The sequence below is a fragment of the Poecilia reticulata genome, chromosome 18, assembly GCF_904066995.2.
Source record: "Poecilia reticulata chromosome 18, P_reticulata-male-v2, whole genome shotgun sequence".
Taxonomy (NCBI): Eukaryota; Metazoa; Chordata; class Actinopteri; order Cyprinodontiformes; family Poeciliidae; genus Poecilia; species Poecilia reticulata.
Genome location: NC_088847.1, coordinates 28,491,910 through 28,713,128, shown reverse-complemented (window position 1 = coordinate 28,713,128; position 221,219 = coordinate 28,491,910). Strand labels below are relative to the sequence as shown.

General features: G+C 39.5%; 15 protein-coding genes and 1 pseudogene across 26 annotated transcripts; 4 read left to right on the top strand and 12 right to left on the bottom strand.

Annotated features, from left to right (window-relative positions):
• Positions 1–2,876: 2,876 nt before the first annotated feature.
• Positions 2,877–4,625, bottom strand: LOC103480896 (tripartite motif-containing protein 16-like protein). The gene is made up of 2 exons (XM_081599195.1): positions 4,268–4,625; positions 2,877–4,033 (listed from the first exon to the last, which is right to left on the bottom strand). The coding sequence occupies exons 1-2, from the start codon at positions 4,560–4,562 to the stop codon at positions 2,877–2,879; spliced, it is 1,452 nt and encodes a 483-aa protein (XP_081455321.1). The 5' UTR covers positions 4,563–4,625.
• A 4,552-nt stretch (positions 4,626–9,177) lies between these two features.
• On the bottom strand, positions 9,178–11,456 carry LOC103480897 (tripartite motif-containing protein 16-like). Its single transcript, XM_081599194.1, has one exon. The coding sequence runs from the start codon at positions 11,104–11,106 to the stop codon at positions 9,418–9,420; it is 1,689 nt and encodes a 562-aa protein (XP_081455320.1). The 5' UTR covers positions 11,107–11,456; the 3' UTR covers positions 9,178–9,417.
• Positions 11,457–30,455: 18,999 nt separating this feature from the next.
• Positions 30,456–32,156, bottom strand: LOC103480899 (tripartite motif-containing protein 16-like). Its single transcript, XM_081599114.1, has one exon. It carries the CDS (start codon positions 32,154–32,156, stop codon positions 30,456–30,458), a length of 1,701 nt encoding a protein of 566 aa, XP_081455240.1.
• A 10,873-nt stretch (positions 32,157–43,029) lies between these two features.
• LOC145548556 (tripartite motif-containing protein 16-like) lies at positions 43,030–45,568 on the bottom strand (annotated as a pseudogene).
• A 3,058-nt stretch (positions 45,569–48,626) lies between these two features.
• On the bottom strand, positions 48,627–52,756 carry LOC145548555 (tripartite motif-containing protein 16-like). Its single transcript, XM_081599113.1, has 3 exons — positions 52,735–52,756; positions 50,686–52,196; positions 48,627–48,632 (listed from the first exon to the last, which is right to left on the bottom strand). Exons 1-3 carry the CDS (start codon positions 52,754–52,756, stop codon positions 48,627–48,629), a joined length of 1,539 nt encoding a protein of 512 aa, XP_081455239.1.
• Positions 52,757–56,342: 3,586 nt separating this feature from the next.
• Positions 56,343–58,349, bottom strand: LOC103480841 (tripartite motif-containing protein 16-like). The gene has a single exon (XM_008436032.3). It carries the CDS (start codon positions 58,278–58,280, stop codon positions 56,577–56,579), a length of 1,704 nt encoding a protein of 567 aa, XP_008434254.2. The 5' UTR covers positions 58,281–58,349; the 3' UTR covers positions 56,343–56,576.
• A 3,054-nt stretch (positions 58,350–61,403) lies between these two features.
• LOC103480876 (serine/threonine-protein kinase DCLK2-like) lies at positions 61,404–84,024 on the bottom strand. The gene is made up of 16 exons (XM_081599193.1): positions 83,710–84,024; positions 82,346–83,341; positions 74,816–75,204; positions 71,370–71,496; positions 70,199–70,321; positions 69,798–69,886; positions 69,141–69,213; positions 68,830–68,935; positions 68,018–68,075; positions 67,736–67,855; positions 67,180–67,326; positions 66,978–67,111; positions 66,202–66,279; positions 65,861–65,957; positions 65,441–65,521; positions 61,404–65,337 (listed from the first exon to the last, which is right to left on the bottom strand). Exons 2-16 carry the CDS (start codon positions 82,773–82,775, stop codon positions 65,212–65,214), a joined length of 2,178 nt encoding a protein of 725 aa, XP_081455319.1. The 5' UTR covers positions 82,776–83,341; positions 83,710–84,024; the 3' UTR covers positions 61,404–65,211.
• Positions 84,025–85,859: 1,835 nt separating this feature from the next.
• On the bottom strand, positions 85,860–96,148 carry LOC103480840 (protein NLRC3-like). Its single transcript, XM_008436031.3, has 9 exons — positions 94,606–96,148; positions 93,214–93,289; positions 92,420–92,524; positions 92,097–92,284; positions 89,462–91,250; positions 88,778–88,951; positions 87,858–88,031; positions 87,724–87,770; positions 85,860–87,643 (listed from the first exon to the last, which is right to left on the bottom strand). Exons 2-9 carry the CDS (start codon positions 93,279–93,281, stop codon positions 87,141–87,143), a joined length of 3,048 nt encoding a protein of 1,015 aa, XP_008434253.3. The 5' UTR covers positions 93,282–93,289; positions 94,606–96,148; the 3' UTR covers positions 85,860–87,140.
• An 814-nt stretch (positions 96,149–96,962) lies between these two features.
• LOC103480838 (protein NLRC3-like) lies at positions 96,963–106,175 on the bottom strand. 3 transcript variants are annotated; one of them, XM_008436029.3, is made up of 10 exons: positions 106,029–106,175; positions 104,707–104,785; positions 104,114–104,218; positions 103,669–103,773; positions 102,642–102,808; positions 100,707–102,495; positions 100,019–100,192; positions 99,689–99,847; positions 99,560–99,606; positions 96,963–99,252 (listed from the first exon to the last, which is right to left on the bottom strand). In XM_008436029.3, exons 2-10 carry the CDS (start codon positions 104,769–104,771, stop codon positions 98,726–98,728), a joined length of 3,138 nt encoding a protein of 1,045 aa, XP_008434251.3. In that variant the 5' UTR covers positions 104,772–104,785; positions 106,029–106,175; the 3' UTR covers positions 96,963–98,725. The 3 variants fall into 3 exon arrangements, with proteins under 3 accessions (XP_008434251.3, XP_081455317.1, XP_081455318.1); XM_081599191.1 differs by lacking the exons at positions 104,114–104,218; positions 104,707–104,785; positions 106,029–106,175 and adding an exon at positions 103,901–103,979; XM_081599192.1 differs by lacking the exons at positions 103,669–103,773; positions 104,114–104,218; positions 104,707–104,785; positions 106,029–106,175 and adding an exon at positions 103,004–103,102.
• A 1,287-nt stretch (positions 106,176–107,462) lies between these two features.
• Positions 107,463–115,318, bottom strand: LOC103480877 (transmembrane protein 184C-like). Its single transcript, XM_081599199.1, has 12 exons — positions 114,939–115,318; positions 113,753–113,915; positions 113,524–113,654; positions 112,373–112,409; positions 110,747–110,952; positions 110,600–110,674; positions 109,663–109,756; positions 109,448–109,560; positions 109,270–109,369; positions 108,744–108,821; positions 108,422–108,515; positions 107,463–107,992 (listed from the first exon to the last, which is right to left on the bottom strand). Exons 2-12 carry the CDS (start codon positions 113,867–113,869, stop codon positions 107,718–107,720), a joined length of 1,320 nt encoding a protein of 439 aa, XP_081455325.1. The 5' UTR covers positions 113,870–113,915; positions 114,939–115,318; the 3' UTR covers positions 107,463–107,717.
• Positions 115,319–118,043: 2,725 nt separating this feature from the next.
• LOC103480879 (endothelin receptor type B-like) lies at positions 118,044–134,348 on the bottom strand. Of its 6 annotated transcripts, XR_014084591.1 has the most exons (10): positions 134,142–134,348; positions 131,476–132,245; positions 130,195–130,322; positions 129,430–129,631; positions 125,968–126,120; positions 124,826–124,959; positions 124,632–124,740; positions 121,373–121,500; positions 120,849–121,050; positions 118,044–118,201 (listed from the first exon to the last, which is right to left on the bottom strand). XR_014084591.1 is itself a non-coding variant. In XM_081599196.1 (9 exons), the coding sequence occupies exons 2-8, from the start codon at positions 132,058–132,060 to the stop codon at positions 121,381–121,383; spliced, it is 1,431 nt and encodes a 476-aa protein (XP_081455322.1). In that variant the 5' UTR covers positions 132,061–132,245; positions 134,142–134,348; the 3' UTR covers positions 118,044–118,201; positions 121,373–121,380. The 6 variants fall into 6 exon arrangements, 3 of the variants coding, with proteins under 3 accessions (XP_081455322.1, XP_081455323.1, XP_081455324.1); XR_014084593.1 differs by lacking the exons at positions 120,849–121,050; positions 121,373–121,500 and adding an exon at positions 122,546–122,726 and having other exon boundaries at positions 134,142–134,347; XM_081599196.1 differs by lacking the exon at positions 120,849–121,050.
• A 6,817-nt stretch (positions 134,349–141,165) lies between these two features.
• Positions 141,166–148,399, top strand: ttc29 (tetratricopeptide repeat domain 29). The gene is made up of 10 exons (XM_008436027.3): positions 141,166–141,242; positions 142,763–142,822; positions 142,904–143,067; positions 143,932–144,108; positions 144,179–144,391; positions 145,102–145,187; positions 145,284–145,375; positions 146,665–146,788; positions 146,871–146,960; positions 147,891–148,399. The coding sequence occupies exons 1-10, from the start codon at positions 141,166–141,168 to the stop codon at positions 148,020–148,022; spliced, it is 1,215 nt and encodes a 404-aa protein (XP_008434249.1). The 3' UTR covers positions 148,023–148,399.
• A 1,064-nt stretch (positions 148,400–149,463) lies between these two features.
• On the top strand, positions 149,464–158,724 carry slc10a7 (solute carrier family 10 member 7). Of its 3 annotated transcripts, XM_008436026.3 has the most exons (13): positions 149,465–149,737; positions 150,688–150,770; positions 150,847–150,983; positions 152,493–152,568; positions 152,662–152,700; positions 152,777–152,812; positions 154,857–154,940; positions 155,819–155,984; positions 156,428–156,479; positions 156,869–156,942; positions 157,181–157,326; positions 157,407–157,438; positions 158,294–158,724. In XM_008436026.3, the coding sequence occupies exons 1-12, from the start codon at positions 149,638–149,640 to the stop codon at positions 157,425–157,427; spliced, it is 1,014 nt and encodes a 337-aa protein (XP_008434248.1). In that variant the 5' UTR covers positions 149,465–149,637; the 3' UTR covers positions 157,428–157,438; positions 158,294–158,724. The 3 variants fall into 3 exon arrangements, with proteins under 3 accessions (XP_008434246.1, XP_008434248.1, XP_008434247.1); XM_008436025.3 differs by lacking the exon at positions 157,407–157,438 and having other exon boundaries at positions 149,466–149,737; XM_008436024.3 differs by lacking the exons at positions 157,407–157,438; positions 158,294–158,724 and having other exon boundaries at positions 149,464–149,737; positions 157,181–157,386.
• Positions 158,725–165,553: 6,829 nt separating this feature from the next.
• reeld1 (reeler domain containing 1) lies at positions 165,554–170,281 on the bottom strand. Its single transcript, XM_017303580.2, has 5 exons — positions 169,709–170,281; positions 169,218–169,433; positions 168,057–168,333; positions 167,797–167,954; positions 165,554–167,677 (listed from the first exon to the last, which is right to left on the bottom strand). Exons 2-5 carry the CDS (start codon positions 169,426–169,428, stop codon positions 165,753–165,755), a joined length of 2,571 nt encoding a protein of 856 aa, XP_017159069.2. The 5' UTR covers positions 169,429–169,433; positions 169,709–170,281; the 3' UTR covers positions 165,554–165,752.
• A 14,420-nt stretch (positions 170,282–184,701) lies between these two features.
• LOC145548803 (uncharacterized) lies at positions 184,702–198,789 on the top strand. Its single transcript, XM_081599784.1, has 12 exons — positions 184,702–184,748; positions 187,635–187,696; positions 187,766–187,863; positions 187,941–188,057; positions 188,137–188,233; positions 189,129–189,192; positions 189,612–189,655; positions 193,574–193,758; positions 194,394–194,477; positions 194,572–194,810; positions 195,627–195,731; positions 195,804–198,789. Exons 2-12 carry the CDS (start codon positions 187,642–187,644, stop codon positions 195,856–195,858), a joined length of 1,143 nt encoding a protein of 380 aa, XP_081455910.1. The 5' UTR covers positions 184,702–184,748; positions 187,635–187,641; the 3' UTR covers positions 195,859–198,789.
• Positions 198,790–198,803: 14 nt separating this feature from the next.
• On the top strand, positions 198,804–217,833 carry LOC103480834 (uncharacterized). Of its 3 annotated transcripts, none has more exons than XM_008436022.3 (9): positions 198,804–199,883; positions 201,759–202,214; positions 204,840–205,025; positions 205,113–205,781; positions 207,226–207,286; positions 207,379–207,449; positions 211,454–211,508; positions 212,335–212,520; positions 213,578–217,833. In XM_008436022.3, exons 2-9 carry the CDS (start codon positions 201,998–202,000, stop codon positions 214,227–214,229), a joined length of 2,097 nt encoding a protein of 698 aa, XP_008434244.2. In that variant the 5' UTR covers positions 198,804–199,883; positions 201,759–201,997; the 3' UTR covers positions 214,230–217,833. The 3 variants fall into 3 exon arrangements, with proteins under 3 accessions (XP_008434244.2, XP_008434245.2, XP_081455903.1); XM_008436023.3 differs by lacking the exon at positions 198,804–199,883 and adding an exon at positions 199,892–200,280; XM_081599777.1 differs by lacking the exon at positions 198,804–199,883 and having other exon boundaries at positions 201,034–202,214.
• The last annotated feature ends 3,386 nt before the right edge of the window (positions 217,834–221,219 follow it).

Sequence of the window (221,219 nt, the reverse complement as noted above, 5' to 3'; positions counted from 1 at the left end):
TGGATATAATTCTTTATCTGTACTTTTATCACTTTACTATACTTTGCTCTCTTTGTTTTCCAGCTTCACTCTGTGCTGGAATTGTCTGACTAGTAAGGGAATGTAATGCAAGTTTGTATTGTTGGGGGAAAACAGACAAGAGATAATTCATTTTGTTTGAGACTTACAATAAATTTTTTTAATCAACTTACAATTACAGGTTATAGCAGATAGCTACAATAAGGCACAAGAAAAAAACGAGAAAAACCTGGTTGTTCTAATGGTGATTTTAACGAACGTGATGTTTCTAATCTTTTTCCAAACCTTCCATAATATGTGATATGTCCAACACAATGCTGAAAACGTGGATAAATGATTTGGTGCTGAATCTATTTCGTCCTCTTATCAAACATATCTTTTGAATCTGAAAAAGGAGAAACCTCCTGTTAAGGACATTCAGTGGTGAACATCTGATGACCTAAGGTCAAGTTTTGAATCTACTGTCTGGGAAATGTTTTTCATATGTTTGATTTTACAATCAAATGTATGGAGAATATTTGATTGTCAAAATTAGTCGAAGTAAAAGCTCAGCCCTTATCTTTTTCTGAGAGAGATGTGGGTGAACAATGGAATAACAGGCCAAGATGCATTAAAATATTAAAAATAATTGGTAAATATTTATGTGGTAAAATAGGCCTTAGGACTAACAATACAGGATTATCTACCCTGCACCAATTAAGTGTAATGGGCTATATCTCATGCATGTGATAAGGAAATATTGATTTCTGTCATTACAGATTTAGACTTGACTTGGAAAATATGACTTATTAGCAAGTCTGGTTCAACCTGAACTCCCACTGTTACATATGCTGGAGTTTGAGAACCATCAACAAGCAACTTCCTAAACAAAACTGAGATCATGCACTGGTTCCACTAACTCATTCTGGTAAAGCCAGTTCATAAACCCAGTCAGAAAACAACAATGATGTTTCAGAAATAATTTTATTTCCTTTGGATTTACTTTAATCATTTTAACAGTTTCAAACCGAAACATGATTGATTTATTATCAGACATAAAAAGAAAACAGATCACAAAAGCTTGGGCAGCTTTTATGGTTTCCAACCAAGAATTTTATTTGATAATCAATAGACATAAACATGATTAGCTCAGAAGTTCAGCATCAGGAGAGTCAAACTAACTTGGAATGTTAAAAATTAAAGGATTTCTAAACACTTGAGTACAAAAATTATATCAAAAAGTAAAATGAATCATACCAGAATTATGATTTTCCTTTTTACCAAAAACAGAATCACTTCACAACAAAACATCATCAACAAAACATATAAGGAGCATCTCAACTATACAATGAAACCAAAAGTCAGTATTTCTAGCTCTCAGTGAAGGCAGATGCTTTTTTTCTCTGCTCCCTCCCGGCCTTGCTGTGCCTTCTCTGTTTCGGTCTTTTTCTCAAATTTTTTGAAACCTTTTTTTACACGTCTTCCAAATCTATAAATTATGGATCTGGTCAACCAGTCTCTCAATGCAATTGATAAAATTTTCTCAACGAGATGTCTGGACAAAGGAGAGCCCTCTTGTCCTGCAGAGACACACCCAGCAGGATTCACCCTGGATTTATTCACAATAACAGGATTTCTGCTGTTTCGAGCTTGTGGATACTTAGCTTGTTGACAAATTTGTGTTGGACTTGGCGGAACTAGTGAACACTCAGACTGTTGGTGTGGACGGAGACACAAGTTGGATGTGAGTCTTGCTGAGACTCGCAGCCCTGCTGAGGACTCTAAAACTCACTAACAGGATGGAATTGATCTTGGAGAAGTTGCTAGTTTCGGCTCAGTGGAACGACCAAACTAATTTGGATAATTGGGAACTGAGATGTATCGGAGAGACTTTAGGGAAGATTGAAATTCATAATCTACCTGACCAAAGACATTCTGTATCTGAATTGGCTTTCCCCGTGTGGCCTTGGAAGGGCTGCATATTTCCAATCTCCTTGGAGATATGTAAACATAACGCTCCTTCCCACCTCACCCCCTCCTATATCCATGCATCTGTGGAGCTGAGCGCTCCCAAGGACATGCTCCTAGATAACAACATCATATCGGACTATTTGCCAGGAGACTGAGCTACATGAATCATGGCCAAATGAATGCAATTTTAGAAATTGTGGACTACTCATTACTTTTACAAATTTAGAACATAAGGTCCTGAGAATACTTACTTATACCTATCTAGCAACCCAGATCAGGAGAATCTAGTTGATATACTTTATATCAACATTATTAGATTATTTTTCTTCTTTTGCTCTTTCCTTTGGTTTGTTATTTTGTTTATATTTCCTTTTAAGTCATTTAAAACACTAACTGCCTTGTTGCTGAAAATGTACTACATAAATAAAATGACCATACGTTACCTTATTTATATCACAATTGAAGACAATTTGCAATATACATAGTTCATACAGTTATCAGTTGATTGTGGGTTAAATTTTTAGTTTTAAATAGTTTTTAGAATGGTTATCATACACTTCATGAATTATGTGTGAAGAAGGAATATCTGGAAACATTCAGAGACGTAAGAAAGAAATCTGTCCATTTTGTGAGAAGACTTTGTTTATAATCAAATTCTAAACTAAATAATATTGATCTTGCAATAAATTGCAAGCTATTTCAATAAATGATTAAAGAATAACATTTTTGCTCAATAAATTAGCGACTTATAATGATCATTATTGCAGTTTCCATCAGCAAACAAGATGAAAAAGTTGCTCCATAAAGACAGCTGATCTCTGAGCAGTGAGGAAACAACAATGATGGAGACTAAAGAAACTAAAACTAAAATACACATTTTAACCAACTGGACCTCAAATCACTGATGACTATTTCAGCTTAATAAACTTAGAAGAACATTCTGACAAAGAGAAAAATGAGAGGTCAAGCCAAACTCCAGCATATAGAGGCTGAGTGAATGTGGTCTGGACTCTGTGGAGAAGAGTCATGGTTTCAGAGACGCTGTAGAAAGACAGAATACCTGCTCTGTTGTCCAGATACACTCCTATTCTGGAGGAAACTGGACCTGATACTGGAGTTTTAACTTTGTTGTGATGAAATCTATAACTTTTTCTGCCACAAAATAATGACCAAGATTTGCAATTTGATCCAAATTGACATTTATCAGACCATCCTGCTCTGCTGATGTCCTTGTATGAAACTGCTATATAAACATGGATTCCTCTCTTCTCCATCTCCCAGTAACAACGTCCGGTCAGACTCTCTTTACTCAAGACCTGAGACCAAAAAGTGAATCTGTCTGTATGATCAGGATAAGGAAGACATGAAGACACACGTGTTACTTTTCTGTTCCCCTCAGTTAATATCAAATATTTGTTTACTGTGTTTGTATCCAGAGTGATTTCTTTAGAGTATTTTTGGATTCCATCCCTTGTCTTTGATTCTGGTTCTGACAGAAGAACACCAACTTCAGTTATTTCCAGTGAGATGTTAGTCCCTGGGTCTCTCAGGACGTCCTGTAGTTTGTCTCTGAGCTCTGACACAGCTGCTGTCACGTCCTCAAAGTGTCTCAGAGGACGGATGTTGATGCTGGATGAGTGTGTCGACTCCCTGAGTGCTGGCAGTGAGGGGTAGTTGAGGAGAAACTGGGTGTGATCCTCTGTGTGTGAGAGCTGCTCCAGCTCAGCGTCTTTCCTCTTCAGATCACTGATCTCCTGCTCCAGCTTCTCCTGAACATCTTTGACTCGACTCACTTCAGTTTCCTGCTGGGATCTGATCTGCTGCTTCACATCAGATCTTCTTTTCTGAAGGAGATGGATCAGCTCAGTGAAGATCCCCTCACTGTCCTCCACTGCTTTATCAGCAGAGACATTGATGGCCTCCACCTCCTGTTGAAGCAGCTTCACATCTTTCTCTTGGTCCTGGATTCTCTGATGGATTTGTTGTTGAGTCTCCTGGAGCTCCTTCTGTTTCTCAGGCCTTTCTGTTGAAGCTAGGGCTGTATCATGGCCTTTATGTTCACTCATTAAGCAGAGATAACAGATACACTGCTGATCAGTACGACAGAAGATCTTCATCACCTCATCATGATGAGAACACATGTTTTGCTGAAGGTTCTTGGAGGGATTCACCAGCTTGTGTTTCTTCAACCCAGGGACATCACAGTGAGGCTGGAGATGACTCTCACAACAAGAAATCAAACAGACCATACAGGACTTGAGAGCTTTCATCTTCCTCCCAGTACAGACATCACAGGCCACATCTTCAGGTCCAGCATAGCAGTGATCAGCTGGAGCAGCTTGGAGTCCAGTCTTCTTCAGATCCTCCACTAAAGCAGCTAACATGATGTTTTTCACCAGTCCAGGCCTCGGTATGAACTCTTTCCTGCACTGAGGGCAGCTGTGGATTTTCCTCTGATCTCCATCCCAGTGGCATTTAATACAGTTCATACAGTAACTGTGTCCACAGGGAATAGTCACCGGATCCTTCAGTAGATCCAAACAGATGGAACAGGAGAGTTTTCCTGAATCCATCTGATTTCCGCTCTGAGCCATTTCACACTGAATATCTGAAGTTCCTCTTCCTCCTGTAGATTTGTCTCACAAGAAACCAAACACCAAGTTGTTACTGATCTGCAGCTGTTGGTGGATCCTGCAGATACTGAAGCTTTCAGATGAGTGAAACGGGAAATGCAACAACAGAGCTGAACTCTGTTGAATAGAAGGGAGGAGCTCAACAGCAGTATTTTTTTACTGCTGTTGACTTCTAAAGGCTTCAGATTGCAGTTGAACTTGTCACTTCATCTCAAAGCTTTTTAAACATTTCAATTCAGACTCTAAAATTGGCTATTGGCTTCCTTTTAACCATATTTAATGTTGCATTTATTTTCTCATGCAACTTTTTGCCCAAAAATTACATTCACTGTTGCCAATGTTAATATTATTAATCTATATGAAACCATTTACCAATTCTCCCTCTTCAGATTCTGGAGATATGTGTGGGAAAACCTGGTTATTCTAAAGGGGGATTTTAACAGATGTGAAGTTTCCAGTTTTCTCCCAAACCTTGAATAGTACGTGACATGTCGAACAGAGAGATAAAATACTGGGTTAATGTTTTAGTGTTTATGTGTCCACATGTTGTCCACGATGCCAATCACCCTTTTACCAAAATATCTCCAGAATCTGAACAGGGAGAAATCTACTGTTAACGTCACTCAGCGGTGAATAATTGATGAACTGAGGTTTAGTTTTGAATTCACTGTCTGGGAATTGTACATCTGATTTACAATTCGTCAAAGTAAAAGCTCAGCTAATATCTTTGTCTAACAGCGAGAAACATGTTAGACACTGATAGAAATGGCCAAGTTTATCATCTACAAAAAGATTGCATTAACTTGTTGCAGCAGCAGTCATCAGCTGACATCCCATCTAAGAAGGTGACCCTGCTAAAGGAAATGCAGACTTGGTCTAGATTTTAAAGTGAAAAAACATGAACTTAAAAGTTGAAACGACAGCAAATACAGTGGGAGAGGTTTTTGAGCAACAGTGGGATGTTTCAAAGAAAGCAGAAGTACCTTTTTTTCCCTCTTTCTCTTGCTCCTGAACTTTACCAGATACTGAATATTGTCTTTCAATTTGTAGAAGTGGAAAAATCAGGAAATGTGCCATTAGAAATGTTTTAGAGGTTGGACTGATTATACTGCATGTTACGTCCCAGAAGATGGAAATGTTTCTATTTGGAATAATTCAAGTAATTCATTCACTTCAGCAGCCATTCAGGCAACAATGATAAAACAACAAAGTTTAATATGTTAGCTGATGATACAACATTGAAAAACAAAGCCCTGGTTTACAAATATGGTGCTTAATTAACCTTTACACTGGTTTCTCTGCCTTTTACTGCCACCTAGTGTTCATTTGTAGGTACCAAATAAAACTTATGAAAGATTAAGCTCATATGTTTTTACAACATCTTACAGTTATAAAATAGATAAGGAAAAATCAACTCTGCTATTATTTGATTCCTTCAGAAATTTCACACTAACAAGTTATTTTTTGAGCATAAATTAGTATGTGTTCTCTTGATGTGATCAATAATACACTGTGTCAAATTATTAAGCACTATAACACAGAGTTTGATAGTTTCTTAAGTGCTGGATTAAGTGTTAAAATATTATATATAATTGTTAAATGTTCATATAGTAAATTAAACCTGAGGACAAACGATGCAGGATTTTCTGGCCTTCTCAAATGAAATGTTACAGGTGGATTAGATTTAATGCATTTGATGAGGAAATATTTATTTTAATACAGTGTTTCTCAACCTTTTTCGGGCCAGCGCCCCCCCAGCCTTTATCCAGGTCCCTCACCGCCCCCCACCAAAAAATTTGTAGGCTACTTTGCACTGACAATTATTTTATTATTAATGTTTCTATCATTATTGTAGATGTTTTGAATCGGCGCACCGATTATGTTTTCCCGTACACTTCAGCGCGCCTTACGCTCCTTCACCTCGCGCACATAACGGGGTAAATGTAGCGAGTTTTGACTAAACGTATCGGCGTCTGGAGGAGGGGGGTTGGGGGAGAGGCGAGCGTATGTTTCTACTCTCCTTCGTGGGGGGGCGCCGATTTATGTTTTCGCATCCACCTGAATAATGTGTAGTTGCGCCCCTACCCATGGCACTTCAACAATATTATTTTACCTTTTATCTGGAAATAGTGTCTGTTTATTCTTGCCATACAGTTCTCTGTATTAATTATTGCTCGAAAGGTCTTGCCATACAAGTTTATTCCTCCGTATTTACTTTAGTTTCTTAGTTTATTCTTGCATTTTGTTCTTCATTCATTTCCATTTAGTTTCATTTGATTAGTATTATCCTCTCTCGGTTTATTGCTATGTCCAATTTAGTTTCTTTCCTGTTGCTAGATTTATTTTATCGTTTATTGACCACCAGTAATCTTCACTCATCACCTGCTGCGCCTCCTAATCGTCATGATGTGTTTCACATCATGTGTTGATTTTTCACTGTTCATCGTCGGATTCTCTGTTTTTATGCCATAATTCACATCTAGTTCGTCGCTCCGTTTTTCCCGTTTCTCATGTTTCAGAATTTTGCGCAATGTGCGCGGCGGTTTTGTTGTTTTTTTTAACTCCCTAAGGTGCAGGGCGATTGGGAAACATATCAATGGGGAAAAGGCAGACCGACATAAACAATTTCTGGATTCTGATTATTGAAATTTAAAAGTGCTGTGGTACCGTTGTTCTATCACCCCCGTTTCATACCGGACCACTTACAGCACCGGTGTTAACGCTAAAAAATGAACTTTCTCTATCGTGGTATCACCCATGGAGGGATTTCTTTATTTGGGTTCATTTTTCAGAGGGATACAAAGTGAGGGTATCGTGATTTTAGTAATTATATGTTTATAAGAGTGATTTTCTGTTGTCCTTCCATGGAAGCGGGCAGCTTTCAAACGGAAATAAAACACTTTTTAATATAAATTGCTGCTTTGACATGATCACAGAACTGCCAAAACATATGTAGCCTAAATAAATACCAGACAAAGTGAATCACAGCAGCGTTATCAGCCGGTGTAAAGCTGAACTGATGCGGAGCGGAGCTGCGCCATGAAGCAACAAACACTGAATAGAAGGACTGCTGCCATCGATACAGTTGCAGCCAAGCATGATTTAATGTTACACAATACAGTTTTACCAAGCTGCTCAAAGTCTAAACTGGTATTGTTGTGGATTTAAGGTGTAAAGTTTACCTTCGACCAAACACCCCCCAAAGGCATCCCAGCGCCCCCCTTTTGTAAAAATGTCCACCAGCGTCCCCTGCCGTCCTCTGAACGCCCCCTGGGGGGCGGTACCGCCCACGTTGAGAACCGCTATTTTAATACTTACAAATTTGAGACTTGATTTAGTTAGAAATTCTGGTTCAACCTAAACTCCCACTGTTACAAGTGCCAAAGTTTGAGAACCATCATCCCAGAAAGCAACTTCCTGTACAAAACTGAGATAATTAACTGGTTCCAGTAACTCATTCTAGTAAAACCAGTTCATAAACCAGTCAGAAAACATCAACAATGGTTCAGAAATCATTTTATTTCCTCTGGATATACTTTAACAATGTTTAACATTTTAAAACCAAAACATAATTGACTTATTGTTTCAGACATAAAAAGGAAAACAAGCAGATCGAATAGCTAAAGTAAGTTTCATGGTTTCCAACCGCTGACTGTAAATTGGTGCAAGAATTTAAATTGATAATCAATAAATGTAAACACAATGAGCTCAGAAACAGAGCAGCAGTGGAATATAATCAACAGTAACAGATAAAAGTTTAATGATTTCTAAAAAGTTGAGAGGACATGAATCGGATCAAAAACAATAAGTTCAGTTAAACCAGAATCATCCATTTATTTTCTAACACCCTAGTGAGGTAAGAATGGATTCTGGTTCCAATCTCCAGCGAACTTTTCAGAATCATGTTTTTCCTTTTTACAAAAAACTAAGTCAATTCACAATAAATCTGTGCAGAAAACACAGAAAAAACCCTAATATTTAAAAAACATAAGTAATTGAATGAAAAAAAAAATCCATATTTTCCCACAATTCAAGACAATTTCTTCCATTTTTACAATAAGTTTTACAGTAATACCTGGAGTTTGTCCGCCTGTCTTTGATGATCAACATCCAATCAGTTTTCATGTATTTGGTGTGAAGATCAAAGATCTGGATGAAATAATCACCGAGAGAAATTTAAAAGTAAACCAATAATTTGTGTTGACGTCTTCACATCTTGGTAAGAAGACCGTATTTCTAATCAAATTCTAAACTTCATCTTGTACTAAATTACAAACAATTTAACATCATTACTTTAACATTTACCAAAGCCATTTTTGCTCCAGGTTAAAAACAACTTCATTGTCATATTTATTTAGAAAATTCATTTAATATCTTTTTTTAAATATTAATGTTTTTCCTTTGCTGACATGTATTGTTAAATTTAATTCATTAACACTAAGTAGTATAATATCCTCCTTAGAAGAGGTGCAAACTGCATTCCAGAGGCCCATTAATTACAATCAATCTGATCTTTGTGCAATAAAATAATGACTGATGTCTTTACTGATGATGATAAACATATTTACAGTTTCCATCAGCTCAGCTTTACATGGATTTGCACATCATTTGGTCTGACAAAGCAATAAATCCTCTTGGTAGTCTCCATGGTGGACCAGAAACAGGAAGGGGCAGCACCAAACAAATGCCATCATCAGCAACCAAGATGACACAGTGAAGAAATGATAACAACAAACTCTCAACAATAATGATGGAAACTGAAGAGACTCAAACTAAAATACACATGTTAACCAAATGGACCTCAGATCACCGACAACTACTTGAAATTAATCAACTCAGCAGAAGGTCCGGCATGATGGGCCATCTGGACAAATCCAATCCCAGCATGTAACGGCTGAGTGAATCTGGTCTGGACTCTGTGGAGAAGAGTCATGGTTTCAGAGACGCTGTAGAAACACAGAATACCTGCTCTGTGGTCCAGATACACTCCTATTCTGGAGGAAACTGGACCTGATACTGAAGTGTAAACATAATTGTGATAAAAATCACATCTGTTTGTGTAATGAATTAATGACCAAGATAGGCTATTGAATCCAAACATACAACTATCTGAATAATCACCTCTGCCCATATACTTGTATGAAACTGCTACATACACATCTCCTCTCGTCTCCACCTCCCAGTAACAACGTTCAGGAAGAATTTTTCTACTCAGCAGCTGATACCAATAATCAAATCTATCAGGAAGATCTGGATAAGGCTGTTGTTCATCCACTACTGTGACTTTTCTGTTCCCCTCAGATAATAGCAACTTCCTGTGAGCTGTGTTTGGGTCCAGAGTTATTTCTGTTGAATATTTTAAGAATCCAGCTCTGGTCTTTGGTTCTCGTTCTGGCTCTGACAGTAGAACATCCACTTTACTTATTGCCACTGTGATGTTTCTACATGAGTCTCTCAGGACATCCTGCATTATGTCTCTGAGCTCTGACACAGCTGCTGTCACGTCCTCAAAGTGTCTCAGAGGACGGATGTTGATGCTGGATGAGTGTTTAGACTCACTGAGTGCTGGCAGTGAGGGGTAGTTGAGGAGAAACTGGTTGTGATCCTCTGTGTGTGAGAGCTGCTCCAGCTCAGCGTCTTTCCTCTTCAGCTCACTGATCTCCTGCTCCAGCTTCTCCTGAACATCTTTGACTCGACTCACTTCAGTTTCCTGCTGGGATCTGATCTGCTGCTTCACATCAGAGCTTCTTTGCTGGATGAGACGGATCAGCTCAGTGAAGATCTCCTCACTGTCCTCCACTGCTTTATTAGCAGAGACATTGATGGCCTCCACCTCCTGTTGAAGCAGCTTCACATCTTTCTCTTGGTCCTGGATTCTCTGATGGATTTGTTGTCGACTCTCCTGGAGCTTCTTCTGCTTCTCAGTCCTTTCTGTTGAAGCTGGGACTGTTTCATGGCCTTTGTGTTCATCCATAGTACAGAGATAACAGATACACTGCTGATCAGTACGACAGAAGATCTTCATCACCTCATCATGATGAGAACACATGTTTTGCTGAAGGTTCTTGGAGGGATTCACCAGGATGTGTTTCTTTAATCCAGGGACGTCATAGTGAGGTTGGAGGTGATTCACACAATAAGAAACCAAGCAGAACAAGCAGGACTTGACAGCTTTCATTTTCCTCCCATTACAGACGTCACAGGCCACATCTTCAGGTCCAGCATAGCAGTGATCAGCTGGAGCAGCTTGGAGTCCAGTCTTCTTCAGATCCTCCACCAACTCTGCTAACATGATGTTTTTCTTTAAGACAGGCCTTGGTATGAAAGTCTCTCTACACTGAGGGCAGTTGTGGATGCTCCTCTGATCTTCTCCATGCCAGTGGTCATTAATACAGTTCATGCAGTAACTGTGTCCACAGGGAATAGTTACCGGTTCCTTCAGTAGGTCCAAACAGATCGAACAAGAATATTTACTTGAATCCATCTGATTTCCTCTCTGAGCCATTTCCCTTCTCAGCAACACTGATTTTATTCTTCCTGTAGATGTGTCCCACAAGAAGCCAAATGCCAGTTTGTTACTTACTGATCTGCAGCAGTTTGTGTCGTCAGCTCAGTGATCGTACCGAACTTAAAGCTTTCAGCTGAGTTTCATGGGAGGAACCAGGAAAAGCAGCAGCAAAGCTGAACTTTGTGCTGAACAGAAGGGAGGAGCTTCACAGCAGTTGTTGGGAGGGGCAGAGGATCTCCAAAGACTTCAGATTGTTGCTGCATTTCTCACTTCACTTCCTGTTTTGTAAACATTTCAGTTCAGACTCTGACTTTGGCCTCCAGTCGACCATAATCATCGTTATATTTATTGATCTATTCATCATTGGTCCTATTAGTTGAATTCACTGTAAACAGTGTCAATGTTATTCATTTGTGTGACTAACAGATCTTTTACATTTTGTACTTGTAAAAGATTTGTTGCATAGTAAAGATCTAAGTGAATTATTGCTCAATGAAGTTTTTACGTTTGAAGACATTTAACTCTATAAAACATTTTTCTGTTGCATTTAAAGATTAAATCTGTAAAATCAACTGATTTCTTGCATAAAATAAATGTTACAGTAACAGATGTATTAATTTACTATAATTAAACAGTGAAACATTCATTAGATAATTTGAACATCTCAACAGTAGCTACACATCAGAGGTGGATTATGCATTTCTGTCGGTTTGTGAAACTTACTGTCCTAAACATTATGAGGATCCAAACAAACTGAACAAGATAGTTTCATTGAATCCATCTGATTTCCATGTTGTGCCACGTTAACTTCCAGCAGCGTTGTACGTTTCAGGTTACTACGATCATAAATTTGCATGTCTGAGTCAAACCTCAGATTTATTATCTGTCACAGAAATGCAGGCGGAGATATAAATGCTCATCTATGTTCAGGAAGAAGTAGATATTACTAATCATGTCTGCTTTTTATATCACATAAAAGCTTAAAGGTTTTACTCTTGTTAGCTTTTGGAAAGGAATGTTGCTAATTTAGTTTGTAATTAAGAATATTGTTTACAAATACATCGTCCTTAAAAAACAGCTCATTTTCTTTCTAAAAAAAAAATTAGAGGCATGAATATTTTTTTTTACATTAAGTACCTGTTTTAACAACTTAGAAGAACTGACACATTCACCTGAGTTTGTCAAGGGATGGTGTGGAAAGAAGTTTTATTAGTATCCAATGCTCAACACATTTTATTTCAAAATAGAAACTTATCAATTTCTCATTATATTACAGAATACAGAAAACATTCGGACATTTGGATACAATTCTTTATCTGTTTTTTTTATCACTTTACTACAGTGTAATAAATGGGCTATATCTCATGCATGTGATAAGGAAATATTGATTTCATTCATTACAGATTTAGACTTGGAAAATATGACTTATTAGCAAGTCTGGTTCAACCTGAACTCCCACTGTTACATATGCTGGAGTTTGAGAACCATCAACAAGCAACTTCCTAAACAAAACTGAGATCATGCACTGGTTCCACTAACTCATTCTGGTAAAGCCAGTTCATAAACCCAGTCAGAAAACAACAATGATGTTTCAGAAATAATTTTATTTCCTTTGGATTTATTTTAATCATTTTAACAGTTTCAAATCGAAACATGATTGATTTATTATCAGACATAAAAAGAAAACAGATCACAAAAGCTTGGGCAGCTTTTATGGTTTCCAACCAAGAATTTTATTTGATAATCAATAGACATAAACATGATTAGCTCAGAAGTTCAGCATCAGGAGAGTCAAACTAACTTGAAATGTTAAAAATTAAAGGGTTTCTAAACACTTGAGTAAAAAAATTATATCAAACAGTAAAATGAATCATACCAGAATTATGATTTTCCTTTTTACCAAAAACAGAATCACTTCACAACAAAACATCATCAACAAAACATATAAGGAGCATCTCAACTATACAATGAAACCAAAAGTCAGTATTTCTAGCTCTCAGTGAAGGCAGATGCTTTTTTTCTCTGCTCCCTCCCGGCCTTGCTGTGCCTTCTCTGTTTCGGTCTTTTTCTCAAATTTTTTGAAACCTTTTTTTACACGTCTTCCAAATCTATAAATTATGGATCTGGTCAACCAGTCTCTCAATGCAATTGATAAAATTTTCTCAACGAGATGTCTGGACAAAGGAGAGCCCTCTTGTCCTGCAGAGACACACCCAGCAGGATTCATCCTGGATTTATTCACAATAACAGGATTTCTGCTGTTTCGAGCTTGTGGATACTTAGCTTGTTGACAAATTTGTGTTGGACTTGGCGGAACTAGTGAACACTCAGACTGTTGGTGTGGACGGAGACGCAAGTTGGATGTGAGTCTTGCTGAGACTCGCAGCCCTGCTGAGGACTCTAAAACTCACTAACAGGATGGAATTGATCTTGGAGAAGTTGCTAGTTTCGGCTCAGTGGAACGACCAAACTAATTTGGATAATTGGGAACTGAGATGTATCGGAGAGACTTTAGGGAAGATTGAAATTCATAATCTACCTGACCAAAGACATTCTGTATCTGAATTGGCTTTCCCCGTGTGGCCTTGAAAGGGCTGCATATTTCCAATCTCCTTGGAGCTATGTAAACATAACGCTCCTTCCCACCTCACCCCCTCCTGTATCCATGCATCTGTGGAGCTGAGTGCTCCCAAGGACATGCTCCTAGATAACAACATCATATCGGACTATTTGTCAGGAGACTGAGCTACACAAATCTTGGCCATATAAATGCAATTTTAGAAATTGTGGACTACTCATTACTTTTACACATTTAGAACATAAGGTCCTGAGAATACTTACTTATACCTATCTAGCAACCCAGATCAGGAGAATCTAGTTGATATACTTTATATCAACATTGTTAGATTCTTTTTCTTCTTTTGCTCTTTCCTTTGGTTTGTTATTTTGTTTGTGTTTCCCTTTAATTCATTTAAAACACTTTGAACTGCCGTGTTGCTGAAAATGTGCTACAAAAATAAAATGACCATACGTTACCTTATTTATATCACAATTGAAGACAATCTGCAATATACACAGTTCATATAGTTATCAGTTAATTGTGGATTAAACTTTGAGTTTTAAATAGTTTTTAGTAATAAACATAAAATTAGAAGGGTTATCATACACTTCATGAATTATGTGTGAAGAAGGAAGATCTGGAAACATTCAGAGATGTAAGAAAGAAATCTGTCTATCCACAAGACTGTTTCTAATCAAATTCTAAGCTAAAATAATATTTATCTTGTAATCAATTGAAAGTTATTTTATTAAATAATTAAAGAATAACATTTTTGCTCAATAAAGTAGTGACTAATAATGATCATTATTGCAGCATCTGTCAGCTCGTCTGTACATGGATTAAAATATCAACAACCATTTGTCTCACAAAGCAAGCATTTACAATTGCAATGTAAATGTAATTAGGTGAATCAATATCCTCTTGAGCAATGATGGCCCCCTGGTCAAACAGAAGCAGGAAGGGGCAGCACCCAAAGAAACTCCGACATCAACAAATCAGATGAAAAAATAGCTCCATAAAGACAGCTGATCTCTGAGCAGTGAGGAAATAACACTGATGGAGACTAAAGAAACTAAAACTAAAATACAAATTTTAACCAACTGGACCTCAAATCACTGATGACTATTTCAGCTTAATAAACTCAGAAGAACATTCTGACAAAGAGAAAAATGAGAGGTCAAGCCAAACTCCAGCATGTAGAGGCTGAGTGAATGTGGTCTGGACTCTGTGGAGAAGAGTCATGGTTTCAGAGACGCTGTAGAAAGACAGAATACCTGCTCTGTTGTCCAGGTACACTCCTATTCTGGAGGAAACTGGACCTGGTACTGGAGTTTTAATGTTGTTATGACAAAATCTATAACTTTTTCTGCCACAATATAACGACTAAGAATTACAATTTGATCCAAATTGACATTTATCAGACCATCCTGCTCTGCTGATGTCCTTGTATGAAACTGCTTTATAAACATGGATTCCTCTCGTCTCCACCTCCCAGTAACAACGTCCAGTCAGACTCTCTTTACTCAAGACCTGAAACCAACCAATGAATCTGTCTGTATGATCAGGATAAGGAAGACATGAAGACACAAAGGTTACTTTTCTGTTCCCCTCAGTTAATACCAAATATCTGTTTGCTGTGTTTGTATCCAGAGTGATTTCTTTAGAGTATTTTAGGATTTCATCCCTTGTTTTTGGTTCTGGTTCTGACAATAGAACATCTACTCCAGTGAGAGCCAGTGAGTTGTTTGTCCATGGGTCTCTCAGGACGTCATGTAGTTTGTCTCTGAGCTCTGACACAGCTGCTGTCACGTCCTCAAACTGTCTCAGAGGACGGATGTTGATGCTGGATGAGTGTGTCAACTCACTGAGTGCTGGCAGTGAGGGGTAGTTGAGGAGAAACTGGGTGTGATCCTCTGTGTGTGAGAGCTGCTCCAGCTCAGCGTCTTTCCTCTTCAGCTCACTGATCTCCTGCTCCAGCTTCTCCTGAACATCTTTGACTCGACTCACTTCAGTTTCCTGCTGGGATCTGATCTGCTGCTTCACCTTAGAGCTTCTTTCCTGGAGGAGACGGATCAGCTCAGTGAAGATCTCCTCACTGTCCTCCACAGTCCAGGGGCATCATAGTGAGGCTGGAGGTGATTTTGGCAATAAGAAACCATTCAAACCAGACAGGACTTGACAGCTTTCATCTTTCTCTCAGTGCAGACACTGCAGGCCACATCTTCAGGTCCAGCATAGCAGTGATCAGTTGGAGCAGCTTGTAGTCCAGTCTTCAATCAATCAATCAAATTTTATTTGTATAGCACATTTCAGCAGCAAGGCATTTCAAAGTGCTTTACATAATTAAAATAAAAACAGAAATAATCAGTGAGAAAGAGAGAGATTTAAAAAAATAAAAAAACAAAATAAAAATAAAAATAAAAACAAAAAAACAAAAAACATTACATCATTAAAACGTCGAAAAGAAAGAAGAAAAAATTAAAAACATTAAAGACATAAAAACATGGAAGACATCAAAACCCGCACTCTAACCCTAATTTAGCCATAAGCAACTCTAAACAGGTGGGTTTTAAGTTGAGATTTAAAGGCACTCAGTGTTTCAGCTGTTTTACAGTTTTCTGGAAGTTTGTTCCAAATCTGTGGTGCATAGAAACTGAATGCTGCTTCTCCTCGTCTGGTTCTGGTTCTGGGGATGCAGAGCAGACCAGAACCAGAAGATCTGAGGGGTCTAGACGGTTGGTACAGTAATAACAGATCTTTAAGGTATTGTGGTGCTAAACCGTTCAGAGATTTATAAACTAACATCAGTATTTTAAAGTCTATTCTCTGAGCTACAGGGAGCCAGTGTAGGGACTTTAAAACTGGTGTTATGTGCTCTATCTTCCTGGTTTTAGTGAGAACCCGAGCAGCAGCTTCTGGATCAGCTGCAGCTGTTTGATTGATTTATTAGTCAGACCTGTGAAGACGCTGTTGCAGTAATCAATGCGGCTAAAGATAAACGCATGGATGAGTTTCTCTAGATCGTGCTGAGACATCAGTCCTCTAACCCTGGAGATGTTCTTCAGGTGATAGAAGGCCGACTTTGTGACTGTCTTAATGTGGCTCTGAAGGTTCAGGTCAGAGTCCATCACTACTCCCAGGTTTCGGGCCTGATCGCTGGTTTTTAGTTGTAATAACTGAAGCTGTGCATTGATTCTAGTTCGCTCATCTTTAGGTCCAAAGATAATAACTTCAGTTTTGTTTCTGTTTAGCTGAAGTTTTGGCTCATCCACACATTGATCTGTTCTAAGCATCTATTCAGTGATTGGATGGGTTCAGAGTCATCTGGTGACATTGTGATGTAGAGTTGTGTATCATCCGCATAATTGTGGTAGCTAATCCTATGTCCTGTTATAATCTTTGCCAGTGGGAGCATATAAATATTGAAAAGAAGGGGTCCTAGGATTGAACCTTGGGGTACCCCACATGTGACCTTTGACCTCTCTGATGAGAAGTTTCCGATTGAAACAAAGAAATCCCTGTTCTTTATGTAAGATTCAAACCAGTTGAGCACTGGACCGGAGAGTCCGACCCAACTCTCCAGTCGATTCAGTAAAATGTCGTGGTCAACAGTGTCGAAAGCTGCACTGAGGTCCAACAGAACCAGCACTGTGGTTCTCCCACAGTCTGTGTTTATATGGAAATCATTGAACACTTTCACAAGGGCCGTCTCCGTGCTGTGGTGAGCACGAAAACCAGACTGGAAGGAGTCAAAGCAGTTTGTTATTGTTAGGAAGTTATTTAATTGTTTAAAAACAGCTTTTTCAATAATTTTGCTGATGAATGGGAGGTTGGAGATCGGCCTGTAATTCTGCAGTAGTGATTTGTCCAGATTGTTCTTTTTTATCAGTGGTTTGACAACTGCTGTTTTCAAAGCCTGGGGGAAAACACCTGAAGAGAGCGATAAGTTTACTATTTGGATCAGATCATTAGCAACAACAGGCAGAACTTTCTTAAAGAAATGTGTGGGTAAAACATCCAGACAGCAGGAACTGGAGCTTAATTGACTTATAATTTCTTCTAGGGTTTTATAATTTAGTAGTAGAAATTGGGTCATTTTTCCTGCATTTGTTTTGTTTGGGCACAGCATTAGTACTGTCTTTGGAGTGGATGTGAAGATTAATCCTCTGATCTTTTGAATTTTCTCTGAAAAGAAACTTGAAAACTTGTTGCAGGCGGCAATAGATTGAAGTTCAGGTGGCAACGTCATTGGAGGATTTGTGAGCGTGTCAACAGTGGCAAATAAAGCTCGAGCATTGTTAATGTTTTTGTTTATGACATCTGCAAAGAAAGCTTCTCTGGCATGTTTTAGTGTTGTGTGATAGTTACGTAGTCTTTCCTTGTAGATGTCATAATAAACGTGCAGTTGACCTTTACGCCATTTCCGTTCAGCCCTGCGGCAGAGTTGTCTTGCAGATTGAACTACTTGTGCATTTCTCCATGGAGATTTCTTCCTACCAGTCACAACCTTCACTTTAGTGGGGGCAATGTAATCAATGATATCTGAAAGTTTGCACTGAAAATCATCCACCAACTTATCTACGTCACTATAACTTAAGAGTGAGGAAGAAGAGTAGATTTGATTAAATGTTTCTGCTGTGTTTTCTGTGAAAGTACGTTTTGTGATAGTAGCTTTTTGTCCAAGTGGGTTAACGGATAAAGAACTGTCAAAGAAAACAGCAAAATGATCCGACAGGGCGACATCAGTTACAGAGACATTGGAAATATTCACACCCTTACTGATAACCAGGTCCAGTGTGTGTCCCTGAGTGTGTGTTGCTTGTTTGACATGTTGTGTTAAACCAAAACTCTCTAATATATTACAGAGCTTTTTAGCCCCTCGGTCTTGGGGGTTGTCAACATGAATGTTGAAATCACCGACAATTATCAAACAATCGTAATCAATACATATGAGAGATAGAAGCTCATTCAAGTCCGCAAAGAAATTTTCCACATATGTTGGTGTTTTGTATAGAGTTAGTGTCAAAGTTTGTTTGTGGCCTTTTACCTCGATTCCAAGATATTCAAAAGACATAAAATTACCCAAAGAGATTTTACTACAGTTTATGGTATTCTTAAATATTGAAGCCACGCCTCCGCCTTTTTTGTGTTTTCTATTTTCACTTAAAAAATTGTACGTAGGAGGCGTTGATTAAATTAGTACGATTGCTTCATTATTGTCATTCAGCCATGTTTCTGTCAGAAATAAAACATCAATATTATGCTCAGTGATGAAATCATTAATTAATAGAGCTTTAGAACAGAGAGATCTGGTATTTAAAAGAGCCAGTTTAAGTGACTCTGAGGCTGAAAGCTCTTCAGTCTGAGGTTCCTTTAGATAGGGGATCAGTCTGAGGTTTGAATTAAGACCACTGTTTTTTGTATTTCTGTTTTTTGTAACTGTTCTTGTAGTGATCCGGACAGGTATTGTCCTGCTACGCAATGTTGGGGGGCCAGACACATTCTGGAGGAAGACGGGTGTAAGGATAATATCTGGACCCCGGTCTCAGACCTCAGAAACGCAGAGTGCTGGATCTTCAGGGAGGTCAGAGGCAGGTGGCTTAGATGAAGTGAGAGTTGTGCCGAGGCGAACCTGTTGATCCATACTATCCAGCTGGGACGAGAAAGAGTCCGTCCGTCTTTCTCTCTGACCTGAATTCTCCACCAGCATTTTCAGGCGGCTCAGGTGAAGCCCGACTCTCTTTAGTGGTTCACTTTCTGAGAAACTCTGATCTTGTGAGTGAGTGTAGGAGCAGAGAGGGAGGGGGAAGGAGAAGGGAGGGTGGAAGGAGAAGGGAGGGGGGAAAGATGTGGGATGGGGGAAGGAGGAGGGGAACCAGTCATTCTGTTCACAGCCGATGTTTTATCAGTTTGTATTGGAATAGTTTGTTCTTGATATGCGGAGGGCTCCATCCTAGTCAGACATCCTTGAGCCTGTTCTTCTGAAGCGATGGTCACATTGTTGTTCTTGTTGATAAAATGAAAAATGTTTGCAGTGAGCAGCCTTATTCCGTGTTTGTTAAGATTGCGTCCTCCTCTTCCAAAGAGGTGAAAGCGCTGCCAGTAGATCCAGAGGTTATCGATGAAGGTCACTGAGCAGCCTGGAATGTTTTTCGTCTCCCCATTGAGGCGATGGAATTGGACCACTGAGAAATAACTTCATTTTTAATTTTCCCATAGTGTCCAGAAGAATATTAAAGTCCTTTTTCAGAATCTCGGATTTTTGCTTTGCCAGATCGTTGGCTCCAACATGCACAACTAAAGTCTCCATGTTTGGCTGATCAGTGTTTAGAGAGAGCACTTTGCGGGTCAAATCAGATACAGTGTCACCAAGAAAAGAAACCACTCTCGTTTTCTTGGGATTGCAAACATGACTGATTCCATTTACTGCCTCATCTCCAACAATAAGCACTCTTGGCATACCTTTCGTTTTCCTGGTGGTCACTTTGTCCTTCGGAGCTTTGTGCGGTGGATGCGTTGGTTTAGCCTCATTGCTGATGTTTGAAGGTGGGTTTTCACTCAGAGGCTCGTGCTGAAGTGCAGAAAATCTGTTTTTCAGTGGGATTCCCACGGAGTCAGGATGTTTTGAGGCTCGGGCTGGTCGCTTTGTCCTTGGGAGTGGGCTCGGTGTAGTCGTTTTGGTTCCAGCTGCTTGTTTGCTATTCTTTGGCGGAGCAGGTGTTGAGGTTGAAGGTGGGTTTCTGCTCAGAGCTGGCCACGCTGATTCATCCAGGTGAGGGGTTCTCCCCGTTAGTCGTCTCATGGGATCTGCAGTGTGAGACTTTTGTTTTGGCTTGGCTCCCTGAGCGATCCAGGGTGAGCTGTTTGGTGCGGGGTGTACGACCTCTCCGCTGATTTGAGGAAGAGTTGTTTCATATCCACAGGTAGCGTTGATCTCAAAGTTCACCTCCAGCCGTTGAATCTTTGTTTCTAAAAACTGAAGTCGTTGTAGAATACTGCTAATGTCCTTGGGGTCGGACGGGGGCATTTTGCCCTAGTTCAACTTGGAGGTGAAGAAAAGTGAGGTAAAAATAAAAGTGAGAAAATCTCCTTGTCTTTAGATTTGAAGTAATCCAGTTATGATGTCGATAATATGAATAAAACCATAAAAATTGTGACTTTAAAAATAATTCACAAGCAAAGTTATCAGTAAGGACGGGAGAGAGCAGGATAAGCTGTTCCTCCTTGTAACAAGGCGGCCGTTTTGCGGTTGGATTTTACGATGATGAAGATTTCAGGAGGCAGTCAGGTGGTAACAGCAGTGGGTTTATTCTCCTCACAGCATCAATACACAGACAATAATTATTCTTTTCACAGGTGAAAACTGAAGGCTTAAATAGTCTCAGCTGTGTTGGACTCAACCACTTCCACTTCACAGTGGAATCTCCCTTAACAAATCTCCACCTATTTAAATAAAATACACTTTAATAAATATAAACATTTAAATTTACTTTTTATAAATATTTCATATTTTATCCTACACCAAATGAAACACCACAAAAACCCATAAACGATTATCTCCCCACACTTTTCAATGGCCTCTCCCAGAACCTATAAATGGTGTCTGGACCCCCGGGGTAGTATTTGCCCAAACACCCTGGAGAGGACACAGAAAAGACAGGTGAGTCACTCAATATCAGCACTCCACACTTTACAAATTATGCACACACATTTGTTCAGTTTTACCCACCAGTAGCTCATTGCTCTGAGTAACAATTATCCTCCCTCCACAGGCAACCAGCTCACTTTCCAATGAGGAGCAGCTGTGCAGAGCCCAGAACAAAAAGGCTACATGCTAATTACTAAAAATACTCAATAAATACCATTAAAACTTCTCGTGTGCAAATTGCTATTTATGTGCAAATCTCTGCTTAAAGTGCAGTGCTAAATAAAGTGCTTGTTCATAAAGTGCAAAAAGTGCATTTAAAGTGCTATACAGTGATTTAAGTAAAAGTAGACCCAGTAATGAAGCTCTCTTCATTACATTTCCTCCCTCCTCTCTTAAGAGTACCTCAGTCCTCTGACACTCTGGATAAACTGTCAGCAACCACATTAGACTTCCCTGACTTGTACTGGACCGTGAAGTCAAATGGCTGCAGCGACAAGTACCATCCAGCAATGCGGGCGTTGGCATCCCTCATTCGTCTTAACCATTGGAGGGCACGATGGTCAGTTTCCAAAATAAAGTGACGTCCTAAAAGATAATACCTGAGGGCCTCAATAGCCCACTTCATGGCCAAACACTCCTTTTCCACTGTTGAATATCTCGTCTCTCTATCAAGCAGCTTCCGACTCAAAAACACCACAGGTCTTCTTTCACTGTCCACCTCTTGCTGAAGGACAGCTCCAAGTCCGACTCCTGAAGCGTCTGTTTGCAAGATAAATTGCTTAGTGAAGTCTGGTGTGTGTAGAACTGGATGAGTACATACTGCTTGCTTGAGGTCCATGAATGCTCGATCACAGTCTTCCGTCCAACACACTTTGTTGGGGGCTGCACCCTTTGTTAGATGGTTCAGTACAGCTGATCGTTCTGCAAAAGAAGGTATAAATTTCCGGTACCAGCCCACCAAACCCAGAAATCCTCTCACCTTCCTCTTTGTAGTTGGAACTGGAAAGGACTGGATTGCATCCATTTTCCCCACTTGAGGCTTTATTTTTCCAAACCCAATGACAAAACCCAAGTACTCCACTTCCCTCTGGGCTACAGCACACTTCTTTGGGTTAACAGTCAATCCAGCCAATTTGATGCGGTGTAGCACCTCCTGTAGGTGAATCAGATGCTCCTCCCAGGACTGGCTATACACCACAACATCATCCAAATATGCTGCAGAAAATCCTGAAACGTCTCTCAGCACATGATCCATTAAACGTTGGAACGTTGCTGGCGCACCCTGGAGTCCAAATGGCATGACTCTAAACTGGTACATACCAAAAGGAGTTTTGAATGCGGTCAGCTCTCTTGCTTCTGGTGCCAAAGCCACTTGCCAGTACCCTTTGCACAGATCCAATGTTGTGATGTAGCTTGCTGAACCGACTTTCTCCAGTAGGTCGTCAACCCTGGGCATTGGGTACGGGTCAAAATTGGACACAGCATTTAAATTTCTAAAGTCTATGCAAAATCTAAGGGAGCCATCTTTCTTTGGTACCAGCACAATAGGGCTGCACCACTCACTACTAGACTCTTCAATTATCCTCAAATCCAACATCAGTTTTATTTCTTTTTCCAGGACTGGAATCAACCGCTCCGGTATGCGATAGCTCTTTTGACGACTTGGCACATCTTCTTTAACCCGAATCTTATGTTGAACCAGTGATGTAAATCCTGGAACTTCCTGAAAGAGGTGAGGATCCAAGAGAGGTTTGATCTTTTCCTGCTCAGTAGGGGACAGATGAGAAATGTCAACCAAAGCACAGTCTGACATGTTAGTTGGAAAAAATTTCTCAGTCACCTCCTCATCCTTAACTGCTCTCACAAATAGCTCCTGGTGCACTGGCTCTTGTTGGCTGTGGAACTCTTTCAACAAGTTGACATGAAAGGTCTGATGCTTCTTGGCTCTTTCTGGCATGTAACAGTTCATAAACCACTTTACTCACTTGTTTGGTGATCTCATATGGTCCATGCCATTTTGTCAGCAGCTTGTTGTCGCTGGTAGGAAGCAATAACAGAACCTTCTGACCTGGAAGGAAGACTCTGTCTCTGGCCTTCTGATCGTACCACGTCTTTACGCTTTCATGTTGTCCTGTGCAAAAGATGCCATTTCCTGCAATCGCTCTCTCATGTTGATGACATATGCTGCAATGTTTTCACCCTCTGGCTTAGCGTCTTCCCAACAGTCCTTCAGTAGATCCAGCGGACCTCTCACTTGACGCCCATACAATAGTTCAAAGGGTGAGAAACCTGTGGACACTTGTGGAACCTCCCGGTAAGCAAATAACAGGTACGGCAGCCATTGGTCCCAGTCGGCACCCGTGTCAGAGACAAACTTGCGCAGCATATTTTTGAGTGTCTGATTATATCTTTCCACTAGCCCGTCCGTTTGGGGGTGGTAAGGGGTGGTCTTAAGTCCCTTAATCCCTAATAATTTGTAAACCTGCTGCAACAGTTTAGACAAAAAGTTTGTCCCACAATCTGTGAGAATTTCTCTTGGTATTCCTACTCTAGAGAAAAGCTGCAGGAGACAGTTGGCAACATGTCGGGCTTTAATGGATCTGAGAGGAAAAGCTTCAGGGTACCGTGTAGCATAGTCACATATCACCAATATGTAACGGTAACCTGTAGAGCTCCTTTCCAATGGGCCCACAATATCCATACCTAGCCTTTCAAAGGGTGTCTCAATAATTGGCAGGGGTTGTAGCTGGGCTCGTGCTACTCCTTTGCCTGAAGTCAACTGACATTTTTCACATGAACTACAAAATTTAGAAATCTGGGTATACATTCCTGGCCAAACAAAACGGCTGCTGATTCTACTCAGTGTCTTATAAAAAGCCATATGACCTGCCCATGGAATTGAGTGACCCAGCTCCATAACTTTGTGTCTGAACTGTTGTGGAAGGGCTAATGCTTCACACTGACCCTTCTTCTGATACAAAATATCTCCTTTAATAATGTAAACTGCATCTTCCCGGAAGTCTAACCGGCTTTGATGAGTTCCCTCCACCCCAGTTACCTTCTCAAACCAAGGTTTAAGAGTAGAATCATCTCTCTGGAGTGCACCTACATCTGAGGGAATGTCAAACTCAAACCAGTTATTTGGCTTAGACAACTGTGCTGTCTCTTCGTTACCCGAGCCTTTAAACTTCTCTCTTCTTTTCTGAGCTTTTGATTTCTTTTTTGTTCTTCCCAGTTCTGCTTCTATAGACTCCCCAAAAAAAGGCAACTCTTCTAACACAGTTTTTGAACTTTGGGCTCTTGTGACTACATTACAGGGTTTCATTGATATACCAGTTTTAGGACATGAATCATGGGCATCTCTGTTGGTAAACACTTGGGATTCATGGTCTGACTGGTGAATAAGGTCAAAGAGAGTGGGGATATCATTACCAAGTATAACTGAGTATGGTAAAGAGGGAACTACAGCCACCTGTACCAGGTATGTTTGACCTCCCACTGTCAAATACACCTCAGCAGTAGAGTAGACATGTTCATCTCCATGTACACAACTTATTTTAACCCCCACCCCGCTTAGCTTTTCTGCTGAGATTAAGCTAGCATGCACTAGAGATTGGAAGCACCCAGAGTCAAGCAACGCTTCTTCTTTCTGCCCATTAACTAGAACAGAAACAGTGCAAACTTTCTTTTCTACAGCATCCATAGCTGGTCTTGGAACAGAACACAAAAGTGATGGCTTTGATTTAAGGGCAGGGCAGAAATGTTGTATATGACCAAAGCCATTACAGTTGTAACATCTAATCTCTTGGACTGAAGACTTGAAAAGTGACTTTTTAACATTGGGGGGTCTTTGGGAAGGGAACTGCTTTGAACTAGAAACATTTCTAGCCTGACTTTGACCAGAGCCCTGTTCACCCCACTGGACTTACTTGATTGAGCATAGTGAGTCTCTCGGCCAAAATAACTGTTCTTGCTCCCCTTCCTGGCTGATGTGAAAACCTCTGCAAGAGCAGCTGCTTCTTTTGCTGTCTTCGGGTCACGCTCACGTATCCAGATCTCCAACTCTGGATTAACCATTCTTAAAAACTGCTCAGAATTATCTGCTCAGATATTTCTTGCACAGTAAATTTATCAGGTTTAATCCATCTTGAAAATAAGTCTTTCAATCGCACATACAGTTCACGTGGCGTCTCCCGGATTCAATCTTCAGGGATCTGAAGCGGCGTCGATACGTGTCAGCAGTGATTTCATATTTTGCCAGTATTGCCTCTTTCACTTTGTCATAGTTTTCAGAGTCAGCCATATCCATTAAAACATAGGCTGCGCGGGCCTTGCCGGTCAGCAGAGGGACAAGACGAACCGCCCACTCATCTCTAGACCACCGACACACCTGGGCCATCCTCTCGAACGTCATCAGAAAATGTTCAATGTGTCATCAGTAGATAAAGGAAGAAATCTTGGCTCAATTATGGACCTGGAACCATGAGCCACCTGGACATCATCAACATCTGATTCTTCTGATTCACCTCCTTCAGATGTCATGGGTCGAGCTTGTATTCCTGATCCCTCAGGTTTTTCAAGTACAGCATGCACTTGAAGCTGCATTTGTTGAAATTGATGCTGTATGCTCTTCCACCTTTGCTCCTGGCGGGAAAAATCTTTATCAATCTTCATGTCTCTCGCCACTTGAGACCGCAGAATAGATTTCACCATCACCGCCAGTTCCTCCAACTTATCTTCAGGGTTGGTCGCTGTATTAGCCTCCATGTCACAGGAAGCTCCAGCTCCTTCATCAGGCTCTCCCTCTTGGCCTGGCTTTTTACCACCTCTGGTTATCATCTTCTCACCGTGGCATGAATGGCACACTTCTGACACCACTTGTAACAAGGCGGCCGTTTTGCGGTTGGATTTTACGATGATGAAGATTTCAGGAGGCAGTCAGGTGGTAACAGCAGTGGGTTTATTCTCCTCACAGCATCAATACACAGACAATAATTATTCTTTTCACAGGTGAAAACTGAAGGCTTAAATAGTCTCAGCTGTGTTGGACTCAACCACTTCCACTTCACAGTGGGATCTCCCTTAACAAATCTCCACCTATTTAAATAAAATACACTTTAATAAATATAAACATTTAAATTTACTTTTTATAAATATTTCATATTTTATCCTACACCAAATGAAACACCACAAAAACCCATAAACGATTATCTCCCCACACTTTTCAATGGCTCTCCAGAACCTATAAATGGTGTCTGACCCCGGGTAGTATTTGCCCAAACACCCTGGAGGGACACAGAAAAGACAGGTGAGTCACTCAATATCAGCACTCCACACTTTACAAATTATGCACACACATTTGTTCAGTTTTACCCACCAGTAGCTCATTGCTCTGAGTAACATTATCCTCCCTCCACAGGCAACCAGCTCACTTTCCAATGAGGAGCAGCTGTGCAGAGCCCAGAACAAAAAGGCTACATGCTAATTACTAAAAATACTCAATAAATACCATTAAAACTTCTCGTGTGCAAATTGCTATTTATGTGCAAATCTCTGCTTAAAGTGCAGTGCTAAATAAAGTGCTTGTTCATAAAGTGCAAAAAGTGCATTTAAAGTGCTATACAGTGATTTAAGTAAAAGTAGACCCAGTAATGAAGCTCTCTTCATTACACTCCTTCAGCTGCCAGACGCAAAAACGCAGTCTTCTTGAAATCTTCCACCAACTCTGCTAACATGAAGTTTTTCTCCAGGTTAGGCCTCGGTATGAACTCTTTCCTGCACTGAGGGCAGCTGTGGATCATCCTCTGATCTCCATCCCAGTGGCATTTAATACAGTTCATACAATAACTGTGTCGACAGGGAATAGTCACTGGATCCTTCAGTAGATCCAAACAGATGGAACAGGAGAGTTTTCCTGAATCCATCTGATTTCCTGTCTGAGCCATTTCACACTGAATATCTGAAGTTCCTCTTCCTGCTGTAGATTTGTCTCACAAGAAGCCAAACACCAAGTTGTTACTGATCTGCAGCTGTTGGTGGATCCTGCAGATACTGAAGCTTTCAGATGAGTGAAACGGGAAATGCAACAACACAACTGAACTCTGTTGAATAGAAGGGAGGAGCTCAACAGCAGTATTTTTTTTACTGCTGTTGACTTCTAAAGGCTTCAGATTTCAGTTGAACTTGTCACTTCATCTCAAAGCTTTTTAAACATTTCAATTCAGACTCTAAAACTGGCTATTGGCTTCCTTTTAACCATATTTAATGTTGCATTTATTTTCTCATGCATCTTTTCACCCACAAATTACATTCAATGTTGCCAATGTTAATATTTTTCATCTATATGAAAACATTTACCAATTCTCCCTCTTCAGATTCTGGAGATAGATGTGGGAAAATCTGGTTGTTCTAAATTGGGATTTTAACAAACGTGAAGTTTCCAGTTTTCTCCCAAAGCTTGAATAGTCGTGACATGTCCAACAGAGAGATAAAATACTGGGTTAATGTTTTAGTGTTTATGTGTCCAGGTGTTGTCCACTTAACCAGTTAAACCACGATGCCAGTCATCCTTTTACCAAAATATCTCCAGAATCTGAACAGGGAGAAATCTACTGTTAACGTCACTCAGTGGTGAATAATTGATTAACTCAGGTCTAGTTTTGAATTCACTGTCTGGGAATTGTACATCTGATGTTACAAATAGTCAAAGTAAAAGCTCAGCTAATATCTTTGTCTAACAGAGAGAAAGATGTTAAACACTGATAAAAATTACCAAGTTTATCATCTACAAAAGGATTGCATTAAGTTGTTGGCAGCAGTAGTCATCAGCTGACATCCCGTCTATAAAGGTGACACCGCTAAAGGAAATGCATTTAAAGTGAAAAAACATGAACCTAAAAGTTAAAACGACAGCAAATATTGCACAATTGGAAATGTTTTTGAGCAGTTGGATGTTTCAAAGCAAGCAAAAGTACCACTTTTGTAAGTTCTCTTACTCCTGAACTTTACCAGATGCTGAATATTGTCTTTCAGACCATTGAAGGGGAAGAAGTTTTAGAGGTTGCACTGATTATGTTTCTTCCCAGAAAGTTTAGTTGTTTCTATCTGTAACTATTCAAGTTGTTCAAATATTCACTTTAAAGCCAATCAGGAAAAAAATTATAAAACAACAAAGTTGAATATGTTTGTGAATAATGCAGTATTTAGAAATAGTAACAACAAAGCCCTGGTTAACAAATAAGGTACTTAACCAGCCTTTACCCTGGTTTCTCCACTTTATACTGCCATCTAGTGCTCATTTGCAGGTAACATAAAACTTATGAAAGATTAAGCTCATGTTTTTTCAACATCTTGCAGTAATAAAATAGATAAGGAAATACCAGCTCTGCTTTTATTTGATTCCTTCAGAAATTTCACACGTTATTTTTGAGCATAAGTTGCTATTTGTTTTCTTAATCTGATCAATATTTTATTACACTATGTCAAATTCTTCAACAATATAACATTGACTTTGGTAGTTTCTTACATGTTGGATTAAATGTTTAAATATTAAAAATAATTGGTAAATGTTCATGTGGTAAATTAAACAATGCAGGTTTTTCTAAACTGTACCAATGCAGTGTCATAGGTGGACTAGATTTAATGCATTTGATGAGGAAATATTAATTTCAGTCATTACAGATTTGAGATTTGGAAAATATGACTTGCTAGAATATCTGGTTCACACTGAACTCCCACTCTTTCACATGCTGCATTTGAGTACCATCATCCCAACGAGCAACTTCTGGAACAACACAGAGATAATGAATTGGTTTCAATTACTCCTTCTAATAAAACCAGTTCATAAACCCAGTCAAAAAACATAACAATGGTTCAGAAATCATTTTTATTTTCTTTATATTCGCTGTAATCATTTCAATAGTTTCAAAACCAAATATAATTGATTCATTATCAAACACAAAATTGAGCACAAATTACAAAAGCATGTTCATGGTTTCCAACTACTGTCTTTAAGTCGGTGCAATAATGTAATTTGATAATCAATAGACATAAACATGATTCACTCAGAAGATCAGCAGTAGAATAAAACTAACATGAAATGTTAAAAATTAAATGGTTTATAAATATTCGTGAGTACATGGATCTTATGAAACAGTAAAATCAATCATACCAGAATAATGGTTTTCCTTTAACCAAAAACAGAATAAATTCACAACAAAACATAATCTGAGCACAAAACACAAAGAGAAAATTAAACATAAAAAGCATCTTAACTATCTAATAAAACGAAAAGTCTGCATTTACATCACAATTGAAGACAATGTTTTATGTTTTTACAGTGAGTTTCTAATCTATATCTGGAACCTACACCATACAGTTATCACTTTATTATGGATTAAACATTTAGCATTTAATAGTCTTAAATGATAAACATCCAATCAGAGGATCAATGTCATATAGACTTTATGAATGATGTGTATCAGTTCAGTTTCTTTCTACAGTCATTACTGTCTAGGATCCAGATTCTGATTTTTGTTCAATAAAATAATGACTGATTAGGATAAAAATTACAGTTTCTATCAGCTCATCTGTGCATGGATTTAAATATCAACAACCATTAGTCTCACAAAGCACTGATTTATAATTGCAATGTAAATGTAATTAGGTGCATCAAAATCCTACTACGCAGTGGTAGCTCCCTGGTTAAACAGAAACAGGAAGGGGCAGCACAAACTCCAACATCAATAAACAAAATTACAAAGTGACCCCATAAAGACAGCTGATCTCTGAGCAGTGAAGAAATTACAACAATGATTGTAACTCCGAAGTGACAACACTGGCACCGCTTCCTTTAGACGGGCTGTTTATTGAATGCCGTGAAAACTATAGAAATAAAATACAAAGCTTTAGATATCTTACAGTGACAGGAGACACGTGCTTTAACAAAAGGTTACCTCTTAGCTGCCTGCCACCTTAGAGGTCCTCAAGAAACACTCCGCATCCCATCCACTCTAAACTAAAATATTAAATAATTAAACAAAATAACTGATAAATGTACAAATATTGAAAACATTATTACAATGTAATATTAATTATTGCAATAACATTGTAATAATGTTACTTGCTGCCAAATGGCTCTCAACTCAGTGATGACTGTTTCAGCTGAATGAACTCAGAAAAACATTGTGAGGAAGAGAACAATGTGGGATCAAACCAAACTCCAGCATACAGAGGCTGAGTGAATGTGGTCTGAATGCTGTGGAGGAGAGTCATGGTACCAGAGACGCTGTAGAAACATAGAATACCTTCTCTGAGGTCCAGATACACTCCTATTCTGGAGGAAACTGGACCTGATACTGGAGTTTTAATGTTGTTGTGATGAAATGTGTAACTTTTCCTCCCACAGCATAATGACCAAGATTTGTCATTGGATCCAAATTGACATTCTTCTGACCATCTTTTTCTGCTGATCTTGTATGAAACTGCTATATAAATTAATTTTCCTCTCCACTCCACCTCCCAGTAACAACGTCCAGTAAGACTCTCTCTGCTCAGAACCTGTTTATATTCAGTGAATCTGTCTGGATGATGAGGATAAGAGAGCTCATCAAAAGTGTATGTTACTTTTCTGTTCCCATAACATAAAGCCAAGTTCTGGTTTGCTGTGTTTGTATCCAGAGTGATCTCTTTAGAGTATTTTAGGAACTCATCTCTTGTCTTTGGTTCTGGTTCTGACAGTAGAACATCCACATCAATGACTGCCAGTGAGACGTTTCTCCATGGGTCATTCAGGACGTCCTCCAGTAAATATGTAATCTCTGACACAGCTGCTGTCACGTCCTCAAAGTGTCTCAGAGGACGGATGTTGATGCTGGATGAGTGTGTCGACTCACTGAGTGCTGGCAGTGAGGAGTAGTTGAGGAGAAACTGGGTGTGATCCTCTGTGTGTGAGAGCTGCTCCAGCTCAGCGTCTTTCCTCTTCAGCTCACTGATCTCCTGCTCCAGCTTCTCCTGAACATCTTTGACTCGACTCACTTCAGTTTCCTGCTGGGATCTGATCTGCTGCTTCACCTCAGAGCTTCTTTTCAAGAGGAGACGGATCAGCTTAGTGAAGATCTCCTCACTGTCCTCCACTGCTTTATCAGCAGAGACGTTGATGGCCTTAAACTCTTTTTTAAGCAGCTTCACATCTTTCTCTTGGTCCTGGATTCTCTGATGGATTTGTTGTCGACTCTTCTGGAGCTTCTTCTGCTTCTCAGCTCTTTCTGCTGCAGCTGGGACTGTTTTATGGCCTTTGTGTTCATCCATAGTGCAGAGATAGCAGATACATTGCTGATCAGTACGACAGAAGATCTTCATCACCTCATCATGACGACAGCAGATGTTCTCCTGTAGGTTCTTGGTAGGATCCACCAGGTTGTGTTTCTTCAGTCCTGAAACATCATAGTGAGGTTGGAGGTGATTCTCACAGTAAGTAACCATACAGACCAAACAGGACTTGACAGCTTTCCTCTTCCTCCCAGTGCAGACATCACAGGCCACATCTCCAGGTCCAGCATAGCAGTGATCAGCTGGAGCAGCTTGCAGTCCAGTCGTCTTCAGATCTTCCACCAACTCTGCTAGCATGAAGTTCTTCTGCAGTTCAGGCCTTCGTATGAACTCTTTCCTGCACTGAGGGCAGCTGTAGACTCCCCTCTGATCTTTTCCATCCCAGAAGTCTTTAATACAGTCCATGCAGTAGCTGTGTCCACAGGGAGTAGTTACCGGATCCTTCAGTAGATCCAAACAAATAGAACAAGAGATTCTTCTTGAATCCATCCGATTTCCTTTCTGAGCCATTTCACCTTTCAGTAACACTAAATGCCTCAAGTTTCTGTTTCTGCTGTAAATGTGTCCCACAGGATTCTAAATACCAGTTTGTTGTTTACTCATTTGCAGTTTGTTTGATGATCCTATCAATCGTAAAGCTTTCAGACACGTAAAAAGGGAGGAACCAGGAAAAGTATCAACAGAGCTTAAATCTGTGTTGAATAGAAGGGAGGAGCTTAATAGAGAGGGCACAGAGGATCTCCAAAGGCATTAGACTGATGCTTCTTCTATTAGTTTTAAACATGAATAGTTCTCCTATTAGAGCATCTTTTTATAAGTTTAAGAAAAAATAAGCAAAATCAGTAGATATGCTGAAAATATAAACCTTATTGTAACAGATGTATTCATTTATTAATTTCAGTCATGTTTAAACAGCCGCTTCACAACTTACAAGTGAATTTGAACATCTCAGTGGTGGAAATTTGTTTGGAAGATATTCTACCCTGAAGCATACAGGTATGTGTTTACAAAATACCAACTCTGCAAGAAGTCAAGCAATAACCTGTTAGAATAAATAGTGGCTGAACATCATTGAGGGAACAATTACAAGGTCATTTTCAGACAGTTTGAAATATGGGATTTTATATCCAAAAGATTATTCACAAGAGAAAAACATGCCAGTCTTCCAAGGAGTTTATGTTTAAAATTTGAGTCTAGTTTTAGCTATGAATAATTATAAATAATTGCTTAGAGCAATTACAAGTAAAACTATTAATTTAGATTAAATTTACTAAGTCGGGACACCACTTCATTGTCAAATATTTCAGTCTGAGTTATTGTTTCTAAATACTTGTCTGATATGGTTTAGGTTTTAAATTAATTAATGGAGGCATAATGTTGTGTTCTGTGTTTTCTGTGTAGTTATTTTTGAGGTTTTCTGTGTTTAGTCCTGTCCCAGTTCTGTCTACCCCGTTGATTGCTTCCCAGGTGTGTCTCATTCCTTGATTACCCTCCCTGTGTATTTAAGTCCACCTGTCGTCTTTGTCTCTTGTCGGATCCTCGTCGTGTATCACCATCGTCAGTCTGTTTCCCTGTGCGTCCGCTGTTGGACTTATTCATTAAAATAATAATTTTCATCCTCATCCTGGCCTGCCTGCGTCTCATCTCACCTCACCAAAACCTCAAACCATGACAGTAGGATCCGACGGTACAGAAGGTGAGAGATGCATGAGGCGGTCTAGATGGTGGAGCGCGTGGCGGTGGTTCGGAGAAGTTCCGCTGGAGGAGTTCTGTGGGGGAGCTCTGCTGTGGGGATCGCGGCTGGTGATCCCCTTGCCTGGAGTGGAGCTAAGCCGTCACCGCTGCCCTGAGCCGCCGGAGGTCCCCGCACCAAGGCAGCGTCTGTCTCCGCCCCCAGAGTTTCTCGTGCCCGCTGCCAGTGAGCAGCCTCCAGAGTTGCCCGAGCTTCCAGAGTTTCCTGTGGCTCCGCCCCCTGAGTTTGCGGACGAGCCTCCGCTTCCCAGTGCTCCGCCCGAGTCTCCGCCCCCTGAGTCTGCTCCGCCCGAGTCTCCGCCCCCTGAGTCTGCTCCGCCCGAGTCTCCGCCCCCTGAGTCTGCTCCGCCCGAGTCTCCGCCCCCTGAGTCTGCTCCGCCCGAGTCTCCGCCCCCTGAGTCTGCTCCGCCCCCTGCAGCCGGCCTTCCGCCCGGCCCTCCAGATCCTGCAGCCGGCCCCATGGGGTCCGTAAGACGCCCGCCGGACCTGCCTCTGGGACTCCGCTTCCTGCGCCGGGGACTCCCGCCGGACTGTCCACGGCAGGTTCCGCCCTGACCGTCGTGAGACAGGTTAGTTTTACCCTACTGATAATGTGTTGTTGCAATAGTAATCCTGCTCAGTACAAGAGGAACCGCAGGTTCAGACATTTGGTGTATGTGCTTGGCTGAGGAGCCAATGGGGCGAAGCTACCATCTGTGGGATTATGACTGAACGCCTCTAAGTCAGAATCCCGCCTAGACGTAACGATACCGTAGCGCCGCATCGCTTCGGTCGGACTCCGATACCCGACTCCGGTCGGCGAGGAGCGCCTTCCGTGACTGGGCTGGGGCGTGGCCGGACGATGGTCACCCCTCTCCTATCGCGCACAGCATGTTCGTGGAGAACGTGGTGCTAAATGACTTGCAGACGACCTGATTTCTTTTGAACTGAGTTATTCTTGTTCTTTGGACTCTGGCCCTCCATCCGTCGCCCCTCCGCCCACGCTGATGGGTTGTTTTTTGTTGTATTTTGTTTTTTGGGGCATCTGGTAGCTGCCCTTGAGGAGTGGGTACTGTTGTGTTCTGTGTTCTGTGTTTAGTCCTGTCCCAGTTCTGTCTTCCCCGTTGATTGCTTCCCGGGTGTGTTTCATTCCTTGATTACCCTCCCTGTGTATTTAAGTCCACCTGTTGTCTTTGTCTCTTGTCGGATCCTCGTCGTGTTATGTCATCAGTCTGTTTCCCCGTGCCACCTCTGTTGGATATTCATAAAATGATTTCATCACTTCAACCTGGGTCTGCCTGCGTCCTGCTTCTCACCTCACCAAACCACACCATAAATCATGACACACAAGTCCAGCATGGCATTATTTATTCAGTGAGATACTGCATGTGCATGAAATGAAAACAGACAAGTTCTCTCCAATATAGTAAGTAGTTAGTTTTTTTTTTTAACCAAAAATAATTCAACCTTATATGTAAACACTTTAAAAGTGGGTTTCCAGGGACATAGAACCATTATACAATACAATCAGGTAATGTCACCTTCAGTTGTTATGTAAGTTGACGTTGCATACTATCCCCCCTTAATCAATAGACTTTCTAGGCTAGTAACATTCCCCAAACTACTGAATAGAAGATGAACGAAAGATGAACATGAAACCACTTAAAGTTAAAAAAAATTAGACATGTAAAAATTTATGAAAAATAGAACTATTTTGGATATCAAAAAGGCAACTTAAATGAACACAAATAATCTAATGTTTTTAAGTTATCTATTTTAAGTCCAATATGCCATAAATGAGTGTTAACAGCTTGGCTGACTGCTACCATGCGCTAATAGCTTACCTACTGTTAGTTTTAAGAAAATGGGACATTTAGAACTTTTTTAGGGCTAATATAGGTTGTTTAGTGGTCAAAAAGTAAATTAAATTACCCATAAAGAGACAAGCTCACCCTATTGGACTAACTGTGATTAAAACACACTGATTTACAGTAACATTTATTTACAACAGGAACCATGTAAAATATACTTTAACCACAAAGGGAGAGATGTACAGCACCATGTTGTATCTCTGGTGCTAATTTCCACATCTAGTCCCCGACCCAAAGAAATATGCAAAAACAGCTGGATACTGTTCAATAAATGCAATACATATTTAAAACATCATCAAATCTACAGTCCTACATCATGCAAACACAGCCTCTACTGAGTTCATAACATCCATATTCCCAAGAGTTCACGATAGACGCCACTCTCACATCCACTCATATAAAACAATCCCTTAAATTACTGACACTATTCAACAGATACAATTCATACAATTTATTATCATACACCATCAGATAAAAATATTAACAGTGTGCAAACACATTCTCTATACAGTAATTCATCACATTCATACTCCCAAAGCTTCAAAGTAGAAGTTACCACTCATACCAGTTAACATTATGTGAACTGGTTTGATTTAAAAGAAGCCATTGTTTTATCAAGTGGGAGAACTTGTGAAAGTCTGTACATAGCAATAGTTCTTTTGAAAAAGTATTCCTCTGTTGTGTGGCCACACATGAGAACGTGGCATTACCAATTTCTTCATCAGGAAACCGTATAGTCACCGCAAATAGTTGAATGAGTGACTGAAGATGTTTTTCCTGAGCTGAGGAATGTACTTTTTTTTTTAAAAAAAGGAGGGGCATCTGTACTATGAATAATCTTGAAAAGCAGACATGTTGTGTGCCTGTTTAATTAAAATCAGTTTGATCCAGAATCTGATATTTATCTAATTAAATAAAGATTGATGTATTTGGTCTGGCAATGAAACAAATGTAATTGTAATTAACTCAGGTGATTAGAGCAGTGATAACCTCTATGGCTTAACAGAAACAGAAAGGGGCAGCACCCACAAAAGTTACAACATCAAGAAAACAACAAATTATATAACCAAGTAACTCAATAAAGGCAGTTGTTCTCTGAGCAGTGAAGAAATGACAACAATGAACTCTCAGCAACAACAATGGAGACTAAAGAAACAGAAAATAAAATGCACATTTTAGCTAAATGGACTTCAGATGAGAGTTGACTATTTAAGTTTAATGAACTCCACAGAGGATCCATCCTCAATATAAAATCCAGCATACAGAGGCTGAGTGAATCTGGTCTGGACTCTGTGGATCAGAGTCATGGTTTCAGAGACGCTGTAGAAAGACAGAATACCTGCTCTGTGGTCCAGGTACACTCCTAGTCTGGAGGAAACTGGACCTGATACTGGAGTTCCATTGTTGTTATGATGAAAAGTGTAACTTTCTCTGTCACAGCGTAATGACCAAGAATTGTCATTTAATCCAAATCCTTATGCTCTGCTGATGTTCTTGTATGAAACTGCTACATAGACAACTCTCATTCTCCATTCCACCTCACAGTAACAACGTTCAGTCAGACTCTCTTTACTCAGTGATAGGTATTTTCCTAGAACCTACATAAAAGAACCACAGACAACGTATATGAATTTCATGACAAAGCTTCTGCAGAAGGAGAAAAAACTCTGTCAGCTCCTCCGAGCCGTTCACAGAGCGTTCTGAAGATCTTTGGGTAGAGCTTGTCTTTTATTTTCAAACTTCAAAGAGGGAGGATAGGCAAGATAGACAGCAGAGGAAACAGCAAAGGTCGTAAAACATTTTACCTAAACACAGCAAAGGTCGTAAAACAATTTACCTAAACAACTAGCAAACCAGTTCCAGATGCGATATCTGATCTACGGCCTGAGCCCGGTTCAAATCTCGGTCAAACTGTTTCACCTGAAGATGAACAGGCAGCTGTGACCCCCAGGTCAGCTAATACACACACTAAAGAAGAGAACACTTTAAACTGACTAACATTAGACTGAATATGAACTAAAGTAACAACAAAATGATAATACCAAAAAATCTCTATCATTCCCCCCTTTTTATCATTTTACCATGTGTGTAAACCTCATTCAAAAGCCAAGCATAGAAAAGAAAAGAAATAAAATAGAACCAATAAATGCAAGATATATATATTTTGTCCTAGTCTAAACATAAAAATTACACAATGAACATAATGAATAAATGAAATGAACAAAAACAAAAGAAAGAAACAGCAAAAAATCAAATGCAGTTTTCTCATCACTAACACCACTTGTTTTCACATTTTTGGTGTAGGAATCATTCAGCAAATGAATTAATCTGTTCATTGATTACAGAACATCATCATTGTTCAGAAAATCGTCAGAATCTCGAAACAAGTCATCTTCATTTGTCTCATAGGATGCCTTTGCTAGCTGATAACTGACAACAGTTGTGTTAATCGCCTTAAACATCATACTTCGTAGACAAGGAATAATGCAACTTGTAAAAAGACAGAACAGAACCAAAACAATCAGAATAGGTGTCACGAGCTTTAACAGTAAAGTCCACCATGGACCAGACATGAGCCATGAAAACAAATCAAAAAAGGATGAGCCGCGTGTTCCACTCTCCACATATTTTTTTTTAAAGCTCTTCCAGCTCATATAGAGCATCAGAAATAGTTCCTCCAGTTCCTGTTTCATCCGGCACAAAAGTGCAGCACGTCGGGCCAATAATTTTGCAGACCCCTCCCTGAGGGGCAGTGAGGAAATCCTGAACAATATGATTTTGCATAACCATGTTTCTCAGTTCAGTCAGCTCTTTTGCGGTGCCATTGGCCAGCTGGTATGTGATGTTGATTAGTCGCAGTGATCCATATCTGTTAGTTCCAATGTGGCTTCGAACCTCTCCTAATCCAACTCCTGGGAACATGCTCTGCATGAACTTTTCTCCTCCGGTCCAAATCCTGAATTCCCATGGAACTCCAGTGTCTGTTGTGAGGCCTCCCCAGCGTTTGACCTCAGGCATAACTTCACGCTTGGAGCGGGCAGCCAGAATGTGTCGTCCTTTCCTGATGAATACAATCGGGTACAGGAAGTACCAGTCTGCCATCACCCGTGAACCATAGTCTCCTGGCACTATGGTACTGCACAGCGTTGTCTCCTGTTTTCTCTTTGTCTTATGTGTGATGTTGAAACTCCTCTCCTGAAACAAGTTGTCACAGTCTGGGTTGTCCTTCCAGACTTTGCAGTGTGGAGTCATCCTTTGACCCCTGCAGGCTGTGCAGTCGATGAAATCCTGTGTCGGTTCGCAGTAGGTGTAAACTTTGTTACACAAGTTTCAAGGTAACATCCCTAGGATAACATGTCCATTATTGTAGACACAGTTCCCCAGAGATCCTGATTTAGCTCCTGCTAATGAAATAATCTCTGGTATTTTCCATACAGTTTGTTGAGATGATGAAAAAGGAAGTACATCGTCTGCGAGTGAACAATTTAAAAATCCAAACAGACCTTGCACCGCCTCTCCCATTCGGAGGTCAGCTGAATAGTCCTTCTCGCGTGCTCTGTCTCCCCTTAGGGGTGGGACGCGCCGTGGTCTGGTACTTAGAATATAGAGACACATCTGTTTGTTGTCAGTAATGTCACCTGGTCGGAGGCCTGAGTTGTGAATAGAAACCGGCAGCTGCGCACACACGTAGCAGTTCACAGCATGTCCCTCGTACGCGGTTCTATTCATTAGTTTCCACCACAGGTTGGTGCTGTAGTCGTGTTTGTGGAACTCAGGCTCACTTCCTCCTCCAAACATCAAACATGCTGCAGTCACAGTGCAGTAGAAGATCCATCTGACATATGGAGTCCCCATTGCTGCTCGGCACACAGAGATGTCAAAACCCCCAACCTAAAGACGGGGGAATCTTAAGCGTTTCTTCACCGGGTTTGAGACGAGCTACCCTAAAAAATAGCCCCCCTTTGAAGTCCGGTCTTCCTCCCTCCGCCTACTTAGGGGTTCAAACACTCTCTGCAGCTTGCAGGGACTGAGATGTATCCAGCTGCAATCTTTACGGCTGTTTGGTGTGGTCATCAGCACCTGGAAGGGTCCTTCCCAGCGTGGGCTGGTCCAATTCTTTCTTTTAATGACCTTTATGTAGACCCAGTTTCCTGGCTGGATGGGGGTGGTTTTATTTATTTCCTGTAGAGGAGAACAGTCAGACGGCAGTAAATTTGCATTTAACACCTCTTTCTGTTTCAGGATCCTGATCATATAATCTACCAAAGTTTGCTCCTTATCTGCTTTCTGTAAATCTGAAGGAAATATAGGTAATCTATATGATCTTCCATGAATTATTTCAAATGGTGTTAACCCTTCCTGTGTGGGTGTTATTCTCATATATAGTTTTGCCAAATCTAAACAGTCTGACCTTGGCTTGCCAGTAGTTTCCATGTATTTCCTCAATCTGCTTTTCACAGTACCATTGGTTCTTTCCACCAATCCTGCACTCTGGGGGTGGTAGGCACAGTGATTCTTTAATGTCATTCCTAAGTGAGTAGCCATGTTTTGTACTACCTGGTTTACAAAATGTGGCCCATTGTCACTATAAATAGTTTGTGGGATGCCATGTGTTGGAATAATAGTTTTACATATAGCTTTAGCTACTGTCAAAGCATCTGCATGCTCTCCTGGAACTATTTCAACCCATTTAGAACAAGCATCAATCATCACCAAACAATATTTATGTGGTCCACTTTGTGTGAGTTCAATTAAGTCCATATGCATTGTTTGAAATGGATGAGGGTTTTGGGAAACTTCCTCTTCTTGGTCTAATGTTTCCTTGAGGATTGTTTCCGACACAAACTGGACATGCAGTACAAACATTTTTTAAGTAAGAATTGAATCCATATGTGGTAAAATGCTGTTGTAGCATAGAGACCATCCCCCCTGTTGACACATGACAATGTCCATGTGTCAAAATCGCTGCCGCTCCAAATAGAGAGTTTGGAAGGACCGGCTTCTATTTACTGAAAAAATGTTATCATCATTCAGTGTCGCCCCTTTAGTTATCCACATTTGTTTTTCTGCGATTGGAGCATTATCTTGCATGTCTTTTAACACAGCTTTGTCTATCACTTGAGGATCTTCTTTCTGTCTGTATTGAGAAATTGTCTCCCCCATACTTCCCAGCTGCAGCTCCCTCTGCTACTTTATCAGCTAATCTATTGCCATTTGAAACCTCATCCTGTCCCGTGGTGTGCGCTGCACACTTACAAACTGCTAGTTTAGCTGGTAAATGTATGGCCTGCAAAAGATTCTTAAGCAAGGACGCATGGGTGACTGGTTTCCCTGTAGATGTTATCAAATTCATCAAAGCATAACTGTTTCTAAATAAAATCGACCATCCTGAAATTAAACCAAAACCTCAAATCCTCTAATTTTCCATTTCTTTATAAATTTAACAATCATCAATTAATCAACCCTAGATTAAAAGTTTTTAACTTTAGTCTAGAAAAGATTGATTTAATTCAAAATCATCAATTTGGAGTAACTAATTACATCCACTAGAGTGGTTTAAGATATCAAATTGTCCTTAACTTTGTATTTCGGTCCAACTGACAGTGTAATTTTTATGTTATTTTTTTTTTTTTTTAAGTAAATGATTAATAATTTGATTAGTTACTCAGTTCTAGAGTACAGTTTGTTTAATTCCTCAAAATCACCTCCACATACAAGCGACACTAACAGAAACATAAAACAGATTTGCAGTCAGCCAAAATTTTATCAGTCAAACTTTCAGTCTGTTCTTATTGCTTTCTTTGGTGCTTATTGTTTATCATATTTTAGTTGTTTATCATATTTTAGCCTAAGTCTGTTAGTTCATTGCTGAGCTTTTAGTGATTGTAGTTTTCCCTTCACAGCTTCCCAAACTATGGCTCGTGGGCCCTAAGAGGATCACTGGTCCTTCTGTTAAGGACTGAGTTAACGGGTACAAAATGAACGATTTTATCTAACATTGTACCTAAAAACCTTCAAAATGTTCTTTTCTAAATAGATAATTCCTATATGCAAACAGGATTAGTAAGCACATTCTCTTATCATAGCGGTGTGTGTATAACTTATCTCGCATTTCTCCTTTCTGTCTTGCTTCTCGCTTCCCCCTCCTGCTGCTAGCGTCACTGCAGCTGGTCCTCCCTCTGCCCCTCCTCCAGCTCCCTGTCAGTCCAACTGGCTCTGGTGTTGGATTATTTATAAGTTGTCCAGACCGTCCCTTAGTCCACCAATGAAACAAGCGGCAAACAGTTCAGTTTGCTGTCTTTTTCCAAACGTCTAGCAGGACTCCATACAGTACGTAGTTTTGCTGCATGGCAGTTCCCAGATGTCAAGGAATTAGGACCAGTGGACACTTTATTGCCTTCAGTGTCCAGTTGGTAGAAATCGTCCTGTCCTTTTTCGCTTCTTTATCAACTGGCTGTTGATGAAGGAGGGACGTCATCTGATTGGCAGGACAGATCTGAGCTGAGGTCAGAGGTCAGACGCAGCGAGGCTCAGACAGAGGAAAAGGAAAGAAGCAAATAAGAGTCAATTAGTGTTTGCTTGCTTTTCTGTGTTCTTTTTTTTTCTCTTTATACACAAACATTTTCCATAAAAGAAAGTTTTCTTTTCTTTTCATCGTATAGTTTTTAGCCACTTATTATCCATCTTTTTAAGAAGTCATAAACCATTTCCTTATTCAAACACATATAAACATGAAACATGTTAAAAGCTGTAGTCTCTTTCATCATGTTCACCATTAACTTGTAAAATGTAGAATGTAAGTTTAAATTAACTTCATCTAAGACACGTCTCACCAGAGAACAATGGATTTCTCTAAATTTGTTGATCTCAGTGCTGCAGACTGTGAAGTCAGCGGGCAGCCCTCCTCTCAAGGCCTAAGAGTTACGAGGCTGGTTAATGTCCAGGTCGGTACCTTACTCTGACCGCTGACCCCTCCAGATAGAAGCCAGAGGATCGTTTCACCAAGTTGGTTTTATAATCTAATTACGACGCTATACATTAAACATTGTTCTCTGAGGAGAATTTTATTATTTAGTTTTATTTTTCCTGCTTCTCCTCCTTCAGGAAAGTCATGATTCCACTTTTAGCATACAAAGAAGTTGTTCCCATGTTTTATTTCAGTGAGACCTCTCTTTACTGGTCTTTCTTTAAAGGTGTAGGAATGCTCAAAAAAGAAAAACAAAACAAACATCAGTATTTCTTAAAACAAATTTCTCACTTGTGAGGTTTACCTAATTCTTAGTAGCATTAAAAATTATTTTGCATACACTGATTTCTTACAGGAATTCAATTTCTTTTATGGTTTTACTTAACGTCTTAAACTGCATGCACATGTCTCTAGTATTTCATCAATTTGGTCTGGTGGTTTGTGTTTTTTGGGGTGTGGTAGAGTCTGATCATGCTGAGGATTTCTCCTATTTGTGGTCTCCTCACTCCACCACCCCTCTTGTTGCCCTGTGCAGCATTCTTTGACGGGCAGTTTCTTGCCCAGTGACCAATATTGCCACAAATCCAGCAGCCTTTTGAATACCGTGGATTTTGTGGGGTGTTATTTTGGGGTCGTCACCTATTGTGACCTCCTCTGCCTCTGTCTCTTCCACGGCCTTTTGTCCGGTCGTTGGAAAAGGCAGAGGTATCTAAACCTCCAAATTCATCCAGGTGAAAAACATCTGATCCTTTCACAGCCTTCCTGACCTCTAAGGTACAGGGTCTAAAAACATATAAGTTTTGTGTCCCTTCCTCTAGTGAGGGATACAGTCGTGTTGCTGGAACAGCAGCGGCTGATACTGGGGCAGACGGAGCTGCTGAAGCAGCAAGGGGAGAGGTGGCTGCAGGAGCTTGCTCTCCCTGCACCGCTACAGCATTCCATGTGCTTGGAATTACTTTATTTTCTTCCTTCTCTATAATTAAGTTTTTAGATTCATTTAACCATAATTTAGCACACCTCAGCTCATTCTCCTTTTTAGATTTTTTTATTCCCATTTTTCTTTCTACACTCCCAAAAACAGGAGGCTCCAAAGAGCCTTTCCTTTGTTTAGTTGAAACGACGTCAACAGGGACTTCAACCCAAAAGCATTTAGTTGAATCAAGTGCCAATGTCAACTGGGACTCCAACCCTCAATTTAGTAGCATTTAGTTGAATCAAGTGTCAATGTCAACTGGGACTCCAACCCTCAATTTAGTAGCATTTAGTTGAATCAAGTGTCAATGTCAACTGGGACTCCAACCCTCAATTTAGTAGCATTTAGTTGCAACTGGGATTCCAAACCTCAATTCTTAGCATTTTAGTTGCAACTGGGACTCCAACCCTTTATTTATGTCGACTTTAATTTAGTATCATTCGTTTGAAACATTTTAAAATTCACTTACGTTTCTGTAGTTTTCGCACTGTCCGGTTGGATCTCGTCACTCCGCCGTTGGCAGACAAAGTCGGACATGTGTCGCCGGCCCAGCGAAGAATTTTGCTTCCTGGGTCTTTCTTTCCAGGTCCAGTTGACTCTGGCCGTGCACGGATTCAGCGCGTCTTCCTCTGCCTGACAGCGGTCGGTATGAGAGATCCCGGGTTTCGGCACCAAAATGATAGGTATTTTCCTAGAACCTACATAAAAGAACCACAGACAACGTATATGAATTTCATGACAAAGCTTCTGCAGAAGGAGAAAAAACTCTGTCAGCTCCTCCGAGCCGTTCACAGAGCGTTCTGAAGATCTTTGGGTAGAGCTTGTCTTTTATTTTCAAACTTCAAAGAGGGAGGATAGGCAAGATAGACAGCAGAGGAAACAGCAAAGGTCGTAAAACAATTTACCTAAACAACTAGCAAACCAGTTCCAGATGCGATATCTGATCTACGGCCTGAGCCCGGTTCAAATCTCGGTCAAACTGTTTCACCTGAAGATGAACAGGCAGCTGTGACCCCCAGGTCAGCTAATACACACACTAAAGAAGAGAACACTTTAAACTGACTAACATTAGACTGAATATGAACTAAAGTAACAACAAAATGATAATACCAAAAAATCTCTATCACTCAGAACTTGAGAATAATAATCAATTAATCTGTCTGGATGATTAGGATACGATTGTCGCAGGTTGATTTTTGTTACTTTTCTTTTGCTCTCAGATAACACCAGATATCTATTTGATGTGTTTGGATTCAGAGTGATTTTTTGTGAATACTTTAAGAATATAGCTCTGCTCTTTGGTTCTGGTTCTGGTTCTGACAGCAGAACATCCACTTAAGTGATTTTTAGCAAAATGTTTGTCCATTTGTCTCTCAGTATGTCCTGTAGTTTGTCTCTGAGCTCTGACACAGCTGCTGTCACGTCCTCAAAGTGTCTCAGAGGATGGATGTTGATAATGTATGAGTGTGTCGACTCCCTGAGTGCTGGCAGTGAGGTGTAGTTGAGGAGAAACTGGTTGTGATCCTCTGTGTGTGAGAGCTGGTCCAGCTCAGCGTCTTTCCTCTTCAGCTCACTGATCTCCTGCTCCAGCTTCTCCTGAACATCTTTGACTCGACTCACTTCAGTTTCCTGCTGGGATCTGATCTGCTGCTTCACATCAGAGCTTCTTTCCTGGAGGAGACGGATCAGCTCAGTGAAGATCTCCTCACTGTCCTCCACTGCTTTATCAGCAGAGACATTGATGGCCTCCACCTCCTGTTGAAGCAGCTTCACATCTTTCTCTTGGTCTTGGATTCTCTGATGGATTTGTTGTCGACTCTCCTGGAGCTTCTTCTGCTTCTCAGCTCTTTCTGCTGCAGCTGGGACTGTTTCATGGTCTTTATGTTCCTCCATAGTGTAGAGATAACAGATACACTGCTGATCAGTACGACAGAAGATCTTCATCACCTCATCATGACTGGAGCAGATGTTCTCCTGGAGAGTCTTGGAGGAATTCACCAGCTTGTGTTTCTTTAACCCAGGAACATCATAATGAGGTTGGAGGTGATTCTCACAAAAAGAAACCAAAGAGACCAGGCAGGACTTGACAGCTTTCATCTTCCTCCCAGTACAGACATCACAACCCACATCTTCAGGTCCAGCATAGCAGTCTAGTTTTCTTTAGATCCTCCACCAACTCTATTAACATGACACTTTTCTCCAGTCCAGGCTTCAGTATGAATTCTTTCCTGCACTGAGGGCAGCTGTAGATTCTCCTTTGATCTTCTCCATCCAAGTGGCATTTAATACAGTTCATACAGTCGCTGTGTCGACGAGGAATAGTCACCGGATCCTTATGAAGATCCAAGCAGATGGAACAAAAAATTTTTTCTGGATCCATCTGCCTGTCTGATTTTCCTTCTCAGCCACACTGAATGTCTCTGTTTTCTCTTCCTTCTCCAAATGTGTACCAGAAGACGCCAAACACAGTTTGTTAGTTGCTGATCTGCAGGAGTTTCAGGGGTCAACTCTGTGGTCCTGAAGCCTAAAGAAAAATTGGGGGAAACAAGAAATGTAGCAGCAGAGCTGAAATCAAAGTCAATAGAAGGGAGGAGCTGAAAATCAGTTGTTGTTGGGAGGGGGCAAAGGAGCTCTAAAGACTTCGGGTTCCTGCTACATTTCGCCACCATTTCCAGCTTTTTAAACTTTTATAGTTAAGATACACACGTTGGCCTCCTTTTAACCATGTTTTGACATTTGAGAACTCTGTAATTCGTTGTATGTGAATTGGAAAAATAATAGATGAAATCAGCAAGAACAGTTATAAATGTTCTTGCTTAAATAATAATTTATTAAACAGTCAGTTTTTCATTAATTATAAATGAATTGCTATTTGAGCATCTCAACAGTAATTAAACATTTGGAAGTTATTTTTGCCATGAAGCATACAGGTGCGTGTTTACACAACACCAATGCAGAACAATGAGCAATGACCCGAAAGAACCAATACATGCTGGACTTCAATGTCGGACAAAATACAAGGTCATTCAGAAGACTTGAAGTCTTTGACCTTATACCAGAATGATTATTCACAAGTGGAAAACAGTCAATGATCTTCCCAGGTGTTGTTTCCCTTGCTAATTCTCCCCCCCAAGCCAGACTGTGGTACAGCGAGAAAAAACACAAAAAGAAATCTTAGATTCTCTATGAGCTTTAAATCGTGAATTGAGTCTTAAGGTTGTGTCAGAATATTTAGCAAAAGACTGAACAGATGTAGCTGTTTGGATGTGTTGAACCTTTATACTGACAACCCACTGCAAAAACACAAAATCATGTAAAGTAATTTTGGTCTAGTTTCCAGTCTAAATACCTTAATGCACTTGAAATAAGACAAACTAACATACAAATAACTTGTCAGTAAGATGTAAACGCTTTTTTTAAGTAAATAATTCTATATTATTGATGAAAAAGTACTAGTTCCATTGGCATATAAATTCATTTATAACATGAGAAAAATGTCTTATTAGTGAAATAATTTGCCAATGCAACAACTACAATAAGAAGCTGAACAAGATAAACAGGACTTGACAGCTTTCATCTTCCTCTCAGTACAGTCATCACAGGCCACATCTTCAGGTCCAATATAGCAGTGATGAGCTGGAGCAGCTTGGAGTCCAGTCTTCTTCAGCTCCTTCACTAAAGCAGCTAATATGAATGTTTTCCCCTTTTTTCCAGCAGAGATGCAGCGGCTCTTCATGCAGGGCCACCCCAAGGTACTATGAGGCCTTAGAATCATGATTTGGCCCCCTGGCCCTCCTGCTAAGCACCTCAGCATCACTAACATTGTTTAAATATAGATTTAGTGAAGTCTACCGATAGGGGGCCCAGGTTAAATGGTTGAGTTTAAAATTAATCACTGTTTTTTGTTCATTTGCTGTGATGTGTTTGTGAACAAACCCAGTTCAAACACAAAGATAACACCATATTGTAGCCATGGTAACACAACAATCAAAAGAAGTGCAGTTGATTCTTTGCACTTTTACAAAGTAAACTTCCTAATTAAATCCTAAATGTACTATTTACTTATTTATTTATTTTTCTCTGCAAAATGCATTAAATAAAATGTAACAGCATTGTCATTCTCAATAAATGACTGTTACAGGTTTAGATCTATAATCTGTGTTACAATTCAACCATTTATAGGGGCCCTGAACGCAGTCTGCAGCCAAGTTGCTGTGGAATCAGATATTATCAGGGTTTATTTTGTGAAATATCAGCAAATTTGATTATTTCATAACATACTTCATAACCAGCGACCTTCTCTATTCTGGTCTGCTTAACAGCTACAGTCTCAGATCAACACAGCCCTCCAGGACTGTCAACAGCAGAAACATCAACATTATACCTATAAGGGAAAACATAGACTATATTTGCTTTGCATTGTCCCCACATGATGACAATGATCCAGTCTGATTTGACTAAATATTAGATTGTTCATTAATATGGGATGTTGCTATACAGTGTTTAAGATCTTGTTCAATCTGACCCTTTGTAACTTTGAGCACCTGCCCCTCCAAAGGTCTCTGCATGGCCCTGCTTAATATGAATAAGTAAACATTGACAAGGTAATTTATTTCTCAGTTCAACTCAAAAGTTCATTAAAGACGTGAACAACTGAGGAAATGTCCATCCAGCCTTAAATGTTGGGAGCCAGAGCAGAGCAGGAGAATGAATTCAAATTCTAATTCAAAAATATTCAAAAAAGATGACCAGCCTGTAGAACCACACATTCAAATGAATGCATTGCAGCAATGCTACTACTGTATTTACAGCCGCTCCTTCCTTATAGCTACCTGCAATATGTAGTGTCATTTGTCCATGCATATCGGATACCTTTTCAAATATTAATGATACCCCAACATGACTGAAGTAAAGCTTTGACATAGCTAAGGAGTCAGATAAGAGTCTCAAGAACGTCAGTGCATGCATTTGGATCATGAGTTCTCCAAGATAAACAGTCAGATAAGGCTTCTGCATATTGGTGTTCTCGCTAAATCCTGAATATGGTTATTGTTGATTAAAAGAACTTTTCTTGTTTTGGTTTTGTTTAGGGAAAGGGAGTTTCTATTGTAGCCTTCTGGCTTGTTTTAAACTGGGACCTATGAATTTTTGTGTATGTGCGCTTTTGTTGGGGAACACTCAGGTGCATTTAGTTGTGTTTTCTTTATTATTCCTCCCCCAAACAGTCTAATTTTTTCTAATTGGGTTTTCATTATTTTTCAGCTATAAGGATCTCAAGACCAGCATAGACTCCCCACTTTTAGAGTGGTCACTTGGTATAATAAAATAAAGTGACTATTTTTGCTCAACTTTGTGAATTCAATAAACTGTTTGTAATCTGCAGCAGTGCCTCTGTCTATTTTTACAAACTTATCTGTGTGATCTGGTAAAAAGAGGGTTTAGAGCTGTCAGAGCAACAGATCGCAGACGAGTTGACCAAACCCACAAGCCGATATATAGCCGCCAACCGTAGCAACAGGTGGAGAACAAAGACACACGCACCCTGCAGCGGCCCGCCCAACTTTAAAGACATTCGCCCCGCCCACCAATCAATGGTGCCCGGTGCAGAGAGTGGGGGAGGGTGGAACAGCATCCCACCACACTTATATCCACAGCCTGCTTGGACTCTACGTGGCAAAGCATCTTGAAGCTTCATTGCCTCATTAGCAGCCGGTCGCCGCATGTTACGCAGAGCGGCTTGTAACGTGGGACTCACCTACCGGTCCAGGATAAATCCATTCTTCTGTCTCTTCTCTGGGCCTTTTCCCCTTTGTAAAGAAACTTTCCAAAGACATCTGATCTGTTTCTTACTCATTTTGCTGCTTGTGGGCTCAATGTTGGCGCGCAAGTATCCGAGAGAATCCGGTTAAAGGATTTTCAAAATAAAAGAACCTCTAGACTCAAATAATACATAAAATGGAAATATTGTATTATTTTTTTGCGCGGCCCGGTACCAATTGGTCCACAGAGCGGTACTGGTCCCCGGACCGGGGGTTGGGGACCACTGTGTTAAAGGACATCCAGGTCCAATAACCTTCACCCTGGTTTATTTTCCTTACACTGCCTTCTAGTGTTCATTTGCAGGTACTGGGCAAAAAGAGTCTTCATCTGACTTTGCAGTAATCAGTAATGAACAGATTTTATTTTATTTGATTCATTCAAAAATTGCACACGTTTTATTTTCTCAATTTCTTTCAGTATAAATTACTATTTGTTTTCTTGATGTGATTAATATTACTCTATATCAATTTTTGACACAATATAAAACTTTCTATGCTGGATTTTATTTTTTACATGCTGGATTAAATGTTGGATTAAAGATAATTATGAAGTTTCCATATGACAAATTAGACCTGAGGACAAATAATTCAGAATTTTGTAAACTGCACCAATGCAGTGTTATAGGTTAACTTGATTTTATGCATTTTCATGAGGAAATATTTATTTAAATTGTTACAGAATTTAGACGTAATTGCCACTTGGAAATTAGGATTTATAAACAACTCTGGTTCAACATGAACTCCCACTGTTACCATTGCAGATTGACAACCGTCATCCCAACAAGCAGCTACCTAAGCAAAACTGAGATAATGCACTGGTTCTAGTATCTCATTCTAGTAAAACCAGTTGATAAATCCAGTCAGAGAACATCAATGATGTTCAGAAATAATTTTATTACATTTGGATTTACTTTAATAATTTTTTAACAGCTTAAACCCCAAGCAATCAATGTATTATCAGACATAAAAATAAAAAGAAACAGATCATAAAAGCCGATGCAATCTTTAAACAAATTAGCTCAAAACCTAAGTAGCAGTAAAAATCCAGTAGCATTTCCAGAGCCATTACTGTCCAGAATTAAAAACAACTGCTCTTCATTCTTCCATTTATTTAAAATACACATTTCATATAACCTTCTAAATTGATTGATGTGTTTCCTTTGCTGACATGAAAAATGTCAACTTTTATTTTATATTATTAACATTATAGAATAAAATCCTCATGACATAAAGTGCTAACCACATTCAAGTGGTTAGTTAATTACCAACAACTTGATCCATAATGTGAAATTTCCCTAATATAATATATTCTGATTATCATCATATATTCTACAGTGTCTATCGATTCATCTGTTCATGGATTTAAACATCATTTGGTCTGACAAAGTGATAAATGTAATTTGTTTAGGTGAGTAAAAATCCTCCTGAGAAGTGATAGTCTGCATGGCTGAAAAGAAACAGGAAGAGGCAGCATCCAAACAAACAACACAACAAACAAGAGATGGAGTAGCTCCATAAAGACAGCTGATCTCAGATCATTGAGAAAATTACAACAATGAAAGAAACTGTGACTAAACTACATTTAACCAGCTGCACTTCAGATGACTGCTGACTATTTTGGTTTAATAAACTCAGCAGAATTAATAGCTAATAAAAACAAGCTATCATAAAGACCAACCCCAGCATACAGAGGCCGAATGAATCTGGTCTGGACTCTGTGGATCAGAGTCATGGGTTCAGAGACGCTGTAGAAAGACAGAATACCTGCTCTGTGGTCCAGGTACACTCCTATTCTGGAGGAAACTGGACCTGGTACTGGAATTTTATTGTTGTTGTGATAAAATGTATAACTGTTTATGCCACAGAGTAATGACCATGAGTTGGAATTGAATCCAAATAAACATTCGTCTGATCCTCCTTCTCTGCTGATGTTTTTGTAGGAAACTGCTACACGAAGTACTTCCCCTCTCATTTCCACCTCCCAGTAACAACGTCCAGTCAGACTCTCTTTACTCAGAACCTGACAACAACGACTGAATCTCTCTGGATGATCAGGATAAGACTGCTTTCGTTTTATTCTTGTTGCTTTTCGGTTCCCCTCAGTTAATAAAATATTTTTGTGTGCTGTGTTTGGATCCAGAGTGAGTTCTTGAGAATATTTTAAGAATCCAGCTCTGCTCCTTGGTTCTGGTCCTGACAGTAGAACATCCACCTCAGTTATTGCCAGCTTGATATTTGTCCATATGTCTCTCAGGAAGTCCTGTAGTTTGTCTCTGAGCTCTGACACAGCTGCTGTCACGTCCTCAAAGTGTCTCAGAGGACGGATGTTGATGCTGGATGAGTGTGTCAACTCACTGAGTGCTGGCAGTGAGGTGTAGTTGAGGAGAAACTGGTTGTGATCCTCTGTGTGTGAGAGCTGCTCCAGCTCAGCGTCTTTCCTCTTCAGCTCACTGATCTCCTGCTCCAGCTTCTCCTGAACATATTTGACTCGACTCACTTCAGTTTCCTGCTGGGATCTGATCTGCTGCTTCACCTCTGGTCTTCTTTTTTGGAGGAGACGGATCAGCTCAGTGAAGATCTCCTCACTGTCCTCCACTGCTTTATCAGCAGAGACATTGATGGTCTTCATTTCCCATTGAAGCAGCTCCACATCTTTTTCTCGGTTATGGATTCTCTGCTTTATTTGTTGTCGACTCTTCTGGAGCTTCTTCTGCTTCTCAGCTCTTTCTGCTGCAGCTGGGACTGTTTCATGGCCTTTATGTTCCTCCATAGTGCAGAGATAACAGATACACTGCTGATCAGTACGACAGAAGATCTTCATCACCTCATCATGACGAGAGCAGATGTTCTCCTGTGGCGTCTTGGAGGGATTCACCAATTTGTCATTCTTTAATGGTCCAGCATAACAGTGATCAGCTGGAGAAGCTTGGAGTCCAGTCTTCTTCAGATCTTCCACTAGCTCTGCAAACATGACATTTTTCTTCAGGACAGGCCTCGGTATGAACTCTTTCCTGCACTGAGGGCAGCTGTGGATTCTCCTCCTATCTTCTCCATCCCAGTGGCATTTAATACAGTTCATACAGTAGCTGTGTCCACAGGGAATAGTCACTGGATCCTTCAGTAGATCCAAACAAATGGAACAAGTTAATTTAGCTATATCCATCTGATTTCCTTGCTCTGCCACATTAACTGCCAGCAACCCTCTGTCCAATGTTTCAGGTTGCTACTATCAAATATCTGTCTCTCTGAATCACACCTCAGAGCTTTATTCGGTCACAGAAAAGAGGGTGGGGTTATAAGTGCTCATCTATATTCAGGAAAAAGTAGTTTTCTTAATCATTTTCTTGTTTTACACTCTTTAGCATATTACTTTTGCTTTTGTTTGCATAATGCTTCTGAGTTTAATTTTGGCAAAGTAGTTTGGTACAACACATGTTAAAGTTTAAAGATGAATTTTGCATCCACATTCAGTTATTACAAGAAAAACACCAGACTGTTCCAAAAAAACAAAGTGTTTTTTTTCTGAAGCAAAACCATTTTAAAGTCATATATGTTTTTGAATTTTTCTATGCAAATAATAAAAAATTTAGAAACAGTTTAGACTTCCATTTGCATTTTTCAAGGAAGGGCATGGAAATATATTTGGTAATGTTGTGTAAATATTGTTATGCGGGATGTCCTTAACCCATCAAGCTGGTTTTCCATCCTTTAGTGATGTCTCTGTTACCAGAGATCTGCTTTTGACACATATTGGAAATGTATTTATATTAAAAAGCTTAAGGTATTTAACTTGTTTTTTTCCAACATATGTTTACTGGTGGGCCGCACAGTGGCGCAGTTGGTAGAGCTGTTGCCTTGCAGCAAGAAGATTCTGGGTTCGATTCCTGGCCCTGGTCTTTCTGCATGGAGTTTGCATGTTCTCCCTGTGCATGCGTGGGTTTTCTCTGGGTACTCCAGTTTCCTCCCACAGTCCAAAAACATGACTGTCAGGTTAATTGGTCTGTCTAAATTGCCCCTAGGTGTGAGTGGGTGTGTGCATGATTGTTTGTCTTGTGTGTCTCTGTGTTGCCCTGCGACAGACTGGCTACCTGTCCAGGGTGCACCCTGCCTCTCGCCCGGAACGTTAGAACGGAGATGGGCACCAGCAACCCTCCTGACCCCACTGAGGGACAAGGGTGTATAGAAAATGGATGGATGTCTACTGGTTATTTCTGTGTTTTAATACAGACAAACAAGCAAAAAGGAAAGAGGCAGAACAAAATGCCTTACAGTAACATCAACATTAACATTACCCCGGTTCAGACAAAAAAAACGAAGACACATCATTGCAATATATTATGTAAGGCTACGTGGAAAAAATAGCAGAAATGACCATACCAGTGTACAGTGTAAAGGGGTCCCAAATATTATAAAACATATTTTCTCTATTGTATAATTTACTAATTAGAAAGTCCAATGACAATTTTTCAAGGACAGTCCTTTGCCATTTTTTTTTTTTGATGGAACCTTATCTGTTTTCCAGTTCAAGAGGACACATAGCACAGAATGTAAGCATCATGTACAGGTGTTTTTCAAACATGAGACGCTTGGTGTTGTCAATTTATTCGATCACAGTGTCCAATCTGTGATTTTAACACTAATTTAGAGTACTTTTGAAACTCTTCTGTTGTTAATATGCACCATAGAAATGTTGTTTTTAACACTAATGGGTGTAAGAATTTTAACTCTTTCAAAAGTGTTAATTTAACACTGCAGCAGCAGTTGCCATATAAACTCTGCATGAGTGTTGATTAGAAACATTTAGAGAATTCCATTTGGATTTTTCAAGGAAGGTAATGGAAATATATTTGCTAATATTGTGTAAACATTATGCAGGATGTCGTTAACCCATCAAACTGGTTTTGTGTCCTTTAGTGATGTCTCTGTGACCCAGAGATCTGTCTTTGACACTTCTTGGAGATTTATTCAACTTTCCATTGACTTACATTCATTTCCACAGCCTAAGCCTAACCAAAACTCAATTCACACCATAGTCCTAAACCTAACCCCTAACCCAAAAACAGCATTTCTCCCTGTGCGGACCAGGTTTTGGTCCTCACAAAGACCACAATGTAATGCAAAGATAAATACAGTTGTGGAAAACAGAGTTAAATTTTACTTTTCCATTTCTTAAGATCTACTAAGCTTATATGTTGATTTAGTTGCATCTCATTTTTTTATGCATTTTCCATTTTGATGTTTTTCAGGTGATTCCAATCCCCACAGTCAGAAGTGTCTCTTTGGATGCTGCAGATGAAAAAGAACTAATTAAGATTTTAAATAATATTTAATAAAGTCTGCTATTAGCAGTTTTTCAGTTTATTGTGGTATAATTGCTTTGAATTTTTACAGTGATATTGAAAATACAAGAAATAGCTTTTTAGATGTATTTATGTTTTATAATTCACTTAGAAACTCTGTGGTTCTTCATGACATAGTTTTCCACAAATATCATAAGAAAATTTATCTATTGTCTTTAAACAATAGATTTTTTAAAATTACTTTTTGAGTAATCTTAACAGTTTATTTTGGAACAAGTAAACAGTAATTCTTTAAAAAGGGGAAATTTCATGTCTTAGATATAAAATTTTTCTTTACCTATTTTATATAAGGTTATGAATAATAGAGCAGATTGTGTGTTGCATGGGATTCATTTTTTTGTCCACCAATTTGCATGTACAGTACACATCTCTTTATAATATTTTCAACACTAGTTTAAATAAATTGTGCAGTTTTAGTTTTTAAAGAACTTTTCCTTTATTTACACCATTTTGTGAAGTAAAAACTACTGTGAGTTAAAATTCAAGAACTGCAGCAGTTTCACTTGTTATGCCATCCTCATATATTAAAGGTATATGATCCTAAGTCTGCTGACTGTTATGAAGCAGAAGGAGTATAAAACCCCAGTGGCCTCACTGCACTAGCAGACAGAATCCAATTTGAATTTTAAATTTTTCTTCTTAAATCACTCAACAGCCAATCCCCTTCTTTGTTATCTGAGCTCCTATTTTTTATACTCCAGTAAGAAGCATGAGCTCCAGTTCACAGTGGATGTAATCTATCCCAAGGTCTTGTCTTAACTTGCTGCAGCTCTCAGTCTCTGGATCAGTCTGTCTCAGAATATTAGATCTATACAAACATTGGGACATTTTAAATCTCTACTAAAGACATTTTACAGCTCTGTACCATGAAAAGTGTGGCTCAGTCAGAATTGCCTTTCAGGAGGCTGAATAATAGTGAAGTAATAAGTAACCATGAGTAAATATTTCTATTTCCTTTTTTATTAAATATCCTTCCTCAATTCATCTTTCAAGGATCTAGAAGCAGAGAACAGAATTAACATTTCTAGTAGACCAATGAGAAATATCCATCATAATAAAAAAAAACCCAGAAAATAAAATTTGTTTTTTTATGATCAAAGCAAAATTAAACAAGTTATTTTTATAAGTTTTAATTCCTCTAAAAATAAATCAAAAGCAAACATAAGGATCAGTTAAACAAAACAGTTTAAACTGTTAATAATTCATTAGTTTCTGAAATAATTCATGAGTTAAACAATCATCCAATCCACATCTGATTAAAAAGCTAATTATATTAAAGTATATTAAAGCTGATTACATTTTTTTTTTACATTACATCTTTAAACTTTACAAAATGCAAACAGACTTTCACCCCCAGATTTGTGTTAATGTGACAATAAAGTTCAGGAACAGATGACAGGGAAGATATATAAACATTTAAATGAAAATCTTTCTAGTTTCTATGATTTGAGTTGTAGAATTTTTTTATGTTTCCTGTCAAAACAAGTAAAAATTAACTACATGCTTAAATGCCAAAGTTCAAATCTTGACCATTCAGTGTAAAATCTTCCTGAATCATCTTAAGGAAGAAATGTTCATCCCATATTAATCTTTTATATCAGTGCAACACTTTCATCAGGCTTTAAGTAATAATTTATCAATTAATTGATTTGATAAGGTCTCATAAAGTGTGGACTCATATTAATTAACAACAAATGCATCGGTTTGAATAAATCAAATACATAATTTCTTATCAGTGTGAACATGAAGGGTAAATATTCTACTTACGCAGTGAGCCTTAAAAAATCAATTGTACATGATTGAATGATCATAAGGAATCACATTACTGCCAGAATCAAAATGACTTTGTAGCTTTGTGAATATTTAATTATCAAAAGTCTCTCTTTTAATACAAAAACAGGATGTTTTTGTATTAAAAGGACTAAATTAAAACCACATTTTAACAAAGTTGATCCAGACATGATTGATTAATTTCAGTTGTCCCTAAGTGTTTTTCTTAGTGTTGACACATCATCCACTTTATTTTATGTGGTTTGCATAAGACTGACATGACACTTTCATAAACATGAAGGAATTTTCATAAAAGTTAATGACGGTTGTCAGGTAGTGTCATTCTGTAAATAATAACATTTTAATGCAAACTTCACAATTATTGAACTTTTTGATGCAACTTTGGATTGAAAGTGTCATTATTTACCAAATAAAAGAATTAAAAAGCCCAGTTTGCTTTGCTGTTGGTACTCTCTTTAATTCTAATGAGCTCAGCCGTGGTTCCATAATCTAAAAGCCAAAGCCCAGCGTAGAGCGGCTGAGTGAATGTGGTCTGGACTTTGTGCAGCAGAGTCATTTTCTTAGAGACGCTGTAGAAACACAGAACACCCAGTTTGTAATTGAGGTACACTCCTACCCTGGAGGAAACTGGACCTGATACTTGAGTTTTAACATTGTTGTAGGAACAGGAGTAACTATTTGCATCACAGTGCAAAGCCCAGGATCTGTCGTTGAGTCCAAATCCACATTTTTCTGATGTACCGGCTCTGGAAATGTTCTTGTATGTGACGGCAACTTCAATCTCTCCCCCCTTCCACTCCACCTCCCAGTAACAACGTCCAGTCAGACTCTCTCTGCTCAGGACTTCACAAAAATAAGTGAATCTTTCTGGATGATCTTCATAAGGCTGCTGTTGCTTCATTAATGTTACTTTTCTGTTTCTATCCGATAACAACAGAAATTTATTTGCTGTGTTTGGATCCAGAGTGATTTCTTCTGAGTGTTTTAGAAAGTCAGCTCTGGTTTTTGGTTCTGGTTCTGGCAGTAAAACATCAACTTTACACACTGTCAGTGAGATATTTGTTTTTATCTCTGTCAGTAGGTCTTCTAGATCGCGTTTTGCATCTGACACAGCTTTCCTCACGTCCTCAAAGTGTTTCAGAGGACGGATGTTGATGCTGGATGAGTGTATCGACTCACTGAGTGCTGGCAGTGAGAGGTAGTTGTGGAGAAACTGGTTGTGATCCTCTGTGTGTGAGAGCTGCTCCAGCTCAGCGTCTTTCCTCTTCAGCTCACTGATCTCCTGCTCCAGCTTCTCCTGAACATCTTTGACTCGACTCACTTCAGTTTCCTGCTGGGATCTGATCTGCTGCTTCACCTCAGAGCTTCTTTCCTGGAGGAGACGGATCAGCTCAGTGAAGATCTCCTCACTGTCCTCCACTGCTTTATCAGCAGAGACATTGATGGCCTCCACCTCCTGTTGAAGCAGCTTCACATCTTTCTCTCGGTCCAGGATTCTCTGATGGACTTTCCTTCGCTTTGCCTCAAGCTCCTTCTGCTTCTCAGCTCTTCCTGCTGCAACTTGGACTGTTTCATGGCCTTTATGTTCATCCATTAAGCAAAGATAACAGATGCACTTCTGATCAGTACGACAGAAGATCTTCATCACCTCATCATGACGGGAGCAGATCTGTTCCTCAAGCTTCTTGGAAGGATTCACCAGCTTGTGTTTCTTAAATTGAGCAACATCATAGTGAGGTTGGAGGTGATTTTCACAGTAAGAAACCAAACAAACCAGACAGGACTTGACAGCTTTCATCTTCTTTCCAGTGCAAATGTCACAGGTCACATCTTCAGGCCCAGTATAGTAGTGATCAGTTGGAGCATCTTTGAGTTCAGTCTTCTTTGTATCCTTCACCAACTGTTCTGGAATGGTGTTTTTCTTCAAGGCAGGCCTCAGTGTAAAGGTTTTCCTGCAATGAAGGCAGCTGTGGATTCCCTTCTGATCTTTTCTGTCCCATAAGTCTTTAATACAGTTCATGCAGTAGCTGTGTCCACAGGGAATAGTCACCGGATCCTTCAGTAGATCCAGACAGATGCAACAGGAGACTTGAGAATCCATCTGAACTCCTTTCTGTGCCATATCCCACTTCAACAAAAGTTTGTTAAAACATTAATTGCCACTACTGCACATAAATCCACCTGCATGCAGAAAAACACAACGTTCTCCTTCAAAAAACAGAAGCATTCAGTCCTGGTACTTTTCAAGTTCTGCTGTGCAGCTCTGTGAATCTGTTAACCTACTTTTTAGAAGGGAGGGACCATTGCAGGGATTTATAATTATGTTATCAGGTATCAGTATTTATGAGTACATAGCAAGCATGCCCTTTGAACCTTTACAGCATGTTTTGACTACTTATAAACCTGCAAAAATATAACTTGGATCATGTGACAAATGTGATGAAGAAAACTGTTCTATAAAAACAGATGTCTCCTCTAAACATTCACAGGATGTTAACACAGTTTTCCAACGTAATTGGATGTTAGATCAGTTGAAAAAAAGGAGAACTTTAACTTCACCAAATCTTTAGTGGTAGAAGTCAAGGACTGAAAAACAGACTAAAAAAATACATTTTTCAGGCTCAAGATTTGTTCCAATTCATTTATTTTAAAGAAAGCATGATAAAAAGTGTAATTTTGACAGCTAGTAATGCTTACAAACAATGAAGACATTAGCTTAAGAGGATTTGCACATGTACTTATAATACCAGAATGAGTGTGTATGTGTTTGGATTCATAAGTTGATGAGATTAGAAAAGAAAAAAAATATACCAATGAAATTTTACAATCTATGCTTCAATGTCAAATCTTGGTTAAAATAAAGGAGATATTTTGTTTTACTCTAGTTTCTAATACAAATTTCTTAGTTCACTTGAAATAAGACAAAACTAACTTACAAGTAACTTTTCAGCAAGACATATAAGCTTATTTTAAGTCAATAATTCCTTAAAATTGAAGAAAAAGTACTTGTACCATCAGGAGATTATTTTGTTTATGGGAAAATGTCTCATCATGTGTGAAATAATCTGCCATTGGAACTAGTACTTTTTCATCAATATTAAGGAATTATTTACTTAAAACAAGCTCCTGTATCTGATAATCCTACTTGAGTACAATTTCTGTAATTCCCCCCAGCACAAGTGAAGCACCTGCATGTACAGAATGAAAGAGCTTGGATGAAAACAGACTTCCACTGGACACAGATGCCTCTCTTGTGCATTACTTTAAATGCATTTTCTTTGAAGGGCTTGGATGAAAACAAACTTCCACTGGACTGACACTGGACTAGTTCCAGATTCTTCAGCATTTTTTGCATTACTTTGTACACTATCTTTTGAATGACACTTTTGTACAGTGAGATCCTTAATAGCTATGACTAGCTACACTGCAAAGACGCAATATCTGACCAAGTATTTTTGGTCTAGTTTCTTGTGCAAATATCTATATTTCAGTATACTTGAAACAAGACAGAACCGACTTACACATAACTTTTCATCAAGAAATAGAAGCTTGTTTTAAGTAAATAATTCCTTAATATAGATGAAAAAGTACTAGTTCCATTGGTATATCATTCCACTTATAACAATACATTATAATCTGCCAATGGAACAAGTACTTTTGCAATATTAAGACATTATTTACTTAAAACAAGCTTCTATTTCTTGCTGAAAAGTTACCTTTTGTGTAATTTCAAATCCACCAAGATATTTGTACTAGAAACTAGACCAAAAATATTTGGTAAGATTTTGTGTTTTTGCAGTGTAAATGCTGCAAATGTCAAAATACTTTTTAAAAATTGAACTACAAAGTAACTGATTGTAGGCATGAACCCAAGCACAATCAAAATGTGATTCAGCAAACTATTAGATTCAACCAGGTGACTGCCTTGTTTTTATCAACAGATGCAGGAAATAGGTCACATTAAAGGTGGAAATGTTTCTTTAATGATTTATTTTGTCTGTCCAGCTTTTTAACAGGGTTTGTATACTTTCAATGTCCACTGTAAATCTACAGATGTCTCCAAAACATGAGGAAGTGGAGCCTTAAGGTGTTTTCCCCTCTCTGCAGGAAGCTGATACTAAAAGATATCACAGCTGCAGGATGTTTTATATTTAAAAACACAACAGCATACAGCTGTGTCTGCAAGACTTTTATTTCACAGTTTAATTCATCTTTCCTCAACACAAATAAGGGATTCATCATTTCCACCCAGATCCCAGCAAACATACACGTTTTCACCTTGACACACATAAACATTACAGCTTATTGAGATTAAAACATGTCATTAGAAAACACTGCTGTTCCCACGGTTCCTTCATGTCAAAACGTGACTCATTTTATCAAAGGCATCTCAGGAAGAAAACATTTTACCCAAAATTATCTACTGTATATATTTCAGTTATTACCATATTGTAGCTGAGTTAAATCAACATGAAGCTCAGTTTCTGCTTTTTGGAAAAATTAGACCAATTTTCTTCAAAATTTGGATTTTTGTCACCTCATTCAAATGAAAATCAGTTTCAATCAATAATAATGAGGCTTGAAGTGATGTAAACACACACACACGCGCGCACACACACACACACACAAACAAACAAACATACAAACAAACAAACAAACAAACAAACAAACAGGGCCCAGTAAGTAAAGCCACCTGAAAAAATCTGCTTGGAAAAATTCAGTTCAGTTACATCTTATCTTTGATCTCTGCGTTGCACCATCCAACATTCAATAAAACCTGCATGTCAATAAAGCCTTATCAGTGATTTAAAGAGAACCAGCCTCAACGTTTCAATGGGAAGTTTACAGTTTACAACCAGAAGGACCAGAGTTGCTTCTCTACTTTTGGTTACCTGTCAGGGAGACAGAAAACAGAAAAAAGTAGCAAAAACAAAAACATAATAATTTACTGAAAACTTAAATGTAAAGGCAGATAATATTAACTATTGCTGCATATATATTTTTACCATTAATTATCAGGGCCACACTAAGAAAAAGTAAAAAATGTAATTATGAGAATAAAGTCATATGAGAATAAAGTCATAATAATGTGAGAATATAGTAATAAATTTACGAGAATAAAGTCATATGAGAATAATTATAATAATATGAGATATTATATTTCAAAAATAAAGTTGTAATATTATGACTTTTTGTGGTAACACCACAACTTTACTCTCATATTATTCTGACTTCATTCTTACAATTTCATTATTTTATTTTCTTAATAAGGCCCTAATACTTTGATATTTTCTTTCAATTCTGGATTATTTTTTTCTTTTTTAAGTTTTTTATTTTCTTAATGCACCACTTAGGAGTTTATCTGCAAGACTAAAATTTGGGAAAACACTTCTTTTTTTTACAAAGAGTTTGAAAAAGTAAAACATTTTTATCAAAGATTCTCATGAACTGAACAGATTTCCTCTCATTTTTGACTCAGGTGTCAGCAGGACAAACAACAACAACTGAAGGCTCCTCTTGGTTTGGTATAAAGCAAAGAGAAAAGAATTAAGACCACTGGGTTCATAGCAGGCATAGAAGGTCAAAGGTCAAGGCGCCAGTCCAGAGTTTGGCTGAAGTTTTTCTCCCAGGTAACAGCAGCTCAGAAAGACGGGCTTGTTAGAAACTCAATAACAAAAGTTGACGCAATATTACACCCAGCGATAAGCAGAGTGATGTGGGATGGATGATAACAGTCTGAGCTCATCAGAAACTTTTACTACCCAACTTCAGATACATGTTTCTGACTGAATACATTTAAGAAACTAAAACATTTGACTGCAGACATCTAAATGCAGCTAAAAATCTGTTTCCATCAGCAATAATATGAATTTTTTATTTTTTGCATTTGTGCCTTGACGCACCTGATTCAAATCACTTTGGCCATTATTAGGAGTTTGTCAAACAGGGGTGTCCAAAGTGTGGATCGGGGGCCATTTTTGGCCCTAGAAATTATTCTGTTCAGCCTCTGATCACAAGTCAGGAGTGGCAAAAACTTGGCCAACAAACACAGAAAATAAGAATTTAAAAATGTAATGTTTTCTTTTAAAATGCAGCACTCCAAAACCTTGTTTATGTTTTGGATCTTTAATGATGTACAATTCATACAAATGTTTTATTAAAAAGGTAAAACTTAAAAATAAAATTAAAAAATCCAAAATTTTGCATTTTAAATGAATGAATGTTGAGGCCTGCCAGTAGTTTAAATTTGCCATTTTTGGTGAATCAATTGGACACCACTGGACTAGTTCATGTAATGTTCAGCTGCTTCCCAATGTATAATAATTCAGCCTAAATTGTTCAGTTAAAGTTCAGTTTCTTCCAAATATTTACTTCAACTGAAGCCCAGTTTCAGAGGTTTTTTATGTGTCAAAATCAACCCAAGAATGGTTGAATTTTAACGATTTCAATGAATTTGAACATTTATAGATTCAGGAGAGCCTCCAGCCAAACTCTGAGTGAGCGACTCCAACCAAAGGTCAAGGCCATGGAAAGGTTGCATCACTGCATCAGGTCAATGCGTTTATTGAGACACTTTCTTTTCAAGTTTTATGGATGGGAACTACCTTCCCATTGATGCAAACACCCATCTCAAAAGTTCCTCTTTCCCAAAAGCGAAAACATCAAACAAACACGCAGCTTTGGACAGACAGTTTCATGGAAAGTGCAAATGGAGACGAACGTTAGTTGGATGTAACATGATTATAGAAAAGAAAGAGATTCATTGATGTTTGCTACCTTTCCTTACAGGTCATCACCAGAAACCCTGAACCCCAAATATCTGTTTTTGTTCTTATTATCTAAATACTGAAATTACATTTCAAATGTCAAAATGGTTTATTAGTTATGTGAAAAATCTTTTTCTTTAGGTAGGATTTTTTTTTTTGAGGCAATGACGATGAGATTGTTCTTTTCATTTGTAACACTACTTATTCTTCAATCTGCTACTGTTTTCCTACTTCACAACAGACTCACACAGACACTGACGGACAGAACGATATCTACAGTATTTACAGTCTTACCCTTTTATCTAAAATGATATAAAGTGAGAGAAGCAAAGAGCTCATCGTTTGGACCGCAGTGTGCCCTTACGTTCAGTCCAAATGCATCTTTAAAGCGATGCTTGAACAGTTCAGGTGATAAAAATGGACGTCAGTCAGTTGATCAGGAATAAAACAGAACGTTTTAAATTAGGTGAAGGTATGAAGGACCAGAAAACAAAGACCGAGGCTGAATCCCATTTCCAAAGTTCAGCTCAAATCTTTTTTCCAGACTAAAATGTCAATATTTTTTTTATAATTTCTAATAGTATTCAGAATTCAAAATCATTTTATCGTCTCTGTTGTTTAAAGTTTGGCTTTGAATCCAGCAAGGTGGAGAAGAACCAGCAGGCTCTGCTGGCTTTTAACCAAGCTCCTGATATTTGCAGAAATTGTCGTATTTCAGGTGTACTAAGATATTTGTACAAGAAACTGGACCCAAAATACTTGGTAATATTTTGTGTTGTTGCAGTGTAGCCTGGAAATGATTAATAGGAAATGAGAATCGGCTCATTAGATGTGTTTTGAGCTCTGACTTTTATTTCTTGCTCATTACAACTTAAAAGCCAAAATTCAGATTTGCTGCCTTCATTTTCCCAAGATTCTTCTAATCAACTCACACTTCAGTTCATAAACACTCAGAAAATATTCAAAAAATTGTTCCTTCTGGAGAAATATTTCCCAAGATCCTGCATTATTTTTAGAAAGATGGGAATATTGAGGTAAAATAAAATAAATAAATAAAAAGTACTGGATCAGCAGCGCAGACAGGCACAGTGCTCAAATATCTCCTTAGCAGGTTGATGACAAGTAGCAGAAGACGACGACATGAGTTTTCTCCACCGAAGGAGAGACAAAAGTTGGACACATTTTCAGATGAATGGAAGACATCCTGGCTTGGCAGGAACTTCATAGCAGTTCTTATTTGTAGCAAAATCAGTAAAGTCCCGATGAAAGTTCATTCCAGACCACGCCGTTTAACCAGGAAACTTTGGCGGCGTCGGCAGCTCGTCCGTGTGTTCAGGACCTGGTTTCAGCAGCGGCGCCTGTTTTAATGGATCAGAACCGGGCCGTGTGCAAAACCTCCTGGGGATCAATTGGCACGCGCTCTGGACGGTTACCAGGAGACAAACTGGATTTAATACTGGAGAGACTGGTCTGGAGTAAATAACCAGGAAACTCAGTCCATGTCAGAAGACCAGAGAGAGAAGTGGAGGAAATAAACTTTGAGTTCATTTTAAATTATGCAAATTCGTTTGGTTTGCTGGAAATTAAAATAGATTTAAGGCTATTTTGTTTAGAAGTGAACCTTATGTCTGCAAACTTTAACATGAACTATAATAAAGCTCATTTAGAGAAAAGAGACTCGATAAAAGATTATTGATTGAGTTTCCATGGAAACAGGTACCAGAATCAAATGTCCAAATTGAGATAGTGGGCTTTGTTCAGTTTTTGAGAGCAAAGGCAAATTTATCAAACTTATTTAACATTTCTGACCAGATCTGAGGGAAAATCCTGCAGATGTGGTGAATAAATCTGTAAGTATTCAGTGGATTTGTCTGCCTGTCAGTAGCTGCGTTTCCACTGATCATTTCAGTTATGCAAGTAATCTTCTTTCAGGAAACATGGCAAACATTTCCAATAAAAACATTTTTTCCCCAACACTAAAGGAATATCAACAGCTTTGCACAGACATGTAATGGAAACGCAGCTACTGGACAGTTTGGTTTTAGACCTCGTCCCTAAGATGACGTTGGGAAAACTTCACTTTGTGTGTAATTCAGTCACTAAAAATGTATTTGAGAATGTTTAATTTCATCTGTCTATATTTTAAAGTTTTACTTTCCTAGAAGTGAAAGGGAGCCGGTTGCAGGTAAATGGAGACTTTAGGAAGATTATTCGGCTCCCAGTTGGTGAAGACTCTCCAGACTGGATTGTACTGGTTCCCTCAGACCAGTGGCACTGGGATGCGGCCTAAACCAGTGGTGAGGGAACTTGTTTCGTCTCCAGAATCGGAGACTCACGATCCGACTCCTGCGCTTCTTCGCCGGCGTGATCCTCAGGGCCACTCACAGCGTTTGAGTCTCCCGGCGCCTCATCCTACAAAAAAAGCAACTTTACCACCATCATAGACACATTTCTACACGGTAAGAACCGAAACGCTGCAGCCGAGTGGAAAAACTTTCATTTTTATGTTTCTTACCGTCACCCAGGGGTGGGAGAGGACTTCCTCTGCAGTGAACCGAGCATCGACGTTCACCTGCAGCATCTGACTGATCAGCATCTGAGGAGTGTCAGCAGTAAAAGACTGGTCTGAGATTTAATAACATCTTCAGGTCACATCTACAGGTTGTTTCTTTTAGCTTCACTTTAATTTCTGATTTATTGCCATTTTCTGCTCCGGATAACCGAGCTTTAGTCCAAAACAAACTAAAACAGATGATGATCATTCGTTTTAGTTCTTTTTTTCTCAACAAGATATTAATGTACAGAGATCTTGATTGAATTTATGGTAATTTCAAAGAACAAACAATGACTTTTATGCATGTTGCTGAATTATCGATAAGCTGTAACCTCGGTTCAGTTGATATCTGACGTTTATTTTTCCTAAACTGATCCGAACCTTTGCTGACAGGCTGATGTTGTCCCAGTCTGGAGATGGAAACTCCAGCTTCCCTCTAAGGATCTGATCAAACAGTTCCTCCTGGACGTTATTCTCACTGCGGAAAGCAAAGCAGATTTCTGTTCGTACAGTTACAAATAAAACACACTGTACTAGCTCATTAAAGTTACAAAAATATGCACATTTTTATTGAATCTGTTGAAAAATTACAAATGTTCCAAAGTCCTTCTCGAACATAAAACAGGAAACGCTCATAATAACATGAAACCAACGCATGGTGATGTAAATAAAAATATTTATTGATAATTTTCTGGTTAAAGTAAATTGTTGCGTTTACTGACCTTCGGAAAGGTGGGAAACCACAGAGCAGGATGTAGGCGATGACTCCAGCTGCCCAGATGTCCACCTTCAGACCATAACTAGAAGAAACATCAACATTACTGGCTGTTTATGAACTAATGGGATGATTTACTCACCAAAATATGGAAATTAAATAATCTAGCAAACCACAAAGATCAAGAAAAAATCCAATAAAAATGTGTGACTTGTATGACTTTAGATTATATCCAAATAAAATCTGCACAAACACAAATTGTTATCACTATGAAAAGTATTTAATGCATCTGAATAAACATTTTCTTTTGATTAACAAGACGGGAGATCTAAGGAATCTTTATCATTTCTGCCGAATAATAAAAACATCCAGAAGCAAATAAATACATTTATAAAGGAGCAAAAAAGAAAAGAACCATCCATGTTTTTCAGTAGGTTTTTAAAAAAATGTCATTTTTAGTCTCTGGTGTTTCAGCAAATCTGCACTTTTAGCTTTAGTAGGTTTATTAAAAACCAATAAAAAATAATAAAACTATTGTATTTAGCAGCATTTGGGAATGACTGTTGGATCTCTGTTTTGTACAAAAGTAGTTAAACGGAATAGAATTAAAAACTAAAATCAAACACCCATCACCAAAAAATGGATAAAGAATTTCAATTAACGAATGAAAAAAATAATAATCTGGGAAATTCACAGTATCGAACAAATTCCATTTTCTCTAAGAGAAGAAAGGAGAGGAACGCTGGAAGAACTGGCCGTAGTGTTTTACTTCCTGTCTCTCACCCGGTCTCGGCGATGATCTCCGGCGCCACGTACGTCGGCGTGCCGCAGACGGTGTACAGCGGACCCTCCACCACCGTGGCCAGACCGAAATCCCCCAACTTCAGGGACTTGGTGCCGTCCGGATACTCGCACACCTGCAGAACGAAACCAGAACTGAGCGCCGCAGAGTTTAGGTTAAAGCAGAAGATGATGCGTTTGGTACCAGCAGGTTCTCTGGTTTGATGTCTCGGTGGACGATGTTCATCCGGTGTAGATACTTGATGGCTCCGGCCAGGTTGAACACCATGGCGCTGGCGTCTCGCTCGCTGTACTTGGTGGAGGAGGTGATGGCGTCGAAAAGATCGCCGCCCTGAAGGAACGAGTTAAACGTGGAGAATGGAGTCTTTACTTATTCATTCAGTAATGATTAAACAATGAAACAAACTATTAACACAAATATGTTCAAAAACGCATTGAGAAAGTTCTCATTTGTTTAATCTAAGCTTAATTTATCAGTTTATTTAGGTTTGGATTAAAAAGAAGTATTAACAGTATAAGATCTGATGCTGGAAAATACATGAAACAGAGAAAAATACAGAAATGTGCAAAAAACATTGAGAAACATGATTTAAAAGAAAAAAATCTAAGCCTAATATCAATATTTCTTCAGTTTCTGATAGAAAAAACAATAATGCTAAAAGAATCTGAAAATGACAACTTTTTTTCTAATTTAAAGGTCTGAGATTGGTGGCTTTAGGGTCAGAGGTCAATCAGAGGACCTTAACGAGCTCCATGACCAGGAAGAGCTGCGTTGGCGTCTCGTCCACCTCGATCAGCTGGATGATGCTAGGATGTCGGACCCGCCTCAGAACCGCCACCTCGTTCTCGATCAGGTGTTCCTGATCAGAGAAACGTTTTACTCAGAAAATCTTTTATCCTGCTAAACTAGATAAAAAGTTAATAACTACACACAAACTGATGCAATTTAACAGCTTGTTAGTTTAGATTATTGCAGAAGAGCCATAATAAAACTGTTTTTTGCTGGAAGCAGCAGCAGCTACCTTCCCGCAGCATCGGGCTTTATCGATGATCTTCAGAGCGAACTCCTGTCCCGTCGACCTGCGGAAAGAAACGAGCAGGAAGAGTTAAAACCTGAAAAAAATACCTGATAAAACGACAAACAGGCATAATCAATCATTTTTACTCTTTTATCAATCAGCAAACCCTAAGTTTAAGCAGATTAGATGAATTTTAATTAAAATATTTGGCAGAGAAAATGGATTAAAACTAACCAACAATTATTTTAGTTTGCGTATCAGTTATTCTGACGATTAATCGATTACCGATTTTTTATTTAAGGCTTGTTATACAATATTAGGAATGTATATAAAATAAACATGTCACTGTCTAAATTGCAATGGCGGCATTGCTTTAGTGGAGGCTTCATTATTTGTAGGAAACTGCAGCTAATAAAATAGTTATTATGTATTTTTCTGCTTGACTCAACATAAATAAAGTAGAACTGATCTGGAGATCAATTTGTGAATCAATCAACTAATGACCGGATACAAAAAGGTGTCTATAATAAGTTTTTTGTTGGGTTTTTTTTTTTGCAAAAATTGAAGATTTACAAAGGATTTAAAAAAAATCTTAAATAAAACATATTTTTTTCTGTATAGTTTTGGTTGAATTACTGCTCTAATTTAGCTGTTCTTTGAAAAAATTGCCTTTTTGTACTAAATTACTTATATTTAATTACAAATGTGCAACAAAGGATTCTTAAAATGATTATTTTTTTTATTTATATAATTAATCTTTAAATTTAAAACCTGCACACCATCTAACTACTTCCATAACGTTTAGTGCGGTTTACCTCTCCACACACTCCTTCACCACAGCAAAGTTTCCGTCTCCGATCACTTTTCCCACCTTGTACTTCTCGTTGATGGTGGAGGACGAAACGGACCGGTTTCCATTCACTGAAAGACAAGAAATATTTAAAAAATGTGATTTTATGAATAATAAGAAGCACTAACAGAGCTAAACTCAAGCTGCTTCATCATCTTTATCTATGATGCTTCAGTGGATTTTTCTAATAATAAAGACTAAAAACTGTTATGTTTTTAAGAAACAACTAAAAAAATCTTCATTAAATTTCATTTTTACCACAATGGAAGCACAAACCTTCCTCTGCGTCGTCGTCCGGCTGCTCGGCTTCCCCGTTCACATCCGTGGAAGACGCACGGCGAGGAGAAATCTGATGGCAAAACAACAGATGTTAGGGAATAAAACCAGGTCAGATCCCAGTTAATACTGCAGGAAATCTGAATTATAAACTGAGAAAATGTTTTTAGACTTTAATAGCTTTTTTCTTGTAAAATGTAAATATATTTGTTGAGGAAGATCCACATTTATGAGCTGCTTCCTTTTTCAAAGCCATTTATAACTTCAAAACCATGAAAATTGGGGCTTTTTAACTGATTTTTAACGTTGTTTTTGTTGTCTATGTGATGAGGTTTTAGTCATTTTTATTAATGCTTCATAGTGTTTGTAATTTGATGCAAAATAAAGGTGATAAACTTTAAATGAAAACAGGACAGAGAGAACTGCAGTAGCTTCCTGCAGCCACCAGGGGGCAAACTCTGCTCATCTCTTAACTTTAGCAGCAGAAGAAACAGAGTCTGACCTTCCTTATTCTGAATATGGAAGAGATTTTCTTCCAGTTCAACACCAGCTCTTTCAGATTCAGTCAACTTAATTTAAATCACTTTAATCTGAATTAAACTTTTTTTAATAAATCTGAGAGGAAACTAGTTTTCAAACATAAATCGTCTCTCTGACCTTTAAGTTGCGTCGTGTCCCGGGACTGGTGGGAGACGGACTGGACCTGTTGGACTTTACAGCCGCCTGGGATCCTGACACCTCATTGGCTGCATGACGGAGAAAAGAGCGATCTGATTGGTTAAAACGTGTTCGCATGTTTAAAGTCACAGAGTCATTTTAAGATCCATAAAACAACTGAAAGAAAACATTCAAACTTTCTAAACGTATCGGTATGCCTAAAATATACAACTCAATGTGACGGACGGTGGGTTGGATGGATGGATGGATGGATGGATGGATGGTTGGTTGGTTGGTTGGTTGGTTGGTTGGTTGGTTGGTTGGATGTTTCTCTTAAACCAATAAGTTCCTAAACTGGTTCTTAAACCTGTGTCTCCATGGTAACCGTCGTGGTTCCCCACCTGAGCCCGGCGACTTGGTCCTGGATAAACCTTTGGGTGGAGTCCTGGAGGAGGAGAAGCTGGAGCTGCTGGGAGTTTTGGGGGTTTTCTGAGGAGGCGTACGAGGCGTCTTGGTCCTGCACTCTGGAGACGGACAGATGGACGGAAAAGTTGGTTACTTTTTCTTATGCATCATGCAAATGTTTTCATGCTTCTATCGAAAGCAGGTTTTAAACTTCCACGTAGAAACTTTTTGTTGATTTTCAATAGGAGCTGCTATAAAACAAGGAGAGGTTCATCGATAAGTCAGCCATGATTTATTGATCATATCTGAAAATCAGCCACTTTGTCCTTCTACTCAGACGTCACATCGGGACGTTCTGCTGATAGCCGCCCCGCTGCTGCCAACTTAGCGACTTTGTTGATTTATTTAGTTACTTTACAGACAGAAAAAATGGTTTTGGCCAAAATTGGCCTTCAGAATCAGCAGGTCTAACATTTTACAGGAGAAGTTTTTGTTCTTCCATTTGGGCTCCTGTTGCTTATAAAAACAGTCCAAATTATTTTAAAAAATTACCCAGCTGTTTTTTGAGCTGTTTCAAAAATGTCTGCCCGTTACCTAGCAACCTAAGTGGAACTCCAGCATGTTTGGTTAGCTGGAAGATGTGCTGTACAATGGCTGCTGGAAAAGATAACTGTTGTGTTGTTGACTTACCATCCAGAAATCACTTGCTACATTCTTGTTGATTGTAAAGGAGGCTCCATTTCTGCTTTTCAAAGCTGTAGAATTGTAGAATTGTGCCTGTTTGCAGCTATTTTAAGGTGTGAGTGTAAACGTTTAGTTGGGGGCGTGGCCTGCAGCAGATTATTTGGCTTTAAAATGACAGAAGGCCTTAAAACAAATAAAATTTCATTTTCTAAGAATGAGTTTGTGCGAAAAATTTGACTTTCTTGTTTTGTGTAGGCCATAAATCTATCCTAACCTGTTCAACGAAGCATAAAACGTCACCTTTAAGAAACCTGTCATATGTTTTAAGCTTCAGGTTCACTCTGATGTGCAACACTGTGGAATAACCTTATGTTTTATAACGCTGAGGGCCAAAAGTATTCTAGATATCCAGAATATTTCATCAGATTTTGGAGGTAAAGGAGGTAAAAATTTCAGCCTTCAGTTTGTGTTTCTGATGCTCACCGCTCACGAAGGCCGAGGTTTTCCCAGAATGCGTCAGCACAAAGTCGTCCTGCGCGTAACGAAACTTCTCCGGCCCACACGCCATGAACACATCGTCATCCCCGAAGAAATCCTGCAGACAGGTCAGCTGCACACACACACACACACACACACACACACACACACACACACACACACACACACACACACACACACACACACACACACACACAGTTAGATTCAGTGACTGAGGGATTTCTTTTCTGAGCGGAGGACAGATGGGAATATTTAAATCATGTCTGCAGCTCTTCAGCAGCTTCTGGCAGACCAGAAACAAACAACGAGCCGCTGAGGAACGTGTCTTGAGGATTACAGACAAAGTGTTCATCAACACGGATTTATGCAGGCGGAGAAACGGAGAGAGAGAGGAAAGGTGAAGAAAAGAGGGATCAGCAGAAGTATGAAAGGAGGGATTAAACGGAGGGAAGCTGCAGCAAAGTTCACACCAGGTCCTGAGATAAACTGTCAGGATTTACTGCGATAAAATATAATATTTAGTATCCATCCATCCATCCATTTTCTTTACACCCTTGTCCCTCAGTGGGGTCGGGAGGTGCTGGTGCCTCTCCAGCTAACGTTTTGGGCGAGAGCCTGGACAGGTCGCCAGTCTGTCGCAGGGCAACACAGAGACACACAACCATGTACACACACACTCACACCTAGGGACAATTTAGAGAGACCAATTAACCCGACAGTCATGTTTTTGGACTGTGGGAGGAAACCGGAGTACCCGGAAAAAACCCACCATGCACAGGGAGAACATGCAAACTCCATGCAGAGAGACCGGGGCTGGGAATCGAACCCAGAGCCTTCTTGCTGCAAGGCAACAGCTCTACCAACTGCACCACTGTGCAGCCCCAATATAATATTTAGTAACTTTGTTTAATTTTGTACAGAACAGTCCACACTGGAACTGGAAGACATTTTAAATGTCCAAAATAAAACTAATAATAATGAATAAAATGTAAATAAAAACAAACAAACAAAACAAATAAAATAGATTATGAATTGTTAAAGTTAACATGAATAGTTTTTTATTGGATTAGGTGTAAAATTAAGTTCATATTTCTACATGCTACTCTTCAAACTAAACCAAACATAATGAAAATAATGCTAAACCAAATGTGGCCTAAAAATGTGAAAATATTTGAGTATTTTCTTTTGCTAATTAAAAATGTGGTTTATTATTAGCTGTATTATACGAAATTATGATGCATTAAACCGTTAGCTTCTGGCTAACTGGGTTCCTCCCCCGAGTTCAGGAGCTTTTCTGTCTGAAAGGTCCATAAGTCAGAATCAAGTGGCTTAACAGGAAAGTGTTCAGGTGGAAGCAGAGAGAAAACGGTGAATGTTGAGGCTCCCCAGAGAAATGAAGGAAAACATTCACTTTCTGTAAAAGCTCATTTTACACAGCAGAGGTTCAGGTTCCCACGTTTGGTGCTGATCGTTTTCATTTTCCCTTTGGATCAATAAAGTACTTTCAATTGAATTGAATTGATTCTATGCTACAAACTCATGCTAATGCTATTCTGTTTCCATGGCGACGGCGACACCAAACGATTCCGGAACTGGATCCTAGACAACGTGCCGGTTCCTTGGCGAGCCGGTTGCCATGGAGACCACACTGCAGGGTGAGAGATGGCGTTTCTCTCCGAGCAAGCCGAGACGTGAGGACACACACACACTCACACACACACACACACACACACACACACACACACACACACACACACACACACACACACACACACTTTGGCCTTGATGCATTCATGCTGAGGCCGACCGACAGAATAAAAGCTTTCATTGGGACTGAAGTGCCTTCAAAATAAAAGTCCCAGTTTAAAAAGAGAAAAATAATCAGCAATTTTATTTTAAAAAGAGAATTTAATTAATGTTTTTAAATGGTAAAAAATGTGGGTTTTATGTGACTCCTATAGTTTTAATATAGTTTTATAGTTTTAAATGTTTTAATATTTTATGAAATTAGATTAATAGAAGAAACTTTGCTATTTAAACCAAGAAAAACAACTTTATGTTGGTTCAATGTTATGATTTTAAACTCCATCAAGCCACTTAGTGCTTGAACTATAAAGAAATACAAAATAAATACAGATAAAACCTTTAAATAAAAAAATATATTTTAAAAATGTGTAATTCTTTTTAAACCAGGTTATAAATAATTTAGTGAAACACTAAATTTCTCCTCAGATGCATACTTTTTAATTCTAGGAGCTGCATTGAAATATTAAGCTAATTTAAATTCAGGTATTTCTGTGCATCCAACCTTTTGCAAAAAAAATAAATAAATATTAAAGTAAATATGAATTAAATCCCATTTAATCCCAATAAATTCACAGCAGCTCTACCTAAATGTTCTTATATTTCACTTAAAATTAGCCTGTTTAGTTCTGCATATATTAAATATTTCCTTTTTAGAACTCTTCCATTATTTCAATACATGAAAAACCACTTAAAATCTTTTTTCTTTGCACTTTTTGCAGCTCAGACACGCATAAAACCTCAACAGCAACATTTTAATGTGAACAAAAATTATTTTAAAGCTAAAATTAAACAACTATTTCAAGATTGCAGCCCAGCATGCTTTTATTTTGAAGGCAGTGAACGCTGCTTTATTATCCTTAAGTGGATGCTGCATCCACTCTGACACAATCAGGGTGTGTTCATCTCTGCGTGACTCAATAAAAGGTTTTTCTCTTCGCTCAGATCCGAGCTGCGTTCACAACAACAAACGTCCTTCAGTCGGTTTTCTGCTGCCTCTGCTTTCCTTCAGCTTATCTGCAACTTCAAATAAAAACCTGCCTCTGTTCAAAAATAGCTCCGCCGGTCGGCCTGTGACAACTTTAAATCCTCACACCAAACCGAGCTGCAGAGCGGATCAGAGCGCAGTCAGAGTGTTTAACAACTGGACTTTAGCTGACGGCTGCAGTTCTGCTGAGCGCCGAGCGCCACAGGCCGACCCGAACTGTAAATTAGCGGTTCTGTTGAGGAGTAATTCTGTAATGCGCTTTAATTTGATTTCTGGCTCGACTCAGACGGCTTTGTTCGATTCTACTTCACCTAATGGGAATCACAAGCTGCTGCAAACGCTAAAGTTTTTCTGAATAAAACAGAAACGCAGTGAAATAACAGATATAATCAATGTTAGATGATAAAATGATGACATTTCATAAGATTAAAGTTTGCATCTTAAAAGAAAATACTGCAGTTATCAAATATATTTTACAGGATCGTCTCGTTTGATGAGAAATAATTGCATATTTTGTTGAAAAATATGCAAATCTAATTGCAGTTGTAGCTCTAATAACAACTGTCTTTATTTTAAATAAGTCGCTGATTTGAACGTCTTTTCTGACCTCTAGGTGGAACAGTAAAGTCAGGCGCCCCACCTGCTTCCCGTCCAGGGTGTAGAGCCTCTTCACGGCCCCAGAGTCCAGCTTGATGGCCTCCGTAATGTCGGCCAGCACCTGATCGAAGGAGTGCGCCGTCTTCTTGTTGAGCAGGATCCTCACCGCCTTGCGGGGCTTCACGCCGCTCCGGATCACCGTCACCAGTTTGGGTTTGATGAAGTCTTTGCTCTCCCTGCCCTCCCGACTCTCGGGCCGCTCTTTGGCGACGGCGCTGCCGGTCGTCGACACGCCGGCGGACGCCGTCGGGGTCCGGCTGGAGGCGGACGTCGCGGTTCCAGAACCGGCGCCGGGCTTCCAGCTCGGGACGGAGATCTTGGTGTAGTCGACCTTCCGGTAAGGTTCGTTTGAGGCGCAGACGTAGCACTCGCCTGGACGGGAAGAAGATGAGAATGATGCGTTTACAGCAAAATATCGATGAGAAAATTTACTGTTTAGATTAATCGAATAATCGTCTGTTTACAATGGCGTATTATGTAGGAAAAAAAGGAGTAAATTCAAACCAAAAAATCTGAAATTTTGAAATTAATCTCAGAAATTTTCCAAAAAATTTTAAAATATCAAATGTCCAAAATTTTTCAGTTTTGAAACTCAAAACTTTGATTTATCCTAAAATTTCTGAGCTTCATTGGGACTCAGAAATTCCCAATGAAAAAGTTGAAAATTTTTTCAGCAAATTTTCAAACTCATAAATTTCCTTGTGTTTTCTGGAAACTTTCTAAGATTAATCTAAAAAAACTAAATAAATCTAGAAAATGTACTGGGATCAATCTTAAAATTTCTCAGGTTTTTTTTTTCCAACATCTTTATGACTTTTCCAACTCATAATTTTATTGTATTTTCCAGTAAACCTCTGAAAATCTCAACATTTCAGGTTTTCTTTCTAGCAAATTTTCCAGTTTTGAAACTCAGAAATTTGCAAGTTTCTTCTAGAAAATTTCCAAGACCAATCTCAAAATTTTCTTTTTTCTAGAAAATTTTTAACTTCTGAGGCTCATAAATTTCCTTGTCTCTGAGATTAATCTAAAAATTTTCTTTTTTGATGTAAATTTATTCTACTATATGTCGTCACAGATACCAGAGAAAAATTATAACTTGACATAGAAAAAAACATGATGCCAATGAGCTAAAATGAGTAAAGACAGTAATTTTTTATGAATACCTGCATGTTAATAAGGATTAACCGTTTCACATATTTTTCATCTTTTATTTTTCTTTTCTGCAACCTAAAAGGTTTCTAATTTATTTAATGTATTATAATGTATGAACATGTCTAAGTTAATGTGGGAAACCACAATTTTCTGTCTGTATTTTATACAGCTGCCACAAAATAATAAATAATAAATTCAGCATATGTGGACAATTTTAGCTCTTTATCCTATGGAAAGATGGTTGGCCCCATCTCAGGTTTTTAAGAAAGTTATCAATTAATCAACTTTAGATTAACTCATTAATCAATACTTGCATCCCTGACATATAGGGGGAAAAGTACAGATCAGCCGACATGTTGAAATACGAGGCAGTAGATTGAAGACAAAGTGACAGCAGACGTCAGATCAACTCTCCTGCTCTGTGAAGGACACATCAGTCATCAAGTCACGTTCAAGATCCGAGCAGAAAGAAAGAAACATTATAAATTCAGGTCGTTATTAAAACAAGGAGCTCCTATTTATACCACCATTGTTCTGCAGATTTTCTCCTGTAACAGAGACGTTGCCTCTGCTGTAAGAGTCACTCAGTTCAGGATTTAACTGGCCGATTAATAGCAGGTTACAAATAACAGCCAGAGAGCAGCAATTACACGCAGTGACATGGAGCTCGGTCGGCCAATCAGCGTCAGCGTTAACCAGCGAGCAGGAGGCTCAAAATATCTGATTTAATGGAGCAAATATTAAAGCTGAATGTTAATAAATGTTAGTCATCAGCAAACTGATGAACAGCTTCTAATCACCAGCTTCAAGTTTTCTCAGCTGAGTCCCTCACTCATGCAAATACTGCAAAAAATATATTTTTAAAAGTTTTTCAGCTTTTATTTTGCAAAGTCTGCATAAAATATGTACAGAAATCAACTTCTGTTGACACATTTCTTTTCTTTTCTTACATTACAAACCGTCTTCTGGTTTGTTTATTTGAAAATACATTCAGGAAAATACATTTATTCTTTCTAAAACCATTTTGGTTTTTCTTCCATTCTGAACCCAGAAAGTAGAAAACAATTACAGTTTTCCTGCAGTAGATATTTCTGAGTTTAAAAAAAAATTTTCTTTCAATAATGTCATGTAGATTTTGTAGTTTAAAATATACCAGGATTGAATAAAAATCTATTTTTTGTCCCTTGGTGGGAACATTCAAGTAGCAAGATAGTTTCACACAAAGACAAAAATATGTAATTAAAAACCAGAATCAAGAATATCACACTGAACAGAAACAGCAAAATTACAACCTAAAATACTCTGCAGTAATTAAAACAAAATACTAAAATCCAAAGAGATGTGCAACCGAGGAGTGAAATTATTTCTAAACAATGTACAAAATGTGCAACTAATTAAAAAACAAAAGTGACAATAAAACTGTGCAAACAGCAAAAATGTCCAAATGACAGCAGGGATTTAATTTCAAATAAAAAAAACTGCAAACTACATCGGAGATGTAAAGACTTTTTGAGTTTGTTGGTTATAGAGTCCAACAGCTGCTGGGAGGAAATATTTAATTTAGCAGGACCGACAGCAAAAATGTCCCTTTAGGAGCATAAAACTTGTTATTCCCTCAACCAAAGTCAACGGTTACCATGAAGGAAGCTTAACAATATGTAGAACTGACAGAACAACAACCAAAAGACTAATACAGGTTTATCTTCCTCCTCATCATCTCTGTATCTGTCATATTCCTGCCTCCAGGCGTCACAGACACACCTTCCCTCCCTCCAGGCTTTGTTCAGTGACCTTGTCTCTCCATGCGCCGACTTTCACTCTGTGATTCAAATGAGCTGGACAGGATTGCTCTGGGTTGTTATACAAATACCTCAGTGACTAAACGCAGAAACACTCCGGGCCGATTCAGCCGGGACACCAGAACATCCTGGGTTTAAAAAAGACTGGATGGGAACCAAACATTTAGGCTGCGTTCACACCAACCCTGTTAGTCCGTTTTAATCAAACTTTGGTTCGTTTGCCTAGAAAGTCTGATTCGTTTGGGACAAAAATGTGGACTCTGGTCCATCTAGAAACCTCAGTCTCAGTTTGGTTTAAGTGAACTCTGGTGCAGTTCGAATATATAAGCGAATCAGAGACGGCTCCAAAAGCAGGAAGCAGACTGCAGCGCAGGGCATGCTGGGTAAATACAACCAAAACAAACGCGGTAGCCTAGCGCTACCAGAAGAAGACAAAAGAAAAATCCTACAACCGCTAAAATCTGATGCCACTACATTTTAGTTTACATTTCATGAAAGGTTTTCTTCAGACGTTTTTGTGTCATTTCTTGTTGCAGCGCCCCCACAGGCGAGGAGAGGAACAGGTTCTTCAAATGGTTTGGTTCGTTTGACACAGTGTAGCGTGAAAGTGAACCACAGCAGCTGAAAATGTAACAAATGTTCTAGTTTTGGTCCCAATCAAACCGAGTCTACTCGACTTTCAGGTGTGAAGACACCCTTAACTTTTGCTGCCATATTCCATTGTCCTTCTCAGAAATGGTGCTTCTCACAGCTTTTCACTGATTAACTCCACATTTTCTGACCAGAAAACATGCTGAGGTGGAAAGCAGCCAATCATTCAACAGAATGCCTTCATGTTTGTCCATAGAGAAGTTGTAAAGGATGCATTTCCCACTTTGGACTCTCGGATTAAATCCGTCACGGTCCATTCTGCGTGTTAAGTGCTCAGAGTGACGCGTCTGTCTTTTAGAGCATCTCCGGCTGAACGGCTTCCTGCCACTAATGTTCATTAGAAGACCTTACAACCAGTCCAACATCAATATTGATGATAAACTGCTGATACTAAGCTGCTCGGTTTCTCTCTAAGTCCCTTCAGGCAACAGAAAACATCAGAGACGTTGGTAAAATTCCCCAGATATATCATTTAATGTCTTTAACTCTGGAAGACATTAAACTCTGGAAGCTTTTTATCATATTTACAGTTGAATAATTTTGTTTATATTCCAGTTTTGACAAAGAAGTTTCTAAAACATTTTGAATTCAAAGTGGAAATTTAACCCTGAGATCCCCTGAGAGTTCCTGTATTGATTAGGAAATACTTCCTCCACCCTAGATGTACACAGACATAAATAATTCAAGTGTGTTTGCAAAACAAACACAGGTGAAGAGCAGCAGGATGACAGGGTGCAGATCTGATGATGAACCAATCGGATGTTATCAATCAATATTATGGGCAGTTAAACTGGTGATGACAGCAGAGGAATTTGGCCACAAAGGAGAAAATGTTTGACATGTTTCAGCTGTTTACATGCAGATGGAAGCAAATCATAATAATGAAGAAAATAGTTCAAGGTCTCAGGTCATGGTTTGAAAAGATTTAATCTTCAGAAGTAGAGATTATTTAGATTCTTAAAGGACAGTAAAATCTGAAAGCACGTTGGTTTTTCTCATAATTTTCATTAGAAACTGATTATTTTGTAGTTTTTTTAAGATATAAAGCTCATCAGAAAGGCTGTTGCTGACCTGGGGAGTTTCTGTGGTGACATTTAGAGCATCCTCAGTGCACAAAGTAGCGTTATCACAGATCCTTCCTCTTAGGACTAGTTAGACTTTAATAAACTCAGTCAGGGTTCATTACACCTGCTTTGGCTTGTTTTAATACTCTGTTGCTGTTTTTAAGCACAAATATTCATATCTTCTACATTTTTTTACCCTACCAGTTGCACTTTTTTAATATATTAGGAGTTGGAATTTATCATTTCGTTCATTTATTGTGAAAGAATATAGATTTACATTTATTGTTGTCTTGATAAATTTCAATTACTGAAGAAAAACTGACTGAAATTTTATTTTTACTATTTTCTTAACTGTTTGCTCCATGTGAGCATCATTAAACATCAGTAAATTAAAAATATGAGTAAATGCAGTTAAAAATATGCAGTTTAGTGACATAAATGACACTTTGAGTATTTGTGTTTAGGGCGCTACTGAAGCCAAGCCATACAGTTACCTAAAACAATAAGCCATAAATAGCATTTTTATTGCTATCTCAATAAAATAAATAAAATTCCACATCAGCACCTTGACAATGTATTTAAAATTTAGTAACTGCACAGTAGATTTTCTCTTATGCTGTGCATTGTAGTTTACAGTCAGTTTAAACATGTTTCCTCTCACTTTAGATAAATCCAAATTGTCCCGTGTTCCTACATTATTAAATGAAAACCATGTGTTACTTTTGGGGTGAAAGGTGAAGTCATGGCAGATATCACAATGCCCTTCACTCATGGTGCAAAAATGCTAACGATCAACATTCCTGCCATCTTTAAGATTCCCTGCGGATGTTTAGCACACAAACAGAACTGACTAACCTGGAGGCTTAACTTTTGTGTTGGTTCTTACAAAGTTTGATCGAAAAAACCCCAACATTTTTTATTAAAATCTTTCAAAGCTCTGTTCTTACACTGGTGGAAACAAAGAACTCGAACTTTACTATTTGTATTGGTTGAACGTCTAAGTTTTCACTGAGGCTGTTTAAAAGCTGCAGGTCCAACCAGGCTCTGTTACTGATGTCTCAGTTCATGAGTCAGAGCACCGGATGTCCAGACATCAGTAACACATGATGCACCTTGTTGCCCAAGGCTACATGCACCACTTTCTGACTGACTACCTTACAGTTTAGGGATGGTCAATAGATTGATTTTACTGATTAATCCAATTTTTGGTTTTTGAAATTCAAAAACTGCTAGTATTATGCCTCCTAATTAAACAATTTACAAAATTGTAGCCTTGCCCCCATTTTTTGAAAATATTCTTTTTACCATTTGTGATGTCCTTTTTTTTTTTTTTTTTTTTCAGAAAAAAAATGTTTTTCAGCAAACACCCTTGGTGCACCAAGGGTGCTTTAACACTGCAGCCTGAAGTGACCCAATTTCGATTTTTTATTTTTTTTACGTAATGCGACCTGTATCCGATCTTTTCATGGCAGTGTGAACAGCACAGGTCGGATTCTTTTTGAATGTGACCCATATCCGATACGTATCCGATTCAAATGTGACATAACGTCCAGGTCGCATTCATCCGAACTGAACGTCACTGATTCTCAACAAATTCTGCGTCCTGATAAGCGCAGGAAGGAAGAAAAACAACAACCATGACGGACTATATGAGGATTAAGTTGTTAATATGCTGCTCCGGCCGGACAACAACTTCAAATATGTAAGCTAAACTCCACCGTTAGCCTCCATGTTTACTTCCGCAAACACTGAGCTCTTCTTCTTTTTATGGCGGTTGGCAGAACACTGAGAATGCTGACGCTATGGCGCCCTCTAGTGCGCATGCGGGGCACTTTCAGGTCGTTTGCCCGTTCAGACTTCAGAACACATATCAGTGTGAACGGCCCGGCAAAGAAAATCGGAATTGGGTCACTCCAGGCTGCAGTGTGTAAGACCGCCTAGTGGTAAACAGTGGAACATCACATCCTATGTGGTTTCATTAATCAATAAGAGTTCTGCTGGGTGATATTAATTAGACTTAGTGGCTATGATGCATTACTTTTGCAATAAATTATTTAAAAACATTTAAATTATGTTAGACTAAAAACTGATCAAATACAAGAAGAAAATGCTGCACATCACCATGACCTGCCACTGCATTTGGATGCTATAGGCTAATAATAAATTAGTGTTGGGCAATAACTCAATAATATCTATCACAACAGACATGTGATCAATATCAATAGATAATATGTTCGATACAACGTTCAATAATTTCACTGAAGTTCAAACCAGAACAGCACAGCATTCTGGGGGATGTAGGCAGAGAAAAGGGTTTAGCCACTCAACCTTTCACTTTTGGGTTACCTAGCAACCCACTCATTCTTTGGTCACCTAGCAACAACCTGTTCAATAACTTGCGCAGCAGAAGTTTAAGGTTTTGCATCTCATAACTGCGTAAAAATAAAATTCAATGGCATGACCAGACGAGAAAAACCTGACAGACTAAAAGCGCTTGAGAGGAAACTGGAAAAAACAGGAATGGTCACAATCGGTTTGGCAGTATTTCAGAAATTTAAAACAAACAACAACAAAAATCAATAATTATCCATTTTGACTGATGTAAAACCCTGATATCAAGATTGTTATGTTCTTCAGTCATATTGTCCACTCTTATAATAAACGTCTGACTGAAGCCCTTCAAGTCTTTCAGACGATGATGGAAACATTGTGACATTTTGAAACATTGTCATCCTAAGTATCATTCATGCTAAGCAGAAATCAAGATGAATATCTTTAGCTTACCCTACTTAGCCTTAGCTGAAATATCAGAAACCCAATCCTTAACTAAAGGAGGATTAGTCTTACCTTCCACCAGTTCGTCCATACTGGTGATCTTCTTGTTGCCATCTATGGTGTAGATTGTACGAACTCCTTGCGGCAGATGAAGGTTGTCTGCTAACGACCGAGTAAGTTCCATCAGCAGCGCGTCGTATGACCGGAACCGGTCACTAGAAACGGCGTACACCAGGCCCTTGAAGTACCGATCCCCGTTGCGGTAGAACCGGACCTTCTTGGCCCGCTTCTCTGAGGTGAGGGCCTGCAGGGTGCGGGTCCTGTAGTAGCTACAGTTGGCGCTGTGGGCAGGACTGGGAACCAGGCTGCTTCCCCTGGAACTGGGGCCGGACCCCCCACCGCTGCCGGTGGAGTCATCCCGTTTGGGTCGGGTGGAGCGACCCCGGCGGACCTTGTTCCGTTCATCGAAATGCTCCAACTCAAGGGTCTTACTGAGAGACATGGCGAATGAGGTTACAGTTGCACTCAGAGTTCATCCAATTTAAGATTCACATTCCAATACACCAAAATTAGTCGATTCTTGGTCAAGTGGTCCGAAACCAGTTCAAGAGGCCTTCTATTCCCATTCAAACCAGTCACCTGTGGTCCTCAAACAGAATCAGGTTTGACAAAATCCAGTTGTGATCTTGTGTCACCAATTCTGGTCCAGTGTAGTTCAGGAATATGTCTTCACATCAGGGTTAGTGTAAATCCAGTAGTTCTCTACCAAAGTGGAGCTTAGAAATGCTAAACTAAGAATTTAGATATATTGTTGTTGGGCCAATCAAGAACCTCAGAGTTCTAGATGAACTCTAAGAAGATCTTAGACCTCCTATATTCAATCCCTGAGGCTAATTCACTGCAGTCTCACTGACCCAACCATAACCTCAGTGGTCTGGCTTTCGAACAAACCAAGCGAAACTAGTCCTGCTTTAAACCCAAATCAATAAACCATTATCACTTTGATCCAGTCCATTTTTGGGCTTTTTGGCAGAGGTCAAAGTTTAATCCTCAGTGTCCTGTCCATTTCTGAAAAGATATGCAAAAAAAAGAAAAGAAAAAGACAATCAGATGGTTTGAACTGACAAGACAGATTCCCCCCAAATCATGTTTTTTTTCTCTGCTAAATATTACCACAACATGATATTTCATCTTTTTGTTGTTTTTTAAAAAGAACAGTTAGGTAAAAATGGGTTGGTTTGTCCACGTTTCAGGAGGACATCCTGTTGGGAAAATCCATTAAAATCAAGAACAAAATGCTGGGATGATTATAAAACCTGAGTACAGTTTGTCTCTCTCTTCATCTCATTGACTTTATCCATCAATCCGACCCGCTGCTGCTGCTAAGCTGCTGACAGCCCCTTCACCCTGACAGACAGACAGAGGGAGGTACCTACCAATAATGCCGTGAAACCGGTTTGTTGCTAAGGAGCCTTTCTCCTCTTCCTCCCCCCTTCTCACCCGCCGCGTTCCGGACCGTTCCGGCGGACCCAGTTCGGGCGAACCGTTGCGGCCGAGCCTAGCCGCGCCGGGCCTGCGAGTCAACCCGGGTCACGGGGATGCAGAGGCGGCCGGTTTCACCTGCGGAGGAGCGGGATGCGCGGAGCGAGGCGGCGGACAGCAGCATGGCCGCTGCAGCAGAGAGGAGACACCGGCTGGATCCACCCCGCCCTCCCCGTCCTCTCCGCGGCTGAACGTGAACAAACGTCCCTCCTCCCTCTCTCTCCGCTCCCATTGTCTATCTCTCTCCACCGTCTCTCGCCTTTCTCTCCTTTGTCTGATTCTTATTTTAATTAATAATCACTTTAAATGTAGGTATATATAAAAAAAAAACACATTTTAATGCAGTAAATAAACCGTTCAATATATTATTACTACATTAATTTATCAAACTTAAAGTTGACTTCAGTTATTTGTCAATGTAACATGAAATGTAATATTCACTTATATTTTTATTTTTTCAAAAAGAAATTAAAAAACGCAATTCTTAGTATAAATAAAATAGTTTAACCAGAAGACAAAAGGAGGTAGAACAGTAGCATTTTAGTATAACAGCTCCCCCTGCTGGTGAAAACTGGTTAAGCCATAATAAAGCGTGCATTCAGTTAAATTAATTTGAATTATAAAGTCAGTTATAATTTAAATTGGGCTAATTTATCATTTCTGTAGTTATTAATTAACTACTATTAGAAGGAAAAATAAACATTGATTTGCTTGCTTTACTTTATTTAGAACTTTAGGGATGGTTTTTTTTATTTAGCTGTATCATTTTGGTATCTACTCTGTTTATTTGTTTATTTATTTTATTCATTATTTATTTATATTATCAAGAGTAATCTTTCAAATATGGTCTTTTGTTTATTTATATATTTTTACTATTAGGTTTATTTTAGAAATGGTTATTAATTTATTATTTTTGTTTTATTAGCAGTAGTATTTTGTATTTCTCAGTTTTTACTACGCTGTAAATTAATTGTTTTAGAATTTGATGCAGATATTGCTTTCCAACTCCTCTTCTTTCCACCTTTCTGACATTGATTTTTTTTTTAGCTGTAATTTAAAAAAAAAATCTTAAATTGTGTCTGTTGGAAAAATGAGAGTTGACTTATAACCCAGAAATGTGATTTGCTATATAAAACAACTACAGGTTGATTTAAAACTAAATACAAAATAAGCAGAAGTAAAAGCCAATGATGGTAAAGAACCATAAATATTTTCTTATATTAAATGGTAAATTATGGGATTAAACTGAAGGTGTGATAACTTCTGTTGCTGCTATGAAGTCAGGGAAAAATCTGTTATTTGCTCATAAGATGTGTTGCTGCAGTTAAAATAGAAGTTATAAAAACAAAGTACACCCTCTTTTTTTCTGAGGTTTTAAAATATAAACAACTTGATCTTTAAAAGTTTCATAAATCATTTAAACATGATTCCATTGTGTCATTATTTATGAAATAAACGCAAAAACAAAGTACAAAACATTTTTCTCCTCTAAAGTCTCCATTTACATTCATCCCTTTTGAACAGACCAAAGCAATCAAATCAGCTTCACCTGGTCGTTATGTTTCATTATGCTGCTGTGTCTGGATCACACCTGCTTCTTTTGTCTCATTTATCTCTTTTTTCTGGGACTTTTTTCTTTATTATCCTGAATGAAACCCGAAGCTCCACCCTGATCTGATGAGGGGGGGGGGTTGACAGCTGGGGCCCGAGGTTGAAAGAAAGGACACACCCTGCACTGAAACCACTGAAGCATTAATGACAAGGTGCACAAACAATGATGTTCTGCCACAAGAAACAAAGAGAAAACAGCCTTTAATAAAATATAAGCCAGGAAACTGGTTTAAAGATGGTGTTATGAGGGATCTGTCTTCAGATTTGGTGCAAACTGAGTACAGAGCAATTAAACAAATTAGTAATAAAGAAGAAGAAGGTCTCATTTCAAATTTCAGTTTAAATGATCAGCAGGTAAATCTAACTCCTAGAATCTAAATTACTTTACAGTTTTGTTGTAATTAAGGTAACCAATCAATCTTCAAGATGAATAACAACCCCATAATAAAGTAAACGTTCGGCTTTAAAAACACTGGGTCTCCTGGTTTATGTCTGGCAAACTGGACAAATATTGTACTTCATAAATAAATGCAACACAATCACCCACATTCCTGATTTAATAAAAGATATTTATTGAACACATCACAATTACAAATATAAAAAAACAAAGAAACAGAAGTTATTTGGCAGACTTTTTTCTTCATTAATTTCATATCCTCATTTTGTTTACCAAGATGTAATTTTATTTTCTGAAAACAATACATGTCATATTCATGTACTTGACTAGTGCATCTTAGTTTATTTCTTTAAGCTGTTATGTAATTTTGAAAATTCATCTGAATGCAAAAAGAAAAACGACCGACATTAACGTAAACAATCGCATATCAATCAGAATCCTAGACGTTTCACAAACGTTTGTAAAATTCAGCTTCTATTTAAAACGGAACTCACAAATACACACAACGGGGATACTTTACAGGCATCAGGTAAAATATGTCACAACAGTTAAATTAACAAAAATAAATAGTCAACTACTCAGAATGAAATTTTGTTTGACTTTTAGCAACAATGATTTATTACAAAACCCACAAACTAAGAAAATAATAGTTATCTTGATAAATCAGTAACCAAAAATTCAAAAGTCCATGTCAGTAAAGAAACTCAAATGGTTCAAATATTCTCGATCCTTTTTAATACAAATATTGTCCACCAAAGAGTTCCATATCTTGGGAGAATTTCTCCATTTTAATCCATTAAGTCCCAATCCAAAACGAAAAATCCCAAGCGTCAAAACCTCCCCCCAAAAAATGAGAAAAAAGAGTGGTACCACCAAAAATCCCCAAAAAGAATCTCAGCCACACCTAAAAATCAGCATGACCTGCCCAAAAATCAGTTTTAAAAGTGGAAATACAGAATAATTTTTACAATGAAATAACAGCAACTGTTATACAAATCAGATTTACTCTTCAATGTATTTTATACAGAAAATAAACAAACACAGTGGAAATAATATGTTTGTTTTTTCTACTTTGACAGCAGTCAAAGTAGAAAATGAATGAGCTGATACAGATTTTTCCTTCATGAAGGAACCTTTGAAAAGAAAAACACTTATTTGGTCAAATGCGCCAACTTCTGTGGAGTTAAGTTCACCTGAACATGCATGGATAATGCATGTTGGGGCATTAAGTGCGACAAAAATAACTAGAACAAATTAATCCATAGGGAGACATTACTTTTCACAGCACTGCATACATGTGAGAAGGACCCAATAAAGTTACAAAATACAAAACCGAGCCGATGATTGGGCATTAAGTTCAACTGCAGGATACAGAGGCTCACTAAAAGTCACAGTGTAAGTATGAAGATGGATCAAACTGTCAGAGGAAACTCTGTAGAAGGACAGGGTACCAGCAGGCCAGTCAAGGTACACCCCCAACCGACTGGTGCGCCTTCCAAGGGAAGACACATCTACACTGTCGTTGTGGTGCAAAACATGAAAACCATCAGAACAAACCAAACACCAAGAATCCTTATTGTGACCCATTTTGAAATCACCCGTTTTGTCTTTCCTTAGGGCCGCCTCATGTGCCACCCCAATGCTCAAAGACCCGGAGACCTCCACCTCCCAGTAGTGGCGCCCTGTCAGGCCCTGACTGCAGAGAACCTGCTGGTGGTGTCCTGAGGTTTCATTCTCCATCCAGGTCACCTTTCTGTTTCCTTCAGACAGAACCAGCTGCTCCTGTTCTGCATCAGGACTGAAAGTGAGTTCACAGGCATCTGGAGAAAAGAATAAATTATTTAAACACAAACTTCCAAAATTATGAGACAAAAAATGCATTGATGTACATGTGACATACATTTCCTAAAGCCAGGCTTCAATCTGTGAGTCCCTCCATAGTCGAGGCTGTAGAAACAAAAAGTGCACCAAATTAAGTTTATTGATACCCAGTTCAAGTTTTTAGGTCAGTTTTCTTAGAGGCTGTTTCATTACTTGAGCTTTCTGAGCTTGTATTGTGGATCATCCCTCAGCTTGGAGAGTTTCTTGCCTCCAGAGTCTCCTGGATGGTTGTAACTCAGGTCCAGCTCCATCAGATGTGACGGGTTGGACTGAAGAGCCGAGAACAGATCATCACAACCTGTCTCTGTGACCCAACAACCAGACATCCTAGGAAAAGAGTGGGAAAAGAGGAATAACATGAAGATTGAGTCAAATAGTCAAATGGATGATGAAGTTGGCAGAACAAGCAAAGTGGTGATTAGTGCGTGTGACTATCACTTTGGCATTAGCAGTATCTCATGAGTTTTATTATTTCCTCTGGCTAATCATCCCAGTTTTGTAACTGACTCTCAACACACATCAGATCTGCTCTGGACTGGAGCTGAGACCCAGTTTGATCCCAAACATGGCTGACTGAGAAAGTATTGGGAGACCTGGGAGGCCATTGTCATGCAGGGAGGATAGACATTCACTATCTGACAGTTATGTCCTAACATAATTGTCATCATGGTACCTCAAGGTACCTACAAGCTGAGGTTTAACGTTGCTTCAAACAGATAAATCTCTGATTTGCACAGAGTTGCACAGATTCACTATGGATTATATTGGATAATATTGGATCATGGAGTCCAATATTTGTGTCTGGATTTCAGGGAGTGTTGTCATAGGACTCTGACATAGCTTGGTGCACAATACGTCAGTAGTAGATAACTTTGTTCTCCACATGCTCATGCTAGATATGGCAGACCCATGCAAATCAAATAATTTTCATAACAATTGTTGAGTTCCACACAGGCCACATTGTTTCCAAGTCAAACTATTGCTTCTGGGTATCAAATATCTTTTGTTAGACCAGTCTAGAGGCTGTTCTATCATATGAACTATGTTGTTAATGGTACCTCACATGCTGTTACCTTAGTATTTCCAGTTTGCAGGAGTTTCTCAAGAGTCCTCCACAAAGCACCTTGACTCCTGAATCCTTCAGGTCATTGTTGCTCAGGTCGAGATCCCTCAGAGCTGAGTAAGAAAATTTGAGGGCAATGGCCAGAGGCTCCATCCAACCCTTCGTAACTTTGCAATTTGCAAGCCTAAGGAAAAGCATCACGAGATAAATAGGATTTATATATCTTTAATGCATAAATAAAAACGTAAAAAGCCTACAGACTCCAATAAAGGAAATGAGAAATGGGCAAGTATGCCAACACTTAATCCATGTTTTGCCAAATATATCTCTTATGAGGTATGAGATAAACACTGAGCGACAACTGACCCATTCTTGGCCCCCTTCAGTTCTAGGTCTATTAGACAATGGCAGCTCTATGGCCTATAAAACCAGGATTTATCAGACGGACATATCAAGAATATCAAGAGGCCAGGTCCAGTCCTCAAGGGCTACTATCCATCAAATAATTGACCCATTTCTAAGCCTCTACAGAGCTTAAATACTTGATGCTGATTATGGGATTCATCCTGTTGAAGGAGGTGTGTTCTCTCTGATGGAAAAGGGTTGTATCCAAATGCTGCAGGATGGTTGCTCTGGAGGACTGGACTTGGTCACCCTGCCAAAGAAACTGAAGAAGATTCCAAAGTGTACTTACACAGCTCTTTTGCTGCTCCTAACAGCTGGTATTAACCTCCTTCTGCCATCATCTGATGTGTTGTAGGTCTTCAGATCCAGTAAATCCAGATAATTCTTGGAGGCCTGCAGCATGTAGGCCAAAGCAGAGCAGTGCAAAGGAGCAAGCTCCATTTTTGAATGATCAGACAGTTTGAGAAATTCCTGAATCTCATCTTTGACTTTGTGATCTCTCATTTCAGTCATGGTCTGGAAGATGGTGATGCAGCTGTCTGGAGAGATGGTTTTTCTTCTAATTGATCTCAGGTAAGTTAAGATTTTCTTGTCTGTGTCGTCCCATTCGTCAAGGGGAGTCAACAGACCCTGGAGGAATCTCTGGTTGGGTTCAACCATCAGGCCAAGCAGGAATCGCAAGAAAAAGTCTAAGTAACCGTTCTTCTTCTCCAGCACTTTGTCGACTGCCATTTTTAGAAGATCAAGTAAAGGAATGTCTTCATCTTCCACAGAGAGGAACTTGCCAAGTTCATTGGTTTTCTTGGTTTTCATGCATTCATAGACATGCAGAGCTGCAAAGAACTCTTGAAGAGTCAGATGCACAAAGAAGAAGACCTTTTTCTGGGAGGAGATCTCCTCTTCCTGGAGAACAGTGTTACATAAACCAGAATAGATTGTTGCTTCTCCTACATCAATGCCACAGTCTTCCAGGTCTTTCTCGTAGAAGATGAGTTGGTTTTCTTGAAGCTGGACAAACGCGAGTTTCCCAAGTTTCAGAAGAAATTCTCTGTGAGTCTTCAGGAGCTTCTCTCTGTTTTTCTCAGGGTTCCTGTCATACTTCTTGCTTCTACGTTTTGTCTGAGCAAAGACAAAATGTGCCATTAACTCTGTAAGAGTCTGTGGGATTTCTGTCTCTTCATTTCTGCTGAAGACTTCCTGGAATAAGACAGCAGAAATCCAACAGAAGACTGGGATCTGGCACATGATGTCCAGGGATTGTGAAGACTGGATATGTGACGTTATCCTGGCAGTGAGACTCGAATCATCAACAAATCTCTTTCTGAAATATTCCACTTTCTGAGCTTCAGTGAACCCTCTGATCTCTGTCACCATGTCGATGTGCTCTGCAGGGATCTCACTGGCTGCTGCTGGTCGGGACGTTATCCAGACGTTAGAATCAGGAAGGAGGTGACCCTGGATCAGGTTTACAATAAGATCACCTACAGAAGCTTTATCCTCAACAGAAGTTACTTTGACTGATTCCTGAAAGTCCAACTGATGTCTGTTTTCATCCAAGCCATCCAGGATCACTATGATCTTTGTTTTGGAGTAATCTTGGGAATCTTTCAGAGGTCGGAGAAATGGATAAAACTCAGTCAGCAGCTCATGGAAGCTTTTATCTCCTACAATCAAATTCAACTCTCGGAAAGGAAGACTGAAAACAAAATCAATCTGTTGGTTTGTTTCCTCTTCAGCCCAATCAAGGATGAACTTCTGAACAGCAAAGGATTTTCCAATGCCTGCGACTCCCTTTGTCAGGACTGTCCTGCTGGGTTTCTCCTGGTCAGGCATCGATTGGAAGAGCTCACTCAAGTTGACTGTAGAGTCACTCAGCGGTTGGTCTGGATGAGCATTTTTAAGCTGTCTGAACTCATGTTCTTTGTTTAGTCCATCATTATCTCCACTGGTGATGAACAGGGTTGTGTAGATTCTTTTGAGGAAGGTGTGATGATCACCATTACCTTCAGACGTCAAAGTGAATTTACTCTTCATTGCTTTTTTAAGATTCATCTTTGCTTCCAGAAAGACACTGTTACCTGAAATTACATATCATGTGTCTTACTGGTTGAAATAATTAGAAAATATCAGAAGTACTAATAAATAGTGAATACATGCAATTTTTTGCAAAAGTTTTATGTATGTGTGGTTTATCTCTGATCCTGTCTATGACAGGTTAAATTGCATCAGGTTTCTGTTTTCTTGCATGATTGTTTTTCATACAGCAGTTTTAGATATAACCTAAAGTTACATCAGTAATAAGTATCATAAGAAGCTTCAAATACACTAGATACTCAAAGAGTAAATTAAGACATGTTTCAGTTATTTGCTCTTTTTAAATGGTAAATAGTCTCCAACAACCTGAGGTCCAACATCATCAGATGTTGTGGGAAATGTATGACAAAGGAACATGGCACAGTTTTTTTTCAAAATCTCTTTCTCTTTTTTAATGTTTATTCAATGTCACATGCTGCTTTTTTTCTTTAATTATGTAAAGCACCTTGAAATGCCTTGCTGCTATACAAATACAATTTGATTGATTGATTGATTGATTGATTGATTGATTGATTGATTGATTGATTGATTGATTGATTGATTGATTGATTGATTGATTGATTGATTGATTGATTGATTGATTGATTGATTGATTGATTGATTGATTGTCAGTTTTCTTGTTTTGAGTGAGAGGATGAAGCCAAAAAAAACTTGATCTTCTGCCCGCATACTGAGAATGAAGCCAGGTGTCTTACTGTATCCTGAGTTCACAGTTGGAGGGTAAATAAGCTCTTGGCTGCAAACCAAAAACCAGCCTATGTAAGCATGAATAAAATGAATCTACTTGTGTTGCACAGTGGTGCATTACATCCAGACTGAATTGAACTCACCTCTGTCTTTGAGTGTGTTTTCCATTAATGTCTCTCCACACTGTGTGCAGGATGAGTTTGTCGGTAAGTCAGTCAGGCTCAAACCCAAACAATCCTTACATGATGGATGTCCGCAAATAAAATAAACCAAATCCTTCAGAACCTGTTGACACACTGAGCAGCTGCTTAGCTCCTCGCTGAATTTCTGACTGCAAATAAGAACAAATGCAAATTTTCTTTAAAGGGAAAATAGCAATAACAAATTAATATGAGGAGAAAATATCCACAACTCAGAACTAGAAAAATTAATGTCATTGTAACCCATCACTATAAGTTGCACATACCATTTTGATGTGGCTTTTCTAAAGTTAACTGGCGGACCCTTTGACCTGTTGCTTTTAACAGAGACGCCGCTGGGGCCTGGGGGCTCATCTCCATTCTTCTGGGAACTAAAAGAAGGAAGTATTCTCGGGATTTGCATTTTCTAGTTAGTTTTATCACACCTCATGTCGAGACATTTGAGGCATGAAATTATGAAAAAAATATTTGACTACATTTGCAAGGCAGATTTGCTCTACAAGGAGGTGATGCTCTGCAAAAACACATTTTATCACGTAATTTTGGTCCAGTTTCTAAAGCAAATATATCAGTACACATAAAATAAATCAAAACTAAGTTATAAGTACCTTTCCAGCAAGATAGATGACCTAGTTTTAAGTCAATAATTCCTTAATTAATATATTAATATTCCAGTTCCTTTGTAAGATTATTTCACTTATTACAGAAAACTTTTCAGATGTTATTAGTGAAATAATTTATCATTAGGACTAGTACATTTTCATCAAAAATAAGGAATTATTGACTTAAAAAAGGGTCATTTACCTTGTTGGAAAGTTACTTACTTTTGTTTTATTTTAAGTGCAGTAAGATATTTGCAGTAGAAGCTGCACTGCAAAAGCACTTAAGATCTGGTATCAAAGTAAGGAGGTTGAATTAATGAAATTATGCTCTTTTAATTAAACTACACCCATATTATGACACAAAGACATACAGGAGATTTATGGGTTGTTTAAAGTTGTATTTCTTAAACTAATATCACTTGATACATTTTTCCTACTCATGTCACAGCTATAATTACCAAACTGTGTGATCTCCAGGTGATCTGGTCTTTGCTGCAGATTTCCGTCTCTTCCTCTGGCCAGACATTTGTTTTGCTGCAGAAGAACAGAAATATTTTACAATTATTTAACAACTGAGTTTAAGTGCAAATGAGATTTTTACAGTTTCTGGTTGCATCTGTAGGTCAACACAACGTGGGACATTTTACAGGTGCACTTACATTTTATGTGTGTGAAAGTGTGATGAAGGTTAAATTAAACAATAACATGACATGATTGAATTTTAACAATATTTACTACAGATTATAAATATTCTTCTGTTCTTCTAGCTGTTTACATGTGAAGTGCACAGAGAAGTCTGCACTACCACTTTAAATTTATTGCAACACATTGGTCCGTTGCACCACTTGCTTCCTCTGACCAAAGAGGAAGTCTCTTTGGTCGTCTTGCATTAAAGTTAATACATTTCAAAATGGTTGTAATTATTTCACAACTCAAAAAGAAACAAAACATCTTTAAAACAGGAACATTTGAGTTTCCTGTGGAAACTCAAATGTTTCCACAGGAATAGATCAATATAAATATAAATCCTCTTTCTTGTTTTAAATAGTTACAAAAAGCTGAATAAGAATAAAAGAGAATAGATTATGGTGGGAAATGGGTGAGATTAAAAAACAGTAATTAAGAGAATACAGTTGATCATAGTATTTATAACAGGATTAAGGAAAAGCTGAGCAGCATTTAAGAGATTTACAACATTATGGGTAAATATTGTTTGTGATATAATGTTGTTTAAACAAGAATAAAATAAACCAGATAATTGTTCACCTTTAAAGTGAAGATTATTGGATTCTAGTTGGTCTTCAGCGCAGGACGCCTGTCTGAGTTTTGAGGGGGAAAAAACCCCAAATGTAATCCACTTAACCATCCACATGACATACAACCTGTATTTAATTAGTTTATGTCTGAACTAAACACATCAAAATATTTATTTTTCAAAATAAATAAGAGGTTTTAACAAGAGGCATAAAGTCACAATAACCGATGCCTTTTATTACCTAACAGATGGTGAAAGTTTTTCATACAAATATTTATATATTTCAGAAAGAAGAATACATTTAAGCATTGTTTTATTATATACATATACTGACAGAGTAATATTTTTTTTTATAAGAACATTTTGTTTTCTTAGCAGCTACTGAATGTGCAGAATAAATAGGTTTGATCATTTATTCTGGCAAAAAATGTTTTTCATATCGTCAAGGTAAGTTTTAATAAATTGATTATTGATTCCAGCTAAAGCAGAGTTTAATCACTTCTTTAAAATGAACAAAAAACTCAGTCATGAAAAAAAATAATAGAAAGTTTATAAAGAAAGAAAAAGATGTTTTAGAGAACAAAATAAAACTTACTGGTATTTTAAAGTTATTCTTTCTGTTGTTCCTTCTTCTTTCCTTTAATTATAAAAAAATAACAGCCTTAAATTTGTCCGTCCTGGAAGATGTGATAAAAAGGTTCATCAGCTCTCTTTGTCCTTGAACGCATGTGGCAGAAAACAACATGGCCCCAGTTACTCTTCACAGAGGCGTGGCTGAGATAAAACACAAACTCTACTTCCCAGCATCAACTGTCGTTTTTTGGCGGTTATTTTCAACTCCACAGTTTGTCTTAACTGTCATTCATCTTTGATTCTGATCATAACAAAAGATAAGGGAGGATAAAGGGTTTGTTGATGCTGTTTAAATTCAGGACCATCTGCTGTTTTTCATTGTTTACACAAACCAGTCCAGCAGGTGTGATGACATGGATCATTTGAATAGACCATCTGATACTCTAATACTTTTTACTTTTAGCCCAGCATTAAAATAAAATATACTTTACCTATTCTAATTTCTGTTAAACATGACAGTCTAACTCAGTTAAAGACAAATTGTTCAACATGCAAAATTTAAGCAAGTACTGAACAAATAAAAACACAAAGACACATACAAAATGGTTTGTATGTTGACGAGGGTTAGGTTTAGGGTTCAACCTCAGCATGTAGAGACCTACATGCTGAGGTTCCCTTCAAAGACGTGCAGATCAAGTTAAAAAGCTCCTGAAGGTTCTGCTCTGTTGCTCGTCTCTCATGTCTTTGTGTTGGACTGATAAAAGGCTCACCCTTTGTGGATCCTAACCACCTGTTAGCCTCCGTCATCACTAAGCTACTGTGCAGGATGTTGACACTGGAATAGACAAAAGATAAAGACCTCAGTGCTGAAAAGACTATTATGTGATTATTAATAAAAGTTGTTAATGAAAAACATTTCAGTTGGAATACTTAAAAAAAAATCTGACTCAAGAATGTTTTGCATATAAAACTCCCCTAGGCCAGGATTTTTTTTTAATTGCTTTCCTTCACATGAACTATGCAAATACACCATGGACTGTTTTGTATTGTGATAATTCCAAACAGCATGCATGTACACGTTAAAGATCCTCTGTGAAAATGTGTTTATTATTTTTTGGTGCAAACTAGGGATTAAAATTGATCTATTAACTGGGCTTCAAATTTATTTAATATATTTTGGTTGAAAAATAAGTAGCAGGATATGAAACTGCACATAAAAATGGATCTTTATTAATTAACCAGAAAGACTCAACAAACTGTCATCAGATGGAGGCTTTACTCTGTGAAAATAATCTAAATAGTCTTAATGTCTCTTTATTTCTTTCTTTCTTACACGAAGTTTCTGTTGTGTTTATGTTTTAGAGCAGTGTTTTTCAACCACTGTGCCGCGGCACACTAGTGTACCGTGAGTGATCGTCAGGTGTGCCGTGAAAATTATCCAATTTCACCTACCGTATTTTCCGGACTATAAGCTGCTACTTTTTTCCAACACTTTGAACATGAAGCTTTTCTGTGGATTTTTCTTCAACCACCAGGGGGCTCTATAGCAGGAAGTGAATCATTGGAAGTCAAAATTGGAAATCAAAGAAGCTAATTTTCGCGCTAATTTTCATTTAGAACAAGCACATGCTAGCAGCAGGCACGACAGAGAAATGTTTTCAAACTCATATGATGCAGCTTCTAAGTTAAGGAGTATCAATCTGGCAGTACAGGAGGGAAATAAAGCCGCTGCATGTAAACTCAGCGTGAACAAAACCGGATTTGGAGACGGAGAACTGCATCCTTAATATACTGCTCAAAAAAATAAAGCGTTGTCAATCAGTGTTGCTTCCTAAGTGGACAGTTTGATTTCACATAAGTTTGATTTACTTGGAGTTATATTGTGTTGTTTAAGTGTTCCCTTTATTTTTTTGAGCAGTGTATATCCAGTAGTTATTAGGACGCAGCCCTCTGCTGGGTCCTTATGGGAAACTGAGAGCGGCAGATACCAGCGGCCTGCAGCCCGGTGCGGCTGATATATGCAAGTTTCCCGGGGAGTTCAAAAAATTTGAAGGTACGGTTTATAGTATGGTGCGCTCTTAGTCCGGAAAATACGGTAATTGGTTATAAAAGATTTTTTGAAAACGAATTAATTATCTGCCAATAATGCCATTTTGAGTCTTTGCTGTAGTAGTGACTAGCGGCATAATCATGTAATTTTCTTACCACTACATGGCAGTAGGTACAGAGCATTTTACATTAAAACAAGAGAATTAGTGATGTATGAATGTTACTACATTCATTCATCACACACGACAGTGTTGTGGTACTGTTCATGTGTATTTCTGAAGTGGACATGTTAAGTGCAATTTGAAATAAGAAATGCAAAATATGAAAAAATATTTTTTTGTGTTTATTTTATTCTTATTCAAGACACTTTGACAAAAATGACTATATAAGTAATATAGGCAGCTACAGAGTATCTTTGTTTACATTTTTGGTTGGTGGTGTGCCTCATGATTTTTTCAATTAAAACAACGTACCTTGGCTCAAAAACAGTTGAAAAACACTGTTTTAGAGCATTTATGGAAAACCAGGTTTATTCTGTTTTGTTTCTGGCATTTAGCACATCAGTTTGTGGTTCTTTTGTATCCTAAAGGAAAATATGCAAAACTTCATATATCATAAATAAGACAATAATACACATTTCAAATTCTTATAACAACCATAAATTTCAACAGAAAAGCCTTCAGTGTGCAAGGTGATCATTAAATACATTATTACTGCAAGGTAAAGCAATAGAAAAATAAAAGATCCTTTATGTCCCTTAGGGGGTGCCGTACTTACACATAACCAGTTCATTCAAAATCATTTACAGAGATTTCAAAACACGTAGCTCGCAGAAAACATTCTTCAACTGTAGCAAGATTTTTAACATACAGAAAACATATTTTTAAGCCAATATCTAACAAACAGTAGTTAGATAACATTTTATTGAACCAGAGAAGGAAGGAGTATTATTTTCATATTTTTATTGCTTTTATTTGCTTATTTACTTTTTGTTTTGTTTTTTGCTATAAGGTCTAGGGGAGGTCAATTATGTCAGAAGCAGCAGATAATAGGACATTTAGTGACTGTACATTTATGAAGTATAAAGAAAAGCATAAAGACAAATTAATACAAGTTAACATTTTGTTTAAAATTGCAAGTATATACACTGCAGTTCTATTTTACTGATCTTTACCTGAATACTGTTCTAAAAACCAATCATAATACTATTTTACATTTAATCAAAGAGCACAAATAAAACCTCAGACTGGATGAGAGTCAGAAAAAATGTTTTACTGTTAAATGTCCAATTTAGTCATTTTAATCGATGAAAGAACCGTCCTGTAAGCATCTGCTTCAAACACCTGATAACTAATTTTAATTATAAACTATGTACTGCATTACATAGGCCTATAATAAGCAATAAATTTATTAATCGCACGATAAATTTAAATTAGCTCAGTAATTTCTGTTTGCATGATTTACCATTTGTCTCTTTTCTGTTTCTACCAAAATCTGGATGACAAACGTCTTTGGTCTCAACTAATCCTTTTTATGAAGGACAATTTTGTTTACACAGACTTCATAATTAATTTTCTTAGTTGTTTTTTTGTTTATTTTGGATATTTAAAATGTCTCCCAGTTCCAGTGTTAATTATTAATTTGAATTTAAAGTTTCTTAATATTTAAGAATGTGTAATTCCATTATTATGTCATTTCCTTTACGTAAGGAACATAATGTTGTAAGTACACGTCTATCTTTACCTCAGTGTTTTGAGTTTGCAGTTTGGACTAAAAAGGCCACCATAGTCTTTTTACACCTGAATCCATCAGATAATTTGTGTTCAGGTCCAGATCTTGTGGTGGGAAAAATAGAAACTTTCGGCCAAAGACCAGAAGTTCAAACTGCTCTGCAGTCAGTTTATAGTGTTTTAACATACCAGGCATGTTAAAATGTAATTTACTTTGCATGAGCTTTAGCAGGAATAAAACATCTATTTTTTTATTTTAAAAAAAACCTTTCAGTTGTACTACTACATGAAACAGTGTAAGAACCATATTTTAATGTTTATTTTAACACTGCATATGTCTCCCCGCTCCCTTTTCTCAGCTTATTATATCTGACAAAACAAAGCAGAAGAGTGAGGAAAAAGTTCAACAGCAGGATAGAGAGGGTCTCTGAATGTTATATCTTTGTAGGTGTGGAGGTGGGTGAGGTTGTCATGAGAAACTTTGTAGAAAGAGATGCTGCTGGCTTCCCAGTCCAGATACACTCCAACCCGAGAGCAGCGCAAAGAGGAAACAAAAACATTGTTACTGTTGTGTCTCATGTAGCAACCTTCCACTGAGCAGATCTTACACCAAGATTTATCGTTCATTCCCAGCTTGCAGTCGTCTCCGTCTCCTTTCCTGCCGATGCTCCTGTATGTTAAGCCGATGGTGCAGGGCTCCACCAGCTCCACCTCAAAGTAGCAGCGCTCCTGCAGGCCCTGTTTACACAGAACCTGCAGACACTGATCAAACCTCTCTTTGTGGTCAGGATAAGGCTGCTCGTTCTCCACCCAGGTCACCTTTCTGCTCCCTTCAGAGAGAAACAGCTTCTTGTGTGCAGAGTTGGAGTCCAGGGTGAGGGAGCAGGCATCTGGAAAAACAAAAACAAGGAGCTCAAATGTACAGCGTCTCATAAAAGCTCATACCACTGGCATGGAGGAGAGTAAGGTACCTTCCTAAGAAAAATGTAGCAATTATTGTTCTAATTCCTGAATATCTAAATTGAGACGTATTTCTAGATTAATGTGCAGTGTCCCAATTTACAGAAATGTAAGTGTGCAAGTCTGTTTTTCTATTTTAGAACTGGTTTTCTTTATGTTCCTTAGTCCAGGTGGGAATAATGTTATCTTTGTTTGATTACCAGAAATAAAATAACCACCAAAGAGTAAAATACTTACACTTCTTAAAGCCTGGTTTCATCCGATTGGGTCCATCATGATCAAAACTTTAAAAAGAGAACAGAGTTAGAAACTATAAAATCCTTTCATCTTAGTGCCATACATTACAATCCAAAGTTTTGTAATTACTGTAGTTTCTTGAGCTGCAGTTGCTCAGTAATCAGCTTAATTCCTGTTTCTCCTGGATTGTTGTAGCTCAGGTCCAGTTCCACCAGGTGGGACGGGTTGGACTTCAGCGCCGAGACCAGATGTTCACATCCTGTCTGTGTGACGAGGCAACCAGACAACCTGAGAAAACACAGAGGTTGATGATTAATCTGCACAAAACCTTAACACAGATATTGTGTCAATAAATTACATCTTATATTTGTTTCAGAGTCAAGTTTTGACAACGAAGAATAAATACCATTATATTCCATTACTGCAGCATAGGGAACATGTGCTTTACATCCATCTTACCTCAATATTTTGAGTTTGCAGCCAGGACTGGACAGTCCATCACAGAGCATCTTCACCCCTGAATCCTTCAGATCGTTGTTGCTCAGGTCCAGATCTTCCAGTGGTGAAAACGGGAACTTTAGGCCAAAGACCAGATGTTCAATCCACTCCTCAGTCACTTTACAGTCTTTTAACCTACAGGGCGTATAGAGAAGTAAGACTTAATGTTGCTTAAACACATTATATTTGGTCATAATCTAAAGCAGGAACAGTGCAACGCATGGATTCATTTCTTCTTATACAGCAGAACACCGTCTCATGTCATTCCTGTCAGTAAACAGCCGACAGTTCAGACAAACTCACCAAAATTAGACAGGAACTAAGTAAAAGTTGTGCCTGATGGAGGATCTCTGTTCTCCACAGAGACCAGACCTTTGTGACCCAACATATCAGGGCAGCAGTTCCTCATCATGGACTTCTGTCCTGCATGTTTTAGATGTGTCTCTATTCCAGACACATCTAACACAAATAATAATTCAAATGATTGCTTAATCTCTACATACCATGAAGTGCTTGAAGCAGCACTCTCGTATGGCAAGATCTTATTAGATCCCTACAATCTATGTAAGAAAACCTTTAATCTTTGATCTAAACTCATTTATATTCAAAACATCTTAACATCTATTGTAAATAGAAAGATGAGACTCACACAGCCTTTTTACTGCTTCTCACTGCTGGGATGAGCCTCCTCCTGCCTTCATCTGTTGTGTTGTAACTCTTTAAGTCCAACTCCTCCAGTTCATTCTTGGACACCTGCAGCATGTAGGCCAGGGCTGAGCAGTGCAGGGGAGTCAACTCTTTTTTTGGACGGTCGTCCATTTTCAGATATTCCTGAATCTCATCTTTGAGTTTGTGGTGTCTCATCTCTACCATAGTCTGGAAAATGTTGATGCAGTTGTCTGGAGATAAGTTCTTTCTTCGGATTGATCTCAGGTAAGTCAAGACTTTTCTGTCAGTGTCGTCGTTTGGGTCCACAGACGTCAACATGCCCTGAACGGCTCTTCGGTTGGGTTCAACCATGAGACCAAGGAAGAATCGCAAGAAAAAATCTAAATGCCCATTCTTCTTCTGCAGAACTTTTTCAACCGTCTTCTTTGCCAGATCAACTAAAGCATGGTCTCGGTCCTCCAAATCAAGGAAGTTCCCAAGCTGCTTGGTTTGCTTGGTTACAAAACATTCATAGACAAAGAGAGCTGCAAAGAACTCTTGGAGGGTCAGATGCACAAAGAAGTGGATTTTTCTCTGGTGGAAGATTTCTTCTTCTCTAAGAACTGTGTTGCAAAACTCAGTGTAGATAGAAGCTTCTTGAGTGTCGATATTGCTATCTCTCAGGTCGTCCTCATAAAAGATTACATTATTTTCTAGAAGCTGATTAAATGCCAGCTTCCCAAGTTTCAGAAGAAACTCTTTGTGTGTCTGTAAAAGTTTCCCTTTGTGTGTCTCACTCTTTGTTTCATATTTTCTGCTTCTGCGTTTTGTTTGGACAAAAACAAACTGTGCCATCATCTCTGTCAGAGTCTGAGGGATTTCAGTGTCTGCCTCTCCACCAAAGACATCCTGGAATAAAACAGCAGAAATCCAACAAAAGATTGGAATCTGGCACATGATGTCAAGACTTTGTGAGGACTGGATATGTTTAGTTATTCTCTCAGCAAGACGTGGGTCATCGCTGAATCTCCTTTTGAAATATTTGTCTTTCTGAGGATCTGTGAATCCTCTGATCTCTGTCACCATGTCGATGTGCTCTGCAGGGATCTGATTGGCTGCTGCTGGACGGGACGTTATCCAGATGTTTGCATCAGGAAGAAGGTTACCTTTGATGAGGTTTACCAGTAGGTTACCTACAGATGTTTCATCCCTCAGAGATGACACTGTCTTCATGTCCTCAAAGTCCAGTGGATGTCTGCTTTCATCCAGGCCATCAAGGATCACAATTATCTTTGTTTTGGCATAAGCCAAGGAATTTTTCAGAGGTTTCAGCGCCGGATGAAACTCTACCAGCAGATCATTGAGGCTTTTCTGTCTTGTAACCAGATTCAACTCTCGGAAAGTAAGACAGAAAACAAAATCAACATCTTGGTTTGCTTCCTCCTCAGCCCAGTCAAGGATGAACTTCTGAACAGAAAATGATTTTCCAATCCCTGCAACTCCCTTAGTTACGACTGTTCTGTTGGGTTTCTTCTGGTTCATCAAAGGTTTAAAGATATCAGTGAGTTTCACTGAGGAATCCAATGATGGCTGCGTTTGACGACTGCCTTTTAGGTGTCTAAACTCATGTTCTTCAGAAAGTTCTTTATTCTCACCAATGGTGATGTAGAGATTTGTGTAAATACTTTTCAGTGAAATTTGTTGGTCACCATTACCTTCACCTGTGACTGAAAATTTATTTTGCATTGCTTTTTGAAGGTTCTTCTTTGGTTTTAAAATGTCTTCCTCTCCTGTGAAAATCAAACACATAGTAGTGAAGTCAAATATAATGTTATTAAATTAAGCTTTAACTCTCCCTATGCTTGAAAAATGTCCTAAGAACAACACATTTAAGTTGTGATGAACTATAAGAAGTGAAGTAATTAAAAAAAATTACCATCTGTTCTTTTGGGTTTCTTTCCACATTTTGGACAACATGTGTCCACTGTTGAAGGAGACCGGTGTGATTCTGAGACGGCACAATCTCTACATAACCGGCATCCACAATACATTTGGAGTTGGTCTGCTGAAACCTTGTCGCACATTGAACAGTGCAGTGGTTGGCTAAAACAGGACAAAAAAACCCATCAAATTACTAATGTCAGTCACAATAAGGACTAAAAAATCAATAGATATAGTTCAGGAGACAAGACAATATGATCATGCTTGTGTTGTTTGAGGACAAATGTTTAAAAAAAGGCAGGGAAAGTTTTGCAAAAATTATTTTTTAATTTAAAAAAGGGAATGAAGAAAACTTACAGGTGTAGAAGGAATGAACATAAAGGAAGGAAAACTAAAGGTGAAAGGGAAACTTGATTGAAGGTCCAACAAGCAGTGAGGGAAACTGACTAGCTTAAAAGCTAAAGGGAAGAAAGATGAGTGTCATGAGAAGAACAATCAAGCGGATGAGGAGCAACTGAGTATGAACCTGAGAAGGGAAATGAGTTTACAAGAATGAGACAAACGGTGAAATGTTTTCCCCTTCACTGTCCACTTTTAAAGTTCGTCTTAAAACCCATTTATTTTACTTGGCTTTCAACACCAGCGGGATCTAGTTTTAAATTGTATGTTTTTGTTTTTAAACTGTAAGAGTTTTTTTTAGTTCTTTTTTTATTTATTTTTTTATTGTTATGTTGTGTTTTACTGTAAATAAAGTTGGATTGGATTGGAAATCAAAGGTTCTGTAAGGAAGGTCAGGTAGTTTACTCAATGTTTGACTAGCAGTAGGGTGGTGCTTGTGCCAAAATAGTGAAGTTTCTGTGTAACCAATATATGTGTTTTGACAAATAGCGTAAAGGTTTAGGAGATCACGTATAAATCACATGTCATTGCACAGATTTCCAGCAGAGGTTTGCCAGTTTACATACTTTGTTTAGAAATCTTGTGTAAACCTTTTCAGACCAATAATAAATTGTATAATTTACCTTGGAGACGTTTCAAGAGCAAAAAAAGGCATTTCAGCCCTGGACCTATCGCTCTTCATGGACACAATGCTTGGAGTTGAAGGCATGGTTCTTTTCAACTGTGAACTACAAAGAGAAGTCTTTTCACTAAAACTAATATGTTAATTATGTTCTATGTTCATCAACCCAACAAAGAAATGTAAATAAAGTTACAAATGAACAAACTGCTGCTGTTTTGCATAAATCTACTTACCTCTGACGATTTACAAAAATACTGAAGCATTGTTTACATTTTTTCATACATTTTCAGGTTTCAGGTTTCAAGTCAGCAAATAGTTTTAACTGTAAGAAAAAAATATTTTACAGTGTGCTGTAGGAGCAAATCCCTCTAATAGGAAAAACAACATGTTTCTAAAGTTCATTCAGGTATTTATTTTTTAAGCATGATAAAAAGAAGCAGATTTACCTGGAAGCTGGTTCATCACTAAAAAACGGTGGATCAATCTTGGATGAATCGCTCTTCATCGACACAGCGCTGGGAGCTGGAGATTCAGTTCTTCTCATCTGTGAACTACAAACAGATCATTTTTATTTTTGAGTCAAACATAACCTTCCTTACTGATTTACTGTGTCTGGTAAATATTACCACATTTCAATAGGAAAGACAAATGCAGGGACTATTATATCTGCAGTTATATACAGATTTAATTCAACTTTTCCAAGATAACAGGCAAAGAAAAAAGGGAAATAAAACTCCAACATTTTAAAGAGAATTAATTATGACAAACCTCATAACCCAACAATCCTAATTAAGAGAAATTATAAAGTAGAGCAGTGCAAAAAGTCCTTGTTCTAACGATTCTACAGTTTTGTAATGGTTGTACAGATTTTAAGAAGATCTTTAACTTTTTATAATTCAAGCTTTTGTTTCTGACTCAACAGATTTTGTGTTATTTTTATTGATCTTCTGATCTTGATACTTCCCAGATAAACAATGCAAAATGAGGCAAAAAGAAACAAACTAAAAGGTTAATAATAAATGTTTTGGTTCAGCTTTACCTGTGTGACGACTCACTGGGGGAGTCAGTCGACTCTGACCGCTGCCTTTTTCTCCTTTCAGCCATTTCTGCTGCAGCAGCTAAAATAAAGAAAAATAAAACATCCAAGCAAAATAAATCAGTTACAGTTTTTATTTAGGTTCAGTGATTTCATTTGTATTCAGAAGTCAAATTTACGAGATTAAGTTACAGACATTGATCCTCAAACATGTACGACATATAAAAACGTAAGATTAGTGTCAGTTGGTGTCTAAACATTTAACATTAAACATTTATTTTAGGTTTAATCCTGGGTTTCTTTAAATGGATGTTCTTTGCATTTTCACTGTTCACTGATGATACTAAGAAAAAGGAAGGATGCGCACGTTTAAAAATTATCATATAACATGCAATGTGATTTTTTTTATTCACGTTAAAAGCTTTTGCTGACATCTGCTGTTATTTAAGAGGAACTACAAGCTGCTAGCTACCATATATATTATATATATATATATATATATATATATATATATATATATATATATATATATATATAATTATTTTTTTTTTTTTTTTACTAAAACTATCAAAGCATCAGCTAAGGCAAAGTAAAAGTAAAAAAAAATTCTGCCTGTGGTGTATGTGTAATAAAATGCCATTACCTATTTAAACAGATAATTGTTTTGGTGTTAAAAATGACTGTATTCTGAAAATAACAGAGAGAGTGAGTTTAATGTCATAGCAATTTAATGTCATAGCAAACTTTAGTGTTAAACTTCAGCTTCCGACGGAAATTACGTTGCGGAGCTTTGATAATCACATCGCAGCATCGCGAAAGAAACAACGCATCTTGTTATTTATGGATAAATGCAACGTGTTATTATACTATTTTTTATATTAACGGCTTGCCATAGATCTTACGTAAGCACCTGCTCAGACCATTAAACAAAAAAGGCTTAATAGAGATACACGGAAAATGCTTTTAAAATACATCATTAAAACCTAAACATTTCAAAATACAGTAATGTTGCTCCAGTTTCCGCTCATCTTTCACCACGTTTTGATTATATATAGGCTAAGTAAAACACAAAACAAAAAGAAAAAAAATTCATATTTAGACGCGCGTTTGAAAATCAATATGGCTGCTAAACTAAAACGCAACTTCAAAACATAGTTTCGGGTTTGTTTGTGTTCAGTACGAAGCAGAAGTTGTTGTGTAAACTCCAGTTTTAGTATCTGCGCAGCAGAAACAAAATGTCTGCTGCAGAGCAGACAACAACAGATAACATGACTGAAAATACGAGTCCGACAAGAGCAATAGGAACAAAACATGCAGAAACTCACATCTCGCTGCTCAGGTTACTTCGCTTTCTTCCACCTTTGGACTGTGACGGTCCTCGGAACCAGTTCGGACCAGCACGGCTTTATTGCGACGTTTTGGAAAGTACCTGCAACATTAGACCCAGCGGCTGCTCAGTCTCATACTTTCGGTTTCGTTGGATCAGAACTGAACCCCATTAAAGGGATAAGAACATAATTACTAATAAAGGCAATGTGAATTTGTTTTTTGTTCCCTGATGTAAATATACTGAAAGTGATTCATGGCTCGTCCAAAATGACAATTTATAGACATGGAGACAAAAGTTATTAACAAATCTGAACCTAATAATGAAATGATTATTAGTGTGTGTTTGCAGATTTTCTGCTAAGCTTTTGTAATAAAAGCTGTGCATTGCAAACAGATATTGTGCTGCAGGGCTTATTCTGCGCTAAACAGGGGATTTTCTGTCTACTATTACTTTCTATTTAATAATAGAGAAAGTTCCTCTTCACAGAGCAGGAAGGTTAAAATTGAGTTAAAACTGCAAGATAAAAACTACAGGAAATTTTTTTTTTGATTTTTAAATAAGGGCTTTGTTCATAAAAGAATAATCACGAATAAGTAAATATTTGTAAGATAATAACATGACTTTTCATGAAAACAACTTGTTTTTCTTTCATAATATAATAATCTGCAGGCAGATTAAAGTATTGCTAGTTTTTTTCAATAGGAAGATTTTTTTATTCCATCTCTGACATTGGCAATTTAATTATATACTTGTCTTTTGTGTTGTTTTACATAATTTTACATGATGTGGACTGTTATCTAGTGGACAAAAAGTATAACTCTAAATTCGAATAAAATTATTAAATCTGCAGGAGTTTATATAACATCTTGGATCCAAACCCAAAGTAACAAACAGTCAGAGGTGTAAAAATACTTCAACATATTTTCACTCAGTTAAGAGTAAAACGTATTTGGTAAAATTCGACTCAAGTACTGAGTAACTTGATCAAATTATCAATCATTTAATATTTAAAAATTGCATAATCCAGACAACCTAATATATAAAGTTATGTGGAAATTTTGGTATTTTAAGGACAAAAATTACAATAATTTAAATAAGTAACAAAAGAAATAAAATCAAGCAAAATAAAATTTTTCCAAATCAGTTTCATCCAATAAAAACCTTATGAAACTTTAATAAAAACTGCAGAAGTGTGTCTGGTGACTTTTTGATTAAAACATGTTTTTCATTCAGTGGGTAAAAAATCATACCCACTGAACTCATAATAAAGTTACTAAAGTAAGAAGCACAGTGTCGTAAAAATCCTTTTTTTTTTCTTTTTTTTCAAAAGGTTACTCAAGTAAATGTAACTAGTTCCTACCCAGCTGGTTACTGTGTTTAAAAATATTACGGCATACTAGACAGTAGAGCCTTTTAATGATAGAATCAGTTTGTGATAATCCAGGTGTTTTTATTGAGTCGGGACAAACAGTTAAAGCTTTCTGAAGAACTTCACAAAACTGAAACAACAAGCTGCTTCCCTCCTCCAACCCATCAGACACATTTATCAAAACTACAGCAAAACACAGATTTTAAACATTTACATCTGAGATTCACTTTAAAGTTATACCAGCTTCTGAGCAGACATGGCTTTGACCTCAGAGTGCATTCGCTCTGTTTCAGTTTTCTATCATAGATCTAGAGTTTACTGTCCGAGTCCCGGCTGCGGCGGCGTGCCGTCGCTGTCGTCCTCCCAGGAGGAAGACGTGAAACCTGCGGGGGCGGAGATGGAGTGAGGGGCGGTCGTGTGGCCCAGGCCCTGGTACCGCCCCACCGAAGACGGGGAGGAGGGCATGGAGGTCGCCGCGGCAACGACGGGATCCTGGGAGGTGGAGTTCAGCAGGCCGGTGTGCTCGGTGTGTTCGGGTCGAGCCGCCGCGCCGAAGTACATCTTATTGGGACGTCCCAGGAAAGTACGACCTGAAGGGAGAGAAACATCATCAGTCTGTGGAAGAGGAAACCATGGAGGTCTGAAAAAAACGGTTTGATGACAGTAATGTTACACTGCAAAAACACAAAATATTACCAAGCATTTTTGGTTCTAGTGTAAATATCTCAGTACGCTGAAAATAAAACAAAACTAACTCACAAGCAAAATTTAAGAGCTGGATTTAAGTGAAAAAGTCCTAAATATTGATGAAAAGGTTCTAGTTTCATTGGCAGATAATTTAACTCATAACAAGGTTTGTTTCTCTGTTTCTGAAATGAAGAAACAACAACAACATGAAGAGTATCAAAAGAGACTTTTAAGTTTTGGAAAAGAGGAAAAAGCTGTGCTGTAGTTATTCTACAATATATTACATATGTAAAAATAAATGGAGACCAATGAAATCTGCTCATGATGCTCACCAACATGGCGGGCCTGTTCGGTTACATCAGCTCTGATGTCTGAGAAATCCCACATGGCCAAAAAGCTGTCGAAGCACGAACCCTCCTCTGCTTCCTGCAGGAAAACAGGAAGAAACACATGGATGGATGGATGGATGGATGGATGGATGGATGGATGGATGGATGGATGGATGGATGGATGGATGGATGGATGGATGGATAGATGGATGGATGGATGGATGGATGGATGGATGGATGGATGGATGGATGGATGGATGGATGGATGGATGGATGGATGGATGGATGGATGGATGGATGGATGGATGGATGGATGGATGGATACCTGGACGTAGGGTTTGTAGGTAAAGGTGTAGTGGTGAGCGATAGCAGCCAGGAACATTTCTATGCAGATGATAAAGTCCTGTGAATCAATCAGACAAGAAATCAATAAATCAGTTTTAGAGACAAAAATCTGTAGCATTTTGAAAAAACTCAAATTTTTTGACAAAAAGTTTTTGTGATAGGATGCAGTGATTTTTTTTGTTTCAAATTAAATTGGTTTATTTCACAAAACTGCAACGGAAAAACACCACAGCAGTCATGTGATCAACAACCGGATTTTACTACTGGCAGAAACAACAAAGAAGACGACAGGAAGTGGTGGGAGAATGATGGCGCTTAATATTTTTAATGACTTACAGCGTGAACAAACGTCATCATGCGTGATTTTAATAGCATTTCTTATTTAATGGAAACATCACAGTTGTGAAATTGTTGGGTTTTTTCAACATTAGCCAAATATCAACAACATTTTGTGCACATTTGTAATGGAAACATATTTTTAAAAGTCTTTAAATATTTATCCTGACCTGCAGTCCGGTGGCTACGGCCTCCACGCTGTCCCAGTCCCAGGTGTGTTTGTCAGAAATCACTCCCACTTTCACCAGGAAGGCTATAAAAACCGCCTGCCTGCAGGGAAACCAGCAGCTCTGACTGATTTATCCAAAACATAACGAGACACAAACGGAGTCCGGCCTCCAGTCTCACCAGAACGAGACAAACACCACCAGTTTGACGCAGAGGAACTTCCCCACGGGCCTGATGGGAGTCAGCTCGTCTCTGAGGGCTTTGTACAGCAGAACCAGGCAGTACATGGCGAACTGGACCCACAGAAAGAACCAGAGAGGAGAGCAGCTGGACCGACGTCTACGGATCAGTTTTTCATTTTTATTTGGATGTGTTGTGTTGATGTTTGTGTTTACCAGCTGGGAAATGTTATTGACTATAACCAGGTAGGACCAGGCGTTTCTGAAGCTGAAGTTGGCTTCATCATAAACGCCACAGAGCTGGCAGATGCTGCAGAAACAAAAAGATCCACTCAGTGTCAGAAATACTCTGACGAGCCGAGAACTGCAGCTAAAAATATCATAACTGGAATGAAAATGAGAATAACTGAAGTTTAAAATATATTTAAATGTGACCTGCTGTGCTCCCTTTAACAGATCAGAACACAGTTATGGCCTATTCAAAACATGTTCATTACATTTTTTCCACAAAATCATTGTTAGATAATGAGGTTTAGTCTAGTCCGTTCTGCCTGTTTTAGGTGTTTTAGGGCCTCTGTCACTTTAAATCCAAATAAGCTCAACTTGTACACTCACATATGAAAATGGCCGCCAGCAAATACACAATTCTACAACCGTACATCTTTGAAAAGCAGAAGTGGAGCCTCTTGCACAACCAACAAGATTGCAGCAAATGGTTTCTGAACAGTAAGTCAATAATAAAACGCTGGTCTTTCCCAGCAGCCATTGTACAGCACATATAAAACCAGCTGATCAAACATGCTGGTTTTGATCAGCATGATCAAACCCCAAACTGGGTTGCTAGGTAACCCAGTTTGGGGTTACCTAGCAACCCAGCTGGCGTTGCTAGGTAACGGGGCAGCATGATTTAACATTCCAGAGATTTTTGAAACGGCTCATTTTCCAGACACTATAAAACATCAACTTGTTGCCAAAAGATGACTGGGTGTTTTTTTAAAGCAGCCGAGACAAAAATGGACATAAAAAATGTTAAAATTTGAATTTTGCGTAGCTGATCTCCTTTAAAGAACCTTTAGAAATACCAGACAACTGAAGACTGAATGATTTATAATGTGCAGGAAGGAAAATATTTTTTAAAAAAACACCGACTTACAGCGCTATCACCGTGGTAACGGGTCGGACCACAGTGTACTGCAGGACTCCCAGCTTGCACCGGAACAGCAGCACCCTGTCAGAGAAACGAATAACACGTAAAACCCTTCACCTCCTGCGGCACGTCGCGCGGCTCGGCTCGTCTTACTCTCCCATGGGCCACGGTGGGCAGCAGCAGAGCGGCGGCAGGTGCGGCTGCTGCTGCTGCACCTCCAGCATCAGCACCAGGCTCGGGTACTGGTTGCTCAGGAAGTTGAGCAGGAACACCAGGAAGTTGTAGATGACGTAGGCCTCGTAGCATTCCCTGCACGTGTCCACGTAGATGGCCAGGCTGGGGTAGCGCAGGGCCAGCCACTAACGCAGCGAGGAAGAGGAGAGAGGAAGGCCTGAATCACGCTGCGAGGAATGGAGCTCGGTTATATCTGATGGCGCACTGTGAAACATTTGAGCCGCATTTAGTTTAGTATTTTCTACTATTTAAGTCAAATAGGTTTTAGATTTTGAACCTAAATGTGACAGCTTGTTAAAGATAAACTGATTTATTAATTTTGTCAAACCAAATGTATACGGCACATTTTTGGTGCAATTTTTAAAAAGCCAGTCTTCATAGACTGAAGGTGACGTATAATGATGCATTAAGACTCTAGTTAAATGAGCCCAGGTGGACCAGAGCCAGTGAACTGCTTGTATCTGCTCATGTCAGCACTTTGATGGCTAATGTATAAATTTATTTGTCGTCTAATAATAGACTCACCCTACTGCTGATTAACATTAAATATAGTGCAGCAAAATACTCATCTGTTCTTTGGAGACATTGGTTTGTCTGCTTCCTGAACGATTAGAAGCCTTTTTTCATTTACTTTTTACTATTTTATTGTGTTTTCTTTTTTAATGTAATTTGGACTTTGAGTCTGTAATAAAATCTATGTCCAACAGTTTAATAAGCTAGAGTTTTTAGGTTAACACTTAAAAAAATCTCAGAGAAGCAAAAGACAGGAGTGGGAACTATTTCCCAGAATGCTTAGCGGCATGTTTTAGTGTCCCCAGATGGAAATGCGTTACGTTGATCTGACTCTGTTTTATTAAGCCAAATGTTTATTTTTATGTCCTGTTCACACTAAATGTTTGTGAGCTGAAGTCATTGTGATGTTTAATAAAATTCATTCTCACATCAGAAATTGTTTGCATTCAATTTGAAACAATAATTTTAATTATTTTAAAGTAAAATAAGTATTTATTTTAACTTGACGTTATGAGTATAATAATGACAAAATGTGTCTCTTTAACCAGGTGAGGACAGTTTTTTCTTGTTGGTTTAAATTGCAGCTTCAACTTAAAACTCACAATTCAACTTTAACAAAGTAAAAAAAAACACAATGTTCAGACCAACTTGTCTCTTGTTGTTAAATCAACTTCATAATTTCTGAGTTTAAACCAAAACTATTTTCTTGTTGACTTCAGTTGTATTTTCTTTTTGATGTTCTGAAAGTTAATTGATTATAAATTGACGAGTAGGAAAGGGGAAGGACATTATAAGATATTATATCTTCTACCTGCTCCTTTTCGAAAAGAAAATACAAAATTGGGCAGATTAATTTGTTTTACATTTTTATTTCTTATGTTTGTTTCATTCTATTTAATTTTTTCTTGATTGTCTTTTCTGTCTGTTCGAAATAAATAAATAAATAAATAAATAAATAAGATCTTTGATTTTCAGGTTAAACCACCTTTAAATGTTTTACAGTGTCTCATTATCGCCTCCTTATTGACTCACGCTGTCCAAACTGTAGATCGGCACCATCCACAGGATCCTGCCAGACAAAAACAAACCAGAGAATCTCAGTTTCTGTCAGGTTTGAATTTTCATGCACTTTATTTTTTCCTTCTGTGGAAAATCTGAAAGTTTCAGAAACTTCCTTCATGTCGTTGTTACCTGTGTTTTCTTCCCTAAAACTATATATTTTTTATTATTCCTGTGTTGTTTTATGAATTCAAAGAATCAAAGTGCATGAAAATAATTTACCAACACAAATTACATGTACTTAAAATTACATATAAATTAGAACATGCGTCCCGATTGGTGTCAGATTAAAAATGTCTCTTGAAAAAATGTACTTTTAAGGACTTAATAAACTTTTTTTATGGGTCTGATATAATATTCCATTTTTAAATGTCATGTTTTCATGAACTGTAAGCAGAAACTCATCCTAACTAAAAGAGACAAAGCTGTTAAAACATCAGTCTTTGTCTAATTCATTTATAATTAATGTGTTTCTCTTGGTGATGAAGTTACTAAAATTAATATTCTTATTTATTGAATGGGTCTGTACAGCTATCCAGTTAAAATAAAAAACGTAAAACATTGTTGTTTTCTTCTGTAAACGTACTCAGATTAAAACTAAAATGTGATATATTCACACTTTTATTCAAACCACAACTAGATAAATATGTCTGCTCCTCTAACATGCAGCCACAACAGAAATTTGAATCATCGCCAAAGTTTTTCTACTTTTATTCAAGTTTAAAAAGTTTAGCTGGTTGTAACTTGATGAACCTAAAGAATAAATCAGATTTCTGAAGGGGTCAGTGGCTCCATGAACCCACCCCTGAATCTGCCCATGCTTTCTGTAGCAGAAAATATGTGTTGTTTTCATGTATCTGTAAACAACTGACTCATCAAACCTTATTTGATATAAAAGTTTAGTTTAATTTTTGTAGGGGTCAGTGCCCCCCATGAACCCACCCCTGACTCCGCCCGTGCTCTCCTCTTATTGCGTTATTTTCCCTCCACTGCAGCGCAAACATCTGAAAATTGTCTGATTTTTTCGGGTTCAGAACGCTTTTCTGGTTCCGCGCAGTTAGCTAAACCCACATTAAGCTCAATCTCGGAGTGAAAACTCGGTGCTGGTTGAGTCGATGCTTCACCTGATGATGGGCTTCTGCAGCTCCGGCTGGGTGTAGTGCACCATGTGCTGCAGGATCCCCCACAGGGAAATGGGGATTGTGAGGAACACGAACACTCCGGCTATGAACCAGGCTTTGCTGTGAGTCCCGACCTGCGCAGACAGAGCAGCAGAACCTCTCTGGGTCAAGACGTTTGGACCGGATCGGATGAGGCTCGTAACGGAGTCCAGGTGAGTCAGGAGGATTTCACCTTGTCCTTCTGGAGCTCCCAGACGCACAGCGGCACCACGGCCACCAGCAGCAGGGCGTACAGAACCAGAACCAGCGGGCGGATCCATCTCCTCCACTCTGCACAGGTACACGGCATGACGGCTGCTTTTCCCTGAGTGGAGACTTACAGGCTCATCCTAAACCTGAAGATAAAGACAGACCTTTAGAGCTGGACTCTGTCCTTTAATTTAATTATTATTATTATTATTATTATTATTATTATTATTATTATTATTATTATTATTATTATTATTATGTACGAGATTATGGTTGTTATTATGTGCATCTAGACTTAGAAAAAATAGATACAACAACAATAACAATGGTAAGATATATTTATTTAAGGTTTTTCTACTATTTATTTTTCCATTTGTTTTGTTTTCTACAATTATAAATGACATAATTCAAATTAAACTGAGTCGAAATAAGATCCAAAGTCAAGAGAAACTATTGTCATAAAGCCTGAATTACAGGCTGGATTAAATAAATAAGGGATGGATTCACATTTCTGTAGAATGAAAGTAAACGAGTCCAGCCGCAGATTTCATCTAGAAACTCAAGTCAAGTTTTTCTTGTTATTAAAATATTCCAGGATGAGGCCAAAACCCCAAGTTTCTGGAATTTACATAAATGATACCATCATCTGCATAAATTAATAAATTACCACTCAAATAAAGTGCAAGTTAAAATCTGTAGCCACTTAACACAAGTCAAGTTTTAAGTGTTATTAAAACATTCCAGTATTAATATAAAACCACAAATTTCTGTGACATACATGTTAACATCATCTGCATGCGGTAGATTAATGACTCAGCACTCAAACTATGTTGAATAAGTTTTTAATATTAAGCTAAATATCCCAGAATGTGTCCAATGTTGACTCTTTCTTAACATTAATAACTCAAACTGCTGGTGAGTTTCGCAGCTTTTTAAATCTCACAAACTTCATTCAGTCGGCGGCGGAAACTGTTTGGAAATATTAGAATAATAAAACTGGACTGAGACTTTTGGGCTGCAGCAGCAGCGGCACTAAAAATGGTTGTTTTTCTCTGGAGCCACATTGGACCTATTGGATCATCAGTCATGCTCTAACATGAACGTCTCTAACGTCACATTTCAGCCATTAAAATCGTGTTTGGTTTTGATTCAAATGAAACATTTATCACCTTAGAGGCTGAAGCAGCTCGTCTTCAAGTGTAAGCAGGTCAAAACATGGAGATGCTGGTGCAGCTGAAGGTGTTTACTTGCAGTGACGCTCGGCCTGTTTCCACCCTCAGTCTGTTTCTAGGCAACGCATCCCTCCTACCATCCGAAACCGCTAAACCGCTAAACCGCCGCTCGGCAGTCCGTCAATCAGCCCCGCTCTGATCAGTGATCGATTAATCCACACAACGGGCCGGTCGGGTCCGCAGCTGTGCCCCGCAGATCCGCTCCTGACTGCCGCCTTTACGGCCCGACGTCACCGGGAGGAAGCGGCGGCAGCTCCGGTTCTCCCTGTCGGTCACATGGTGGGTGGAGGACGGACACAGGCTGGCGGTTAGCAGGCTAAAGGAGCGGAGACCCGTTCAGAGGAGGAAACGTTCAGACGGAAAAACAGGGAAATAGATCAATAAATACGTTCTCCCCCCAAAAATTAGATCAAATATGGAGACAATGTTTGAACCACACACACGAAAAAGTTTAGTTCACATTTATTCGGTGATTAAAAATAATGCTTTGAGCAAGAAATGTATTATTTATTACTCCGCACTAACGGAAAATAAACCGGGAAAATATAAAATATTTTGAAGAGTCTCAACCAAGTAAATGTAAAAGTAACTAAAGAGTCCAGAAAGATGTGAACGTGTTTAAATTATTAAATAGAAAATCTTTTGACTGATAGAGCAGGAAATTAATCAGTCACAAATAAAACAAATATTCATTATGTAGTTTAAGGGTTATATAATTTTATTGATAAACACAACTAATAAAAACAACAACAAACAAACAAAAATAAAACAAACACATTAAATGGCTTCTTAAAGCATCACAACATCTGACTTTATACATTATTATTATGCTTATAATGAAAAGATGAAATAAAATGGATGTAATACAGACTTCAGCCCCCAGAGGCCGCTAAAGGACAGGTTACGCTTCTTTTCCTTGGATCTTCACAAACTTATTGGAGTTTTAAATATTTTTAAAACAATATGGTAAATGAATACACAGAGTAACAACATTTGATTCTCATTTATAGTCCTGCTTTAATTCCTCTAAAGCGTCACAAAGTTTCTGTAAAGAGAGAAACTGTTGCTGTTTTGGGACTAAATGCAAAGCAGATTTAATCTCTCACTTCCCCATGACTTCACCCACAGTCTCATGCAGAGGATGTAGAAACCTTTACGTCCATCCTGTCCGTGTTAATGAGGTGAAATCATTTCTGGGATTTTCACTTCCTCCTGCAGGAACCACGTCTTGATTAGTGGTTCAGATCTAAGGGAAGCCGGCTGGTTCTGACTGATGAAAACAAACGAGAACCTTATCTGTCTGCACAGTTCTTCAATCGCTCAAATTCATTTCATATTAGTGCTGTGTTGCGGCAGCATAGCCTCACTCTGAATATTTGTCTTAATTATTCTTATAATTAATCAATTAATCGGATTTGATGTCACATTTTTCTCGTTTTCCATTTAGCTACTTAGGCTAATTCCATACAAAATTTGAAATGCATAAAAAAATGCAAATAAATTATTGAATTCCTTTTTAAAATAAACATTTTATTGCTTAAAATGCAACAACATGGCAAACCATTATTGAATGTTTGATTATTTGTAGCAAATTATGGATATTTGTTTTAATTAACAAATTAGTACTTGGATAACAAAGTTTTTTTTTTATTACAGAAGCTAAAAATGTGCAACCTGAGAAGTTCTGGGCGGAATATATTATAGGAAAAAAATGTTTTTTCACGCAAAATGTATATATTCTTAGTTTAATTTTAGCTCAGTTGCTGCTCTGAGTGTTTTTCTTTCAGCAAATGGCCTTTTTTAATTCTATTATCAAGTTACAAAATTAGTTGACGATTATTTCAATGATCGATTAATCGTGATTAATTCAATTAATTGTTTCAGCCCTAAACACTGAACTCAGAGTCCAGTGAAATAATTTCTAATTAATCTGAAATTCATTATTTTTTTTTCATCCTTTTACTGTTCAAATTGATCAGTCTTGATAAATAATACCTACTACTTCCTGTCGTCTACTTCGTCTGTTGCGTCAGCAGTAACATCCGGCTGTTGATCACATGATTCACGTGGCGCGAGAGAAAAAAAAAAAAAAGGTGCTTCCATCTATTTTGACACGGCCTGCAGTTTGTATTTACAAACACTAGATGGCTCTCCTCTCCTTGCTTACCCGGATCTAGATAAAAAATGTGAAGTCGAAGTAGAAGCTCTGCTTTGTTTGCTAACGGTTCCTCCGGCTAAAAGCTACAGCTAATTCGACAAATGTATTCATTAATAGAGTTACATGGCGAAATTTACAAAGAAAACGAGACTCTGCAACCATAAGAAAGAACGTGAATAAAATAATCCGTGTTTTAAACCCGTCTGTGGGTAAAAGTTCTTACAGTTTGTGGCGTCAGATTTATCTCAGCTGTTTAAATGAAGCTCCGTGATAAATAAGTCATATGTGCTGTAGAGTAAAAAGGGAGGTTGTATTTACAGCCTGCTCGAAGTTGCAGCTTTGTTTTGGAAAACAACATCTTCCTGTTTATAGATGCCATGATCAGAAAAAATAAAATGAAACATTTTTAATCCGTCATGTTACAAGGAAACATGAAGATCCGGTTCAAGCGCTGGATTAGTGGCTCCAGTGAAGTTTTACTGTAAGACTGCAGGATATTTTAGCCTTTTTATGCTGCTTTTTTATTTTATGGTACAGTTTTTAGGGTATCTTTTATCATTTTATAGTAAAATATTTGCTTATCTTTGAAATACACGTATCAGATGTAGTTTTTAGTATTCCTGGTTTAACTCGATGGCGCTGTTGAACATTAGTTTTATCCACAGCATGTCCTTCTTCAGCAGAACCAGTAATATCCTCTATTTGATTTAATTATTATTGTGAATTGCACTTTTAGGTTCTCAAACAAGGTGGATGAGGTTAAAGGTGATCATCTAAACACAGTTTTTCCATCTCCTTTCTGGGAAATAACTGCTCAAATAGTGTCTAAAATATCTACTTTTCCTGACATCTTAACTGTTTTCCCAAAACTGGAAGAGCTAAAATAAGATCCATCATAACTTTATGGGTCATATGTGACAACGTTTCTGTGGAGGTGAGTCCCTCAGTGGTCGGAGTTTTTTAACCGCTGACTGGTCCCACGTTGGAGAGTCTGCAGGGTGCTGGAGAAAGGCCGAGAGTAACAGCAGCAAAACAGCATCTTCTGCAGGGAGACGGAGAAAGACAGACAGGCAGAGACAGTCACTCCTTTCACTCTGTTCAAAATGTTCAGTCTCAGCTGGAGGAAAAAGTCTTCAGATAGCTTTTCTGATTGTAAGCAAAATAATAACAGAATTAGGGATGACTCGAGACTTTTGCACAACACTGTAGCAATAGAAGACACTTTTGAGCTCATGCCAAGTGCTTAACAAGTCAAAATGATGTTTTTTCTCTTTCACTCTGTTCAAAATGTTCAGTAGGGAAAAGTATTTGAGTCATAACAGAATTTCCTCAAAACCTTTTTAAAATTAGTGTTTAACTTGAAAAACTGTGGAGTATTTTTGGACTTTTTAAACAAATTGGCAGCTCAACGAAGGAATAAACATTCAGCTGAACATTTCCTGGAACAAAGTCCAAATAAACTCCTTGGAAGACATTCAGGCTACAAGAGATTCTGATTGTAAGCAAAATAGTAGAGAAATAAGGGATGACTCAAGACTTTTGCACATAGCAATAGAAGACACATCTGAGCTCATGCCAAGTGCTCAACAAGTCAAAATTTTGTTTTTCTTTCCATTAAAACGTTCAAATAGGAGGTCGAATCAAATGTTTCTGAAATATAAGTGACAATATCATCCGCATATAACTTGATAAAAGTTACTGGAAACATAATTAGAGTAAAATGTGATTGATTTTATTAAACAGACTTGGTTTCTGTCACAGTTTGTCTGAAAACTGTTTTCTGTCCTTCACCCAGCCACTGGGAAGCAGCTGCACCATTTCATTCAGTCAGTCCAAACACAATCTGGCATCAGGAACATTAAATAATTGAAGTACATGGATCAATACTGATCCTATTGATCTGCTACAATCCAACTCAGTTTATCCCATCTTCCTTCCTCTTTCTGATTTTTCTCTTTGGCCAATTAACAGAGAAGAAAATCAGGTAGAAAGAAGCAACAGTGAAGGATGTAACCAAGACTATAAACTTTTTCTCACTATTTAACACCGGTGACTGTCGCATTTAAAATTATGTTTCTGATGGACAGCAGATTTACAACCAGGTTCTGGTCTCCTTCATATTAATGTCTGAACTCTCTGTAGACCTTCGTTTTTAAACTCCGCCGTCATAACAATCTTTATTTCAGTATTTGTGACGGCAGCTATCTTGACCTGATGGATTTCTGGTCTCCAAGGCCGAGCCGAGATAACCTGGATGACATGGCTGAAACTTTAAGCATTTTAGTCCTGGACTAGAGCCACAAAAGGCAAATTCAACCGAATCAGCTGCTTTCGCAGACAGGAAGAGAATGTCCCAGCTGGAAATGCTTTCCATCAGAACGAAGATAAAGCTGCCGGCGGTCACTGTGACACCAAAAAATGCTTTTAAATCCAATCCTGTTGCCAGAATAAAACTACAACTCCACTTAAACTGTAGTTTATGGGACATAAAATTCACTTTAAACTATTAGCATTAGTTTATTTAGTCAATAGGGACACAGAAAAGGCTAAATTAGCATTTTATGAAATTCCAAAATCTAGAATTTAGAAGAACCTTTGAAAATTGTCATCTTACATACAATTAAAAAAGTAACAGAGAGAAGCCTAGCAGAAGAATTAAAAATCTATTTTTCTTTTGATTTAACCTCATTTATGATGATGGAGGAAAACTTATCCAGATATATTTCGTAAAATCACTCAGGTAAAATGACTTTCTGAGTGTGTTTCAGCAGCATCACTGTCTCATTTTGAAAACATTTGGGACAATATGAAAGAAAAAGTAAAACGATACATGGTTGTAGCTGCTGAAATAGGAGGAAAAAAAAGGCAAAACATTTGAAAAGTAAAATTATCTTCCTGTTTTGAAACGTTCCTTTTCTGAATAGTTCAACAAAATACAAAATAATAATTTTTAAAAATCCTTGTTTCACGTTGTCCTAATTCTATGAGTTTTTTAATCTGATCGTTTTCTTTTTCCTTGTGTTGCTTCCTTCTCAATCTGAAGTCTTCACCAGCAGATTTTGAATATTCCAGCTGATTTGAGTTTGGGTCTGCAACAATCCCCGTTAGCGTTAGCTACAGAACCAATCGGATTGTCTTTGTTTCCTTAACTAAGGGCTGCAAATTGTAAAATTTGAACGTAAAAGATTTAGCACAGTTTTTTTTTTATATTTAGCTTACTTTTCTCACATTTTGCGTACTTTCAACACATTTAACATGGAAATGTCTAAAAAAAAGCTGCCATATATTACCATGTTTACAACCGAAAAGCTAATAGGTTATGTTAGTAACGCTAATTGCACAGAAGCTCTTCAGCTGTAAAAACATGGCAATATAATTTTTGAAAAATTGCAACATTTGTTACATTTTCAGCTGGTGTGGTTTGCTTTCACACTGCACTGTATAGATCAAACCAAACCCTTTGAGAAACCTCAACTGTGGTGGCGCTGCACCGGGAGCCACTGAAGGAAACTAAAGAAAACCTCTGAAGAAGAAATTGAGTGCAACTGCATTTCATAAAATGTAAGCAAAAATGGAGTGATGTGAGGTTTTAGCGGTTCTTGGATTTCTCTTTTCTCTTTGGTAAACAGCCACATGCAATTTCTCCCACTAGCGCTAGACTCTCACATGTTTGTTTTGGTTGTATTTACCCAGAATGCCCTGCTCTGTAGTCCACTTCCTGCTTTTCGAGCTGCCTCCGGTCTGCTTGACGTTCACATACGCATTCAAACCGCACCAGAGTTCACTTCAACCGAACCGAGATCTAGGCTTTTAGGCAGACCAGAGTTCACATTTTTGGTCCACATCAGAGTTTGATTGTGCATTCACACCTCCTCAAGCAAACCGGACTTTCTAGGCCAACAAGAAAGATGAGTCATTAAGGTTCTGTATTGACTAGGCAAAACCGAACTCCTGCACCACACGTGACATATTCCCTCTGCCACGAATACATCGAATACAGGAAGCATTATTGGCTTTGGGGCAAGCTAAATACTTCTCCAGGCTGGATCCAACGTCAGGTTACTGGCAATGTAAGTGGCCAGTAACACTTACATTGCCACATGGAGTTTTGATAAACACAAAACTCCATTCAGAGGGCCCATCGGGCTATTTGAGGCCAACAGAATGCCATTCGGGCTTCAGAATAGCCAGAGCAGATCTGAATTTCACTCACCTGCTCAGTTATCTTGAGGACCTCGTAATATTTTCTAAAATATTTGAGGAGAATCTGGAACACATCCAGCTGGTCTTTGATGTGCCAATTGATGAAGAAGGAGGTGGAGTATCTGGACCACACGGTGTCTGCAGAGGGAACCAAGAAACAGATCCAAGATGTCCCTTATTTTTTATCTTATCCACCTTCATCATTTAACAGAACACCGAGGCTGTGTAAATCAAATGCAGGTTTTTGGGGCGATTTAGCAGTTTTGGCGAAACAGCAAACAAAGAAAACATTGGGTGTCATAAAAAAAAAACTATATTTACATTATATTCAATCTAGAGCGGCTGCTTTGCTCATGCCGACTGTTACAAAGGCTCGAGTGGACATTACTGTTTGTTATTGAGATTGGGCCAGGTGTTGGTTGGTTTGGTCTGGGACGGGGAGGTGCGCCACCCAGTGGTGAGTTCTCCATGGCACTTTCAGCAGCTGCAGAAACACAGTGTCTCTGAGCGTGGAGGCGTGCAGCTGGTGCCGACGGTTTCGGTTGGGGTGGACGTGCGTTCCTGACTTGTAACAACCAGGGCTGTCCACCTTGACATCCTCACCCATCTTGATGTTGACTCCTTCCTCATGGCCCTCAGGAGATTCATAGCCCGTCGGGGTACACCTTCAGAAATTCTCTCAGATCAGGGGACCAACTTCCGTGGGGCGGAACGAGAGCTACAACAGGCCATAGCAAAGATGTCTCCTGACCTGCAGCAATCCCTTGCCAAGCAAAGGATTGCTTTCAAGTTCAATCCCCCTGGTGCCCCTCATTTTGGTGGAGTGTGGGAAAGAGAAATACGTTCTGTTAAAACGGCTTTGTATGCCACTGTCGGGGCCCAACCATTGCCAGAAGAGGTGCTCAGGACAGTCCTTGTTGAAGTGCAGGGAATTTTGAACTCGAAACCCTTAGGTTATGTATCCTCCAGCATTGCTGACCCTGACCCTTTAACACCAAATCATCTGTTGATGGGGCGGCTGGACGGGTCGCTGCCCCAGGTTGTGTACCCTACAACTGAACTTCCCAGCAAACGCCGCTGGCGGCATTCACAGGCTTTGGCAGACCATTTCTGGTCCAGATTTATCAGGGAATACCTTCCCAATTTACAAGTCAGACAGAAATGGCAGACTTCTCAAGCTGACCTGGTTGAGGATACGGTGGTCATGCTCGTGGATCCTCAACTTCCCAGAGCACTCTGGCCAGTCGGACGAGTGACCAAGCTGCATCCAAGTGCTGACGGCCGCATCAGGTCTGCAGATGTTCGAGTGAAGGACCGAGTCTACAACCGACCAGTGGCGAGGATGATTGTTCTTCCTGCAGTACCTGAGGATTCCAACAGCCACGGTTCATCATCAGAGACTTAAATTATTGCCTCTGTTTAGAAACAAATGTACTTTATACATTTGGGGGCGGCTGTTACAAAGGCTCGAGTGGACATTACTGTTTGTTATTGAGATTGGGCCAGGTGTTGGTTGGTTTGGTCTGGGACGGGGAGGTGCGCCACCCAGTGGTGAGTTCTCCATGGCACTTTCAGCAGCTGCAGAAACACCGTGTCTCTGAGCGTGGAGGCGTGCAGCTGGTGCCGACGGTTTCGGTTGGGGTGGACGTGCGTTCCTGACTTGTTGTAAGTGTTTTGTTGTTAAATGTGTTAAGGTAATTATTATTTAGTAGTTCCGCCTGTGCGGTATGATGACGTTTGTTCGTCGGGCCGTTGTTAGCATGCTGCACATTGTTAGCTTCTCACCTGCGAGTATATGTTGCATAGTATTTCAAGTATTTTGGCTTATTACTGTTCGTGTGCTCGTTAGTATCCGTACATGTTGATGTGCCTGTTTATTGTGAATTTTAAGTTACTTCACGTGGGTAAACCTCGTTAGCTATCAGTCGTAGCATTTGATGAACATGTGGTCAGTTTGTGGCCAGCAGGTGTCACTGCTGCCACTTGTACTGGATAAATGTGCAAGGTGAATTAATGTGGGCTTATTTCTGTTATGATCTAGACCACATCTCCAACTCCAAGCCCACCCTTTGCTGCACATCTGTACCACTGCTGTACCAACTCAATAAAGAGAGATTGCAAAGAAATCCCATCTACAGTTTGTCCTGATCGACACACAGTGGCGAGTGTAAATATCCCACCAGCCTTAACTTCAGAGTAGATCCTCACCTACACCGACACTGTGTGATACCAAGTACACACACGTGATCATAAAAGTGTATCCTTGTGCGGACGTCTGCGTCGAGTCCATCTTGAATGGACCTCCGCCCAGTGGAGTATGCCAACGCTGAGGCCTTTAGGCTTTTAGAGAACTCAACAGTTGATAACTGAGAGATTCTACTGGTCAGATATGTCCCAAGAAATCACATCTTGGTGTGAGCAGTGTGAAGACAAAGGACGACTCCCACAAGAAGTGTCGGAGCTCCTCTTGTCAGCATCCACAGCAGTGCCCTTATGGAGCTTGTATCTACAGACTTTCTCTGCCTGGAGAAGTCAAAGGAGGGCATTGGAAATATACTTGTTGTTACTGATCATTTTCTCATTGTGCTCAAGCCGACCCCACCAATGACCAAAAAGTGGGCTCTGTGGCCAAGGATGTGTGGAAGAATTTCTCAAGTGGTTTATATCCTGTACTTTTAAAGCGCTTTATCAAGTCCAGAGAACCCAAAACTGCTTCACTCTGCATTCGGTCATTCACCCATTCGCACAGACATTCACATGCTGATGGTGGCAGGCCACTGACTGAGGCAAGGCTGCCTTCACGAGCGCCACCTGGTCCTCTGACCACCACCAGCAGGCAAGGCGGGTGAAGATATGACGGTTACTAAGTGTGATAGATGTGAGAAAAGTTAGCTAGATATCAAAAAACTGCCTGCTGAATCTTTTGCATTCAAATTTTGCTCTTGGTGCAGCACACTTATGAAGCAACATAACGTGGAGCTAAAGGGGGAAATTTGTCCCAAGATTCCCAGAATATAAAAAGAACAGGGCAGTAAATATGTCACTCCTGAGTGGAGCACTCCTCTTAGCCAGAGAGCTTCTACTGACTTCCCACAAACACTTTATCAGAGGTCGCGACCTTTCTGTGTTTAATCAACTCCCGACCCCCAGTTTTAGATCTGTCTCTCATGACCCGGTGACCTCACTGTGACGTCGCACTGACCCAGGACGAAGCACAGAGTCTCTTTCCACGTAACAAGCCAGGAAGCCAAAGAACAAGATGTCCTTACCATGAAATAGTTCCTGTACTTCCTGGAGACGAAGAAGAGGATGATGGGGTTGATGCAGGAGTTGATGGTCGCCAAGTTGATGCTGAAGTAGTCGAGCACCAGCAGTATGCTGCAACCGACAGGAGGCGAGGCTTTCAGAACAAAATCACAAATTTAAAAATGACTCAGCCTTCGGTTTAAGTTTTAGCGCTCACTTCAGTAATTCGCAGCGGCCAGGGTCGTTCGGGTCGTAGACCATCAACTTCAGCAGCCGACTGAAGTGAAGAGGAAGCCAGCAGAGGGCAAAGATCACCACCAGGCAGAACACAGACTTGGCCACTTCGCGGCGCTGCAGAGAGGACATTCATTCAAACCTTAGTGTGTTTGAAGAGGTTATTTACCTGAGCTCAGGTTATTAATTTCTGTGTGTACAACAGGAGTCATCAGAACTTTCTACAATCATGGAGTCTCGGTTCATCCTTAGAACCAATTTACCAGCGTTCAGCTGTTCAAAGAATTATATATAGACAAGATGGGAATGCCCAAGCATCAACCCGCCCAGAAAGGGGGCGTGTTCTACGTGGGCCTGTCACGATCAAGTTTGCTGGACGATAAATTGTCCCAGCAGTTATTGCAATAAACAAGGATATTGTTGACTGAGACCATTTTCAAGATTGGTCAGAGTAATAATGCAAGAACACATTCTAAAAGATCAGTGAACTTTACAGTCTAGTGAAAATTTAACACTCAAACTGGAGGACATTTTAAATATTTAAAATAAAACGACAGAAACAACAAACAAAATTAATTATGAAGACTCTGTAAACAAAATTGTCCTTCAAAAAGATGGGCTAGTTGAGACCAAAGCACCAGACTGAAGACTTTTGTCATACAGTTTTGGTGGAAAGAGAGAAGAAAAACACACAAGCAATAAATAACATACATGAAGTTTGATTAAAATGCAGCTTCTTTAAGTCTTTACCATTCATTTAAACCAGTGATGTCCAAAGTCTTTGGAGCCAAAACTGGCAAATTTAAACTGTCACAAAATTAATTGAATTAAAATGCAAAAATTTATTTATTTATTTATTGTTTTGTTTTACCTGCTCAACATTAATAGTTTTTATGAAATGTGTGTGACATTCAAGATCCAAAGCCTTAGGACTGTTGCCTCATTAAAAAAAAGGAACTTCCAGATTCTTTTAATCACAAATTGTTTTATATCTTATAGGCCATTTTTATTTTATTTTATTTTTATCAGTCTTGACTTGTGGTCTGGGGCCAAAGAAAACCATTTCCAGGGCCACAAACGGCCCCCAGGCCTTGGACACCCCTGCTTTAAATGTATTCTGCGTACCTGTTTCAGTTGTTCACCCAGTGAGCGCTTTAGATCTCCCTTCTCGTGCCGGAGCAACTCGTGAGTCATGAGGCCGTAGAAAATCGCCGAGCAGGTCAGAGGGATGCAGAAGTAGAAGCCAAATATCCACCAATCCTTGAACTTGACGTAGAACTGAAAACAGAAGAGTTAAAGGTGACACATGATGCTTCCTTGAACAGCTCAGGATGTTCATCATATTTTTTTGCACAGATAATGGGATTCCAGTCTGCTCAGTTTTGCCTGTTTTGTAGTTTCTTTGAGAATGAGCTGTTTTAGGGCCTCTTTCACTTTAAATCCAAATAATCTGCTGCTGGCCTACACCTTCGTTGTTCACAGACGAATTAGCTCGACTCGAAAAGTAGAAGCCAGGAATAAACTGACAGAAACAACTTGGGAAAACAATTTCAGCCGCTCAGTTCAATACTCCCGCCCCTCACTTCCGACGTCCATCATGGCGCCTCGAATGATTAGGTGACGCAGTTGCAAAGGGTCAATAACTAGTTGGCCAAATGTTCTGGTTGCTCGGTAACGGGGCTGGGCTTGGCTGGGGTTGCTAGGTAACGGTCCAGTGGCTGTGGAATGTGATTTAACAGTCCTGATGTTTTTGAAACAGCTCATTTTCCAGACATCAAATAACATTAACTTGTTGCCGAAACCCGGTTTGGTGTTTATTTTAAGCTCTTGGTCTGTTTTTAGAAGCAGCTGAGACACAAATGGAAGTATAAATGGTGAATTTTGCATAATGCTGAGTGACCTCTGGTATTTATTGAATCTGCGCAGCAGGTGAAGGAGAAGATGGAGAACCCCCAGCATCAGACTGGCTGTGTTTTACTAGCAAGGCCCCAAAGAAAGGACGTTCCATAAGCATGAAACTGAAAGTTTGGATCTCACTCCTAAAACAACAATCCTGAGTTTTAGAATGTGCTGGAGCTCAGCTTGGGTTGCTAGGCAACGGGGCAGAGTTCTGCTTGGGTTGCTAGGTAACAGCAAGGTGCCCATCGAATGTGATGTCACAATCGGGATGTTTTTGAAAACTGTTCACTTTCCAGACACTAAAAAAACAGTAACGTCCTGCCGACAAAACGGCTGGGTGTCTTTTTGAGGCTGTTTGTGGAAACAGTTGGAACCCAAATGGAAGCAGGAAAAACATGAAAAATGTGAAGTTTGCATGATGGTCCCACGTGTGCAGAAACTCTATTTCCAACATGAGCGTACATAGTTAACCTGCAACTTACCTGAATTACTGTGTCTTCTTCTAAGTCTCATTGATAACTTGTCACTTTGCTAACTGCATTATCCATTCATGCTGATTCCCTGATCCTGCCGGATGTTTGCCGGCTTCCCACAATGACTGTTTTCCTGCCTAATTTCTCTGATTAGATTCCACTCAGTACCGCTGGAGATAAGCACCAGGACATTCCCCTCTCTTCCTTTTGTCTTCTTTGGTGTAGAAATAAATGAACGACTGCATGGATTTCACTCAGGCAACAAAACAAACATTTGAGATGAAACATGCTGCAGAGTAAAGGTGACGTTAAAAGGAAGGAGCAACAAGATCAAACCGGAAGAGAGAAAAACGAAAACTGATTGGATAACGGGAGCAGAAAAATGACTTGGTGGTAAAGTGAAAAGTCTGTAGAATGTGCTAATTTTTTTATCCTAATCGTCAGAATAAGTGATAGTATAATCCATCCATCCATTTTCCTGCAACCTTGTCCCTCAGTGGGGTCGGGAGGGTTGCTGGTGTCTCTCCAGCTAACATTCCGGGCGAGAGGCGGGGTCACCCTGGACAGGTCGCCAGTCTGTCGCAGGGGAACACAGAGACACACAGGACACACAACCATGAACACACACACTCACACCTAGGGACAATTTGGAGAGGCCAATTAACCTGACAGTCATGTTTTTGGACCGTGGGAGGAAACTGGAGTACCCAGAGAAAACCCACCATGCACAGGGAGAACATGCAAACTCCATGCAGAAAGACCGGGGCCGGGAATCGAACCCAGAACCTTCTTGCTGCAAGGCAACAGCTCTACCAACTGCGCCACTGTGCAGCCCCGATAGTATAATCGATTACTAAAATAATTCTTGGTTGCAGCTTTATTATAGTTGTATAATAGTCACAGTTATAGGAAAATACATAAACAAATTAATCATTCAATATTAGATAGATGTGATTTTCAGCTCTTTACAGTTTGTTGGATAAATTAATCTAGAGCAGGAATATGAGTTTTCAGCTCCACAAGCCGAGCTGAAAACTGGTTAAACAAGAGCAGCGACTGAGCATTTAATAACTCTTAATGCGAATAAGCATGATATTCTGCGGTGACCTCTGACTGATGTACCTTTTATCCTGATATTTAACTGCAAGGTTAATTTCACTGATTAAAAGGTTATTTTAACTGTTGCATCAGTTTTGGTTTTAGTAGCAGCGTGAAAAGTGGCCTGCCTAATGGTTGACCGTAAATCACATGACCTGGGTTCAGCTTTAAGTGGCTTCCTGCAGCAGGTTTGTAAACAGGAAATGCAGCTAAACTAAACTATCTGAGTCGAAGAGGCCTCGCCTAGAACAACAAAGAGGTGGTGGAAGTGGAGCAGACGGCTGGAGGCCGATCATCATGCTGTGCAGTTGGACACCAGTGGTGATAAAAGTAGTTTCACTTAGTCTCCATTGGCCAAAACTTTAACAAAACGACGCAACTACGGCCACTTGTTCCGTTATAAGGAGATATGCTGTTCAAAGCATCTGTGAAACGGTGGAGCCCACAGAGAATTTTCATAGGGGTGACCAGAAGAGCAAAAATTACTTGAGTCAAAAAAAAAATCCAATTTGACAGAATTGGAATTGGGTCCCCGGCTGCACAGTGGTGCAGTTGGTAGAGCTGTTGCCTTGCAGCAAGAAGGATCTGGGTTTGATTCCCGACCCCGGTCTTTCTGAATGGAGTTTGCATGTTCTCCCTGTGCATGGTGGGTTTTCTCCGGGTACTCCGGCTTCCTCCCAAAGTCCAAAAACATGACTGTCAGGTTAATTGGCCTCTCCAAATTGTCCCTAGGTGTGAGTGTGTGTGTGCATGGTTGTGTGTCCTGTGTGTCTCTGTGTTTCCCTACGACAGACTGGCGACCTGTCCAGGGTGACCCCGCCTCTCGCCCAGTACGTTAGCTGGAGAGGCACCAGCACCCCTCCCAACCCCACTAAGGGACAAGGGTGTAAGAAAATGGATGGATGGATGAAATTGGGTTCCTTCAGGCTGCAGTGCGAACACTGCAGCCTATGTTTGTATGACCTGAACATGATTCTCAAAGGGGCCATGGCCCCCTCTTGCCTCTCTTTAGGGGCTCCACTGCTTTACAAAAGACATCTTATAACACCTTAGATGTCTGTTAACACACACATCTATACTCTGACACATAAACGCCTCCCACACACACAGGACTCACTTTCAAGAAGGAGGTCTCGGGTCTCACTAGGCAGGTACTAATGGTAACGTTGCTGGCGATGTTGAAGCGGTGCAGGTTGAAGCCGATGGCCTCCGGCACGGCCAGTAAGGCAGACAGCATCCAGATCACGACAATCTGCACCACCGTTTCCATGGGAATGCCGTTGCTCTGAATCCGAGACCAGGACACCACCGCACGATACCTGCACACAAAATGAGACCAGTTTTAGGTTCACCAACAGCTCTCAGACCGCGTTTATTAACAGAAACAATGTTGAATGTTTTGGTTGGTTTAGTGCTACAAACACAGAACCTCATTAAATCTTTCACATCTTGTCAAGTTATGACCACGAGCTTTATTTGGACTTTTATGCAAAAACACCACATCTTACCGAATATGTTTGGTCTAATTTCTACTGCAAACATCTCAGTACACTTGAAATAAGACAAAACTAACTTAGAAATAATTTTACAGACATAAATTGCTTGTTTTAAGTCAATAATTCCTTAATATTTATTTGTTAAATACTAGTTGCAATGGCATTTTTTTTCACTTTCAACGCTTTTATCTTATTTCTTCAAAGCAACTAAGAATATTATAACTTTATTTTCATAACATTATGACTTTATTTTCATAAAATTACAACTTTATTTTCGTAACATGACTTTATTCCTGTAATACCATTACTTTATTCTCCTACTTATTTTTTTACTTTCTTGGCCCTAACACTCGGCCGTATAGGTTGGCGTGGACATTGTGCGTTACCTGTCCACACTGAGAGCAATCAGGTTCAGGACGGTGATGCCGACTGAAGTCTTCTGGATGAAGGGCAACAACTTGCAGAGGAACTGGCCGAGCGGTTGGTCGGCGAATGGGAACTCCATTGCCAGGAGCTGCACACAAGAAAACACCAGCAAAGCTTCAGCAGACTGACAAAATGCCACAAAGTCTTTGTGATTTGTGTGTGTGAGGTGTGTTAGGGGGGGAAAAAAACCACCTTTGGATGGGTTGTTAAAATTTGGATAGCTTTTCACTACATTTAGTGAGTTTTTAGGGTTCACAGAAAAATTGTTTTGAAATAATTGTGTGTGGCTGAAAGGCACAAGGTTTTAATAAAATGCAGTGTTATTGCATTTATTAATTTATTTTGAAATGTCTAGAATCATCAATGATTACTCATTGTTTAGTCAAGTGACACTATGTAAGTAGTATTTCTAAACATAAATCCCTGTGTAAAATCGTAAGGTGTCACACAATCTGGTTCTGGTCAGAATAATAGGACATAATGAAGGACGACCACAAATGTTGCGAATTGTCATATTGTAAATCTGGTGCTATTAACATGAGTTTCATTGGAGGTTGAGATGAGTTGTTTTTATACCTGATAATCCAGCAGACTCGGTTTGTTTGCAGACCAAGGTTGTAACATTTCAGCTGGTGCGGTTCGCTTTCACACTGCACTGTCAAACAATCCAAACTAACTGAAACCCTGTTCCTCTCCTCACCTGTGGGGGGCGCTGCACCAACAACTACTGAAGGAAACGACTCAAAAATCCCAGAAGAAGAGCGTGAGCGCAACTTTCTTTTTAACAAAATGTAAATAAAAATGGAGTAGGGTTAGATTTTAGAAGGTTGTAGGATTTCTCTTTTGTCTTTGGTAAATAACAGGCAATGTCTCCCACTAACGCTAAAGGTAAAGGTAATTTTATTTATATAGCAGATTTTCAGCAACAAGGCAAAACAAAGTGCTTAGACTCTCACATGTTTGTTTTGGTTGTATTTACCCAGATTGCCCTGAGCTGTTATCCCCTTCCTGCTTTTGGAGCAGTCTGCGGTTCGCTTGGCGTTCACATATGCATTCAAACCGCACCAGAGTTCACTTCAACCAAACCGAGACCGAGGTTTTTTTGACACACCAGAGTTTGCTTTTTTGGCCTCCTCCCCAGACAAACCGGACTTTCAAGGTAAACAAACTGGAGTTTTATTGTTTAAGCGGTTTGGCACCCCTGAATTAAGCTGCAGGTGAAAACACATGAGGAGCTGTACCTTGTAGACATTGATTGGGCCGTCTATGACAATGTATAGTATGTCTCCGATGGCGAGGCTGGCTATCAGGGCGTTGGGTCTGTTCCTCATGTTTTTATGCTGGCAGATAATCCTCAACAGGGTGACGTTGCCGATGATCCCCACAGCAAAGATCAGGAAGGAGAAGGCTGTGTTGATGTACTTGAAGATGGCTCTTATCGACATTTCGTGAGTGCAGTTAGGGCGGCCTGGCGGCTTAAGTTTAGAGCTTTGAGACGAGTTGTTGGAACTTGCAAGTTTTCTATCATGTTTGGCCCTCAGTCTGTTCTCATCCTTCAGGTTTTCTGCTTCGGAGTCCAACAAGACGGACGGTTTATTGGCGGTCTCTTGCGACATGTGCGTCTCTGCATTTGTAGGACGATTGGTGCTGGGGAGTTCAGACAACGTCACCTCCGACTGGAGAGGCTGAGGCGTGAAGCTGCGTAAGCCACCAACATGGGGGACAAACAGAAAACACCAGACAAGCAGCAGCGAGAGGAACATGGACTTCCCTGGTTTCACTGTGACACCCTTTGCTGAGTCAACATCCTGAACTCCAGGAACCATCCTGCACTCTGCAGTGAAATCCTTGAACTGACTGGAGAAAGTACTTACAGTAGTTGCTTGGTTTCCTCAAAACCAAAGTAGGATCTGTTGGTAGCAGAACCTTTTAATGAAAGCAGAAATGTCTCTAACTGATTCAGTACCAACTAGGAGCTATCAGATTGATTGATTGGTTGTTTGGAGACAATCTGGGAAAAAAAGAGAAAAACAAATCTGTGTTAGTTTGTGCAGACACTATTAAACACAACGTCAAGACCTTGCTTGTTTTTTTTATGACAGAATAGTAACAGGAATACCTTCCAGATGTATAATAAAACTTCAAAGCTCAGAATAACCCAACAATCTGTGGCGGAAGCACATTTTTATGGATTTTTAATGTCTAAAGGTAGAAAACAATCAGTGGGAAAAAAGTTATGAATTAAAAACTCTATAAAATACACCATCACACACAGTAGCGGAATAAGTCATCGTCGGGCCGGGGGGCGGGGCTAATGACCGGGCCCTATATGTTTACAGGACGTACCTTTCGTGGGAACGTCAGCGGGGGGAACAGGACGGAATTATTCGTTAGTCTCTTTTGCCCAGAAAACACTTGGAGAAAATATTGAAAAAACCATGAGTGAAACAGTGACTGGGCAAGCCCACTATATAATTTACTGGGGGACCATCTCTATATTATACACTTTACTCAACAGGAGAGGGCCCAATTTCTCCAGATGCACTCAGACATCAAAACAAATTGAAACTCCTCCTCCCAGGCACCCCACAAGGCCCGGGCCGGGGGACCGCCACCCCCCCGAGCCTCCCCCACAGCCCCACGCCCGACAACACACCACCCCGCCACCATCCATGGCTCCCACTGGGAACCTAAAACAGATTATTTAAATGTAATGAGGGCATCTTCAATGACGACTTCATCAAGCAACATTTAGTTTCCCTTTTATGATCAATAAAGTGTTTCCCAATTTGAAGAAAGTTAAGAAAGTGAGGCATAATTAAAATCACCAGATACTGTATTGGAGTTGTGTGTCTGTATCCTGATGACATCACAGGCTGATGTCATCAGTTTGAACGTAAACAGTTGCCAACATAATACAGGTGTTGAATGCTCTCTTGCTAAATAATATGGAGTTTGACGTCTGCAGAGAGAAGACTTCAACATTTACCTTCCTGTTTCCAAACAAATGTCCCCTTTTCAATGATCAATAAATTACCATAGTCTTTTCTGTTTGTATCATTTCAGCTTTTGCAGTGTTAAGCAGCTACTCATTGTTGTAAACCATCCTTTTGCTATGGTAACTCATCATCACTAAAGAGAAAAATTTTTTATATATATATATAAAAGCTATTTTTTCCTGCAGAAAAGTCCGAACAAAAGTTTGAAAAAATCTCAATAAATGAATACCTGAAGAATTTGAATTAAGATGAATTTCCCTTTAGGACCAATAAAGCAGTTTTGAACATGAATTTCACATGTGCTGCTAGAATTTATTTTATTTTATTTATTTATTTATTTTTGGATTAAACACAAGAAATACGTCCTGGCTTCAAAATAAAAGGAAGACTAAAGATGCTACAGTAATCATTTACTTGAAAATTGTTCTAGTTTCTTAAGTTTAATTGAAATTTACATTTATTGTCCTTATTTTCTAATGTTTAAATCTGACCACAGCAAACCGCTAGCTAAAAGTTTTAGTTAAATGTATAATCTTTCAAACCACAATAGGCTGAAAAACTATAACATGTACAAATAATTGACTAACATGACAAAATAATCTGTATTTAACACTAAACAATCTTAGATTACGCTGCTGTAAAGAGTTTATTTCTATAATAAAACACATTTCTTAGCTCAAAAAACAAACATTTCTCTCTAAAAGTTTTTTCTGAATGATCAGAAAGAAGGTTAACGAAGAAAACTCAAACCTCACCTGTTTCTATTTGTCTGCTCTTTTTATTTTTATTTTTTTCCAGATATATTCCATTTAAGGTTGCGGGACAGAGCAGCACAAAAAAAAGGACAAGTGTGCCGTTCAGGGTGGAGACAGAACTGGTCCAGACGGTGGGTTCTGGTTCGTACTCACCCCTTATTCTCTCTCCTCCTCCTCCTCTCCCCTCCTCCTGTCATCGCTCATTAGCTGGTTTCTCTGCTTCCCTTCTTTGTCGTCTGCCCCTGGTGCCGCCCTTTCACCTCTTCTCCGTCATTTTCTCCTGCTTTTCAAACCTCCGTTTCACTCCGTGACGGACGATAATTGCTGTTTGTTTTCACGTCGCCATGGCAACTCAGAATTGAGTCGAAAATTTGCGACTTTTGGAAATTCTCCGAGTTTCGAAAGTCTTATTTTATTTTTATTTTTTTTTACATTCATTAAACTTTAAATTTCCTAGTTTTATCTAGCTTAATTTCAAAATTTTTGACCTTTTTTTTTGCAGATATTTACTCCTTTTTGTTGTTTGGCCGTAATCCGCCATTTTACAGTAAACCAGTGTGAATGCACTTCATGCGGCGCATAGAGGCGCCATGTTGCAAGAGGCGCCATAGAGAAGCCGGAAATCTCCGAAATTGTGTAGAGAGAAAAAAAAAGAAACAATAAAATCTATGAGTCCTAAATGGAAAAAATTGAATAAATAAAAATCTGAAATTTTGACGTTAATATTTTAAACATCTAAACATTTCTGAGTGTTTTTCTCACAGGTTTAACTTTTGGAGCTCAGAAATGTCCTTACTCTTTCAAAGAAATTTCTGAGAATCTCACATTTTTGGAGTTCTTAGGCAGAAATGTACTCTTTTTCTATATACAATGGCCTTAACACCCCATCGTGAAATACTTTAGAAATTTTAAGAATAAATTACTTCATTGACATCTCTGCTTTTTGCGGATGATGTGGTCCTGTTGGCTTCATCAGATCGTGATCTGCAGCTCTCACTGGAGCGGTTCGTGGCCGAGTGTGAAGCGGCCGGGATGAGGCTCAGTGCCTCCAAATCCGAGGCCATGGTCTTGAGCCGGAAAAGGGTAGAGTGCCTTCTCCGGGTCAGGGGGGTCGTCCTGCCTCAAGTGGAGGAGTTTAAGTATCTGGGGATCTTGTTCACGAATGAGGGAAGAAGGGAGCGGGAGATCGACAGGCGGATTGGGGCAGCGTCTACCGTGAAGCGGGCGTTGTACCGGTCCGTCATGGTGAAGAGAGAGCTGAGCCAAAAAGCGAAGCTCTCGATTTACCGGTCGATCTACGTTCCCACCCTCATCTATGGTCATGAGCTTTGGGTCATGACCGAAAGAACGAGATCACGGATACAAGCGGCCAAAATGGGTTTCCTCCGCAGGGTGGCTGGGCTCTCCCTTAGAGAGAGAAGCTCGGTCATCCGGGAGGGACTCAGAGTAGAGCCGCTGCTCCTCCACGTCGAGAGGAGCCAGTTGAGGCTCGGGCATCTGGTCAGGATGCCTCCTGGACGCCTCCCTGGTGAGGTGTTCACGTCCCACCGGGAGGAGGCCTCGGGGAAGACCCAGGACATGCTGGAGGGACTATGTCTCTCTATGGCCTGGGAACGCCTTGGGGTTCCTGGAGGAGCTGGAAGAAGTGGCTGGAATGAGGGAAGTCTGGGCCTCCCTTCTGAAGCTGCTGCCCCCGCGACCCGACCTCGGATAAGTGGAAGAAAATGGATGGATGGATGGATGGATGGATGGATGGATGGACTGACTTCATTGAAGAGGTTTTCAACATGACCACAAATACACGTTTTGTTTTGGGTTTTTTTACATTTGACTGGTTTCCTTTTCTAAAATACAACTCAATAAAGAATATCATCAAAACACAGCAAGGTTAGGGCCATTGTAGATAAAAAGAAAGGAATACATTTCAACCAAAAAACTCAGAAATGTTCAGATTAACCTAAAAAATCTGAGTTTCAAGAGTAAAAAAAAAAAATTCTACTTTTGAAGCTAAATATTTCAGCTCAGAAATATCCTTGTTTTTCCAAGAACATTTCTGAGAAAAATCTGATTTTCTGAGTTTTTTTAGAAGTTTACTCATTTCTTTTTCTTCCAACAATGACCCTAATGTATCACTGTAATACGCAGAGAGAGAAAAAATAAGTAATCATTGTTTTTGAGTGAAATAAAGTAGCCCACATCAGTGTGAAGCCTATATTTTTGACATCATTTATTCATTTTTGTTCCCACCTGCTGTTGTTGCTCATCAGCTGAGGTTCTAGCTCTGCTGTGCCCCTTTCACCTCCTCTCTGCTTCCTTCTGGTTTTTCTCCTCCATTTTACTCGGTTACGACGGAACATCTCGTAAACACTCTGACGACTCTGAACTTTTACTGTCTGACACAAACAGACGACAGTCTTTCTGCTTTGCCACCCAGGCCTTGGTTGGTAGTTTGGTGGAAGGTTGTAAATTTTAATATTGGGTTGCTGTTTGAACACAATTGTTGCCGCACAAAGTCATTTTCTTCTAGCTTTTTCTTTTCATCTTCTTTATAGTGTTCAAATAAATTTGAGATACACTTCGGCTAACACTTAGCCTCTGGTTGCTTTGAAGGCAGCTCAACAAATGTTGGCAAGATTGCAATATAAAACAAAGTATTATTACAAAACGTTTTTGTTAGACAAAGGCAACGTTTTAAGTTTTAAGTGAGTAGAACATATTCTTTGCAAAAAAAACAAAAGATGCCAAACAAATTTAAAGCAACTTGATGGGGTCAAAAGTTAAAAATGTCTGGAGGAAGTGGAGGGCATTTCAAGTATTTAATTTACTTGACTTGAAAGCAAATTAAAGTCTAAATATTAAGATTGTCTCATTTTTAAATAAGCTGTGATGCTAACAGAACTGTTTGGTTTTAACAATGTAACTGAAGAGGACAGAAATAAAATGAACACAGTTTAAATGAACTGGTGATATAAACGTAAATAAGGAGTAGTAAAGCCATTACATCAGACTTTGTAACACTTGTTAAAGGTGTTTCATTTATTTTCAGCTATGGTTATATGTAGGACCAATCCTGCCATAATTATCAATACATGAATAAATGTCTTGATGTAATTACAGCCAAAAGGAGCTTTGCAAATAAATTAGTGGCCCATTACATGCAACAATATAATAATAAGAAGAGATTTATTTAATAATTGATCAGTTAATTTGGTAATAATATGTGTTCCTATTTTATCCTAACCCACTGCCCCCATTTATACATTTTCATGTGCATTTATTATTTTGTTGCATTTAATGGAACTCATTCATTTAATTTATTCAAGCTGCTTTTTGAGTCTATATTGATTTAATGAGCAATTTAATTATTTATGTCTTTATTCTTATTCTTTGTCCTCCATACTGCTACTGTAGAACAAGTAGTAAATGTCCACTTACGGTTCTCGTGTACAAGCTAGCATTAGCATTGCAACACAGTAGCGCTATTTGCTAAAGGAAGTTAAAAAGTAATGTTTTAAAGAGTAACTAACAAATCTATATTTCTATATTCTTATTTATGACAGGTTTGGTCCTCCATACTGCTACTGTAGAACAAGTGAAAGTAAATGTCCAATTTCACTTGTAAACATCCACTTTATGGTCCACTATCTGCAACAGGAAGTTTCAAAAGTAATCAATTAAAGAGTAATTAACTCCCAAATCAACTTTTTTCTGGTAATCTGTTTCATTCTCAAGGGTGCTATCTTTATGTCTTTAACGAGAGAAGAGTTGGAATTGAAAGCATTGATCGATAGCCTTTCTTAGCTTTGCACATCTTTTTTAATAAGTCGCTGAAGGGAACTAAAAATAAGAGATTTTCACCTTAGTTTTCACTCTGAGCTGTTGACTCACTGTTGTTAGTGTGAGTCTGTTGTTCTGTTGGTTTCTGACTGGAACATGTTTGTGGTCGCAACACGTGCCGCGCATGCTGAGTTTACACGTCTGCAACACGTGTGCACACATCATCCACCTTTAGTGTGTCTGAGCTCACGCCTGTCTGACCTCTGACCCTGTAGAGCTGATGGTCTAAATATGTTTAAAGTATTTTGTGTTATCTTCGTCATTGAGTGTCAGTGGATAAATGTGGTGCGTCAGTGTGTGAGTCTGTATTTTACTACTATAAATAGAGAGATAAGCAGACGGTATGTGACTTGAATCATGCAGAAAGATAATTGTTTGACCCCAAAGATAAAACATTTTGTTTGAAATCATTTATATTTCTTCATTCTGTGCATTTTACATACTTTTAATCTGGTTTGTTATTAAATTACTCAGCCCTGCTTCTTTTCCAAAGAAGGGAACACGAAAAGGATTTTTAAGGATGTTTTCACACCTGATAGGTTCATTTGGACCCCAAATTGCAGCATTTGTAACATTTTCAGCTGGTTTGGTTCTATTTTTCACTGCGCTGAGTGAAATCAACCAAACCTTTTAGAAAACCAGTTCCCCTCCTCTCCTGTAGTGGCGCTGCAACAAGAACCACTGAAGGAAACAACACAGAAAAATATCAGCGCAACTTCCTTGTTCAAGTAATGTAAACAAAAATGGAGATTTTAGCGGTTGTAGGATTTCTTTTTTTTTAAAAACTAAGAGTAATTTCTCCTGCTAGTGCTAAAGTTACATGTTTGTGTTGGTCCACTTCCTGCCTTTGGAGCGGAAGTAGATTAGCGTTCATATATGCATTCGAATTAAAATGTAAAATTTTTTGATGGAAAATAAACACTTTTTCATCCTCTTTTCTAGTTTCCAACTCATTTCAGGTTAATATTTAACACTTTAATGTCACTGGTCAATATATAACTAGTCAGTAACAAAAATCAAATGACAAAATCCCTATTTTGTTATTGGTTTAACCAATAGTGAGCCAATGGTTCCCATAACTAGAATCCTAAAAAGAGAATAGGACAGTCTTGAGAACATTTCCAAAATTAAAAAAATGTTTGCTAATACCTTGTTTTTGCCATAATTTAAAAAGTGAATAAGTAGACATTTTGAAAAGCTGGATCTAAGCCTATTATCTCCGTTTGAACATAAGGGCTGAAGGGGAAAAAGGGAAATAACGTTTTTTATCATTAAGTCTGCTTTATTGGTCTATTTCCTGAGCTCTATTACAGAGATGAAAGGATATATTGATAATTACAACTAAATGCTTGATGTTTGGATTTACAACAGCGTCAGATGCAGTTTCCACATTGTTAGTCTCTTCTAGTGGGAAAATGATAGTTTAATTCTTGCTTGTCTCTTTAAAGCGCAGGCTGGTTAATCAACAAATTACTCTTGAAGCTAATTAGAATGAGAAGAACAAACAACCCAGAGTCAAAGAGCAAATGAAAGCCAGACGCTCACTCAGGAAACAGCTTTCCATGCAGAATGTGGGACTTTATTAACAGCTCCATGTATAAAAGAACCAATGTCGACCACAAAGCGAGCGCCGTCACACATCAACTGAGTTTCCATCCAGTTGTGGTGGAGTTCGATGGAAAGTTTCGCTGCACAGACCCAACATCTGCTCTTTGCAAAACATTTCAGCAAGAACCCACTGGGGTTTGTCTTCCAGATGTGGGATAAAGAGATGCTTTTAAACTGTGTGTCTGATACACATTTGGTATAAAAAGAGTGCACATGTCAGTTGAAGTTAGGTTTTTTTGATATAAACAAGGAGATCATCTGTCTGTCTGTCTGTCTACTACTTTGCTATCTAGCTAACTAACAACCAGTTTATCTATCTCTACCTATTTAGCTAGCTAGCTAAGGCAATCTATCGATCTAGCTATATCTTGCTAGCTAGCTACCAAGATAAACAGCTAGCAAGATTGTGAGATAGCTAGCTGTGTTGCGACACAAAACTATGAAATTAATAAAAAAGTAAATATTTTTAACATGCAAATAATGTAGCGTTCAACATACTCATTTTCAAATGCAATAAGTTATTTATTCAGCACATTATTTTCTATAATTACACTTGTCACTTTTCTAACCTCTAATCAAATTACACATTTTTTGTCTTACTGCCTGTAATAATAGCTGGGGTAAAACAACAGGCTGTGGCTCAAAGAATCTGATTCTGAACTTATTTGTTTATTCAGAAAATACCTTCTGATAATGTGTGAGAACAATTAGGGATAATATGTGTCAGTTGTGTTGCTCCTCTGCTGTCATTCTTTATTAGAGCACTGATCACATTAAACTTAGGCCTTCAGCTGATTTTAGAAGAGAAAAACGACTATTTTGTGAACGGAACCAAAAGATTCAGGCACCAGTGACGTACCGCGTCCGCCATTCCCTTGTTGCCATGGTGACGACGTAGCGTTGCTGTTAGACGCTGACTTCGAACGGGAAAAACTTATCAGGCTAAATTAGCTGCTATGTTTGTATTGTTTGTATTTCTGTGCATTTTCCCTGCAATTTAACCGAGAAGAGACGCAAGTGACTTCAAGAAAAGCTCAGGTTGGAATCAGGTTTTAGGAAGTAGTAAAAGAAACGGTGACATTGTCACAGTAATTCTACCGGTTGTGGATCTTAAACGTAATTATTAGGTGTTGCTAGCTTCTGGTTTTGTTAGCTTAAGCTATAAAAGCTCCGAAGTTTAGCTCCGAAATGTACTTTTTTTTTAACCTATTAAAAAGAAATAATATCTGCATTGTAATGTGCGGAGTTTCCTGATGGCAGAAAGGTTGTTAAAGACAGAATATTTATGAAATAAAAATCTACTTTCTGTTCAATCAAATGTAATATTTTGAAATTAACTTCTACCATCTCCAAGCATCTTAAAATAACTTGGATTAAGAATTAGAAAAGTTATTACAAACGCAATTATTACTGAATTACTTGCATTATTTACATCCTCTAAGTAACATCTAGTTTTGTTATTGCCAACCAGTAAATAAAATGTTTTGTCTCATTCTAAGGCTATTAAAATAAAATAAAACAGAGAAAACCCACCTAATATGTTAATATTCACAGTTTTTGCCAGTCAACAGTCACAATTTAAACATGACAAATGACATATTGTAGAAGTAAAAATGTTCTCTTTGCACAGAGAGAGAAGTTGAGAACAGATTTGGGTTGAGATCTGCATCAAATTATCAGAATTATTTCTGCTAATATTTTAATTAAACTTCATTATTTGTGTGCCAGCAGGATGAAGAAGGTGTTGGATTCTTTCAGGAACAGGAAGGTTTCGGCGTCATCGATCCTTTCCAGAAAGGAAATAGCTTTGTGAGTCCAGAATAACTAAATGTTGGTGGTTTTCCATCAGTGTTTATAGGAAATAAATCTTTTGCGAGTGTAAAATGTGTAAATCTGTATATCTTCTTCCTGCTCCTTTTCGAACAGAAACATGGGCAGAATAATTTGTTCTACATTTTTTTTATTTCTTACGTTTTGTTTCATGCTATTTTATTTTGTTTTCTTTTTTCTTGATTGTCTTTTCTGTCTGTTCGAAATAAAAAAGTAAATAAATAAATAAAGGTCCAGGAAACAAAATATTTAAAACGGTTTTGGTAGAACGCAGGATTTCAGTCATAGTCTGTTTCTGTTTTTTTCCAAACGAGGTGAATTGGACTGCATCTATAATAAAATCACAAATTATCACATTTATGTTATTTCTAACTCATCCAAAGGCAAAGAGAGTTTATTTAAATGTTATTTTCACTGTCAAAAAGCCGTTAATAATCAGATATTTTCAAAATTACACATTTAAAAACTGATGTTCAAGCTGCTTCAAGACTGCTGTGGTTTAAAAAAAAAAATCAAAATGCAGATTAGATGAAAGTTTTGAAGGTTTGGATCAGCTATAAGAGAAGAAACATATAAAACTTTTAACTTTAACAAACATGTAGATCAGGACCTGATAAATCCTGATTTTCCACTAATCCAAGATCTACAATGAGAATATTGCTTTAAGAGTTAGAGCGCCCTCTGCTGACAAAAGTAGCCACCTACTAATTCAACAATATTTAGCAGTAATTTAAGAGACAAATATGAAAGATCAACTCTATATAAATTACAATGTGGTTGAAATTGATCTCAATACGACCTATTGATCTGGTCAAACACATGCAGGTTAGTTCAATGCAAATGATTCCACAATGCAGAGAAATCAGTTTCATGATAGAACAGCATTTAGAGAAAAGACACAGAACATTAATACATTGGGACAGGTGTACTTTCTACAAGAGAGACAAAGTACCACAGGGTTTAAGACAGAAACAGCTTTGACTGGGACAAAGACACACACAGAAGAACTGAGGTTGTAGGTCCTTTTACAAAAAAGACAATAAAACACACATCGAGCCAGGCGTACTTTCAGTAAGAAAGGAAAATAGTTCAGCATTAAAGCTAGCAAAATCTTCAACCAGGAAAAAGAGACAGAGAAGCACTGATCTAGTAAAAAGAGAAACAATTAAACACAGACACTGAGCCAGGTGTACTTTCTATAAGAAAGGAAAGCAGAGATTACACAAAGTGTCTGGCTGTAATAGATTCTTTGATGGCCCAACCAAGGAAAAAGACTCATCTAGATAAAGAAGCTCTGAGCCTGGAGAACAGGAACAAATGGAGAGACACTGAGCCAGGGATAGTTTCTATAGGATAGAAAAGAGCAGCAGAGAGAGAGAGAGAGAGAGAGAGAAAACGGCAACATGAGCTGTGATGTTTTAATGATCAGAGCGGAAACAACATCAGGACTGTTTTCTGGTTCTACTATTGTTGACGTTTGATACTTTCCTGTTTTTCAGGTTCAGAAACTCTCCGAAGCAGTTCATGTGCGTGGAGATGCTGCAGGACGGCTACCACAGGTAGCCGATCCCTCCCTGCCGTCACCCTGACTTATTGATGACTCGTCGGCTCGGCTGAATGGTCCGTGTCTTGAGTTTCAGGTCGTTTTCAGAGCTCTTCACTCTGCTGCGCACTGACGTGGAGCAGAGGGCCAACGCTCCGCCCAGATCGCCCCGGCTGCAGGAGCCCCCGCTGGCGGATCAGCGGGAGAAACTGGAGACCATCCGGCTGCACCTGTGCCGGGCAGAGAAAGCAGAACGGGACGGTGAGGAGAGCAAGGAAACGTTCATCTGGAGTTAGACACCAAGATTTTCTACATTTAGTTTTGTTTTTGTGGAAAATCAAATCTGGATGCAGAAGAACATCAGCTGTGAAATCATCTAGCTTCAGTTCAGAGCTGAACTAACAATTATTTTACTAACTGGCTAATCGATTGGTGATTAATTGATTAGTCTCATACAAGAAATTGGCAAATTCTGCCTATTTTTGATTCAACATTTTTATTAGAAATGCATCAAAAGATGCACATAATCAGATATTTAATTTTCTTTTTCAATAACAAAATACATATTTTATTGCCTAAATTCAACAACAAAACATTCTGACGATTAATCATCAATCAATATTTGTCTAATCATAAATTAAAATTGGCACATTCTGCAGATTTAGTATTTAAGCTATTTTTACACAATATTAGAAATACTTCAAGATGCAAATAAACACAAAATTAAATAAGAAAATAAATATTTTATTGCCTAAAATGCAATAACAAAATATTCAGACGATTAATCGATTAATCAGATACAAGAATCGTGACATTCTATGGATTTTTCAATTCAGTCTGTTTTATATAATATTGGAAATAAACAAAATATGCAAATAACCAAATAACAAGATAAATATTTTAAAGCCTAAAATGCAATAGCAAATTATTTTGATGATTAATCGTCAGAATAATCAATTAATCTGCTGCAGATTAATTGATAAATAATTACTGCTCTGCCTGTGCTGTTCTTTCAGTTTGTGTACTCCAGTTAATCGATTGCTAAATTAGTTGACGATTATTTTAATAATCGATTAATCGTTTCAGCCCTGCTTTAGTTGAAGTACTGAAGGTTTTTTTGTGCAGGTGCCTGGACAGCCGTGTGTGAGGAGCGGCTGCATTTGGGTCGCTACTTCACCCATCCGATGGACCTCTGGCTCAGCTTCCACTTCTACCACAGCTGCGCTGACAGAGTGTTCGGAGGCCGGTCCAAATCCGCCACGGAGGCCAGATTCCACCTGGCTGAGCTGTACCGGCAGCAAGGTAGCCGCCACACAGGCGCCGTTACGCCTGAAGAAACGCCAAACGTTCGCGGTTGTGTCCTGTCCCGCAGGCGACCTGCTGGAGGCGAGGGACCACGCGGAGAGGGCCCTGAAGCAGGCGGAGGACGGAGGCTGGCTGGACCCGGAGGGCCGGCCGCTGAGGCTCTGGGGCTGCAGGGAGCTGGGGGAAATCTACAGCCTGCTGGGCGAGGCTTACCTCGCAGCGCAGGACTACGACACGGCCACCATGCTGCTGCAGCTGGGATCCAAGATGGCGATCGAGGGTGAGTGGGAGGAGAACACGGAGCTAATTCACCAGGTAGTGCACAGAAAACAAACGTTACAGACTAACAGAAAGAGGTGTTGATCTGCAAATTAAATAACCGGATGAGAAAACGAATAACAGCAGCAAAATTAAATTAGAACAAAAAAAATGAAGGATATTTAGGATAAAGACAAAACACAGAACATAACCAAACCGTGTCGCAACAAAAACAATAAAACTGTTTATGTGGGTTGGGTTGTACTTTATTTTCTCTTATCCTGGCAATTATGGTCTGATTTGCATTATTTTGCTTTTCTCTAATATCCCCTGATTAACTGAGGGTCACAGATATTTTGGGCAGAAGGGAGAAAAAGAGGGAGAGAAAGAAAATAATAACAAAAAACGTTTTGTGATATTATTATTACGCCGTCCCTTTTCCTCTGTTCTACCCTGGAGTTTAAAAATGTAAAGGTGACTTGTTATGCTTCCTTGAACAGGTTAGAAAAGGTCTATCATCCATTCAAAACATGTTTATTACATTTTTTCCACAAAAATGATTCTTAGATAAAGAGATTTCCATATGCTCATTTCTGCCGATTGTGAAATCCTTTCAGAATTACATTTTATGGAAAAAGTTTAGGTTTTTCAGAAATTCTCCACGTTTTTTGGTTGAAATTTACTTATTTGAAACCTAACTTAAGCGTTTTTTCATGAGTCTGAATGTTTCAGGCGGCGATAAGTCGGTGGAGGCGGAGTCGTTCTTCAGGGAAGGGATGGGGTTACAGAGTTCAGGAGATCATCAAGCAGCCATGGAGGTATCAAAGCAGGAAACCTGAACTTTAGTTGGTAACAGAAACTTTATTCAGCGGACGAAAATGAATTACTGAGTGTCTTTTATAAATGACACCCAGCTCTTCAACATCTGCGCAGAACTCTTTGGCTCTCTGCAAGACGTGAAAGGTTTGGTGAAGTCCTACAAGGCCATAGCCAAGTCCTTAGAAAGGTACGAACACAGTCATAAAGATGGAGGAAAGAAGCCTGGCTCCAGCTTTCATCCAACCAATGGTGGTGGCTGCATCATGCTGTGGGATGAAATGATGAGGTGTTTCAAACGGAAGCTAAAACAAAATTTAGCAAAATAAAAATACATTTTATTTTGCTAAATTTTGTTTTATTTTTGTTTCGCAGTACCTCAGCTTCACCTCAAAAGTTTTTTTTTAATTTGTTTTGTTTGTTTAGGAAAAAAAACACACTAACATTTGTTTTGTTTTTCTTAATATGTTAATAAAATATTTTGTAGATACCTGCACTGTTAAAACACAAAATTTTACAAAGTATTTTTGTCTAGTTTCTAGTGCAAATATCTTAGTGCACTTGAAATAAGACAAAACTAACGTACAAGTAACTTTTCAGTAAGACATAGGAGCTTGTTTTAGTCAGTAAGTTCTTAATATTGAATAAAAGTTACTAGTTCCACTGGCGCTTTATTTCACTTATCACATGGGAAAATGTCTTGTTGTAAGTGAAAAAACTTCACGGGAAACAAATGCTCTTTATCGTTACTAAGGAATTATTGGCTTGGCCCTGATTGACCCTGGTTAGATCCAGTTGGACCTGATTGGCTGTGATTGGCTGTAGTTGGCCCTGATTGGCTGTGATTGGCTGTAGTTGGCCCTGATTGGCTGTGATTGGCTGTAGTTGGCCCTGATTGGCTGTGATTGGCTGTAGTAGGCTGTGATTGGCTTTGGTTGGTCTTGGTTGGTTTTGTTTGACTCTAGTTTGCTGCGTTCTGCAGTCAGAGCCAATCAGAAACTTGAAAAAGGTAGCAAATAGTTTTTATCTTAACTTTTATTGTTTTTTTCAATTGTTGCACAAAATAAGATTAAACTTCACATCCATATCGCCCCCTGCTGGTGGAGCTTCAGTGGGTCTGTAGAAAAGTTGCTTGTTTGTTAGTTTTGTCTTATTTCAAGTTAAAACTAAGATATTTGCACTAAAAACTAGACCAAAAATACTTTGATTTTTTTTTTTGCAGTATAAGAGCTTTGTCCAAATTCTGCCCTAGGATTTAATAAAACAACTACAAAAGAACTTAAATGTCAGAAGTTTGGCTGACATTTAAGTTCAGACATTTAAGTGATATATGAAAATTAAATAACAAAAAGTAGCAATATCAGTACTGGTACCACTGATACTGGCAAAAATATAATAAAATAATCAGCTTCGCCAGGAAAAAAAATTACAACAGCTCATCAAAGTGTTGGTTTTAAGGCTTTTTAATCTTTCCAACAGCGAAGGAAACATCGAGGAGTGTATTAAGATACTGGAGAAGGCAGCTGATCTGTGCCAGATCAGCGACCTGCAGGAGCTGCTGGCGGACATCAGCCTGACTCTGGGCTGCATCTACAGCGACGTGGTACCAAACTGAGACACGCTAAGCTGATTATTATTTCACATCCTGCCAGTTTAGAGATGATTTCATCTGCCTCTTTCTGCAGAATCGGCCTCTGAAATCGTGTGAATACTTCCTGCAGAGTTACAAAGCTGCCTGCACCGCCAGAGAGGTGGTTCTGCAGCATAAAGCCCAGGTGAGTCTTTTTAAAGTCACATCTGGCGACGTTTGTTCGGCACCAGGAAACCGCAGCTGCGTTTCTATTACATATGTTCGCAAAACTATTTTACACTAATGACATAAAAACACAATTTCGCTATTGCTGCGTTTGCATTAAATAAGAAACATGTTTGTTTTGGTTGCGTTTACCCAGAATGCCCGTCTTCGTAGTCCGCTTCCTGCTTTTGGAGCGGTCTCCGGTCCGCTTGGCGTTCTCATATACTTTTGTTTTTGCCCCAGAGTTCACTTCAACCGAATGAAGACGATGGTTTGTAGATCGACCAGAGTTCGCTGCTTTGGTCCGATCACACGTTCACACTTCCCCAAACGAACCAAACCTTCTAGACAAAAGAACCAGAGTTTGATTAACCCTTCTAGACTGGAACGTGTCGGCGCCGACATCTCTAAATTTGCAGTACCGTAATTCCGCCACACGTAGCGCTATCTGAAAAATTCCAACGGTTTCTGAAAGGGCAGACGTTGCACTTTCCAGCAAGTATCGGGTTAATACGGAAACTTCTCAGCTGCAGAGAGTGTAATTAATCCGGGGGGGCACTCGTTTAATAGACGGTAAATTGCGAAAATAACTTGCTGGATATTGAAAGTTCCGGTTGTTATGGATACATGGGTAAGTATGTCATCTCACAGGACATTTAAAGAACTACTTACAATTAAAATAAGGAAGATTTATTTAGGCAGACGCTCGAAACTCCGGCGCAACGGGGTTAAAGCAGACTAAACCGGACTGGTGTGAATGCACCCTCAGACTTTTTGGATACAGTTCAAATATCATTAATTTTAAAACTAAACAACAGCGGTGTGAGTGTAGATCCCTGCGGAACGCCAAAACTACAAGTAACGGCAGGGGTTATCTCACAATTTGCCCGTTTTTTGTCACCTCTTTCAGGTGAAGCTGGGTCATACAAGCGTGCACGCTCTGATCAAGAGCTACAACTCTGAGATGGAGACGCCCTCACTGACCTCTGTGAAACGGCTGGTGGACTGGAAGGAGACCAGAGGTCACCAGGACTTCTGCTGAGGGTTCAGAAATTAACATTCAGCAGCTGGTTGTTCCGAAGGAGAAAAACAAGCAAAAACATATATTATTATTATTATTATTGTTATTTGTCTCTACATATTGCCAACCACTTATCTTGTTCAAGAAATAATAAATTAACAGAATGGCAAGATCTCACATCTGAAAATAATTTAAAACTCTTTCATTTCTACTGAGGCTAATGAGAGTTAAATTACCTGCAGTTATTAAGATGATGTGATCTAATCAATATTCAGCTTATTTATATTGATTCAGTTTATCTTTATTAAATTGTCTGGAAACTTTCTGGCTTTCAGTTTCATCTCTATGTGCCAGGTGTCAATGGAACTACAAAATAAATGTTTAAACTTAAACTCCAATGTTTTTTGGTCATAATGTTTTGTTCGCTGTGTATAATCTAGTTGTTGTTTTTCTTATTGTTTTTGCTTTTTGTTTCTTTTTCTTACAAAGAATTGTTATAATGTAAAATCTGTTTTAAAATATTTAATATTTTGTAAGTTTTATTTTAATTGCAGCTGCAATTTATTTGTTGCAGTAGTTTCCAATTATTTTTAATTAGTTTATTTTAATTTTATTAATGTTTTCATTCAAATATTACCCCTGTAAACTATTAATAGAATTAGTAAAAAATAAATTTAATTAGAATTCCAATTTTAACTCTATCAGATTTTACACAAATATTTGATATATTATTCATTTTATTTCCTTTTCTAACTTCTGAAGACAGTTTCAATTATTTTCTTATTATTTCACAATTGTACTGTTTCTATTTTATTGAATTGTGTTATTTATTTCATTTTAAATAGTTTTGTAGTGCAAATGTATGATAAAATGCTGATGAAAATAGTAATAGTAACATATATTTTTTTGTATTTTAATTTTAAATTCAAATATTTGTTATTGAAAAATTATTGTTCCTGTTATTTTTTTTTTATTAATTTGGCTTTACATGTAATACTGTTAACATTTCTCCTCTTGTATGATTTAATTTCATTTAAAATTTCAGTTATTTCAGTGATTTAATTTCAGTTAAAACTTAATTTTAGTAATTTAAAATATTTGTATTTAATTTATACTATTACATTCTTTATAGTTTGAATATATTCACATATCATTTTCTAATAACCCTAAATTAAGTTCTATATTTTTATTCCTTCTGTGCTCATATCGTTTTTACTTCATTATATGTATGATTAACTTCCGGTTTTAGATTTAAGGCTCTTATTTTTAAGGGACAAATTCCGGTTTTAAGATTGTATCCGATATTTTCAGTTGTAAACGTTGTTCTGAAGTTGCAAACGTAAACGATTGTGTGGTTTATTTTGGGCTAAACTGTGTTGTGTGTTCTCTATATTATATATATATATATATTTTTTTTCAAACATTTGTTACGGTAAGTTATTGTGCGCCTCTCCTTCGGTCATTACGGTGGCGTCACAGCCCACGTGTCCGGAAGTAGCTCCTGTTGCTCCGTCGGTTTTTTTCCAACTGAACTCCGGGAAGGAAAAAGAAGCGGCAGGTTGCAGAAGCTTGAGCCCGGCTGCTGCGATAGGAGGGCCGGCTTGGAGGCCGTAGGCTGAGCCCCGGCAGCTGAATCATGGGCCTCCTGGCGAGGCTCCGGAAGGAGTGGTTCATCATCGGGATAGTGCTGGTCATCCTGTCTGCCAAACTGCTGCCCGGTGTCGGTGTTAAAGAAGGTGAGCCTCGGAGTTCGGAGCGGTTGGTTTAAAGTTTTGCATAATTTTAGAGTTTCTAACTTTAAATGCTAGAAACGGAGAGCTCAGCTGAATATAAACCTGAATTGAATCCCAATTTATCTGGAAGACGCTGAAATGTTTCCTCCTACCTGGATCCTAGTGACACGTTGCATTCAACGGGAGTGTCAACACTCCTTTCAGTACTTTTATTTTTTAGTTTTTATGAGAAGAATCAGTCTGGGGATATTCAGATTTAATTTGAGGACAGTTTTAGAATTAATATTTCGTCGGAGATTGTTTATCTCAACAATAGTGAAACAAATACTGATAAATAAGTAATATAATGAAATTGAGCCTCACCTGTAGATAAGATAACCTGCTGGGCTGCTACTGTTGTGCTGCCTTCAGGTGCTCCTCGAAAATCTTCACTTCAATTTACAAAAACATAGAAATATGAATTTATTCCTACCTTTTTAAATTTTCATATGAATGAAATGTGTGGCGTGTTCTCCATCCAATAACATTCAATCATTGAAAACAAAGCCACTTTTTGAAAATATTTTCTGACATTTGTGATTGATTTATTTATTTATTATATTATTATTATTATTAGGCAGAAAACAATTGATGACCCCAAAAAATTGGAAATTGCATGTTTTCCCATTTAATAAGGCAAAAGTCTGCAGCCTTTTTTATGTCTTGTATCTTTAATGATTTACAAATTTAATTAAAAAATGTTTATTTTTGAGCAGGTAAAACTACAGTAAACACATTTTTGCATTTCTGATTTAAGGATTTTTCTAGCTCACCATTAATTTAGATTTCACAGGGCGAATTGTTTGGACACCACTGCATTAGAACAACATAAACTGAAGATTTAGCAGCTGATGATTTGGACTGTTGCCATGGTTACCAATGTAAACTAGCGCCTCCTTCTTCCTGCCTGTCAGGTCCACTAAGGCCAGAGGTCACCATCACCTACATCGCCGTTTCCCTCATCTTCTTCAACAGCGGCCTGTCTCTGAAAACGGAGGTGAGAGTCAGCGCTGCGATGCCTTCAGGTGCAGCTCAGAAACATCCCATCATCACGTCTGTTTTTTTTCCGTTAGGAGCTGAGGAATGCGCTGTTCCACGTTCGCCTCCACCTCTTTGTCCAGTCGTTCACACTGGTCTTCTTCCCCCTGGTCATCTGGCTGCTGCTGCAGGTCCTGGCGCTGACCGCCATCGACCAGTGGCTGCTCAAAGGGTACAGTGTGTGTTTATGTGTGTGTGTGTGTGTGAATGGGTCGCTCTGTCCGGGTCTAAACTGTACCTGAAGGCCGAACACAAAGAGCCACAGTCACGGTTATTACAGCTGATTCTCTGTGTGAGTTTAGGAGCAACATCCAAACTTGATGTAACGTTCAGATTGAAGCTCTGTGTTTTTCTTTTGGGGCCTCAGTACTAAAACAGCAGCAGCAGCATTAGAAAATACCAAAATGACAACTCAACATTATGTAAAATTAACTTTTTAAATGTTTTTAAACTTCCATTTGAGTCTTAACTGCTTGTAAAAACAGCACAAATGCTTAAAAAACAACCAAACTGCTTTTTTATCAATCACATTTTTTTGTTTTCATGTGTCTGGAAAATTAACTGTTTCAGAAATTTAACTCACATTCTATGGGCGCTGCACTGTTGCCTAGCATCCCCGGCAAAGCCCAGCTCTGTTGCCTAGCAACTCCAGCCAAGCCAAGCCCTGTTACTTAGCAACCCCAGCCAGGCCCAGTCCTGTTACCTAGAACCTTAGCCAAGCCCTGTCATGTTACCTAGCAACCCCAGCCAAGCCCAGCCCAGCCACGCCCAGCCCTGTTACCTAGCAACCCCAGCCAAGCCCAACCCAGCCACGCCCAGCCCTGTTACCTAGCAACCCCAGCTAGGCCCAGCCCTGTTACCTAGAACCCCAGCCAGGCCCAGCCCTGTTACCTAGCAACCCCAGCCAGGCCCAGCCCTGTTACCTAGCAACCCCAGCCAGGCCCAGCCCTGTTACCTAGCAACCCCAGCCAGGCCCAGCCCTGTTACCCAACAACCCCAGCTAAGCCCAGCCCTGTTACCTAGCAACCCCAGCCAAGCCCAGCCCTGGCTGGGGTTGCTGCCAACCCCAGCAGCAACCCCAGCAGTTGGTTTTCTTTCTGAATGCGCTTTACAATTGTTGCTGAAAAAGAGAAGATATATTTGTTTATTTTGGTCATTTTTAAAGTTTCAATACACAAGTAAAGCAAAGAAAACACAAAATGTAAAAAGCGAAAAAGCATTTTGTTGTTGATGTTGGAAACTTTGAATGTCAAAAGTTTTCTAAATATTTTTACTTTCGAAACAAACATTTCCAATTTTTTTTAATAGAAAATTTGTGGACTTAATCCAAAACTTAGTTTTTTCAAGAAAATATTTGGGATTAATTTCCAAATTTCTGAGTTTTTTTTGTTTTGTTGAGAAAATGTACTAATTTTTCTCTTTATTTTTAATCTACAAAGTTCATATCACCAGCTCCTTCCCTCTCTGTGTGTTTTTGATGAGAGAACAATGTGATCACATGATATAAAGCTGAAAAACGTCCATTTTACAAAACACCGCCCCTTTAAAAGCCTTCCGTTGTAGAGATTTGATGGTAATGTTGCGTAAAAACACTCAAAACTGCTAAGACCACCATTTCTTATTATGTGTAGACGTGAATGTTTTTCCTCCAGTTGACCCTCTTCCTGTTGTCGTTGCCTAGGTTACAGACGGTGAGCTGCATGCCCCCTCCGGTTTCCTCCGCCGTCATTCTGACCAAAGCAGTCGGCGGGAACGAGGTGACGCTCACACAGAGTCGGTTCGGCCGGAGAGGCGATTGGTGAGTCTGCCTGTTGCTGTCTCCCTGCTGACCGCTTGCTCTCTGTCTCCAGGCGGCGGCCATCTTTAACTCTGCGTTCGGAAGCTTCCTGGTGAGGAGCGGGTCTGGGTCGGGTCGGGGCCGTGTCAGAGCGGGCCGGGCTCTAATGCTTTCTGTTTGTCCTGCAGGGCATCGTGGTGACTCCACTGCTGCTGCTGCTCTTTGTAAGTCATCAAACATTCGTCATGTGTTGACAATGTTCCCAATAAAGCTTTTGGGAAATGTTTTTACAGTGCAAGATGTCAGATACAACACACAGTATTCATCTTTTTGCATTTTCTTTAGTTTTACACAAAAGCAGTCAAGTTTGATAATTCAATTATCAAACTTGACTAAATACAGCAACTGAAAGAACATGTCCTGTTCTTACTGGTGATAATGGATTCATTTAGATCTTTTTTTTTTTTTCAATTGATCCCTGAAAACGACAAACATACAAATTCCTTCTTAAGTTTTAAGTGTCCACAGTTTATTCGTCCATTTCCTACAAAAAATGTGACGGCTTTGTTTAATAAAAATATTCTAGAGGGGACATATTATGCAAAATTCACATTTAAAATTTCTTTTTGTACTTCCATTCGGGTCTCAACGGTTTCTAAAAACAACTGAAGCGCTTAAAAAAACACACAGTTGTTTTTTGACATTAAATTAATGTTTGAGTCATTTAAAAAATCTCCAGAATGTTAAGTCGGTTGTATGGTTAATAGGTCAATGTTAATAAAATATCTTAACTAATTATTGTTGAGAAGGTAAAAAATAATAAGTAGGAATAAGTATTTGGTTTTCTTTTAGGTAAAAGAGGAGTAACTTCCTGGTTGCATAAGTGTTCACACCTTGAAGCTAATTTCATATCAGCATTTGTTGCTAGGAATCTGTTCATCTGGATTAGATTAGATTAATCTGTTTTACCTTTCCAAAACTCTCCACATCTCTCAGGTATTGACAGATTCTTCTGTCCAATTCAGACATTGTCTCTCTTAAAGCTGCAGGATGTAACTTTCTTAAAATGTGACAGTTTATGATACACATAATCTGTGAAAAGTTTGATCTCCTCCACCTCCTCCCTGAGCTACTAGCGCTGTCTGAAGACATGCACCCGACTGAAACAACCAATCAGAGCTAGGAGGAGGGTCTTAGCGCTGTCAATCAACCAAGTGAATGCATCGATAAAAATGCTAATTGAAAAGAAACAACCTACTGTTACAGGAAAACCGTTTATCCGCTGTCATTGGTGGCTATGCTAACTAGCCTTAGCTGTTAGCTTAGCCTTAGCAACAGGCTGTGCTGGCTGCAGCGTAGCAGCGCCACCCAGAGGATGATTGGCAGCGCTAACACCTGCCTCCTGGTTCTGATTGGTTGTTTCTAGTTAGCTCTGACAGAAGGCAGAGGACTAATTCATAGTTTTAATAAATGTGTAAACAGCATATATTTTTAAGTAAAAGTTACAGACTGCAGCTCTAGATGCCTTTTTCTAATCACAAAAAATGCTTACAAACCTGAAAATTACTCAAATTATTGTAGACTGAGCTTAAAAGATGCTCCTGTTAGTCTTTACATTCATAATTCAATTTGTCGATCTTGTATTTTGAATATTTTTTGCTCTAATCACTGCAAAGACACAAAATATTACCAAGTAATTTTGGTCTACTTTCTACTGCAAATATCTTGAAATAACTTACCCTTGAAATAACTTACAAGTAAGTTTGCAGCAAGATATAGGAGCTAATTTAGAGTCAATACTTGGCTAAACTTGAGGGAAAAAGTACTATTTCCAAAGGCAGATTATTTCACTTACAACGTGGGAAAAGTGTCTTGTTACAAGTGAAATAATCTGCCACTATGACCATCACTTTTAATCAATATTAAAGAAATATTGGCTTAAAACAAGCTTGTATATCTTGCTGAAAAGTTATTTGTAAGTTATTTAAAGTGTACTAATATATCTGCACTCGAAACTAGACAAAAAAAACTTAGTAAGATGTTGTGTTTTTAGTGTTTTGAGTTCTTTATTACTGTTTTGATTCTGTTGATTGTTTTTCCTCCTAAATTGTGATCAAACGCATCATGGGAACAACCAGAATATTAAAACTACACGTTAAATCGCTGCAGTAGATAATCGGTGCTCTTCCTTCCCAGTGCACTCTGTAGATTTTTCCGTTTGTATTCATCTTGTTTCTCCTGGTTTCTCTCCTCCTCCTCCTCCTGCAGCTCGGCTCTTCATCCTCTGTTCCCTTCACCTCCATCTTCTCTCAGCTCTTCATGACGGTTGTTGTTCCGCTGATCCTGGGTCAGGTAGGAAGATGTTTTTGACGTACGACTTCCGGTCTGCCCCGGCGGCTTTGTTCCCATTAACCGTATCCCTATTCAGGGCTGCACCCTTCTTAGGCCGCATTTCTAGGTCGATTACATCATAGCGCAGAGATGAAGCCTATCCGAATCCGAAGACTCCTCCAAATGAGTCCTTCTTTCCCCCAGATTTGAAGGATGGGTTCGGTGTTGTATCCTTCGCGGACCACCATATCCCATGATTCATTGCGGGTCCAAACCGAGTGTTGAGGCAAAGCGGCAATGGCGGTGAAAAGCGGCAAAATTATTTTTGTTATATTACACTTTAAATGACACAACATGAACTTTTACAATGTTTTTTAGGCGAGAATATAGCTGTGTAAATCTCAAATATCTGCTCAGTTTATCAATACATCACCTAATGGCAATATTGCTCCGACATTTTCGGAAACGTCACCGCCAGCTGTCAGAACGCCTGACACCCGACTCATCGTTTTCAAACTCCCGCAGTCTTTCCCCAATGAGTGTAAATTAAACACAGATTCAGTCAGATAATATCTACCTGTATAACGTCTGTTTTACTTAAGTATTTATTGTTGTCCTGAGCAAATAGGTTTGACAGTTTAAAGTTAACGGACAGGCTTTTCTACAACGGGAGACGATAATGCAGGAGTAAAAAACATAAAACTTCGGACTCCATTTCTTTCCTCTTTGCCGCTCTGACACGGTTGCTAGGCAACATGAGTAATGCTGCGGCGGAAGGCTAGGCCTGTCCAAATTCACAGCTTTTCTGTCCCGGTTGTCGTATATTCGCGGCTTTCGAAGGATGCAGCCCCCGAATTCAGACACGCCGAGTTGCTAACGCCTCCCGGCTCGCCCTGCAGGTGTGCCGCGGTTTCCTCAGGGAGTGCCTGGAGCGCCGGAAGCCTCCGTTCGGCGCCATTAGCAGCGCCGTCCTCCTCATGATCATCTACACAACGTTCTGCGACACGTTCAGCAACCCCAACATCGAGCTGGACCCCACCAGCCTGCTGCTGGTCGTCATCATCAGTCAGTATTCAAGGCCTGACCGGAGCCTGTTGGGCTTTTGGCTTTCAGTGCTGGTAGAGATGGTTTAAAAGCCTTTAAATAAATTGATCTCAAGCTGAAAAATCCCATCTTTGAATTGGAAAAAGTGGTCTCAATTACAACACTGCCTGCGCTGATTGGTGAATTTATTTTGAAATTTTTTATACACTGCAAAAACACAAAATCTTACCAAACTAGACCAAAAGTACTTTATAATATTATGTTTTTGCAGTGTATGACTTTACCAAGAGGTGCAAATACTTATGGAAGTTTCTGTGTATATATACCATATTTCTTTAAAAATCAATGCATATTTTTTTACAAGTGTAGCTTCGCCTCTCTAATATATAAAGTAAGTCGTTTTCCTCTTGGATTCAGCTAAAAGTGAGGTTAATAAACTTCTCACTTTCTTTTGTTTTCTGCAGTTTTCTCCATCCAGGTCAGCTTCATGCTGCTCACCTTCGCCTTTTCCACCAGGTCAGTTTCCTTGTTAATCAACACTCGGCCAGTTTTAAACAGCAAATCTACGACTTTTGATATGCAGAAATTTCCCAGTTTTTTTCTGAGATTAATCTGAGAAATTTTCTAGAAAAAACGTAAAATTTTCTGCGTTCAAAAAGTCGAACATTTTCGATTTTTGAAACTCAAAAAAAATTCCATGAGTAAAATGTTTGACTTTTAAACTCTGAAAATATCTAATTTTAATCTCAACAATTAAGTTTTTTCTAGCAAATATTAAACTTTTGAAGCTCAGAAATTTCCGCGTTTTTTCCAGAGAATTTCAGAGAATCTGATGTTTTTGGCTCCTTCTTCTTTTTTCTGCCTACTGTGGCTCTAACACGCCGTCTGACTGTTTTTCCTCTCAGGTCTGGATCAGGATTCAGTCCCGCCGACACCGTCGCCATCATGTTCTGCTCCACACACAAGTCTCTCACTCTGGGTACCGTCGGATCCCAGCACTACTGAGTTTTTAATCTTAGCTGAACAAATAAGTTTTGAATTAAATGACATCAAATCAAAAGTAATGACAAGATATAATGTGTAAAGAGTTCATTGTGAGAGAACCACAGGACAAATTTAGCCAAAATGAATTCAGATTCATAGAAAATTGTATTTCTGCATGTGAAAAGCCGTATCGGGTTGCTGTGAGCAGGACTGAACGCCGGCTGTGTGTCCAGGAATCCCGATGCTGAAGATCGTCTTCTCAGGCTACCAGCATCTGTCTCTGATCTCCGTGCCGCTGCTCATCTACCACCCGGCCCAGATCCTGCTCGGCTCCGTCCTGGTGCCCACCATCCGGAGCTGGATGACGAGCCGACAGAAGGTAACCCAGTCGCTGTGGAGGCTCCCTGGCTGCTGGCTGTGCTCCAGTTCTGACCTCTGACCTTCTGTCCTCTCTGACAGACTAGTCTGTTGTTGAGATAGACCACGGCTGAGTGAGTAAAGGCTGACGCCGCGCAGACCGTCTCTGCTGACACTTTATGTCGGAGTGATTGGTGCCGACGTTTAATTATCCCAGACTCTCCGGCTTCCTCCCACCAGCAGGTGGCGCCACTCAGCCCAAATTAAGGCCTTCAAGAGGCAGCAATGCTGGAAACTGGTCTTCAAAAATGATTCAATTAAAAATAACAATTTGTTAAATTAAAAATATGCTTCAGTTGAATAATAAATTAGACCAAAAAAAAAAAAGTTAATTAAAAATATGGAAGCAATAAAAAAAATAAACAGAATAAAAGTGATTCAGTTGAATAAGATTAAAAAATATATAAAAATAAAAACATTTTCCTGTTCTGTTCTGATATTTCATCTTTATTCTGTTGATGTAATTACTTTATCCTCTTTTCTCTCAGTCTGGCTCCAATACTTCATCGTAAATCTTGATAACGCTATAAAAGTCCTTTTCTCATTAAGACGACTGTTTCTTGCAGTTTTATAACTTTTTTTCAGTCTTTAAACTCATAATATTATAACGTTATTCTCCTAATTTCAAAATAATAAAACTTCCTAGTCTGGCCCTTGTAGTCTGAATAGTTTAATCTCTGACTGGCTGTGAATTAGAGAGTTCTGTGTTTTAGCGCCCCCTGCTGGTAGTAACACGTTTCACCTGCTGGGATCACTGCTGCAGAAACGAGCTTCTCTGGTGGTGGGAAATTCACCGCTTTATTTTTACAGCTTCTCTTCCTCCTTCGTCAAACTACGCCAATAAAAACACAATTAATTAAAATCTTTCACCAGAAGAAATGACATTTTGATCAATATCAGTGTTTTGACACGTTTTGTTTCTGCTTTAGGGGATCAAACTATCGAACCTGCAGCCGGTCTGACGCGTCCGAGCGGCGGAAGGATACAAAAAAGTGCCTTGTTACGACCAACAACAACAACTAGGACCTCCAGGTGGCAGAGCGGGATTCACTGTTTGCCATCGAAGCCTGTTACTATTTTCTACAGAAACAGAAAAAAAAAATCACATTTCCATCCTCTGTATTGTTTTATATTTAAATGAAATGTGTTTTATTTTTTTATATCTTGAACTTTTGAGGGGGAAAAAATAGTTCTGGGGGGGGAAAGGATCTATTTTCAGGACGTGGGTGAGGTTTCTGGGACCAGTTCTGTTATTTGTTTTCTACTTTGGCTCTTCCAGCTTTTGCTGCCAGAAACTGTAAATGGTTTTGTTTAAATTAATGCTGGATTGTTACATCTAATATAGAAATGAACAACAACAGTTTGGCCTTTGACCCTTTTTTAACACAGCAGAAGCAGCGTTGGTGTTGCACAGACAGGGGGCAGTGTTGAGCTAATCACTGATATTTATAAACGCTAAAACTAAACAAATTATCTCCTGTTATTTCACTTTAATATCTATTATGTTATTTAAATGATGCCACGGTTTCTGTCTGGATACGTTTCTTGGATTTTAACCAATTGGTGTCTCTCTTTATTTGAAATAATACATAAAACATTCTTTTTATCACACTGACTGCATGAGATGGAGCCCCAAAGCAGCACTGCACCTGGTGTTTTAAGATGGAATATTCCTAATGAGCATTTTGTTTGTGCTGCGGGACAAAACCATGTGGGAATAATTCCTTTTAGTTGCTGGTTAGACAACAAACTGGCAACAAATCCGACTGGCGGCTCGTTAATTTTAGTGACCCGTCATTTTCCCGGACAGATGGCGCCTCTGACACATCGTTTGCAAGCAGAAGTGGCAGCTAATATCAGCCTGTGAAATATCTGGGGGGTTTAACTGTGGTGTTCCAGAAAAGAACAAACCTCTAGATTTAAGATTGTTACACATTTTTGGGTATGATTATGCTCCTATGTGTTGGAGGCTGTTTGGTTGTAAATGTGAAGATAAAAGCAATATAACAAATCGCCATTGGTGGCGCTGTTGCTGTGCACAATGAGATGTGAGCTGAACATGTAACAAAGACGAAGACGAAGTTCCCCGTTCCTGAATAAACGTTGCCATGTGCTATCTCCAGTTATCTGCTTGAATATTATTTTTATTTGACCTAGTGTATCATACACAACAGAATTTTGGCGACGAGGATGGGATATTCAAGTTGGAAGGCACAGAGTTTGCAGACGGAGCGGCTCCATAGAGGCAACACAGGACGGTAAAAGCCGAGCGTTTTGGTGAGTGAAAGGACCGCCAAACCCGAGCTACAAGATGGCGTTTGGGAAGCCAGAAGATTTTCACTTCGAGGAAAGTGAAGAAAGTTTCGACAACTACCGCGAGCGTCTCGAGCAGTATTTTGCTGCAAACGACTTGGACACTAAAGAAGAGAAAACTAAGTCGGTGTTTCTCACGGTTGTGGGGAAAAGATCTCATAGCTTGCTGATGGATCTGTGTGCTCCGGATAAACCGTCAGAGAAAAGCTACGAAGAGTTGGTGGATTTGCTACAGAGGCACTACGTACCAAAGACGAACTTTATTGCAGAAAGGTGCAAGTTTCACGGAAGAAATCAAAAAGACAACGAAACAATCAGTGAGTACGTGGCTAGTTTACGAAAATTAGCAGCTACATGTAAATTTGGGACTTTCTTAGATGAAGCACTGCGTGATAGATTCGTCTGTGGGGTAAAGAGCAGCGAGCTGAGAGATCGGCTGCTCAGCACCGCACACACCAAAGACTTGACGCTGCCGCTGGCTGTAGAAATGGCGCTCTCCTTTGAGGTAACTAAGGACAGTGCACAGCAGTTTGCACAGAAAGCTTTCAAGGCTCATGTAGTGGAAAGGAAAGCTACAACTAAATACCGCGAAGCTGAGAAATATGCAGCTACCGGGAAGCCTTGTTATCGTTGCGGTGGAAAAAGTCACAACCCGAATGACTGCAGGTTTAAAGAAAGCGAGTGTCACGAGTGTAAGAAAAAGGGACACATAGCCAAAGCCTGTCGCACACGCAAAGGAGGAGGCCGTTCGAGTACTACCAAAGGAACCATGCATCTGGATGTTAAGAGGCGACCCAGCGCTCTCAAGCAGCGGTCCTGTCAGGATGTCAGCGCTCTCCAGCAGCAGGATGTCTGCAGCTGCCCCGGTCCGCAGTACCAGCCTGAAGGTGCGCCCCAGCATGGAACTCCAGGGAACAGGCACGAGTTTAAAGGGGATCCAGACGACACCCAATTTCTGTCACATCAGGTCAGAGAAGACAGAGCAGCCAGTGATGTTGTGGTTCAGTGCAAGTTGGAAGCTGCACCAAACTCTGACACTGTTCCAGATCTGACATTGGACAGTACAGATTTTGGTCTGTTTGAAATGAACACAGGTAATGGTGACATTGTAAAACCGTATTATGTGTACGTCAGTGTAAATGGTTCAAGAGTGAAGATGGAACTAGACACTGGTGCTGCAGTGTCGGTGGTATCTGAAAGTCTGTATAAGCGCAGATTTAAATCAGTCAAACTTAGTCCCGCAAATTGTGTACTTAAGACGTACAGCCAAGAGTCATTACAGCTGATGGGTAAATTTGTGGCAAAAGTGAAATGTCAAGAAGCCACTAAAAAACTAGAACTGCTAGTAGTAAAAGGAAGAGGCCCTGCTTTGATGGGTAGAGACTGGATTAGTCAGTTGAAGCTAGACTGGTCACAGGTGAATAGAGTGGCTCCAGAAACGGTAGAAGATGTATGTGCTCAGTACGCATCAGTGTTTAACCCTGAGCTAGGCAAGTTGAAGGGTATTAAAGCCAAGCTACATGTTGCTCCAGAAGCAGTGCCAAAGTTCCATAAACCAAGAAATGTTCCATATGCATTAAGAGAAGCTGTGGAAAAGGAACTGACTAAATTGGAGGCAGAAGGAGTTATTTCACCCACTAGATACAGTGAGTGGGCTGCTCCAATAGTGTGCATACCGAAAAAGGATGACAGTGTGAGATTATGTGGCGACTACAAGGTCACCATAAATCCATGGTTAAACGTGGATCAGTATCCACTTCCAAAAACGCAAGATCTGTTTGCAAAATTAGCAGGAGGTCAGAAATTCACCAAACTAGACTTATCCCAGGCTTACCAGCAAGTCCAGTTAGAGGAAAGCTCTAGGTGTTACCTGACCATAAACACTCACAAAGGGCTGTATCAATACAACAGGTTGCCTTATGGTGTTGCAAGTGCTCCTGCAATTTTCCAGAAAATAATGGATCAAGTACTTCAGGGCATGGATGGTGTTACCTGCTATCTTGATGATATTTTGATAACTGGTAAAGATGCAGAAAGCCACCTGACTAACTTAAAAGAGGTCCTTAGGAGGCTCGAAAGCTACAACCTCAGGGTAAAGCGAGAAAAATGTGAGTTTATGCAAGACAGTGTTGCATATTTAGGACATGTCATTGACGCCACTGGCATTCATCCTATGAAGGAAAGACAACTGCCATTCAGAAGGCCCCAGTTCCAAGAAATTTAACTGAACTTAGATCATTCTTGGCTCTGTTAAACTACTATGGGAAGTTTATACCAAACTTATCGACTCTGATCCAGCCAATGTCAGCATTGCTGCACAAAGATGCAGACTGGATTTGGTCAGAGAAATGTCAAAGTGCCTTTGAGAATGCGAAGAAAGCTCTTCAATCTGACAAAATCTTGGTACATTTTGATGCAGAGCTACCAATTATCTTGGCATGTGATGCATCTCCTTATGGAGTTGGTGCTGTAATCAGTCACCAAATGAAAGATGGGAGCGAAAAACCGATTGCATTTGCATCAAGAATGCTAACTAAGACGGAACAAAACTACTCACAGATTGAAAAAGAAGCACTTGGTTTAGTGTTTGGTGTTATGAAGTTCCATGACTACCTTTATGGAAGGAAATTCATTTTAGTGACGGATCACAAACCATTGCTAAAAATCTTGGGACCAAAACAGGTGTGCCTACGCTAGCTGCTGCTAGATTGCAAAGGTGGGCTCTAATCCTAGCTGCATACAAGTATGAGATTCAGTTCAAAAGATCTGAGCAACACAGTAATGCAGATGCTTTATCAAGGTTACCAATGAAACCAAGTGTGGTTGTGGTGTCAAACCCTATTTACAAAGTTTCTTACCTTGACGATTTGCCTATCACTGCACGAGAGATAGCAAAAGAAACCGACAAAGATCCTGTGTTAAAGGTGGTGAAGCAGTTGGTGTTAACTGGCTGGCCTAAACACGTACAGGATGAGTTGCTGAAGCCATATTTTCAGAGACGTTTTGAGCTGACTGTTGAAGATGACTGTCTGCTGTGGGGGTTACGAGTGGTGGTTCCTAAGAAATTAAGGGATCAGTTGATTTCTGAACTGCATGAACACCACTGGGGAATAGTAAAGATGAAATCCCTCGCCAGAAGTTTATTCTGGTGGCCAGCAGTAGATGAGTGCATTGAAGAGGAAGTCAGTGAGTGTACCATTTGTCAAAAGCAGCGTAGTATGCCTAGTACTGCACCAGTGCATAAATGGAAATGGGCTGCCAGCCCTGGGAGAGAATCCATCTGGACTTTGCAGAGGACCACAAGCAGATGTTTCTGGTAGTCATGGATGCCTATGCTAGATGGCCAGAGATTATTCCTATGCATACTACTACTTCAGTTAAAACCATTGAAACACTGAGACATTTGTTTGCTGCTTATGGGTTACCAAAAGAAGTTGTAACAGATAACGGTCCTCAGTTTGTTTCACAAGAGTTTGAGTCATTTCTAAAAAAAATGGAGTGCAGCACATTAAGTCACCTGCATACCACCCTGCCAGCAATGGATTAGCAGAGCGCTTAGTCCAAAATCTTAAAAAGTCGCTTGCAAAGAATCGAGCCGTAGGTGGTATGACACTTGAGCACTGTGTTGCAAATTTTCTTTTAGGGTACCGAAACACACCCCATACAACTACAGGGAAAACTCCTGCTGAGTTATTCTTAAAAAGACAGGTTCGAACAAGACTGTCGCTGATCAGACCCCAGTTCTCTCAGAGAATGCAAGACAAAACGGAACCATCTCTTCCACGTGTTAGAGTTTTCACAGTAGGTCAACCTGTATTGGTTAAGAATTACAGGGGAGGGGAGAAGTGGTTGAATGGAGTTGTACAAGAAATCTTGGGGCCTGTAACCTATAGTGTGGAAGTGAATGGGAAGTGTGTTAAAAGACATGTAAATCAGATTCTGGGTGTAAATGGAAATCCAGCTCATTTGACACAGACTCTGGTACTGGAAACTTTTGGAATGATGATGATCTCGATACAACCAAAGGTGTGGATCAACAGATGGAAGAAAAGACTGTTGGGAGTCAACCAATAGACTTGCCATCATCTACAGTCGAAAGGAACACTCGTCCAGTGAGGAACCGGCGACCTCCTGATAGACTGAACTTGAAACTGCAACTCTAAATGAGGATTTTGAAAAAGGAAAGTGTTTTTTGATTTCAGTTATATGAATTAAAAAAAAAAAGTTTAAAATGTTTAACTGATTGAGAAGTGTTGATTTTACAGGGGAGGAGCTGTGGTGTTCCAGAAAAGAACAAACCTCTAAATTTAAGATTGTTACACATTTTTGGGTATGATTATGCTCCTATGTGTTGGAGGCTGTTTGGTTGTAAATGTGAAGATAAAAGCAATATAACAAATCGCCATTGGTGGCGCTGTTGCTGTGCACAATGAGATGTGAGCTGAACATGTAAACGAGGAAGATGAAGTTCCCCGTTCCTGAATAAACGTTGCCATGTGCTATCTCCAGTTATCTGCTTGAATATTATTTTATTTGACCTAGTGTATCATACACAACATTAACGTGAAATTAGGCCATTTAAGAAACATTATTGTCTAATGTAACGTCTCAGACTGCAGGGGTAAACGATATATCACTGAAAATAAACTGGATTATTACCTTTATGTGACTTAAAAGTTGAAAATAATGTTACTTTTACACACATGCAGACATATGATGGTGTATTAGGGCCTGTAAATAGAAAAAGGAGAACATTTGTGCCAAAAATCTCAGAAATTTCCTAGATAAAGCAAGGGAATTTATGAGTTTGAAAAGTCGCTGAGGAATGCTCCGAAATTTTCTATAAAAAAAACACGAAATTTCTAAAATTTGAAAGTCACAAATTTTCTGGAAAATGACAAATTTGGGGATTATTCTGGGAAATTTGAGGGAAAAAAACTTGGATATTTTGAAAATTTGAAGTCAAATTTGTTAGCAGAAACAGAAATTGAGATTCATTTCAGAAATTTGAGGAAAAACGTGACATTTTTAAGTTTCAAAAGTAGCAAATTTGCTAGAAAAAACAAGTGATTGATTTTAGAAATCTAGAAAAAAAATTTATTTCAGTTTGTAAAGTTGAAAATTTGCTTGAAAAAACTGACATTTTTATGAGTTTCAGAATTTAAGAAAAAATTTATTTCAAAAGTTGTAAATTTGTTAGAAAAATGTGCAAAATGTTTTTCTTGCAAATCTTTGACTTTTGAAAGTCAGATTTTCACTTTTTCTAGAAAATTTCCTAATTTCAAAATTAAGAAATTTTGAAATTAGGAAGTTTAAAAATATATTTATAGCAAACTTTTTTGACTTTTGACAAGATCAGTGAAACATGAATGGGCCATCAAATAAAACAACGGATTAAACTTAGAAATAATAATGTAGTACCTATTTGTAAGTATTTTTATTATGTTCTCATACAATTATAGGCATGAAACAAACGTGTCAACATTAGTCATAAGAACTACACGATAAATGTACTTAAGTTTATCTACTAATATAAAGTAAGCGTTACAGCAACAGGTTTGGGATATAAAGGATAATATCCATCTCTTGCAAAGGAATTTATTCTGGTGGGTTTGAGATCCTTTGGAAATTTTATGAATGACTAATGTTTCCTGAACAATAAATTTAGTCATTTTTAAAGCAGCATTTCTCTACGGGTGAGGATTAGGGCCACTGAAAAGAATCTTCTCACAATTGACTTTAATGTCAGAGCTCTTTTTTTTTTTTCATTCAAATTTTGACTCGTATTCTCAAAAAAAGTACAAATTCTCAGAACTCTGACTTTCACCCCAGAATTCTTTTTTTCTCAGAATTCTTACATTTTTCTCAGAATTCTTCTCAGAATTCTTACATTTTTCTCAGAATTCTTACGTTGTTTTCCTTCTGAATTCTGACTTTAATCTCAAAATTTGGACATTTTTTGTCAGAATATGACTTTTGATCTCAGAAGTTTAAAATCTGAATTCTGTGAAGAAAAGTTTTTAGTGGTCCTAGTCCTCTTCCAGATCCGTCTTTCGGATGTTTAAACTCGGTCTCTCAGTTTGAAGGCGATGCCAGAATGTCGTACTCCGCCAGAAGCACGAAGCTGTTCTCTCTGATTTTTCTAACTCTGACCAAATCGCCGCACTCCTGGAGGTGAACCAGCCCTTGCTCCCCTCTCCCGTACTCTCGCTCGCGGTCGTTCAGCGTCACCTCAGTCCGCCTGCCGCAGGCCTGCCGGTAGACGTACCGCAGCCCGACCACCAGCACCATGCCCAACCCGGCTGAACAGCCCAGCAGCATGCCCAGCTCCCAGGCTCTGTGTCTGGGGACAATGTCCGGATACTTTCCTTCTTTGTCCGGAGCGTCAGCGGGATCTGAGGGATGCTTCGGTTTGGTATCCGTGTTTTGAATGTCTGGGTTGATCTCTTGGTCGTGATTTGGTCTGAGGTTGGGATAAGGTTTGGGGTTTGGATGGACGACCTTTCTGTGTGCCGGTGAGGTGAATCGAGTCTCAGAGTTTGGGGTTTTATGAGACGCTGATGTTGGTTCTGGTTTAGGGGAGGTGATGGGTGAAATAAAAGATGATGAACTAACTCTTAAAGATGGCGAGGTAACTGAGAAAGAGGGAGTAGAAGAAGAGAAAGTTGGGGAGATTGAAGTAGGGGAAGAAGGCATTGTTGGATAGTTGGAGGCACTGAAGGAAGAAATGGTGGGAGAGGAAGAGGAGGTTGGCGGAGTGGTGGTCTGGTATTCAGCAGAGGTTAAATGGTGAGGTATGGATATTGGGGAAGGTGATGCTGGTACTGAACGATTTGGGGTTGTAGGTTCGATCTGAGATGGGAGAGAAGGGGAATGAATGGAAGATGCTGATGTGACTGATGTGAAGTTTTCACTGCGGCGACTAGCAGTAGATCTGCTTAAGGAATTAGACACTGAAAAAGAAGACGAAGTGTTTGAAGTGACAAAACCAACAACCGGGGCCGTGGTTTTGGTATTTCCTTCAGACGTAGGATCATTTCCTCCTGAGGAGACTGTGACTGGTTGAGGAGTTACAGTGGGTTGGGATAACACTCTCTTTGTTTGGGACAGTGGTTGGGAAAAAGGTCTAAAAGACTCTGTTGATGAGTCAAAATGGGAATTTTCTCCTTGGAGTGAAATAGGCTGAGTTTGAGGAAGAGTTTGATGAAAGTTAGGGATTGTTTTTTTAGGTGAACTGGTTTGTTTTGGAGTACTTTTGGGTCCTACAGTGGTTTGACTTGTATCAGTTTTAAGATCTGCAGCCATTTGAAACCTGGAAGAGTTGAACGAAGACCTTTGGGAGGACGGAGTTACTTCTGTCTTCCCTACCCTCGTATGGGAATTAGACGGGACATTGCCACCCTGTTTCTCTGAGCTACTTGAGGTCTCAGACTTTCTTGATTTGTTTTTGTTTGGGTCTGTCAAAGTGTGGCTTACAGGGGTTTGTGTACTGAGAAAGGTTTGCACTGTTGGACCTCGGGTTGGTATTGCAGTAAACGTCTTGTAACGTTTTCCTCCAGGATTGTTTTTCAGTTTTAGCTCCTGTGATTTTATCTGGAGATCGTTGCTCTTTGTCCATGTGTCCGTTTGTAAGGGGTTACGAGGGTTTGATGTGGAAAATGAAGCCAGTGGAAACTGTGTTGTAGTAACTGTATGTATAGTATCAGGAGGTGATGATGGTAAAGGAAAGACAGTTGTTGTGTAAGAAAACGGTTCAGTTGTTATCCCCTTCGTCACGCCTGCGAGGAATCCAGGAGACTCATTGGTGGTACTTTGAGGAGATCCTGAAGTCAAAGTCTTCCTTGCAGCCACTGTTTGAGTTGTCAAAGTCAAAGAGCTGTTTGTTCCTAAGGTTGCGTGATCATCTTCGGTTTGTAGTTTCAAAAATTTCAGAATCTTAGTTGCATTTTTTATATTGGATGGGCGTCCAGAGAAAGAGGCAAGAGTAGCTTTTCTGTTAGCTTTAAGCGCAAGGAGGGAAAAAGGACAAAGACAAATAAATGACATTTCACAACACCTTTTATTTGCTTAACTTTCATTTTTCACCGTGTTTAGCTAATAATGAGCACAGAATGCTGACCTGTCTGGGCAGTAACCGTGTCTTGCACAGGTAAAATTGTGCTTTCTCCGTCCGCCATTTTGGTTTTACTGCGTCTCCAAGCACTGGGACTCCGATCACGCACCACTGTAGACTCAACACCAGTCCAGTACACGAAGTAGGATTGAACCACAGTTATACTGGCGTACAGATTAAAAGACAAATGTGGCAAAATAAACATTTATTGTAGTTTCCTAAATAGCTACAATAAAGGGGTTAGAGATCAAGTAATGGCAGCTTACTGGAAGCGTATGTCTCCCTTTGGCGTGTCAGGAGCTCTCCACACAAACGACAGGTTCCTCTTTAGCTGTTTGTCCGAGTGTGTGACCGTGTCACCTTCAAACAGGCAGCGTAAGTTGTGGGTACCTGGTGGAGATCGAATCCAGGAGCCACCCACCAGAAGTGGACCGAGTCTCTCTGTCCTGACACCAGGACCTTCTGCAAAACCATTCCTTTCCCCACCAACACTGCGGGCCTGGAGCAGGAAACCCATGAAGTCTCTGGAGCTTCGTACAGTCACTGAGCGCCGAGAGCAATTAATGGGCATAACAGAGGGAATGGGAGTTTCATTTAAAGTTAACTACACAGAATTTAATAGAAGACTGGCTGGTTGCTAGCCAGGCTCTTGAAAGGTGTCATAGTTACATGTTAGCTTCCCTCTGTTTAATTGCCTGTTAGCCGTTACCGTTATAATTTTAGCTTTTAGGTAAAATCTACTAAATGATAGTTGTGCCATTAGATGGACTTTAGTAGCTTTTAGCAAGATTCCTGAAAGCTGCTAGACTCTGTTTGCTTATCTCTGCTATTACCTTTACCATGTCAGCTTTTAGCTAAATTCTGCTAGACGTTAGCTGTGATGTTAACTGTGTTAGCTCTTAGCTGGACTCCGAAAAGCTAGCTAACAGATGGTGTTGGCTTCCCTTTGTTTGCTTGCCTGTGTTAGCTGTTAGCACTACTTTGTTAGGTGCTAGCTAAATTTGGCTAGATGCTATCTCTGCTCTGCTGCTAGGTGGACTCTATTAGCTGTTAGCTAGACTCCTGAAAGCTGCTAGACTGTGCTAGGTGTTAGCTTCACTGTGTTCACATGCAAGCTACCATGTTAGCTACAAGCTACATCTACAATTAAATCTACATTTTGGTAGATGTAAGCTGTGCTGTTAGGTGAATACTGTTAGCATTTAGCATAACATTGTTAGTTATTTTGTCTGTGGAGTAGAGAGTTAACTGTTAGCTGGACTGTGCTAGCCTCAGTTTATTGCTAGCTCCAGTCTTATCGCTAGGCTAATTGTAAACAGTTAAATGTTAGCAGACTATTAATTTTATGTAAACTCTGAGATATTGTTAGCTTGCCTGTCCCTACTTTTCAGAAACAAACTACTTTAAATACCTGAGTTATTTGTTACCTGTTATTAGCTGCCCAGGCAGGTATGCGGATGATGAGGTTTGTAGGGTGATGAAGCTGTGCTTCGGGTCCTGGGGATGAGCGCGGATGTGTCCAGGAATCATCTCCAGACAGGAAGTGAGACTCGCTCCGTGGGAGAAACATAGGATGGGCGAAGCCATGGAGCACAACACCACAGCTCCGCCCCAAAGAAGGAGGTTGGATGACATCATTAAACCTGCATAATTACTGCCATTAGAAACTAAACCAGTAAGAGTAGAACTGGTAAACTACATTGAGGGGTTTTCTCTGTTCACCTAATCCTAACACTTGCATTTGATTTATTTATGTCACAATAAAAAATAAATTAAGAAAATTTTAAATGAGTTAAATTTCAAACAAATAACAAAATTTAATAAGTTAAATAAAAAAATAAAGCTTTGATTTTTCCATCTCTTCTAAATATAAATGATTAAGTAGCAGGACGGGATCATGAATGAGGAGCGTCCTCACCTCACAGCGCGTCTCGCCTCCAGCTCTGCTGTCTGCTGCTGGACTGAGGGTTTTATCCGATCTGGGAGTAAAGAGGAGGACTTCAGGATTTCACAGGATCCACTGGAGCGACGCACATAGAACCAGAACCAGTAGAACTGCAGAATTCACCCAACGCTATTCTATCTAATCTTCATGAAGTTTACAAAAGAAAGCAACAAATTTGCATATTATCAATGTGAAAAATGATCTGGAACTTAAAAAGTGTTTTGCCTCAAGACAAGTTTAGTTAATTTTCTATTAATTATTCATCACTGCTAACTTTACTGATAAAATATTATTAAATTTTACTTGGTAATTTAGAGCTAATGCACAAATAAGTGAAATGAGTTTATAAGTAATACAAATTTTTCATTTCATTCATATTTATGCCTCTAGTATTTGTTTTGTGATTTATTCCAATCACACTTTTCTAGCATGTACACTGCAAAAGCACAATTTATCAGCTAATTTCTAGAGCAAATATCTTAACACTTGAAATAAGACAAAACTAACTTATAGGTAACGTTTTAGGCCATTAAAATACATATTAAAAAGTTTTAGTTCCACTAACAGATTATCTCATTTACAATACAACATTTTTTATAAGTAAAATTATTTGCCAGTTGAACTAGTACATTTTTTTAGATCAATATTAATGAAGTATTGACTTAAAACAAACTCCTACATTTTGCTGAAAGTGTATTTGTCAGTTGGTTTTGTCTTATTTCAAGTTTACTAAAATATTTGTACTAGAAACTAAACCAAAAACACTTGGTATGATTTTGTGGTTTTGCAGTGTATAACTCAATTTATTGTTTTGTTGATGCAAAAATCATCTTAGCAAACAGTTTTCACCACTTTGTGAAGATTTTATAAGCATAAAATAAACTTTAACTCAGTAAAAAGACTAAAAATGTGAACTGTGGCGCGTTTCTTCAGAGGGAAGGTGACCCTTCTAGGTGAGGTATTTCTACAGGATTATCTCCAGGATGTTGGCCAGCTGCAGCCGCCTCCCTCCAGGATCTCCAGGACGTTTCTGTTGATCTTCTTTCTGAGCTCATTTCGCTCCAGAGCAGAAAGCTGGCGGTGGATTATCTGCCTAAACAGAGATGGAGAATCTTTCAGCGCGACGAAACACAGCAGAGAGAAAAACAGCGTTTTTCTGGACGGATGGATGGATTCAGGCGTGGGTTAGCCCTACAGGGGGCGAGGGAAGCGCTCGCTAGTGGGAATGTGTGTTTTTTTGTTTTGTTTTATCTTATTTTTAAACTTAATTTAACAAAGCACACCAGCCCGACTGCACAGCTGCTTCTTAACAAGCAGTGAAACGTCAGTCTGATGTTATGCATCCACAGGAGGAGAAATGAAAAAGAAATCAATCAATTAATCAAATTTTATTTGTATGGCACATTTCAGCATCAAGGGATTTCAAAGTGCTTTACATAATTAAAATAAAAACACCATGTGACATTGAATAAACAGTGAGAAAGAGTTGAAAAAAAAAGATAAAAACATTAAAACCCCTTTTAGGACTTCAGTTAAAAGTCGTTTAACTGGGATTCTAACCCTCTGGGACTTTAGTCAAAAACACCGTTTGACAAGGACTCCAACCTCTAGGTTTTTAGTTGAAATGCCGTCAACTGGGACTCTAAACCCCGTAGAACTTTAGTTAAACGTTTAACTGGGACGTTTTCCGGGGGGCTAGAAAAGAAATAAAAAACATTAAAGACATAAAAACATGGAAGACATCAAAACCCGCACTCTAACCCTAATTTAGCCATAAGCAACTCTAACCAGGTGGGTTTTAAGTTGAGATTTAAAGGCACTCAGTGTTTCAGCTGTTTTACAGTTTTCTGGAAGAAAGGAACAAAGAGGAGTGGGTCACATTAACCAACATGCAAAAAGGAAAGGATGGGTGGAGATTCAGACTTAGAGAGAGAAAAAAGAAAAAGTTGAGCCAAATTAACATATTTTCCACTGTTGAGGAGCAACAGGGAACCAAACATCGTCTGTCCTGGACTGGACATGCGTTTGTTTTTTTATGTGTTTATAGCTTTAATCAGCAAATAACTTATCTGTTTGATCAATTAAAATCAATCCATACTGGCTTGAAAAAGAAAATAATTTGGCACCACTCTACAATAAAGTTAATAAGTAGGTTATTAATTCATCTCACTTTCTAAATCATTAGTAACTGATTATTATGCGTTAATTAAAGGGGAGAAGACTATATGCAAATTGCTTTTGTGATTACAAGGTAATCTGAAACTTTTGGTGTGGCAACAAACAAACTGTCTCTCCTTCTCACGGTTATTTAGTGCATAATAAATAACCAGTGCAATCATGCAAAGCTCATATTTTGCATGTTTTGTATTTGAATTTGGATTTCCACTGCTTCTAAAAACAGGCATTTAACAACACGCGCTGAAAAAAAACACCCAGATGATTTTTGGTAACAAATTGGTGTTTTCTGGTGTCTATAAAATGATCAGTTTCAAAAGCCTCCAGAATGTAATGTTACAAATCAGCAGTCACTGCCCGTTACCTAGTAACCCCAGCAGAATTCTGCCCGTTACCTAGCAACCCCAGCAGAATTCTGCCCGTTACCTAGCAACCTAGGCGGAACTCCAGCATGTTTGGTCATTTGGCACAATACAGAGTCACATTAACATTTACAACGGTGCTGGTGTTAAAATATATTAAAAGTAACACCAGTGTAGTGTTGATCACAAAACATAATATGGTGTTAAAAACAGTAAATAATTGACCCACAAGGTGCCAATATCAATCAAATCCACTGGAAAATATTCAAAACAATACACAGAAATGGAAAGTTAAACTTTTCTTAAACCCATTTCAGTGTTATAGACCAATGTTAATTTAACAAAAAAAAAATGGGTGTCACTCTTTTAACACTTTCAAAAGTGTTACTTTAACACCTGCTGACTTGGACACATATAAGGCGCTTTCGCACGGAACGGAACGGAACGGAACGGAACGGTTCCAGCCCTGTTGTGTTCGCATTACACTGAGGGCGCCATCAAAGTGGTGCTGGATGTCATTATTTTTGAAACTAAACAATAGTTTCGATGTAGCGGCCGGCTGTACTCGTTCATCAGCGAGTAAGCGGAGGAAAAAAAACCCCTCATCATTAGACCAGGTGATGGCACTATATTGAGACGAATTTATTGCTAATTAAAACTAATAATAAAAATATTAAAAAGAGCACTCTTTACAAAATAAAATACAGTTTAGTGAGAGCCAGCTGTCAACGGAACGTCAACGTCTGGCTCCATAACAATCAGCGGCCAATCAGCTGCTGGTTCTAAGCAGAACCGCTTGGCCGGCCCGATTGGAACCACAGCTCTTGTGGTTCCATGGGGCCGGGTGGAACCGTTCACAAGTTGTAATGCGAACACGCTCGGAACCGTTCTGTTCCGTACAGCGTGAAAACGCCTATTGACACTTTAGGGTGTAAATTCAACACTGGCATTTTTACAGTGTACTTTAGATCCTAATCTTGACCGATCATCAGGATTAGATTCATCCCACTCTAAAAGTAGACGGGTTATACAACATTTTATGTCTGAACTAAATTTTAAAGATATTTGGAGAATTCAGAATCCAACAAAGAAAGCATATTCTTGTCACTCAACTACCTATAATAGCTACAGCCGTATAGATTACTTCCTAATCTCAAATCCTTCGGTTGCCAGAATTAAAGGTTGTACTCATGAAAGCATATTGATCTCCGATCACTCGCTATGCTTGCTTAAATTTATGTGCTGATTAAAACCCCATTGGCTGCAAATGCCCAACTTTCTGAAATATATTGAGGAAAATATTGATGATCATTTCAACCTTAATGAATCTGAGGCTACAGCATCTATTAGATGGGAAGCCTTCACGGCTTTTCAGGGGCGGATCTGTGTATTGTTTTCAAATAGTTAAGGGAAATCGGACATTAAGCGCACAAATCTCTTTTTTCCGACAACATTGAATGCAACACAACGTAACGTAACCTGACACCTACTGCTGAGTAGCGGGAAGTGCGAGAGAAGAACAGAGCGCGAGGCAGCAGCATGGACCTTACCAAGCTCCGCCCAGAAACGCCCCTCGAAAGTCCCACGTGACTCACATTAACCTCCTCCAGAGCTTAGCTTCTATGGGATTTTCCGTTTCGACTGACTCTCTGCAGAGTATTTCTGAGTCGATTAGTTTAGCATTTCTGCCGGATTTTCACAAAATATCAGCCACGACAATGGAACCAACAAGTTCATGTCATCTTTTTTGGACGACATCAAGGTGTTTGAGCCACGCGATGCCTCCAACATTGTGAGCGTTGCAGCTAAATGCTACCGGTTGATGAGAAAAACAGCAGATCCTCAGACCCTCAGCATAAATATAGCTGTGGACAAGATCACTGATGGCTATTGTTCTTGCAAGGCTGGGTAAGTCGGGCATTCATGGTTTTGAGGATTCGAATGTGTCTAGGCCTGATACACGGTACTCGGTGCTAGCGTGGCTAACACGATTACAGTTTAGTAAAAGCTAGCATGGCTAACACGATTACAGTTTAGTAAAAGCTAGCGTGGCTAACACGATTACAGTTTAGTAAAAGCTAGCGTGGCTAACACGATTACAGTTTAGTAAAAGCTAGCGTGGCTAACACGATTACAGTTTAGTAAAAGCTAGCGTGGCTAACACGATTACAGTTTAGTAAAAGCTAGCGTGGCTAACACGATTACAGTTTAGTAAAAGCTAGCGTGGCTAACACGATTACAGTTTAGTAAAAGCTAGCGTGGCTAACACGATTACAGTTTAGTAAAAGCTAGCGTGACTAACACGATTACAGTTTAGTAAAAGCTAGCGTGGCTAACACGATTACAGTTTAGTAAAAGCTAGCGTGGCTAACACGATTACAGTTTAGTAAAAGCTAGCGTGGCTAACACGATTACAGTTTAGTAAAAGCTAGCGTGACTAACACGATTACAGTTTAGTAAAAGCTAGCGTGACTAACACGATTACAGTTTAGTAAAAGCTAGCGTGGCTAACACGATTACAGTTTAGTAAAAGCTAGCGTGGCTAACACGATTACAGTTTAGTAAAAGCTAGCGTGGCTAACACGATTACAGTTTAGTAAAAGCTAGCATGGCTAACACGATTACAGTTTAGTAAAAAGCCTTTTCAGGTGAAATAAAATCTTTAATGTATGTCAGATACGGTACACATTGCATATTGATCTGTTCAGCTAACGTAAGGCTGTAACAGACAGGCTTCAGGATGTAGAAGTTGTATCGGTACTGCCATTATGCTGTACTTGGCTAAAAGGTTTTCATAATGGATGTGTTTATTATTGACTTTATTTTTTTCATTCACTAAACACAAAGAAAGCAAAGCAATAATACTTACGCCAGCAGACACTTTGTTCTTATTGATCCTACGAGGTTGAGCTGTAAATGCGGTTGTGCACAAGCTTTGATCCAAGCAAGGCTTTCTGTTTCAGATTTTGGAAATCTGTGAATTTTAGTTCCACAAACACGATCATGATACCTGACATCGCCTGTACAGATACCCCACTGACGGAAAACCTTTTCTTTTCGAGTCCTGACGCAAAAACGTTCTGTCGGTCTGCTAGTCCACAATGTACATTAGCATGAGTTTGTGAGACGATAACCCACGTGATAGCTGCGCTGTGACGTCAAATGGGCATTAGCCAATGAAAGGCGGACCCTGTGGTAAGGTCCATGGATATGGATGGATAGAAATTTCTAGACTGGACATTACGTGACTTATCGTGCGCCATTGCTGTCCATTGAGTCAACATTATGGGTGGTCAGAAAATACCAGCAAAGAATCTGAAAAATGGACGCAATATTTAGCGGTTAATTCAACCCTATGAATTGGATAACAAGAGCTTCAGATTTAACAGGTGAGGAAAAAGTTTTAACTAAAAAAAACATTGAACAAGTGAGCAGTGGGTCAGTTATGCTAGGCTAACTGTTAGCCTGCTACTGACTTTGATAACCTTATCATGTGCTGCGCAGTTCGGTGTGTTTTGGTTCCGTTGGCACTAAAACAGGTCAACCCGCCCACCACGTCATCAGTAGAGCAGCTGGTTATTAAATCAGCTGATCAACCGCCGCTGTGCTCAGGCGAAAACTTATCAATAATCACAATATAGACATTAAGCCTGACGGTATAATGTAACAGACTGAATGTTCTGTTTTGGTGTTTTTGCTTCAAACTACGGCTCCTACAGCATATTTAAAACAAAACGACCAATATAAGAGAAATTTGATCCTTCTTGCATCTTGACAGAACTAACAGAAACAAAATTGTTTATAGATTTGTGTCACAGAGAATTTATCAAACATCAGTTCTCTCTGTTTTAAGTTAACAAATGATGGCGCTACAAATATTTTTGTGACAGATTTCTGCTCGTCCTGCATTGGGGTAAAATGGTTTTCTGGACACAACTCAATGAATAATAGTGACTAATAGGCGCCGTCCAATCCAGTAATACATATCAATAAGCAGGAGTATGAAAGACGTAAAAATAATGAACTATACTATATTAAGAGATTATATTTAATCCTCAGTGCTAATGCAAGTTAAAACATTTGCAACCAGTAAATCAAGTAAATTAAGTCCAATGTTATGTCTTCTTGAGAATAGGGACAAAATGGGTGTTAATTTTCCCATAATTTTTGTTTATTTCTCAAACTTATGTATACAAATATGACAAATAATGTTTTGGAAATGTATAGATGCTAAGGTGCAGGCTCCCAGTTGCAACATTTTTTTTTTAATTACATTTTTAATCGACCTGACCTAGAATGTTGTCATCACCATTGGACAAAAATAAATATACAATTATTTCTAATTACCCTATTAGTGATATTTTTACTCATTTTACAGACAAATGCTTCTCAAGAAACAAAATAAATGTTATTTAAAACCAAAAACAACAAAAGTCCATCTGACGGAGTTGACTCTGCATGACGGAGTTGACATAGAACTGAAGGTGGTGACAAACTAGTGAGTAAAATGAAAAACTTGATATATGTGAAGTAATGAAATTTATGTAAAATACATTAAAATGAATTAATTTCACATTTAAGTGAGATTTGGCAACAATTTCACTGAAAGAGTCAGAAAAACTCTGATGGAGTTGACATCTGACGGAGTTGACAAAAAGCCAAACTACCTCAATTTATATGATGTTATTCTGAAGGATTCCACGTTGTAGCTCATCAGGTCCATGAAATCTTTACATTTTACCAAAATGAAGTTTTTATTTCACAAACTTTTATCAAAGTTTTGTAAATTGTCAGTTATGGTGTTGACACATCATGGTTTTGACAAACAACTTAGGAATAAAAAGAAGAAAAAACTAAAGAATAACATAAGCTAACCAGAGCTAACTAGCCCTCTTAGCAAAGGAAGAGAAAGGAAGTGGTCATGGGGTCCTCAGAAGTTCTGCTGCCCCCCAATAATGCCTGATTTTTTTACATTCTTTTCATTTCTGACGGTGTTGACAACAACTAGGGACAAATTGACAAATTTTAATGGAGTTGGAAAATATATAAAAATGTTTTTTAATTCAATTTATTGATGCCTTTATAATTATTTATATGACTACTTATACTTAATTGTCATAATATATAATTTTTGTATTTCTTTAATTGTTTTAAACTATTATAATATGTTGAGTTCTGCTCTTGGACAAGGGCTTTTACAGGTATCATTCACCGACTGTAATGTTTAAAATTAAAAGAAAAATATTCAGCAAATACCTGGAAAATAGACATTGCTGTGCTCACAGGTTAGTTTAGTCAGATATTTGAAAAATTATATTTTGTGTATATTTTATTCAAATTTTGTGCTTTATCCATGGGACTTGTTTTGTCCCTATTCTCAAGAATCACTACACACACACACATACTGGCATATGCTGCCACCCCTGAAAAAATCCCTGCCACCCTCTTGCCACCCCATAAATATTTTTTCTATATCCGTCCCTGAGGCTTTTATACGGGGTCAAATGATAAGTTACACCAGAAATAAGACGAATAGAAACTTCATGGAGATGGTAAAACTTGAAGAACAAATTAAAGAGACTGAGCTCGAGATAAATGTAAAGGATTGTAAAGAAAAGCAACAAAAACTGCTAATATTAAGGGCAAAATATAACAAACTATCTACTACCAAAGCTTCATCAGAGATTCAAGCTGAAACAATCCGACTACGATCAAGGAGAAAAGGCAGGAAAGCTTCTCGCCTGGCGCATTAGAGCTCTGCAGAATGAAAGGGCAATACATGAAATTACAACTGAAAATGAAAATACTTCTGATCCTCTAAAAAGTCTCTTTAAAGATTATTACTCAAAATTATATACATCTAAAGGACACTTATCACAAATACCACTTGATTCATTTTTTTAACTCTATAAATATTCCCACACTTAGTGAAACGGTTAAATCAGAGCTGAATATCCCGATATCTATAGATGAACTTTCAAATGCAGTAGATAAATTTAAATCAGGGAAAACACCCGGTCCGGACGGGATCCCTTTGGACCTTTATAAACTATTTAAAAACAGACTACTACAGCCCCTCTATCATATGCTTGCAGAAAGTTTAAAGAATTACCTCCTTCTCTACGAAATGCAATCATAACAGTACTACCTAAACCTGGAAAACCTCCCACCAGATGCCAATCTTTTCGACCAATCTCTCTTATAAATTCTGACATAATATCTAAAGTACCAATCTCTCTTATAAATTCTAACATAATATCTAAAGTACCAATCTCTCTTATAAATTCTAACATAATATCTAAAGTACCAATCTCTCTTATAAATTCTAACATAATATCTAAAGTACCAATCTCTCTTATAAATTCTAACATAATATCTAAAGTACCAATCTCTCTTATAAATTCTAACATAATATCTAAAGTAGTAGCACTTGGGCTTGAGAAATGTTGACCATCTCTTTCTGAACCAGATCAGAACGGATTCATAAAGGGGCGGCCAGCTAAATATGAACATCCCGATACAGCTTTACTTTCACTTGATGCAGAAAAAGCATTCGATAGAGTGGAACATAATTATCTATACGATGTTTTATCTCAATTTGGCTTGGGTAGTTATTTCATAACCTGGATTAAAATAAGTTATAATAAACCCAGAGCCTCAGTTTTAACGAATAATATTATATCTGATTCATTTAATCTAGCTAGGGGAACACGACAAGCGTGTCCCCTCTCACCCCCCTCTTTATTCTGGCAATTGAACCATTGGCTTTTGCCATAAGCAACAATCAAAACATACAGGGTGTCAGAATAAAAAGTGTTGAATCTAAAATTGGACTATTTGCAGATGACAATATTTTAATGTTGTCTAATCTGAAGTCCTCAATCCCTCAACTACTTAAAACCGTCAATGAATTTTGGCCATCCATCCATCCATCCATCCATCCATCCATCCATCCATCCATCCATCCATCCATCCATCCATCCATCCATCCAACCAACCATCCAACCAACCAACCAACCAACCATCCATCCATCCATCCATCCATCCATCCATCCATCCATCCATTTTCTAACACCCTTCGTTGCTGGTGCCTCTCCAGCTAACGTTTGGGCGAGAGGCAGAGTCACCCTGGACAGGTCGCCAGTCTGGCAACACAGAGACAAACAACCATGCACACACACTCACAGCTAGGGACAATTTGGAGAGGCCAATTAACCTGATAGTCATGTTTTTGGACTGGGAGGAAACCGGAGTACCCGGAGAAAACCCACTACACACAGGGAGAACAAGCGGAAAGACCGGAGCCGTGACTTGAACCCACAACCTTCTTGCTGCAGGGCAACAGCTCTACCAACTGTGCCACTGTGCAGCCTACACACACACAACTAGGGACAATTTGGAGAGGCCAATTAACCTGACAGTCATTTTTTTTGGACTGTGGGAGAAACCGGAGTACCCGGAGAAAACCCACCATGCACAGGGAGAACATGCAGAAAGACTATGGCCGTGAATCGAACCCAGAACCTTCTTGCTGCAGGGCAACTATGCCACTGTGCAGCCTACACACACACACACAACTAGGGACAATTTGGAGAGGCCAATTAACCGGACAGTCATGTTTTTGGACTGGGAGGAAACCAGAGTACCCATAGGAAACACACGCATGCACAGGGAGAACATGGAGAAAGACCGGAGCCGTGAATCAAACCCACAACCTTCTTGCTGCAGGGCAACTGTGCCACTGTGCAGCCTACACACACACAACTAGGGACAATTTGGAGAGGCCAATTAACCTGATAGTCATGTTTTTAGACTGGGAGGAAACCGGAGTACCCGGAGAAAACCCACCATGCACAGGGAGAACATGCAGAAAGACTGTGGCCGTGAATCGAACCCAGAACCTTCTTTCTGCAAGGCAACAGTTCTACTAACTGTGCCACTGTGCAGCCCCGAAGCTAAACCCTATTTTTAAATCAGTCCACCTCAAATTTAACAAAGGACTAAATTTAAGGTCAAATTTAAATCTGGTGGACTAAATCTTGCTCAAGTTACTGAGTCAAGAAACTGAACAGCAATCTTCTCTATCTAAAAGGTGTGGGTTGTACTTAGCTCTGTCCTCACACGTTGGGCATGCGGCGTATTTCGATGTGGTTAGAGCTCGAGCGCCGTAAATATCTTCATCCTTCCCCCTTTTGGCCAACACAGAAGTTAACGTCTCATAGTCCGGTCTCTTTCTAGGACAAACGTCCTCAGCCGAGGACGTTTCCCCTACGACTGCCCTGTCTTGGGACCGGCCTTCCAACGTTGCTTCTGTCAGAGCAGAGGTTGAGGATTTAGGTCCAACAACCTCTGCTCTGCAAACTTCCCCAGCCGGGGAAGTTTGTTTGGCAGTCGGGGAAGGGTTGAAGAGGTACGCATCGAACTCGTCGTACTCGATGGAATCGTCCCTGTGACTGCTAATATCAAACGTCACACCAGGAAGAATCTTATTAAAGATCTTCCTAACTCCGGTCGTTATCAAATATCCAGCACCAAAAGTTACTGGGAAAAACACAGTGGCTACAATCTGTGCCATTCCTAAAATCACTAAAATACACAAAGCTGTGGGCCGAAGAGATGCTTGGATATAAGCTCCTGTTCTGAGACCCAAGCATTCATAACCTCAGATGTTCTTTGATCTATGTCATAGATGATGAGGTCATAGACAATGAGCTCACTGTAGTTCTGGGGGAATGTCTTGCTTCTGATGGTTGCTATGGATACGGTCAAATCAGTTCTGCATGACTCAAACTATTAACCTTTTGCAACTGCATCACTGAATCATTCGAGGCGCCATGACGGACTTCAGAAGGGTATATTTCAGGAGGCTTGGCATTAAAACAGGGATTTTAATCTTTAAATATTAAGTTTGGATTGACAATGATATATTTAAACCATTAATTTAAGAAGGATTTTTCATCATTCTATCAGGTTTAAAATTTTGAATCATACTTGACTTAAAAATATCCTAAAAGTAAAATTAAATGTAACTTACAAACATTTGCTGCTGCTGCTGTTGTAAATTGTGACAAGACATTTTTCCTGCTTAGACAAGAGCTACAAAGAAATATCCATCCATCCATCCATCCATTTTCTTCCTCTTATCCGGGGTCGGGTCGCGGGGGCAGCAGCTTCAGAAGGGAGGCCCAGACTTCCCTCTCCCCAGCCACTTCTTCCAGCTCCTCCGGGGGAATCCCAAGGCGTTCCCAGGCCATCCGAGAGACGTAATCCCTCCAGCGTGTCCTGGGTCTACCCCGAGGCCTCCTCCCGGTGGGACGTGCCCGGAACACCTCACCAGGGAGGCGTCCAGGAGGCATCCTGACCAGATGCCCGAGCCTCAACTGGCTCCTCTCGACGTGGAGGAGCAGCGGCTCTACTCTGAGTCCCTCCCAGATGACCGAGCTTCTCACCCTATCTCTAAGGGAGAGCCCAGCCACCCTGCGGAGGAAACCCATTTACTTTTGGTTTAATAATTTTACATGTTAGCATAAAAAAAGAATAAGGAATGATCCCTAAGAAATGGTGCTGCCGCTCCATAGTTGATGGGTTGTAAACGACCCATTAGAACACATTTGTTCTGTACGGTGCGGAAATGTAAACAATAGACCAGTGGTGTCAAACTCAATTTCACCGAGGGCCACTTCAGCATATTAATTAATAAGTTTTTAATATATTGTTTGTGATTCATATAATAAACTCAGAACTCGGATGACAACCATATTCATAGCTGGCTATAGTTTTAGTTGTTAGCTTAATTAGCATTAGCTTTATTATCCATTTTATCCGCTAGCTTTAAATAGAATAAAAGAGAAATATCCTTTATAGCTCTATATTGGGGAAATTCAGCAGCAATCAAGGCATGTAGGTTCACACAAAGATAAAATAAAGTATATATACATAAAAAAAACTAAAAATAAAATATTGCACAGTAAAGGCATAAATACTGCGCAGTTATTCAAAATACATAGCGTCATGAGTTGTTTATGTTCCTACAAATACCGATTACCGTAAATATATTGGAATTGTAACCAAAGTAATTTATTTAAATTAATTACAATATATAAAGTGAACGTATTAAGCCATTGAAGGTTGAATACTTGTGCTGAAAATTGATTGTTCGGCATTTTAAACTAGAATTTTAATTTTAATTAGACAAAAATCTAATTATTCAGTTTCAAAATTGGCTCTTGCACTTTCCTGCTTAAATGATCTTGGCTCAATGCCACCATTAATACTGTACTTAACAGATTAATCACAAAGCCCAGTTGGTACCAGACACTGCAGCACCAACACTTTGCTGTAGATTTAATTTTAAATCAGCATGATGGATCTGCTGCAGCCTGGTTTAGTTTCTAACATGTCGCAGCGTCTAAAACAGTAAGAACAGCCGTTAAACTGGACTCTGTTGTATTATTGTTTGTTTTATTTTCAGGCATATCAGACGGGGTGCCGTATCGTCATAGAGAGAACATTTGCCCCGACGCTTCGTTCAGCCCGTGGAAATCCGTCTACATCAGACAGCATCGCATAGAGACCAACTGGAGGATGGGCGACACGAGGGAACCAATGGTACCGTCCAGCTGGGACCCAACAAACCAGCCTCCCTTTCATACACTGACTCCTCACGCTTTCATAGGTGCTGAAAGGCCACGATGATCATGTGATCACCTGCCTCCAGTTCAGCGGCGACCTGATCGTCAGCGGCTCGGATGACAACACGCTCAAAGTGTGGTCGGCCGTCACTGGGAAGGTATTTAGATTACTGCTGCTTCAGCTCACAGTAAATTAGTAGAAACCCAGGGTTTTATAATATAATTACAAAAGTAAAAGTACAGCGTATTGAAAGTACTCCTAAAAGTACAAAAATATATTGTGATATATGATCAATATCAATTGTAAAATATTCACAGTCCGAATTCAGGGTCTGCATCCTTCGAAGGACGGATTTGTAGGCCGATTATGTAATAGCGTGGCGACAAGGCCTGTCCGAATTCAAAGACTCCTTCAAATGCATCCTTCTTTTGCCCATATTTGAAGGATGGGTCCGGTGTATCCTTCACGGCCCACGATATCCCATAATACATTGCGGGTTTCAACTGGGCGTTCAGGCAGAGCGTCAATAGTGGTGAATAGCGACAAATTATTTAGCTATATACACTTTAAATGACACAATGTGATTTGGTACAACGTTTTTAGGCGAGAATGTAAGTGTGTAAATCTTAAATATCTGCTCGGTTCATCAATACATCACCTAAATGCAATATTGCTCTGACGTTTTCGGACCTGTCTGCTACCGCTGCGTTAGCAGCTAGCTCCCCCCGCCAGCTGTCAGCTGGCCGGGCGCTCCAGGTTCAGCATACCGAGAGAAAACGCCTAACTCCTGGGACATTGTTATAAAAACTCAGCTAGCTTTCCCCAGTGAGTGGGAGTTAAAGATCAATATTATTCAGACAGGTCTGGCTGAAAAATGTTTGGTTTATAGAGTATTTCAAAGCAGAGGACATCGGTTTGATTAATTAATTAAAGTTAAGCCTTCAAACATAATAGGTTCATTTAACCGTAATGTCCTATCTGCGATGTGGAGTATTATGTTTGTAAATGAATAATTTGTATTCCTTGTAGAAAAGTGCAGTACACATTTGAAGATTTTAGAATCAAACTAAGAGATTTCCTTTTACTATGGAACATCCTTTACTCTAAAAGGTGAAGAATAATATAGAAATCAGTAATACATGAGTGAAAAACAAACTTCGGCTCCGTTGTTTTTTTTTCCTCTGCTCTCTGCTTCACGCTGTCACGGTTGCTAGGCAACATGAGTTACGCTGAGGTGGAGGCGGGGACAGTTGGTGAAGGCTAGACCTGTCCGAATCCACAGATATTTTTCTTCCGGTCTTAGCTTATTCCCGGCCTTCGACGGACCCGTCCTACGTAGACCAGTCCTTCGAAGGATGCAGACCTTCAATTCTGACACAGCTGTATAATTTGACCTTGTATGCGCTGTGCAATGGCTGCTGGAAAAGACAAGTGTTTTGCTGTTGACTTACCTCCCGTTGTATTGTTGTTGGTTGTGCAGGAGACCCCACTAATGCTTTTCAGAGATGTATGGTTGTATAGTTGTGCATCTGATCATGTTAAAAAACATGCCCTGTTATCCTAACCTGTTCAAGGAAACATCACAGATCATCTTTGACATGAAACTTTACTTTAAGCGCGATAAAAAATAAATAAAAAACTTCTCTCCCCTCCATTTTTTTTTTTACTTGTGCAACTGACACCTACTCGGGAATGTCTTTGTTCAGCTGTAGATAAAAAAATGCTTCAGGAAACAGGATGAGCGGCCTAGTCAAAGGCCCCTCCTCCTGCTCTCAAACATGTGAAACATGCTCTGCATTGCTTATAATCTCCTGTAATGAACAGGAGTCCTTACCTGAACTCAGGTGAGTCCAGTTCTTATTAATTCATCATCATTTTATCCTGCAGCAAATGTTTTACAGGAAGTAGATTGAATGCATCTTGTTTTCATCTTCAGTAGGAAAAGGTTGAAATATTTCAGTTTGTTTTTTTTAGCTTATCTACTTTATTGAAGTTGTTTGGTTAAAACAAACATATTATTTAAATCTTTGAAAGGTGAAGATACGTCAGGTAATAACCGAATGTTTTCTGTTGCTTCAGTGTGATGAAAACATTCATTATTGTTTTAAATAAGCATCCAGACTGGCTGTCACCAGTCTGGATCACTGACTGGTTCTTCTGGACTTACTGGTCACGTTCATGTTCAGCTGAACCTGGAGAGATCTTACAAAACGAGACGAGCAGGAAAAAAATAACGAACAGGAAATCAGGTTTAACTCACATAAATCGTATCCAGACCTTCTGAGAGGTGAAGATAAAATAAAAATGATTAATTATAGCTAATAAAAAACTACCGGACAGAAGTAGTTCCTGCATCCAGATATATTCCTGCTGGAAGAAGCAACACTTTCCATTAGTGGAAGACGGACCTTTTACTTTTACTTTTGCTTTTTATTTTTCTAATTATTATTTATGAAATAAAACGCAGGATTAATATTTAAGTCCTGACTGAGACAGTAAATTATTTTGATTATGTATTTTTAACACAGGAAGCCAAAAAGTAAATAAATGTATGATTAACATAATTTAACTAGTTTCCATTGTCTAATTACTGCATAAAATACTAAAATGAGACCTTCAAAATATGTTGAAAATTTATTGTTTTAATTAGTGAAGGACATTTATTTGATTTACAGATAAATGTGTAAATAAATGTATGTTTTAATATGTAAATATTTATTTAATTAATTAATATATGTATAAACATGTGCATGAATTAAAATAAAATTAATTTGGTGGGTTGTGTTTTAACCCCACTCTGTTTTCTTCCACCTGATTAAATTAATAATAAATAATGAAAAAAATATTTTACTTTCAGAAAATTTTGTTTAATTTCCTTCCTTCACATTTTGCTGCTTAGTGTTTTTTCTTTTTTTTTACTGACTTTTCAGCAGAAGGATCATGTAAGATCAGAAAGTACTCTTATAAAAGTTAATTCCAGTCATAAATAAAACGAGAATATTGCATAAAAACAATAAAAACTGGATTTTCCAGGCGATTATCTCGGCCTGTCAAGGCATGAACTTTAAAGTTGCTGTGTCAGCCACCGTCCTGCAGCTCGTCTTCATCGTTCTGGTGTCCCATCTTCCTCTTGATGTCAGCCCGTCAGAACCAGATAGAGGAAGTTAGTCAAACCATAGCGTGTCAAACCGTAGCGTAACATTTGAATGCACAGATGTGTTGCATGTCCAACGCTGTGCATGAGAAGCTTAAAGACACACCGGCTTTGTGTGAACCAGGAAGTGGATGCCATGTTTACTGTTGGCTTAGTTGCATCAGGAAGATAGTTCCTCAGTTTCACCTTCCAGATCAATTATTCTCAATGAAAAGTGACAGTCAAAGACGTTGATCCTTGGAAAAAACACAATTTGACTCCCTGCATCGGTTTGGAAAGGTACTGCTTTACTACCCCCCTCCTTCCATTCAACTTTCCTTCATAAATCCCTTTTACGCCTAAGTTTCAAATGTCTGCCTATATATTTCTTCCTTATTTTAATTGTAAGTAGTTCTTTAAAAGTCCTGTGAGATGATATTCTTACCCATGTATCCATAACAACTGGAACTTTCAATATCCAGCAAGTTATTTTTGCAATTTACCGTCTATTAAACGAGTGCCTCCGGATTAATTACACTCTCTGCAGCTGCAGCTGTGAAATTACCGTAATAACCCGATATTGGCTGGAAAGTGCAACGTCTCCCCTTTCAGAAACCGTTGGAATTTTTCAGACAGCGCTATGTGTGGCGGTATTACGGTACTGCAAATTTGACCGTGTCGTCACGTTCCGGTCTTGTGCGAAATTCTGTTCCCCTGTAAAATTCTGTTCCCCCTGTGTAGGGAGCGCGCATTGCAGCCAGCCCCGACACAGGGGAACAGAATTTCACAGGGGAACAGCATTTCACGGGGGAACAGCATTTCACGGGGGAACAGCATTTCACAGGGGAACAGCATTTCACAGGGGGAACAGCATTTCACAGGGGAACAGCATTTCACGGGGGAACAGCATTTCATAGGGGGAACAGCATTTCACGGGGGAACAGCATTTCACAGAGGAACAGCATTTCACGGGGGAACAGCATTTCACGGGGGAACAGCATTTCACGGGGGAACAGCATTTCATAGGGGGAACAGCATTTCACGGGGGAACAGCATTTCACAGAGGAACAGCATTTCACAGGGGAACAGAATTTCACGGGGGAACAGCATTTCACAGGGAAACAGCATTTCACAGGGGGAACAGCATTTCACAGGGGGAACAGAATTTCACAGGGGAACAGCATTTCACGGGGGAACAGCATTTCACGGGGGAACAGCATTTCACAGGGGAACAGCATTTCACAGGGGGAACAGCATTTCACAGGGGGAACAGCATTTCACAGGGGGAACAGCATTTCACAGGGAAACAGCATTTCATAGGGGAACAGAATTTCACGGGGGAACAGCATTTCACGGGGGAACAGCATTTCAGAGGAACAGCATTTCACGGGGGAACAGCATTTCGCACAAGACCGGTCTAGAAGGGTTAATGTACTTGGATGCAACACTTTGCGAACAACCAGCTTGTGTGCTTTTGTGGTTGATGCTCCTGGTGGAAAGTGTCAGATAACTGTTGAGATAACTGTGTAGATTATGGATAAATGAACTGTAGCTCCCATCGGCTTTAACCTTCTGCCTGTGTGTTTGTGTGTTACAGCTGGAAGATGCTAACCGTGTCAGTTTATCTGCTGCTTTGGTCCTTCTCTGCATCGTCTGCAGGTACAAATGACTTGTTTCTATTATAACAGTAGAAAGTGTCAGAGTTTTTCACATTTGTGTAACTTGCAGGAGTGGGAGCTTTCCCTCAATGTCAACCCGGGTGGCTCCTCTACGGACACAGATGTTTTGCTTACTTCCCCGTGTGGAGCTCTTGGACCAGCGCCAGTGTAAATAAGAACCAACGTGTGTTTTCTCTCTCTCTCACTCTGTCACTCCTGTGTGTAATCTGAGTATCTGGTTTTAGACTTTTTGCTCTCAGACCGGTGGGAACCTCATGTTGCTCCACAAACCGGAGGAAAGGCAAATTGTCCTCCAACTGACCAACAGCAGCAGGACACCTGTGTGGCTCGGTGGACACCAGGTGAGGAGAGGCGTTAGATTTATGTGTTTTAGTTTCCACAAGCCCCTTGTCTCCATCTTTGTTTTTCTCTCTCTGACAGAATGGATCAAGGATTTGGAGTGACGACTCCCTGCTTAACAACCAGAAGGATGAAAAGACCAAAGAGTTTGGACTCTGCATGGAAATGATACCCAAAAGTAAGCAAAATATGTGCACATCAAACGGCTGCTGTTACATCTCACTAGTTTACTTTAAACACCTGATGAGTTGGAGGTCTTAACATGTTTACCCACTTGTTAAGACCAGTGGGTAAACATGGTCTTCACCATGTTTACCAGTGGGTAAACATGGTGGTTTACCAGTGGGTAAACTGGTAAACCCACTAACAAGCTTGTTTTAAAAGCTTGTTAGTGTATCACATCTCATTCCATCAGATGTAAGTTAAAAACAAAACTCTTTCCAAGCTGGATTAACACTACAACTACAACATTCAAAATAAAACTATGGATCGTTGTTACTGGGTTTGGTTAAGGCGCATCCTTAAAGAACAGTGGCGTCCCAAACACTCATGACGGACCAGGACAGTTCTGCATTGAACGGGAACCAAATGAATTCCTGATCATTTCAACATGTGTCCTCTGTAAACAAAAGGGAGAGCATGGTTCACCAAATCACATATCCATAAGGTGGTGCTGGTGACAGAAGCAATGGCCCCTTCCACAAGTAGGATTGAACTGGGCTCCCTATATTTAGAAGTGCGCACACGCCTCCAAATTGTGCCCATAATTGCCTGTTCTGGTTGGTGAAACAGTGAAGAAAACTGTAAAGTTTTTCAGCCAGCAGCTTAAGTGTAAAATCTATATACTAGTAAATACTAGTAGTATACAGACTAGTAAATTTGAAGCCCCAGTGATGTCATTAGCACCAAACAAAGGGTGGATATGGAGGAAGGAAGAAGGAAAAGTGCTGGAGCGGCCTATCAAATACTTTAAGATTTGTATGGTTCCAATATAAATTACGTTTAGAAACTCACATGAACCACATTTAAGTCAGAAATTGGACTAAAAGTACTTCCTGTGTCTATGTTTCTAGCTGGAGAGCTGCAGAGCGCCCCCTGTGGAGAACTTCGGTTCTACATCTGCACCACTTCACCGAGGTAGGTCAAAGTTCAGAAGTGGTCTCTTTGGGAGACATTTCAGCTACTTCAATGGAGAGTCTTAATACCAGAGGTTTTCTGAGAAACCAAGAAGAACTGGGCTGGTTTACTTTCAGCTGGAAACAACAACAAAGAGAATAAATGGTTCAACGCAGAGACACGCTGAGCCAGGAGTATTTTTTATGGAAAGGTGAAACTGAGAGTGCAGCTTGTGGGAGCCATAACTCTGTCAAAAACTCAAACTGGAAAGAGACACAGACCAATACACAAAGACTGGGCCAGGCACACCTTCTACGCAACAAGAAACAATCAATGAGAGGACACAACGTTCATGGCAGCAACAGCTGTGTGTGATTACATTACAGGGGAGAGACGCTAAGAGCTTCTAGTCGTTCAGTTTTCTGTTTGTTTTCTTTCAGCTTTACCTCCGTTGACCTCAGCAGACACCAGCTGCCTCAACCAGGTGAGCTGGGAATAAAACCCAAAACAGGCAGAAATGATCAGACTGAAATCAACATGAGATCAATATGTTTGTATAGACCATAAACACCGTAACCTGTTCATAAAGGATAGGAGGTCAGTTTCAGGTGGAGGTTCAGTAGTTCAGTTTCAGGTGGAGGTTTAGTGGTTCAGCTTCAGGTGGAGGTTCAGTAGGTCAGCTTCAGGTGGAGGTTCAGTGGTTCAGCTTCAGGTGGAGGTTCAGTAGGTCAGTTTCAGGTGGAGGTTTAGTGGTTCAGCTTCAGGTGGAGGTTCAGTAGGTCAGTTTCAGGTGGAGGTTTAGTGGTTCAGCTTCAGGTGGAGGTTCAGTAGTTCAGCTTCAGGTGGAGGTTTAGTGGTTCAGTTTCAGGTGGAGGTTCAGTAGATCAGCTTCAGGTGGAGGTTCAGTAGTTCAGCTTCAGGTAGAGGTTTAGTGGTTCAGCTTCAGGTGGAGGTTCAGTAGTTCAGCTTCAGGTGGAGGTTTAGTGGTTCAGCTTCAGGTGGAGGTTCAGTAGTTCAGTTTCAGGTGGAGGTTCAGTAGTTCAGCTTCAGGTGGAGGTTTAGTGGTTCAGTTTCAGGTGGAGGTTCAGTAGATCAGCTTCAGGTGGAGGTTCAGTAGTTCAGCTTCAGGTGGAGGTTTAGTGGTTCAGCTTCAGGTGGAGGTTCAGTAGTTCAGCTTCAGGTGGAGGTTTAGTGGTTCAGCTTCAGGTGGAGGTTCAGTAGTTCAGCTTCAGGTGGAGGTTCAGTAGGTCAGTTTCAGGTGGAGGTTTAGTAGTTCAGCTTCAGGTGGAGGTTCAGTAGTTCAGCTTCAGGTGGAGGTTCAGTAGGTCAGCTTCAGGTGGAGGTTCAGTAGTTCAGCTTCAGGTGGAGGTTCAGTAGTTCAGCTTCAGGTGGAGGTTCAGTAGGTCAGCTTCAGGTGGAGGTTCAGTAGGTCAGCTTCAGGTGGAGGTTCAGTAGTTCAGCTTCAGGTGGAGGTTCAGTAGGTCAGCTTCAGGTGGAGGTTCAGTAGTTCAGCTTCAGGTGGAGGTTCAGTAGTTCAGCTTCAGGTGGAGGTTCAGTAGGTCAGCTTCAGGTGGAGGTTCAGTAGGTCAGCTTCAGGTGGAGGTTCAGTAGGTCAGCTTCAGGTGGAGGTTCAGTAGTTCAGCTTCAGGTGGAGGTTCAGTAGGTCAGCTTCAGGTGGAGGTTCAGTAGTTCAGCTTCAGGTGGAGGTTCAGTAGTTCAGGTGGAGGTTTAGTAGGTCAGCTTTAGGTGGAGGTTCAGTAGGTCAGCTTCAGGTGGAGGTTCAGTAGTTCAGCTTCAGCTGTAGGTTCAGTAGTTCAGCTTCAGGTGGAGGTTCAGTAGGTCAGCTTCAGGTGGAGGTTCAGTAGGTCAGCTTCAGGTGGAGGTTCAGTAGGTCAGCTTCAGGTGGAGGTTCAGTAGTTCAGCTTCAGGTGTAGGTTCAGTAGGTCAGCTTCAGGTGGAGGTTCAGTAGTTCAGCTTCAGGTGGAGGTTCAGTAGTTCAGCTTCAGGTGGAGGTTCAGTAGGTCAGCTTTAGGTGGAGGTTCAGTAGGTCAGCTTCAGGTGGAGGTTCAGTAGTTCAGCTTCAGCTGTAGGTTCAGTAGTTCAGCTTCAGGTGGAGGTTCAGTAGTTCAGCTTCAGGTGGAGGTTCAGTAGTTCAGCTTCAGGTGGAGGTTCAGTAGTTCAGCTTCAGGTGTAGGTTCAGTAGGTCAGCTTCAGGTGGAGGTTCAGTGGTTCAGCTTCAGGTGGAGGTTCAGTAGGTCAGTTTCAGGTGGAGGTTTAGTGGTTCAGCTTCAGGTGGAGGTTCAGTAGTTCAGCTTCAGGTGGAGGTTTAGTGGTTCAGTTTCAGGTGGAGGTTCAGTAGATCAGCTTCAGGTGGAGGTTCAGTAGTTCAGCTTCAGGTGGAGGTTTAGTGGTTCAGCTTCAGGTGGAGGTTCAGTAGTTCAGCTTCAGGTGGAGGTTTAGTGGTTCAGCTTCAGGTGGAGGTTCAGTAGTTCAGTTTCAGGTGGAGGTTCAGTAGTTCAGCTTCAGGTGGAGGTTTAGTGGTTCAGTTTCAGGTGGAGGTTCAGTAGATCAGCTTCAGGTGGAGGTTCAGTAGTTCAGCTTCAGGTGGAGGTTTAGTGGTTCAGCTTCAGGTGGAGGTTCAGTAGTTCAGCTTCAGGTGGAGGTTTAGTGGTTCAGCTTCTGGTGGAGGTTTAGTAGTTCAGCTTCAGGTGGAGGTTCAGTAGGTCAGTTTCAGGTGGAGGTTTAGTAGTTCAGCTTCAGGTGGAGGTTCAGTAGTTCAGCTTCAGGTGGAGGTTCAGTAGGTCAGCTTCAGGTGGAGGTTCAGTAGTTCAGCTTCAGGTGTAGGTTCAGTAGTTCAGCTTCAGGTGGAGGTTCAGTAGGTCAGCTTCAGGTGGAGGTTCAGTAGGTCAGCTTCAGGTGGAGGTTCAGTAGGTCAGCTTCAGGTGGAGGTTTAGTAGTTCAGCTTCAGGTGGAGGTTCAGTAGTTCAGCTTCAGGTGGAGGTTCAGTAGTTCAGCTTCAGGTGGAGGTTCAGTAGTTCAGCTTCAGGTGGAGGTTCAGTAGGTCAGCTTCAGGTGGAGGTTCAGTAGGTCAGCTTCAGGTGGAGGTTCAGTAGTTCAGCTTCAGGTGGAGGTTCAGTAGGTCAGCTTCAGGTGGAGGTTCAGTAGTTCAGCTTCAGGTGGAGGTTCAGTAGTTCAGCTTCAGGTGGAGGTTCAGTAGGTCAGCTTCAGGTGGAGGTTCAGTAGGTCAGCTTCAGGTGGAGGTTCAGTAGGTCAGCTTCAGGTGGAGGTTCAGTAGTTCAGCTTCAGGTGTAGGTTCAGTAGGTCAGCTTCAGGTGGAGGTTCAGTAGTTCAGCTTCAGGTGGAGGTTCAGTAGTTCAGCTTCAGGTGGAGGTTCAGTAGGTCAGCTTTAGGTGGAGGTTCAGTAGGTCAGCTTCAGGTGGAGGTTCAGTAGTTCAGCTTCAGCTGTAGGTTCAGTAGTTCAGCTTCAGGTGGAGGTTCAGTAGTTCAGCTTCAGGTGTAGGTTCAGTAGTTCAGCTTCAGGTGGAGGTTCAGTAGTTCAGCTTCAGGTGGAGGTTCAGTAGTTCAGCTTCAGGTGGAGGTTCAGTAGTTCAGCTTCAGGTGTAGGTTCAGTAGGTCAGCTTCAGGTGGAGGTTCAGTAGTTCAGCTTCAGGTGGAGGTTCAGTAGTTCAGCTTCAGGTGGAGGTTCAGTAGGTCAGCTTCAGGTGGAGGTTCAGTAGGTCAGCTTCAGGTGGAGGTTCAGTAGTTCAGCTTCAGGTGGAGGTTCAGTAGGTCAGCTTCAGGTGGAGGTTCAGTAGTTCAGCTTCAGGTGGAGGTTCAGTAGTTCAGCTTCAGGTGGAGGTTCAGTAGGTCAGTTTCAGGTGGAGGTTCAGTAGTTCAGCTTCAGGTGGAGGTTTAGTGGTTCAGCTTCAGGTGTAGGTTCAGTAGTTCAGCTTCAGGTGTAGGTTCAGTAGTTCAGCTTCAGGTGGAGGTTCAGTAGTTCAGCTTCAGGTGGAGGTTCAGTAGTTCAGCTTCAGGTGGAGGTTCAGTAGGTCAGCTTCAGGTGGAGGTTTAGTGGTTCAGCTTCAGGTGTAGGTTCAGTAGTTCAGCTTCAGGTGTAGGTTCAGTAGTTCAGCTTCAGGTGGAGGTTCAGTAGTTCAGCTTCAGGTGGAGGTTCAGTAGTTCAGCTTCAGGTGGAGGTTCAGTAGGTCAGCTTCAGGTGGAGGTTCAGTAGGTCAGTTTCAGGTGGAGGTTCAGTAGTTCAGCTTCAGGTGGAGGTTCAGTGGTTCAGCTTCAGGTGGAGGTTTAGTCGCCCTCAGTGGTCAGTACAGACTTCACCTGGACATTGCTGTGCGTCTCGCTCCAGCCTGTAAAAGCCCCTCGGTGTGTGTCTCCTCTCGCTCAGGCATCGTCCCCGAACTGCTTCTGTTCGACTTCATCTGGGACTCCAGCTCTGATCAAGCCGAGGAGATTTTCCTCACATCCTCGCTGCTCAGAGGCCTGAGGTCTGGCAACCTGACGGAGCGCTGCTACGACACATTCCTGCAGCAGGAGGAGACTTACCTGCTCAGAGTCAAGAGCACACTTCAGGTCAGAGGTCACCGCCGTTATACCGTCGTACACTTACTGAGCCTCATTTCCACTGAGTGGTGCAGCCATCGATGTATATCACTGGATTGGACGTCGCCTGTTAGCCGCTACAGCTAACGACACAGGCGCCGTTACTGCTCATCGAGTCATGTCCACCGTCCCGATGCGGCATGAGCTGAAATCTGTCACAAAAATGGCCGCAGCGCCCTTATTTCCTGTGCGAATCTTATAAGTTATGGCGTAATTTAACAGACCCGTTGCCAAGGCGACCGGCAGAGAGAAAGCTGCACCAGAGCAATTAGCACAACCTGGTTTCAGAGCGTCTTCTGAAAGCGGGAGTTACTGCCTTTTCTAAAATATGTTTGCTACATTTGTCCTTGAATTTTTTCATGTTTTATTCAGTTGAACATTTACTTTCTTACATTCATGTGGAAAAGGCGGATCAGGGGTCAGAGTCATCATCGGTGGGCGTCGGGAGCTGCGTTTCTGTGACAAATGTCCACAAAACTTTGTCAATTTTGTGTTGAAAAACCACGATTTCTCAATCGCGGTGTTTCCGTTAAATAAGAGACTGAATTAAAATCATCATCTGAAGCAGCTCAGTCACGTTTGTCTCCTCTGGTTTCACTGGGCAGGTTCTGGTCGGCAGTCTTCATGAACACAGCACAATCAGGTCGCTGCTGCTGGACACAGTCAGACGATACGGGGCAGGAAAGCAGGTGACCAGAACAGATTACAGATAAATTACCACTCCAAACTGCATTTAAAATGAAAAGATGAATTTTGGTAAACCTTCATTCTCTCCTCCTGCAGAGCCTCCATCTTTCCTCCCCGGCCCCACAGTGGCTCCAGTGGTCCCTGCAGTCTTTCCACCGGGTGGTTCTGGACGACCCGGTGTACTGGCTCGTGGCTTTGTCGGCCCGGGCCTGCCTGCAGGACTTTGTGGCTCAGAAGCTGCATCAGGAACTCGGGTCGCAAGTTCCAAGCCTGAAAGAGAACAATTTCTACCAGATGTGGAGGAGGGAGAACGAGGACTTTGTCTGGGTAAAGAGGTAGGTGTGGACGGCTTCGATGTAGTCAGTTAAAATACGTTTGGACCAGAAATAGACCAGAAACATTTAGCATGTGGCACAAACAGGATAGACTTTTAGTAACTACAGTGATATAACCACATGTCACACAAGTTGTATGATTAACAACCGGATGTTGCTACTGGCAGAAACCACAAAGAAGACAACCACAGGAAGTAGCTGGAAGATTATGCTGCGGCTTATTTTTTAATAACTTCTCACATGAACAAACTTATTTATGTGTGATTTCTTATGCTGCAGTTGCAAAATTGTGTTTTTTTCCTACTTTAATGGAATATTGACAAAGTTTTACGCACATTTGTAATGGAAATGCAGCTGGTTTTGTCTGCTAAGAGGAGCTAGCTAACGACATTTGATGATCAAACACCAGGATTTTTATGACAAGAGGCTAAATGAGCTCTGATCACAACAGGAAGTCATTCATATCTTTATCACTGTAGATGATGCCAAACTATAGCAGGTAAACCCCACAACATCACTGAACCATGTACAAATGGACCATCAACCTCTCCAAAACTTTGAAAAGACCTGGTTTAGATCAAGTATATCCATGTGTTTGAATGACCTAGTCAAAGTCCAGACTGCAGAACCTGTAGCAAAACTTCAAAATTGATGATTTCAAATCCTCTCCATCCAATCTGACTGGCAAAAATATCTGCCTGCAGACGTACAAAGTTGGTAGACACCAAACCCAACGGACTTGTTGGTTCTCTGGACAAATTCCTTCTAGAAACTACAAAAAAGTTTAGAATTTGTTCTTCAATCTGCTTTTGGCAGATTCAAAGCGGTGATGGAGGAGTACCGGGATGAAATGGACGCCTATAAAGCAATCGCCATCTTCAGAGAGCACATGATGAATCAGAAGAGCCTCCATACATTTGTGTAAGAGCAAAGCAGGTCTGTCTGCGTTACTGGTGTGATGAAGAGTCTCTAAATGTTTTTATTCTGCTGCAGGAGCTGCGAGGATGAAGACGATGAAGAAATCCACATCAGGGCTGATGTTTTATAGATGCCTCAGAGTTCAACTCGCATGTTTCATATTTTCAAAACAGGAATATTTACCAGATTATTCTGGACTTGAATGAAAAGATTTCTCTTTGAGTTTTTTAAGGTACAGTAATTTTATTTATATAGCACATTTTCAGCAACAAGGCAATTCAAAGTGCTTTACATGAGTTAAAAAACAAAATAGCAAACCAAAGGGCAGATTAGGGCAGATGGCAACATTCAGACAAAACAAAGGGGTAAGACAAAAACAGAGCAAGCTTAATAAGTTTAATATTGTTTTATCTGATCAATGATCAATCAAAAATAATCATGTTTGTACATAAATTTGCACTGAAGATACAGTTACAGCTTTACAACAGAGGTGTGTTTTTATCTGTTCTCAGGGATTTTGTGTGTTTAATATGTTATAAACCTTTTTAATATGAGTTCCTTCAACATATGTTTGTTTTTTGTTATGTTTCTGTGATCGTTGTGGACAGGTTTCTCTTCAGCTAGCATCTTAAAGTGATACTAGCTGGTTAAAGTTATGAGGAGACAGTCTCCATTCCTCTTCTCCCTCCGTCATGTTAAAATGTAACAACAAATGAATCCAGTTTCTCCCTAAGATGAAATTTATTGCGTGTCTTAAATAAAAAGTATGTTTTTTTCTCTTTTTACTATTTTTTGTAGTGAAAGGTTATTGGATAAATGGCTGACTCTGTCTCCCTCTGCTGGTTGAAATCTAAAACTGCACTCTTCTAGACGTCAGTGGATGAACCACAATCAGAAATAACCTGATTAAAGATAAGAAAATTAACTTTTTCAATGATAATTTCATTTTATTAAAGGGAAAAGCTACAAAAGCAAACCTGTCCTGACGTGGAAAGTAATCACTCCGTGGTTGTGGCAGCAATAACATATCTACATGATTATAAAGGAAATTTGGTGAGCTCTTTGCACAATTGTTTTATTTTATTACCTCCATGTTTGACTGTCACTGTGATGGTTAATCTCTTAAAGGCTTTAATTTTAGGTCAGTTGCAATGAGACAAACTCATTCCATAAAGGTCCATTCTTGTCTCATCAGTCCAAAGTTTTGGGATCATCGACGTTTCTTGGCCAAACGTGAGACGAGACTTTGTGGCTTTTTTGGTGAGCAGTGGTTTTTTGGCCAGTACTCGTCCGTTTCTGCCCAGTCTCTCTATATTTCTGTCCTTAATTGAGGCAAGTAAGGGGTTCTGGGTTCTTGGTGACCTTCTGGATGAGTTGTCAATGCATTCTTGATGATGGTTCGTAGTCCAGCCCCTCCTGGGAAGGAACATTGTGATTCTTGCGTCCAAGAGCCTTAGAAATGGCTCAATGCCCCTTATCAAGGGGATTAACAAGAAAGTAATCAGAACAACAAACAAACTCCTCATGGTCATTTTTTTTTTCACCAGATTTATTGCAGATTTTCTTTTCTGATTCTATAATTATAACTGGTACAACTAGAACCTGGACTCTAGCTGATTCTTTAGGTAAAACTCTTTACGGTTGATGCTGTAATACCCAAGGCGCCGCCCTGTTCTCTGCTCACCTGTCAGGGCAGAGTAGGTCGTAGTTGTTTGGTTGGACTCCTGTTGTCCCTCAATGCATTGGGTACACATGCTAATCATCATCTGATCAGCCTACCAGTACATAACGACCAGCTGAAGCCTGTGTCGTCCATCAGGTTGTTGTTTAGAGTAATTAGGCTGTTGAGCTCCTCAGCAACTGTTTGCATGTTCTGTTCTTGGATCTCTGTCTTGTTGAAGCCTTCCAAGATTTGCCCACTCATATTCTCCTTGCTCCAGCCAATCTCTGTGATTCCTCTGTTGGTCTTTTGTTTCTTCGATTAAACCTCTTTAGTACTCATCATATCAACACACCTGCCTGTCCTCTACTAGTGCTCTTCCAGTGTCCCCTCTGGATCTCTAGAATAAGCTTTTCTCCTCTGAAAATATTCCTGTTACTCAGACTGACCTTCTTCACCTTTTTGACAGAACAACACTCTGAAATGGTGACTGCTTTCCAAGCTGAAAGCCAGTCCAATCTTCCTTGCATTCTTCTAAAGGAATCTTGTAAACTTTCTAACCTTTTCATGATTGGCTCTTAGTTTGACATTATTCAAATGTGGCCTTAACATCAGTAACCTGAAGTTGTCCAAGGTCCAGCTAAGTGTTGCTTCATTCCTATAGATCTGTACCTTCCAACAAGGTTCAATACTTTCTAGAAAGTGGAAAGCTGCCATCAGTGCATGTTATGGCTTTGTTCCGTCGATGCCAGACTTGTCGAGTGCGCAGCTAACAGTTGGCCTGTCAGTAGTCTATTAGCTGGAACTGTGGATCAATGGGTCGTGTGACATTTGTGCGTAAAACTTTGTCAATATTCCATTAAATTAGGAAAAAACCACAATTTTGCAACTGCAGCATAAGAAATCACACATAAATAAGTTTGTTCATGTGAGAAGTTATTAAAAAACAAGCCGCAGCATAATCTTCCAGCTACTTCCTGTGGTTGTCTTCTTTGTGGTTTCTGCCAGTAGCAACATCCGGAACTGTGGATCTATGGGTCGTGTGACTTCTCTGATTAATGCTCTCCTTGCACAGCTTGTCAGTTTGGATGTGAACATCAAACCTTTTTGTGACCTTTCTGCTGTATCCTTGGTCTTCTTGATGCTAATTGTCCTCTAATAAACTCTGCTGTCTCTTTTCCACCATATGGCACGTGTCTGTATGGTTTGGTACAGTCTATTGTCTGGTTCTACTCTAAAAATGGCCAATGCAACCAACCCCTTCCACAAAATTACTGGACCCTTTCAGCTGCAGGTTCAAAGGACAATGGTACGGTACCAAGGTAGGATGGTTTGGTTGGTGTCACACAACATAGTCCACTGACTGAGAGACAGAACGACCAAACCTGTTTGTTGTGCCTGAGAGTTATATGCCCCTAGCCTCATATCGGATGGCAACTGCAGTGAGTCAATGGTAAAAACGAACGTCATCCAGTCAACTACTGATAAATTTGCACTTAATCTTTGATGGACAATTAACTAGCTGGCAATGGTATATCAGCAGCTAGCTACTAATAGCTTCAACCACCTCTTGTTCATCTATCAGCCATCAGAGGAAACATCTGCGTTTTATAAAGACGCTGGAGTGACGAGCCCTTTCTACATGCATATGTATGGTTTTGGGGAAATTGTAGTCTGCGATTTTACAGAAAAACTATGATTTAACCCGTTCAGATGACACAACTTTTTATGAAGTGTGGAGAAGAGCTCTAGTGAAGCCAGCTGCACATTATCTAGAAAACAGAGACTACTTCCAGTTGCATTTCTTCGTGGTTTTCGCCAGGAGTAACATTTATTGATCATGTGACTCATGATGCGGAAAAAGTGTTTCCATTGCAGTTCTGCCAAATACATCGATTTTGATACGGCCGGAAAAAAACACCTTATCCTAGCGCAAAAACTTTTGATCGAAAAAAGTGACGTTATTTTTGTCTAAATTGACTTGTTTCTATTAAGTGGGTTTATTTTTCGTCATTTCAGGTTGTGCAGTTTTACGGTTAATGGACACAACGAGCAGTTTACAGCCCGAACCATCATTTCAAAGAGTTACGTGATCATGTCTGCAAGGGTTTCGGGTATTTTCTGGGTCTCTTCATGGTGGGAACTGTATGAACCCAGGACTTCATGTACAAGAAGCACTGCTTCTCCTCCTCTGTGTTACTCTCACACAGACAGAGGGAGAGAGAGAAAGAGAGGAGGCGGAAACCTCCATCTGCCCTGCTCGGTGACCGACCCGTCATCCTCAGGAACCGGGAGGAGACGGATCTTCTCCTCGCTTCTCTCCCTTCTACTTTATATAACACTGGACGCAGAAACGGGAGTAACAACGGGAGGAAGGATGAAGTGAAGAAGTAAAAACGGGAGATTTAATATGGATGAGATCTATAGTCTATATATAGGCTATGCCCCGGACTGCACCACCGCCGCCGCCGCCACCATCTGCCCTCATGGTACCGGTAAGTCACGGAGGGAAAAGCCGGGGATCGACTCGTCCCGGGGCGGGTTGGTCCCGGCTATGACCGGGCGCTGATGCTAACTGACCCGTGAAAATGACTTCTGAGGTCTTGTGAGGTCGGGTTACCGTTCAGCCATGTTGCAGGAGAGGGGGCGGGAGGGAAGAGGAGCGGAGGTGTGTGTGTAACAGTGTGTGTGTAACAGTGTGTGTGTGTGTGTGGTCGCGCGCTGACACCTGCCCCTGTTCCCGGTAACGAGAGGCAGCGCGAGCGGAAACCGTTAGAGCCGTTCGGAACTGAACATCCCAAAACCCCGCGAGATGACTTTCTGACTCGGCGTGCCGGGGAGTGTGAGCGCCGTTCAGCCATGTTGCAGCAGGAGGGAGACGGAGGGAGAGAGGTAACCGACCAGCTAACGCACAGCGGGGCTCCGGGGGGGCTCTGACACCGACCGACCGACCAACACCGAGGGGACCGGAGGGGAGGGGAGCGAAGAGGAGGAGGGGGGGGTGTTGTGGTGAAACTGGTGTCCGGTGGATTCTCGCTCCCCTGCCGGATGCGGCGGCAGCAGCCCGCATGGTGTCGCCTAGAGACAGGGGCGAGAGGCTGGAGGAAACGGGGTCGAGGGTAGCGAGAACACCGAGGCGAAAGAACACGACATGTTCCCGTTATTCTGAGCTATTGGGACAAAATTACTTCGTTTTGATATTTAATGTTTTACTTAATGCAACATGTTTGGGGCGAATGTTGTCTTTAAATATTTGTTTCTTCTTTAAGAATAAATCATAAAAAAAAAAATTGCACTATATTTTATAAATGTAACTTTGTAAAACAATCTGCTTAATCTTGTTTATTTTATTTTTTCTGCTTAAAAAGATTTTTTTAAATGTTACTTCTTTGTGTTATAGTATTTTACAAAATTTGTTTTCTTGGGGGGAAAAAAATCACATTTACAAATATTTATTTTTTATTTATTGTCATTTAACTTTTTTAAATACATTCTCTAATTGTAATAATGAATTCAGCTATATTCTTTGTTTTTATTTTTAAATTTAACTTGCATATTACTTTGTATTTATATCTCTTAATTGATTTATTAATTACATTTTAATGTTTTATTTAATCTATGTTGCTTTAATTTTTTTACCTTAACGTATTAAATAAAATTTGTATTTGATCTTTTTGCTATTTTTTTTGTACCTTTCTTATCACTTTTTTTTTTATTCAGAATTTATAATGTTTAATTTACATTGTATTTCATTTTGTTTATATTTTACTTAATTTGTTTGTTAATGTGAGAAATGTGTTATCTTATTGCTTTAATGAGTTTAATAATAGAACTGAAGGATCATAACGACAGTATGTAAACCTAAACATTTTATTAAAATGATAAGGGATCAGAATAGAATAATTTATTATATTTTGATTTTCATGCCACGTTTGAATTTAGCAGTTGTGACACATTTTTTAATATTTTGTTTTCTATTTCATGGGTATACAGTTAGTTAAATGTACATATAGTGTCTGCATGTGGTGTTTAGGGCAGAGGCAGGATGGCAGTGCATGAAGAGATCAAGACTAACAGATGGTGGCAGGCTGAAGTGACGATTATTGATCGTAATTGATGATTGCTTGTCGGTGGGAAGGTCAGGGCTGGAGATGACACAGCAGGGTTTGTTACCATGGCGGTAACAGGAAAGATTTATCCTCTTATTATTATTAGGCTCTATCTGTTTAATAATTGATTCATTCACAGATTCACTTTGTTCGTGTTCCTCTTCCACTTTCTCACCCTTGTCCTCCTCCCTGCTCATCTTCCTCTCTCCCCGGCTTCACCTCGCTCCCCTCCATCCGTCTCTCTTCTTCTCTGTCTTTCAGGTCAATGAGAGGCAGCAACAGCTCGCTGTGAAGAGCAAATCCTCCCTCTCCTCTCTTCTCCACCATGATCTCTCTTCCATACGTTAGCCTTCTTATTTTAGCAGCGCTGCCTTCCTCCTCCTCTTTCTCCTCCTCTTCTTTCTCTCTTGCCCTTCTCTTTCTCTGAGTTTTGACTCTTGATTTTTCCTTTTTTATTTTTGTTTTTTTCCGTCAAACACACACGCACACACTCTTGTGAGATGAAGCGTGGGTCGAGTGTGTTGCAGCCTCCCTCTGATGCAGCCAAACGACACACACACCCCGCTCTGACAAAGACACACTCCGGTGATGAGGCTTTGTCGATGAGTGTGTGTGACGCGCGCGCCGCAGGTTCGAGTCCCTTCCCAGCAGCCACCTCTCTGTTCAGCCCTGATGTCAGCACCAAGATGGCGTCTGACCTCCTCATCAGGCTTTCAGGTAGACACACACACACAGATTCATCAGTTTCCACGGTGAGCTTCATTTCTGCTCTTCTCCAGGATTTGACCCTTTTTCACTGACTTTAAAGTCAAATTATTTTCCTTTTGAGACATTTCAAGATCACATTTGTCCTCAAATTGTGCCAGGATGTATAGATAAAACCCTTTAAAGGTGAGCTGTTATGCTTTCTTGAACAGATCTATGCGTGCAAAACAGTAAAATTACATTTTTTGCACAAAATCATTCTAAGATTTCCTTTCTGAATGAGCAGTTTCAGGGCCTCTGTCACTTTAAATCTAAGTAAGTTGGTGTCGGCCACGCCCCCAACTCAACGTTTACACACGGCTGTGAAAATGGCTGTAAACAGATATGCAATTATACAACCATTGAAAAGCAGAAGTGGAGCCTCCTGCACATTCAACAATGCAGCAAGTGGTTTCTGGATGGTAATCAATCAGTCCAATCAATTAATTAATCAATCAATCAAGTTTATCTGTAGCACATTTCAACAACATGACATATCAAACTGCTTTCCATCATAAACACATCATCAACAATTGTGAAGTCCAATAACATTAAATTTAGTCATGTACCGTCGTTAAAATCATCCACGTGTTGGTCAATGTTCCATTTATTATGGTTCAAAAGCAACTCTGAACAGCTGGGTCGTTAGCCCTGATTTAAAGGAAATCAGTGTTTCAGCTGTTTTGCAGTTTTCTGGAAGTTTGTTCCAGATTTGGTAAGTCAACAACAGCAGCCGTCGTACAGCTGTAAAACCAGCTGACCAAACGTGCTGGAGCTCAGCTTGGGTTGCTAGGTGACAGGTGGAGTTCCGTTGGGGTGGCCAGGTAACAGTGCAGCACCCATTCAGGAGGTTTTTGAAATGGCTAATTTTCCAGACACCAAAGAACTTATTGCCAAAAAACGCCTGGGTGATTGATTTTTTTAAGGGCTTCGGTTGTTCATAGAAGCAGTTGAAACCCAACTGGAAGATCTAATTTAGAAATATTTGCAGTGTATTTATGTTTGACGGTAAATATGACTGTTTGTTACTCGCCACATCGATCACGGATTATAACTTGGCATCCAGTGAGGCTAAGGCAGCGGTGTAGTTAAAGTAAGAAAGGAGGGACTGATTGATGTATTTTGGCAGAATCCAGATTAAAAACTGCTTTGACTTCATTGATAAAACAATATTTAAGCACAACTGTTGTCTTGAAAGTTATATGTGTGGAGTTTAGAGGGCCACATAAAATGCTACAGTGTGCTGGATTTGGCCCCTGAACCCTGAGTTTAACACACATGCTCTAAAGAAAGCCGAAAAATCTCTGATTATAGCGAAAGTGTTAAAAATCATTAAAATTTGGGCTACCTGGGCAAAGGGAAGCTTAACCTGTCAACATGTCTGCTGCAGAGCGGCAACAGATGGGGGGAAATTGGGAAAAGTTACCTGATTTAATGAAATATTGCTGACTCTGAGGCCCAAGTGCAGCCAATTTATTCCAGCTGTAACTGAAAAACGATCCGGCAGACAGGCAAAGCAGCAGCAACCATCGAAGAAAGCTGTCATCTCAACCGAGCACATGCAAATTCCTCAGATTTACAGAGGATTAGGAGGGGAAATGCACAAAATCTTTGGTACAGAGTGACATTTATTTGGAAACCTGTTAAATTACCAAACCTAAAATAATCTAAAATTATTTCCTCACCCAAACCTCCTGGATCCAGAAACGCTCCCTAAAAATAGCGGAAGAACGCTGTCTGATTATTTGTATTCTCTGCACAGCCGAGTTGGATTCTTTGAGCTTTGGAAAGCTACTGATTCTTTTTTAAACATTGCACAACTTTTCATACAACTTTAACTTTTTTTAAAACTTTTTTTGGATAGAAAATGGAAAGATAGTGGATGGAAACAGATACATGGAGCATTAATTAGAGCAGCAGATGAGAGAATCAGTTCATAACTGTCTGTCTTAATGGTTCAGACACCAAATATACCTTAATAAGCAGGAATATTAATGTATGTACCTGCATATTAAATACAGCAGAAGCTACTGTCAAGTTTTCCTTATTTCTGCCTTTAGTCGTTCAGCCAATCAGCACCAAGATTTATAATCGGCTCCACTGATTGGACAGGATTTTATAATGGTTGGTTATAAAGAAATAAATAACATGGGAATGAAATGGTGATGATTGGCATCCATCCATCCATCCATCCATCCATCCATCCATCCATCCATCCATCCATCCATCCATCCATCAGGCTTGTGCAAGTCTTCAGAGGTCAAAGGTTAAAAGTTGTGGTAGGCCAGTCTACCACAGGATAAACCAGTTGCTTGGCTGGTCATTGGTGGCAACTTTAACATCTAAATTACAATCTGGTTGGACAATGAAGGCTACATTTAAAAATAATATCACACCAGTAACAAAAGGAAAGAAAAAAATCTGATGACAACCACAAATTAAATCAGCATAATGTGAGTAAAGTGGAATAAAATCCCAGAAAACTGGATGCTATCACCCTGTTATGTCATGGTATCGTCAGGATCTCTGCCGACCTTTGGCCTTTCAGGGGTCAAGTCTGTGCTGTCAGCTGAACTCTCTCTCTCTCTCTCCCTTCAGAGGCCACCCAGAAGGCCCAGATGCATCCTGGGAGCCAGGAGGAGGCGGAGCAGCAGGACGAACCCGGCGTCGCCCTGTCGCCGGACGGCCCCGGTGCGAGTCCCGAGCCGCCGTCGCTGACCCACACCCCGGAGGGAAACGCCGTCACAGACACCCTGGCCTCAGACCTGCTCAGGAAGCTGGCAGGTACAGACAGACTGACAGACGGTACAGGAACGTCACCATGTTCACAGATAATAAAAAACACTTTGTCATGTTTCCCTGGTGTTACAGAGCGCCAGGATGTCAGCGGCCACATGTTGAGGCTCAAAGAGGAAGAGGAGCCTCTGGAGGTCGACTCCATGACCCCAAGTCAGCCGGTCGTCAAGGAGACGACTCATTCCACCTTAAGGATGGCGAACCACCATCTCTTCACTGTAAAACCAGAGAACCAGTTCCTCACTAGGAATAACCCAGCTGACCAGTTGCTCCCTGGAACCAGTATTTTGGACCAGTACAACTTTGGTCTAAACGCAGCAGATGGATTTTCTTCCTCTAACCCAGCAGACTGCTTCTTGAACGCATCAAACGGTTTTCAGTTTCAGGTGAAACTGGAGGATTGTTCAGCTCCTGAGACCGCAGTGGAGGACCTGCTTCACCCCAGAGCCAAGATGGACGACCTTCGTCCTGTCAAAGCAAAGATTTCAGAGAAAACGTTCAATGGAGCTAAGATGAGCAACAAGTTTTTCTCTGGTATCACGAAGGAGAGCCAGTTTCCTTCAGCGGCCATGTTGGAGAACGGGATTGTATCTGGAGCCAAGATGGCCGCTCAGGTTTTCTCTGGAGCGAAAATAGAGGAGCATTTTCTCTTTGGAGCCAAGATGGAGGACGAGTGCCTGAGAGCGGTGCTGTGGCAGGACATGTCCGTCAACCTGGCCTCTACGCTACTGCATCAGCTCTCCGGTAAGATAATTAATCACTGGTCGTTTCCAGGTCAATATGTTGCTTTTCTTCAGATATAGAGCAACTTTTATTCTCCAGGGTCAATGTGAACTCAAGTGCAACCCTAAAATGGAAACCTAGAAAGAAAACAGTTACTGACTGTAACAAACTGCGGTTGAGCTGATGAATTTAATGGTTGGTTAAATTCACTGGTTAAATTCATGACCGTGATATTCTGGTTTGATCAGGAGTCATAAGATTTAACCGACGCAAATGGAGATCAGAACCAAACTCAGAAGAAATTGGGTGTAGAAATACAAACAGATTAAATTACAATTGAGGTTTTACCTTTTTCTATTGGGCATGCCCATGTTTTAGCCTATTGGTCCCATATTGATAACCAATGTTTGGTTCCATCTTGCTGACATTTAAGTTTCCTTAGGGGCGGGGCTGGTCATGTGGTGTCTGTTCGATCATGGGACTGTGATAGTGATGCAGCAAAGGATTGTGGAGAGTTTAACTGAATCAGAGATGCAACATGTTTTTGTTTTTTGGCAAAATGGTAGGGAAATGCATATAATTCAGTAAATGTCAGGCATAACTCTGATATTCATTTTAGACATAGATATCTAGCCACATCTTTATATTGTTGCAGCCCTACTTTCTATAATTTATTGTGATAATTGTTGAAAATACTGAACTGCCAAGAGAAATGAACCAACCTGTTGAAGGTTCAGCAGCTGGAGATCTATGGTTTGTGCTGTTTGTTTATACTTGTTAAAAAACAGAGTAAACTTGATACAATCTGACACCACAACATGTCAGAAAACAAAGAAAAGCTCAAATTACAGCTGGGCAATATGGCTGAATAACATACCATGGTACGAACGTTTCTGTCTATTCATAACTATTCATTTTTTTCTTTAAATATCTGAAATACTGCCAAACCAGTGGCGTGATCTTTCCTTGAAACTGCTACTGTGCAAGTTACTCAGTAGGTCGTTGCTAGGTAACCAAAGAGTGAGTGAGTTGCTAGGTAACCAAAGAGTGAGTGAGTTGCTAGGTAACCAAAGAGTGAGTGAGTTGATTCCACTAATTTAGCTTAGCTAGCTGTGAAAGCTTGTGAGAGCGACTAAATCTCCCAGAATGCTGTGCGGTTCTGGGTCAGAGTTAGTGAAATTATGGAACATTTTATCGGCTGTATTATCTATTGATATTGATCACGTGTCTATCGCGACACATATTGTTATTGAATTATTGTCCAGGCTTAGCTCAAGTGTTACTGTAAGACAACTGAGAATCATTCTGGAAAAACGCGTCAACTTTGATTGACATCGATCGGAGCTTAACGATCCAAATAACAGCTGAGAAAGTTGACAAACTCAGTCAAAGCTGGTGAAGCAACACATGGTGACTGGGCTTTAATTGATGAGTCATGAAATAACTTTTTCTTGGTTGTCGACAGAGAAGGTCAGTAAGTCCAGCTGTCAGCAGATGGAGAGGATGGCTCCGCCCATCAGAAGCAGGTAGCATAAATAATTCCTACAGATAACCTCACCATAAATAAATAAATCTCGGTCATGTGCCTGACTCTGTCTGTCTGTTGTCGTCTTTGTAGTCCTGCTCTGAAGATCAACTTGGACCACGTCCCTTCCTCACCACTGTTGAGCGCCAGAGAAACCCCACATGGTAATAAACCCTGTTTTGGTTTGTTTTGCTTTTATTTACCAGCAGAACAAACCCGAATGGAACCAGGCCTTTCAGATACCATCAGTATGGGACGATCACAGACCAGTGAGCAACAGTTGGTCATAAATGGGTTTTGGCATTTATGAATGTTATTCACTTCAACATGAAGTAATCCAGATAGAGATGTGCTGATCAGGTTTTTTCCTGCCGATACCGATCACCCATGAGGGCCGATCACTGATACCGATCACCGATACCGATCACATAATTATTATTATTATTTTTTTATCATAAACACTACCGGTTACATTATGTAGAAAAAGGAAGCATGAATTCACCTTAATTTAGACAAAAACTTGTTTTTAATAACTTTTTCCAAGAAGAAAACTAAACAAAACAGGCATTGGGCAAATTGTACTGCTATCAGTAACACTATCTTTAACAGATTGATAACATATGGAGGCTCTGAAGAGGCTAAATAATGCAAAGAGCCAAAATAAAACCTCTCAACATTGCCAAAAAAATTCAAGTATAAAACTTAACATTCAAAGGCAAACACAGGATCCATTACAATAAACAATCTAGAGTTACTGAATGAAAACTTCCTGATAGCATGGTGGCTAGCTGATTACTGCTAGTTCTGATTGGCTGTTTCTGACTGAGCGGAGTAATTATGCAGAACAGGGAGGAGATCGATTATTTTTTAGAGATTATCTGTCTCGTGTTAGGACAGCGAAAGTTTTAATACGTATGTAAAATGTATATTTTTTGGTTAGATGCTGCAGCTTTAAACAGAGGTTCGGTGTGAGAGTCACTACCAGGTGGAGCAGAAGCGGCGCTCCGTCTGTGAAATATTACTACCTGTAGCGTAGCAGCGGTTCAACAGCGAGAGCAGAACCAGCGTCTTACATCGCAGCTCCAAGACTTCAATAATTTTGCGGGTTATTTGTTTAGCTTTCTGACCGTCATGCTAATCCGGGTGAGTGTTTGTAGCTGTGCGCTGCTTTACCTGCTATCTGATCCTCCATATGTCTTTTTTACTGCAGTGAGCCTCGATGTAGCCAAACTCCGTCAAGTATGACATTGTTTTTATGTCGTATTAGATTCATTGTGTTGATGCATTTTGACCTGCTTCAATTTTCCGCCGCAACACGCAAACTTCCCCATTCACTCAGTGCGTCATAGTTCCACATCGCTTAGGATTTGTTGCTGCGCGTTTGCGCAGTGTGACGGAAAAAGGAGACCAGCTGCACAGGCAGGCTGCGAAATGAGATGCAGGTGATCGGCATCGGCAACAAGAGCCAATGATCGCCGATCACCGATCATACACTTTTTCACGAAAATCGGCCAATTATGATCGGTGGCCGATTGATCGGCCAGACGTTTTGGGGAAGTATTGGTGAAACCCAATAAGCCTGTCAGAACGGACTCAACTTAGTGAAGAAACACACAACAATGCTTCTCTAGAGACAGAAAAGTGTGTTATGATCACTGGTTTTTGGTTTTATATTTAATTTCTGGTTATATTATTGTTAGGCACGTGTTGACATTAAGCCTGTTACTATGACAAATTTAGCGGGATGATAAATTGTCCCAGAAATTACTGCGATAAGCCATTTTAACTAATATGTTATTAAGAATAATTACATATTAAAGCAAGTAAACCCTCTCAAAACTTGAGTGTCTATAGAACATATAACTGCTGGACTATCAGGCGTGAAAACAGCCGCCCAGCCACAGCTGTTCCACGTCTCCTCTGATTGGCTCACCTGGTTCCCACCCCAATCTCCACTCCTTCCTCAGTTTATCATCTCTCTCTTTTCTGTTACTTTCATAAGGGTTTCATGTTTGTGACAGTCATCGTCTGTCTTTATGTTTAAATTATTAAAAATTCCCCACTTCGCCACTCTTCGTCATGTTGGTTCCAACTGAAACCAAACCAAAAACAACCAGTTTGGTTTAGTTACAGCCTGACTGAATCTAGTTAGACCTTTTGTTGTTCTCATAGAGATAACCCACCTGTTATCTGATATTCACTGATAAAGCAGTAGTGTTTTTATCTGAATACAACACAAACACACAATAATGATGCAGAACACAGCACCGCCGGTTTTTCCTTCAGTGTGCGTAGGTCTCTCTCTGTTGATAGCAGTCGCTTGGCTCTGTTTTCTTTTAATTAGACATTTAATTAAACATGGAGTCAACATCGTCACTGATGTGTCTCACCTGTCACTCCCGACCTTATTTTGAATAATAAAAAGTGACACTCTGGCAGAAACGAGGGCTGAGGAGAGCTGAAATATTGATGGAAGTGCATTTAAAGTGAAAGCGGGTTCACCAAAGGAACTGTGGGAGACTTAAACGGGTTTTATGAAACGGGAGAACAAAAGAAGAAAGGTGAATCTATAAGACGATGATTAGCAGAGTTTGAGTCAGAGAGATGATCCTTCAGGGATCGATGTTTAAGATAATGTCTCCTTGTTGGACCCAAATCCTTCCTCCTGTCTGTCAAACCATCTTTGTGTTAATAGAAACACGACAAAGAAAAACAGAACAAAGAGAGATAATTCAGAACTGGATGGATGGATGGATGGATGGATGGATGGATGGATGGATGGATGGATGGATGGATGGATGGATGGATGGATGGATGGATGGATGGATGGATGGATGGATGGATGGATGGATGGATGGATGGATGGATGGATGGATGGATGGATGGATCCATCCCATGTATTTCTTCCATCTGTAGTTAAATCCATGAATCAGTTAAATTATCAGTTTGTTTAATTATTTTCCGTGTTTTCTGTCCGTTCTGGTTTTCTTGTGTTTTCTTGTGTTTCCTGTGTTTTCTGTTTTCTCTTGTTTCTTGTGTTTTCTGTTTTCTCATGTTTCCTGCGTTTTCTGTTTTCTCATGTTTTCTCATGTTTTCTCGTGTTTTCTGTTTTCTCGTGTTTCCTGCATTTTCTGTTTTCTCGTGTTTTCTCGTGTTTCCTGTGTTTTCTGTTTTCTTGTGTTTTCTGTTTTCTCGTGTTTCTTGTGTTTTCTGTTTTCTCGTGTTTCCTGTTTTCCTGTTTTCTCGTGTTTCCTGTTTTCTGTTTTCTCTTGTTTCTTGTGTTTTCTGTTTTCTCGTGTTTCTTGTTTTCTGTTTTCTCGTGTTTCCTGTGTTTTCTGTTTTCTCATGTTTCTTGTGTTTTCTGTTTTCTTGTGTTTCCTGTGTTTTCTGTTTTCTCTTGTTTCTTGTGTTTTCTGTTTTCTCATGTTTCCTGCGTTTTCTGTTTTCTCATGTTTTCTCGTGTTTTCTGTTTTCTCGTGTTTCCTGCATTTTCTGTTTTCTCGTGTTTTCTCATGTTTCCTGTGTGTTTTCTGTTTTCTTGTGTTTTCTCGTGTTTCCTGTGTTTTCTGTTTTCTCGTGTTTCCTGTGTTTTCTGTTTTCTTGTGTTTTCTGTTTTCTCGTGTTTCTTGTGTTTTCTGTTTTCACATGGTTCCCCAATAAGCTGGCGTCTCCTTTTCGTGCGAAATCTTCCTGACTGGTTGGCATTTAAACAACGCCCGGCCCGGCCCGGCCCGGCCCGGTGACCCCAGCGAACCCGGCTCACATGCAGATAGTTTTCACGCCTTCCACATGTGTGAATCTGAAGTACAGACTGGAGCAGGTTCAGACAGAGGACTTTGTTAGTAATTATCCTCCGTCAGATTCCCGTCTGATCCGACACGCCGTCATAAGAACTGCCAGGGAATTTGTTCCTCCAGTCGCCTGCAGTGGTTTTATTGTCCCTCTGATTGGTGATGTTATTGGTTTTTAATGACCGTCTTCTGCTGCGCGGCTGTTGTTTGTGTTATGGATTAATGGACGCGTTGCCCTTTGGCTTTATAATAAAGACGCTAGTGAAGTTAAATTACCTCGTCAACGACAGGTTTGACAACAATAACTTCACATCATTAATCCACTCATTCATGAATCTGTTCGCAGGATTATAAACATATTTCCTTTTTCTCCACAGAAAAGCAAACCAACATCATTAGAGATCAAACATCGGGTTCTTCTTACTTCTTCAGGTAATTTTCACAGATACTGTTCTTTCAGGAATCATAAAATAAAGCTAAATAAATTCAATGTGTCAGTTTTATTACCGGAATTAATTCAGCAAATAATTTAATTCCCTCATTTAAGTTTATATGTTCCATTATTCCTCATTTTTGAGTGTTTTACCCAACATATTGTTTCAATAATTTTTATTTAGTTTGTTTAAAACACAAATACACAATAAAATAAATTACAAGTGATAAAAATACGTACTAGAACAAAATTAGGTGCTTTTTTTATCCACATCATTTACAGGAATAACTGCAGTAGCAAAGTACTTATGAGCAGTTCTGTCATATTTTATGGTATGTGTGGATAGCAGAGTGCTATCTCTAGTAAATAAACATATCACAACACTATCTAAATCTATAAAATACCTAAAATTACTTCTATATCATGTAGTATCAGTTGGTATATTCATCCTTATCGTCCAGAACAAGCAGTGAAATCTCCTGGTTTGACTTTTTTTCTTTTGTACGTTACAGAAATATGTTGTTTATGAATACAGATATTAAAATAACCTTTACGTGACCCAGAGCCCATGTAGTTCCCGGCTCCATTTAGGTCCAGTTGGTGCTGGAAGGTTTTATTAAAATAATGAATGGAATACAATATCATCTGCATAGAGTCGAACTCACTAGTGAGGATTACTGTGTTAGAGGCTGATTTTGTAACGTGAGCTGCCAGTCAGATGTAACTCGTGACAGACGCAACATTTATGACGTAAAGCTCGGGTACGTTACCATGGCAACACCCTGTTTTAGTTGATGAATACATTCACCTTTTCGTCCATTTTAGGTGTCACGTGTGCGGCTTTGAGACGGAGGGCCACGCCCTTTTCAAGAGTCACATGACGGAGCACCGCCAATGGGAACACGGCTCCTTCTCGCTGCACTGCTGCAGGTGCGACCATTCGACCAATCAGGAGGCAGAGATGATGGCCCATGTGGACACGCACATACATGGCAACACGGGAGAAATGAGGTCAGGACATGCGATGGTTGTCCTTTTCTGCAATTGTTTCCTTCATTATGTCTTAATTTTAATTTCAGAAAACAAAGATGTTTAAACATTTCATAACCAAATAGTAATGTTTTGAGTTTTTTATGTTTTTTGTAGCTTATTGTCACATCCTGAAGGATTATTAGCTTGAAATTTTACCTAAACGTCCCAAATCTTTTGACACATTTAACATAATTAAGTTCTTGTATTTTTTCTAACAATACTGTTTTACCTAAAATTGTTTGGTTTTAGTTTAAATGTTTTTTAATGTCATAAATGTGTTTATAGGAACAGATATTATAAATATTATTGTGGTCAGAAGTTTACATACACTCACTATAAGCATGAGTGTCATTACTTTTTTGATATTTAGCTTCATTTTAAGGCTATATGATTAAATGAATAATTTAAATAAATGTTTCAAATTACACAAGCAGGTTTAAATATGTATACATATACCAGAATTAATATTTTGATTATTTCTTTAGAATAATTTAGATACAAAGAAATGTGAGTAGTCAAATTTTCCATAAATAATTTGGAATTACAATCCAAACACTCCAAAAACACAAAATATTTTCAGGTATTTTCCCCCAGTTTTAGTGCAAATACATTAGAACTTGAAATCAGAGGAACCTAAACTGCAAGTAACTTTTCAGCAAGACATATGAGCTTGTTTTGAGTGAATATGGATGAAAAGCTGCAGATTTCTTAATTTGTAATATGGGAAAAACATCTTGTTTTCTAAACTATTTAAATTGCTTTGAGAAAGGCATTTGGTTGGTTGGGCTGAAAATAAATGCACACCACACTTTTCAGATTTTATTTCTAAAAGACAATCAATCAGCATCAAGACAGTCCATAATAAAATCACAAAAATAAAACACAGTCACTAACAGAGGAACCAGAAATGTTTCATTTTGTCTATAATGGCAATAAATCAGAATTTGTCTGATTTCCTGTCAGATTAAATCCTAAATAAAGACGATAAAGTGACAGAGTTCGTAACGTTCGGCTGTGGATGTTTCTCATCGTCCAGACGCCCGGCTCCTCTCCCCGCCGCCCCCAGCCGAGCTCTGCCGGTCGCCGTGGCAACGCAGCCGGAGCAGAGCACCTCCGAGCATCGCTGCCGCATCTGCCAGAGGTCGTTTCCCGGGCAACCGGAGCTGCTGGCCCACTTCCAGGGTCATCGCCAGGGCAACCAGTACCGGTGCGACCGCTGCGGCCACCTGACGCGGACGGCCAACAAGCTGGTGGAGCACGTGCGCGTCCACACGGGCGAGCGGCCGTTCACCTGCGGCCTCTGCCCCTACAGCGCCAAGCGGCGGGACAGCCTGCGGCTGCACTGCAAGGTGAAGCACGCTAACGCCAGCGCTAACGCCGGCGCTAACGCCGACGTGCACACGCACCGGACCTACGCCCCCCACGGAGACGGTCAGCGCTCCAGCAAACACATCCGGCGGCTGCACACCGCCTCCTCTCTTCCTCGCCCCGCTGCTCTTCCTCTCCCTCCGCTGCAGCCGCTGCTCTCCGACCGCGCAGGATGGAGGGATTTATCTCCTCTCCTGCCCATCACAACGCTCATCTCTCTGAAACCTCGCTCCTATTTCTCCTCCTCCTCCTCCTCTTCCTCACCGCCCTGCTCCAACAAACACTCCTTCCTGGGTTACCTCGGCCTCACCTCTTTGTAAATGTTTGCTCTCCTCTCATCCTCCCTCCCTTCTATCCGTCCGTCCTCTGGACTATAAAGCGATGGATGTAAAGTCACCCAGCACTAGGTATGAGAATGTCAAACAGCGCTCACATAGGGAATGTTTTCTATTTATTCTACTTTTGCATCAAGCTCGTGGTTTTGCCTGCTTTACTCCTTCATATAGCCACTCTACTCTTAGCTAGCTGACCGTGGGACATATTTATCTACCGCCCGTCTCTCGTCCTCCAGAAATGCTGAACCTAAAGATCCGGATTATTTCCTAGTGAAAAACAGTTTTATTTGGATGGAAAACCTTTCTGAATGAAGTCTGGTTAGTCACTGAAGGAAAGGTCCGATCAGATCAGAGGAGATGGCTCCAGTTTACAGAAAACCAAGCTGAGCAACATTTTTTAAGTTCGTCTTTCAGAGAAGAAAAAACTACCATGAAGTTAGCGACGCTCAGACAGCAGCTAGTCTGATAAAACAAACTTCAGGCCTCATGAAAAGATCATTATTTACATTTTATGAAGAACTAATTCAAACTAAAATCACAGTTTTGCACAAAGTCTTTATAATTCGAGACTAAAATAGGATTAAACATGCAAATAGTGTGAGAATAAAATCATATTAATATGAAAATGAAGTCAGAATAATATGAGGATAAAATGATAATAACCTCTTTATACCATGACTGCAGGTTTCTAATGTAATGACCAACTTTCTGTTTGTTTCCGTCTCATTTTGTGTGAAGTCGCCTCCAAACTTACTGATTTTTATCTCCTCTTGACTTTAACTTGAAATCATAAAAATTATTTAAAACCTTTTTTTCCTTATCTTATAAATTAAATGAGCTAAAATCCAGACTAAAACTGTTGACCTTCTTTTAGTTAAATGTTAGGAATCCAGATTTCCTGTAGTTAATTAATATCTCACTCATTAAGGGCTAACTGTCATTATTTAAGGTAACCAGTATAATCAAATCCATGAAGTGCTTTTATTTTGTGCTCAGCTGTAGTTTTTCTACTTCCTGTTGGGAGTTTCAGTCCGTTTCAGTCCGTCTTTGTCGCTCCAGGATTTTTCGGGATTCGTTGTTTCTGGAGGACGGTGATGAAATTTCTGATACCTGTGTTGTGTATTGATGATGTATTTGTGTTTACATAACAACATGAGGCTCTACGGAGTACAAAACATCTCGAAAGTTGCACTAAAATGTTGGTTTTCCGAGACGAGAGAGGAATCAGTTTAGACATTTCTTTATTTTATTACAGTCACTGAAACACTAAAAAAGCCAAATAAACCCACATATTTACATTATATCCCATTTTAACAGTTGGTTAACGGTTTAATTAAATATAATATCAGGAATCATAGAAACATAAACAAATAGGTGGACCTAATTAAAGTAATATTGTACATTTTCTCACTTTCCAACCTGAATGAAGCAAAAAAAAAAAACATCATATCTTTTTAAACCCTGTTATTTTTTAAAAGTGTTGATCAAAACATGGAGGATTGTGCAATTTACCTTTTCGCATATTTTTTATTTATAGATTTATTATCACAGCATGACAGGAAGTGATTCTTCCCCCAGAGAAGAATCACTTAATCTGCTTTATTATTTTTCAAAAACCTGGAGGTGTGTTGGGCATGAACAAATACAGAAACTAGCTGTTTTTGTGTTTTTTCAACTCAATATTTTAGTGAAAAACAGCAAAAGACAACACAGATGACAAACTTTTTATTTTTATTTTCTTTAATTATTCACATCTTCTGAATTCAGCGGGAAGACAAACATATTTTTAATGAGATAAAACAGAAAAACAATCATCAGTCCTATAATTTACTCTATGATTTAACATTTCTGAGGAATTATTTGAAATCCCTGAAGACAAAAGCAAAAATTAGCTTTAAATGCTTATAATCTCTAAGCCTCATTCAGTTATAAACATTTCTGTAAAATTAAACATACATTTCGTTCAAGTTAATTATATTACACCCATTCACATCAACCTAATTCATTTTAATGCATAATCTTAATCTTAATCTGCTTCGTGTCGTTCCATGTACGCGTGGATTTTTAAAAAAAAAAACTCTTGACATGTTTGGTATAAACATGACGAAACTAAATTTTTGAGCATCAGGTCTTGTGACGTCTTAAAATGTTTGCATGTTGTGTTTTTATGAAAGTTTCTGCTATCAAAGTTCAGGTACATGAGTGAGAAATTCACAGCGTCCTGCTGGATCATGACCAGGAACGTTACTTTTCCCTGATGTCATCGTCTTGTTTTGTTTTCTTTGTCAAAATAAAGGATCAGCTGACTGTCAGCTGACAATATCATGAGTGCCCTCAAGTGTTTAAATACGGATTGACCAACTTTATATCATTTATCGTTATGACTAGAACGGATCAGAAACAAAATAAAACTTTCCATGAGCTGCTGGATTTACCTGTAATCCACCTTCTGGAGCTAAATCAAAAGTTAGCTACATATTAGCAGAATTATGCTGAACACTAATCAATACTAACCGATATGCAATGCTTCTATTCATTGATTACAATTTTTTTGCAAAAAGTGTAATTTCAGTTTAATTTTGCTTAGCTAGCTGTTAGCTCATTAGCTAATTATGCCCCCACTAATGGCTACTAACTGATGTGCAATGGTTGCATCCATTGGTACCTTAAATTAAATATAATTAAATATATAATTATTAAAATTGATCTTAAAATGTATCTTGAAAATTTTGATTAAGGGGAAAATAAATGCTAAACATTTTCAAAGTTAGCAAAATGCTAAACGAAAAATTAGCTTGTTGTTACCGTAACAGGAAGTGTGCCTACCACTACTTAAACATTTGTTTTTAATATCTGGTGTGCTGTCTATTTGCTGTTTTTGGGGAAAATTTGAATTTAAATAACTTATTTTGTTTGATATGTTTTCAGTAATCAGGGCAGAAAAATACATTTAAATTTGGAAATTTTTTGTTATTTTGCTTCACCTTTAAAATACCCTTATGTACCAAAAGTTTTGCCTTTTTTGACTTCATTTTCATGTTTAGACTGAATGTAAGGCGGCTCTTCTGTGCCCCAGCATGTCGTAAAGCAGGTTCGTAATGAAAATAACTCACCGTAGACAGGAACAGCCTTCCTTCCTTCTTTCCTTGCTTCCTTCCTTCCTTCCTTCCTCGCTCCCTGAAAACGGGACGTGATTGTATGAATGTTTCAGCTCGCCACGTTATACCGCTTATGTTGTTGTGGTTTGCTGCAGATTCATGAGATGCAATCTGAATATTTCTACGCTTTTTATTTATTCATGTTTTTGTTGCACAGTGCGCATGTGCAGAAGAGACAATGATACGTGCAGGAAGGACGAGACAAACCTGCACACCGGTGTTTTAATATGAAATCTAATCAATGGTGCTGGACTCTGCACGTCTCTGTGTGTGTGTGTGTGTGTTTTTTTAAACACTTTATTTACTCACAGATGCATGAAATAGTAGAAACATTTTGTCTGTGGTTCACCTTTCATTTCCTGGGTTTCTCTGCTGTATCCTGTAACTGTTTGCTGCTGCGATGATCAATAATAAACTTTAATTTCATCCGGCTCGCCTCTGCTCCCGGGTCCTTCCCTGCTCGGGTCACGTGACTTTCGGATCGCGTTACCGTGCAGAAAGTGGGTGTTTAAAGGCTGCGGTGATTTCATAAGATGACGCCGCGGAGCCGCTTCTGCTGCGCGGCGCGGCGCGGCGGGGCGCGCAGCAGAAGCGGCTCCGGGAGGCGGAGGGGAAGAAAAACGGGCCGTTTCCAGAGAGAAACCGGGATGAAGGTCACGCACCGCATTCTCCACGCGAGTGGGAGGATGAGTGTCAGCCGCCATGGGTCCTGTCCTCCCCCCCCCCACCTCCTCGCCCGTTGCCATGGCGACCTGGCATGCTGTAGAACCGAGCCGCGGCGCGAAGGCCGCGCTCCGCCGCGCACAAAGGTCATTATTAGATCTGAGGAAATGGCACCGGAGGAGGAAGAAGAGGAGCCGGGAGGAGGAAGAAGCTCAAGATGGAAGAAATGTCCGCGACGGAGTGTGAGGGACACTGCGGAGAGAGGACATCAGGAGGACATTTTGAGGTTTAGCTCAGAAAAATTCTAGGAAAATCTCTGAAATTTCTAGGTTTGAAAAGTCAAATGTTTGCTTTAAAAACACAATTTTTTTAGATTTGTGTCCGACATGTTCTAGAAAAACCTCCACCATCCAAAGTGAAAAATGTGTGAGAAAAAAATTATAGAAGAAATGAGGGATTTCTCAGTTTTAAAAGTTAAACATTTGCTAGAAAAAAATAACAATTTTTTGTAGATTATTCTCAGAATTTAAAAAAATAATCATTTCTGAGGGAGGACCTTATTTGTTAGCTAGTTCTGCTAATCTACCTCCTTTGCTTTTGCCACTCCTCTTTAAATTTCTGTCTGGTTGCGCAAGAATTATGAGAAAAAACTCCAAAATATTTAGATTAATCTCAGAAATTTAATGGAAAAAGCAAGGAAAGTTCTGAGTTCCACAAAACAAACATTTGCACAAAAAGACATTTTTAGATTATTCCCAGAATTTTTCTAAAACTTGGGAGATGTTCAACTTTGTGAAATTTTCTGAGTTTCTCCGAAATTTCCAATTTCTTTTCCTTTTAGAAAATTTCTGAGATTATTGTCTCCAAAGCTCAGACAATACTTGAACTCTGACCCCAAATCCAGGAGTTGCTGAGAAGGGAAGTTTCATGGATGCATATAGAGAACGAAGATGTTCAAACTTTTCCTCCATCAGTCATAACGAGCCAGGACCGTATCCCCTATTCCCACATCTTTCTAACCACACGGCTGAAGAGGAGCAGCAAAAGCAAATGAGGTGGATTAGCAGAGTTTGCAACAGCTGTTGGTGTCACCCAGGACATGTTACTGTGGAATATTGTCTCTGCTGTCTTAGTCTGGAGCTGTCAGCATGAAACTGTTACAGCAACAGTCTTCAGTCAGAGGCTTCTTCAGATTCGTTGCATGACTGGCTGCTACTGGAGATTCTCCCAGCAACTCTTTGAACGTACTGCAATGATATTTAATTTCTTTTTGGGAGAAATAAAGTAGTTTTAATCTGAACCGGACTAGATTTTCCAGGTCACCAACATTTTTAGCATCATAAAAATTCAACCTGAGTTGACAGAAAATCTGATTTCCAAATTATGATTTCAGTTATTAAAGGTAGAAATTACTGGTTGTGTCTTCAAAAACACTTTATCGGAACATGAGTCAACATTTCTGTGGAGAATTTGCTTTATTTTAGCCACATTTAAGAATTTTGAATACAATCAGCCTGTTTAATGTCAAGTCACAGTCCAGACTTTAACTAGGCCACTCCAAACCCTCCTTCTTTATTTGAGCATTAAAGTGTATAAAAGCATAGTTTTAAAATCTTTACAGTAGTTCATACAGTTGTACTAAATGTCTTAGTTGATCATCGTTTTTAACACCCAGATTATTGGCTGAAGGTCCTCGTGTCCCGCCTTGATGCCGTTTAGCTAACCGGTGTAGAAAACGTTTTCTAGACGCTGCGTTTCCATATGTGCAGCCTGCTGCATGTCCTCATTACTGACCCCATAAATTATAGATTAAACAAGCCAGCGGTGTGGAAACCTGTTGAATTGTCTCCTGCTGCACGGCTAAGTAGCGTAACGTCATTAACCAGGATAATCATCCAAACCAGGAACACGGTTTTAGGAATTTGTGAATGAATCCTGGTGCTTTTTGTTTTAAATATCAGCTGCATAAGTTAAATACTTTAGAAATTGTTTAAAAATGTTAAATGTCGCGCCTTCCTTACTTTTAAAGGCATGTTTTATTATTATAATATCATTTATACGCAAGAAAAGGTGAGATAGGACATCAGAGGAATGACAGAAAATGTAAACAAATTGAAACAGAAAGTTGCAGAAAATTAAATTCAAGCACATTTTATTTATCCCAAAAGGGAAATTAAATGTTGCTTAAACTCATATTAATTAAAAATTCTTCAAAGAGACGTTGAAGATGGTGATGCTGTGGACAGCAGCGATCTCCAGTAGCAGTCAGTCTCGCAACAAATCTCAAGAAGCCTCTGACTGAAGACTAAAAGATATTTTAACATGTACTGGACGACATCATTAGTAATTAGCTGGTTTTGCTAATCTACCTCCTTTGCTTTTGCCACTCCTCTTTAAATTTCTGTCTGATCGTGTGGTTAGAAAGATGTTGGAGTAGGGGATGTGACCATTTCCTATTGGTTCAGAGAAAATCCACCATTTTAATGTAATTGAATGGTTTTTTTTTTATCTTACCAAAAATACTTGGTAGGATTGTGTGTTTTTGCAGTGTAAGTGCCTCTTGGAATTGTTGACCTCTGGTTTTGACCTTTGTTTGACTGAAGCATGGCTGAATAAAACAGTTATTTATCTTTTCTTAGAAGAGACGTGTTTATAATCCATCGTTTAGAAAGAAATGAGCGTTAGAACTTAAATACGTTGTGATTTCTCCACTGAAAACTGAAATTTGAGGAACAAAGTATAAAAGTAGAAGTAGAAGAAATGTCCATTTTTCTGTAATGAATGAATCGTAGTGCAGAACGACATGTTCCAGCTGCCCAGACGACCAGCTGCACTCAGCAGCTCCTCTAAAGGCTGGAAATCAATGATGCTGGAGCAACTGATGCTGCAGCAACTGATGCTGCTGCTGATGCTGCTGCTGGATGCAGGAACAAGTAATGACGAAGGCGATGATGATGATGATGATGATGATGATGATGATGATGATGATGATGATGATGATGATGATGATGACGATGGCGATGATGATGATGATGATGATGAGGGAGGGAAGAACTGACCTGCAACTTGTTTTTAGACAGCAGCTGATTCACTTTGTTGTTATAATTATTTTTTATTGCCTTTTAAGATTTTCTGTAAATGAAAAGGTGACAAA

Excerpts from the sequence above, each read along its gene's own strand:
- LOC145548803 (XM_081599784.1), top strand. The coding sequence starts at position 187,642 with ATGCTAACCGTGTCAGTTTATCTGCTGCTTTGGTCCTTCTCTGCATCG. Across the intron at positions 189,193-189,611 it reads ATCTGCACCACTTCACCGAG|CTTTACCTCCGTTGACCTCA; the intron begins GTAGGTCAAAGT and ends GTTTTCTTTCAG. Across the intron at positions 194,811-195,626 it reads GACTTTGTCTGGGTAAAGAG|ATTCAAAGCGGTGATGGAGG; the intron begins GTAGGTGTGGAC and ends TGCTTTTGGCAG.
- LOC103480879 (XM_081599196.1), bottom strand. The coding sequence starts at position 132,060 with ATGGTTCCTGGAGTTCAGGATGTTGACTCAGCAAAGGGTGTCACAGTG. Across the intron at positions 126,121-129,429 it reads CCGAGACCTCCTTCTTGAAA|TTCTACGTCAAGTTCAAGGA; the intron begins GTGAGTCCTGTG and ends TTCTGTTTTCAG. Across the intron at positions 121,501-124,631 it reads AGTACAGGAACTATTTCATG|ACACCGTGTGGTCCAGATAC; the intron begins GTAAGGACATCT and ends TTCCCTCTGCAG.
- LOC103480896 (XM_081599195.1), bottom strand. The coding sequence starts at position 4,562 with ATGGCTCAGAGCGGAAATCAGATGGATTCAGGAAAACTCTCCTGTTCC. Across the intron at positions 4,034-4,267 it reads CTATGCTGGACCTGAAGATG|TGAGTGAACATAAAGGCCAT; the intron begins TGGCCTGTGATG and ends ATCTCTGCTTAA.
- LOC103480841 (XM_008436032.3), bottom strand. The coding sequence starts at position 58,280 with ATGGCACAGAAAGGAGTTCAGATGGATTCTCAAGTCTCCTGTTGCATC.
- reeld1 (XM_017303580.2), bottom strand. The coding sequence starts at position 169,428 with ATGATGTCATCCAACCTCCTTCTTTGGGGCGGAGCTGTGGTGTTGTGC. Across the intron at positions 168,334-169,217 it reads GCCTGGGCAGCTAATAACAG|TGACTGTACGAAGCTCCAGA; the intron begins GTAACAAATAAC and ends CTCGGCGCTCAG. Across the intron at positions 167,678-167,796 it reads CACGGTTACTGCCCAGACAG|CTAACAGAAAAGCTACTCTT; the intron begins GTCAGCATTCTG and ends TTGCGCTTAAAG.
- LOC103480897 (XM_081599194.1), bottom strand. The coding sequence starts at position 11,106 with ATGGCTCAGAGAGGAAATCAGATGGATTCAAGTAAATATTCTTGTTCG.
- LOC103480899 (XM_081599114.1), bottom strand. The coding sequence starts at position 32,156 with ATGGCTCAGAAAGGAAATCGGATGGATTCAAGAAGAATCTCTTGTTCT.
- LOC103480838 (XM_008436029.3), bottom strand. The coding sequence starts at position 104,771 with ATGGCTGAAAGGAGAAAAAGGCAGCGGTCAGAGTCGACTGACTCCCCC. Across the intron at positions 104,219-104,706 it reads CCCAGTGAGTCGTCACACAG|TTCACAGATGAGAAGAACTG; the intron begins GTAAAGCTGAAC and ends ATCTGTTTGTAG. Across the intron at positions 99,253-99,559 it reads GAAACCAGGCTTTAAGAAGT|ATGCCTGCTCCCTCACCCTG; the intron begins GTAAGTATTTTA and ends TTGTTTTTCCAG.
- LOC103480840 (XM_008436031.3), bottom strand. The coding sequence starts at position 93,281 with ATGTCTGGCCAGAGGAAGAGACGGAAATCTGCAGCAAAGACCAGATCA. Across the intron at positions 92,525-93,213 it reads CCTGGAGATCACACAGTTTG|TTCCCAGAAGAATGGAGATG; the intron begins GTAATTATAGCT and ends TCCTTCTTTTAG. Across the intron at positions 87,771-87,857 it reads TACAAGCTCAGAAAGCTCAA|CCTCGACTATGGAGGGACTC; the intron begins GTAATGAAACAG and ends TTGTTTCTACAG.
- LOC103480876 (XM_081599193.1), bottom strand. The coding sequence starts at position 82,775 with ATGTCTCTCAGTAAGACCCTTGAGTTGGAGCATTTCGATGAACGGAAC. Across the intron at positions 69,887-70,198 it reads GACCAAGTCGCCGGGCTCAG|CCAATGAGGTGTCAGGATCC; the intron begins GTGGGGAACCAC and ends TCCGTCATGCAG. Across the intron at positions 67,327-67,735 it reads TGGTCATGGAGCTCGTTAAG|GGCGGCGATCTTTTCGACGC; the intron begins GTCCTCTGATTG and ends TCGTTCCTTCAG.
- LOC145548555 (XM_081599113.1), bottom strand. The coding sequence starts at position 52,756 with ATGTGTCAAAAGCAGATCTCTG. Across the intron at positions 52,197-52,734 it reads GTGTCAAAAGCAGATCTCTG|TTAATGTGGCAGAGCAAGGA; the intron begins GTAACAGAGACA and ends GGTTGCTGGCAG.
- ttc29 (XM_008436027.3), top strand. The coding sequence starts at position 141,166 with ATGAAGAAGGTGTTGGATTCTTTCAGGAACAGGAAGGTTTCGGCGTCA. Across the intron at positions 145,188-145,283 it reads ATCATCAAGCAGCCATGGAG|CTCTTCAACATCTGCGCAGA; the intron begins GTATCAAAGCAG and ends AATGACACCCAG. Across the intron at positions 146,789-146,870 it reads GCTGCATCTACAGCGACGTG|AATCGGCCTCTGAAATCGTG; the intron begins GTACCAAACTGA and ends CTCTTTCTGCAG.
- LOC103480834 (XM_008436022.3), top strand. The coding sequence starts at position 201,998 with ATGAAGCGTGGGTCGAGTGTGTTGCAGCCTCCCTCTGATGCAGCCAAA. Across the intron at positions 205,026-205,112 it reads CCTGCTCAGGAAGCTGGCAG|AGCGCCAGGATGTCAGCGGC; the intron begins GTACAGACAGAC and ends CTGGTGTTACAG. Across the intron at positions 211,509-212,334 it reads GGTTCTTCTTACTTCTTCAG|GTGTCACGTGTGCGGCTTTG; the intron begins GTAATTTTCACA and ends CGTCCATTTTAG.
- LOC103480877 (XM_081599199.1), bottom strand. The coding sequence starts at position 113,869 with ATGCCGTGTACCTGTGCAGAGTGGAGGAGATGGATCCGCCCGCTGGTT. Across the intron at positions 108,822-109,269 it reads CCGTAGCCACCGGACTGCAG|GACTTTATCATCTGCATAGA; the intron begins GTCAGGATAAAT and ends ATTGATTCACAG. Across the intron at positions 107,993-108,421 it reads CGAACAGGCCCGCCATGTTG|GTCGTACTTTCCTGGGACGT; the intron begins GTGAGCATCATG and ends CTCTCCCTTCAG.
- slc10a7 (XM_008436024.3), top strand. The coding sequence starts at position 149,638 with ATGGGCCTCCTGGCGAGGCTCCGGAAGGAGTGGTTCATCATCGGGATA. Across the intron at positions 150,984-152,492 it reads GACCAGTGGCTGCTCAAAGG|GTTACAGACGGTGAGCTGCA; the intron begins GTACAGTGTGTG and ends GTCGTTGCCTAG. Across the intron at positions 156,943-157,180 it reads ACACAAGTCTCTCACTCTGG|GAATCCCGATGCTGAAGATC; the intron begins GTACCGTCGGAT and ends CTGTGTGTCCAG.